The 267,160-nt window shown below is 38.4% G+C and overlaps 15 protein-coding genes and 1 long non-coding RNA gene across 28 annotated transcripts; 11 read left to right on the forward strand and 5 right to left on the reverse strand.

Moving 5' to 3' along the window:
- The first annotated feature begins 23,820 nt into the window (after positions 1-23,820).
- LOC121653031 (prostaglandin E2 receptor EP4 subtype-like) lies at positions 23,821-26,415 on the forward strand. Its single transcript, XM_042006213.1, has 2 exons — positions 23,821-24,627; positions 25,204-26,415. The coding sequence occupies exons 1-2, from the start codon at positions 23,821-23,823 to the stop codon at positions 25,528-25,530; spliced, it is 1,134 nt and encodes a 377-aa protein (XP_041862147.1). The 3' UTR covers positions 25,531-26,415.
- Positions 26,416-28,751: 2,336 nt separating this feature from the next.
- On the reverse strand, positions 28,752-43,112 carry slc35e1 (solute carrier family 35 member E1). The gene is made up of 6 exons (XM_042005223.1): positions 42,751-43,112; positions 39,604-39,674; positions 35,892-36,029; positions 35,338-35,463; positions 34,975-35,220; positions 28,752-34,821 (listed from the first exon to the last, which is right to left on the reverse strand). The coding sequence occupies exons 1-6, from the start codon at positions 43,076-43,078 to the stop codon at positions 34,594-34,596; spliced, it is 1,137 nt and encodes a 378-aa protein (XP_041861157.1). The 5' UTR covers positions 43,079-43,112; the 3' UTR covers positions 28,752-34,593.
- Positions 43,113-43,793: 681 nt separating this feature from the next.
- LOC121652467 (mediator of RNA polymerase II transcription subunit 26-like) lies at positions 43,794-48,609 on the reverse strand. Of its 2 annotated transcripts, none has more exons than XM_042005217.1 (3): positions 48,226-48,609; positions 46,693-46,770; positions 43,794-46,587 (listed from the first exon to the last, which is right to left on the reverse strand). In XM_042005217.1, the coding sequence occupies exons 1-3, from the start codon at positions 48,295-48,297 to the stop codon at positions 45,091-45,093; spliced, it is 1,647 nt and encodes a 548-aa protein (XP_041861151.1). In that variant the 5' UTR covers positions 48,298-48,609; the 3' UTR covers positions 43,794-45,090. The 2 variants fall into 2 exon arrangements, with proteins under 2 accessions (XP_041861151.1, XP_041861152.1); XM_042005218.1 differs by having other exon boundaries at positions 43,795-46,587; positions 46,693-46,767; positions 48,226-48,608.
- Positions 48,610-49,157: 548 nt separating this feature from the next.
- Positions 49,158-53,434, forward strand: pex11g (peroxisomal biogenesis factor 11 gamma). Its single transcript, XM_042005231.1, has 5 exons — positions 49,158-49,364; positions 50,242-50,439; positions 50,704-50,882; positions 51,983-52,051; positions 52,290-53,434. Exons 1-5 carry the CDS (start codon positions 49,302-49,304, stop codon positions 52,516-52,518), a joined length of 738 nt encoding a protein of 245 aa, XP_041861165.1. The 5' UTR covers positions 49,158-49,301; the 3' UTR covers positions 52,519-53,434.
- A 353-nt stretch (positions 53,435-53,787) lies between these two features.
- si:ch73-40i7.5 (amyloid-beta A4 precursor protein-binding family A member 3) lies at positions 53,788-65,420 on the forward strand. The gene is made up of 11 exons (XM_042005206.1): positions 53,788-54,064; positions 54,621-55,708; positions 56,696-56,726; positions 56,849-56,994; positions 57,317-57,403; positions 58,886-59,074; positions 60,689-60,868; positions 61,675-61,887; positions 63,818-63,937; positions 64,221-64,361; positions 64,506-65,420. The coding sequence occupies exons 2-11, from the start codon at positions 54,713-54,715 to the stop codon at positions 64,575-64,577; spliced, it is 2,175 nt and encodes a 724-aa protein (XP_041861140.1). The 5' UTR covers positions 53,788-54,064; positions 54,621-54,712; the 3' UTR covers positions 64,578-65,420.
- Positions 65,421-65,670: 250 nt separating this feature from the next.
- Positions 65,671-96,394, forward strand: abca7 (ATP-binding cassette, sub-family A (ABC1), member 7). 2 transcript variants are annotated; one of them, XM_042005201.1, is made up of 50 exons: positions 65,671-65,744; positions 66,851-66,963; positions 67,223-67,316; positions 67,927-68,068; positions 68,621-68,745; positions 70,091-70,209; positions 70,643-70,840; positions 71,253-71,345; positions 71,624-71,861; positions 72,145-72,284; positions 72,735-72,851; positions 72,963-73,160; positions 73,592-73,797; positions 74,083-74,259; positions 75,159-75,381; positions 75,476-75,697; positions 76,137-76,341; positions 76,452-76,565; positions 77,145-77,316; positions 77,525-77,656; positions 78,829-78,968; positions 79,059-79,196; positions 79,465-79,709; positions 79,876-79,933; positions 80,052-80,254; positions 82,483-82,609; positions 82,717-82,740; positions 83,178-83,323; positions 83,436-83,560; positions 83,655-83,762; positions 84,096-84,288; positions 84,569-84,663; positions 85,093-85,125; positions 85,242-85,347; positions 85,445-85,519; positions 85,734-85,903; positions 86,848-87,025; positions 87,274-87,389; positions 87,508-87,652; positions 87,838-87,961; positions 88,446-88,575; positions 88,817-88,943; positions 89,886-89,948; positions 90,114-90,220; positions 90,304-90,445; positions 90,778-90,912; positions 91,042-91,145; positions 91,324-91,416; positions 91,607-91,856; positions 94,458-96,394. In XM_042005201.1, exons 2-50 carry the CDS (start codon positions 66,898-66,900, stop codon positions 94,908-94,910), a joined length of 7,134 nt encoding a protein of 2,377 aa, XP_041861135.1. In that variant the 5' UTR covers positions 65,671-65,744; positions 66,851-66,897; the 3' UTR covers positions 94,911-96,394. The 2 variants fall into 2 exon arrangements, with proteins under 2 accessions (XP_041861135.1, XP_041861136.1); XM_042005202.1 differs by lacking the exon at positions 82,717-82,740.
- Positions 96,395-98,951: 2,557 nt separating this feature from the next.
- r3hdm4 (R3H domain containing 4) lies at positions 98,952-106,473 on the forward strand. The gene is made up of 8 exons (XM_042005229.1): positions 98,952-99,165; positions 100,985-101,142; positions 101,308-101,429; positions 101,515-101,632; positions 101,706-101,791; positions 102,388-102,473; positions 103,262-103,317; positions 104,591-106,473. Exons 1-8 carry the CDS (start codon positions 99,125-99,127, stop codon positions 104,692-104,694), a joined length of 771 nt encoding a protein of 256 aa, XP_041861163.1. The 5' UTR covers positions 98,952-99,124; the 3' UTR covers positions 104,695-106,473.
- A 3,375-nt stretch (positions 106,474-109,848) lies between these two features.
- arid3a (AT rich interactive domain 3A (BRIGHT-like)) lies at positions 109,849-157,300 on the forward strand. 3 transcript variants are annotated; one of them, XM_042005214.1, is made up of 9 exons: positions 109,849-110,214; positions 124,602-125,360; positions 125,456-125,738; positions 144,340-144,412; positions 145,784-145,967; positions 146,528-146,799; positions 147,292-147,582; positions 150,201-150,290; positions 151,373-157,300. In XM_042005214.1, exons 2-9 carry the CDS (start codon positions 125,038-125,040, stop codon positions 151,519-151,521), a joined length of 1,665 nt encoding a protein of 554 aa, XP_041861148.1. In that variant the 5' UTR covers positions 109,849-110,214; positions 124,602-125,037; the 3' UTR covers positions 151,522-157,300. The 3 variants fall into 3 exon arrangements, with proteins under 3 accessions (XP_041861148.1, XP_041861149.1, XP_041861150.1); XM_042005215.1 differs by having other exon boundaries at positions 146,528-146,775; XM_042005216.1 differs by having other exon boundaries at positions 146,528-146,775; positions 147,295-147,582.
- Positions 157,301-168,234: 10,934 nt separating this feature from the next.
- Positions 168,235-179,129, forward strand: ctdspl3 (CTD (carboxy-terminal domain, RNA polymerase II, polypeptide A) small phosphatase like 3). Its single transcript, XM_042005222.1, has 11 exons — positions 168,235-168,519; positions 171,261-171,375; positions 171,504-171,644; positions 173,001-173,115; positions 173,460-173,571; positions 175,413-175,499; positions 176,123-176,185; positions 176,319-176,398; positions 176,601-176,727; positions 176,986-177,081; positions 178,484-179,129. Exons 1-11 carry the CDS (start codon positions 168,385-168,387, stop codon positions 178,547-178,549), a joined length of 1,137 nt encoding a protein of 378 aa, XP_041861156.1. The 5' UTR covers positions 168,235-168,384; the 3' UTR covers positions 178,550-179,129.
- An 816-nt stretch (positions 179,130-179,945) lies between these two features.
- On the forward strand, positions 179,946-190,944 carry LOC121653008. The gene is made up of 5 exons (XM_042006186.1): positions 179,946-180,118; positions 185,187-185,539; positions 186,674-187,234; positions 187,782-187,995; positions 190,257-190,944. Exons 2-5 carry the CDS (start codon positions 185,266-185,268, stop codon positions 190,510-190,512), a joined length of 1,305 nt encoding a protein of 434 aa, XP_041862120.1. The 5' UTR covers positions 179,946-180,118; positions 185,187-185,265; the 3' UTR covers positions 190,513-190,944.
- Positions 190,945-191,815: 871 nt separating this feature from the next.
- Positions 191,816-196,630, reverse strand: LOC121653010. The gene is made up of 3 exons (XR_006012726.1): positions 196,562-196,630; positions 194,387-194,465; positions 191,816-192,094 (listed from the first exon to the last, which is right to left on the reverse strand). It is a non-coding gene; the product is annotated as an uncharacterized LOC121653010 (long non-coding RNA).
- Positions 196,007-203,604, forward strand: ndufs7 (NADH:ubiquinone oxidoreductase core subunit S7). Of its 2 annotated transcripts, XR_006012725.1 has the most exons (9): positions 196,007-196,077; positions 197,352-197,388; positions 197,914-197,985; positions 198,068-198,188; positions 198,872-199,051; positions 199,397-199,443; positions 200,602-200,690; positions 203,137-203,490; positions 203,535-203,604. XR_006012725.1 is itself a non-coding variant. In XM_042006187.1 (8 exons), the coding sequence occupies exons 1-8, from the start codon at positions 196,062-196,064 to the stop codon at positions 203,232-203,234; spliced, it is 660 nt and encodes a 219-aa protein (XP_041862121.1). In that variant the 5' UTR covers positions 196,007-196,061; the 3' UTR covers positions 203,235-203,604. The 2 variants fall into 2 exon arrangements, 1 of the variants encoding a protein (XP_041862121.1); XM_042006187.1 differs by having other exon boundaries at positions 203,137-203,604.
- A 1,780-nt stretch (positions 203,605-205,384) lies between these two features.
- On the reverse strand, positions 205,385-209,543 carry gamt (guanidinoacetate N-methyltransferase). The gene is made up of 6 exons (XM_042007156.1): positions 209,210-209,543; positions 207,812-207,957; positions 207,620-207,683; positions 207,251-207,318; positions 206,922-207,032; positions 205,385-206,282 (listed from the first exon to the last, which is right to left on the reverse strand). The coding sequence occupies exons 1-6, from the start codon at positions 209,382-209,384 to the stop codon at positions 206,142-206,144; spliced, it is 705 nt and encodes a 234-aa protein (XP_041863090.1). The 5' UTR covers positions 209,385-209,543; the 3' UTR covers positions 205,385-206,141.
- Positions 209,544-217,960: 8,417 nt separating this feature from the next.
- Positions 217,961-238,025, forward strand: dazap1 (DAZ associated protein 1). 6 transcript variants are annotated; one of them, XM_042007422.1, is made up of 14 exons: positions 217,961-218,094; positions 219,200-219,240; positions 220,731-220,897; positions 221,410-221,475; positions 222,665-222,772; positions 223,005-223,053; positions 227,274-227,356; positions 230,436-230,583; positions 230,785-230,817; positions 231,410-231,559; positions 232,346-232,510; positions 235,281-235,373; positions 235,818-235,865; positions 236,262-236,580. In XM_042007422.1, exons 1-14 carry the CDS (start codon positions 218,063-218,065, stop codon positions 236,294-236,296), a joined length of 1,218 nt encoding a protein of 405 aa, XP_041863356.1. In that variant the 5' UTR covers positions 217,961-218,062; the 3' UTR covers positions 236,297-236,580. The 6 variants fall into 6 exon arrangements, with proteins under 6 accessions (XP_041863356.1, XP_041863360.1, XP_041863354.1 ...); XM_042007426.1 differs by lacking the exon at positions 236,262-236,580 and adding an exon at positions 236,589-238,025 and having other exon boundaries at positions 217,962-218,094; XM_042007420.1 differs by lacking the exons at positions 235,818-235,865; positions 236,262-236,580 and adding an exon at positions 236,589-238,025 and having other exon boundaries at positions 217,962-218,094.
- Positions 238,026-238,446: 421 nt separating this feature from the next.
- On the forward strand, positions 238,447-253,441 carry LOC121653758 (dipeptidyl peptidase 9-like). 3 transcript variants are annotated; one of them, XM_042007418.1, is made up of 21 exons: positions 238,447-238,594; positions 240,988-241,078; positions 241,572-241,816; positions 243,464-243,576; positions 243,771-243,944; positions 244,343-244,511; positions 244,894-245,004; positions 245,264-245,392; positions 246,569-246,630; positions 246,727-246,827; positions 246,998-247,175; positions 247,451-247,610; positions 247,800-247,879; positions 248,901-249,071; positions 249,339-249,474; positions 249,625-249,770; positions 250,098-250,244; positions 250,520-250,672; positions 251,059-251,201; positions 251,747-251,858; positions 252,122-253,441. In XM_042007418.1, the coding sequence occupies exons 2-21, from the start codon at positions 241,023-241,025 to the stop codon at positions 252,212-252,214; spliced, it is 2,679 nt and encodes an 892-aa protein (XP_041863352.1). In that variant the 5' UTR covers positions 238,447-238,594; positions 240,988-241,022; the 3' UTR covers positions 252,215-253,441. The 3 variants fall into 3 exon arrangements, 2 of the variants coding, with proteins under 2 accessions (XP_041863352.1, XP_041863353.1); XM_042007419.1 differs by having other exon boundaries at positions 241,578-241,816; XR_006012850.1 differs by lacking the exons at positions 248,901-249,071; positions 249,339-249,474; positions 249,625-249,770; ... (3 more) ...; positions 251,747-251,858; positions 252,122-253,441 and having other exon boundaries at positions 246,998-247,180.
- An 867-nt stretch (positions 253,442-254,308) lies between these two features.
- LOC121653656 (angiopoietin-related protein 4-like) lies at positions 254,309-256,940 on the reverse strand. The gene is made up of 7 exons (XM_042007272.1): positions 256,401-256,940; positions 256,171-256,281; positions 255,981-256,068; positions 255,492-255,605; positions 255,282-255,377; positions 254,913-255,194; positions 254,309-254,804 (listed from the first exon to the last, which is right to left on the reverse strand). Exons 1-7 carry the CDS (start codon positions 256,863-256,865, stop codon positions 254,623-254,625), a joined length of 1,338 nt encoding a protein of 445 aa, XP_041863206.1. The 5' UTR covers positions 256,866-256,940; the 3' UTR covers positions 254,309-254,622.
- Positions 256,941-267,160: the final 10,220 nt, after the last annotated feature.

Here is a 267,160-nt window from a genome sequence, read left to right on the forward strand (position 1 = left end):
TTTTATTTTATTTCTTTTAAACTTTGTTTTTAATGCACTTCTTATTGCTTCCTGCAAGTCGATTGGGTTAACAGCATTTCATCTAATTTCATCTAATGCACTTTGTTATTTAAAATTAGTTGTTTTTCAAGGTAAAAAATACAATTTCTCAATCGAAAGTGTAGTTTTTGTACTAATTTCTTTATCTTTACTTTTTTTAAATTCTCAGCAGGTATTCCTGGTAATGGTGCTGTTTAGTCCCTCTTAAAGGGTTACTTCCTATTTAAGAGCAGTTTTTCCTCACCACTGTCACCACATGCAGGCCCAGGATGGGGATTAAACCACAGAGAAGATTTGATGTGATCCACTGGTTTTCCTTAGCAAAGCAACCTTTGATGAACTGGCATCATACAAATACAATTAAATTAACCTAATGACTGCAATGAAATATAAGATGAATTCAAAATACTTTCACTTTGAGTTAATTCTATTATAACTGGCTTGCAGTGAATTGGACATAATCAGATTAAAACTGGACTGGAATATATTCTAAAAAAGCACCTCAAGATTATTTCTCCTATGAGAAATAATCCTCTTGGCACTACATAGATAAACTAAATTGCCTTGAGACACAATTAAATAGGGTTTAAAACTTTGCAAATCATTCTCTCTCTTTTTATTTACACTTTACACAAAAGCCAAGTGGATCCACATTATAATTAACAGAATGAGCTATATTAGGGATACATTTTTCAGTTGCACTCATTTCTCAGCAGCTGTGGCCGTAAAGCTTCTGCCAAATATGAAAATATCAACACTCACTCTCATGAGAATGGAGGTCCTGAAGTCAACAGTCATACAGATGTCAGATTGTCAAAGCCAATTTTTAAAAGCAGTCATTTTAACATGTTTTTTTTTTTTTTTCTTCTTCTTCTATGATTGTGTTCCATGTCTTGAGGGTAGTAGTCTCAAGGAGGAAGAGTAGTCATTTGCCAACCGGAAAGCTGTTCAATTGATTCCAGGTTTTCCCTGATTATAAGCAGAAGTGTCCTTGGGTAAGACATTGAACCCCAAGTTGCCTCCCGATGTGTCTTTCAGGGTATGAATGTGAATGAAAGCATTTAATATGTTACAATAGAAGTGCTTAATTAGTGTTAAGCAAATTAGATTTATAAATACATCTGGTGTCAGCTATCTAATGGTAAATGTGCATAATGGAGTGGATAATGGTGCTTAAGAATAAATCTTCAACTTAAACTTTGTCCACTCATATAAATTGCATTGCCTTCTGGGAAGTGGTCACCATATTGTGACATACCTTTTCAAGCACACAACTAAAACAGACAAGGGTTATCTGCAAATTTGGCCACAGGAAGCCAGAGTGAGACTTGAACACATCAGAGAAACAGAATAAACAAAAAAAAAAAAAGGGGGGGGGGGGGGGGGGCTGAGGATTAAGCTGAGGATTTTGTACAGAAAAGCAAAGCAAGGACAAAATCCAGAAATAAAACATTCTTGATTTGTATGAGAACGGAGTGGCTGGGTGATCTACAAGCTGCCACGTTTAACCGTTCCAGAAGTGTTTTTCTGTCTGATACATGGAGTGACTAATTATGCATCTAATCAGTTAATAAAAATCACTTGAAGCCTAAAGCCCACCTTCAGCTGCTTCCAGTAACAACTGAGTCCAGAACTAGCATATTTTCTGACCCAACAGCCAGAAAACCATCAGCCTCACAGAGCTGTTTTATTACTTTCAACAAAGGCACTTCTTTCTGTGTAATTCCCACATATTTAAAATTCACATAAATGATACTTTAGTTTAACTGGTATTATTCCCTTTATACTAATTGAATACATGATACATACAGTCCCACAATGACCTGTAAAAACGCAAGTGTTAGCAAAGACAAGGCAAATGTGCCAACATTCAGCAGTTTAGTTTATCTTATCTGTGGTCAATCTAGATCTTGAAGTAGACCAAAAGACTGCCACGAAGTGTTGGCATAGCTTTTGACTATTAATAAAACAGCATTTTAGGTTTAAATGAAAACAGCTCATTTCCTGACTCCACTGATGTCAGATTTTGATGTCATTCGTCGACTAACATCAAACCTCTGGTGTTTACTTTTAATTGTCTCATTGGCTGAATACACAGAGGACAAAAAGATTAGATTCATGGATTATTAACCAGCTTCAAACACGAGGAGACAGGGGCAGGCTTATTTTGGCAATGGAGGAGACAACCTTTAGTTTCATCATGGAGTTCCAACACATTTTCTCTCCTTCTGCTTCAGATACCGGGTCCATACCGATCAGCTTGGCCCTGTAGCGAACCCCGTCCCCATGGAAACGGGACCAAGTGTCACTGGGTGCTCCTGGGAATCATGTAGAGAGAAGACAAGGGTCAAACTATGATGCCAGATGTGTATATGGGCAAAAAATATTGCTTATGTCTAAACTGTAGCCCTTTTAGTGATCCCTTAATAATATTTGTGTGCTGTAATCCAATTAAGCCATGTCCGTATTTATGCTGCTAATGAATTTGTTTTGTTGTATTTTTTATTATGATGCTTCTGTTTATCTGTGTGTGTTTGCACAGACTTCAGTATGTGTGAAGTTGTGAACTACATGAGTAAATATTTGGGTGTGTTCCCAGCTGACTAATATACAAATATGATAGTGTTTATATGCTCTGAATCTGTTTTCTTCATCTAAGCAAATCCAGTGTTTAACTGATCCCTAGTCAACATTTAATCTCATTTCCTGAGTGAAAACTTGTCATCTAGTGATTATGGAAATGCATGTTTTTGTATCAAAGGTCAACTTTTGAACAGCTTCACTTGAGTCATACAAGAGTTTAGTCATCGCCTTGTGAAACAGTGCTTAAAAGAATGATAAGCTATATATATATATATATATATATATATATATATATATAGTTTCTGTTATTTTTGGCCAGATCCTTGTTGTTTTCCCCTGTTTTTGTCTTTGTCGGTGTACCAGTTGTCTCCATTAAACCCTGGATTATTGCACTCACCTGCCTCTTCAGCCTGCTTTTGGGTCCAATTCTTCCCTACCACCGTGACAGATATTTCTTTCATTTCTTTGGCATTCTATACCAAAAGGGAAACTGTGGGAGTGCGTATATTGTGTGTACTGTCACCAGTGGCATCGGGGTCTTTGTTATCCTATCATCATTGTGTGCAAAGCCTAAGTATGCAACAAACGAATTTCATACTTTGCCTAAAAACATCACTGACTGTTTACATTGCCCGGGCATTGTACCTGCAAAGGGCACACTATATACTGTACTCTGTACTTTATGTCTAACATGTAGCTTCTGTTAAATAAAATAATCGTTTGTATTTGAACTGTTTGAAATCATGTTGTTTTAGCATAATATTCCATCCTGACAAAAAAAAAGTTCAGGGGTGAACTTAATGAAATTATGTAAACAATTTTCTCCTGAATCAAATGCTTTAATTTCATGTGAAAGAATTTTGTTGACTGAACTATGTATAAATATGCTGGGTCAACCTGATGTACTTGGGTTACTGTTAGTTAATAATCATAGTCAGTCCAACTAGATTTGTAAGGATAAATCTAACATATTAACTAAGGAACTGACTTAATATTATAGTAATAAGAATTTACACAGTGACAACAGAAAATTTTAAAAGGATTGTATACCACATCTAGTCTAAGAAACACACTCGACCCATTTTATTTACATTTAGATACAAATATTTAAGGTGATTCATTTAAAAATTCTTACTTTATCTTCATTAGTCTAGAAATAAGTGGAAATATGAAACCCCACTGGGTCTCGATGATGAAGTTCTAAATTTAGCATCTAGCCACCTCCATTTTAGGATTTTAATCCAATGCATCATGCAAAGGATGGATTTAAGCAAAGCCGTGAGAAAACTATACATATTTATAGAGAAATTTTTCAGTTATCATACAGAAACTAAACTAGCTGTAAAGATAAAAATCAAGTGTTTTGTACCACGGTGTAAATTTGTTTATTTCTGCTTTAAAGTCTATGAATATGCTTTGCGATGGACTGGCAAACTGTCCAGGATGTACCTGCCTCTCGCCTGCTAATTGCTGGGATAGGCTCCAGCTTTCCCCACAACCCTGAATTGGAATAAGCAGTAAAGAAAATGAATGAATGAATGAATGAATGAATGAATGAATGAATGAATGAATGAATGAATGAATGAGCTTTAGGAAAGCATCATATGTAGATTTAATATTAATTTGGAATATGTTTTTATTGTTTTCTCCTTGACTAATGAGAACTTTTTTCCAGAATGCTGCATTACTGTTCTTTCAAAGGTTTTGCTGTGTTGTTTAAGAAAGATTTTGAGCACAAATGCATGAATGCCCTGCACCTTATAAGGCATCAAAGAAAATTAAGCTTTTTTTTTTTTTTTTTGTCAGACATGTACTGATGTATCTATCTTTGAAACATAAAATTGGGTAGCTTGACTTTAAAAACATGTGGTTAAACCACATCAAACATGAGTGAAAAAGCTTTTCTGATATCACGCTGACAGTGGAATGATGAGAAAATATCCATGCTGAAAGGACAAGGCTGCATTTAAAATAGAACAAAAAAGAAATCAGGAATTATGAGCACAAATGTTTGACCTGCTCTGGCATCAGAAATATCTACATCCCTGAAAAGTTGCTTATTTATTTCTTTACATTGGACCTCATCAAATACAAACCCAAGTTCAAGATATTTTGAGCAGCTCAGTGATAAAACATAATTTGCAAACAATTGAGCAGATTATACTGTAACTTTAAGTGCTGTGAGTCACTTCACTTTCACCTCAGAAAGCACCCACAGAGATGGAGAAAACATCATCACATTCATTACTTTATTATTCTTTTATCATGCTTTCTTCAGAGTGTTATTAAAAAAGTGTGACTCCTGCAGGTGCACTTTGCTTTTTATAGGCAGGTAAATATAAAAAAATGCGATCATGTTCTCATAAAACCGTCACTTCTCTGTAATGGTTAACATGCTAATGTTGTGTGCAAGTCGTTTTGCAAATGGACATGGCTGAAAGCGACACAGCTTATTCACCAACTAAACACATTATTTCACTTGACATGAAAGCTGGAAACCTGTTAAAGGGTTTTCAGAAAAGCAGGTCTTAATATCTTTGTTATACAATGTTCCTAAAACAGCTGGAACAGCTGGATGCCTTCCAGATAGATATTAAAGAGGAACAAGGAAGAACAAAACAACAAGGCCTACCTGAAAAAGCTCTCCTTTCCCATCAGACAAAACAAACTTTCTGTGCCAGTACTGGCAGCTTCTATGTAGTATCTCCATATTTAGGTAAATGAAATTTATTTTTATGAAGTTAAAAAAAATTACATTTACAGAACAGATATTTGGTTTTTAAAAGTGTCATTTTGCGTATTTATCATAATTACACATTTTCAGTCACATGTTTGACAGAGTTTGCTGTCTTGCCTTAAGTTTGGGTTTAACTTTATTTTTCCTCTAAATTTATTCTACAACTCTGAAATAATTTTCTTCTAAGAGTGAACTCAGACAGTGAACAGGAGATGATCACTCATACCTCCTGTGCTGGAAGGCAGCCCGGCTCCAACAGCAGTTTGGCCTGGTGCCGGATAAGTCCTGGCCGCTTGCTCTGACTCCATCATGATTACGTCTGTTTGGAAGTGAAGTGCGTGGGGCCTTGGGATCCTATAAAAAAATGTTGTTAATCATTTTGCTTGGCTGCCAGAGTGACAAATTTGAGAAAATCCAGGAATACAAGCATTTATAGCTGCTAGAGTGCAAATATTATTTAAAAAAAAGAGGAATTTGAAATTTTGTTATTTAAAATGCAGAAGAGAAAGTGCTTTATAAACCTCACCTGCTGGAAGTGCGTCTTTGCTGTGAAATAGCTGCTTGGCTTGTCAAATAGATCTAAACTCCTCAGTCAAAGGTCAGCCTGCAGACTCACTGGTGATATATTAACATCCGTTGGGAGGCTCACATGCATGGGAACTCTTTTAGAAGGCTAAAGAAGCTCCAATAGAAAGAATGGAGTCCTTTCCCTCTCAGAGGATGCATGCAAGGTCATGTGTTTCCCTCAAGGACAGGCTTTTCAGTGGTTTTTTTCCTAAAAACAAAAAAAACACTTGGAGCTTTCTGAAAATGACGCATGACGTTAAATGACGGTAAATAGAAAACAAAAAAACAGCAAATCAAGAAAGAACGTGCTTTTAAAAGTGACTACTTAGAGTCTTGAAGGGAAAAAATATAAAAAATGTATGAAAAAATATTGCAAACTTATTAAAGACAGCATCTTCCAGAAATCACTGAATTTATTGACTTTGTATCATCTCTCATGTGTCACTTTTAAAATGATGTAGCACTATGTAGCATTGTTCTGATATGTTTCCCTTTGCACTTTATTCAGTGTTGAGGCATCAAATATGCATCAAGTCTGAATGCAAAAGTCTATAAAAAAAAACTAACTGCTTGCTGAAAAGGTTAAACATATTATGATGACATACTGATGATAAGTACAACCTCTGTGTATGTTTGCTGATCTTTATCAATCAGGATGGTGATATGGAAGATCAAATCAAAGACAATTCAGCCTAATGAGGGGGCATGAAAGTGTACAACAAGTTTCATAGTGAGCTTTTAAACATTTTCTCAAAAGCACAGACAAAAAAAGCTTTTATAGTCCAAAAGATTGTAAATCCACCTGTTGCATGAAACTAATTTCTCCAATAAAAAGGAAATAAAACAGGGTCGATCCCCTTTATGAGAATGTCCTCTACATCAGTGTATCTGAAATGGGGTACATACATCACTTGGGATACTGGAAGATACTCCAGGAGGTATGTGAGAAAATTAAAAAAAGGGGGATAACATGTTATAGGTTTTATATCGTTCTTTCCTGATAAATCGGACCAGTTTGTATTATGATGTGAGTCAGTTCAGGTGGTCAGAATTACTATGCACATGTGGAAATGTACACAAATGTACACTTAAAAAAACTTCTAGATCTTGCAATGTGACTCCAATCATAATGTGAAATACTGTAATTTTCAATTCCAGATACCCGTGACTACAAGCTTTGTTATTTGTAAGTTGTAATGTGTGTGTTATTAAATAAATATATGAATGTGTAAATATGCTAAATAAACTAAATAAAAAGGAAAAATAAAGTTAAAATATATAGATAAAAATATAACAGATATATACACTACACTACTGTTCAAAAGTTTGGGGTCACTTCCCTATTGAATCCCATGGCAAAGTGACCCCAAACTTTTGAATAGTAGTGTATATACTGTATGTATATATATATATATCCAGCCACCCTTATATATTTATATAAGGGCGGCTGGATAGCTCAGTGAGTAAGTCATCTGACTTTCACGTAGGGGAGCCAGGGCAATTACCAACACCCAGTGTGGGTCCTTAGGCAAGACCCTCTGCGCTACTGCCTATCTCATATGATGAGAGACAAGGGAACACGAGGCACACCGGTCCAACAAGGTCTGTGTCAGGTGCTGGGGAACCAGAGCACCCTGGCAAGAAGTGGGCTACTGGAAATAGGCAGAAAAGGACGAATGGCGAGAACAAGGCTCTGTTGGAATGTTACCACTCCAGTAACCCTAGTCAGAGGGGTTACATGCAGAGAATGTGGGAAATATGGAATCTTCGAAACCCACAATCAGCACTCACTGCCAAACAACTAGTAGCTCAATGTTCCAACATCCACAGACGACAACTGCTATCACAGCTAGAGATTGACGAGGTACAACACAAATGCTACGGCAAGGGGGAGCCAGGACGCCAGGTCAGGGGGGAGTTAACAACAACTCCCCATCCAGAGACTGTGTACGAAGCCCCAATAAGCACAATCATCATCAGGCAACCTCGACACCAGTTACAGAGGCTGAGTGAAGCACCATCGGAAAGTCTCCTCGAAGATGTGAATGCAGCCTTGAGAACGATTCCAACAATAACCATCACTGAAACCAATGAGCTGATCTATACCTCAGCAGCAGTGATCCTGGAGGTGCTTGGCTATTGACCAAAGAGCAACCATAAAGATACATATCCACCATGGAAGAGAAGGTTGGAGGCTAAAATCAAGGCAGCTCAGAGAGAAGTGAGCCAACTACCAGAGCTCCAGAAAGGTGCAATGAAAAAACAGGTACCCAGGAGGTACAGCCAGATGCCCATACCTGAAGCACTAGAAACTGTCAAACAATGACTCCAAGCCTTGGTCACCCGCCTAAAGAGGTACACGAGAGAAATTGAGGCAAGGCAAATAAACCAGCTGTTCTCAACTCAACCAGCTAAAGTGTAGTCTCAGTGGCAGGGTAATAACCACAGGGCAGACCCGCCAAGGCTGGAGACTGAACAAAACTGGAAAAGCATATGGGAGACAGAGGCATCGCACAACAGCGGTGCACAGTGGCTGATGGATCTAAGAGCATACCACAGCAACCTCCCTGGACAAGAACCAGTAACCATCACAGTGGCAGACAACACCAGGGCCTGACATGATTCACATCTACTGGCCGAAGAAGCTAACTGCACTCCATGAGCGCCTGGCAGCACAAATGACCCAGCTGCTAAAGGATGGGACCCACCCTGAATGGCTAACTGAAGGCCGGACAATCCTGATCCAGAAGGATCCCCTGACGGGAACAGTTCCATCCAACTATCGGCCAATAACCTGTCTCCCCATGACATGGAAGCTCATGTCAGGCATCATAGCTGCTAAGATAAGTGGGCACATAGATGAATACATGAGCACAGCACAATAGGGCATCTACAGCAATGACATCAGAATGTCATTCAGACTTGAGAAGTGTGGGCGGATGGTGACAAAGAGAGGGAAGGTAGTCCATACAAAAGGGGTCTCACTTCCGGCGGCAGAATAGCAGACATTGAGGACAGCTACAAGTACCTTGGAATCCCACAAGCAAATGGCAACCTCGAACAGGGCACGAGAAAAGCAGCCACAGCCAAATACCTCCAACGAGTAAGGCAAGTCCTAAGGAGTCAGCTCAATGGCAAGAACAAGGTCCGGGCGATTAACAGCTGTGCCCTGCTGGTCATCAGATACCCTGCGGGAATAATAAGCTGGCCAAAGGAAGAGATTCGGGGCAGTAACCCCCAAACTGGAAGAGTGGCTACAGCAAATCCCAGGACAAACCTCAGACATCTCGGTCCTGAAGAGTGCAGTCCTGGGAACAGCAAAGATAAGTTTGAGAACCCCTGCTCTACATCAATACTCTACTGCCACCAGCTTGAATGATTGATACTTAACTTGGCTGGAACCTGTGGTTATTTGAGTTGGCTTTCATTTCTAAACAGTCTGTCCATTCTCCAGCAACATTAACAAGGCATTTTGGTCCAGATAACTGCTGGTCACTGGATATTTTCTCTTCCTTGGACTATTCTCTATAAATAGAGTTTGTTGTGTGAAAATCCCAGTAGACCAGAAGTTTTCGAAATTATTAAAACAAGCCTGACTTTTACCAACAACCATGTTCAAAGTCACTTAAATCCCCTTTTGTCCTCATTCTGATGCTCAGTTTGAACTTCAGCAGTCATATTGACCATGTCTACATGCCCATATGCACAGTGTTTCTGCTTTGCGATGGCTGGCTAGTTATTTTTGTCAACAAGGAAATGATCAGGTGCACCCAATTAAGTGCCAGGAAAGTGTACTTTGGAACATGTATGCCAAGCTTGTACATAGATTTTAACTTCAATCATTCACAAGTGAAAAGCATACCAAGAAAGAAAGAAATCTAAAGTGGGAGGAGAATAGAAACATGGAAAAACTGTGGTGAACATGAAGGACAGGTCTTGTGCTAGCCAATCCTCGGTTTTATTCCAACCCTCTAAGCAAAATATGTTGTCCCTTATAGGGAATAATAAATGAGGGGGCAGACCAGGTCAAGATGTTCCTGACTGCATCACTATGACAACATCAGTTATTTCTGCAGATTGCATCAATCACCTTAAAGTTCAGAGGTAATATTATTCACAAGCTGAGAAGTGACTCACCATTAGTTGCTCAGAAATGATTAATATTATTTCAAGTGCTTGCTGCATCAGTCTGATAACTCAATGAATTTCAAATTTTATCATTTGAACATCTAAAATCTGAAAAGCTTTGCTGGATTTTATTAAGTGTCCTGTGAGGATAAAAGATGATGCCATAAGCAAAACTGAACTGACTTAACAATAATGCCAAAATATGTTACAGGTTTCAAACTTAGCTGCCATTTGTGTTATTTTCAGGAGGCAACCTGAGTCCACATTTTGTCTACACAATGCTTTCCTTCCAATTATCATGCCATTGTCTTGATTACAGGTACTTTGGCTACCAGTACTACAATGAAGAATCTTGAAGCTAATTCAATTTAATTCAGCTTTATTTGTATAGCATTCACAACATCATCTCAGGCCATTTTACCGATAGAGCAATTTGAGCCAATGCACTGTCATCCAATCAGTATTCATACAAGCCAGTTCATAGTAAATGATAGCCTGGCTAAGGAAAGTCAACAGATTGCATCAAATCTTGACTTTGAATCAAACTCCCATCCTGTGCATGCACAGCAAGGCCGGCTTTACGCAGGGGCAAGAGGGGGCAGTGCCCCCTCAAACAAACATTCTGCCCCCTCAATCAAATGCGCCGAAATGGGCAAATCTCTCCAAACGCTCTCTCCCCTCTGTACTGAACTCTGTGTGTCGGAGCTTCACAGGATCCATTGTACTGTCTTCAACAAGTCCTTCCCACCACCACAGAAAACAACCAATCAGTGTTTAGTATGCAAATGAGTTGACATACAGCCTGATCTTGCGGTGTCATATTTCTCCCCCTCGTAGAGAGAGCGGCTGCTGAGCTCCAGCGGTAAAACTTATAGAGTAAAGCTCTGTTAAATGTGTTGTAGCGATACTGAATAAATACTTATAATAACAGACGTATTTATTGCATCTATTCTGTCAACTGGGGTTTGTTTCTGTTCTATTTAAACGTGTCTACGCCTGTTAGTAGGAGCAGTGATCAATCACGCACGGGCCATAGATGTGACTGCCTCCTCGGTACTAGACTGAGGGAAAACGAGCTGCGCATATGAGACCCCTCAAGCTCCGCCCAGCCTTTAGTTCAGCATGCTAGTTTGAAGAAAAAAATAACAGAAAGTTTCACTCTACATTCCCGCTGCTTTCAGCAGTTCAGCTCAGAGCTTCATGTATGCCTTGTTGGTTCTTAAAATTTTGATGAAGGATCATTTAGTTTTTACTCATTTTCATTTATTATTATCATTATTTCCCCCTGAAGGTTCACTGCCTTATTTTGGTAGGGGGTTTAATTTTTTGCTCTGTTATTGTTGTGCTTGATAGTTATGATTCTTTAATCATTATGGTCTATATACAGACAGAAACAAACACACAGATAGTTGAGTTTATTGTTATTAGTTTCAAATTTATTCAAAATGCTTAGACATCTAATGGCTGTCCAATAGGGCAATTGTTATTTTGTTGGTTGTTAAAGCTTTGATAATGGATCATTCTTTTCTTTTTTCTTACTTCATTTTGTTATTGATATTTTCTGTTCCCCCCCTGAGGGATTGCCACCTTATTGTGGTCAGGGGGTTTGCGTGCCTCAGTGACTCTAAGAGCTATACCAGCAGGAGCTTTGGTTTCAGGTGGGACACCCAAGCTGGACAGGTCTTAGAGTAGAGGCCTGACAAAGTGCAATCCATTTCTTTGAAGTTGGACTCCACTAACAGCACAGTTCCGTTAAAGAAACATAATGCCCCCTTCAAATTTATGCCTGCCCCCTCATGTATGCATTCCTAGAACCGGCCCTGATGCACAGTGGAAATTAAAAAAACGGAAGGAAAAACCTCCACCAGAATCTGGTTCAGGGAGGGCGGAGAGGACAGGAAAGAGAGACCAACAGACACTACAACAAGTTAATGATACCAATACTGTCTCAAGTTTATACATAGAAAATAAAGAGCAGAAAAATGAAAAGGGAAGGAAGCGCTCAGTGCATCATGGGACGTTCCTCAGATGTATAAGGATTCAAAATGCAAGTGATTCAATGCCATAAATAAATATTCACAGTTTTAACAAGAAATGTGCATTAGTAAAGAAGTTTCAACATGCAGAACCATTTTCTCAGGAAGTGTGGCTGATATGTTGAAAACCCCCTAAAACAGGAAGTGTTTTATCTGAGATTAGGAGAAGCTTTCCCAAGAACTCTTTTAAATTAGAGGGATTGGCTTAAAGTTGTCATAATAAACAAACCCAGAATTTTAGGTCAGATTTGGCAGAGCAGTAAAGACTTCAGTAACTTGAGGAAATTAAATATTAGATTTAAACGACTTTAGCAGTCAAGACAGAAAACACCACAGTCAGGGAAAGGTCATCTAAATGGCTTACATTACAAAAGTGACAGGAAGAAAGTCAAAAGATATTTGACACACAGACACTGACATGAGATCTACTGCATTTCATATGAAGACCATGACGCATCATATTTGCTGGATGTATAACTTCCACATATTTTAAGATTTCTGTTCATGATTAACATCCTTAAAATTGTCATGTCTGAGTGAACCATACCATAGTGCTGTGCTTTACAACTATAAACAAGAAGTGTTGGTCATACCTTTTCTCTAAAGTAAAATGAAATGTTTTCAGTTTAATTCTTTGTAGTGAAATGTTGTTTCAAATTTTTCTGCAATATTTTTGTGAATTGGTTTAGAATTATAAGTTTATGCTCTTGTTGTTTCTCATTGCCCCTGTCAGTTTGTTTGTATATGTGTGTGTCTTTTTATTTAAATAAAAATGCATAAAACTCATATCAACACTGTAAAAATCAGGAATTCATCAGGCAAAACCCCACTTAAAAGTGCAGTGTGTAACTACATCAAAGGTCTATACATATACTACACATGGGTCTATACATAAATAAAAGCTGTCATATTTATGCCACTATTTTTACTACGGTGTCTCTGGGTGGGCAAACAACTGTGTGTGAAGCGAGGACCCTCTGTGTTTTAAAACTGCAGTACCAGCTTAGTTTGATCTGTGCCAGAGCATCATTAAGGATAAGTAACACCTTTTAAAGGAATCAAAAGTAGTTACCTGTATAGCGGTCTTTGCTGCACCTGAGGCCACTTCACCATGCGCAGATGAAAACATGTTTATGTCAGCAAGAGTTTTGGTCACTGAAGGCCACCATTCATTAACAACAGCTCTTGCGTTTGAAGCAAAGTGTATGCCCCTATTTACCACTAGATGTCAGTAATTCTTACACACTGTACCTTCAATGTCAGAATTTTAAATTTACCAGGCTGAGAAATAAAGGATTCAACAGACCTTCGTCCATGTGCAGCTAAGTAGATCTAATCATCAGCTTAAATTTAGATTTACATAGATAAACTTTGGTGATTAAAAAACCTGGATGACCTGTGATTTTCTGACAGGACTTACATCATATTTAGCTCTGGATGGCATTACTTTGGCTGCATGTTACCAAAGTCAGGAAGCTGTGTTGAAAATCTGGTCTATGCATTCATCACATCTAAGCTGAACCACATCACACCATTTTAGCTGAATACCAGATGTCTTCCCTGAAAATCATTCAGTTGATCTAAATGCTGCAGCCAGAGAGATATCCTGTGTTAGCCTTTCTACACAGGATTGTTGCAACAACCTAATGTAGAATTTAAATTTATGTATCCCATTTAAAGTCCTTAAAAATCACATTCTCCCTTATTAAATGGTCTACACCCATAAAACACTGTTACCATGTGTTTCTCATTCAGTCATTCAAACACAACACATCTGTGCAGTAGTCTATTTGAAGCTCTTTTCAGTGTAATACACCTGTAAGTATATCAGGAGCAATGCGTATGTTCAGACAGCCCACAGATATTTTGACATGTGGAGGGGCTAGAGATTAAACCACTCTCCCAATATAAAAACAACCACTCTGCCCACTGAGCAACCACCTCCCCAAAAAACGAACAGCACTTCAAGGCCTTATCTGGCTGAAAGATTTAGGATTGTTGAACACATTTAACAGTACTTGTGCGTAAGAGGTAAGAAATGTTAAATGTGGGTGGCTTCCAACAGGATGGTCTTGGGTTAAGCCTGAGACAAATTTTCCCAAGTGCAGCAATAAAGTTCATTTTGATCTTGAAGGCCTGAACTGAGAATGCATCGCCAGTGAACTATAAATATCATGGCGTTTTGTAGTGGTTACATTCACTATCATTTCTATAAGCAGGACAACTTCATTTGTTTGCCCCTTTAAATGCAATACAAATAGCCTAATTTAACAAAAAAAGCATTTTATTCTTATGACAGTTTATCTACAAAGCTGGTTAGCTAAAAAAAAAAAAAGAGTTTATCAAAGGTCATAAGAATTTTTTTTTATGGTTGAAATTGTTGGGTTTTTCTTTCTGTTTGAGATGAGTTTGTTGTGAATGAAATCTATGTGAATAAAAGTGGATTAGGTCATTCTGAATTAATCCATCAACATCACTTTGTTAACGTACACTATTTAACAGCCTCTCATCCAAGCTTCCATTAAACACAGAGGACTTAGCTGATGTAAACATTTTTCTCCTTGTTGTGTTGGATTTCATCTCACTGGTCCTTCTTTCAGCATCATCTGTGATTTGATTCCACTCACTGAAATTTATTGAGTTAGGTGACATTAATACTGTTTCTTTTATTGACTAATCAGTTTTTTGTGATCTCTCTTGATAAAACTGTGCTCCATTGTTGTAATTAATGTTAGCCTAACTTGTGTTTATGTAACTCTTGACCACCTCTCTTATTTTGTTGGGCTTGAGGGCCCAGGAGATTATCTTGACTTGGTTCCAGGAAATAGCAGAGTTCAGCAGTTCAGTTTCTCCCTCCTCTCACAAATTCTTGAACTTTTTTCACACTAACAAGCATTACATTATTTAATGTCAGGACAAAAATATCTTTCGGAGTGCTTTTACTGATATTTCTACATTTAGCGACAAGAACGTCAAAAGCAGCTGTTGTAGCAAATGAGAAGACACAATGAATACAGCCCTCCACCGTATCGTTGTTAACATGTCACATTACTGTGGCTTTTTTTTGGGGGGGGGGATTAAAGTGTAGAAAGCGTGGATGAATTTTGTGTTTGCATAATCAGCAGTAAAATCTTTCTTCTATACCGAGGGTGTCCGGCTGCGGTGCTTGAGGGCTGCAGTCCTTCTGGTTTTAGACATTTCCCTGTAACATCCCACCTGAGTCTAATTAAATGGCTCTCCTCAACAGCTTGTTCTCAAGCTCTGCCCAATCATGTTAACCTATTAACCTGATTCAGGTGTGCTGCAGAAAGAAACACCTGAAACCTGCAATTCATCAATAAAATTGGGGGGGGGGGGGGGGGGGGATGTCAATGGTGCCCTGGTTCCTGGGATGTGCAGCTGGAACATCAGGGTGCATGCTGGTCCACGCTGGGTGGTTGTCTGGGGTGGTCCTGGTTCTCCTAGGCAGGGTGCAGGCCCTCTACCTTTGGGGGGTGGGGGGGCCATGTCTGGGCTCCTGGGACCCTGGACCCTTCACTCGGACCACCATGGATGGCCGGCGGCTGCCGATCTTGGCCCACTGGGGTCTGTGCCCCAAGATCTCGGGGGGATCTGGCTGGGACTCTCCTCTGCTACCCTCCGGGTGGGGCTGGGGTCGTCTTTGGGATGGGGTAGCTTCGGTTTGTGCTCCAGGGCTGCTGCTGAGGGCCCGGGTCTTTGGGCTGCCCTGGTCTGCCTCTAGCCTCCGTAGAGGCGTGGTCGCATTTGCACGATCTCACTCACCAGTGCTCATCACTGATCACTCCTTATTCCTCATATTCTGCATACTGACACAGTCACTGAGTTGTCCAGTGGGTTTATACACTAAGAGATAATTTCTCTGTTTTGTTTTGTTTTTTTTCTGTGAGTTAGTATCTGGTTGTTGTTGTGCTACTTTTGTAATATGTCTTTTTGATTTGGTTATTATTTAAGAGCTCTTACTGACTGGCAGCTCTGTTTTTCAGTAAAAACTGTAAGAAACTTTCTGGTGTGTTTATGTACAAGTGTAACAGTTTGTTGTCTGGTGATAGTGTGGACTGAAGAGTCGTTGTCCTCTGTCTGTTGTGTTTCTGTCTCCTCTTTCTTCTTTCTTCTTTCCCTTTTGCTTATTTTTGCTGTCTTCCTTCTTTTCTGTCCCCCCAGGTCAGGTCCAGCAAGATTACACAGATTCCATGATTCAAAGTAAATAAATAAATAAATGAATCCGATTATCAAGAGGAGCCTTTTATATATATATATATATATTTTTTTTTTTTTTTATTTATTTATTTTTATTTTTTTGCATTTTTTTTTTGCATTTTTTGTTGCTTCAAGAAAGTTAGCACAAGGAAGGTAAGTTATCAGACCCCCCACTTGTGGTTGCAGTATGCACATTAAATCTCCACTTACTTACATCCATTCCCAATACAAGTCTGATTTGCTAAGCAGTTTGTTTGTAAATGTTCTGTTGTCTGAATTTTTAACTCACATGATTTCTTTGTTACTTAATGTTTTAAGTGGAGGGCAATGAAACTACTGACTATAATACTCTTGGAAACACACAAATAGCACTTCTTTCTGCCTAAGTAGATAATATATAATAATTGTTCTTATAACTGAAAGCTTTAATATTTCTAATTTTCTTATAATGTCCATGTTTTTTAAACAAAGGAGAGGTCAGTAACTATCACTTTTTTTTCTTGAACATAAAAAAATCATCAAGTTTATCATTAAATTGGTAATGAGATAATGTACAGCTTTCCTCAATGACAGACAAGTAGTTAATTGATTGTTAAAGATGAATACAGTAACTACAGTACACAATGTATGCAGCACTTTCACCCATAACATTACAGTTTTTCTCCATTGGGTTTGGCTCATTTTTTAATCTTTCCCAAAACAGTTCACTCATGTGTCAAAACAAAATTCCTTTCTCAAATAATAGTCAGTGAATTTGGTATTGTGTAAGCACTGCAAGTCACAATGTTTAGATGTTTTGTCACTATGGCAGAGGACCACTGAAATATCCCTCATGTCCACCTCTGAGTCTTAGCCCAGCTGCTGTCTGTCTGGCCACAAATTCTCCTCCACATCGTGCTGTATATTCTGCCTTGTGATGCAATAAAGGGAAGAAACTTTGTGCATGTCACAACCATCTCCTACACTGATCTCCTGGAATATCTTCACATGTATAGTCCATGGCATGAAGCAGGGATCTCTGATTGTGAGCCTGATGCTCATACACTCTCTACCTCCAACTGGAGAAAAACTCCTCAATGGGATTGAGGAAAGAATAGTAGGGTGGTGGGAACGCCATGACCATCCTTGGATGAGTGCGCAGATCTGTCTCAATGTGATGACATTGTATGCCATTACATTGAGACAGATCTCTTGCTCTTGCATTGGCAAATTTTGCCTCTGCACTGTGCAAGGTTGTCGTTCAATCCTAGATATGGAATTCAAAGAACAACACTGTCTTATCTATCTTACCAATGTAACTGTATTGTTGTTTTACTTGCACAAACTTTACCACAAGTCTAATGCATCACTGCTCAGTGACTGGAATACTAAACTCTGTCATCAATCATCCCATAGTTTACTTTCTCCAATATTTGTCTTGTCATTTTTAGCATCATAACATCCCATTCAGGTAAGATATTACGGCTTATAACACACACACACACACACACACACACACACACACACACACACACACACACACACACACACACACACGTACACACTAAATGAATAGGCAAATGAGTAAATACATACATTTCTTGCTTTATGCACAGTGTCCTGTCCTATACAACATGCAGTATAATTCCATTATTGACTGATTACATACTCGTTTTCCCTGCGAGAGGTTTAGATGATGGCGGAGACTCTAGGGCGGGACACTTAAGGCTGCACTCTGCAACCTGCCTCTATCATTGTGAGGCGATGGTTAATAATATGGTCTATAATTGTGGCCCAAATTTCATCCGGGCCAGCATGTCTTCATGCTCCTCGGTCTCTTCCCCCTATTCCACCCTTGTTCTTACTCCTCTTTTTCTTCCTCAACAGGCAGTTCCCCTTGTTCATTTCTTTGGCCAAGTGCCTCCATGTTCAGAAATCCTGATCAATAGAATGCATGTTTGTCAGCATTCACAATCATGGACAGCATCGGTCAGGTAACTAAACATATGGTAAATGGACTTGTACTTATATAGCGCTTTTCCAATCAGTTTGACCACTCAAAGCGCATTCACCCATACATTCACACCCCGATAGACACATCGGGAGGCAACGTGGGGTTAAGTGTTTTGCCCAAGGACACTTCGGCATGTAGTCAATGGAAGCCTGGAATCGATCCGCCTACCTTCCAGTCGAAAGACGACTGCTCTTCCTCCTGAGCTACAGCCGCTTGGTTTAATATGGTTTAATTTGTCATCTGAGGTGTGTGAAACTCCTCCTTTGTCAGTCAAGTTCTAGCGTCACCTGTCTGTCAGTTAATCAAATTATCAAATGTTCCAAAAGATTCATAAATGGTATTAATGGTAATATGTTCTTGAGTAATTTTGACAATTGAACAAACAATTGTGCATGTTTATTACTTATTTATTTATTTATTCTTTATTTAGGGGTTATGTGGCCATCTCCAAATTATTTAACATCCATTATTCAAGTCAAGACAAGTCAACTTTATCTATAAGCATATTTAAAAACAACATATGTTGACCAAAGTGTTATACAACTAAGAGTGATAAAATAGAAATATAAAAGTGGGAGCCTAAATAATAAAACAAATATAAAAAAATTAAAGATTATAAAAACACAAGCATGAAACAAATCAGTAAATCAATAAAATAAGTCTTTAAATGAAATTTTAAAATGTCAACAGTTGGTGAGATCTTAATATGAATGAGGAGAGTGTTCCACAATTTGGAGGTAACAACAGAAAAAGCTCTGTCCCCTCTTAATTTCAACCTGGACCTCGGGACAACAAGAAATGATCTAGAGGGAGTGTGTAGTGTTCAAAGATCAGCGAGCTCAGAAGGGGCCAGCCCTTTTAAAGACTTAAACACAAACAAATGAATTTTAAATTCAACTCTAAAATTAACAGGTATCCAGTGCAAAGAAGCTAAAACTGGTGTGATGTGGTCTCTCTTCCTAGTGCCATTTAACATGTGGGCAGCTGCATTTTGGACTAACTGCAAATGGCGCATGAGGCACTGATCCACAACCTGAACAAAGGCTGTTGCAGTAGTCAAGTCTAGATTAACTCAAAGCATGAATGACTTCTTCAAAATCAGAAAAGATAAGAAAATGCTTCAGTTTTGCAAGAATTGAGCTGATAAAAAACTGTCTCTGACCACGGCACTCATCCAGGACTTAACATCTTCTAAAATTATCCTACAGTGAGAAAGGTTACTCCCAAATGGGAAACATTTAGTCAGTTGCCAAGTTTCCCAGAAGTGGGTTTTCTAACAAGTTCTCCCCAAGGTCAGACTATATGTTGGTGAGAGAAACTGCAATAAACCAAATGCATCTCAGACTTTACAGGCCTCCGTTTGCTTATTAAATGTTAAAGTCCATGGCAGCACAATCATAAAAGACAAAACAAGTATGGCTTGTTTGAAGGGGTTTCCAGAAGTCAGCTTCTTTTATCTAAAAAGAAATAACCTGGCAGCACAGCTTGTGATTAAGTTTAAAAAACCTCTAAACCTATGGAACAATATTCATTGAACAGACCAGATCAAAGTGTAAATGTATCATAATACAGCGCATTTCTAAATCAAATACATAATTTCAGCACAAACACCTCATACCAACAGTCAGGCACAGTTTGAGGGCTGATTATTTGGGCATGTTTTACAGTCACAAGACCTGCACCCTTTACAATAACTGAGTTGACTAAACTCTGTATGCCAAAGTATTTTGGAGTTAAATGTAAGGCTATATGCCTGACAGCTAACACTTGACTGAAACTGGGTCATGCAACTGAATAATTATCCCAAAAACAGCAGCAAATCTACAATAAAATGTCTGAAAAGACAAGAATGGAGGTGTTTCAATCAAAGTCCAGACATCAGACTGTTTGAAGTGACGTGCATAATACCTGCTAACATAAATGGACTAAGGAACCCTAACCCTTTGCATATATTCTCATTTAAACATCAGGGTGGACAAATGAATCAACACAAAGACAACTCTTAGCTAGATAGATAGATAGATAGATAGATAGATAGACAGACAGACAGACAGACAGACAGACAGACAGACAGACAGACAGACAGACAGACAGACAGATAGATAGAGATTTGTCTCAGCATGTATTGTTGAGAGGACAGTGGGTAACTTTAACCACTGACTCATTAGTTACGTAAGGGTAGGCATACGTTTACAGAGGAAGAAAAACATCTTCATGACCTTTTAGGGATCATGTTATGTTTTTAATGGATGAGTACTGCCACAGCAGCACACTTCTATTGCTTGAACACACCGCTAAAACCACAGAGTGAGAGACAATATATTTTAAGTCTCATAAATACTTTGTGTTTACACATTCAAGCTCACTATAAACTTTGTACTGAGTCTGAACATCCCATGATTCATGGGGATCTGAAGGATATTCCAGTCAGTTTGGAGTTTCCAAGCCCTGGCATCTCTGTGTTGTTCACAGTTTGCCAGCTCCTTTTGCCTGCAGCAGAGATGAGCAGCTGCAGTTTACCTCTCAGATAGGTGTGGTGTTTTGTCTTTTAAGGTCAGCTGTAGACACTCCACTGCTCCTCAGTGTAAACATTAGTCATGCTGTAATGAATGTGCAATGGCTGCAGAGTCAGAGCAGACTAAGTGCAGTGACGTCTTATATGTTCCTGCTGTCCTCACAACCATTTACCGTATTATCTGTTAGTGGGAGGCTGTGCACTGCTCTTTGGCTTGGCATGGGAAATTAGCAACGACAAAAAGGCAGTGGAACAAACACTGGATGAAATTGTTTCCATGTCACATGACATTTTAGTTTAGCTAATTCATATGGGATTGTTTCTGTGGCTTGATATAATTCAGTTAGTGTCAATAAAAGTTGTTTTATGTGTGACAGGATTCCTGACAAAATTCAAAATGTCTGTACAGACGGAAATTAATAGAAATATAAAAGAAAGTTGTGAAAATGAAAAAGAAAAATATGCTCCTACTTCAGGAAAACAAAGGTCCTAATATGGTAATATTTCACTAATCAGATACAAAACAATGGAAACCTACACAGAAAGTGGAATTAGCTTCCCATATAACCTGCAGTTATCATCAGTGATTGTTATACTTGGTTTATATCTACATTATGCAGGTGTGACTATCAATAAAATTGCTTTACAGTGACTTTTTTTCTTCTCAGATCAGCCACACAATCTTTATATTTATATAAAAGATTTCTATATTTTTATCACATCCAAAATGTGGAAGTGCTACAATTCAGGTTTGCAAAATTGTGTAATTGAAATGCATGTTTCTGTTTTGTTTTGTTTTGTTTTGTTTTGTTTTTTGTTTTTTTTTGTTTTTATGTTTGTTTTTTGTGGTTGTTTTTTTCCATGTGACATAACTGAAACTACTTTTTGTAATAAACATAAATCCTGAACAGTGTATGATTTTTGTAAACTGTAACCATTTGTTTATTAACAACAACATACCCAAATTTCCCTGAGGACTCTCCAAAGGGATTAATAAAGTATTTCTATTCTATTCTATTCTAACATCTAAACATGACCATGTATAGAAAATGTAAAGATACATTATGTTATGTTGCATGGGGGGATGGAATTGCCATCTTGTAAGGAATGCTCTCACTTTACAACCAACATTGCCTGGTCAGGTTCTAGCTTCGCTACAAATTAGGACAAATCTAGAAAGAAAAAATGAAGAAAGAAAAAGGAGAAAAAAATTGGTCCTCAGCAGGAATAACTGAATAGCAATCAATGAATGCAAGATCTGCTGATTAAGAAGCAAGTATTATGCTGAAACCTGACCCTCTGCAACATCTAACTCCTGTTTGTTGTCAAATTTATTGAAGTAAAATAATTAATATGTCTAATTATATTTGGCAATGTGTTTATTTTTATAGTCATATAAAGTTATGAGTCACTGCATGGTTAATAAGGACATGTCTAATACTGAAACTCAATAACTTCCTAAGACTGAGTCTTACTTTTGGCTTGCATTTTAGATATCTTCTAGCTATTTGGGGATTAGGGGGGATTCATAAATAAATAGAATTTAAGATATTTATATAGTGTATGTTATGACTATGGTATTATATATTATGTAGATATAAATATTTTAAATAAAAAAAAATTGACACCACCAGATGGCAGTGTAAGTGCCCACGTGCAGACAAGCAAAATTGTGATGTCCACATGGAATCCAGGTCATAAGAGTTTAGATATGTTTCAGATTTGGTTACAGGGATTAGAAATGGACATCTTCCTCATCACACCTACAAAGTTTTCTTTTAGGTCCACAGCATTTTTTGATGAAATATCAGACTTGTATGATGTTGAACTCAGGGTAACATTTACATTGTGAAGAAAATTCAAGGTATTGGAACCAAATGGTTCAAGCAGGCAGTTTTATGATCTAAGGTTGCCTCACAGGTCTAAATTCAAAGTGTCCAAAACATAGGGTCAGCTGACTACCTGAATATTCTGAATGACCAGCTTCTCACATCAGTACAGTTTGAATTCTCTGGGGACAAAGGAATATTCCAAAGTGACAACACCAGGGTGCAGTGGGCTCAAATTGGGAGTGATTCAGAGACCATGAGACATCCCATTCACCCACGGATTAGCCACAACAGAAACCAGACTCAACTCCAGTGAGACTTGTTGGGGTTTGCCTGAGAAAGGTCAGACTTTCTCACCATTAATACAAGATGTTGGAGGAAATTTAGCTCTGGACTTAAGTGTAAAATATCATCTGACGATTCCTCATATTTCTCTTTGATAGTCATTTTTGTGCACCATCATTGTAATCTGTTAAATTTCTTTCTTCTGCTGCTTCTTCTGAAGGTCAGACAATGGGGGTTTGGTTTGCTTTCCAGTAATCTTCTATCAGAAATTAATATTTCAGGGCTTAACTTGATCTCTACCTTCCCTGCAACTAACGTTTCTAGTTATGTTAAGAGGAAAGGGGGGCGAAGGACACTTTAACCTAATCAAGAATATTGAACATGTTTCTCTTTAAAACTTTTGATGACCACTCCATCCACTCCTCATTCCGCTATATGGAGATTGGTTGGATAACTGAAACGGGGGCCTCTTCTCTTTCATTATCGTCTGTCTGTACTGCTCAAGTGTTCGACAAATTGACCTCCTAAAGCTGCAGCAAATATCACACGTCTGTGATGACATCTGCACTAACTGGCAGTTGATAGTTGGACCGTAAACTGTAGGCAAAGTCAAGTCTGCCTTGCTCTCAATATTCCCGTCCATAAAACTTTGTGGAGAGCTGGGTGGTACAAGACATCAAACACAGCCCCCTTCAGCTCTAACAGCTGCGCGCAGCCACGTCTATGGTTAATGTTTTGGGGGGAAACAGTGGGGATGGCACTTCCACAGAACATTCCCCTGTTGACTCCTTATCGTCTGCTGCAGGGGATTAAAGAGGAAACACACTCCCTGCCTCGATACAGACCCAAGGAAATAAATAACCGACCTCAACTTCTGGGAATATTTGGCAATGGAGAGCCAGAACTTTACGCACGGATCTGGTTCCGTGAATAAGTCTCTGTCCCAGCGTCCAACTGTAATTGGGACGGAAATCGCTCTACCAATTTTTATGTTTGTAGGTGGTGCCTTTGGGAATTTGATTGCAATAATCGTACTTTCAGTTTCACGACAGGAGAGAAAATCCTCCGCCTTTTTTACGCTGGTATGCGGACTGGCGGTAACGGACCTGTTGGGCACCTGTTTGGCCAGCCCGCTCACCATAGCCAACTACCTGGACAACCATGTGTTGATGGACATGCATGTCTGCGAGTTTCACTCCTTTCTGCTGCTGTTTTTCAGTTTGACCGGACTGAGCATCATATGCACCATGGCAGCGGAGCGGTATCTTGCTATCTGCTGTCCATACACCCACCAGCGATGGGGAGTGGACCGCCGTTTTGCGCAGAAGTTCCTTTTATTTATTTATTTAAGTCACATTTTGTTCTGTTGCCTCCCCATGATTGGGATGGCAGAGAGTGAGCTGCAGCCATCCGGCACCTGGTGCTTCATCGACTGGAGGTCGCAAGACATTGTGGCTACCGCTTATTCCGTTTTGTACGGCGTCGTCAGCCTGCTGCTGATCCTGGGAACCATTGTTTTGAACTTCGCCGTGTGCGGAGCGCTGCTGTTGATGCGCCGCAGGACCGTGCAGCGGCCCGTCACCAGGGCCAGCGTCCGGCAGAGATGGAGGGCGCTGTCCTCCGCCGCGGAGACGCAGATGATCGCAGTGCTGGTGATGACCTCTGTGGTGGTTCTAGCCTGTTCAGCTCCGCTGGTGGTGAGTTATTTATTTATTTATTTGTATGTTTGTTTGTTTATTTATTTATTGCATGCAAAAAGCAACCATTAACGAGAGCTGCTTTACTTTGCATCCAGTCCACCCTATATTAATGCTTGGACTGAACATCATCCTGTAATAAAATAGGATTTAAATTATGTTGCTACTTTTAATTCTATTAGGCTGTTTACAATTAAGTTGTAAGATTTTAGTTAAAACCGTTTTGAATGTATTCTTTTCCAGCGTAGACATAAAAACTAGGCCTATTTGCTTTATTAGATCAGATTTTTAAATAGTCTTGGATTAATGCTTCAATGAACAGAATTGTTCTTTTTAATTTCTACATAAATTACCCAAATCATGTGTTTAAGAACCAGTGATGTTTACCACATTTTTAACATAACATGTATTTCTCACATACTGATTATTTTGTAAGTATAACTTTTATTTGACTTGAGTTGGAAAACATCAACAATTCTGAAAAGATTAGCATAATATTGCTTCATCACAACTATTATTATTATTATTATTATTATTATTATTACTATTTTTACTTTCCCTTTTGTTCTCCCTCAGGTGCGTGTATTTGCTAACCGCTTAAAAAGTAACCACAAAGCAGATTTGGCCGCCATCCGGACTGCCTCAGTGAACCCCATCCTGGACCCCTGGATCTACATCCTCCTCAGGAGGTCCCTATTTCGACGGTTACTCAGTTTAACCAGGAGAGGCAGCAGCACTCGCAGCAATTCCCCACCCTCAACACAAATGACTCTGTTGTGTCCTGATAACATGATGGATAGTCATGTGTTCACCCAGCTGATGTGCAATGCAAACATTATCACTCAGCTCCCTGCTACGGTCAAATTCACTTCACAAGACACAAAGGGCCTTTGCCACACTTAAGTCTCCAAGAACTCAGCACATGTGTGGCATCTATGAATGTTTGCAGCTGACAGCATCATACGGGGCAGTAGGCTGCATGAAGTTTGAGAGAGAAAGATGAGGATGACTGTGTGGACTCTCGGCCGCACAGGATCCTCAGATCTCCTGTGGGATTATTTATTAAATGGACTTGGAGGAGTGCTGTGATTGCACCACACACATCCTGTAGTGCCGAGATAAGCTAATTGACGCCTGTGTTGGTACATGAAGTGCAATAATGAGACACAAATAAGCCTTTATTATGTGCCTTTTATTTTTTTACAAACTCTGCTCATAGTTTTTGCCTCACAACTTAATTTTTCCTCAAGATAAATTCAGCTTTATGTAACAGTATCTCTCATAATCTCTACTTCCATCACATCTATCAATGTTTTTATCAGCCAAAGTTACTTCAGGCAGACGGGCAGATTGTTTTTCTGTGAAGTTGTGTTTTTTTTTAATCAGAAATAACATTTTGTGTACATCAAGAGAGATTTCCCTCAAAAAAAACTTTTGCTTTGCTCCCTTTGCAGCAGGCTTTGAGAAGTAAAAATATATTTATGTGGTACCATGTCTGAACAGGTCAAGTGAAGTTTTTTTTAATCTGATTGTGCAAACAATAAAATAATAAACATAACATTTAATAAAATTCAATATCTCAGAAATACAGCAACAAAATATATCACAAGAAACATCAAATTAGAACATGATTCATAAAAAAAAACATTAAAAACCATATTTTAACATATAATAAAAGCATACATGCTGCTATTGTTGTATTAAAAATGTATGTTTTCAATTAATCTGAGCCCGTGTGCCCTTTGTTATTTGTGTTGTGTCTGTGGTGTAAGGAAAACCAGCACAAAGCATGCTGTGTGAATCCATATCCTTTATGGAGTCATGACATTTAACCGTACTCACATTGTAGGGTCTCCATTTATAATCAGCTATGATGTTGGTGACTTTTTGTCTTGTGATTAACAAACTGTTAACACAGACATGTTTCAGATGTATGAGAAAGTATATTAAATTGGGTGTGAAAATTTGTGTTTAACTTTTAATGGATCAAATAAATAGTCAAATCTCTAAGCATGTCAAATAAATCACAAACAATCTGCCAGTCATTATCATTAGGGGCCCTTAACATATAAGTGACCATGCTTTTGACCACTAAAACATTAAATCACTGAATGCTGAAGCATCAGTGGTTTAGTATGTGTCTGCCATGCAGGGTTAAGGAGCCATGTTTTCTTTTGTTAATTTTCCTCAAACCACTAGAGGGAGTTGTGTTTGCGTTCCGCCTGTGGTGGACTGTGGCCTTAAGGTCAGCGCTATTCCGTTTTTTTTTACTGTGCTCCGTGAAAGAATTTTCTGTTTAATAGGAATGCTGTTTAATGGAAACAGGAAAGAAACTGACTATCGAAAGAAAATAAATGTTAATCACATTTTAAACATTGATGGAAGAGTGACCATTAACCCAACTGAGCTCACGAAGTAAAAACGCCAGTTAACCAGTAGCGTCTAAGGAAATGGGAATCGGATTAGTCTCTACACAGGAGAACTAGTTTATAAACAGACTACATCTGCAGGATCGTTTTTGTTTTAACAAGTCTACTACGTATGTTTAGCTGACAGCTTTTCTTTTCTTGAATATTCTGGAAAAGCACACAGAAAATTTCTGCTAAAAAAAAAAAAAAAAAAACTAGAAAGAGACGGTGGTAAATTATTAAATGGATACTGGCCACAATCACAGCAAGTACAGCATACATGGAAATTGTATGATTAAAAAAGAAAAAAAAACTGCTAGTTTTTTTTTTATTGTTTATTTATTCACTTTTTAACAGTCACACTGAACTAAAAGTACTGTTTGCGGCCACTAGAGGGCAGAGCAACACATAAGAAACCTGAGAACGTGCTGATGACACTCTGGTTTGTCTCTTTGATTACAAACATGTCAAAGCAGGTGTCCCTGAACTAGTTCTAATTTAAATAAGATAACTTAATGATTGGCCTTCCAGTTTAAACTCACAGATACAAAGAAGTAACATTCTTATTCTGCAGGCTTCATATATCCTTGGCTCTCCCCGAGTCATGCAAAAAGAAACTGTCACAGCGTAGATGACAGAGCAACGATAGGAAGATGCCTCTAAAGTTAATGCAGCTGGAATTTTTAGTGGAGGAAAGTACATGTACACATAACTGATATGACCATATTAAATATAGTTTATAATTCAGTGTAATTTAAATGCTGAGTTCTTTCTTTTATTCATTTCGTTGACATGCTAAATTAAAATGGAAGCATTTTCTTTTGTGGTCACAAATCAATCTGATATTGTTTTAAAAAAAATCATGGATGCCCCATCATCCAGGCTAAAGAGGAGAGGGACCATCCAGCATGTTATCTTTGCAGAGCTCTACAGCCAGCACCTGGGATGGTATTCAGGTTCACGAGTGCACATTTGCATCATTAATGCTGCACATTTACAGGTTTTGAAGCAACATATCCAGATTACTTCATTGTCAAGGAACAACATTAGTAAATTTTCAGTTTTAACATTTATGATGTCACTGAAATCAATTAAATATTTGTTATAGATGATTTGCAAATGATTTAACTTTGGTTTTATTTACATTTTATTAGGAAAAACAAAATAGAGAAACAGTGTTATTTTTATTTACAGGCTATTTATTGTATTTCTGTGGCTCAGGGGTTGGGGCAGTCAACCACCAATCATAAAATCTGTAGTTAAAGGCTTCTCCAGTCCTCATGTTCAAGTATTAGACAACTGTGAACCCCACGTTACCCTCTATGCATTTGAGTGTGTATGATAGAGAAAGAAGCATTGCACAGGTTATAAAGTTTAAAAAGTACTGAATGTGTATCTGAATGGGTGAATTTGGCTTTCAGTGTCATGCCTTTGTGTTTCAGGGGTGCATTATTCAAGCAATACAAACATTCAAAGAGGTCTTTTTCTTTGCAGTCATCTTATTACCACTTTAAAATATCAAGCCATATCAGTTGTCTCTTGCATGCATTTTTATGTGTAGTTTTTAAAAATATTTACTAAATTGCATTAGTATATTTTTAACAAATGCAGAATTTTAAAACTTCTATGAATACTGCCAATAATATAAAGTTTAAGTCGTATAAGGGCTGATCATTTTTGCAAATTAGGAGTTAAGAGAAAACACATTAGACATGCTCAGTGTTCCATGATGCATTTATTTTCCCCAACATTTAAAAATATTTACTAAACATAAGCAGACAAGACTGTGCATAGCTGCACCTCTGTACAACATTTTTGTACCGTTTGAAAATTATAAATAAAAATCTATAAACATAGTTTAAGTAAAAATTCTCTCAAGATCCATCAAAGACACACAAAAATAATAATTATACAAGTTTTACAAATAACTCTCCCCTCTCTACTACTTTATCATTTACACCCCCAGTGAAAAGCTTTACAAGAGAGCCAACAGTGTATTCTCAGTTAGCTCACTGTACAGGAAAAACCAGAATAAAAAGAATGACACTGAAAAGTGATGCATTACTCCTACGTGTTATGAAATGTTCATCCCGCCCACCTGCAAACAAGGCCTCTGTCCTGTGGTGCACCAAAATGAAAAGGGTTACGCTGTCTTTTTGGCAACATGAGGAAGGAAGGAGGAGGAAGGACATGAATACAACTAAACAAATTTCACAGTTCACATGTGACCATTTCTCCCGACACCAGTGTCAACATGAAACTGTTAAACCCAACATAACTGTGATGTTAAATTTAAATTTCAATCAACTCTTGTTATACAGCTGGAATAAAGATTGTTCCATATTCTTAAAAGTACATCTAATCCCCTGAGGCTGCATATGTCACATTTCATTTAGTTGCTTTATTGCATCTGTCTCATACATAAAGACCCTATTTTGAAGATGCAAATGTCAAATTATCTGATTTTAAAAGTATTTGGCATTTTTAGAAGTTGAAAACATCCTTTTTGATGTTAACAAAACTAATTTCTAAAGAGAAAGTTAAGTAGTACTAAGTAGTACAAGTAGTAATGCTGCTAGGTTGGCATCTGTCTTCTTACAAACATGGTGAGAACTAGGAAGATGCTACAGCATAAATGTTTCTTGTCAACTAACAAATAACTTCCATTTATCTTTAAGGTGTGTTCGTGGAGGTTATATGTCAGGTGTTTGTCACTGGTGCATGACCAATTGCAGGAACTGATCCAAATTACAATTAAAGACAAGTGAGTTTGCTAGTCTTTAAGGCCAAACAACTCCAACTCAATAAGAAGCAAAGGCAGATTTTTAATTCTTTACAGGCTCTGCTTTAAGCAACACTCTGACATCATGCAGTTATTTAATGCAAAGCTTTGGGGTTTTCACAACAGTTAAATAAAACTTAAAAAAACATTCCTGTAGATACCTGCTACATTATAAAAGATCTCAATGGAAAGTTTTAAAGTCTGCTTTGTTTATATGCTGCATTCTGCCATGTCGTAAAGCCTGCACTGTTTCCACATTTCATGCAACACCAACAGAAATCTGCCTTGAAATGAATGACAACACACAACTACAACAGGAGTCCTGACAAAATAAAAAAAAAAAAAAGAACATGAGTACATTTTCTGTTAAATTGACAGCATCACACAGGTGTGGTGCTTTATTTCAACTTCATAACTAAAAAAAAATATTTATTATTTGTTATAAGATTCCCCATTAATTCAAGTAGGAGTTCAATTTAGCACAAAAAGTAAAGACATTTGTGTTTGGTTATTTCTCCCCTTTGATAGCACCAGTTGGTGTTGTATTATACATTGTTGGAAAACCTGATTAATCACCTTTACAGCCAGGTATAACTTGTAAGGATCGTGCTTCTGCTCACTGAGCAACACAGCTGTGTTGGTAGCCTCCCAAAATGTGCTAAAATCACCCTGCAATATTCTCCTCATGTAATTCATTCTTGTTTGAGTTGATTGCCTTCATCCAATTCACCAGTCTTCTACATTAAGAACCATTTTTAGACTTTATTTATTATAAGCTGCCTGGAACCTTAGAAGCATGTGGAAGGTCCATATACAGCCCCACCCCCCGACAAACCTACCCAACAGTGGTATAACTGTGCGGGTGAGAAACCAGAGCATCCTCAAGGGAAGACTGGATACCAAAGTTTAAGGGAACAACCTTGGGAAACTCTGTTTTCTGTAAAAGTGGTAGGGATGTGGAATTCCCCTCATGCCGATATCAGCTCTTTGCTCTGTTAAAAAAAAAAAAAACTTGGCTAAAATCCACAAAATTGTAACCATAATTAAATGCCTCAGCTTGTTTATTTTACACTACTGAAACACTCAGGGCTTTTTTTTTTCAAAGATATTGCTATAACTAAAGTAGGGCCTTTTAATATAGTTTATATTCAGTATGTTTATATTTTTACACTTATTAGATTATATTGTTTATAGCTTTATAGTCTCATCTGTACTTAGTTATTAAATTGTCAGCTGTTTTATGTAGTTTCCTGTTTTTCTGTTCTGCATTTCCTGTTGTTTGTTTCCTGCCCAAAGAAAGCAGATGTAAATTAGCTCTAAGCTAACTTTCATTCATTCATTCCTTTTCTATACCGCTGGCAAAGGGGCTGGAGTCTATCCCAATAATTACCAGGTGAGAGGACGGGTACTCAGGTGCAATGTCCCTGTCAAATAAATAATAAACTGAAATAAAACCAGCTTGGTTCTGTTGGTCACTAACATGAAAAGCATGGCAAAGCTGATCCCACAAGAGTTTCTTTGGGTTGAGGTCTGGACTCCAGCAGGTCAATTCATCCTCTCTACTCCCAAATTGTGGAGATCCTCTGTGATAATTTTGGCTCTGTGGGGGAGAGCGCTGTGATCCTGGATGATCAAGTTAAGTTCCAAATTCTGGAAATATGGGATCACCACTGGTTCCACAATCTCATTCTGATAATTCTGCCTATCAGGTCCCAGTCATACATTCATGACTGACACACACCTGGCAAAACTTTAATCTTAAAACAACCGAACACCGACAGGAGGATCGCACAACGGGTTTTGGCACATTTTTGAAGGATGCTACTTGCACATGTAGCTATGTTGCTCATTCCACAGAGACACAATCTTTACAAGTTGTAGCTCATTGTAAAGGTGACTAATCAGACTTAACAACTACATATAACACAACAGAAATTGGTATTATTAAAGGGGAGAAAAAAAAGTCAACCAAACACAAATGCATTTACTTTTTATGCTAACTTTAGTTGATGAAAGCTAATTCTTTCCAGATAACTTTTTCAGACTAAATATTGTGACAGTGTCTCAAATGTCAAAAAGAAGTATTTAAAAGCCATATTATTAAATATTTTTACAATTACAATTTGTTTGAAACAATAATGTTTCCTAAGCTACAACTTCCCCTTTCACCTGAAGCATCTGAATTACACAAAAAGGAGTGTGGGTCAGAGCAAGTTCTGCACAAAAAGAAAAAAACAAACTTGAGTTTAGTATCTAAAACAGTAAAAACAGTTTAAAAAAAGGCTAAAGATAATTATCAATTGTACAAACACTGCAAACAGTGATGATAGTGAAGAAATGACAGCTACACACCTAACTGCACAATCAAACCTCAGATTTCATACACGCCTCATTTTCAGTCAAGTCTGTCTGGTGACACCAGCGTTGGTAAAAATGCTTTTAACTTCACACTGGATAACAACGACAGCTGACCCAGGCTCCCATGAAAATGACATATTCTGTTGTTACAAGATGTGCAAACTAGAGATGGACTTTTTATAAAAGAAAAAAATCTGAGCAGCTTTAGTTCAGGCCTTAACAAAAATAAAGTAATTAAATTACCAGACAGGAGAGAAAATATTCTTTTGCTTTGGAAGCTTTGCTGATCAATAAAAAAAGTTTTAAACCGTTGAATGGTCTGCTAGTGAGGAGGACATGCTTCTATTTTTCATGTTGCCTGTCAGACAAAGCAGAAACAAAACGCATCCCAGCATGTCGTGCACATTACATGGATGTTTTGGTAAGTCTATAACCTTTTATACTGATACCTCTTGATAACATGTAATTCTATCTTGGCTCCACTGGGGGATAAGGACAGATTTTAAGAGGTCACTGACCTTTCTGAATCACAAAACTGGTCTCGCTCTTCATTCAATGATCAAAAAAATACTAAATTTCTTTAAAAAATTATTGAATAGGATCAAGTTTTCATCAGTGGCAAATAAGTTAAATTTTTACTGATCTGGCTGTCAGGAAATTTACAAGCATCAGCTTCTTGCAGGGACTGAAGAGTTCTTGGAATTTGGACATTTTTCTTGAAATCAGACACTTTTGTATGAACAAACATATACAGTGAGTGCAGCTGTGAGCTTTAGCAGTCAAAAGAAGTCTTGTGCCTATGCTTGCTACCATGCTAGAGGCTCTACAAGGCTGTACTTATTCACAGTGCTACATCTAATCTAAAGTCTGCATGGTAGCATTCAATGGCAGCACGTTCAATATTCATATCATGGCTGCATTTGTTAAAAAAAAAAAACAAACCTGCAGAAGTGATAAGATTATCCTGTGACCAAGAAATACAAAGTTTAACCCAGAATGCCATCAGATGAAAATGATCAGATGAACAATCCATTCAGTGGGTGCTGAGCACTGAACCACGTAACAGCACCATCTTTAGATTTATGCTGCTAAAACAGCTAAAACATTCTCAATCCACTGACATGATCCTCAGACCAAATAAAACTAAAATTTTCCCCAGGGGAAAATTTGAAAAATATTCATATACATAAACTTAAAATTACAACTAATTTCTGAAAGTAATGAATTTATAAATCTGCTGAACATAAAAAAAAACACTTACTTGGGCAGATTCTAGAAATCCGATCTGTCACTCTTACATACAGTCTGTAAATTCCAAATCAAATTAAACTGAGGGCACCTGACTTGTGATTCCCTCTCACATGATGCCGGTACTAACAGGGGTTTTGTCAGGAATATCTATGGGCCACAAATAAGTAATCTTTTTTTGGAGGATGAGACTAAAGCCGAGCAACACATATTTTTCTATATGTTGACTTCACTGTTTGGAGAAAACGAGTTGGGGCAGAGTGACATAGCTTTGGCTTGATGATGTAAGGATACATAGATCTTTCTGCTGCAACATAACATTTGCAGAACTTAACATCTTATTTTGAGTTTAGAGCAGTTTGCATCTAGCAGTTAATACATCTCAACAACTGTCCACAGGCATCCAAAACTGCAATAACCCTTAAAAAAAAAAAAAGGCAAGAAAACGGCTAACAGCATGACTTGTCTAGAACATATCCACATCTATGTTTCTTTAATCATTTGGTTCTCATTTTAATCCTAATTCATATTTTAAAATCAAACCAAAACTAAGTCAATTTAATCAATGATGCCCCTAAAGTCCCATCAAGATTTATTCACTGAAAGCAATCTGAACAAAAAATTTAAATATTACTGCCTTTCATCCAACTATCTTCATTACAGATGTAACAGACCCTTGATTGTGTGCAAACTTAAATTAACAGTTAACAGCTACAGATGACTGAAAATTAACATAATCACCCAACTAAATTCATGGCTGGTTGTGAAAACAAGACTATATGAATCCAAGAAGTAAACAAACCAAGATGTATGCCTGCTGTGGTACATTTCTACATCTGCATATCATAACTTAATCTGTCGCTTAATGTCTGAAAATGGCTGATACACATTTTGTTCTCCATCAAGCCATTTCATGCAGTCAATACCAACATATTAAATAAACAATGACCTACAGCATGGTTGTAAGAATATGAAGTCTAGATAAGAACAGGCATGGGAGAGTTCACAACTCTGGCTCATCATAACCAACTCATCTTATTTTTACCTTCCAAGTCAAACAGCACTTGCCTTCAGTCTGGAGTTTGGAGCAAGTGTAAAAACCTGCAGCTGGGAGGGCGGCTACACACAGTAATGTCTATGACAGCTACTCAGAGAGAGGGCCGCCTCCTATTACACCACATACTGGTGGTTGTTGCTGTAGTTTGCCGTGTAAGCCTGCCGGCTGTACTGGAAGTGGTCAGTCAGCACGTTGTTAAAGTTGTGTTGCTGCTCCAAGTCATGGGAGAACGGCACTGACCCATTGGCCTGTAACTTCTCCCGCCCCGGGTTGTCAAAGGACATCAGATCCTGTTTGGTGCTCGGCAACAGCTTCTTCTCCAGGTTAGCGTCATACTTGGCCTGATGACAGAAGACAATGACACACAGATGTTCATTTTATTAGCTTGGGTGGATAACCAACATTGAAGAAGATCTAAATTCAAGCTTGTGGTTTAAGTTGATCTTTTCCATTACTGCCTGACCCCCCAACATCCAGTGGTCCGCGTGACTCACCTTGTTGTAAAGGAAGACTCCAACAATGGCCGTCATCATTCCGAGGACATTTGTGAGGGTGACCGGGTTGCGCAGCATTAGCAAAGATATGCTAATGACCATAATCCTCTTTGTAGCGTTGGCGACGGCGTAACTGAGTGGGCTGACGAGGTTAAGAACACTGAAGGCGATGACATTCTGGGCAAAATTGCAGAAGCCACTGATGAGTAGGAGGATGAAGGTACTGGTCCCTTCAGAGATATCCGACTGAAAGGAAAGCAGCCACATCAGAAATAGTTCATGCACATAAAACATCTTGGATCAACTCTATTGGCCACCATAGCAAATAAGAGACTCTTCCAAAGTGCCATCACTGCTACTAACCATATCTCCATTCACAAGAAACACAGAGAGGTCCACCAGAACCCAGGTGGGCAGCATGAAGATCACCGCATTGAAACCCAGGATGTTAAGCAGCCTCAAGTGGTGGATCCTTGTGTCACGTAATACCTTTAAAAGTAAGAATAAACATTAAAGTTTTAAAATAAATTAATAAATAAATAAAAATAAAAAGGAGGGGGGGGGGGTTCCATTTTTTTATTTCTTTCTTATCCTGAACTGGACATGGAAATGTCAGTTTAGGTCCTCTAATGAAATAACGTGAGGTATTTTTCCCCATGCTTTGCCCTCGAAGGCAAGTTTAAATCCTGACATTGTTGCTGAGTTGCATGAGCAGCGTCACATCTTGCTGCAAATTATTATAAGGGACACCTAGAATACAACAGAAATGATTATTCTGACACAGAACCACTCAAAATTAAAGGTCAAGATTTTTGTTAATTCATACTGATGTTCTTTAGAAAATTCACCAAGTTTTAATGGGGTCATGGAGTGGATGAGATCATGTGGTGCATACCAACAACATGAGGATAATTTACTTTTTTGGAGTAGATGTTCTGCAGAGAGAAGCACAGCGTGGCAGCCAGAGCACTGATTAATCCTGAAACATCAAAGGAAAGCTCAGTCACGGTGGCCAGCAGCACTCCACCAATGATGGGGATGAGAGATATGTACACCTACAAGAAAATACGCAGAGAGAGAGAAGGCAGAGGTTGGGAAAAAAACACAGAAAGCATTTATTTCTGTGGCAACAAACTACTCAGGTTTCATTCTAATGATTTCTAATCCACATGCAGGACTCTGGTTGTTATACTACTAGTCTGCTGATGGAAAATAGTTTGCTAATAATGGAGTACTGAAATTTAAGAGATAAATTCATTGGCGTGAATAGCCATCAATTCAAACAATTTCTTAGAAGGACTTGTATTTTCAATAAGAATCCCAGAGAGTATGACTGGCTTTAAATGAAGGACACTATGAAGGAAGTAAATGTTATCTGATATACACAGAAGTACATCTAAAGTATCCAAACCACCAATTTGGTCCAAAACCTTTTGGACAATGATCATTGGAATGATGAGATAAAATAAACATTTTGGAAAAAATACATCACAACACCACATTCAAAGGAAAAAAAAATATTTCAAAATTCAAAGCATGGTGGAGGCAGCATCATGATTAGGAGCTGTCTTGCAAGGTCAGGCCATGAATGCTGAGCACTTAGTGAAGAAACTATTCAAGAATTGGACAAAAGAATGTTAAAAACCCTCTGCTGTAAGGGTACCAGTCCATGACATGAAACCTGGGAGAGGTTGAAGACCCAAATCACATACGCAAACCAACAACAAAGTGATTGAAAGGGGATAAATTCATGTTTTGGAATAGCCAAGTCCCAATCCTGCCATTCACCAAACTGAGATGCTGAGGTATCCCCCTAAAAAAGGTTGTTCAGTAAAAACATCTAAGAAATATTGATGAGCTTCAATAGTTTGAGAAAAGTGATCCAAACATCTTTCTTACTGCAGTAGGAGTAGTACAGCAGACATTTGATGTAGGCCACTGTTGTTCAATGAGCCTCTAGGAGTTAATAGATGAAGTTCACTTGATTTTACCAGCCTGTACTGTGAGCAACTATTCAAAAGGCATTCAATTAAATTAACCTGTGTACTTCATTAGTTTAGTCAGATTATGTCTTTAACTTTGACTTGATAAAGATCTGAGGTTATTCTGAGTAATTAGAGCAGAATTCCTGGCAAATCCAAAGGTTTCACATGTTTTCTTCCAAAAGTACGGAAAAATATTTTGTACTGCATAAAGTTTATGCTAACGCAGAAAAGCAATCTACTTTCACATGGGAAACTTCCGATATATCGACAGTGGCAGGACAGCTGCATTTTATCTTTAACAAACTAGAAGTTGGCACATGATGAGTTGGAAAAACTTCCAAGGTCTCTTTTGAGTCACTGAACTGCTGATAAAACTTTCTTTTCCCTCCTTGCAAACATAATGAAAAATATTCTCAGCCCCAAATCTCATTTTGCTAAGTTGTTCTAAAATTAACAAGAATTTTTTATTGTGGCATTGTTTAGTTGATCCAGTAGCAAAAATAAATCTAACAATGAATTTGTTGTGATCTAAGAAGCCACATTTGTATCTCTTCCAGAACTGTGAAAAACATGAAATCTATTCAAATACATGTGAAGATGAAATTGATTTTCCATCCACGAAGGATAACACTTCATGGGCGAACATCTACAGATGTGAGAACTGATTTGCATGTAAATGTAGGATAGTGAGAAAGGACTTGCATTTGTTATGAAACCCACTTGTGCACCCACTCACTGTAAAACTGAGAAAACGCAGCACTAAGTACTGAGTTCTAGTTCAGTGCTCTCTGCTTTATTGTTCAACGTGGTTGTTTTATGGGCACAAGTAAAAAAAGAAACAAGAAAAAAAAACAGCTAAAATGCAATTAATAATTGTTAATATAATCATACTGGCTGAGGCAGAACACTGCAGGCAGAACAGTATTTTAGCAGGAGGCACTATTAGCACGCAGCTCCGAGTAGAAACTTATTAACCTATTAAGTGTGAATCCTGCAGCTGCATCCAATTAACGTTATTACTGGTAACTAACATAAGTTCACAGTAACAGGCCTCTTCATCTGAACTATTTAATTTTAGTATGAAACCCTTCAGAACTCAAAGGGATTAACAGCAATTATATTTGGAGGAGGGGGCAGTCTTCTTTGTCTGCTCTGTTGTACTGAAAGATGTTTCCAATAATGCATCACATGCAAGCAAATTGGGAAAAATTGGTAAGTAAACAAATTAGCCACTGAGTGTGAGCACAGGTGAGTCAAGAAAAAAAATAAAATAAATAAATAAAATAAAAAAAACACTAATCTGTGTTACAATAACACTTGTCCAGTCACTAATGTCCCTCATTTAACTTGATAACTAAACTTTACAGCCTGTTGAAACAGGATCTCTACACACACTGACACGCCTCCAGGATGCACTCTGTCTGTGGAACCGTCCTGTCTGAACACTGAACTGCAAGGTAAACATCCCAAGTTGGTGTTAGATCCACAAGACTTCTTATTTACATATAAACAGTGAATGTAAAATGTTCCTTCATTGGAAAGAAAAATTCTGGAAAACAAAAAAACAAAAAAAAAAATAAATAAATAAATATATATATATATATATATATATACACACACACACATACCCCATAAAAGCATCTGTATCAAATAATCAATTTCTAATGCTAAGTAGAAGCAGACAAAGAATCCAAGCCCAGATTATTTTACATGTTAAAAACAAGTCTGGTCTTACACTAGTGTTGAAAGCTGTGCAGCAAGAAATGCTCCTTGAAATGCTTCCATTTAATATCTTGATCATTTTTTCTCATAATATACCAAATGTTTTCACTTAATGAGAGTTCAGTACCTGGATTCTCTTCCTTGCTACAGAGTCTCACTGTTGTATTACAAACAGAATGATTTTGACTTTGAAACAAAAAAGGTCTTTCATTAAATAAAACTGGTATCTGGGTGGTGGCATATGTTGTTCTGCAAGCTGAATAAATGATACATAACGGATCAAATTCTCAAGTCGTGCACTAATGCACATAAATATTGAGGTTTAAAAGAAAAGCATGTAAAAAAAATCTAACCTTAATTAATCATTCCAGAGGTACAGATTTTGAGTTCACTTTAGTCCATTTTAATGAGCTCAGCCTCTGAGAAGATGGCCATGTGTCCCGACCTTTAAGATTTCTTTGCATTGTGAAGGTTTAATTTGAATTACTGAATGCAGAAGTAAGCTGTGTTGACTGAAATAGTTTAGAAATGTCTGTGGGTTCATATAGCAACCTCCACTACAGTAAAGTCTGTTTTAATGCTATGCTGTCTCGTCTATTGCAAATTAATCCCAAAGTGGTTTATATGCTTATAAATTTATGAGGAAAAAAATATTTGTGCATATAAATTTGCACCTCTCCTCTCAGTCAATGATTTATCAGGCAATTATGGCCCACTGATGTGAATGAGAAGTTATCATCTCCCCTTGACTTCCACCTTCCCACAGAAAGTCTCATCTACGTCAGTGACAATGCAAGTGTCGTAATATAAGCTGCAGTACAGACAGAGTGGGCACCTGTGCCACATCACCACTGCTGAGTCCAGCACACAGACCGGAGCAGAGTGGGCTTTCTGCTGCTGTTTACGTGCTGGATCTACTCACCTTTGTAGTTTGCTTCTCCCTCATGATAATTCTTGACAACAGCACAACCCATATCGGCATTGTGGCTTTGACTGTGAAATTAACAAAAAGACAATGTCAGTTTAAAAATAACAGAAACTCAAAAAGCAACAAATAAAGAATAAGCCTGAACAGTGAACAATGAAATGCTCCTATGTCATAGCCAGAACCCCGCCTCTGTAAGGTATGACACGTCATTCAGGGGTTCACACACCCTACTGTACTGCCACGCCTGCTGACGCACTACTGGGTCTATCTTTATGAATACCATCAACACCAATAGGACGGAGCTTAATAGGACAATACACATTCTCAGATTTTAAAACCAACAAAACCACCACTGTTGAAGCACGAATGCAGAGGTTAACCAGTAATATAAAACAAATGTTTTCAAACTTAAGCTTGAATAAGTGGCAGTGGCTCCCAAATTGGGTCCAAAGACCTTCAGGAACTTATTTCTAGCTGAGACTACAATAAATTGTCAAAAAATAAACTTTATTCATTGGTGTAATTAAAAACTAAAGCCCACTAGTACATAAAAAAATAAATACAGTAAATGCTACTATACTAAAGTTCTGTTTTGAAAGCTGATGCTTCTTTATAAAGCTGCTGATCTTGAAGTAACACCAATTGAGAAATATTTCTTACTAGAATGTGAAACATTTCATCAAGGCTGACAGCTGTACCTTCAAAAATGACCATGAGGTTTAACAAACACGTCTGTAAAATATCTAACTAAAGTGAACATCCAAGCATTGGTGAAGGTGGGATTTTTCTGGAGGGCTGTGCTAAACTGACAAACCAGTGGCAAATATTCAAACTGTCAAGGCTAAACAGATACAAGAGGTTATATTAACACTGATGGGATTTATCTTGTTAACTTGGCATTAGGTGGCAAAAGAGTTATTGGAGAGTGAAATCCATGACCACAAAGGGAATTAACTTTTTAAGACTTAGAAAAAGTGGTTTTATAAGAGGGTCAAAATACCACAAGAGATTTAAGAGCTGTAATGGGATACTTTACATGAGATTAAATAAATTTTATTAAGAAATAAATAAATACACAAAAAACTTCAGTCAGAAGTGATTAAGACAAACTATTAAAGTCTAAGTTCTCACTTTATTTATGTACAGAGCCAAAAATCTGCACAGAATAAAGCAAATGATCTGTTCTTGACATGTTTGCTGTTGTATCTGATCTCTCCATTATATAATGCCGGTAAATGTCAGCACAAAAATTGCAAGATTTACTAATTTTCAGTCGCTCTGCAACTTTAAAACTAAACAGTGCTGATCTAACTTTATAGTCATGTTCTGGAGCTGTTGACTGCTCTGCATTTTTACAGAGGAGTGCTTTGTTTATTAAGTTTTTTCTTAAAAACTACACTGTAAAATCTAACTATTTGGCACTACTTTAAAAATATATGCAAACTCACATAACAAAAAAATGAAAATTTTGTTCATTTGAGTGATTGAGTACAAGTAATGAAAATGGTTTTAGTTTGTCCAACTTTTACGAACGTGATCAATTAAAATTTTCTGTAAAGTGACGAGGTTGTGGAAGAAACTTAATTTGATAAATTTCACATAAAGTAGAAGAAATGCTTCACAAAATGTAGTTAAAGTTTATTTACTTAAATTAAAGCTTATTTGCTTTATTTAAAATAATTGATGGATTAAAAAATTTTCTTGTTTTGCAGCAGAACTTTGGTATAAGTAGGGATTCTGTTAAAACTAATGTCAGACCACAGACATGTGTAACAGTGCAGCAGCTGCCTGGATAACTGGTTTTAAACATGGAGATGACCAGTAGGCAAACTGGAGAGCAGTCACATGACAATACCAACATTATTTAAAAATCCTTTATTTTTATCATCAATCGACATTCTAACAGGTAATCTGTATTTTATGTCTAGAACATGTTGTTTGTACACTGAAACTATGAGGAAAGATGGATTATTACTGATATGAGGTCAATATGGAGGCCACATGTTTTCCTGTCTGTTTAGCTGAGAACTTGTTTTGTCACAAGAGGAGATTTTGAGGTAGAGATCGACAAGGGTGACATGCAATGATGTTTGTTTTTCTTTTTTAATACTTTATTATTCCCAATTAATACAAAACAAGAAGATAAAAGAAAACTAAACAAGCGAAAATTTGAGACATTTTAACTTAGATAATTGGAAAATGGGCATTTTTCTTCTTCTTCTTTTTTTAAATCTTTCTGGAATCAATCTAAGCTTTTTGTCAACTGAATTACTGATAAACCAAAGAAGTAAAAAATAAAAAACAAACGGGTACTTTCTTTCAGTGAATTATCTCTAATTTGTTGATGATAGAAGTGAACAGCATTGTGGGAAATCCTGCTCCTTCACCGTCCCAATTCCTCATTTATTTATCTTAATTACACTTTTTCAACTTAAATGTGTGTTTTTCACATGTTTAAAATATATATAATACACCAAAAAATGAAATCTATGTAGACATAAGACCATTCAGTTTGATCAAGATTTTAGTCCATTAAAGAAAAACTAATAGTACAAATACAGACAGTTAATACCAGTAATAATACAATATCATTTGTAATAACGGGGAAATTTAACATTCCAATCAAAAAGCTTCTTTAACATTACTGAGGAAGGTGCAAAAATCACTACAATCTTCCACTGAACCGTGTAACTTTGCTCAAACAGCGATTTGTTAAACATGTTTGGGTCTCTCAGTCTCCTCATAATTACATTAGGCTCGATAATGAAGTTTTATTTGAGATGGAAGTTGTAGATTGAGATCAAAACGGAACCCTGTTAGCCTTGCAGACCTGATTCAAGATTGGATCCTCCCCCTTGTACGCAGCTTTGGCTAGCTAGCTAACCAGTTATTCTTGAGGGGAGTCTGAAGCCGATCAAGTGCAGTTAAATGGCTCAGTATGAGATAATTAGCTTAATTCATGCCTTTTCGCGACCCACAGGGCGCCCCGTTCCTCGAGCTACAAAAATATCCGTCTTGCCAGTTGTTCAGTGTTAGCCGAAAAGCTAGCACCAGCTGACGGTAGGGACACATCATCAAGTTACCAAGGCTAACGGGCTCCAAGGGGCATCACTCAAATGAACACAAAACTGTCGTACTCACCAGTGTGTGCATATGAAACGGGCACCTTCCATATGCTGAAGTGCGCCGACACGGATGCGAAATATTTTCCGAAAGCTAATGGCAGGATGTACCATTTGTAATACCTGCTAGGCAGTTCTGTTTTAGGGACTCCCCATGCTCGCAAGAGCGGCGGGAGGAAGACGACGATAGATAGGATGTGAAACAGTGAGACTGTGACCGGGTAGGGGAATCCATTTAGGATGATTTTGTTGACGACGTTGCCTCCCGAGCTCACCGTATACCAAAACACACACAGAACAACTATCCGGATCCCTTCACTGACCGGGGTCCGCTCCACCGCAGCCATCTTCCTGTGCGGAGTGACGAGTCACCGGCGGTGTGTCTTGTTGCACCGGGGGAGGGTCCAGCGTCGTTACGTCACACAACAATAGACGAGCTTCCGGTCCAAACTGTCAAAATAAAAAAACCCTGCGTTTAAACCAGTGCCTTTAATAAATATCTAAATCCGTTCAGACCGCTCTATTTTAAACGAGCAGTTATAGAAAAAAATAATTTAAAAAGCAGCATTTAACACGATGAACTTGGCACAAAAAGTAAAGAAATTTGCGTTCGGTCTATAATTTCTCTCCTTTAATACATCATGACCAAAATGTATTTTTCCCCCCTCCCATGTTACTGTGTAGTCATCTAATCGTCCAGGCGACTCAAAATAAGAGTGAATACCAACAAGAAACCATGGCAGGAGATTTTGGCACATTTTTAGGGTCACTGCCCACAGGTTTAACTGTGAAGCTGATTTCAAAGATATGTCACTTTAAAGGGTAACTAATCAGGTTTTCCAACTATGTATAATACAACACTAATTGGCTTACTCACCAAAACGCACACTTCATTATTTTTCGTTTTTTTTGTATAAATTACAGTAGTGCTTTAGTAAAAGTAAAACATCTGAGAAGCATTTAATTTTATATACTGTACTCAGGATTAAAAATTTAAATACATAAATGGTATAAACTAACTATTTTATTATATTGGTTAAATACCATTTAAACTTTTAAAAATTGCTTTAGTACAGCAAGAAAACAAAAATTCTTCCAAATGCACAAAGACAACACAATTCTTTTGTTTTTTTAATCAACACATTAACATGTCCACTTAAAGGACTAAGTAGCAAACACTTTCTTCTGCATTCAATTGAACACAAAAGTTTAACATATGTACATTCACTAAGGCTCTGTCTTCAGGGAAAACACGTTTCCATAAGGCAAACAATATATAATGGAATGCTTTTAAGTACTTTATCCAGCATCTCAAATTTGTTTCTCAGTTTTTCCTGACAGTACAAAGAAGCAAGTCGATAGCACGAGCCGCTCAGCTATTCCAGTGCATGTTTTACAACATACAGAGTAAAGGGAAAATGCATGTTTAAAACAAAATCAGAACATAATATTAAACTGTACCAATTTGGGGCAATGTTTTCTGTGTAAAGTACAGTTTGTTGATGCATTAACAGGGTTAGTGTGGAATATCACAGCTGCATCACCAAATCAATTCAAACAAAAATATAAAGGAGCCTGAATATGAATAAATATCATACACGACAGTCAAACCCCTATGTCTTACCCCAACAGATTCATGCCACTTTAACAGCAAACAAGAAAATATTAAAATGGTTTAAGATTGATTTGTTTGGTCTTTCTGCTAAAAGTTGATGTTAGACAAATATTTTTCATCAGACTAACAACTTAAAGATGTCAGTTTCCACTACTGGCAATGTAAACAGCTATTTGAAAATGGTATTTATTTCAGTTTGAACAGAAAAATGCAACATTCATGATGCATAGGCAACTGCCAACAACAGATCACATCAGTAGGGGTTTCTGCTAGATGTCTGTTGCAATTAGGAAGCCTGGAGGAAAATAAGTCTTTTTTTAATACACAACATTTAAATAAAATCTAAACCACTCTAGACAAAAACATACATGGACGAGAGGGGGTGTCAATAATGTCATATTTCCTCAAAGCATAGCATAACATTAACTTAAGCTGAATAAATTTTTTGTTAGTGATGTCCCCCATACAGACCATTGTGTGTTGAGTTGCTCATGTGTACCTTGTAAATTCAAGCTGTACAGTAACTTTATTTCCAGCAAGTAAATGGTCAAAAATGCATAGCTTTTGCCCCTCAATGCTGCCTACAAAGTGTAAAAGCTGCACCCCCTGTGCTCCAACACTCAAATAAACAGCATATGTACTCCGTTCCATCACTTGTTGAAGAAGCAACATCACACATCTGTACTTACTCTGCTGCACAGTGAAAGTAAATTATAACTTCCAACAAGAAGCTTGACTTCTGTTTTAATCCAGACAGACGTAGGGCAGTATGTTCAGTCTGCTCTCATCTCCATGTGGATCTAAAGAGATGCACTCTGTCCAGTCATACCAGTTACCCTTTGTGTCATAGCATCCATTAACCCCAGACCAATGTTGCGTGTGTAATTTATTCAGGTCTTCACTGCTGATTTCTCTACTAACTCCTGGGAATTCCTTGGATGGGATGTTTGAAACCAAACTGAACGTTTTCTTTGCATCTTTAATAGAGTACTCCTCTTTTTTCAAGAACTCAGTCATGAAAAAGTGTGCTCCAGGGGTATGGGTGCCTGAGGATGTCAGCATGTTGCTTTGCTGGCTGAGGTATGACTGGATGATTTCGCTCCTTGACAACTTTTTCCAGTCTGTTTGCTGAAATGGACTGGGAGGAATTGGTGGGTTCTGCTTCAGCTGTTCTGACCACTGTAGTTCAGAGCTGTGGACCACTGTGACTTCCTCGTCATGGGTAGAGTTTTTATGGCAGGAGGGTTTGATTTGTCCTGTTACAGGATCAAATGTGAGTCTCCTCTCTTTTAACCTGACTGGTCTGGTGCCGTCTTCTACATGTTGTCCATCTAAATTTACCGCATAGTGTTTAGGCCGGTATGTCTGTCTTTTCCTCTTCTCTGTATTGCTAGCAGGACCCTTGTCTTCTAAACCAACTCCCTCACTGCAAGAGGAGGTGACCGAGTTATGAAGAGATTTACTGGAAGCTGTGCTTTCTGTCTGAAAACCCTGAACACATACACTGAAAGGCTGAGCAGATGCCCTGAGCTCAGGGGCAACAGTTTGTTTGATAACAGCTTCATGCTTTGGAGTCTGAGGACTGTGCAAAGAACGACATGGGCTTCTGGGTTGATACTGCCCCCCTGAGGCAGTTTGTTCCTGTCTTGCTTGCTGTTGGAGAATTGATGATTTTAACAAGGATGAGGTGTTAGGAGACTTGCTATATCCCTGGACACTTGGATGAGGTTTTACAGCATGAATGGGGATTTTACTTAGTTTGTTATTGTCCAGAGGCTCAGGAATTTCCTTATCTAAAGGATGATGTGCACAAATATTTGCAACAACTTCAGAGCTGCCACCTAGTCCATTGGTCTGCAGCTGTTTTGACTTTTGTATTTTATCATTAAAAGTGGGAGTAGTTTGGGGTATCTTGGTTGGCAAGAGCTGTCCTTCCTTCTGTTCACCTTTACGTTTCCTGTTGCTTGGCTTTTCTACTCTTGGGGAGCAGTTGTTGAAGTCATTTCTGTTCTTCAACTCTGGGCCGGTTTTACCTGATGTTGGGTTGGCTGCTGAAGTGGAGATGCATGGATGAGCAACACCATTGCAAGACCAGGAAGCTTCAGTGAGTCCTCTAGACTCAACCTTCCCAGGCTCAATGAGCTTCTGCCAGTTCCGGAGGAGCTTTTTGGCCCTTTTTGCAAGATCCTCATTCTTTGTTTTCTTTCGTACATCATTAATCAGCTTCCCAAGACGGGTTTCCTGTGAAGTCACACAACTCATATTTAATACTAGATTTAACCTGACTCCTGAAATATTGAATTCAACTGAATTAACATACTGATTACATATTTTAATATAACCTACCTCTAATGCCTCTTTGGTAATAGGATAGTTCTCCAAAAAAGATACCACCTCCATAACCACCACCATGTTGCATATCTGCTGAGAAGACAAATGTTGCACATTTCCAAAACATCAGTTTTTGACAGCATAACAGCACCAACAGTTTACAACATGTTCCCTTGATGATTCAGTTTTCATTTGCAAATCTCTTTCTCTCCTTAGCAGTTCAAATATGCACAACAGAAGGAAAGGATGGGCCTTTAGAGGGTTGAGACATCATTTGAATAGACTTTCAAATGTGCACCTGGTCTAGAAATTATATACCGATACTGGTTTCTGGTATGGTATGACAAACTGAGATAACAGAAATGCAAATAAGTAATCTTAGCCAAGAAATAAAAAGAAAAGCAATTTGTGTAGATGTCTTAACTCTCATCTGGACTTGTAAACTATGCATTGCTGAGGAGTAACTTAACATATCTATGTGGTAAACATGCTGTATGTGATGACATACAGATTCAAAATTCTGTTTTATAGTCATTTAAACACCACTGAGACATAGTGCAGAAGAAAATTATGTTGCAGTGGATCTTAGATATGAACAGAAAAACAACAAAAAACACCACCAGTAACCAGAATCTGTGGAGGGTAAAACAGATTGAGCTTTTTATTATTATTAATTTTATTTATTTTACAAAGGAGCTTAATAAATATTTTAAGAAATATGGCTAAAAAAATAAAAATCCATAAACAACCCCATAAAAACCATAAATATTTATGTTGGGAGAACATGTTTGTTTTTTTCCAAGTCATATTGTCATGTGAGTTTGTTAATTATCTGCATGAACAAATGTATACTTTTAATATTTAGAAACAAAGGCACTGAACTGTCAGTAAGTTATGTGATTAAATCTCTTAGCAGAGCAGGACAGTATAGATTTAAAAACTTATGGTGCCCAATAATTGTTTGACCTCAGGTAATGAAACCTTTTTTTCATTTATTTATTTATTTGATTTCTTTATCATAAGCAATGCCAGACAATAGAAGTCGGTGGTATAATATAATTATTAAACTATAAGCAGGTGCTGTCCATTTCTAGAGCAGCTTCTAACATTCGTAATCTAATCACCAGCTGTATGTTAGGAAGATGTAGATAGTGTCTCATAAGCTATAAAACCACCTCAGCTTCCTGGAAGGTGCCTCTCTGTATGGTCTTTGTCACCTCAGGACCCTTATGAACAGATTCGCCCTCTACTTGGTAGTTTTAACATGTCTACAGTCCTGATGCACCGTAAGAAATTGTACACAAATAATGGTCTAACTTGTTTACATCATCTTAAATCAAAGTAGCTAGCTGCCAGGTTCTGGCATAATTGGTATTTGAAACTTTCCCAAACCAGAAATGCTAGACAGTTAATTAGCAAGCAAATAATAACTCGTCGCACACCGTTTCCACTTTGCCAGCCCTCTGTGGGGAACTCTGGCTGGCTCGACCTTATTGTCTGCCCTTGTACAACTAGTTCGTTCCTATTAAAACTAACCGAAATACTCACATTACTCTGCCCGTCGATGGCCTGTAGCAGCCGGTCTCTCATCACCTGCGGAGTGGATGTAGCCGCTGTCATCGCCTGGCAGTGTTGTGGGTCTGGACCTGGACGGAGTCAGACAGCAGAATCCCCCAAAGAGGGGCGGCAGTGGAAACCTGCCGACACTCACAGCCCAGATGGAAGATCTTGTTGGGGAGCAGGCATCATGTTAAATGATGCTTTTATATTTGTTTTCGTTTCCCGCCGTCACCGGCTTGGCAATGTGGACGACAAGAACAGAAAATCCTCCATGGAAATCGGCTACCCCCCTCGGCTGGCAGCCTCCCCTCCTCGGCCTTCTCATTTGGCTTTTTGTTAGGCACTTGCGAAATGCATGATGGGAGATTTTACGTAACCGGTGTCGACTTGCGTCAAATACACGTGCTTTTCACGAGACAATACAACAATTTAAAATGCAATAACATATTAAATATAAATAAATAAATAAATGGAGCGGTTTTTTAAATCTAAGACAATGCCTGTTTCATCATTTTTAAAATCAGACGGTAGGAAAATCTTATCACCTATTCTAAAATATTTTCTTTAAAATTACAACGGATACCCAGTCCATTTTTAAAGTATAAATAATAATATTTCCTATATTGTTATAAAACTAAACCAGAAAGACAGGTTAACCAGTTCCTTTCATTAACAAATGCCACCAAACGCATATTTCATCCTCTAACTGATTCCAAGAAAATTATTTGAGTAAATTAAACGTATTGTCTACGTTATTTATTTATTTATTTATTATAATTGTTTTATTTTATTTTTAATGTAGGAATACAGTCTGTTTTATAAATAGAGACATATTATAAGACTCACATCAAGCTCACCAGGCTACTGCAGCATTTTTGCGTGACTGGTGAGTGAATGAATCGAAGATCATCTACTTGGGTCTTTGGTTAGTACTTCCTGTTTCAAAGTCCATCTTAGACCTGCTGCAGTGAAACCTAAACAGCTAAAATTAATTATGTTGTGCAGAAGGTTGTGAAATTAGAGTCTGTTTATTTGCAGTGTTGTAAAGTAGTGTGTGATCGGACATGCAGCAATTAGTGGAGTCTCTGGTCCGACTGCTGGAGTCTTACAGAGGAAGAGACAAAGTTGTGAGTATTCATCCTGTCGCCTTTGTAATCAGAGCTGCAACAGTTTTCTCGCTATACAGTTTTTAGCAGTACATTTTTAATGGGTTTAGTGGTTTGTGTTAGATGCATGGAAAATTTTTTTTAAAGAAGACTTTTACGTTACACCACCTCCTAAAACTATTTCAGTAGTTTAACCCCCTTTATAGTAATTGAAATGTTAAGCTATGCATTATCTGAGAAATACTTATTTGATCATTATTTCAGTATATGAAACATTAAATTATTTAAAAACAAATATTAAGAGCATAGATCAATTTAGAATATGTAAAATATTACACATTTCTCTGAAGGTCTCTGAAAAAAAATTGAGAACAGCCTTTTCGATCCATCTTTTAAATATGTTTTGCAGTGTGGACAAGATGTCTGATTAATTTCTGGGACATTTTAATTACTCTGAGAGATTTTCTGTGCAAATGGTTTAATAGTGTAACCTGACAGGACATTTGACCCTTGTTTAGCTTACCAAGTGCAGTGACTAAGAATGAACTTAATTAAAACAATAATGTTTAAAAAATGTTTATTGATTTAGATATTGCTGCTTATTTGTGAAGAGTCCATCTGGAGTACTCTGTGCTGTTAAATGTCAACCAAACCACTTTCCTTTAGCAAACTATACATAATAATCAGTTATTAAAATACTACCCAGCCATATTAATCAAGTTTTTATAGTAGAAAAACAGCATTATGAAATATAAATGTATGCTTTATGTGAAATTTTGCTATGATATTTTTAATATGTAAGCAAGAATGCTGTGCTTTAATCAAAATACAGCAGATTCCTGATTGTACTTGGATTCTTACTCTCTTTTTCTCATTTTCTTTGTGATTGTCTGTGCAGATCAGGACGGTCTGTTATGGCTCTCAATTGGTCGGAGGAGTTCTTACCCGCAAAGACGAAACAGATACTTCCTCTCTGCAGTTTGGGAAGAGCCTGTTGCTTTTTTCTGCTCAGCTCAGCCACTGCCGGACGGTGCTGAGGCTTTTTGATGATCTCTCTATGCTGGCCTACTCCCACAGCTACGGGCTTGGAGCTTCGGTGATTCATATATCCCTCAGCTCATGTCATTCACCTCAGAAGTCACATTATTTGTAATAGTTTTGTCCCAGAAATAGATTAGTTTCTGCTCTGCAAGGGCAGTTAAATATTCAAAATATGATAATGCGTACTGAATACATTGGTTTATTTATTAAGCGTACCTAAATGTTAGCTAAAACATTTAAAATAAATGCTTTTGAACACATCAGTAATAATGTTTTCTGGAAAAATCTATCTTAAACATGCTATGCACATCTGTTTCAGGAGCAGGACACAAGCATTCGTTGGATATCAGTGCTGAACAATGTGGCGGACCAGCTCTACTACCCCTGTGAACACATCGCCTGGGCCGCTGATGCTGACCTCATCAAAGTCAAGTCAGATAAATGGTGGTTGTTCAGTACAGTCCTGTGGGGAACCTCACTGCTGCTGGGGATTCTCAGGTAAAAAGAATAGTTCTCAAACATCAGCTTATATTAGCTGGCTGATAATTCAGATGGATGTAGAATCCATATATTTTAATTCATAAATATACACATTCAATTGGAACCTCAGATAAAACACTTGTTACAGCAAACATATTCATATATATAAATGCAATAATGAACTGATTCTTTAATATTTACAGTAAAAATTGAAAGTTTGTGAACTTTATTGCAATGTCTATATTTCTGTATAGATTAAATTAGATTTTCAAAAGTACTAAACCTTTGACCTATTAGTGGTCCACCAACAAAGATTACTTAAAGAGCAAGATGTGTGAGGCCACAACAAAACAAAACTTAACAATATAAAGCATGGCCAGGCTACAGAGAGAGTGTCACTCCAAAGAAAACAACAGCTCTTCTTCAGTTTGGCATTGATCACATGGTACTTAGAAAGCTGTTGGATAAATGTTTTGTAGATGAATAAGATTAAAATGTAACTTTTTGGTTTACATGAGAAACTTTATATTGGGAGACAGTAAAACTGTTTTTGTGTAAGAGCTTTAGTCCACCATTTGTTAAAGATAGCATCATACTGCGGGCTTGTTTTACTGCATCTTCATCAAAACACCTTGCAGTCAGTGATGGACCAATAAGCTCTGAATTATACCAGTGAATTCTAAAGGAAATGTTTCAACAACTTTTCTTAAACTAACTTTCAGAGAAAGTGAGTTGCATACAATATTGACTCTCGATAACATTTTTTTTCTGTTGCACATTTATGTATGCATGGCCAAGCCACAGTCCCTCACCTTCACAAGTAAAAACTGCTGATACCGGCCTATATCTTAATTTAACTTGATAAATACTGTTTTTCCCACCTCATTTCAATCAAAAGGCAAATTAAAAGTGTTATTACTTTGATATCCTTTGTTCCCTTCATATTTTATATGCAAAATGCAGATTATATGAAAGTGTTAAATACCTTGATTTTTCTTTATTAACTTTAACATTAAATTATTACTTTTTTTGGATTTGTTTGTGTGCACCTTTATAAATTGATCACTAACATGCTGTCAAACACCGTCAATGTTAGTTGTGACTCTTTGGTTCTTTAGATCACTTCGAGTTCTGCTGCTGCTGAAGAAGAAGTTGAAGAAATATGAGAGGGATGAAGGAGATAGCAGGTGTTGTATCTAAAGTTTTACATTATTATTTGTACCTGCAGGTATTGGACATGCATGGACTTTGACATGCACTTTATAAACAACAAGGACAATAGACAATCTTGCACATGTATTTTTTTTTACATTATGTGGAGACTAAGTTCAGTTGTGGACAAATCATATGTTAAAACCTTACACCAACTCTTCTCTTGCCTTTAACTGTGAGTCCCAATAAATCAGTGTGTTTTTTCTCCTGAAGGCACTCTCAGCTCCGCAGACAGATGCGTGGGGAGCTGCTCTCCATCCTCAGCAGCATGGCCGACCTCAGTAATGCCATTCACTGGATGCCGCCAGGCTTCCTGTGGGCAGGACGCTTCCCCAGCTGGCTGGTGGGGCTGCTGGGAACCATCTCCTCCCTGATTGGTTTGACCCAAATGAAAACAAGTGAAAGCGAGCAATCAGACAGTACTGAAACATCATCACAGTAAACAAGATATGATGCTTTGATCAGCGCCAAATGGATTATGGATGTTTGTGGACAATTTTTGATGATCTTTCATTTGAACTGATTGCCTAAGGACATTAAGTTAATTATTTTAGCATGAAAACACATAAAATCTAAATCACTTGATTCTAATCATGTGTCATAGGTAAATTAATAGTTTATCTTTTAATGCCAAGCACCTTTAGTTTTCTGGAAAATTTTTAAGATTTAAAAAAAAAAATTAAATTTTAGTTATGGACATTAGATGCTAAATTTAAGTTGATTATTCAGTGTTTTGCTAAACAGCATTTTTTTTATGTGTCATTGCAAGCAGATGACCTGCCATGTTGGTACAGCATAGAGGTTTTCAAAAAACAGGATCAAGGTTCAGCATTGCATGGCCAATCACACTGAGTGTAGGGCAGACTCATTTCAAGTCTGCAGATCATCAACAGTGAGTGTAAGGATGCTTGTTCACTGAGGGTAGAGGGTAAACTGGGCATGTATTTCTGGACTGACAAGCCAGTTATTGCCTTGTTTAAGACACTACATAAACCTGAGTTACAGTTACCAATTTAAGTGAAAAAGTGTGGATGAACATGGAGGGTTTGTTTAATTATTATTATTATTATTATTATTATTATACATTTATTGCAGGAAACCAGTTTTTGGAAGATACATCAGCTGCAAAATGCATCTTTTGCATGGTAGAACCAGTTAAAATAAGTAACGAAGATTTATTTAATTTTTTTTTGTAACATTGGATACATGTTGCCTGAATTGTATGCTAAATGTATTATATAAATTTTAATCTATTTTTGATATTGTAAAAATGTCTTTTTAAAAATTGGTTGTTCTTTTAGATCATTCAGGTAATTACATACTGTACATTTTGTTTAATAAATTACAGGCTAAAATGATGTTGGGTATGCAATGTTTGTGTAATGTTCCAATAGGACAAAAAACTTTTTTTCTTCTTCTTGCTCGATCGAACAATTGACGTTTGATTAGATTGGACTGGACGTTCAGCATGTTGGCAATTGACGTCTTCGTCTGTTGCCTTCAAGGACTAACGTGCACTTAGTTAAAAAAATCTATATTTATTATATTATGCAAAAGTCTAATAAAGCAAATAAAAAGAACCAGATCCTTTTTTAATTTACTAAGGATTAATTAGGTCAAATAAATAAATAATGTATTTATATGAGACTGTGCAGAGTGTGGGTTAGAAAAAATTACTGCTTGTTACGGGCATCTGGGGGAACACGAATGCAGCACAACTAAATAGCCACAGCCAATAAATAAAAGCTGTCAGTCGACAATAAGAACAACAATGGGAATTAGTCTGATTTACAGCATCAATAGTATCTTACACCAGTGTTTTTTATTAAATTGTTTTATATAACAGTGCTGTTGTTAGTATGACGGGAAAAAACAAAACCGAAGTTTTGGAGAAGGTTCAAATTCCAAACCACGTCAACTCATCGGTCGTGGCACCCACAGAGGTCTCTATCTGGCACAAAGAAGCTGAAAAATACTTGAAACATCAGGTAAGAACCCTTCTTTTATCCGCTTAAACCACAATGCTTATAAGTTCAGATGTATCTACGTCTTTTAGTTTAGTTACTCCAGTTACAGTTTATGCTTCCTCAGCTAAGCCGTTAGCTTCAGGCTGCATGAACTGCTACTGTAGTTAGCCAAAGTCGTTGGTATGATACGACTGCTGTTCCCTTTATTTCGTTTCCTACTTTTAAAATGGGCTTTCTGGGCTACAGTCTTTGCTCTGGAATTGCAACTTCTAACTGTTGTTGGCATATGCAGGTTTTACCGTTAATGTTTAGTGTATTTTAAGTTTGCCCTACAGAGTAAAGAACTAACACCCCGGTCCCGAATAATTTGTTGCATCTAATGGTCAGTTCTTCAAATAGATACGAAAAACGGATGGATCTGTTTGGCTGCTGTTTGTGTAATCATATGGGTGGGAGGCATGTTGTTCTGTCTTTTTGATGGTTCTGTATAGTCTGATGTACCTGGTGTAAAGTATGCTGCTTTTTCTAATTTGATGGTCATGGGGCAATGACAACAGCGTTTTGGTTTTTCCTGTAGAGTATTTATTACAGATAATCCTGCAACATTGTGACCTCAGTCAGAAGTCTGCACAGTAATGCCAGTTTTCCCCTGATAGACCTTCTCTCAAAATGGACTCAGCCTGCTTCCTTGTTGATCCATCAGCCTCTGCACCTGCAGAACTGCAGTCTGATTTCATCCCTGTAAACGGAGCTTCATCTAGTGAAGTAAGTCTCACTGCAACAGCTCCACCAGGGTCAGAAGTGGAGGATCTTGATTCCTACAACCCGATTGAACCTCCTCCATTAGACTGGAGGTCAGACTCTTCAAGTGAGGCAGGTTCAGCTGATCTGGATGACCCCAGTTTGCATCCCCCTGCTGACAGTCTGGACAAAGAAAGCATTGGAGAGTCAGTGTTGCCAACTTTGGATGTGAGAGACATTTTAATTCCATTTGATGCAAACCAGCAGGTGCTTCTAGAAAATATAACAGAGCCTGTCCAAGATGTAGAGGTAGAAGTGGACGAAGACGATAAAGCAGTTGAAGAGGAGGTGAAGGGGAGGTCTGGAGATGGACAGAGAGACCAGGAAGTGGTGACATTTAGAGACACTGAAAAGAGAGTTTATGAAGAGGAAATTGACTATTCCAACACAGGATCAAGTGATGAAGACCACAGCCGCATCCACACCCTGCTAAGCCAGCTCCAATTGAGGGACAAAGGGCCCGATCCTTGTCATCATGCATCCACTTACCATCACTACTCCAGCCTGTCTGAGCCAGTTGCATATGCTTCCCCACAATTAACAGACGACAGCACTGAAACCACAGGCCTGCTGTTCTCAGAAAACCACCAGAGGGACCTGCTGGGAATGTTGCAGTGTACAGATATCAGTGCTACACCCCATGCCACTTGTCTGCCTTACAGAGGTGAAGTGGACGCTGTAGTGTCAATTTCCTACAGCCAGGAGGATGCTCAGAGGTTCTGGATGCATTATGAGAACAGTCAACAGCAGCGATCCAGGGACGACTCCATCAGTAGTCTGCCTGATGACAAGTATCCTGAGCCAGTCTGGATGAAGATGGGGGAAGAGCCTCCAGAGGATGAGGCTGCTGCAGAGAGTGAACAGGTTGGTGCTGTCACTAGCATCTCTCAGGTTATTGTTAATTAATTTAACAATTCTATTTCCTGTAGAAGATCCCCACACTGATGTAATTCACTTCAGTTTCAAACTATTTACTGGTCAAAGACCAAATTTGAAATTTAACTAGAGGAAATGGATTGTATGTTTATCATCTTACACACCTTAAGTGTGAATATCATCAGTGACGTTTGTTATGAATAGTTTATAAATTCATTACATGCACTTCATTGTTTCACTGAAAATTAATTCAGATAAAAAAGAATAAAAAAGTTAGAACCAGGTTTTAGAATAAGTTATCAGTATTTGTAAAACTACAAGGAAATGGTCTCCTAACTTTGACTCATCCATACTTACTTTGTTTTAAATCTCTTTGGATCAACTTTCCATATATTGAATTAATCACAGCAGTTATTGATAACATAAGATAATCCTTTATTAATCCCACATTGTTGAAATTTAAGGTTTTACAACAGCAAGTGAAACTGGTTAAAGATTAAAGAATTGACAAAACTATAACTAACATTTATAATTCTGTAAGCACTATGGTAATAACTGCAGTGTGTGCACAAGTATGCAGTAATATAAGGATTTACAGTAAATATACAGCATGTACATATTAACATTAATAATAACAGTAATGGTAATAGCAGTAATATTAACAGTAATTATAAGGAAATAAAAGAATATTGCCCTGGTGGACACACAGGTGAAAGGTGATGGTACAACACGAACTACTGAGAACAGAGCTTGTACAGTGTAACAGCAGCAGGAAGGTAAAACCTGTGGTGTCTCTACACACACCAGGGATGGAGTGATTAAAATTATTTTTCATTTAATTAATTTTATTAAGATCCCCATTAGCGACTGAAACATCAGTTACTATTCTTAATTTTAAAATTACTAAATTAAATTAAACACATGATGAAATCTTAACATTGATTTTGTCATCTAATCTTCATTCTGGGATTTTAGAGTCCTGATGACCACCCTTCATATAAAGATGGTGAGTCACTTCAATTTGCTTTTATTATTCTTTCTTTCTTGCTTGATTTTTTTTTCTTTTAGGTATGTAACATAGCTTACTGACAGTAGTAAATCTTTACATGTTATTGTGTTGCTTTTCAGTACCCGGGCCTTGTGACCCTGAAGACTTGTTGGATGGAGTTATATTTGGTGCAAAGTATCTGGGCTCCACTCAAATCAAATCAGAGAGAAACCCTTCAACAAATGCTCGCATGGCCCAAGCACAGGAGGCCGTGGACAGAATTAAGGTAAATAAAAAAAAAAAGATATGCACTAAAATAATTTATTTATTTTACATAATCTTTTTAAATTGAGTACATTACCTTAACTGCTTGTTATTGTTGATAAAATGTACTCAAACCAGAGTTGAATTGCTTTGTAGTGTCTGTTTTTTCTATACAAAAGTAGTTTTTATGTCCACAATCTTCTGCCATAACACTAGCAGGTTGAAATTTTACCCAAATATGAGAATTACACGTTTTATGAAATTCAGAGCTGCAACAGTCAGCTCAGTATTATGGTACTAGATGTTACAGCAGTACCTTTTATTTCTATTTATTTATTTTTTAGGCTCCGGAGGGAGAGTCTCAGCCAATGACAGAAGTGGATCTGTTCATTTCCACTCAGCGAATCAAAGTGCTTTCTGCTGACACACAGGTTCAAACTTGCATTGTTTTATTTTCTCTGGTGTTTTGCTCTCTGTATACGAGTATTATTCTGTTTCCTTCAACACTTTCAGAATCTGATTTAAAGAAAATAGTGCAGTTAGTTTCATTGCTGGTGGTGTTAAAAGCAGAGGTCATTCATCTTTAAAAGGTACTTGGAGATTTAGTGGGACATAATAATATCACAATGTTTAGCTGGAGTTATCCATTTACAGCAGCAATATGTAACATGAGCGCTTTCCTGTTGGGACTAGTTGGCAAAGAGATCACATGGCTCAGAAAAGGTGGCAAGAGCACAACCATGGGTTTAGCTCCTTCTTTTGTCTAGGAAAGCTGTGAAGACTTGCTTTATGTCTGTCTGTCCCTTTTAACTGGAACCAAAACCAAAAGCAGCATCCTGTGGCCTTTAATTGCTAGCTTTAATGCTGGCTGTTAGTTGTAACATGATGAAATTGGCGAGCGTTGAACTTGGAAAGTCTTATTAGTTGGGGGTTCCTTCGGTGTGCGCCTTCAGAATAGGTCCACATGATAAATTATCATCAGCTTAAAGAAAAGTAGTGCTTGTTAGAGAGAAACCATATCAATAAATAAGTTATATATGGTACCAGTCAAAAGTTTGGACACACTTTCCCATTAAATGTAATCAGAAAATGTGTCCAAATTTTTGAATGGTAATGTATAGTATTAGTGTCGCTATTGTGTGTTTAGTAAAAGTGCATTTATCATTTTCTTAATTAAAATTAATTAAAACAGTTATGTAAATATCCAAAAGTTTTCTCCACCACAATATAATAGACGGGTAACGTCATACAGAGAAGAATAAATTCAAATTATTGCTGTTGAAGGTGGCTCTACAAGCTGTTCAATGTTGGGATGTTCATAGCTTTTCACAAACTGCTTCACAATTTTGTTTAGTTTTTGTTAAATGATAAAATGGTGTAATATGTTGTTACTAAATGAATACTGTTTCATTCATTCATTCATTCATTCATGTCTCTTACCTTTTTTCATTTGCTATAAAACATCATTCAGCAACTATATTTATAGGGTCTGTTTTCCAGTTGGTGAAGACTTTCAAGAGATTTCCAGCTAGGTTTAAGCTAGGTTTGACTTCAGAAGGGGTTAATATGGAACTAGGTGGTGAATTCATATGAGGCTTGTGTAATAAATTAGTATTAATAGCTTATTTTCCTTCACTGTGTGGTTTGCAAGAGCGTAAAAGTGGGCCAGTCACTGTCATCTCTCTTTCTCTCTCTCCGCATGGCAGGTTGTTTCTTGCTAAAATATGGATGGAAATATGGAAACATTTTCCTTATTTTAATAACTCCTGTTTACAAATAACATGTTTACTGTTTGATTTTTTTCTTTTTTTTTTCATAAAATTGTGTAACTCAGGACCCAGCTTCCTTCTTTGGCTAAAACAAATCTTCTTGTCATCCTGATATCAACTCTTCCATCTCCTGTTTGTGCTCAGGAAGCCATGATGGATCATGCTCTGCAGATGATCTCTTACATAGCAGACATCAGCGACATTGTGGTCCTGATGGCACGAAGGAAACACAAAGGGCAGGATGATGACCTGCCTTCTAAAACTTCTTCGTCATCACCCTCTGTGTCTCAGAAGAAGTGCACAATGATCTGCCATGTCTTCTCTTCAGAGGATGTGAGTCAGCTAAAGGTTTTTAAATGTTGTTCACTTACTGACCTAATCCTTTCCTGCTTTCATGCTTTGAGTTCTAAACTGATGTGGTTTGTTGCTCCGTTAAGTTAGTTACTGTAAGGTTGTCTAAAACGGCTGAAAACATCAGACAATAATTTGGTGTCTTCTGTCCTGAACAATATTTCACAGTATTTTAAAATGTGCTGTTTTCTGCTGGACGGTGGTTTCATATTCATGCTGGCCTGCTTTCTTTCCCCCAGCCAGCCAGCCAGCGAGTTCTCCTGAATATAAAAATGGTCTGGCTGTTATCCCAGTTTCCCATAGTTGGCAACACTGAACAGGACAACCAAAAGTTTTTTTTTAGCAACTAATTACCTGCAGGATACTGGAGGCCATAAAACCACAGCTTGTCCTGACAGATTTTTCCAGCTCACTCTTTCTAATATGAATTTTTTTTGTTGATGTTAAACCTTTTATAGTTGAGAACTTTTTCAGACATGTTCTATTTTTATTGAGGCCTCAGTTTCAGACTGTGGCACACCTCAAAGTTATACAGTTTAGAGCAGAGGTGCCCGAACATTTTGCCTCCACGTGCCAAAGTGAAAATATACCAGTCAGTTGTGGTCCAAACGCAGCGATTTTAGTAGATAAAAGTAAGGTAAAACACAAATAATTGTAAATCATAGTTCTTTTAATTATTGTCCATACACATGCAAATGCATTCTTTTCCATCAGTGCAAATAACACACTACAAAAATCAATATGGCAAAATAACAATAAAGCCAACAAAGGGCAACAAACAATAATTGCAGGCACTGAATTGTAACCAAATATAGTGCAAAATGTCATCAACAACAAACAATGCATGTTCAACAAGTCAAACACTAGTGGGACACATGAAGCTGATCTTTGGACATTACTGGCCTGTCAATGTTTATAATAATAAGATTCACACATTCTCAGACACACACATACAGACCTCCATCCTTGCACTAGGATGCACTAAGCAGAGAGACTCCTCAAAATGTAATTATACTTGCATAATGACAATAAAGATCTTGAATCTTGCAAACGCACATCAAACTCCCTGTTTAGGTTGCTGACAAGTTCTGCTTATTCAGACAGCTTCTCCTCTACCAGGTTTACTTCTATCAGACTGGGGAAGTGAGCCACGATTCCTGGGAAAAAGTAAACAGCCTAAAGTTGGATTGGATTGTTATAACACTGTGTTCAATTTTTAATGGCCTTTCACTTTTTTAAGTTGATATGAACAGCAGAATGATAAGTGAGGTGTGTAGTCCCATACAGCCCTATATGAAGTACTGGAGACCTTTTATATCGAAAGTAATTTGGTTAACCATCATTACTATCTGAATTCTCAAAATATGTGTGTTATGACAGATCTTTGATATCTTATTGGCGGGCCAGACTTAACGGGCTGTCAGGCCAAATTTGGCCCACGGACCCCTGGTAGAGTTTTTATTTTTTGCAAACTGGTTTAGTTTACTTTAATTAAAGTTCCAGGTACTATGTCTGAAGAAAGTGTACATAATAAACTTCCTTACTGTTAAAATCCACCCAGCAGGTTTGCCACCTCTCTCTTTTTTCCCTGTTCAGGCTCAGACCATAGCCCAGGCTATTGGGCAGGCATTTGGAGTGGCTTACCAGCAGTTCCTTCAGACTAATGGCATCAAAGCCAGCGATCTGAGGCCCGGGGAGTACAGTGACTACCTGGAAAGTCAAGAGCTCTACAATGGAGACCTGGCCCACTTCTCTGACTCTCAAAACCTCCGAGATGTAAGCAGAAACCTTTAGGTTACATGCCCTACAAAACATTTCCATTTTAACAGTTCTCTGTCCGTACCTGTATTATCGATGCAGTACAAATGGATATTCTTTAATGAAGTATTTCAGCTTTTCCACACATGTTTAAGAATAAAGCTATCTTGTAATATAGTGGAGCAGCATTTGGTCAAGAGATTGGAAAGAATTTTATCTTTGAATGAAAGAGTGACTAGTATCTTCAGTGTGAAAATAACTTTATGTGTAAAAGACTTGTTTTCAAATGCAGCTTTCAAGAGTTACTAGTTAACTTCCTTTACAAGTATATATATAAATGAATTATTAATGTCAAAGTAAACTTTTTAAACTTCTGCTGTACCATTACACTGTGTTTGCACATAATGTTCCTGTTCAGTTTTTCTGGCCTGAACCATGTTGTATTAAAATACATCAAGAAATATAGTAGACATTTCTTAACAGCAAATCACAACCAAAAAAACCTGCCTGGGTAAGAAGTGCTTGTCCGAGCCATGCCCCAGTGTGATTCAGTAACGTGTCAAATTAAATGCTCTGCAGCTTTGCAACCACAACCTGCAAGAACCACTCAGAATTTGTATTGCACACACTGGCATCTACATGGAAATGTTTACAGATAACGAGTATGTGGATTATTTGTTCCGAGGACTAAGCAGTGGGTTGCAAAGAGGGAGAAAAATCAGAATAATTCAGGTGTAAATTGACATAAATAATGCTAAAAATTTCAGTGTTAATTGCACAAAAGTCAGTTGTTAATCATTTCTTTTTGTGTGCTTTTTGTTCAGATAGTCATCACCAAGACTCCTGGAGAGATCTTGGGTCTTGCGGTGGTGGAATCGGGCTGGGGCTCTATCCTTCCCACCGTGGTGGTGGCCAACCTCCTTCATGGTGGACCAGCTGAACGCTGTGGTGAGCTCAGCATCGGTGACCGCATCATGTCTGTAAACGGCACCAGTTTGGTGGGTCTGCCTATAACCACCTGCCAGAACATCATCCGGGTAAGAAGGGAAAACAATATCTAAACAATGGAAATAATCATAATTATAAAAATAATAACTATTATTATGGGAAAAGAACATAGATTATTGAAAGGTGTTGTCTACATAAAACAAGTAAAACAAATAAGCAACCAAAAGAAAGAACAGCAGTTTGCTTCTCAGCTCTGTTGAACAAATGCTTTCCATGGTGCATGTGCATTATTCTGCACTTGCTCTCCTAGAAGGCTGTAGATGGCGCTGTAGCTCCATACATTGTTGACTTGGATTTGATTTGTTCTTCCATGACCAATGTTGAGTTCTGACAAGTTTAACTGTGTTTATGTTTTATGTGTTTGTGATATTGTAAATATGTTTTAAACAGGTTTTTTGTTACTGTGCTCTCTGCAGAAGGGTTTTCTTCAGCTGCTCGATTTTTCCCATTCTTCTGCCTTATTTAAGATTTGTTTTGTCTTTATGCATCTAAATTATATGCAGGTTTCATTTGCTATCAAAATTTTAAAAGATATTGAAATTTTATTGACTAAAAGGGAGAAAACGTGATGTTAACAGGAAATAACATGTATGCTTCCCCGTCTTTTTTCTTTTATTTCTCTCTTTTCCCTCCATCAAATAAAGTAACTGTGCTAAACTCTGATTCACACAAAAACAATAAACAAAAACAAAAACTTTTGCACTTTCAGGCACAAATTGATTACTTTAAGCTTAGCAAAACAAAATTTCTAATGATTGTGATGGGACAAGGACTCCATTTACAGATTAATTTAAATCTCAAATGAATTCATTGCAATCTTTATTACAGACTAAATGTCCAAAGTAATTGTTTGTCTTATCCACAACGATAACATCACAGCAGGACATACTATTTACAGGACACAGAACATTTCTTAATCATTCCAGAAACTTTACAAACCAAAGCCCTGCTGATATTTTACAACAAATACAAAACATTAAAATTCACATGTAAGAAACTTATACTCAGCAACATGATAAAAACATAAACAAATAAATAAAAACTGTCATAAGTGTTATTGGACCGTACAAAAATGAACACATAGTCATGTTAGAACAAATTAGTCACCCTGGAATAAAATAGAGCCCAACAGAGTCTAATCTTCACTTTACTAAAGGGAACTTAAATGCTTGACTCTTTTTTCTGAATGCACTATGCAAAACCTCAGCTTCATGGCAAAGTCAGTCTATACTGGGAGCAATATAACCACACCTTACTTACTGTGTAGGTTGGTAGATTAGAATTAATTTAAACAGTATAGAAGTCTGTATGCTGTCAGTTTGCCTATATTCTCCTATGCCACTTGTATGTAAATGAAAAAGACTATTTTATTACACCCAGGACATCAAGGACAAGATCTAGGATTATTCTTTTTTTTTAATTCCTCCCTCTCCTCCACTGAAAGACATGCTGTGCAAGTTAAAATGCAGATAAAAGGGATTGATAAGATATGTGGCACCAGAATTTCATTCTCATCTAAAGACATGTAAAGACAATCTTCCTGCAGTTGTAATTTCAGGGCATATTGACATTTGCTCCACCCCTCTCTTAGCTCATGTCTCTCTTTACTTTGGATATGGACCTACTTCTGCTAACTTAACCCACAACACAACGTCAATGAACAGCTCCAAGGTCTTTCATCCATGCTGTCATCACCTTCAAGATGGATAAGATGTACTCAAATGCACAGTAAATTTATCTTATCTGACTAGTTGTCGGATCACTCACAGCTACATTTGTTTAAAATCCTACTATATGTCTCTAAAGTACTAAATCTTCTTGGCCCAGATTGATTGTTTCACTTGCAAATTACAAACCGTCCTAACCTCCCAAAGAGCTAGTCATATGTATAACTTTGCAATAATTGTGGAGTAAACACCACACCTTTTTTTGTTTTTCACTTTTTTTTTCTTTACTCAGGACCTGAAAAGCCAAAAGTATGTGAAGCTCAGCATTGTCCACTGCCCCCCAGTCACCATGGCGATCATTAAGAGACCAGACCCCAAGTTTCAGCTGGGTTTCAGTGTGGAAGATGGCATTGTATGTCAATATTCATATTTTCGGTTTGTCACTATTGAAGCTCTCACCTCAGTATGACACTGATCTTGTCAGTCCTTTGTGACAAAGAGTTAAGAGTAATTGGTTTGTAGTTTATGTATCATAAAAACAGACCCCTGCATACTCAGTCAACATTCCCATAATAAATAAACAGAGAAAAAAATAAAGATAGAAATCTGACTAAATTTACTTACAGCACTAATTAGGCATTTCTCAGATATTTAAAAAAATATATAATCATAATGGTTTCTCAAATCTGTTGAAGATCTGCAGTCTAATGCGGGGTGGTATCGCAGAGAGAGGAGGAATACGTGTCGGGCACCGCATCATTGAAATCAATGGACAGAGTGTTGTTGCAACGTCACATGACAAAATTATCCAGATCCTGACAAATGCTGTTGGAGAGGTGAGATGTATTAAAATTCTGCAACCTCAGTTGGATATACAATATTATTGTCATTACATAGTATTTTAATTTCCACTTGATTTTTTTTAATTACATTTTTAAACAGCATCATAACTGACCATATGATTTTCTTTCTCTGGCCAGATTCACTTGAAGACTATGCCGGCCTCGACGTATCGACTCTTAACAGGACAGGAACAGCCAGTGTTTCTTTGATAAAATCCTGCTTCACAAGGACATAAACAACACACAGTGTTCATGCTACGAAAGCTGTTGCCAAACTCAGAAAATATTACGTTTGTATAGCACAGCATATTATAGACTGTTGTCGCACCACTGCTGCCACATGATAAACTAGTTTAGTTATATATCTTTAAGATGTAAACTACGTTTGAATATGAGAGCATTATTTGAAATGAAACGGATAGATTGCAGCTGTCCCTTTGTATTTATCAGATATTTTCAATATTTAACAATTCAGGTAATTGTTTTTTAATTCAAACTTAGAGCTTAGTCTTGAGATACATCAAGTATAGAGCACCTGGAAAGTCTTTAGGCCTGACGTGTTCTCAACATGCCTGTGGTTTACATGTTTAAAGGGGTAACTTTATTCAATTAGGATAAAGAGTATGTTTTTATTATCCGCTTTCTTTTTCTCGCATATATATCACTAAGTGTCTGGTACAAGTGTCAGAGAGTGCTCTGGTTCATTTATGCAATGTTTCATTGACTGTGTCTGACATGAAGCAGATACTGTATGCACAATTAAAGGTGACTGCCTTATGTGATAAAGAGATGCTTATATTTTTAAGTATTTGTTGGTATGAACTTTCATTAAAATGGTCTTTAATATATCTTTATGATGTTCTTCATTAAGAGGCTGTGGGCATTGTATAAGTTTGAGATACAATACTGCATTTAAGTTGCTGGCTACAGATAGAATTTAAGAATGATAACTATAAAGGCTGAATTTAAGACTTTAGCATTGAAAATGTACTGAATACCTTCAACAGTCTTAGTCTAAATTTTATATACAATTTGAAAAAAATTCCTATTAAGTATAGGTATGTAATGCTGAGTTGCTTCTAATAATAAAGGTTTTATAACCCATAGAAAATAAAACATTATTTCCAAAGAAAATGTGAGTGTGTCAGAGACCAGCCAATCAACCTTTCAGTTATGAAAACATAGGCGTCCACCAATCAGATTTTTTACCGGCATCCATGACCCGTGTACAGTGTCCAATCAGCAGAGCGTGTGGGCGGGACTTCCAAGCTTTCACCTGCTGTCACAAACATTAGGAAGTCAATGTCAAGTTATCAGCAGCCGCTGGTGTGACTGGAACACCAAGAAGAATTTTTAGACCACATTTATCACAGAAAGGTAATTATTAACAACTCATTTTAACTCTAGAGCTTATTTAGCCCCTTGATTGCCTTTGGAATTACCCGTATAATCGGTAATAGCGTAACTGTAAGATGCATGCTGTAAGGAGCTAGCATCACAACTGAATCCATTTGACTGCCTTCTTAGTTTTCTGATAACCGAGGAGGTTTTTTTATGTTTCATTAACTACTTGCTTGGTTGCGACGTGAACCTGTAACTGCAGTACTTAAAATTAGCATTTGTATATATTTATTAATTTACATTTTGTTTAGTGGCTCAAACTGTTCAAATGCCTTTATGCTGCTGAAACGGTTTTATTACCTAATTTGTTGGTGATGTTACCATGTGTCATTACATCACACAGCTTATACTACAATTGTAACCTGTTAATACTTTGTCATTCGTAAAGATTTTTTAAAAAATACAAAAATATTTCAGGATATTAAATAATCTAAATATAGAAAAAGTTTTAAATGTCAAAAGTTGTGATTCACTCATATGTACAAATAAATGCTATAGCCACACTGACATCTGCAGTGCTTAAAAAATAGAAATCTTTTAGTTGATTTGCAAAGGAAATTAGTCTAAGCATATCCTTTCCAAATACACACTCCCACCCTAGTTTATTTACTAGAGCTACAAGAGAGCACATTCAGGGGGCAGTGGCAGAGCAAAGGTGACAGCCTCGGAGTGAAACAGGTAAGCTGTTTGGATCAGGAGGATTTCAGGATAAAGCAGGGGATTGTCTTTGCTGAGGAGAACACAGCAGTCACGAAAGACAAATGTTATTCACAACACATACAAAGAGCCCAAAGAGACTTCAGCTGTGTCTTTCATATTTTAGTGAAAGGAAAGGGAAAGGGGATGAGTGAGTTTTTGAACTCTCGGCACAAATGTCTTCCCCAAGGCTCAAATTCTCACTACTGTTCTTTATTAGTGGTTGATATATCAAGATATGTATTTTTAAAGAGCTTAAACATTTCAATATTTATAATTTTATGTTTTCTGTTTCTCTTCGTGTCTGTATGATAGATGATGTAATAGCAGCAGATGACAGGAAACAGCTAAACAAAAATGACGATGACATGTCTTTTTCTCATCAGATTTTGTTTTTCAGCTTTACGTCATGGCCAGGTAGCTGTGGGAAACAATGGGGTTTTTCAGACAACTCTTCCTCTTGCTCTGGAAGAATGTCACATATCGCAAAAGGAACAAGGTACCCCCATCTTTACCTTCCAGAGTTGAAAAGAAAAGTTAGTTATTTCTGCAAGAAAACAAGTAATATTAGACACAGTTTAGACTTTGGATGTTTTTTTATACAACTGCATCTCTATATTGTCATAACCTTAATCATATGAAGTAAATAAATGTGGGTTTTTGGTTTGTATAACAAGCTATAGTCCAGTCACTATTCAGTAAACATCACTGATTCTTTGATCCACTGTTAACACTTCCTATGTTCTCCTCTTGTGCAGATCCAGTTGGTCATTGAGATCTTCTGGCCGCTCTTCCTCTTCTTCATCCTCATCGCTGTTCGTCATTCAAACTCGCCTTACAAACAAGGACAATGTGAGTAATACTATGTAAGACATGGTCTTGCACAAGCAAACTTGCAGACCTAATAAAGGGCCTTTTGCCAGCCAGCTAAAGAAGATTAACTCAGTGAGAGTGATACTTGTTCCATGCACGCACATTTGTTTTTTAAACCACCAGTGATCCTGACCTTCTTAGAGAGCCCCTGCGTTGTCATAAAGTGATATAACATGACATGTTCACATGTGAAAATGACGCAGAATGTAGGTCAGTTAGTCGGTTTTTTACATTTTCTGCACCATAAAGCTGTTTCTTGATAAATTTATCTTTGTGGAAGATACAAACTATCAGAACTAAATATTCAGTGCGGATAAATGTGTGTTATCTACTACTGTATATACACATGATTACGTACATTTAAATTATAATGAAAACAACAGTTTTTGAGGATTTGATTATTTTATAGTGTTTTTATTCTGATATTTTGTACACAAGACCATTTTTCTTAAGTTTGTTTAAATCTTTTTGGCATCCAAACAAAGTAAATATAGGCCATATTTTGTGTCACACACCTACAGTATTTTTCTTGTTTTGTATTTCAGGTCAACTTCTTGGTCCTGAACAGTTTTTTCATCTTAACTTGTAGGTCACTTCCCAAACAAAGCCTTGCCATCAGCAGGCACCTTGCCCTGGATTCAGGGCATCATCTGCAACATCAACAACCCCTGTTTCCACAGCCCAACACCAGGCGAGATGCCAGGCCAAGTTGGCAACTTTGACGACTCCATGTAGGTAGACTGGCAGACTTGGTGGATAAACAGAATAATTAGCATAGTTCGTATTTTATATATTAAGAGTTATTTTGATTGAAAACATAAGTTCAGATTTATTGTCTGTTTTTTCTTCACAAAACCTGAGATGAAAATGATTTGCTGTTGTTTTAAAGGGCAAAGTGAGTTTTCAAGACAATTATGGGAGACTAATTCCTACTTTTATCAGCAGCAGTTTTTTATTTCATCCTAGTTTTTTGCTCAAATTAATTATTATTAATATTGATTAATGATTTATGTCAATATTAACTTATTGGGCAAGACACTGGACATTCATTTTATTTGTTATTTGCAGATACTTGTTGGCACCTGGGATATCTGTGTCAGAAAATATTGTTCAGATGTTTTTAACTGACCTATATTGAACCTTTGATCACTCCATTTAACAGTATCAGAAACAGATTGTTGTTCAGTCGAAGTCTGTCAACATACTATGCAGTAATTACAGTAATTATAAATTTACCATACATCTTCATCCCACTAAAGTAATCTCTTGTGTTTCTTCTCCAGACTGTCGCGTCTTTTTGCGGATGCTCAGACTCTTCTGTCTTCCACTGCAAACCAGAACGTCTCTGGTTATCAAGAGATGATGAAGAGCATCCAGCTGCTGGGAGAAAGACTTGAATCATTGCCAAGTATGTGTTTGAATCTTGTCCTGCCATGATCTGCAACACTTAAAGTTATTGAGGGGAAAACTTGTCTTGCACCACCTTATCCAGCTGAGAATTTATATCTAGATTACAACCACGGGGTGGCACCACAGTAATGTTTTGTAGTACCAGTCAGCAGCTTGGACACACATTTCCATGCATTTTGTAAGGTGAGTTGGAGAGTCAAGACCTTTAAATGATACTGTATGAAGTCAAGCTATATGATATAGCTTGCTTCTCAAGATTAAAGTGAATCATGTACATGAAGAAAAAGTCACAGCTTTTTTTCAGAGCTGTAGTTTGCAAATGGTCATTGTATGGTTAGGAGAGGAAGGTGATTCAGTTTTTTATTTATTCCTGTTTTTATTCTCACCCAGCTCAAACCTTATTTTATCCATTGTATCAAAGAAGTGTTGAATAAGAAGCTTTACGGTATATACAGGTCATCAAACTTTAGAGAACAAAGATATTTTTAGATTTTTGTGTTTTGTGTTTGTTTTTATTCAGCGCTCTTCCCAGACTTAGCTTAGCTAGACTGAGGGTCGGCCTGCATAAAGGGTTTAAACAGGTGTTAATGGACAGACTGATTGTCTGCTGCTGCTGTTATGAAAGCACGTCACTGTGTCTGTTTAGTGTCTCCTCGCTGAGGCCAGATTAAGTTACACAACTGTCCCTGACTAACAGTGGAGTGAATGAAAATAGGTTTTTTAAATGTGTATGTACATTTTTGTCTTCTTCTCTCTTAGGCGTGAATTTCACCTTTGTTTTCTTACTCTAACAGTCATAATTCAGTGATCTCACATACAGCCTGTTGTATTTTAAGGATTAAGCATGTCCAAAATGTTCACTAATGCTGTATGATGAGGGATATGGCTGTAATAGGTATTTAGCAGTAGGTATTTAATGTGATCAGTTTATTATATTGTAGATTATTTGCTAAAGAAGAAAACTCTTTCTCCCTAAAATCTTAAACACAGACTCAAGTTATTTATTTTAAATGGTTAATGGTCTGTACTTATATAGCGCTTTTATCCAAAGCGCTTTACATATACATCACATACGCAACCCTTGGGCTACAGGACGACCACTCTACCCACTGAGCCATGCTGCCCCTTTTCAGTCATGTAAAAATAAATAGTAAGAAGGAAAACAAAAAATAAACATTCACACAAACTTAAAACCTCCTAAATGTTTATTTCCCCCAGTGTGTGAACTAACCTGCAAAAAGCTTTTATTTGAAATGATCTGCTTGTTTTGTGAGTGGTATTTCTGCTTTAATACAGAAATTCATGACTCTGTACAGAACTAATTCCTGTGTTTTCTATTGTAGCTCTTCCAGTGAAAGAATGCCTGAGACCCAATCAGACTTTCTCCACCTTTCTCCTGACCAATACCAGCCTGTCGCCTGCGACCGTGGACCAGCTGATGAATGCTCAACTTAACTTCCAGGTTTAATCTTTATCAAACTTAACCGAAGTCTGCTTTCGTAAGTGAGGGACCAGCTACAACCAAATGTGACTTTGGTTAAACTGGTTTATCTATTCTTGCTTAAGGAAAATGAAAAACAATTTTCACAAATGGTAGAAAAAACACCATAAAATGTTCTTAGCTGCCTTATATATTTCAATTCAATTTATTTTGAATTAAGCCAAATTAGGAAGAAAGTTAATGGGCAAATATGGAAATAAGTACCATTCAAAACATAAGATAATTACAGTTACATCATGTTATACTAAAAGTAACTTTACATTACAAAAATATGTTTCATAGCCACTTAAAATGTTTTTAACGGTAGTTTATGTATTCTAACTTTGTTTCATCTGTTTTGTTTTTTTTTTTTTCTTCTAGTTAAACATTGTTTAATTTGTTGTGTCACTTCCAGGCTGTGTTTTCCGGAGCTCTGATGCCACTGAAGGTGCTGGTGTGCAATGTGAGCGCACTGGAACAGCTGCTATCTGTAGATGGAGGTGCAGCCAACATGACTGATCTTCAGACTCAGCTGTGTGACCTACCGGCAGACGTCCTGCAGGCGGCTGAGCGCCTTTTCCTCACTCAGCTTGATTTGGCCCAGTTTTTCACAGTAGGTGTTATTTAAATTCTTGTGAGCTGGCAGGAAGCCTGTGGATGAAGATGATTGGTATACAAAAAGCTCAAATCCAAATTATGAGACAAAAAATACCTGAAAGGTTTACTGACAAATACTCTTTTTACATTAGGCTGTAACTGTAAACACACAGAGTGTGTGTTAAGTGTGTATCACACATTCTTAGAGTGTGTCTGTCTGCTATGCTTACACCTTTGGGTTGAAACAGTTGCACCTCTTATCTGGAACTTTTAGGATCAGCTTTACTCTTCAGAGACTAACTTTTCCTGCTTTTACCCAAAACACAATTATGGGAATCCATTTACGTGGAGGCCTGTGTTACTGTTACTTACTGTTACTGAAATACAAGTAATTTATTTATGTACAGTAAAACTTTTCTCCCTGACAGAGAGACCGTCTAATGATAACCAGTGAAGACTTCATGATCATCAGTCAGGCCATCAGTTCAGTTGCCGAGGAGCTGGCTGTGCTCATAAATGATGTAAGAAATTATCTGCATATATAAACATATGTGTGTATACATATATATTATTACTAACTGCTGCTTTAGTAATTTCAAACAAATGGGGCCAGTCTTGTAGTGTTTTTTGTGGCTTCTAGAGGAACCATATGCTTCTAATTTTTATATTTCCTATTAGTTTTATTGTTTTATTGTGTTAAGTTTTACTGACTGTGAAATGCTCCTGTTTTAATTTCTGCTCCTGCATTTCTTCGCTCTTCCTCTAAATTCTTTACTTGTCCTTTTCTGCCTTCCATCAGTTGTCCTCCCTCAACAGTCTTGAAGAAATGAGTGCAGCTCTTACTTTACTATCACCTGAAAATCGAAATGTTAAACCCAGAGAAAGTTTCAGAGCTTTTTCAACTGTCATATGCGGTCATCCTAAGATCGGTGGAGAGCGTATCCCATCGCTCAACTGGTATGAAAACAACGACATCAAGTCTTTCTTGGGCAGAGACGGCACAGAGGATGTGGAGTACATCAGTGACAACAACACAAGTAAGAGGCTTCATGGATAAGAGATTAATTAATTAAATAATTAATTGGCTCCACAAGGCCTTTAGTGCTTCATTGATCTGAATTTGAATTCGGATAATGATAGATTTTTATAGACAGATGCTTAATCCAATTACCTGCTCAGCTTATTGTGAATATATTTTCTACAGATCACTTCCCAGATCATGATATACGATGACAATGCATCTGAGAATCACATCCCTGTTGTTTCATCCTGTTGCATTGTCTGATTTATCCTGTTTGGTTTATTTTTTGCCTCTTGCAGCTCCATTCTGTAGAAATTTGATCCAAGGCCTGGAGTCCAACCCCCTGTCTCGCATTGTATGGCGAGGAATCAAACCTCTGTTCACTGGAAAATTGTTATACACACCAGATACGCCGGTGATACAGCAAGTCATGAAAGAGGTACAGCCAGCCAAAATTCAAAAACTCTGTTTTCACCTTACCTGCTGCATAGAGTCAAACTTTTATCACTGAAGTTGTGTTTTTAAAACAACACAAACTAAGAAAAAAAAACATTGCAATCAATCACCTGATTGAAACACCATCAAGTTTGATAAGTGTAATATATGTATCACTGATTTAAATAACTTCATGTTTCTGATCTGTTGCTTTATATCACCAAAACATGTCTCATCACTACTTAAAGCAGTTATTTCTAAAACCATTGATTATGACTGGTTACAAGTAAGAAGGATTGTTTAGGCAAAGTTGAAGTTCTATGTTGAGTATTACATTGAGTTGCAGAGGGAGCCGTGATCTTTCCTTGTTCAGAAACTGCAAAACTGAAAAGGACTCATGGCCTAATTTGGTTTATTTGGGTTTGACTGTTTAATCTAACTTTAATTTTTGTAGGTGAACAAGACTTTTGAGGATCTGCAGATTCTCCAGGACCTTAAAGAAGCCTGGTTGGAGGTGGGACCACAAATCAAGAACTACATGGAGACCAGTGTGGAGATTAAACTGCTGCAGGTGTGACTCCCATTTCAGGAGTGATGAGTGTGTTATAACACATTTGATGCAAGAAAACCTTTATTGATATAGAATACACTTCTTCTGTGTGTGTGTTTGTTTGTGTTGCAGGATTTGCTGAGGCGTCCAGAGATTGCTGTACTGATAAACCTGCGTTTGGAAAACACAACCTGGACAGCCTCCCAGATCGCTCGTTTCCTGTCTACATCCTCACCAGACACCCCAAGGAAGCCTGGAGCACCACTTACATGGTTGGACCTCTACAATGACCTTGACAACACCATCACCATTCTTGCACAAGTCACTGAGGTTCTTGTCCTTCACACTCTTAATTTTATCATTTTTATTCACTTCCAAAACATGGATAAAAGTCTAGCATTTTAGGTTTCATGTTGGAAAAATGCATCAGAATGGATTTTTCTTCTGCTTATAAAAACAAACTTTTACGTTTGACCTTTCAAAATGTTTGTTTTTACACTTTTATCAAATAGACCGATTTTTACTTGGATAAGCGAATCTTTTCATCTCTATCTTTCTGCATGCTGAAAGAATTTAGGAAATATTTTTAAACTTTCTGGTTTTTGTTTTTTTTAGCTGTTTTTTGTCTGAATGACTGACATTCAGACAAACATTCACTGATATTCTGGATAACAGTGCACTACTATAAGGTGTGCTGATTATATTAGATAAAATTACTAAATTCTAATTTGTCTTTCTTGTGATCTTGTTCCCCTCCTTAGTGTTTTTCTTTGGACAAACTAGAGGGTTATGACACAGAGGGTCAACTGATAGACAGAGCATTGGATCTGTTGGAGGACAGGCAGTTTTGGGCAGGTGTGGTTTTCCAGCTGTCTAACACATCCTCAACTGAGCTACCACCCCATGTCACCTACAAGATCCGAATGGACATTGATGATGTGACCCGGACCAACAAGCTCAAGGACAGGTATTGAGGAGTAATCAAATGCATTGATTTTTATTTAATTCTGTTTTACAGTATCACCAGATTCCATTTGAATTATGAATCAGGATTTTTTTTTATGTAACTTTAAAATTTCTTGTGCTGGCTGCTCATTGCTTTAGTTGCATGTTAAATCATCTTTAGCCTTTCTCTTAGACTTAGACATCAAGTAAAAGAACATTCAAGCATTTTGATGTGGCTGAACCAACCACATGGTGATTAAACTTTTTAGATTTAGGAAATTCCTCAAATGTTTTGTTTAATCTTTAGGTTTTGGGATCCTGGGCCTGCTGCTGACCCTTTTAATGACATGCGCTACATTTGGGGCGGCTTCGTCTATATTCAGGACCTGGTGGAGAGAGCTGTGAGCACCGTGCTAACTGGAGTCAAACAGACTACTGGCATCTACATCCAACAGATGCCTTACCCCTGTTATGTGGATGATATGTGAGTGATGGATGCTGTTGAGCTGCGTTTGTGAAACAAAATTTTATCAAAGTTATTGATAAACGGAGAATATACTTTTGATTTGCCATCTACACGAGGAGATGTTCTTTTTAGCTACAATGTACTTGTTCTCTCTGCAGTTATTAGAGGATATAGTAGAGGATAATTTGGTATTAGATGCATCCATAAACACACATGTTGTTTATATTATATTTATGTTCTATGTAAAAGGATTACTTCAGTGCCAAATCATCGTCTCAATTACACCTTTCTCAGGTTGCCATTAAAAATCTACGTTGTATCCACAAGGATTTTAGAGCGAAGAGACCTCTGTTTCTTTGCAACTTGGATCCAAAACTTATATTGAGCTAGAGTGAAATGTAAAGCTTCTATCAGTTGATATGTTTTCAGGTTTTCTTCCTCAAAACAGATCAGTCTGTTGTGTCTCTTGCAATATGAAACTAAGGAACAATGTCAAATGCAGTGTTGGCAGAACAAAGTAGAAACAGGACTGCTTCCCACAGTCGGCTATTGCGGAAAACCTGAATAAATGACAACAGTCCTGGTACAGATGCAGGCATAAAAGGTCTGCTAGCACTTTTGGGAGAAGCCTCTGCCCATGCATAGCTGGAGAGAACCTGCCATTGCTATTATGTCATTGCCATAGCAACCATTGCAGACTAGTGATGTCTGGACAAACTAATGAGACCACTTCCGTAAAACAATGTACAGAATCTGTTCTAAAGATTTGATATGAGAAACTGATTCCAATTTTCCTAAAATATTAGGACAAATTAAAATTTAAAAAGACAGAACCAAAACATGGATAATGATACTATTTAAACAATATCAGCTTCTACCAGTATTGCATCGCCTCATAATTCTGGTTTTCTTCTCAGTTTTCTTCGTGTGCTGAACCGTTCCCTGCCTCTCTTCATGACCCTGGCCTGGATCTACTCCGTAGCTATGATCATCAAGGGTATGGTGTATGAAAAGGAGGCAAGGCTGAAGGAAACCATGAGAATTATGGGTCTAAGTACGGGAACGCTGTGGCTCAGTTGGTTCATCAGCAGCTTAGTTCCTTTCATGATTTCTGCTGGGCTTCTTATCGCTCTGCTCAAGGTGAGATGACCACTCATTCAATTTCAAATTTGTTAAAGGAAAAAGTACCAAAGTACAACTAAACATGTGAACATCTCTTCTCTATTTTTCCAAGTGGGGTGACATATTGCCATACAGCGACCCAGTCGTTGTCTTCTTTTTCCTCATGGCCTTTGCCACTGCCACCATCATGCAATGTTTCCTTATCAGCACTTTCTTCTCCAAGTCCAACCTGGCTGCTGCCTGTGGAGGGCTCATCTACTTCAGCCTCTACCTGCCTTATGCACTCTGTGTTGCCTGGAGAGACCACCTCACTTCCACTCACCGACTTATCGCTGTGAGTAAAATTTGGCTGCAATCTGAGATTAGGGCTGTCAAAAATAACACATTACCAGCGTTAACTAATTTATGTAATTAATTGCGTTAATATTTCTAATGCAATTAACGCATGTGTGGCATGACAAACTCCAGGCAGAAGCACTGACCAGGAAAAGGTTTGCATAGATAAGACCTTTTTTTAGGTCTTGATATTATGAAATATTGAACTGATTATTACAACTAAAGTGATCATCTAATGTAAAAAAGTGAAGAAGTAAGTACCCTCTTCACATTTTTTTCTAATATTTCATTATATTTTTTCATGGGACAACACTATAGAAATTAAACTTTGACATATAGAATATCAAAGTTTAGTTTTTATAGATTGATGTCCTGTATATCAAAGTTTAATTTCTATAGTGTTATCAACATGTGATGTAATGTTTTGTTTTTTTCAGAGTGTCTTGTCTCCTGTGGCCTTTGGTTTTGGCTGTGAATATTTCACTCAGTATGAAGAGCAAGGTGTGGGTATCCAGTGGTTCAACCTGAAGTCCAGCCCTGTAGAAGGAGACTTGTACAACTTCACTATCTCAATAACCATGCTCTACGTGGATGCCTTTATCTATGCCCTTGCAGCCTGGTACATCGAAGCAGTATTTCCTGGTATGACAATTAGAGCTTTATCTTTCTTGTGAATAGTTGATGTGATTACAAGATGAGCATAATCTCCTGAGACACACAGCAATCTATTTATTTATGTTTCTCTGCACCAGGTGAATATGGGATTCCCAGGCCCTGGTACTTCATCTTCCAGATCAACTACTGGGGTGGAGTTCCTCTTGAAGCAGGGATGCCAATCCCACCAGCACCCACAGACCAAAATGAAGGTACAAATAGCTGCTGCTTATGTCTTTGTGTCCAGCAATGCTCTTTTTTCAAAGTCTTTTAGGGAAGGATCAAATTAGGTTTCTTTTTTTCTTCTTTTTTTTCAATTTTAATCTGGAGCCAAAAGTTTAAACACAACAAAAGTACTTTAATTGCATTTTATTATTACACTGTACTTTCCAAGTACTTGGAAACTTAAGAAAAACCTCAGCTCTAACTGGAAGTTTTCAGCTCTGCTCTTCTTACCACAGAGACTATACTGACAGTTTTGTGAGCTCAACATCATTAACTGAAAATCAAGGTAACAAGCTGAGTTTATAAGATCACTAAGTAACAAGGTTATGAGAAAACAAGACGAATGAAACTCAATTAGAAGTATTATTCCAGATTTCTAATTGTTCTAAATCAAAAGTTGTCTGATTGTTTTTTTTTACCAGCAATCTCTTTTATTTTGAGTTTTTGCTCCACGCTTCACCAGTGACTGCTTATAATTTTAAAACAATAATTAGTCATCTGTGTTATCAGTTTTTATCCTGTATGTATTTATTCTTCTTATGTTGTCTTTTTGTGTCTGTATTTAGAAAACATGGAGCAAGATCCCACCAATATGACCCTGGGTGTAAACATCAGAAACCTGGTGAAAATCTACAAAAAGGGAGGGAAACTTGCTGTCAACCATCTCAATCTGAAGTTCTATGAGGGTCAGATCACCTCTTTTCTTGGCCACAATGGAGCTGGCAAAACCACCACCATGTAAGGGCTGCAGGCTGAAAAGTTATCTTAAAAATGACTCTCTAAAGAAAAACGTACTCTGTTAAACACCCGTTAGTGTATGGGGGATCATATAACTATTCTACATAAGCATCTTTGTTAATTTATGGAATGTAATTAAAAATATACGATAATTTAAATTTTACAGAAAATGTTAAAATAAAACTTTCCACTAATTGATGTTTGTCAGCTCTGTCCTGACTGGCCTGTTCCCACCCACCTCTGGGACTGTGTACATCAAGGGATTAGACATTCGTTATGACATGGACATCATCAGGAAGACTCTGGGAGTTTGTCCACAGCACAATGTCCTGTTTGACATGTAAGTCTCAAAATATTTGTAAACCACTGTAGCTGTGAACTTAGTTTGTGCTAGAGAAGCTAGGAAAGTGAGCATTTTTCCTCTTCCACTCTGTCAATAATTCATCATAATTAACTAAAATTAAGTTTGTAAACATCTTAGCAAATGATAAAATGTTTAAGTCTCTCCTTTACCAAATGGTTGAAACTCTGTTGTGCTTCTGAATTGTATTTTTGTGCATCATATTTACTTAAATCATCTTCGATGTGTACTGAATGTAATTTGAGACCACCAGACTAGATTGGACACAGCACTAAAAAACAAACAACACAGTTTACTTTTACATTTTTATGATGATAAGAAAGCTATAAAGTCTTGCAAACTTTTACCATTTTTAAAGTTTTAATGGGCAGAAAATGACCTGAAATAGATGTAAATGAAAAATACTCGGACTCATCGTCAATCTATCTTTCATCTAGCCTGATATAATACAGCAACTGAGTAGTTGAGCATGTTGGTAAATCCAAAGGAGCTGCTAAGTGGGCAGAAATGGGAGAAGTTATGTTATATATATATTTACTAAATATATAAACACTTTTAAAACCAGGGTTGCAAAGTCCTTGACGTAAAACACAAGAAACAACAGAAATTTGTCTGTTCGACATCTGCAACTTCTCATCATCAGGGTAATACCATCCTTGAATAAAATAAGACGGTTGCATTTTCAAAGTGGGATTGCCCATGAACATGCCAAGGAATTGGATTAATTTAGCCAAACACAGAGAAGTTCTTAAAGAGTGCACACGCTCCAAAACCAAAGCAGTGTTTCTGAAGACAATGCTTAAAGATTAGTTTCTGACTATGCTTAGTGCAGCTTATACATTTTTTCCATCCAGTCTGACAGCTTTTTATCTGCCAGGAATAATGAGTTAAAATGTTTGAATCCTTAAGACTTAAGTAAGAAAATGAAAAAAAAATGTACTCTTATCATAGGGGCTCCTAAAATGTATTAAGTTATATATTTGTAAATTAAAAAGTACAGATTTAAATTTTTAAGTAATTTATTAAAACATTAAAATCTAGATTAATGGTAAAACTGATTAAGAACTAAACTGGCATGAAGTTTGTCAGAGCTGCATTTAAGGGGACAGTTGATCCTCATGTTTTTCTGTTTCTTTTCCTTTCCCCATCAGACTCACAGTGGAGGAGCATGTGTGGTTTTATGGGTGTCTGAAGGGTTTGTCTGAAGAAATGGTTAAAGCTGAACTTGACACTCTGCTGGAGGATGTTGGCCTGCTGCACAAGCGGCATGATCAGACCAAAAACCTCTCTGGTAATGTCATTAGTTTGGCTTGTGAAAGTGTAAGCAAACTCTGGTTGTTTTTTTTCTTTTCAAACTTAAAACCCAGTCTGTTTCTGTCAGGTGGCATGCAAAGGAAGCTTTCCGTGGCAATAGCATTTGTTGGGGGTTCAAAGGTGGTTGTCCTGGATGAACCCACAGCTGGTGTTGACCCGTACTCCCGCAGAGGGATCTGGGATCTGCTGCTGAAATACCGGAAAGGTGCCGTTGAACAGCAAATCTTATGTTCTATGAGTGAGAGAAAAGTGCACTTTAAACAGTCACAAGCCAGAAAGATGTTGGAAAATATCTCATGTAAAGTGAAAGTCATATTGCTGTTGTGGGGCTATAACACCCTTGTAGTATAGTAGTATGTAGTAGTATGTAATATCTTGTAATTATTTGTTTTATAGGAGTAGGCTTAAGAGATTGCAATAACTCCATATATATGTGTGCATCTGTGTGTGTTCGTGCCATCTTTCTGGATCAGACCGGACCATCATCCTGTCTACTCACTACATGGATGAGGCAGAGCTCTTAGGTGACCGCATTGCTATCATCTCCAAGGGAAAGCTGTGCTGCTGCGGTTCACCACTCTTTCTGAAATCTCGGCTCGGATCTGGCTACTACCTGACTGTTGTGAAGAAAGAAGAAATTAACACTAGAACTCCCAGTAGCTCTAGTATCTGCACCAGTACTAGCACCAGCACCAACAAGCTGCCTCCTCTCGTCAAGGTTGGGTTGTAATTTTACATAGTTTTAGTACAAGCTTAAAAACCTGGGAGTGTTAAGCATGCCTCATATAGTTAGTTGTGTTTTTTTCTTTTCTTTGTTTAGTTTTGTTTTGTTCTTTGTAAGTCAACTTGTTCTTAAGTGTATTAACAGCAGTGCACTATTTCAGGACAGCGAGTCATCTCTGAGTGAAGATACTGGACTTGGAAGCGAGGAGAGCAGCTCATGTAAGTGTACAACTATATGGCATCCCCAGTGAGGTTGTACACTGTATGAAAAGGGTTTAATATATTTACATTTTCTAGACAAACTAGTTTAATGTCAGATTTATCCTCTGCATTGCAGGCCTGGCAGCTTTGCTCTCCCTGGTACAGCAACACATCCCTGGTGCAAGGTTGGTAGAGGAGTCAAAACGAGAAGCCGTGATCAACCTGCCACAGACAGCTGCCAAGGACAGCAGCCTGGCTGTCTTCCTATCGAAACTAGACCAGAGGCTTCCTGAGCTGGGCATCAGCAGCTACGGTCTGTCGGACAGCACATTGGAGGAAGTAAGTTACAGTTACTAACAGCTAACAAAACAGGAAGAAGTATACCATTAGAGGCAAATGTGAGATTCAGACACTTCCTGTATGTACTGACATAAACAGAAGTCTCTAAGATGAGAAGGTGCATGTAGATGAAAAATTAAACAGTTTTCTAAAAGGGACATTGCATGTTACTATAAATTATGCGCAGGACTTAGCCAGAACTTATTTTGGTTTCCACGCCGCACTGCGAGACACAGAGAAAACCTGAACAGTGACATTTGTGCAAAACTATGTAAAAAGTTTTGTTTTGTTTTTTTTGTTTGTTTTTTTTATACGGGAAAGTGCGGGTGTTGAACCCTCTCACCACTAAAAGTGTGGGTGTTAAAATACCCACATCCCCCTCTAGTGTGATGCCCTCAAATCCAGCTGCTCACCTCCATGTCTTTCAGTCATAAATGACAGATGCTGTGCATGCATTAAAAATTTTAACGCAACGGCCCCCCAAAGATTTGAGTTTGTGTTTACATGGACAGGATTCATCCTGCGTTTTAAGAAAATTTTACTCTCAAACCCGTTTTCAAACCTTTGCAGTTTTGTCCACTCTAAACTCTGTTTACTGTGAAAACGAGATGCCAGATCTAAACAAAACCTTTAATTTTACTGTCTAAGCGTCGCAGTGTAAGTCACTGAGTGTTTTTACGAAAGAAACTTCATGCAATCAAATAATGAATATATTTAATTTTTCTGGGTAGTTTTAAGAGATCTTATGACACAGGAACGGAGTTTACACAGTGCATACATTATACATTATGTATAATATTAAAACGCACATCAAAACAATATTGAAACAGGCCTGGCTAGATGACATTTTGCATCTCTTAAAACTGGAGAAAAATAAATTTACACTCAGAGGCCCATCTGACATGTTTTTTAAGCATTGGAAACCGTTGCTCAAGTACCTTGATAATTTGCCAGCTGCAGAATTCTCTTTATGAAGACCCACCCAGCACTATGTTTGAACCTTTCTCCCTGCACCTCTCCGCCACCACATGATCACCACATGATCACCACCTAACCACCGATCAAGAACTATTTACTATAAATCTACCAATCTACTACAACTAATTTGCCAGGGGGTGTGTGAAGCAAGCAGCGGCTGTGTTAACCTTAACTAATGAATGTGTAACACCATTTACTTAATTTTAGCTACACGTTATTTCTGGTCGTACATGTACAGTAATGTAGACAAATCTGTTCGTTCTTATGCTAGAATAAGTACTATATGTATGTATTTGTCATCACCAGAGGTCATTGGACCTGGGAGGGGTGTGGAGGGGTGTTCATGGTTAAAAAAAATAATAATTGTACCTGCTATTGAACTATGACTGTTTGATTAATTAATAATAATAATAATAATAAAAAAAAAACAATATTAAAACTGAGAAAATTCTCCATGTAACAGCATATCATGCAACAAAGTGCCGGCACAATCCCATATCTCCCATCAACATGTCTGTGACAAGACTTTTAAACTCAGGGAGGCTAATGAGGGTCTGAAGCTTGACTGTTAAAAGGGAACAGCTTACATGAATGCCCTTTTACCAGACTCAGTGCAATCATTATAAGCAATTTGTGTCTTACTTACAAGGCATTACACTGAGATTACTGACCATCTAATCATCTCCTTTGTTGTTACTGACAGCTGTGACGAAACACGTCTAATTTTCAAATCAGTCAAATGACTGTCATTGCTGTGTGTGATTGTCTGCATCGTTACTTCTTTTATCTGTTCAGTGCACTAAATGTTGTTCAGTGTATGTTTAGGCAGCTGAAAACTTGTCAATATATTGATAACTATTGAAAATAGTTGTGATTTCTGACTGAGTTAGCTTCACCTAAGCTACAGTCATTACAGCAAGGAGTTCTTTTCTCATTAACTTTCTTCAGTGTGTGTGTGGGCGTGAGTGTATACAATCAGGGTTTGTCACAAAGGCAGGATATTTGTGGAGCAGCCATTGTCATAATGAGCTTAACGGGTTCACTTTGTGTTAATTAGCCACTCGCTCTGCTCTTCTGACCTCTGTTTTTAGGTAGTTGAGGTGTTTTTACTGCCACCTGCTGTCTGCAGTTTTTCAGTTATGACACGAAGGTTGTGACTGATGGGAATGATGCCTTTGGGATTTTTCCTTTTCACCCTTCTTTATGGGAGGAATTCCATCTTTTATAATGACCATCCTGGTAATTTCCAGATCTTTCTGCAAGTGGCAGAGAAAACAGGCGTGGACACTGAACCAGAGCTGCAGGCAGAATCCACTGAGAACCAGCAGCCATCGGGGCAGGGAGATGTGGAGCAACCTACTCAAGAACCAGACACAGGTGCCAACACTAACCCTGCACTCACTTGTGTGCAAATCACTTATCGTGTACCGTCAGTCATCTGTTTCACCTCCCATTATAACTGTTGATTTCCAAAATGCTGCCAGGAAGGAAAAGACTTCGTAAACAAGGTATCTTCAGTTCTCCACTTACTATAAATCATAAAGATAAAGGAAAAGTGTTTTATTTTTCATCTTTCCACAGAAATATATTTTATTCTTCTTTCTATTTCTAACTATTGAAACTAAATGAACAGGGGTTAATAAATGCTTTGCGATAACAGAGTTAGTTTGGCTTTAAATTGAAGCTTCTGATAAAAGGGTTAAAGCCATAACAACACAGAAATAGGCCCCACAAGGAACTTAAAGTTTTAGTAGCTGCTTAAATTACTTAAGCCACTCCATCTATGCATTATTAGGGAAAATAAATAGGTATAAATTGTGACAAGCATTACAATGTGTGTATCAGCTCATAGTTTTCTGTTACATGTAAAAGATGTCTGTGTCTAGGTCTGAATATTTATCAGATATATTGGTGTGACTCACATCACTCTGTTTTCTCCCTGCAGAACCTCAAGAGACAGACCTGCTGAGTGAAAATGGTCGAGGTGGAACGCCGTTGACAGGCTGGTGGTTGACGTTTCAGCAGCTGAGAGCTCTCTTCATCAAACGCTGGCTTTATGCTCGTAGGAGCCGTCGAGGATTTCTCGCTCAGGTTTTTTTTTTTTTTTTTTTTTTTTTTGCTGACAAAAATTATTAGCAGATTTTGCTCATGGACTGATAAAGGTTTATTGAACTCTCAAGCTGAAGCTTTATTTGTGTTTTAGATTGTCCTGCCTGCCCTGTTCGTTCTGATCGCCCTGATCTTCAGCCTCATCGTTCCTCCGTTTGGGAAGTACCCTGCCCTTCAGCTGCAGCCCTGGATGTATGGAGAGCAGTACACCTTCTTCAGGTGAGACCTTACTGAATTTTTGCCACTTAGTCACTAATCATTACTAATCAAAGATAACTAGCTAGAAATTCTTGCACCTTTGCTTTATTTATAGCATGGATGTCCCTGGAAACCCAGCCATGGAGAACCTGCTGGAAGCTCTGCTGGACCGGCCAGGTTTTGGTACCAGTTGCATGGAAAAAGAGGAAGAGGAGAACAGCACGTAAGATTATCCCTGTGAACTTTTTCTCAATGGATTTAGTGAGGGAAATTGTAAAATTAGATGTAAAGATAAATCTGAGGCATCCAGATCTTAAAAGCAGCTTTAAGAAGACCCTGTAAGACACGTTAGATGACCAGACATGCTTTTGGAAACATTTCAAAATTTGGATTGGCTGTTATCTCCGCTGGCATTTATGAAAACTTACATCTGCTATTAACAAAGATATGCGTCTTTGAGAATCTGCACATATTATCTTAAGGACTTTAGTCAAATATCAAACATTTTTCAACATTTTTTGGACACTTACACAGAATACCACTGTTCTCCCTGCAGGAGTCCTCAGTGTGAAGGGGAGCGGAGTGGCCAGTTCATGAGGCCACAGATATCTTTCTCCACCTGGCAGATGTTCAGCAGAGGCAACTGGAGCAGAGAAAGACCCTCACCTGAATGCCAGTGCAGCACAGACAAGATCCGCCGGATGCTCCCTGACTGCCCAGAGGGTGCTGGAGGACTTCCGCCTCCACAGGTCGGTGGGGTGACAGATCAAAACTATTTATTTTTTGTGTAGAATGCACTGTTGAATGGTCTAAAATTGCTGGATAAACTTCAGATTTGGACTGAAAATAACCCCATCTGACTCACAGTTAACTGAAAAATGATTTCTTTGTGAGAAGCTTTGTGAGATTTTCTTAATTTTTTTTGCTTAGTGAGGACACATGGGAAAAATGCTGTGTCATGTGTCAGTAACACTGAGAACTGACTCCTGTTGTTTTTCAATTAACCATTTTAAACTGGTCTTTTTTCAGATTAGAAGGCTAACTGGAGACATCCTTCAAAATCTAACAAGCTATAACATCTCTGATTACCTGGTGAAGACCTACTCCCAAATCCTCAAGAAAAGGTACTTCAGTAATTGTAAATCACCAGTCTCATCTGCTCATCTAATCAGGGAAAAGGTTTGATATATTACCATGTAATGGAGCGCTGCTCTGGTACCTTTCTAAACAACCAAGGTGTCTGCCACCATCTTTTGAAGTTACTCTCCAGCCTCGTGTTGTTCTCACATTTTTAAGTTAAGCAGCTGTTTGCATCCAGATCAGTATTGTTCTGTACATTTATTACGGTCCTTGGAAATCTATAATGAAGTGAAGTAGTCTGCCAATGCCACGTTACCAGTTTAACTTTTTGAAACATGGTGTTATCATTTGTATATAAATATGATTTTTTTAACATCAAGCAAACAAATTTCTTAACAAAAATTATAAATAATCGCTCACATGTTTTCCATCCTTAAAGTCTACATACTAAACCTTTGACTTTTCTCTCTCAGCCTAAAACAAAAAAAATGGGTGAATGAATTCAGGTAAGTAAGTCTTAAATTTTATTTAAGATCAAAATTATCACAGTGTTCACAGCTTTCTATGTTTTAAGTCTCATTCTGCTGTGTAATGTTCTGCCATTTTAATTTCTGTGTCATAGATACGGAGGTTTCTCTCTGGGGGGCAGTGCCACTGAGAGCGTTTCTCATGTCCATCATCTCCAAGATTCAGTCATGTCAGTCAGGACTCGTTACCAAGTCCCACAGGTACACAGAGCTTTGGAGGGGGCTCAGTAACACTTGATAAATATGTATGTTTTATACGTGATATCCTCAAGTATAAATGTCTTCTGGTTCAACACAGAACAGTTCACTGGATCATCTGCTAAACAGACTTCCAGAGTTTCTGGAAGGACTACACAGTCAGAACAATGTCAAGGTACATACAGCAGCAGTGTTTTTATCTGACTTTATGCATTTTCTGCATTCGGCCTTCAGAGAAATGTCTTTTTTCACATTCATGAAGAAATAATGTCTTTCTGACTTTCTTAATTTATTTTATTAGTGTACTTTAAAAAAAAAAAGTGAGTTAAATTTTATGTCCAGAAGTTTCCAACAGCTTAAATGTTATTTTCCATCTTTGTTGAACTTAGGTGTGGTACAACAACAAGGGCTGGCACTCCATGGTGTCATTTGTCAACGTGATGAATAACGGGCTCCTGAGGGCCAGCTTGCCGCCAGGTCCAGAGAGGAAGGAACATGGCATCACTGCTTACAACCATCCTCTCAACCTCACCAAGGAGCAGCTCACAGAAATGGCCATGTTAGTTCACCGTTGTTGCTGGAGGACTCAGTTTTTTGTGCCTGACGTAATACCCCAGTTTGTCTGAAGAAATTTATTCAGTTTTGTCAGGTGACATTAAGCCTTATGGATCACAGTGAGGTTCGATGTAGAATTAGTCTTAACAAGGCTGAATTAACTCCCACTTTTTATTTTATCTGTAGTAGAAATGAGTGATTGTCTCATAAGCAGGACACAAGTGTTAAACATTGAAAAATGAAAGAAGTTAAAACCTTGAAAAAGAGAGAAATTATCTAAAGCTTACATATCTGTAACTTCTTAATTCATTTGATTATTTATTTAACTAACACATACAATATCTGATCAACTTCATAATATTTAAAAGATTAAACAAATTTTGAAAGAAATCGAATTCCAGCTGGTATTAGGCATGAGATACCCATGTTCAGTCACCAGTCCATCACAGGGTCACTGTTCCTTTTAATTAATGTTTAATTACTTAAGAATCATAACTTCAGGTAATTCTTACTGAATACAAGTTTTTAGCTGTTCAACAGTTTGTAATCTGAAATGTGGACTTTTGTTTTTAAATGTTTAATGATTCTCTGATGGAGTTTGGCACAAATTGGTGAGCCACAGCTAATCTTTGTCTGGAAAGACTAAGCCTATAGTGGAGGCCCTGTTTTTATATCCGGTCCTGACAAACTCATCTGACACCAACTAACCCACTGATTTACAATTCTACCAAATTGCTGTTACTTGTATATTCTCTAAACTTTTATTTCTAAAATTCAGTTTTATGAATACATTGAAATTGGTCAGTGACAACACATAGTTGTGTCTTTTAAATCAACATTTTAATGAATTAAATGACAGATTCAGGTCATGTTGCAGTTTAGATAACTTCCAAACTTTTCCGGAAATAAGATTTATTAATGTGTTTTTTTTCCTTCCTTCCTTTACAGGATGACCACATCAGTGGATGTTCTGGTGTCCATCTGTGTGATCTTTGCCATGTCCTTTGTGCCGGCCAGTTTCACCCTTTTTTTGATTGAGGAACGAGCCAGCAAAGCTAAACATCTGCAGTTTGTCAGCGGGGTCAAACCGATCCTCTATTGGCTGGCCAACTTTTCCTGGGACATGGTCAGTGTTCACTGTCAGTCACATTAGCTGATTTTACAGTCTCATGTTGAAAATGTACAAAAATGTACTTACTGCTAAAGAACCTCAACAATAAAGAGGAATTATTGTCAACTTGACCTAAACTACACAGTTCTCTGTCCTGCCACTAGGGAATTATTTAGCAATGATGCAACAGCTCACCTCAATGCATTGCATATTTAACAGGAGAAACCTGTGTCAGACTAAACACTGGCCTGTCATTTTCTCAGCTGAACTACAGTGTCCCAGCCACCATGGTGGTGCTGATTTTCATCGGTTTCCAGCAGAAGTCGTACGTCTCTGAGACCAACCTGCCTGCTCTTGTCCTGCTCCTCCTGTTCTATGGGTATGTTTAAGTGTCACATTTTTAAGATCATAAGCCAATAAATCTGACCAGACTACATGTTCAAATGGACTCACATTTGTTTCAAGTGCTTCCATTTTTCTGTGTTATTGTTTGTCAGGTGGTCAATAACCCCTCTGATGTACCCAGCGTCTTTTGTTTTCACCGTCCCAAGCACAGCTTATGTGGTGCTGACCTCCATCAACCTTTTCATTGGGATCAATGGCAGCATTGCCACATTTGTCCTGGAGCTATTTATAGACGAGGTACATCTGCTGAGGAAGGGAATAAAGATTAAATTTCCAGCTTCACCAGTCAAGTTCGAATTCAGAAACTGAAAAGATGTCTTGACATATTGATCAAACATCACCAAATTATCCTGTATGTTCTGATAATAATTGATTTTCATTGATACTGAAATAAGTGATTGTGCATGACTTTGTCTTTCCAGCACCTGAACAGAATCAACAATATCTTAAAGAAGGTGTTTTTAATTTTCCCTCATTTCTGCTTGGGACGAGGACTTATTGACATGGCAAAAAACCAGGCCATATCTGACGCCTTCCAGAGACTGGGTATGACCAGATCTGCATCTAATGTGACACATTTCTATTTGTTGATTAGTCTGTGCATACGATGTCTATGTGTCATAAAATACACAATGTTTATTTTAGCTGTTTGCCAAAGCATATTAGAGTTACAGTTGAATAATATAAACATCCAATACACAAATTTATAAATGCTCAATTGGATTTATCAAAAAAAATGTCAGATAAATTCTAAACCATTGCTAATAGATGGTTGGAAGATGAAATTGACTTAAACCTGAACCAGAAGAATTACAATTAAAGAATTTGGACATTAATACCTTCAGTCTGCACATTAAGCCCACCTTCATCATGTAACTATAACTTAAATAAGAATTGGTAAACAGCTCAGAAAACCTGTGTGAGAGTACAAATATTTTCACCTTTAAACTGGTGACAACTGTTTACAAATATGAAAATATCTATATGATATAAATGTATGTAAAGGATGTGTATGACTTGGATCTCACAGGCACCAAACAGACTCCACACCCTCTTCATTGGGACTTTGTGGGAAAGAATCTGTTTGCAATGGCAGTTGAAGGTGTTGTCTTCTTCATCTTCACCTTACTCCTGCAGTACAGGTTCTTCCTTTACTTCAGGTAATGTTCACCACAACGCTTCTCTACCATGCATCCTGTTTGAACAAAATCACGGTCCTGAAATAGTTGGAGAAATTTAAACTTAATTTAAGGTGTTACACTTATTGTAAGTCTGAAATTAATCATTGTGACACTACAGGAGTTTCTAAACAGGACATTCTTGAAAGCATGTAATATAAATGCATGTCTATGTAGAAACAGCATATAACATAAATAAAATTAGATGATGTTTTCTCTTTAGGCCATGGTGGACAAAGCCTCAGCTGCCTCCTCTTGGTCCAGAAGATGAGGATGTGGCCAGGGAGCGAGAACGGGTCAAAAGTAACAAAGCCCAGTCAGACATCCTCACCATGATAGACCTGAGCAAGGTACAAACAACAACACAATGTGGGAAGCAAAACTGAAATTTGTTTGTTTCTACCTCTGTGATGCTACTGTGGCCTAAATGTCTGCATTCATCTGACTTTAATTAAAAAATATTCCATAACTACTAGAGAGTAACCAGTGGTCATTTTGACCACTGCATTTAAACCTCATTTAATTTCCCTTTATAAGTATACAGCTAAGATAATGCCACACTTGGTAATAGCTAAATAATGGTTTACAAAACAAACTATAAAACAACAAGAGGCTACAACAGTAATTGTATCTTCTTTTATCACGGAAACAAAGAAAATCTAAATATCAATTAGCAGAGCCTAAATATTTGTAGCCTCATAAAGAGCAATCAACAGGGGTGAAATAAAATGATAGAGAACATGCAAACTACATGAAATGTACTAACAGGAGCTGAATGAAGGGAAGAATATTTATATTATCACAAATATATGCACTATGTACTCTGATGCTTTTAAAACTGTACAAGTTGCAACCAGAGCAGATCACATCTCTTCTCCTGCTGCAACTCCCACACGGCTTTGCAGCATCTGCTGCAGGTGTTGTAGGTTTTATATTTGTAGCAGCATATCTGCATCTGCCACCAAACTCCTTGTAGGAGTCTGCTGCAGCTATGAGTTGTGCTGCAGACCACCTGGTTCCACCTGCCTTGCTGTCCGTATCCCCTCCATAAACTCTGCTTGAATTTCCGCTGGCTGCTGCCTTTTCAAAATTTAAATTACCGCCTTGGCCCTTTTAGTGTTAAAACATGATTCACACGAAACATTATTTAAATCACACCTCTAGGAAATAAAGGCTTTTTAAAATATCTAACTTATTATGCCCCCTGCAATCCACACACTCATTCACTGATAATCTACAGGTATAAGTGAATCTTTGTTACTGAATTATAAAACGAATATTTTGCTGTTCAGGTTTATAAAGCAGGCAGAAAGCCAGCGGTGGATCGTCTTTGCCTCGGGATTCCTCGCGGTGAGGTGAGACATTACACACCACTGATCACACACACATTACATTTCATGGTACACAGTTAACCTGTTAAATCGCAACCTCGTTTATGCACATTGTTGAATTTCCAACTTATTTTGCGCTTTGTACATCCAGTATTAATAACATAGCGTTATTACACATTTTTCCTCCAGTGTTTTGGCCTTCTTGGTGTAAATGGAGCAGGGAAGACATCTACATTTCGCATGCTGACTGGAGATACGCCCATCACACATGGAGAGGCTTTCCTCCATCATCACAGGTACAAAACATCTCAACAGCTGCACTGAATTAAATCCCTGCAGAGGTTTTAGCTACTAAACCAACTATTCCTGTGGTTCTCAGTGTGCATACAGAGATGGAACGAGTCCACCAGCTGATGGGTTACTGTCCACAGTTTGATGCCATCAGTGACTTACTGACTGGCCGGGAACATCTGGAGATGTACGCTCGCCTGCGGGGGGTCCCAGAGGAGTCTGTCACCAAGGTAACTTAACCAGAGAAAAAGCCTAAAGCTAAAATTAAAAAAAGAAGAAAGTGAAGTGCCGTCATCTCTGTTTAGCCTGAAGTTTTACCGGGGTAGCGAGTTGAATATGGCTGTAGTTCAACTTGGCCATTAACTGGACCAGCTCCACCAACATTATCTGATTGTGACGGTCCAGTTTTGAGAGGTTTTTTTTCCATTTGGTTTTGGTCTGACAAACATGTTAATGTGTATTTTCTTTATAAAAATCTAGTTTTGGAACTACTTGTTCAGTTCTCATTTTTTTTAGAGTCATTTAATGTGTTGGGTGGTAAAGTTGTTCTATTGTTCTGCAGGTGGCGCAGTGGGGTGTGAAGAAGCTTGGGCTGACTCAGTATTCAGAGCAGGAGGCTGGAGGCTACAGCGGAGGCAATAAGAGGAAACTTTCCACAGCCATCTCTCTCATCGGGGTACCACCAGTTATATTCCTGGTGAGGAATAAATGGCTAAAAAGGATGAGCCTTTTAGAAATGACTCTCCTTTAAGCATAAAGTGTATTGTTCTAAATTGCATCATATTTATTGTTACCTCAATGCTTTAATTTTTTCACCTACTTCCAGGATGAGCCCACCACTGGGATGGACCCAAAAGCCAAAAGGTTTTTGTGGAACTGCATCCTCAGTGTCACCAGAGAGGGCAGAGCTGTAGTTCTCACCTCCCACAGGTAGGATAGTAGATAACTATAGACATTATTTAATGTTATTTCTGTTTGGTGTAATCTCAGACAAGGCTGTAATGACCATGAAAAGACAAAACTCTCACCAAGACACAAATATTTACAGCTAAATGTTTATTTGCAATGATGACAATGGTATTGACTATTTTCCATGTCTGTATGATAGCATGGAGGAGTGTGAGGCTCTCTGCCACAGGATGGCCATCATGGTTAATGGCAGGTTTCAGTGTCTTGGATCTGTGCAGCACCTTAAGAACAGGTAACTGTGCTGCATTTCTCTCTGTTTTTATGTGTGTTTTCAGTTTACACTTAATAATATGATTAGATTTCAAATGTACAAGTTCTGAAGAGGTGGAAGTCATAAATTTGATGCTTAACAATCATGACTTTAAGAGTAATTTGTCGTCTTAATCTTGAATTTTTGTATTGTTTATCTTTGTATGTTTTAGGTTTGGTGACGGATACACCATTATCCTCCGTTTGGCGGACGCTAAACCCGACCCAGACTCGTGTCCCATCAACGACTACATGAGGAAATCTTTTTCTAGCATCGAGCTGAAGGAGCAACACCACAACGTACTGCAGTACCAGCTGCCCTCTCACGCCTGCTGCCTGGCTCGTGTTTTTGATGTGCTGGCCAACAATTACGAGGAGCTGGGAATCGTGGACTTTTCGGTCTCACAGACCACACTGGACCAGGTGAGGATAGATATGCAACTGGGATGAAGTCATTCAAGTTAATCAGTAAATATTTCTACAAAAGACAGGAATTAGAGCTCTGCATCAAAGTAACACATCAGACTTTACGTTCTGACTACTTTTTAGATGGTAGCAAGAAAAAAAAAACTAAAATAGAATTACATTTAATTCTACAACTTTGTTTTTAATAAAGCTGGTACTCTTTTTTTTTAAATAAAAATAAAAACTGAATGCAGACAAAAGAAAACTGCAAAGAAAGCAGAATGGACTTACAAAGAGGGGGGTGTTAACACTGAGGGAAGATGAGGTAAGTAGATTTCCATCGACTGGTTCTAACAACCATCTGGCAACAAGTGAAGCGAAGTCAAAGGGAGACAAACTGCCAAACCAAATAATTAGATGAGCTGCAGGCGGGAAGCCTTAACCAGGTGAAGATGCACACGTCACACTTAAACCATTAGAGAGGGCTCAGAGCCAGACCACAACTGTTGAGTGATTCACACTGGTCTTGGAGCAAGATGTGTTGTCATCCAGATGCAACATATTGTCAGAACACAGTCTTTATGCATTACAACAGCATGGCCCAGTAGTAAAGGCCTCCTAGTGCGGAACTGGTCTGCTTCAGCTCAGACCTGTTACTTGTAAAAGCATGTTAAATGTAGTGATGATACTGAGGTTTAGGAGCTTGTATCAAAACACCACTGTCATGTGACCAGTGATGTCAGATGTCATTGTCAGCATTTCATTGGCTCATATTGTGTCAATATGTTTTATTACCTCAGAATGATTCATTGTGCAGAGACAGGTTTGACAACTTTGAATGGTTTGGTGTTATGTTGTGCATCATTGTTAGAGGTGGTTTCTGCTATGGGTGTAACATAAATTCATTCACATGAATGTTCAGATTTGATTTATTAAAAAAATCATAGGCTATGGGAACTATATTTCATTCTTTAAAGGGAAATATAGTTTATTTGAAAGCAATTCGTGGCATGATTGACATTAATTAGCCTACATCAGTGAGATCCTCCCTCCCTGTTCTTCCAAAACAACCTCCATATGAGGCTTGAAGCACACCACTAAAACTACACGTGAATGAGTGGTAATAAAAAAAAACTAGTTGGGAAAAAAAAATCAGATCTTCTTTTTTCTTCTTCTTTTTTCTTTTTTTTTCCCCATTATTGTCCTCCTTTTGTAATGTTTGATTCTCAAGTCCAGTGACAAACAGATGGACATTAAAAGGTAAAAGAATCTTTCAGGTAATCAGCTTAGAAAGGTCGAGGCAGTCTCCTTGTCTCCTATGCTGTGTGCAGAAAACAGAAGCTGCATGAGGCTGGACATGATTGTTAAAGATGGCCGCCCTTTTTCTGCGGTTGAAGATGAAGGGTTGAAACGTCAACATTAAAATGTTAAAGTTTAATGTTAACACAAAGAAGGGTTGAAGCATTAAAGTCCTGAACCAAATTGAAACTGTGTCAGTGCGTCAGTCATGCTCTTGAGAGGTTAATCAGTGACATCTGGTCCAGATGTCACTGATGCCTCGAAGCTTTGAATCTTTTTTTCAGCACAATTGCTAAGGAAAGCCTTAGCGCCATGAGGCTTCACCTGCCCACCACAAATTAAGTAGAAAATATGACAAAGCAAACACTGAAACCATATTTCAAAATGATTTACATTTTACTCAGAGCTCCAGTTTCCAGTGAAAATAGGGTTGTGAATAAATAGAATTCAAAGATATTTAGAACAGCTGATTTGTTCAGTGAGATGCCTCATATGTAAGTTTTGTTTTAGAGCCCACGTTTCTGTTCCTTGCTGTCCTGTGTGGAAAACGCTTCTTTATTTATTATTATTATTATTATTATTATTATTATTGCTTTTGCACAGATTTTCATTTTGACTGAGGAGTCAGTTCTTATATTTTAAGTGACATTAGATAACTGCTTTAAAGCTGTTATCTAGATTATATTTGACTGTAATAAAATAAACTGAGGTTTCAATCAAGATAGTTAATAACATTATGTAATAAAAATAAAATACTTCAGTTCCTAGTATTTAACAATTTAATGTCACTGAGCAATATTATTAAGCATTTAATATATCAAATGCATACAAATGAGGTACACAAACAGTGTTTCATTTAGAAAAAGCAGCTACATCCAGCCACATAGTCCATCTCCATTCTCCACTGTGTGGGTTAGCATGCATGCAAAAATTTACTAACAAAATTAGTGGGGATCACCTGTTATTGCAACTGCAACTTTATTTATAACACACTTTAAAATCAACAGGTAGCTGAAACAAAGTGCCACAATGTGCACAACATCTTATTTAAAAGACATAGCATACAAATAGCATTAAAAATTCAAAATAGATTTAAATAAAAGAAAATAAAACTAAAATAAAATTAAAATATTTAAGATATTTAAAATAATTAAAATCATATCAAACTGAAATCAGATCGAAATGTCAACATCTCATTTGGTATTAAAAGGTGAACAGGTGGGTTTTGAGAAGAGATTGTTATTGTTATTGATGACAAATGATTACTTATTGAAGAATTAATTGTTCTGCTTTTTTTTTTTTTTTTTTTTTTTTTTGCAGGTGTTTGTCAGTTTTGCAAAGGAGCAGACGGATGACGACTGTCTCACAGGTGTTGTCATCAGCAATGAGGCAGCGCAACTAAATCTGCCCACTCGGATTAACCCTCCCACCATCCAACCACAGCCAACAGTCACACCTCCTCCACAGAAGAAGTCTCCTCAGCTGCCTGCAAAATTACCCGAGAACAATCCAAAAGCAGGTAAATCAAAAAGGGTCAAATCCAGCAAGCAGAAGTCTAACGTAGAAAGAAGCAGCGGTATGACTATGAGCAGATTACCCCAGGCAGAGGGGAACAGCCAGGAGGTGTGCAGCAGCGGATCAAACAGCAGTAACGGTGCTGTTCAGGGGGAATCCAGTAAATCTCACAAGTCCAAACACAAAGCAGAGAGCTCCAGCCAAGATCCCTCCTCACTCTTCGTAGTCGGGACCAACTCACAGGACAGCGCAGTGTGAACTGCACTGGTGTAAGACGAGCTGACCAAAGACAGAGTGAAGGTTTTCATCACTTCCTTTCTGAATGTTCCTTTGTTTGCTGCAGTGTTTGCAGCAACCTGACACAGAAGTGAACAGTAGAAAAAAAATGGACTGAAGTTTGATTAAGAAAAAAGGTCCTGCCTCATAACAGCTGTGGTGCCTTGTTCACTTCTTCACACGTTTGTAGCGTTATACCCTTTATGTGGCATCATCAGAATAACCATATCACTCATTTTTCCCAAAGAAACGGCGTATTTATCCTGAAAGAATACTATGCAGAGCTCAGAGTGACAACATTGAGTTGTGTTCCTCAGGATTAAATCAGCAGACCTCTTCCAGAAAGCACTTTATCAAAGAAAATGCTGCAAACATTCAAACAGTAGCTTGTTACATGTCGTTATGAAGACAATTTTATAAATATATATAGAGCATATTTAAGGGGTTGTTACATGATATACAGTATTTATTACCACTGTACTGTTACATTGTTCTTTTATAAATCCAACATTAATTGTCTTTTATTTATCAGTCTTTTCTATTTATTTCTAAAGTTTGTAGTTGTCATCACTTAAAGTTGGCACTTTATGCACGAAAAGAGTCAGTTGTTATATTTATTTTAAATATACAGTTGCTTTTTGTTTACCATCGCTACATACGTCACATTTTTTAATCACAAAGGCATCCTGCAGTTACTGAAAGTTGTGTAAATCTCAATTAATTGTTAAAATATAAAACTACTGGAAAAGCTGCACGACTCAGTATTGTTTTAACATTACTCTAAAAGATATTATGCCATACACTCCAAATAAAATGAGAGAAATAACACTGAACAATTCAAGATACCAGATAAAAAATATATTGGTGAACAGCTGTTTAATTGTAATAAACTATTATTTTCTGTTAAACAAATTACACGACTGACTGAATACTGTCCAAAGCAGGCTGTTACAGCAGTGTAATGCACTGTCACATACTTAAAGGATTGTTAGAAAAATAAATTTAGGCATGGCATGAAAGCACCGAAAACTATTAAGAGACTTTCATTCCAAAATATAAAGCGATGTTTAAAAGATTAAATGTGAGCAACAGGATAACCAAAAGGTTAGACGCACACCATGTAAAAACAAAAACAAAGTGTGTGGTTCTCCCACTCCCTTACACTTTCAATGTTTGTTTCAGCGACACTTGAAAATTTAAATGTGCTGAAATTATGCAAAACCTGCAGTTGAAGCTGGATGTCTCATTTTGCAATGAAAGTCTGTTCTACTGAATGTACTCTTCTACTTGCACATAAACTGTGTATCTGCTGTAAGTTGTGCATCATCGGGAAAATATGACATAGAAAAAGACTGTATTGAATGTCTTATAAATGAAAATAAAATGTAATTGATTTCCAGTATCATTTTTAAAACAGTGCTGCAAGCTGTGAGTCCCGTCTGTTGATGTTTGATGCATCACCTCGCCGTGAGGGAAACCAGGATGAGCGGGGATCTGGGTGGAGATAAAAGTGAAGGGAGGCTCATCTGTCTGTTTACTTTCCTTCTACAGACTGATGTTTGTTCTTGTTTATCTGCTTAAGGAAAAAAAAAAGAAAAAAATGTATTAATTTGTTGCTTCTCTTTATAACCTCACTTTTTTTGGACAATTCTTAACCTTTCTTAGGTGAAGATATTTCACCTGTTTTTTCATTTTAATCAGTTTTTGTTAAGTTTTAACACTAGTGGCTATTTCTGCATTTAATTCAAATAACATGCCAGTGATAAATTTCCTGTTATGCTGAGTAAAAACAAAACAAAAAAAACAGGTAATGTTATTTGAGTAGAAGATAGATAAATAACTCTCATAAGCCCCCATCTGAAATTAATCAACCATTCAGGATGTGATTATTTAAATAAACTGTTTACATGCCCCTTCTGTACCCTGACTTACAGTAAAAATCTGCTAAACATACACGAAGGTTGGGTGTTTCTTCTGCTGCCTGAAACGGGGACAAGGAGCTGCGAGGAGGTGATAAGACTGGACGTGTCTCTGTAACTCTTCATCACTACCCTCTTCATCTTCATTTTCTGTGTGACTGTCTGCAGCAGGCCACCAAGGCCAGAATGGGTAACATCAGGAAGATGAAACACAGCAGATCTCTCCACACAGGAGTAATGCTGTAATACACATAAATACAATACTCCTCTAAAGGAAAATTCACTAAAAACTTGGCACAGAAAGGAAATATGTTTTGGTTGATTATGTCTCCCCTTTAAAACCTGTTGGTTGGAAAGCCTGATCAGTCCCTTTTACAATGAAGTACAATTTATTTTTATATGTGGAATGAATAAAATCCCCGTCAATATTCCCCCAAGCTAATTGATATCGCACAGATTTCCTTAATTTTTATGATAAGTTTATTTGTTAACTCTTTAACATCTGAGAATACCATAAAAGAAAATTTTAAATAGTTGTGTTACTGTTTTTCAACACCATTCGCTGAGCAGGTTGCTTTTATGTGTTAACTATTTTTATTTTATATTTTTAGTTTTATTATGACCCATCATTTTCTTGCAGGGTGGGTTGTTAAAAGTGGACACGAACCAACCAGAACCAAAAACACTACATTTCCTGTAAAATCCTCCAGGCTTCAGACACCGTGAACAACATCTACACACAAAAAAGCATTTCCATAAGATTCTGTAGAGAAACTTAAGACACATCAAGTGGTTGGCAAAAATGCAAAACCTCGGGGGGCTTTTCAAACTAAAAAGACAATGTCAAACCACAACAGTCTTGCTGTGTTATATCAGCAGAGATATTTGACTTGGTTTAATTTAACACACTGTACCTGAAGTTTGCACTCACAGTGTTGCAGAGCAGCTGACCAGGATCTGCTGTGCAACTCCTGTCCACAGCAGTTTCAACTTGTAAAGTTTGTATAGGTGGTGTATTGTTGCTGGTATAAACAAATGGGAGGCAGAGATGGGACACCTCTGGATCTTCTGATCATCAAACTGTTCAGGGTTGGGTTTTGGTGGATTTTAAGGCATCAGTGCAGACAGAGGACTTTGCGGTTGTTTGGTTTCTCTTCCCAGTGAAGTTAATTCTAAAAAGAATTGCTTGGCACGTGTTTTATTTCCACTGATCTGCCAACAGATGGGTAATTTTTGCTGCAGTTTTATGTTTTCTTTTGGCTTATGCAGCTGTTATCTTCCTCTTTCTCTTCCTCCTTTACAGGTTCCTTGGCTGAGGCCAAAACGGGCATCAAGTTGACACAGAGCTTTTTGTTCCCTGATGTCTCACCTGTGGTAGCCTTGTCTGTAACGGGCCTACTGCCTGACTCGGTGGTTCTAATCCTCTGATTTGGCCTCCCCGGTTTTATCCTAGGAATTAATTTCTTCACCACAATCAGGGGAGACACATCTGGTTCAGGTTTTGGTTGCTTTGCCGTCTTCTTCTCTTTCTTCATAGTTTAACAAAACAATTTTTTATATTGTCCAAACTTCTCTTAAGAAAATTTTGAAAAATCTTCACCCTCTCACCTATCAGGTCTCCAGTGGTAGAGAAAACACTGAACAATCAGACTCTCAGGTCTGTTAAGCCCGCTGTTATGGTAACACAAAACACAAACACACAAAACCCCAGTAACCCTTACTGGGTAGAAAAATCCACTGAGATTTAAAAAAAAAAAACTCGACTAGACTGTATGAGGGATATTATTCTCATTGTTCTCTGAAAGAGAAATATTTTTGAGAATATCAACAAATGCACAAATTTTAACTATTTTTATTGCTGAAATAATTAACTTTCACAAGTAATCCAAATAAAAGCCCACTCCACATGCATTTTAACTGACTTCCGAGGCTCAAAGGGAAAAAATGATAATCAAAAATCGTCAAGATCATTCAAAGGGTGTTAGCATTATTTGCTTGCATACAAAATAGTTAAAACGCGCGAGAGCGCTGAGCCGTCAATGCATTGTCCGTGATTTAGAGACGGAGTGAATGCTCTGTCTTTTAACCCCACCTTTGTAATTCTATTTTCGTCACTGTCAAGCTAGCCACAAGGAGCTAGCTGCTTACTTGTTACTTTTTTTTTTTACCAGGCACCTTCGCTTTAAAACTCTTGTTTTTCGGTCAAGCGCTTCTTTTATACGAGGTCCTTATAAACACAGTCGGTGGGACCTTACCATTTGGTTGCACTTCAATAAAATGGTCGTTTTGTCAGATAACAATGAAGAACAGGATTCTATGTGAGTGAAATTACTGTTATGTGAGCTAGCTAGTTGGCGTTAGCTAGAATTATGGCTCAGTATAGCGTAGCTAGCTAGTTTCATGATAATAATGTGGTTGTATGTCAGCTGAAACGTAGCTAAATTGATTTAACCCTAATCGACTTAACCCTGCAGATTTTAATTATGTGGTTTCATTAACTCGGCTTGCGAGGATCATTGAGGGAGTAAAATCGGTTTGTGTTAGCCCTTTAAAGGCTACCTTGGCTAGTTAATTTGTTAATATTGCTTTCCATTAAGTCTTTAAATCAGCCTACTATAATCATGTTATTGTGTTTGTCAGCAGACGGGTATTTAAGCATTCTCTTTTTTTCGTATAAATAATTAAAATGCAAATGTCACATCACAGAAATAAACTAACTGGGTATCTGAGACTACATTAATCTTTGGGGAAAATCAAAATTATAACTACTTGGGTTTTCTACATGTCTAATTTTAAAGGGTTTAAATGACGTGGAAAGATTTGGGTCAAACCTAACAAACGCTGTTGGAGACGACAGCTTAGCATGATGCTAACAACCTGCAGGGTTTAGGCTAAAATGGTATCAGCTGGGCAATTTAGCATCAAACAGGAGGAAAACACAGCAGAGGCGGTTCTCATACCCACTGACCTATATCAGAAGCTGCTGTACGATGCCAAGTTTTCTCTGCTCTGGTCAATTTAAACACACTGCAGAGATAAAACAGATGCAGCAGAGAGCGTTAAACAGAAAAACCCTACAGCCGATTCATGGTTCATAGCTCATGTTTTAATTTGGATGAGAATTAACCCTCACCAACACAACAGTGTTTGTTAAGAAAATTCATTACCACATACATCGTGTATAAATGGAAGCACAAACAAGCATTAATCGAAGTTTATAATAAAGGGTATTAAAACTTCTTCTATATACCAGAGTTTAAATTAAAATCAAAGCTGTAATGAATCTGAAATGCGTCATTATACACTAATCAGCCTTAACAATAAAACTCTGGCAGGATTTCACAACAGATCTTGTGAGAAACAGGAGAGCTCAATGTATCTCATCCTATAAACTCTGTAGATCCAACCCTGATCTACAGCGGCCCCTCCATGCAGCTGCTAACCTACCATCTGTTGGGTTAGATCTGTTAGGTGGCTTGAGGGGGACCTGCACAATATATATATTTTTTAATGCTGTGGTTAGTTCCTGATGCTTACTTAGCACACATTGTTATTTCTTTCCATTTTTTTATAAACCACTTCCAGCGGGCAAGGCCTGCCCATTCACAAATCAGGCCCTCCCATCTAGGAACTACCCTTTTTATTTTAATTTGCATGCTTTTGAATATCATTTTAATTTTTTTAACAGCTATTTTATAGTGGTATTAAATAATCCCAATTAGAATCCGTTCCTATTTGTGCTACCTCAATGCTGACAAAACTTATCTCACTGGATATTAGCAAGTTGTCTGTGTATGCGTGTCAGGTCAAATATTAATCTAGAATTTGGCGTCTTATAAATTCAAGCTTCACTTGATAAATGGGAACTGCCCACAGCGATCAATTGCCCGACCCGCTACTGTATCCTGGCGCCGGGAGTGCCACAGTCAAATAACTGGTTTCCAAGAATTTGCCTCTATGCACACAGGAAATCCAGAAATAGTCACTGCAGAGAGCAATGTGCAACTGCCTGAGGAAGTGTTCATTTACTAAATCTCATCAGGAAGTCAGATAAATTGGATGTGAGAGTCTGATAATTTACAATTAATATTGTTTCATTAAAACAGACTCAGATATATCTTCCTTTGTTATTTTCAGCCTGATTGAGGAGCGCAAGTGCACCTCACTGCCCTGCTCTCCTGCCAAACGAGTGTCTCCTTCCAAAAAGAAGCAGTTCTACATCAACCAAGCCATCCGCAACTCTGACCTCACTCCCCGCGCCAAAGGGAAGAAGAGCCTCCGCCGACAGGAGAACAGTAAGCTCTTTTTTTTTCACGTAATCAGACTGCATAAATATCAATTTGGTGATTTTGATTAAAAAAGTGCACACACATGTGTGCTAATCAGTGAACTGTTAAAATGAATAAATCTCTCATTGCTTCGCTCATATCAGTGCTGTCAGCCTGTCTCGTTGTTTGCAGCGCGCTTTCTTGCCAATCTTCTGGAGAAGGATGAGTGCTCCAAAGATGATCTGGAAGTTTGTAGTAACCCAGCCATCCCATCTATCTTCACTGAAGCCTGCACCAACAGAAACTACATAGAGGTAAATGTCTTGCTAGCATATTCAAGAGCTTGGGTGCATTTTTTGACACAAGCCATCGGGGTTAATTATTGTGCTGTTGTTTTAGCCGTGGAATGACTTTATGAATTGCTCTGGCGAAGAGCAGGAGAGGCTGCTGTTTCTGTTGGAGCAGGAGGAAGCTAAGAGGAAAAACACCAACCAGCTCCTGAAAGACCAAAGGAATGGTGAGTGTCTCGGTTTATTCGTCTCAGGTTACTCATTGTTTTGAACGGAAAACTGACTTTCCTCTCTCCGTAGTATGTCCTGCCTTTACTCCTCAGGACTGCTTTCAAAGAATCGATCGCAGACTTCGAGCTACTCTGAGACGGAAACAAATACCAATGGTGTGTGTCATTTTTTTTCTTGATCTCCATCTCTGTGCATGAAATATTTATATTTGTTACTTCATCATTTAAAACTTCGACCCTTTAGTTTTCTGTCTATACATATATAACTGCTTGAAGAGAGTACCTCATTCTATGGCGTTTGGAGTGTGGTAATACATGTTTAATCTTAGTCTATAATAGTTGCAGGGAAAAGTTAATTAACTGGATAACTGTTTAATCTCTACATTGACTGTTTTGTTCTGATTAAGAAATAATAACTCGTTTTTTATTCTGATCGCAGTATCAGGTGTGTTTCAAACATATTGAACAAAGCTGCACAAGGTTTATCTTTTGATTGTACAACCGAGGTAGTTGAAGGTAAATCAGTTTGTGTCTCATGATCTGAATTTGGTGCATTAAAAAACTGAAGAAAATTGAAAACTACAGTTTGCCACCGTGATAATCAAAATGGAAGATGATGTGTAAGGATGCAGGAAGAAGAATTTATCATAACTTTCACAGGTGAACAGCTGAAGTTATGTTGTTTTGTGTGTGGAGATTCCACTTTTTACCTTTCTTTCTCCCTGTCAATGTCTGTTTTCCCCTTTTTTTAGGGAACTTTGGAAGTTCTTGAGAAAAGCCTTCTAAGTTTCTTCAGGACCGAGCCTCACTCAGTTTACACAACCAACCTCAGCAGCAGGTAGAAATCTCCTTTCTGTAGTCTATCTGCAGGTCTTCCATAGCACGGACTTTGATGGTAAGTCTTTGTGGCGGTGCTGAAGTCTGCACAGTGTTTGGCATCTCTTTGTGCTGAAATGGGGAAACTGTTGCCTTAAGAAAAAAACATGAATTTATCATTTATTTTAGTTGAATTCTGAACCCATCTTCATAAGGAAAGGCTGACATTTCTAAATAGATTATTATACTTTTCATCCTGCTTAAATGGATCCAGCAGTTATAAAAAAAGATGCTTTTCAACTCACTGTCAGCCTTCATCCTTCGGTCTCGATGATGATGAAAGATGTGGAGCGGTTGGGCATCTGAAAAGGCTTCAAACCCATCAATATGTTGCTCAGACTTAATTCTCATCGTTGCCTGAAATAGCACAACCCACCAACTCAGCTATTAAGATTGTGTTAACACACTTCTGTGTCCAGAACACTTCACAAATAATGCAGACTGAATACTCAGACTGATGGGTCTTTAATTTTATTTGACCACCTGGAAAGCCAATTTATATTAAATTATATGAAAACTGCACAGAGAAGTAGAGTCACTGCAGCAGCAGGACACAAACAAAAACAGGATGTGAGGAAATGGCAGATAATTGGCTTTAAACAGACAGACAAACTAACTTAATTGATCTATGTAGGGAAACTGGGTCACTACAAAAGCAAATTAAGCCTCCCTGTTTGAATTGATAGTAGATGACCAGGTGAGACTGAGGAGGGGAAAGTCATGCTTCTGTTGTTTGTGTTTGTAAACCAGTTTTGAGAGATTGCTGCTTCACGCCATTTGCCAGTATATGGACCTTGTCTCTACAAGTGAGTGGAAATCAAGCATAACACACACACACACACACATACACACACACACACTCTATCACACTATCAGACAGGTCAGCAGTTTTGCACTAAATACTCTGCAAACCTACCATCTTTATTTCTACCATCCATCAGAAGCTCTTTCATGTAAGCGATAAGTATAACAGGGGTGTCAAATGTATGGCCTGGGGGGCACAGCCAGCCCGCCATAGGGTCCAGTCTGGCCCCCTTGGATGAATTTCGTAAAGGAGAAAACTACAAAGAATGTATTAACAACAATTTTCTAAATAAAAGTAACTTTAAGTCCTAATTTGTCCATTGGAAGATGTATTTTTTATGTTTAATTATAAAACTTTTACAAGGCAGTGGCTCAGTTTTATATATTTTTAAATATATTTTACTCCAGTTTGTTGGATGAGGTGAGTCAGTTCAGGTTGGAAGGGTGGATCTTCCAGTGATAAGGTTGGCGGTTCGATTCTTAGTCGATCTGTCGTTGTGTCCTTGGGCTCTCCACCATCACTGGTGTATGAATGAGTATGAATGTTTACTGGTGGTCGGAGATTAATTGCCACATTTCCATCTGTGTACCAAGTATGAATGAGGAGTGAATGAACAAATGATACAATGTAAAGTGCTTTTGGTGCGTTGAAAAGTGCTATATAAGTCTAATCTATTATTATTATTTCTAGATCTTGACAAGGTAGTCTCATCGTAATTTTACATTACAAAATTTTTGGTTTGTTTATTGTTAAATATTTCGCTGCTGCTTTCCTCTTGGCCAGGTTGCTCTTGCAAAAGATTTTAATCTGGTTAAATAAAGATTTATTTTAAAAAACACACACACACAAATATATTTCTCAGTTCCAGATATCTGACTACATTTTTGCATTAATGCACAGGAAAATTATAAATTGAGGCAAAATATAGTTGAAATTGCACTTATTTTTCACAAAAGTCAGATTTCTCATATGTTTTTCTAAAAGGATTGTTAATTGATTGTAAGCAGCTTAATCTGTACGTCTTTATGTTAAAGCACAGGGATAATTTGGGAGTTAAGTCATTTTTAGGTTATTATGCTGTTATTTTACTAGTCTGGCCATTTGAGATTAAATTGCAGTGTGCGTGGCCCCTGAACTTAATGAGTTTGACACCCCTGGTGTATAAGCTTCCCTGCTTACGTCATTTGTTTACATAGTCTAGGTGTTTTTATTAAGCCAGTTTAATGTGTTTGAGTAACATGAGAGTGATCAAAGTCTGTGTGTTGGACCTTCAGGCACCAACTATAAAGGGTCTCGTCAGACTGAAGTGATGAACAAACAAGAAGAGTTCCTGCCTCCCAGACTTCTCCTCTCTGCTTACCTGGAGCAGATGAGCTGAGAGCAGGACCACGCCTCACTTCCCTGTTAATCTGCAGCCATGAGCTCTGTGAAATGTAGATATAATGTGCAGCCCTGACACAAAGCCTGAGATGTCCATGAAGCTCAGTGTACAGAGCTAAACGACGCCTGCTTGTTTTATCCAGTTAGTTTCTGTTATAAATTTATCAATAATTTTATCCAGTAACAAGTAAAAGTTAATGTAAGCATGGTAACTGTGGGCTTGTTCATATGATACTGTTAGCATGCAACTCAGCACAACCTGAGCAAACCTGAGTCTGGTGAGCGGTCCTGAGAGTGACTGCTTTTCATATGGATCTCATTTTATGCACCATTTAAACCACTGTGGGGCCCTGAGCAAGGCCCTCAACCCCCCAAAAGCTCCCCTGGCACCCACTGCTCCTAGCAACTAGGAGAGAATTTCCCAACTTGGGTTTAATAAAGTATAAAAAAAAAAAATCCTCAGGCAAAATCTTACAGTTTAGGTAACGGTGCTAACGCTGCTCTCAAAAGAAATGCATCACTGCCTGAAAGCCTCGCCCGTAGAATTAGTGTTTGTGAGGTGTGAAGCATGAATAGTATGGATCTATCAGTATGCACAAATATGTCACCCATCATAGGTGGAATAGTAAACATCTTTCATCATTGCTTTGGGAGTAAAGCTGTCTTTCTATGGTAATCTGTATTATGTAGAACCAGTTCTGTTTGTACATTTCTGCTAACTTTCTGCATCCGACCACTATTTTGACACCCGGTCGAACCTGAATGTGTTTCAATCTACATTTGATTTGACAAACAATGTTTACAGTTAAACCAGTTTTGCGTCCTCGATCAACAAACTAACAGTGTTAGGATTTAACCACTACTGCCTGACACACTGTTACAAGCCTTCAGGTGCTAGTCTGTAAATATGTGTGTAAAGGTTGTCTGACTGCCTCTGAACACACCACAGTGCTGTCAGTCGGAGCAGTTCTGGTTGTTGCTTCTCTCACCACACACCGGTATAGACAAGGTATCAGTGTTGTTTCGGTAATACTCAAAGATAAGGAACTTCATGGTTGTTAAAAGCTGTTAAGCCTGTAGGTTTACATGTATTTTAAGGACACAAACACACACATCGCTTGCTTTGTTTTACACACATCTGCAACTTTTAAAGTCTTTCATGCTGTAAACTAGTAAATTAGGTTTAGTGATGTACTGTACTGTGTGTACAGTAAAAGTGATAGAACAATAACTGGAATGGGTCAAAACACACCTGCTGTCATCTCCATGGTAACATTTAAACCCCAGAAAAGCACTTCAGCCTTGTAAACACCAGTTTCTATGTTTGAACATGTATTTCTACATTTGTACTTGAACAGATTTTGGAGAACATGTATCCAGGTTTGTGTAAGGGGGAAAAAAATAACTACTTTTTATATACACTGTTGTCGGCAGTGTAACAAAACTTGACCTGTTGATGCAGTTTGTCAACAACCAAAGTTTGTGTGTTTATTGTGTGAATAACCAACTTCTCAGGCTTCGAACTTCTCACTCTGAATGTGTACTGTGTGCTCTCTTGGGAAGAACTTGTGTGGATGTGTTTCACCCCAGCACCCCCAGCCACAGTGCTCCCAACTTTTGAAGTACAGTTGTGATGTAAATCTTTAATTGATGTGTGCCAACATTTGGATTGTAAAAGTCTAATATTCTGAGAGCTTTATACGCTATACTGAAACATCTTTATGTATATATGATGGGCGTATTTATCATTTTCACAACAATTAAAGGATTAAAGATAGTTTTTCTGCTTTTCTTATTTTATTGGGTACTTTTTTAAAAAAAATAGGTTTACATTTGAGTGATAAATTTAGCTTGGCTTCATGTAGAATCAGTGGTGGAGAAAGGGTTCACTTCTTAAAGGTTCTGGAGTCTATTTTACTGAAAACATACTAAAAATATCAAAGATAGGAGTACTTGCTAGGTTGCATATTTAAACTGCAGCATTGTCATTGGTACTGGGTATTGACTGTGTACCAATTTGTTATTCTCACCATTATTCAATTAATGAATTCAAGAAACTTAAACAGATTTTGTTGACTTGAAACTATTTAAGTGGTCAGAATCCACCTGGAGGACATGTTACAAAGACAATCTTAAGAAAAACTGAAACTGCTTGGAGGGTGAAAAAAACAAAAATGATTGTTGTAATCAGGTAATTTAGCTAAATGCAAACCAGCGTAAATATATTTATAAGAATATTAATAAAAGGCTCAATTTGAAGGCTAATAGTTCTTTTCAAATAAAAAAATAGGGTAAATGCCAACATGACCATTTTAAAAGCTGGGTTTATTTGGACTTTTTCCACTAGATGGAGCAATCGTACAAAGAAACTCAGACCAGTATTGATCAGAAAAATCTGAATTTATCATTATATAGAACTAGTTAACGGTTTGAGACCCTTTAATTCAAAGTGCGAACCCTTGCACTTTACTTAATGCTGTATTTTTAAATATTAAATCTGTTGCCATGAAATCTTTTTTTTTTTTTTCACCCAAAGATCCACCACAGATCGTAAACAAGATAATGTAAATTAAGTTAACGGGTTGTATGAGTTTGCAGTTACCAGCATTTGTTTGCCACTGAAGACTTATGAAAATCAGAAGTTTGATAGTGATCTGCAAAAAACACGACTGCAAAGAGGTCAAAATAAAGTCACCATAAAGCACAGAACTAACACAAGTATGACATCTTAACATGAACTAACAGAATATGAGCAGCATTACCTTAAAGAATTCATCTTCTTTAAATTTTATAACATTTTGTTTGCTGTTTTAATTTTGCTTTCACATTTTAAAAAGCTTTAAAATGATTTGTAAACTGATGTGTCAAGTTAAAATTGTTGATTTGTATCAAACATTAAGCAGCTTAAATGAAGCTCTCTATCACTGTTTATCATAAAAACCGTAAGTGGTAAACATTTTGCTAAGATGTATAATTGTAAAAGTGAAACGTCATGCTCTGAGGGTTGTTTTTTTACCTATCATGCGTCACTGTGGCCATGAAAGCAGTTGTTTTCAGTGCTGACCACACCCTGGCAGAGGTTCATATGAGCTGAAAAGCATCAGTCATCTTTAATTATTTTGGTATCAAGTGTGAAATTGCAGTTGTCATCACCACAGAGGCCCATTTAATTTTAATTTAATCTCTCGTGCGACGGGGCCAATGAACACACGTGTATCCCAGATCCTGTTTCCTTTATTGAGGCAGATGGAGGATTGGTTTTCTGTTTTTAAAATATCACAAGCTCTTCATTTTAGCCAGCAGCTGCTGCCAGCAACTGAGCAGTCAGCACTCCCGGCTGATGGTTTCGTAAAACGGTAACATCAGATGTGGAAATAGAAGATGTGGCTGATGACGTTTGGGAACTGTCAACAATTTAGAGATGAGAACACAAGCTTTTTTCCTGTAGTGAGTTTATTCACCTGCACTGTAAGGGCTTATTTCTTTCACTTGCAAACAAAATATTAAGTTCTCACCACATGGTTTAAACTTTGTGAACACAAAACGGGACTTTTTATACAGTGTTTATTTAATTTTCCATTTTCAAATGTTTTATGTTCTGTTATTGTGTTTAAAACTAGGGTTTTTGGTATTTATTAGCTTCTTTGACGGTTTTAGGGTTTAGCTTAAATATAAGAACATAATAAACATTTGTTTGTTCAAGTTCTTAGACTCTGGGTAAGTTAAGAGCTCTTTAAATTATGATGCATGAAAAAAAATCCCAGCGGTTGTGAGGATTTACATCATATTGTTCAAGTTTGTGTCAAACAGAAGCCACAATTCCTATCAGTGAGACGATGTCAGATAATCATCTATTTGATGGTAATAATCTCACTCTGACTTGTTTATTTAGAGCTCCTGCTCCTAATAATAATAACAGGTTTGTTAAAAAATAATTCAGGTAAGTTTCCACTACACACCCTTTAACCCTGACTGTAACTTACTTAACTTAAAGTATAGATTGATCTACAAAGCTGTAAATGACCTTAACCCTCATTAGATAAAGACGGTTTAAACAAAATTGAAATTTTTATACAATTTTGACAGCAAAAATAGGGACTGTCACTAACTCAGACCACAAATACCACTTGCAACTCAGTTGTAAAATAATAATTTACAGCGCATGATTTGATTTAAGGGCTGCATGATGTTGTAGGGGTTAGCACAGCAGCTTCACAGCAAGAAGGTTTGAGCCTCGGCTGGGGGGGAGTTTGAACAGGTGTGGAGTTTGTATGTTCTCCCTGTGCATGTGTGGGATCTCTCTGGGTACTCAGGCTTCCTCCCACCATCCAAAGACATGCAATATAGGATAGTTGGTCACACTAAATTCTCCCTAGGTGTGAGTGTGAATGGTTGTAGTCTCTGTGTTGGCCCTGCGATGGACTTGTGACCTGTCCAGGGTGTACCCTGCCTCTTACCTGTTAATGCTCATAAGACATAATGTATCCTTTCCTGGTCATAGCTGTTAAAATATATTCTTCTTTCTCCTTAATTCAAATTGTATTATTCTTTTGAGGACAATAGATAGTACCAAGAATCTCCTGGAGCTAATGACAAGTTTGATTATCAGTTAATCTGCTGGTTATTGAACTGGTTAAGCTTCTAACACTTTGCAATTGTAATATGGCAAATAATGGAGGGGAAAGTGGACCAAATGACCAAGGCTTTAAGAATCAGAAATATGAGGTAGCCTACACAAACACAAAACTGCTTCAGATTAATTTATTTATAGGGTATAATTTTTCTTGTTATTGTTTGTTAATTTCACTGTTTGTGGACCCACACAGCATTCTTTAAACTTCACCATTTTAGGTAAGTCTCTGTTTATACTGCACTACATTTAATTATTCTGAAGGTCTCTTTTGGGAATAGAAATTAACCAACATAGAGCTGTTCCTCTTTTTAACTTATGAGTTTATTTACTGTTTCTATGTTTTATTGAACTATGTTAATCTGTCAAATACTGCAGGGAGATTAAATGTATAGTATGTTTCAACTGTGCAGCATATGCGAGCAGCCTCTGCAGTGCCAGCTCTCTGCCCCGCTCCCAACCCGTTTTACAGTTCACACCCCTGCGTTTACCGACATCCCCCCCGCTGCTCGGGGTGGGGGCGAGCGGGGGCCGGCCCCTGCTGATTCAGAGGTTAGGAATTTGCATCTGATTGCTGTTTGTCAACCAATGATGTGACCGTGGAAGCCAGAGAGTCTCTCCACGCCTCTCTCGGATCTGTGTGTCTCAGAGCGACACTCCATCTCAGAAAACACACTCTACACGCGAAAGCAGAATGCGTGGATATCATGCAGTCACATGAAACCACTTCATTTTTATCCGATAAACACACGAACCACGTCTCATTTTCATTGCGTTGGTGCCTTTTTTTCTAATCGGGAGGAGAGGCTAAGGATTCAGAGAGACAGGGAAAACAGGAATGTTTCTTCCGGTTCCAAAGAGTGTGAAAATCGAACGGAAGCCGATGTGGTAAGTCAACATTTCTCCATATTTCCCGTTTGCTTTACTTGCACCGTGATAACTTTAAAATAACTTACATTTGAGAGGCTTCCTCATTTTTCTCTTCTTCTTGTCTGACTGCAATTAAAGGACATATATATATATATATATATATGTGTGTATATATATATGTATATATATATATATATATATATAGAGAGAGATAGATAGATAGATACGACTTTATCAAATGCCTAATCAATAACCTATTGCAAGGGTAGGATTTGTAATAGGTAGGGTGGATTTTACCACTGCTGATCAGCGTGTGCGTAAACCTGTGCAGAATTAAAAGGCATTTTATAAACCTGTAAACTATGTAAAACGATGTAGGATTATACACCATGTTTTTTCGGTACCTTAAGCCGATTTTAAACCGCATATAGGGTTATAAATGGAAAAAGTGAGCGTGTTTCAAGCCGTTGTGCTTCATGTTTACTATAGAAACGGCTGACGATCGAATTCTGACCGTTAACTTGATTTTCTGTTGTCAACCAAATACTGTCACTAATGTTAAATCATAACTTGGCCAGCTTCTCCAGTTAGCATTTACAGAGTTAACCATTGCTTTCGCCTCGTATGGACCAATAAGACAGCAGTGTGGTTTACTATTAAAGATTTGATAAAGTTTAGAATAATCTTTTAAAAAATTCTGCTCTCTGTGGCAGCTCTCCTATAAGAATTGAACGCAACATTTTACAGCGCCATTAAACATCCACTGGGCGATCGTGTAACATAAACACATCATATTGCCCTTTAAGTTAGATATAAATCCAGTGCGTGTGACTGAAAAGAAGTTCGGCCTGCCTGTATGTCACCCTGGGGGTCAAAGCAGAGAGCTATGAATTAATTTGAAGTATGTTTGTGGGTTTATTGACGCATTTCGCTTTGTTAGTGTGGTAATCAGGTTAATAATAATGAAGCAGATAGGCTCCAAAAACACGACTCAAACCAGATAACATTGAAGTCCAGTTTGTCACAATCATGACATTTTAGTTTAGATTTTCATTTTTAAAGGATACAGTTTATGTATTAATTTCATTTGTCACTCAACAAACGGCATCTTCAAAAGTTACCAAGCTCTACTTTTCGCTCGTTGCCATGTTGTGCTGATTGGCTTTGCTACTTCAGCCATATTGATGTTTATTTTGATGTAGTTGTTGGGGCAATGAAGCTGTTCCAGATAAGTAGACAAGTTTGAAATACAGGGTTAAATTAAATTCAGATAATGCTGCTTAAATTATTGTGGAAGTGCAAAGCAAAGGTGGAGTAGGTGAACAAAAGAGTCTGCCGGTCTCTTTTCTTGGCTGAGATCATGACAAGTCCAAACATCCCAGATGCAAGCCAACATGTCTGGCAAGGGATGGACACTACTGCCTTCAGGACCACAGCGGTAGTAGGAAAATCCACTGTAAATAATAAGCTGAGTATTCCACCATGTTATGTCAGCTGACATGAAAAGGGTCAGCAGACCTTTCATCCCAAAAGGAGTTCAAGAGGTTCTTGTACTGTATTATGTCATGAGAGTTGGTCTGGCAAGCAAAGCTGAGAAAACCTCACAGCCACATCCAAAAACTACCTGGCATTTGGTTTGTGGCAAGTGTTAAGGTTTCTCACCAAGATTTGGGGGTGGGGTAGTGCAGACACAGGAAGCAGGTTTTTGTTTTAAAGTCACATATAGTTCTTTGTCTTAATGACCTTCGGCATACATGTTCTGAAAGCAATTGTAACAACCATTGTCAATGAGGATTTTCTGGTTTCATCAGAAAGTGTGGTGTCAGAGGCTTTTTTTTCCCATGATGAAAACATTTGGTTAAAATAGCTAAATTAAATGTCAAAATAGTCTCTTATTAAGTAAAATATATTGCTGGAAACTTGCTTCATTTTGATATTTACTTTCAGAGGTTTATGTTTAAAAGTATCTGAAAAGTGTTTTACAGACATTTACCATGTCAAAACGGTGCACTCTGAGGTTGTGGTTGATAAATTTAAAGTGTCAGCTGCTAAATTGCAGAACATGGCACTATCTCAAGAGATTTCCTGGCCCTTATCACACCCGCACCCCACCGAGCACCAATCACCTTAGGGGAGGGGGTGTGTATCTCACTAATCTGTTTGGTCCAATCTGGCATATGGTATCCTTCCTCCGACCAGCACTGCCTATCTGCACCAGGGTTTCCAGAAGGGAGAAATACTGCTGCAGCAGTAAAATCTAACCAAGACAGTAGCAATGTGTTTTTCTATTAGAAAACAAAATGTGGAACACAGTTTCCAAATACGTTTGCAAAACAAAAGTATAAAAATCTGTAACAGAATTTGCATACCTTGGGTTGGTCCTTGACCCCCAACTGAAATTTGATGAACACATTAAGAAAATTTAAAAACAATAAAAAACTATTTGAATTGTTTTAAACTAATCAGGCACTATATCCCAGACCAGGCCGCCCTCCTTTACATGCATGCTATGATAATCTAACATATATCATATTGCATGACAGCATGGGGCCAGGCCCCTCCCTCAGCCATAAAGTGCATTGGGTCATTGTACAATCAAGCAATAAAACGTATGGACAGAAAGCCAATCCGCTACCACCACTGCAAAATTCTAGAAAAGTATAAATTGCTAAGCTTTGCAAGTTTTAGTCAGTTTGCCTTTTCTTATAAAAGTGCAAAGCTGTGGAATACATTACCAGCTGAACTTAAGACAATATCTGAGTCTAAAACCTTCACCGCTAGGCTTAAATTTTGGCTTAAAACAAACCAAAACTGTACCCACTTGTAAATAGTACTGTATGTGTGTGTAAATGAATTATAGATTTTGTATTGTGTGTTTAGGTTAGTTTTATATAGGTTTTGTGAGACATGCGCATATTTTAATGTATTTTAATGTATTGTAATGTAGTGTAGAAAGGCCCAACCAGGGAGAAGAGTTGAGAAGAGAACTAGCTTTGGCTAAAAACTCTGCATGGTATCAGCTACAATATTTTGTGACTATGTACAAATGCAATGTCCCTGTCAAATAACTCAAATAAATAAATAAATAAGCAAGCAGTGTGGGGGATTGGGGGTGGGGTAGGGGGCATTTCCGTTGTGATTGGCCCTCTGTGGATTAGAAACGTATGGCAAGGCGATCAAGTTCAGGTCTTAAAAGGCCTACCCTCGCTTTTGCATAATGAAGGCTGGACTTAATGAGCACACTGCTTCTTATGAAATGCGGTTAAAAACACTTGTTGCTTTTTTTCATTTGAAGAACTGACGGCTGTGTTGTATTTTTGTAGAAACTTCTGTTCAGTTTCCCATCAAAAGGCCATGTTGAAATAGTGGCAGACCTTGACCTGATGTATCAGTGTATAAACCAGACCTTGTGACTGCACACATTGCAGGATCTGGGGAATTAAACAGCAATGATTAAAAGCTGTGTTGGACGTTTCTGAAGTTGTACATCTGATGAAACCACTACACCTTAGGGTGTAGTGGTTGTACATATTTTAGAATCTGTCCATTAGGGCTGTTGTCTTTTTTTACTGGTAGTAAATTAAGTAGAAAAAAGAAAGTAAGCCATAGAAGAAGCAAGTCATAGAAGGAAACAGACTTATTGCGTTTACTGTACACAAACTGATCATGCTTCCCGTTGTCTGTTATTACACCCTAAGGGCTCTTTCAATTATTAAAATAACTGTTGAAACCGTCAGTGTGATTTATTTGTTGCTTTCCAGCCTGTTTTTCTTTTAAGGGAGTGTGAAATTCCCTTCATATCCTAGATGAATGAGTTTGAATGAAAACCCACTAACAGTTTGGCGATGGGAAATGATGCCCATATTTCTGTTCAGCCACGTATCTTCGCATAGTTTTGGGTGATTTGTCCAATGTCTATCTTATTGTTTATGTTGTGTGCCGATGGCTCCTTAAGAGTGTCTTTGGGTTTGTAATCCTGTATGGAGCAAAAGTTATGTTTTTTTTATATATATATATATATTAGTTTTTAATTTGCTCTTTATGTTTATGCCAAAATTCAAGCCAGGCCGTGTTGTCATTTCTTAAGCAGAAATCGGTTTCCTGCCACCACAGATGCATAAACTGAAAGATTTTTGACAAACATTTGGAGAGAGCAAGTGTATTATGCAAATTGTGTGCTGAGTTTGCCTTTAGGCATCATGGCTGACTGAACAACAGCCACTGGTAGTTTACCACTAAACTGGTTAGTGGCTGTCATTTAATGACGGATAAGTACAGACACATCTGTTTTCTAATGATCAAACTACAGCTCCATCCTTCAGTGGTTAGGTTGTCACTTCATTCAAATTCATCTTCAAGGCTTAAGGGTGTAGACTTTGACTCAAACTCTACATTGTATGATCTGAATGTTTCAGTTCTAACCCATCTGTAAATACCAGCATGCATTGTTTAAGTGGATGTGAGTGCTGTTTTCACACCGCAAGCTTTTCTGCCATTAAAGAAACTGGAGGCAGAGTGGCTTGGCTGCCTTTCAGCTGTTCCTCTGCCAAAAGCTATTCTTTTCCAAAGCGTCTGTTTGACTTGCGGTGCTGAATCTCTGTTATTCAGCCAAATAATGCAGGCAGAAAAAAAAAAGAAAAACTTGAAAGGGTACTTTTATTTCTTAGACTGTCATCACAGGGGAATCCCATCAGGTCTGATGGTGACGCAGGTCGAAGGAAGAGTGAGGTTTTGGGATGCTCTGCAATTCCTGAACAAGACTGCTATGCTTCAGGTTTTGTGTATTCAGTCCGCAGCTGACAACCAGTGCGATCTACTCTAGTCTGCCTGGATACCAACACACAGCTGCAACATGCTGACATGTCCATCAGACATGAAGCATTTGTGTTTTATATTCGTGGCAGCAGGCTGTGGCAGCTTGCTCCACTACTCCATTTCTCCAGTTAGCAGATAAAGTTTTGATTAAGTAGAGTGACTATTATAACTTTAACTTACACCTAGCAGAGAAGCAACAGCATTTACTCTAGATGTCTCCATGTACAAACATAGCACTCTTTTTTTAATCTAAGATTCTCACTCATCCTTCACCTCTGTGCACACAAAATAGATCACAATGCAATGACGTGACAACAGAGTCACCATATAAACCAACGAGTTAATCCAGTTTTCATACCATTCAATGAAAAATGCAAATCCCCTACTCCACCTCTCCTGCACTAGATGAACTATCATCATACCGGCTGTCTAGAGTTACAATAGCAGCGCTCTAAACTCTGCAAGCTGCAACATGCAGCTAGTCTCCTGAGCCTTAGTTTTTCTTCACAAAATCAGCTTTGGTACACAAATTCTGCTTGGTATCTTGCCTCAAAATAAGCATGAAAACTACATTCAATAACTAAGTTAAAGAGGCATTAACATAGTTTAGTTTTAACCGCACAAATAGTTTGTCACATTGGCTAATTATGTAATGTACCACAAAACTCCCCCTGTGTAAAAGTCAACTGCATGCCAAGGAAACTATGAAAAAGAAGTAAAAGAATAAGCAGGATCAAGCAGGGAATATACACGATAACGGCTTTACGATAGAAACGCACTCTTGTACTATCAGTCATAAATTGGATGTTTGGCTTCTCTCAAGATTGTTTCAGAAAAGTTTTTCTTTAATTTGTTAGAAGTGAACTAAATAAATAAAATCATATGCTGATTGGTCGTTGTTTTACTGCACTGACCTCCTTAAGAATGGGTTCTGCTTCCCCCTCCAGAGCTGTCATCACATGAGATTTATGTTTGCTCCCATAATGCTACTGTCTCCATGTCAAGCTTTAGGTGGAGTTGTAACGTGGCGAGGTCAGTATCCACGAGGGAGGCGGACATAATCTGCAGCAAACATTTCAGCTGAATCAGCAGAGACTTTTTTCTCGTTCGACATTTGATGACTTTTCCTGTGGATAGAAGAAGTGGTCTTTTTAGGTAGCACTTAAATGTGCTCAACACATTCAGTATATTCAGTTTATGTTATGTGGCCTTTTTCACCTGAGAAAAGATTTGGAATAATGTGAACTTTGGAGCTGTTGCAGCTGTAGATCAGTCACATATGGTTGACATCTTGTGGCTTTTTAACACTAGAGGTGTTTCCTCCAGTTTTACTCTGATTTCCCACAGTTTTGGATCCCAAACCTTTAATTATGGTCATTACTGTGTCCTGTACTGCTCAAACTTGCTTACCCATATGTAATTCTAATATATTACTCTGAACGAAGCACTCAGACACTTAAGTATTTTTCTTTTCCAAGTGAAACATATTACATAAACACTTAAATCTGCTGACTGTATATTTATTGGTGCAAAGTCAGAGCACTAAAGAGCATATATGTGGTCACAAATGCATCACAAATCACTTTTAGCTTCTTTTGCTTGAATAGTGCAGCCCTGTTGCTTGATATATGTCTGCAGATTTCACTGCTGAGAAGTGAATCACTGGATTATTTTTGCTATATGCCCACTTAATTTATGGCATAGCTGGGGCTAATCAGATTTTGCTTGCTGTATTGCTTCGGCTTGCTGGAAGAGGTCAGTGGAAAATGCGTGACCAGCCTGTGCGACACTTCCTCAATGATCTTGTTGTTGGTGCACAGGCGCTCAATGGAGCCTGTGTTACTGCCTTACGAGGTAATGCTGCAAGGAATGTGAGAGAGGGTCGCATAATCAAGACCAGCACCACTGACCGACTTTTTGCTTTAATGCTTTTTCCCCCTTTTTCTTCGTGTAGGAATGATAAAGTAGGGACACAATCTGGCTTCTCCCTGTGCTTAAAGTCTTAAAGTCAGGTTTATTTGTCAATTTCTTCACATGCCCATAACATACAAAGGAATCGAAATTACGTTTCTCACTGTCCCATGCGTATACAGGTATCAAGACAAGTAGGACAAGACAAACAATAAAGTGCACAGACAAGTCTGGTCCTTAAATAAATAAAAGGTATCAAAACAAGGCTAAGAGGTATCACAAACAAGATCAGCATATGTGCATTTGAGTCTTCCAGTAGTTTTACAATATGAAGAGATATACTGTGAGGAAGCAGCTCCAGTTAAAGTTTCAAGTATTCTCAGGGTTTGTAGTGCAATTTAAAGTTAAAAGTATTTACAGGGTTTATAGTGCAAGGCAGTCAAGGCAGTCAAGTAATACAAGTAGCTCCTCTTTAACTATCATTTTAAATGTTAACGTGTTTATATGAAACGTTTGAGCTTAAAGCTATTGATTGAGGCAAATAACCTATTTATGCTTTTAAACAAGCTCTGGGATTTAATACCACTGAATTCAAGCAATTTGCATGTAAAAATTTTTCTTTTCATAAAACAGCTTAATACGTTAAGTTTAAATGTAAAGTGTTTGATAGATACTTATAACTTCTTTCCCCTGAGATCCCTGAGGAAGTATTTTTATATTGCAGTCCATACAAACAAACAAAGCAAAAGAAAAAAAAAAAGAAGTTTTCTAATAGATCCTACTTGGTGTATTGTGGGAAATTCAAAGGGGATTTGTGGATAATTTGTAACTTGGTACTAGTGAAGCTTCAGAGAAAAGCTCAAATTCTCCTCCAGGCCCATTTTACATTTATTTGAGCTAATTTGAGCAGCTCATTTATGCTGCTAGGACTGATATTTTATTAAATAAAACATCTCAAACATTTAAAGAGATTTAAAGGGGGACAAAAAATTCTAATTATTACTACTCCAGGCAAACATCAGCCCACAGAAAGCATGAATTCAGATTAGAAGGAAACACTGGAGAGATTCAGTCCTGCAGGTTTGAGTTTACTGGGATGAGGAATTTATTCTGCAACATGGTGGCGAGTAAGTAAGAGTTCTTAACATAATTTGCATGTCTTTAAGTAGGTGTAAATATCATGCATTGCACCACGATGGTGGTTTGTTTTCAGAACTTCCATTTTACTAATTCTTGCATTTTGCACTGGATGGCTGTGGTGTCTTTTACCAACATCAGACAACGTACCAACTGCATCTGTAAACATCTTAGAAGAAAGTCCCATTTTGAAGTAGAGAGGATCTTTCATTTTACATCTACAACCCTGTAGGAACTGATTAAGAAACAACAGCACATGTACAGCACAAGATAAAAGTTTGAATACATTTTCCCATTAGGTTTAATAGGAAAACGTATTTAAACTTTTAAATGGTACTGTACGCTTCTCCAGAAATATGTTTGTTGATAATATCAGTACAAATCCTGTTTTGCTACTAATGTGGCATTAAAGTACACACTGTCATGCTGTGTAGCCACAGTGCAGAGTGATTAAACTCTACATTGATGCTTGTAATCATAGTCTATTTTTTACTTTGAGTCTTATTCAAAACAGGTGTGGCACAAATGCACAGATAAAGGAAAAACTGTACAAATGGCACCCACAGAAACCCAAACCGAACTAGCCCAATTCCAAAGAAGACATGAAAGTATCATCCACACTGACTGCAATGAAATGCAGAGACGCCAGCAAGCGCTTAGCAGCAGAGATGGAGACGAAAAGTAGATTACCACTTTAAGAATCTGACTCTGTGATTTTCAGTGAAGCAGAACAGACAGACGTTCATTTTAATACCCAGTTTCAGGTCTCACAAAGACCTCACCCAGCTCCTCGCTAACCACATGGCTTTATCAGGCAGGAGATGGTTTGTTCTTTCAGTACATAAAAGGAAAATTAAGCTTTTGCTCCTAAAGTTGAAATGCAAGATGAAAAGCTGCACTGACATCAGCACAAACAAAACTACCCATTAACCTAAAAAGAAAAGTAATGTATTAATACTTGTTTTTCTTTGAGAGCTTCCCTTTTTATTGCCCGTTGTAACACACATTTTGAAAGCACCATTTGTGCCTGGTTGTTCAGTGTTTCATTAGTTGTTGGTTTTGTATGAAGGACTGCGGCGTTTGCCACATTTCACAAGGTTTGCATGCAGCCATTCTTATATGGACATATGCATGTGTGCGAGGCTGTGTGGGTCTTTTTATCTCATTGGAATTAGACCCTTAGTTCTCGTTCTTATCACTCTGCCTTGTTTGTTCAGACCTTGCAATCTTCCACCTCTCAAATGTGGGTTTAGAAAAAAAAGAAGCTTAACCCATTAGCTCTTGTCGTTTCTACTTTATCCTTCATTCAGCCAAGAGCTGACGTTTCTGTGCCAGTTGGTTCTCCCTTATCTGCCCTCACTGTTAGATAGCTTCCTGCCACCTTGCCCAGCAGGTGGTCTCTCCTTAGCCAATTAAGGTGTTATATGAGCCCTAAGGCTCTTATTGTCTTTTCCACTTGAGCTCCAAAGTCTGAATTTCCAAGTACAGGTAGGAAAAATCAGCAAACTGGAAATAGGTGTGATATTATTCCCAACATCAAGTTTTGATTTCTGATGAAGGAGCTTTAAAGTCAGCTGTTGCATTTTGAGGCATTGCCTGTTCATGTTGTATAACAACTTGTTTCTCAGTCCCTTGAGAATGCTTTTTTGAGCAGAAAATCTGAATGCTGGTTACGAATGAATGCAGACAGTGCCAAATGAACAGAGATTTGCCTCCACACTGCACCATGTGTTTGCAAATTCCAACATTTGTCTAAAATCAAAGTGCACAAATGGACTGTTAGAAGTTACAGTGAAACAATGCAACTCTTAAAATATATTTAACATACAAAAAGAATGATCATTTTATTGCATGACTTTTTTATGCATATATTACTAGGTGGCAATTATCAATGCATGAATGTATCATCTGAATATTGCAATTCTAGATTTAAGCTAAACTGCAACTTCAGTTATAGGAATGGGAACATGTGCATGTAGTCAATGCTGATGTGGCACGGCACTCTAATTTTAAACAACTACAATCAAACTGTGTTTTTTGCCACGTTATTGTTTGAAATGAAGAATACTCTTTGATGTCACTAAAACAGATGGGTGCCTATAAAAGAATGTCACCATATGTCAGCCATGACAGCAGGAGTCACATTTGTCCTCTGGTTTTGGTGAAAGATGCCCAGCACTGACATGGAGAAAGACTCGTGCAGTTTAGGATAAATGGCTAAAATAAAGAGGAAAAGGCTCCATTCATCCAGTTACATAGATATAGATTTACCTAGTGATGGAGAAAAACAGTTATATAAGTTGTTTTCTGTAAATGAGGTTCTAAAGCATTTTGACTGGCAAAAAACAATAAAAGCAATGTTCCCTGTCTATAGTTGCTCTAAAATGAGTCATTTATTCTTTTTTTTTTTTTTTTTTTTTGTACAAATAAGCATTTACAAATAGCTATTGATACTATAAAAATATTACTCAATAAATAAGGATTTCGCAACCCTGGCTGCAGTACAAGACATGCGACATATGTGTTTTTTTATAATTCAGCTTGGGTTGCTTGGGTAACTGATCATTTCACTGCAAAGCAAAGTTCTGGACATTAAATGCCTTATTACTTTAGCCAAGGCCTGTTTATTAATGTGTGACAATGAGATACCAAAGTAAACCTGCAGCCTTTTCTACCACAGCAGAATTGCACCCAAAAAAAAAAAGAAAATGAAGAAAAAAGTGCAGTAAGTTGATTGCTTTGTCATGCACTATTAAGACTCCTAATCCGGTTGTTAATCAGTACCTAGTTTTATGACACATACATAAAATGGTTGGTTGCTTTGTCAGTGCCAGTGGAGAAATGGTGGACCACAAAACACAAAAAATGGTATTTCAAAATCAAACATACTGTTCTAGAAAGCTTTGCAACTGTGGAGTTTTCTGCAAGCACCAGTAACACACTTCCAGTTAATATGCAGTAAACATTTCCTATACAGTACTTCTCACACTTCCACTGTGCCAACACAAAAGCCAAAACTTTGGTGTTTTTTTTTTTTTTTTTGTGCTGTTGCTTCTTTTCATTAATGGAAAATGTACAATAAGGTTGATGCTGTGTCAGGGGGTGTTTCATGCCGCTGTTGTATTTAGTTTAAATAAAATCCTGACCCCATTCAGCTGCTTACAGGTTCTCCATTTCCATCTTGCACTTGCAGAAAATCAGTTTATTTGTTGCAGTAATGCATCATGTTCATATCGGAACTCAATCTTATGAGATTATATCAAAAAAATGTATGAGCATCAAGATACGTCTCCTAAATTGAGGAAGAAACGTGTGATGGTGCAAATTCCATTGCACCATATAGCATGTAGGAAATCATGATGCTTGTGATCATCAGTGGCATGAAACAATGAGACCACTTCTGCTTCCCTATGTACAGGAGGGCCCAGCTGAACACAACAGCTTTGTTGTAATCACTTCTGTCTTTAGAATGACATACATGGCACATGCAAAGGGAGATGTGTCACAGTCAGTAGTCGTCGTGGCACATGCATGGACTGATCTTCTGAGTTTGACTACCTCAGTTAAGTGTTGGCTGGTGTATTTAAAAACGTCACTGATGGCACAGTTGATGTACAGGTTGTTCTAAAGTGAATTTGAATTGCATTATGTTGAGCCCATATATATATATGGTTATATAGGTGCAGAAAGTAGCACAAACTTGTTACAAGTCATTCAAGATCCAGTTAGGTAAGATGCTTTAATCCTGATTACACTGGTGCTATTCTGCGCCTGACAACTGCGGATGTTCAGTTGTGCCTCTCTTGCCCTTAAAGAATGCAGTGAATCAAAATTGAGAATCTGTCGGCTGCTTCGCTTCATGTGCTGTCAGTTGTCACTTCCTTCACCCTCTGAAGAAACGTACAAGTTTCACAGTCTTTTTTTTCTTGCGCAACATTTCTCTAACATATGCAGCCATAGTATGGCGTGACAGACGTATTTTTCCTGTGGGCAGCTGCCACTTCTGGCTTGATAGTGCTACATGCACTTTGAAACTTTTAGATTTTACCAGTTTTCTTAGTATTTTATGTTTTTAAAGCACCTTTTGTGGAGTAAAAACATGGCAAGCTTAGTGATGAGCTGCAGGTATGCTGACTTCTTATTACTAGAAGAAAAATATTACCTGAATTTGCCTTTTTTTTTTCCTTTACTTTAATTCAGATTTATCATCTATTTCTTCTTTCATTGACCACACACATAATTTGTCCTTGCACCCTGTATTTAGATGCTCTGAAACACCTAAAACAAATCAGAACTGTTTTTTGTCAGAAGCATGGTAGCATAAGCAGAGCGTAGATTTACGGCTCCATGAAAACAGAGCCCCTCTTTGACTCTGGCTCCGTTTTCAGCTTTATTTGCAATGAGGGAAAGAGCATTCACCAATGTCTTTCTGGGGTGTCACTTGTGTTGTGCTCAATTTCTTATGGAACTGGAGATTACTGATATTGTGTAAATATAATTTGATCTTTCACATGAGTCAGACTTGCATAATGCAATATATGATGATTAGAAAAAAACAAAACAAAACTATATACTGATTGAAAAGTCACTTCCATCTTGACTACTTGCGTAGAAACAGTGATAACCAGAATGTTTCTGGGTGTTGCCTCCTTTCTCATTATGTATTCATGACTATGTAAAGACAAGATGTGGAAAATAGTCAATTTTCCTGTGAACAGATGGATGCATAGCATCAGAAGAATTTAATTTGTTCACGTGAGAAACTTGGGATTTACAGGGTATGTATTGTTTATCGTTCTCCTGTGCTCTCAACGTGCCTACATGTAATTATGCCACTGTAGCTTTGAAACTGGAGTAAGATTTAGTGTAATTCCAGTGAGCCACATGCAGGGGAAACCCCCCCCCCCCTCTCTCTCTCTCTCCTGAGAGACAAATAATACCTGCATTGTAATGACAGGGTTTATTGTGGGCAAAGAGTGCTGTGGTGGTCACTTTTTAGGCAGCTCAGCGTGGTGTAATGTGTTAGTACTTTGAAGAGTAAAATTACCTTGAAGGTGTGCTGACTCAAAGGCTGTTTTTAAAAGTATGTTTTATTCAAGGACTGTCATGCATGTGGTCAGCTATAATACCAGCAAACGTAAGCTTTCAAAAGAAGAAAGCACTTTTCTGGAATAAATAGCATTTTTTCCATTTTAATCAATTACTTATAAAAGAATATCATTACTGCTGTCATCAGGAGTTAACCTGGTGAAACGATGCAAATCCTAAAGTTTCACAAGTTTGTGAGACTGAGGCGGATGGTTACAGAGGTCTGTCTCTTCAGGTATTAGTAAGCACAGCTGAATGAGTGCTGGCTTCCAGTCACTGCCAGCTCCTGTCATGACTGGTACTTATGCATTTCCAGCACCTGCTGGGTGCTTAGTGTACAGCTGTTATTGGTGCCTGGCTGATCTGGGAACAGCCTCAGCAGACACAGGCTTCTAAACATTTTGTGTTTTTTTCCAGTAGATGGAGAGTACTAAGAATGGATATTTTGTGGTAGTATTTGACTATAGGCAGCAGACGATCTTGATACCAGAAAGTCAGGGCTCTTTGCTTATAGCAGAGAGTGATTTGCATACCTGGGGCTGTTCTGGAGCAGGTGTGTAGGAGAACTATTACCACCTACATATGTTGTGAAAAACTCCCCAATATGTTTCAGCAAAACTTTTTCATAACAGGAAATAACCCCAGTCCATTCTGTGCTTGATATGTTTGATATTGTTCTTTTGTGTTGATAAGCTGAAATATATTTTGACATCAAGCCAGCCAGGTGAGGAAAGTGACTGTTCGTCCTGTGATTTCACTTCCTCTTGTTTAGTTTAAAACATTTTGTCCTGTGTGAGCAGCGTGACTGGTCTGATTCTGGTGTGAGTAATCCAGCACATGCTGCAACAGCTATTATCGCTGGGATCGTGTAAATATGTGTCACAGGTAATTCAGATTGAAATTTGCATTTCTCTGTGTGAAATTGAGCATTTTCTCCCCAGCCATCTATTTTACCTTTTTTAAACTTGTGACTTGAATTGATGGGGCCGTCCTGCAGTCATTCTTGTAATTGGCTGCTTTTCTGCAAGTTGCAAAACATTTACAAAAGTTAAATGAGATTGTTGGTTGTTGTACATCTAAAAATGATTAATCAGGTTCCTTAAACGACACACTGGAGTTTTTCTTACAGTATCACTCATTAACTTTGTTTTATTTATAGAGGGTTATAAGATACGTTGGTTGCAAAAGTGGGAACTGAACCAGTTCAGTTGCAACAAAAAATTACAACATTGACAGTGTGGTTTTTAATTTTTTTATCAGAGTGACAGAATTAAATATGTTTACTTGAGTAAAAAGCTATAAGATACTTGATGATTTTTTTTTTCCTGAGGAGGAGAGTGGTTTAACAGTTTTGGCACTATAACAGTGAAAAGCTGTCAACCTTTAGCTCAAGTTGCTGATGTTAACAGAAAATAAAGTAAATCTGACACTGTTCTATTCTTTCTCTCCTTCAGGTTTTTGTAGTCTGTCAGCGAAGTCTTGTACTCCCACCTTCACTGCTACAGCCCGCGCCTCACTGAACACTGTACGACTCAGCTCTGCCATCAGCTTTTGTTTCCTCTCCAGCTGCAGGGAAAACCATTGAGACAAAAGAGAGGCTTCTGCCTTCAGACCTGCTGGCAGTCACTGGCTACATGTCCCAGAGCTTTTACCAACCAATCTCCTCTTTTTCCTCTTTCTACTCGTCCTCAAGGACCCACATTTTCTCTTAATCACAACCTTTAAACATTCAGACAGCTGTTAGCTGCTGCATCCCAGGTGCAGTTTGTAATAGTTCCTCCTTGGGAAAAGGTCTGACCGTCGCTCCCTGACCAGCCCCCGACTGGTGCTCCTTCAGTGGGGGAAGGAGGGGAAGGAAGGCTGCTGAACACTGTGCCGCTTTCCCCGGAGATGAAGCTCCAAGCCGTGATGGAGAACCTGCACAGGCAGCAGAGAGCCAAGTTGCTGATGGAGCAGCAGCTACAGCAACAAGCCGCCGCCCAGCACACTCAGGTCCGCACAGGAGATGAGCTGATGGGGAGCCCGGCCCCCGAGGCGGAGCAGGCCCAGATCGCAGCTCTGGCAGCAATGCGTGCTGCGGCGGCTGGGCTGCAGAGAGTATCAGACAGTCCCATGTCAGAGCGCAGCAGTGGTGGTGAGGAAGATCATGATGATAACGATGAAGGAGAGGAGCAATACAAGGACATGATGGGATCAGATGAAGAGGAGCAGATGTAAGTAGAAACTTTCTTTGGACAAGTTTTGCTAAAGTGTTCTGAAAGTTGTATCAGAATCTTAAAAAAAAATATTATCCTTCTAACACACACAGTAAACAGAAATGGGATGAAGAAGATTTTGAAGGTGAAATGGAGGAAGACTTTGATGATGACCTGGCAGAGGAAGGTCTCCCAACGGGCCATGATGCTGTGGCCCCTGGGAAGGGCATCCTTCTGCTGCCTCATCGCCAGCTCCACCCCCATTCCCAGCTGTTAAAGGTCCGTCCCAACGTTGAACAGGAGCCCCGCGTAGCCATCATGCCGCCCCATGCCACACACAGCCATCTGGGTGGACAGGATCACGGTGAATGGACCTATGAAGAGCAGTTCAGACAGGTAGGATCACTTTGAATGCATTAATTTTGATTTTCTTGTCATGTCTGCTATCAGAAAAGCAAAAGGTGTTCTATCTGCCTTCTTGTGTTGAACAAATTTACTTTGCTAGTTTTGGATATTGCTAAGCTACATTTAATGTTGGACCTGATGAGAGGAGGAAACAAGGGAATAGGGAGTGGTTGAAGGAGAGAAGGGAAGAGGGAAAAGAATAAAAAGGAGATGGAAACAGAGATGCAGGAGGCAACCGAAGCACAAATACCAGCTGCTACATCTGACAAAAAAAAGGTTGTTAATCCACGAGAAGCAAGAAACTTTTTTTTTCGAAACCACGTGGTTGGGGTACATCTTGCAACTTGTTGGACATCTTGCACCCCCCCCATAACAAGCTTAACACAATCTGTACAAAAACAAAGCACACAATAATTGGGAGAACCTATAAGAAGACAAACTGAGAAAAACATGAATAACAAAAATACAAATAGGAACTGCACCACAGTTAGGCTGCAACAACTAACTATCTGTTGGCATTTAACATTATAAAACGTATTTAGATTAATGAAGCAGGGTGCATTTACATTGGCACTGTTTATGCCTCTCCTGCTGCACATACTAGGAAGATACTGGTGAAAACTGCATGAGGCTATAACACCAAAGGAAAAACAGAAACCCCAAGAAACTCAGTGTTGCTTCAATGTTTACTTGCAGTAAACGAGCTGTTTTCGGTCCTGGCCAGTCAATGAGGCCCATTTATGCTCCCTTACGTGTGTAACAGGTATGTCCGTTTCAAGCGTTGTCATACATCACCTCCCTTCGTGCTTCCATTTTACCTTGCCACGGTTATGAAGTCAATTAATCCTCTAGTGGGCAGTGCAAAGTTCAGAGTTCACTTTTGCGTTCTGATGTCCGTTTCAGACACAGGTTGGTGGCGGTGATGCGTCACTATGAAGGTGTTTGCAAACGCCTAACACATTCAGACAGCCTTTCTTCAAAACCTCTTGCCTTCTCCACAGCTGTAGTCATGGCTTTCTTCTTCTTCTTCCTCCTGTTCCTCTTCTTCTTCTTTGGTTTGTTCCGTTCAATGGTCGCATGTTAGCTATACTGCTGAACATTGACCCCGTGGATAAACAAGACTTCTGAAAACACACCAATTATGCTCGTAAACTAAGCAGGAGACCAAGGAAAGTGTCCATCCATTTGCATATCCATCTTCTGTGTCGAACAAAATAGGCCTTTAGACTACTAGCTATAAGCCTTACTGTAATCACTGTGGGAAACCATTCAAAATAAATTCCTAAAATATCCTAAAGTCAACTACTTGGCACACCAAGGAAGTGAATAAAACAAAAAAAATGTTGACCTCTGAGCGACATCTGGCCTCCACAATCCTCATGTCAAACCTGTGTGGCACTTTCTCAGCAGCAGTGTATGATGTAATCTGACCAGGGTGGGAAGTTAGCACCAGCCAGCAGCCAAATGTTGATAAAAGTTGAGCGTTTTCAGTTTGCATTTGCCACGCAGCATTCTGGTGAAGTCTCTGTGTCAAAACTTCTCATGTAAAGAAACCGTGTTTTTGTGGTGGAGTTTTACTGTCTGCTTAAAGTTGGGCATTAGCAGCGTAGAAGTAAAAAGGTTTCTTGTATTGAGTAGGCCTGGGAGCTGAGGAAGAGAGACTCCACGGAGTGGAGAGGGGGAGGGGTGGGTTTGTGAACATTTTAACAGCTTTAACATGCTGGAGTTTACTGTAAACATGCCAGTGGGCTGGATATTTTGAGGGAGGCCCTGGTGAAATGAGACAGGCTGTATACATGGAGACTTAAGACTGTCAACAGCCAAGTTTGGATTCAGGACTGTTGTCAATAAAAAAGACAGGAAGGAACAAGAAAACCTACTCACACTCTGCCGTTGAGGATATAAACTCCTGATGTTAAATAATAATAGTTCTCTTGTTTTTCTTTCCAGAATTATACCACACTTAATCATAGGGGGAGTCAATTTAATGTAATTACAGATGTACATTATTTTTTAACCTTTGTCTTCGTTTATGAAAGAACTACTTCTGTAATGTGAGAAAACTGACACTTTTTTAACTTTAGATGTGTGTGGCATAAGTGAACCACCATTTTCTGCACTGGCTGGAAATGGAAGCCGCTAATAAGACGCAAACAAAATCATGGCCTTTTGCAATGTTTCAAAACATGAAACTTGCTCAACAGCTTTTTTAAAATCCTAGAATAGATCCAACTCTGTGAGAATGGAGAACTGGTTCCATAATTATACATTTTAATTATTGATGCCTGTGGTTGTGTTGGAGGTAAATTATCTTTGCCACATTGAATGCAGCTTACATGTACTCCATTATCAAGTCAACTACATATTTTGTAATTCACAGCCGATGTATTTTAATTACAGCGTATGTAGAATATAATTTTCCTTCTACCTTTATACTGTGCTTCTCTAAATAGTCCACACCTTCCTCTGTAAAGCTTTGTGTGAACGCTTTGAATTTATATGCAATTTTTTTTATGTGTCAAGTATGAAATACAAGGCAGTTTTATGGGGACACGTCAGTTAGCAATGGATCAGGCAAGCTTGCATTTAATGCAGCTGACGGTTACATAATCAGTACAGCAAGTATCTTGGCAGTTAAGACGCTGTTACCTAATCTATTGTTGATTAAAACCTATATATATGGAGACATGGAAAAGGAAAGCTGCATATCATGATTTAAATCCAATCATTAGTATGGAAAAGAGAGTAAAATACAAGGGTAAAAAATACAAGGGTGTCCCATATTATTAACCCATAATCCAAAATATACCTAACGCTGATGGATAAGAATTTTAAAAATCCAAATTTGCACATTTTCATAAGACTACTTTTTCTCTGTACAATTACAGCAGTTTGTAGAAACTGAAGTTTTTTTTGTTGTTGAAATGAATACCAGTGCCCCCTAATAGTTCTAACCACCCTGATTAAAACAGATAATTTTTGCTTACTTTGTTTACAGCTGTGCTTTGTTTTTTTTTTTGCTTCTTCTTTTTCACGTGACCCTGACATTTGAGGTTTCTTCACATTATGGGGTATAACAGTTAAACATATGCTTTAAAGTTTTTTAGCCAGTACAAACCTCCACATCCACTTTGCTTGCTCAGCACCTTATAAACTAAAAAATGATAAAAAAAATAAATAAATAAATTATATGGGATTATTGGTAATTGTGGTGATTTGAGCACATTAAGTGTTCATGGTGCAGATGCCCTAATCAAAAATAAAATTACATGCTTACCAGGGTTGCATGTGAGTAAATGTACAACTTCAGCAAAACATTAAATATAATGTATGTATGGAGCTCAGCAAAATCTCTACCCAAAAATCCCTGTCACCATACCACTTAGCAGTCGAGAGAAGGCTTAAGCTAGAACTCAGGGGTAGCTAAAATATTGCTTTTGTCATCATGCGCAATTGAAGCAATTGACGCTAAACTAGACAAATGCTGAGCTCGAAAAGTTCATTTTTATCAGTACTGCATTTATCACAAAAAGTCTGACAGTATCGATTGTATTTTCATCTTATCAAACAGCAGTCAGGAATCTCACCTTTTAGCCAACATTCAGACTCATGTCAGCCGTGTGGAGGGAAAAAATGGCCTCTGTTCATTATAATGTTAACTTAGTGCAGTGTTTTAATGTCTGATAATCCTTCACATTCATGATTGGGAAACTCTTGAGGCTCATTGGTCTTAAGTTTGTTATTTTTGTTTTAATTTAGTTTAATAAGTAATTGTCTTTTTTTTTTCTTTTCTTTTTTTTTTTTAGAAAATGGTGAATATAGAGGGACTGCGCACAATATCATTAAACATGTAACTGTAATTGGCTAATGTCTACTGAGGGGGTAAAGAGATGTGGCTCAGTGATTGTCGGCTGTTAGGCATAAAAACATATATGAAATAAGGTAAATCAGTGGCACCATAAATTATACCAACAGATGCAGAAAGTTGTTGCAAAAAGAAGAGAGAGAAAATGGATCGCTGTAATGAAATTGTAAATTGTAAAAGGGATTTTAAAGAGCCACTATAAAGAAATAAAGTGCCCTCAAAACAGTTTTTACTGTTTGATGACAATGCTTACATAGAACTTGGGCTGTATGATGAATTCTTGACTATTTCATCCATGTTCACAGTTTCCTTTTACAAAAGTTTGAATGAAATGAAAACTGTAAGTTGAAACTGTCTGTATGCTATCAGAATGATAGCTGGAGTCTTCATCACCTAAATTTCACTGACAAGTCCTACTTTTCAGTATGGCCAGACATGTGGTCCTTTTAATTGAAATTTCCTTGTGTCAAAAAAGGTATATAAACATAAGCCCCGTTTTTGGCCAGATCTTAATGTTCGTGGTCTACAAATTCGTCTATAGGATGCACAGATGGCATTTACTTTAAGATTGTATTCCCTTGTTTTACTCCCATTTCCTCTACTAGCAGTCATATTTAATGTTTTTGTCATTCAGGAAGGCATATCAAGGAAAAACAGTGACTTAAATGAGCATCTTTTCAACCAACTTGGGTCTTGATTGTACAACGGCTGCCCCCCCACCCCCTTTTTTATTTTTATTTTTTTAATTATCACCTTAAAACTTAACAAAGGCCTCTTGCTTGTAAGCACAACCAAAACAGTGAAGCCGTTTTGTCGTGACTATCTGTCCAAAACACATGTTGGGAAGTTTTTATTGCAATCACAACAATGTAAGAACATTTTGTCCACTCAGCCACCGTTATCTTTGGTACACCATGCTTCCTTGCTTGGTGTAGCATGGGCAAATCTTAGGTTTATGCCTTCTATTACACATTTCGTTTCATATTTGTGTGTGTGTGTGCGTGTGTGTGTGTGTGTGTGTGTACCTGACAGCACACTAGCTTATCGGGGACTTCTTGTCAACATGGGGACCACACCTTTGTCCTCATGGGTCAAATAGATATATGAAGGTTAAGACTTTATTTTAGGATCAGGAGTAGAATTAAGCTATGGTTACGTTTAGGGTTAGTGGTGGTCGGTTAGGCATTCAGTTCTGGTGGTTAAAGTTAGTGAAAGAAACTAGAAAATGTACTCTGTCAATGGAGTATCCCCGTGGGCAATATAAACCAGACATGTGTGAGTGTGTGTGGTGGGGGTGGTAGTTTCAGCTAAGCTAAACCCCAGCACTAATCATGATGGTTCCCCACTAACATTCACAGATCAGTTTCTCAAACTGGACTTCTGTGATAGGATTTCATTGTCTCACTGTAGCCTGAGGCAGCATGTCAACAAAAAGCAACTTGCATTATTTCAGGGTTTGTCTGCTACACTGCTAACAGGCTACAGTGTTTTGGAAACAGACTGCATCTGTCCAGACTCTTCAAGTTTTAACATATAGTTTTTGCAGGAAAACAAAAAACCAGATAAGATATTTTAATGCTCTCATCGTATGAGCTGTGTGCCATGTACCAGACAGAGACATATTAAAAAAAATATTACCTCATTGTCTTTTATTATAGTTTTGACCAGAATTTTACTAACTATGTTACTTGCATGAGTTCTGGTGTGTATTCATGTGCAGTTTGAGTGTTTTGGAAGGCACAGGGTGGAGAGGAAAGGGTTAAGACGGTAGTTTATTTTGGGCAGGTGGGTGGAGGCTGTTGGAATGTGCCTGATGGAGGGTGATAATGTGGCCACTAGGAACCTCAGATCCTCAGCAGAAACTTTGCATGCCTCTATCAGTTTTGAGCAGTAAGAGTTCTTCCAACTGAAAACTGTCCTTTTCTCGCGTGCTATACAATGTCTCCGCATGAGGATTGCATTGTTGTTTCTATGCCAAAAGATGAATGAGACAGTACTTTAATCTAATATTTAAAGAAAAAGACCTGTAAAACAAGTTCAGTACTTGGATGCATTTAAATTGAAGGGGCAAACTTATTTGTTGCAAAAGAAACCTACACACAAGCCCAGCCTTTAACTGAGCTTTGCCCCAGGCTGAATGTGGCAAAGATATATATCTGCAAGGCCTAACCTGCATTCTTGGTGGATCACCCAGCCACCTTCCTCCTCTTGCTCCACTTTAAGCTAAAAGGTCAGACTAAACCAAGCCAAGAAGTGCTGTCTGGTCGGATGTCTGATTACTCTGTGGTTTTAAGTGAATTAATCAAAATATTCAAGGCGCCTTGCCAGCTGCGTCATATCTGGCTGTTGCAGAGAGCAGCAGAATTAAATAAAGGATAAGGCCTTATACAGATATCAAATTATGGCACTGCTGTTGGATTAAATTGTAAATTAAACTGATTTGTGTGTCTGGTGGGGTTATTTCCATGATATCAGTGTGATACCAATGTAGCCTCCCACCATACTCATGTCTCTGCCCCTTGAAACATCACTATCTGTGTCTTAACAAATTCATTTCCAAGAAATACTGACGCTGCTATTAAAGTTCAGGAGCTTATAGCTAATAGGCTTGCATCCATCTGCTCTCATTAGCCCCCGGTAATATGCTAGGAATGTTTAGCTGTGCTTGTGCTACACAGCTAATAAAAAGAAGTGTTTTAGGTTTGATTAATTACGAAATGTATATATTTTTTTTACTATCTTAATATTAGTAAGAAATATAAGTCGTATTATATGAATATGTGTCTGTGTTGACATTTTTTAAGAATCATTATTTCAGATATGCTAGACTAACTAGCTAGCTAGCTAGCTAGTTTTTCAAATGCTTTTTGTATAAAAAAAAGAAGAAACATCATTACACATTAAAGTGTATTCTTTTAATTTATTAGGTAACTTATTTAGTTTGCTTCTTCTACTGTTGTTTTTCAGTTAACTTTCATTTTTGCCCCAGGAAACACTGACTTTGGAAGCTCTGCTGTTTATCCACTCAATATTTTTGGATGTGCAATTACAAAAGTTTAATTGTTGTGTAGTCTCTAAAGTGCTGTGGTAAAGCCATGACCAAATACCTTGCCCCTTTTATAAACAAAATCTTTATCAGGCCAGAAATTGTCCAGAGGCCATGCAAAGCCTTTGAAGTCTCCTCTTCTGCGTCCTCTGTCTGCTTTAAACACCAGCAGCTGGACAGATGGAGCCCAGATGGACAGTAAAGAAGGGATGTCTTTAAAAATTCATGGCACTCACCGTGATCAGTTCAAATGGAGGGGGGTGGCATTAAACATTAAATTGCTCAGACACACATACACACCCATCAGGAGTAGGGGGAGGGAGCTGTTAGTGACTACAGGAAGTGTAGCTGGAATAAGAGCCAATTGGGAGCGACACTTATTGTGATTGCCCATCAGGTTTCTGCTGATACAGCTATCTGATAAGTGCTCGTTGAGTTTATATTCCACAGTAGGGAAACCTTTTGATCCATTTTGTAGGACTGTTTGAATAAATCAGGACATTTTTTCTTTTCATTGCCTTTTGTTGGCATTTTAAACCAAAACCACTGAATAATTTTCTTTTTTTTGTAATATAAACATAGTTTACAACAAATGACAAGATGAAAAAAGGTATTAGTATCTTCTTGGCAGGAAGTGCCTGGTTCAATTTGTGAACAGCTTGACTATTTTTTGCATTTCCCTCCTTCCAATTTCCTGTCCCCCAAAAAAGTCTTTGTTTAAGATGTATTCATGTATTTTTTATTCTCTTCACAAACTGCTGTTGGTGGGTTTCTAATTATATGCAGCAAAAAGGTAGAGATTATTTCAGGTTAAACCAACCACACCTCTGACCCTTGGATTTCCAAATCTACTGCCATTTTTCATGTGAATAAATAAACAATGTCAGTCGATATGTTTTGAATGTTTTTTTTTTATCAATATTTTACACACTATTGAGTTTTTCCTCCAATCCATTTGCTTGGATTGTGTCCATTAACTCCAGAGAAGCAATGTATTTGAAACTTCATAAAGCACAGCTGCAATTGCAGAGCCATGTGCAGCATCCACATCCCTGCAGACTCATCGTGACTCCGGTCTACAGGGGCTGCCGTAATCTGCACAGGGGAATTTTCACTCGTTTCGTTATGTCGAGCCTAGAGAAACCTCTGTTTGCAACAGTCTGTGCTTAATATGACAGAAACTCAAGGTTAAAGGATCCTGTTTATATCTTGACAACAAAAGGCAAAACAAAAAAGGCAGAGCTAGTGTGGGAAGACCTCTGAAAGTCTTCCTGTTGAGAGGAAAAGGAGCAGCACAGGAGGGGAAAGGGTAGGTGTGACTGAGGGAACAGGAAAAAGTCCGTCAGTTGGCATTGGGTTTTGAACAGCTGCCAAGTAGAGTATGTAGTAAATGCTCATTTTGACTGAGGAGCACCACAGAGCGTTTGAATCGTGTCCAACCCCTATTGCGCTGCATGGAGCTGATGTCAGAAACTGAACAGCCATGGAGATTCTGAAAATTGGCAGGCACTCAATACAGAGCTGGAGAGGGGGACTGGAACAGGAATGTAAACAAAGATTGTGTAAAGGCTGATGTTAGCGCTTTCATCCTGTCTCTTTATTTGGCTGTTGTACTTTTTTAGATAGTATTACATTCATTAAGAAAGGTCACTTGTAGGTTTTTTTCCCTTTAAGCTTCTTTCTGACTTTAAGCCTTTAGAAAAGCACAGAAATTATTATTGTGAATTGTTTAGAGCCTTTCAAATGCAACACATATCTTGTTGGCTTTTTGCGCCATTATGTGAGAATCTAATTTTGATGTCTTCCTCTTTTCTTTTCAAAGGAAGTATAAGGGTGCTGCTAAATCTATTTCTTTCTTTTTGTCCCTGTTAAAAGCATTCTCAACCGCAGCCTTGTGTCTTTGTATAATCACAGATATAGATGAGCAGGGAATGGTTCAAGTTGTCAATAAACAAAGCCCTAACTGACATCTCCTCATACAAGGACTCAGCAGTAGGCATTCAACTCAACAAAAGATGTGCATTTTTGCACTTTTTCCTTCATATTCAACTGAAAATGTGGTGAGTGCTGAAAGCTTTCAATCTTAGAGGAATCAATTAAGAAATAGGTCAAACAAAGATAAAGGTATTTAGCAGCACATTTTCAAGGTCTGAAATGCTCTTTGTCCCGGTGTGAAGTAAAACTGGACTGAACAGCAGTGGAAAATAGATGTGCATGTTTTGTAATGGGCCTGTAATTGTCTGTGCGGTCAATAGGCTGGACACACCGTAAAGCAGGGCACCTTTTCTTGTAATATTAAAGGTTCTGTTGACACTTTGATCTGAATTTGAGTATACATGTGTTCAGTAAAGAATTCATGTTATGTTGAGAGACACGTATACACTGCACATTTTGCTGCTACTGGACAAACAAGATCACATTGGTTACAAACATGAATGTAATGTGTATGTTTCAAATTATTCCAATATATCTGTAAATATATTTAAATAGGAAGATGGACCTCAGCTACATAGGAGACAAACCCAGGGGTTTCTTCAGGTCAGATTGCTGCTCATCCACATATTGACTAGAGCGGGTTTGGTCATGTGGCCTCTACATCTCAGTCTCTGATGAGCCACATGGACAGCTATCTACCCCTCATGGGGCTTAGTGGGCCATATATGTTTTTAAGGTCACTGTTGTTAACCATTAAACCCGTTGCCCTGTCCATCCATCACTCTGATTGGCAGCACAGGCACCCAACCATGAGTGTTTTCCCCTTTCACTGTAAGGTGATCCATATTGAGGAGCAGCAGTGTAGCAGAAAGCCCATTTTTAGTCCTCCCAAGAAGGCAAGATTAACACATTGTCTGACTCTTGTTTGTATAAAAGTGCCATTACAAACCTTTTGAAAAGTCAGCTAGTCCGCTATCTCTGTTCCCATCTGTCTGCATTCCGACTTAAGTTATCAAGGCATCTGCTCTGGCGCTAAATAAATACCTTCAGTTTTCACACAGACTCCCATTAGATGATTATCTAGCTCAGACGTTTTCTGTCATTTTAGGTGAAGGTTGGTTTCTAAGATCAGCGTCTTTTATGAAGATACTTTACAGTGAAACAACATAAAAAAAAAACTCTTTAATCAAATAGCGAATTCTGTGTGTGGTATCACACGTCACTTTATGATCTCAAATTGCTGCTACACCCACTTCCCCTCCTTCTCTGTCTGTTCAGCCTTGCCTCGCCCAATTTGGACATCCATCATCATGATCCTACTCATTAGCAGTGCAGTTAGAACATATATCAGACTCTAGAGAGCCCTGGGAAAACTTGCTGCTGACCCAACAGTTGCAGGAAGGAGTGGGGTGCATGTCAGTTTTGCATAGTGTTCATTCAGGTTTAATATCCATGTGATCATCAAATGATTTTCACCTTTTTCCCATGTCTGCAGAGGATACAGTTTATCCAGTAATCCTAGCATAAAAAAAGATCCTTTGGCACAGCCCAACAGGCTGAGGCCTCACTTTCAACATCACACATCATAAAGATAACACGTCCTCAATCTTTGAAATGATCTTTGAAATTCTAGAAATGCTTTAACACATAAGCCACTTATACGTTGTCTATGATAAAATCCATTTCGTGTTATGCTTTTTGCTCAGAATGAGGTAAAAAAAAAAAAAAATTGCAAACCTTACAAACCAGGATGAAATTAAGTTTTGTAGATCATTGCCTTAATTTATTTCAGCCATTAAAGTGACTGAGAAGTTTCCAAACGCTTTACATCAAGTCCATTTATTATTAACCTTGAAACAATGATAGCAGCTGTGTTCTATGAATCATTGCAGCTTGGGTTTGTGCCACAGTTGGCACATTCAAACATGTGGTTTTATACAACAGCTATGCAAACTGCATCTGTTTCATTCTTACTTTCTTTTTCTAGCTCGCTTATCTTTTTTTTTTCTTCTGTCATTTTTGGGTCAAATGTGGCTGCTGTAGATAAAGCAACATCAGTAAGAGTCGGTCACAGCGACTGCGTTTGTGTCTGCGAAGTTGTTGGTTCCTCATCCTCCTGTCGATGGAGTTGAATTCATGAGGTCAGCCGGTCAGTCAGGATTATGATGTGTGTGATCCTGCCTGTCAATAAAGCAATGTTCAGAGCCTCGGCAGTGCGACAGCTCTGTTGTTGCTGTTAATTGTGTGCTTGTGGGGGATGGGGATAGGCAGGGCTGAGAGCAGAGAAGACAAAGATGGATTCATTAAAGATGTCAGTTTATGGAAACATGTCAGCTCAGTTTGTGTCACGCTGCTGTCAGCTCCGTCACCTGACTGGATTAGTAATGTTCCAGTTTAAGGTGAAACACAAAGGTAAAACATTTAATATCAGACTAAAGTAAAGAGTGAAGGCTAATTTCCACAGTTTTATAACTGTTCTGCAAACATACACAGAATCGGTTTCGTAACAGCTTTGCTTTCATGTCATTTCTAAATGTAAAAGAAACCAACATGAGTTTATTATATAGTGATAACAATCAAGAGTTGGATATGTTAAGCAGGTTAGAGGAGTCATCATGTAAAGAAGTCATGTCTTATTTGTTTTGTCTGGTGATTTTCATATTTCCTTAAATGGCTTTGACAGTCTTTATTTTAAAAAAGAAATAAGTTGTTTTTCATCAAAGACAGGTGTGTACAACGACCTATATGTTAGCTTACATTCTTAAATATATTTAGCTACTGCAGGTGCAAGTATGTTTTGTGTATCGAGATTTCTGCCTCTTTTTTCCAACTCAGTGAGATTCTTACTTCTAAGTTATCATAAACAATTTGGTATGAAATGTATGACATTACATTTGAAGCATTGAAATGTATAGCTTAGTCTTTATCACGTGATAAGCTGTGGTAGCCATTGTCTGAATAAACAAAGACACAGGGCACAGACAGTCAAATTCTGTCCACAGCAGGCACAGATGTCCTAGTTCTGCTTACATTGTTTGATTAGCAGCTGATGGCTGGAAAATGTGATGCAAAACAGATTCCTAAATGACAAGAACAAGAGCACTTGTGGAATAGCTTTTCTTTTAATGTTATTGCCAAACAGAACAAAGAGATGAAGAAATCAGAATGTACTATTCATAACTATTTTCCCACCATTTCCTTATCAAGTTAGAAGCTGTCTCAGTCTGTCAGTAATGACTTGAGAGAGAGACAATGACTTAAAGACAATGGCAGTCTAATATTTGCACAAAGGATTTCACTTCTCTAGTTCTTTCTCAGCAAAACCTGTAAGCTGATTATCTTGATATCGAAAAGCTCAATAAAACGATCCAAGATGGGTGAGGAAAAAAAGCAATTTAGTTACTTCCAGCTTTACTGCAACAGATCATGGCATGTGTTTTAGAGATCAGGTTTGGCTGTTTGGTGTGTATCAATTTGTGACATTAAAATACACCCTGAAAGGCAAAAGAAAGAAAAAAAAAAAAAAGGGGGCACTTGGCTGCCTAAAATAGACACATTTCCGCAGCATTCTGGCTGTTTTCACATCTCTGCCCATGGACTTCATTGTAATGATGGTAATCCAAAAACGGCATCAACACTCACAGTATTGCCTTCGTTGCGGTAAAACTGAATTATGGGTTTGCATGTAAGTCCAGTCAGGGAAATTCTTTCTGTATACAGAAGAAACTTTGTTTTTGCTGAGGCCACACTTAGTATAACTCAAAGCTGATGAACCACAATTACAAATCAGGACTCCCATTCAGTGGGGGTTTGTACTCTGCAGACAACAAAACATTAGTAAATGCAATAATTGCATCAGTATGGTATGAAAGAGGCTGTCAGATTAACTGATAATGAAAGTAGTTGTTAGTTTCATCCATGGTATCATTACACTGGTGTGACAGATATCTCCTGGTGTGTCAAAGTGGTGAAAAAAGAAGCATCAACAGACATGAGTAATGCACAACCAGCATCATGTTTTCATCATTCTCCACTTGTTCGTATTCATTCATGTGAAACACCTGTCAGTTTAATTTATCATTATATTGCGTTACAGTTTAAGACTAAATGTTTACATCCAGCAAAAATTTATTTTCATCATGAAAACATGTTGTGAAGTGATCCTGTCCGGCTGTTTGCTTTGGACATTAATGACAGTTGTAAAGGGGATTTGGCCTGGAACAATGCTGTGTTTGAATATGGCCGATCATGTGTTCATGTGTCCCCTCTCAACCCTTTCCCTTGCTCTCCTTTCCCTATAGGGAGTGGTTGCTTTTACATTTTAGGTTATTCTTTTTTAGCTCTTTTTCATACTTACAAACTAGCTTGGTTCGACTGTCTGCCTCTTGTCATTATCTAATTTTCACATCACAGTTTAGCAGAGTTATTCTGATGTAGTCATGCTTAAACAAAACCTTTAGGAGACAGCAGCATTTTTTTCATTCCAGGCAGGCAAGGCAGTATAGAGAGAAAACAAGTTCATACTAATCTCTTTCATGAGAAAAATTTAGTTTTAGTGAATTAGTTTTGGCATGAATCTGGTTTAGGCCATAAACATCTCCATTAAATAAAACGCATACTCCAACTAGAGGATAAAACACACCTAATAATTATCATCCTCTATTTATTGAGGCGTGTTTGAAGCTTCTTTTGTTTCCTGCAGTAATGGAGCCAAACAACTTGTCATTTTCACAGTCTGAACTTTTCCATTAAGTTTGAATCAGTAAAGATACCCTGTACTTAGCTTTATGTATACCAGTGTGCCATACGGACATCTCACCTCTTCTTTAAGAAGTCTGTTCTACCAGAAAACCATGTTCAGAGCAGCAGAATTTAGGTCAGATGTTTAGATGAATGATAAGTCACGCAGACCTAAAATTGTGAGCATGACTTACACACAAAAGGGGAAAACAGAACTTTGACCACTTTTTTTTTGTCTTTATTAGGCTTTGTTTTTACCTGTTGTTCATACACAGACATGTATAAGTTTGTGTGTACAAGTTAGCTTCAGCTCAAGATGATAGGCAGGTGTAAAAGAGCATGTAGGTGATACCCTGGTTGTCTTAGTTTTGGTTTTTGGTTGCAAAGGCTTTATTGTGTGCTACGTGATACTAGTGCGTCCCGCGCCCCGCACCGCCCCCTCCACCCTCCCCCATCTACACACACACATACACACACCACCACCACCACCACCACCAAAAAAAAACATTCTGTTACCTATAGTCACTGCCGCTTGCCTTTGAGGCTGCAAAGACTGCTCTTTGATTACTGATTATTTGCACTATAAGGCCTGTTTACAATTTATCTGCAGACAGTCTGTCGCTGACCTACATACGCAGCCAGTCTAGGAAACTATCAGACAACCGTCAAACACATAATAATTATTTATCTAAGGTTGTGAAATCTTGAAGTCTCACTTCTGGAGCACTTATCCAGCAAGCATTTAGATAGCTTTGATAACTTTGCCATCATCCACGTAACAAAACGCATGTTTACTCCAACAAGCATATACAGTATCAGACAGAAGTGAGTACACCCCTCACATTTTTAGTATACCTTTTCATGGGACAACAGTATAGCAAAGAAACTTTAACATACAGAAAATAACAGTTTACACACACACACACACATATATATATATATATATATATATATATATATATATATATATATATATATATATATATAAACTTCTCAACAAAATCCTAATTCTTAGAGATTCAAAACCAATTTTTTTTTTCTCTCTCTTCGGTCAAGGGGTGTGAACCCTGCATTACCAGTTGGCCCAGTTTCTTGTCATTTATCTAGTTTCTTATTGTTTATCTGACTAGCAGAGCTTTAATCCAGGAGGGGCCCCCGGTCCCAGCACACACACTACAGACATGAAAAACCTATAAAGACCGCACCCGTGTGAGACTGATGAAAGTCCATATATATGCTGGTGGGTGGTAGTGGCAGCGGCAGGGGAGTTATAACGTACACAAGGATTATATCAAATCAAATTAAATCAAACTTTATTTATAAAGCACCTTTCATGCCACAGGCAACACAAAGTGCTTTACACGATTAAAAACATTTATGCATATAAAACAAAACAAAGTGGGAATACATAATAATAGAAACTCTCACCAAAATATTTCACACAGCCGCACGCACACACACACACACATGCCAAGCAGCCTTCCCTCCCCATTCTATACAAACATGATTCTCTTATTTCTGTCTCGAACTGAATGTTATTATAAAATACTAAAAGTGATAAGCATCCGGCCTGATGCTGCTGTGAGGAAACAATATCAGTGTCATGGGGATCCATCCACACCAGTGGCCAGTCCACCCATGTCAAACAGCGGCAACCACCCCCATCAGGACAGACCGGGGCCCACACCACAGCCAAAAAGCTGCAGTGCAGGGCCCCAGCCACCCCGAATAGGTGCAATCACCACGACACGCCCCCAGACCGAGCAGGTAAAACCCCCTGGCATGGAGGATCCCCACGAGGAAAACACTGGAGTTAAAATTAAAATTAAACAACCTTAAGAAACAATAAGAACAGCTAAGAATGAATGAATAAATAAGTAAATTAATAAATAAATAAGTAGTACAGTTGAATAAAATGAAAATAAAATAACGTGAAATAAAATAATGTAAAATAAATTAAGATCAAATAAATTTAGTTAAAAGCTAAGCTAAAAAGGTAGATCTTAAGCCTCTTTTTAAAAACATCAACGTTCTCTGCAGCCCTGAGCCCCTCCGGCAGACTGTTCCACAGACGAAGGCCATAACAATGGAAAGAGTCCTCGCCGTATGTCTTGGTCCTCACCCTTGGAATAACTAAAAGGCCAGTACCAGAGGACCTCAGGGTCCGCGAGGGTTCATGACTTAAAAGAGGGTCTGATAAATAAGATGGCCCAAGACCATTAGGACATTTATAAACTACTAAAAGAGCCTTAAAATCAATCAAAATTATATGGATAGAACTGAGAGAAGGCAAGAGACAAACAGAATGAGAGCGAAGCTGAGAGGAATTGGGGAAAGAAGATTCAGAGAGGAAAATAAAGACGCAGAGGAAGGGAGGACATACATTTGCTGTGCATGAGAGAGACTCAAAGACCATATAGTTAGGGGTGTGGTGAGGCAGTGGTCCTGCCAGTTGGACAGGATCACCACTGGCTTCTTTCAGTCAGCCATATATCCCACTCTGGTTATGTTAGTTCTAAAGCAGCTATTCAGCACTAAATCCCTCCAGTTCAGCTAGTTCTGTCCATAATAGACCTCCATCAGCAACTCCTCTCCAAGCCCCACACTGATATGTTTAAAATTATATATTGCATGAAGAGTGACTTGTGCAGCTTCTGGACGCACCCAGTATATAGTTTCTTACATTGACATTGGTCGCTTGATTTATATTTCCTAGTAATCACGTCTTTCTTTTACCTGTAAGACAGCAAAGTCTAGTCTGCCTACTAAGTTACACAGTTATTTTAAGAATTTGAGTGCCATTGTGTGACATTTTTATTATAAATACAAAGTGTGCTTTAAGGCAGTTCTTAAAGGCAATTTATATAAGAGGATTTAAATGCATTACAAATGGAGTTTTGTTCATTCTTTTTGATATTACTGACTGAGCATACAAGATGACAGCAGATCAGAACACAAGATTAAAACTGGAAGAGTTGAGATTATTGTCACATGTTCATTGATACAAAGCACGTTGCCCACATTTGTAAACACTGAGAAAGATTTGAAACTGGATATGCACGAGTAAGGCAGATACTGTCCATAGTGTTGTCTATAGTAAAGTGTGAACTGTGTTCACACTTCACTATAGACAACCAGCTCCTTCTGCTAGGCACGGGAACAGTGACACTAATCAACACACCACCTTTCAGTTCCAGTTATAAATCTTTATGAATTGCTGTGAACAGCAAATCATCACATGAGAATTGCAGCTTTAACTGTTAACAATAAAAGGATTTAGTTAGCTAAAATCTTGCACTGTTTCGTGCATTATACTCAGTAGAATACAACTCTGCTTTGTCACCATGTCTTGTGGACTGGAGGGAGTGGGATCAGATCACTCCCACCCCACCACAAGGCAAATATTTATTGGTGTGATTAGGACAGAGAGACTGAAAGAGGGATAGGGAGCAAATAAAGCAACATGGGGGGATGGGAAGCAGGGGAGGGGTAATTTCTAAGATTTATGGAGCGGCACTTCACGAAATGCATGCATCCTGTAATTAAAACTCCCCCTTGCCTCCAGCAGGCCTCTACATTAGCTGGCATGCCCCCACCGCAATGTTCACCTCAACCCTCTTCGGTCCCACCTCCCCCCACTTCTCCAATCCCCCCCACTAGATAATAAGATCCTATGGCAGCTTGGCGTCACTAATGAGAGTTGAATGCCACAGAGAGGGACAGTCTTTAAGTGGTATGAAGCCACTGCAGCCGCCACCATGCATGAAGCCTTTCATTTTCAATTTTTCTGAGCCGGTCCTTACTGAAAATGATGACATCTTCCAGTAAATTGCAAAATTTATTTTGATGTGCTAGAATCAGTCTATGTGCAACATTTAGTCAAGTATCAAATAAGACGGGAGCTTGTGCTGTCAGACTACTGAGGACACACAGATGTGTAACTGATGTTGCTGAATAACATTAAAAATGAAGATGTGAGAGCATATTCTCAGTATGGTATGCAACATGGGGATGCTGACTTTCTGATGTGGGGTTTTAACTGTTTTTATTTTGGGAAACAACTATGTCCTGTGAACAGTCCAATGCGTTTAACCAGCACACAAAACAAAAAGCTGCTGTTCACATTGCTGATTTGCGTCAGTGTTGTGCTGAGGTGAATGATTTCCTGAAATGATATCAAATGCTCTCAGCTGAAGTGTGCAACATGAGGCGAAGCAGTGGCTTGGTTGCTAGCTGTGGGCTGATGGCTGTTCAGTAATAATATGCTTGGTACTATTTTCTGTGGTTTTGTTTGTTGGTGCTCAGTTGCACATTGTGTTTCACAACCTGTTATTTTCATAACACATAATGAAACTCCATGACCTTACTCAGACACTGAGCGATATTGTTGACACTATTATGCTTTATCTGGGGTTGTAGATGTAGCTGTGATCCATGTTAAAGTGTGATGATAGTGAGCTTGGGCTGCTGCTTGCACACGGACCAGAGAGGGAATATTTTAGCATTGAGTGTAATATAAATAGAAGGACCTTTAACAAGATATTTCACTATCACAGTGAATGGAAAAAACAACCCCGGGCTCAATGGCTCCACTGTACTCCCCCGAGTGGGTGCCTCACTTTTACTGCTAACTTTCATTGAACTTTCCGGAGCCCGGGGCCCTGCCAGCAGCTGGATCCACATCAGGTTCTCATCAAGCCACACTGGTCCACTACAATTCTCCATTTTCCTCTCTGTCATCTCCTCTTATAGTCAAAAGGTGATTGAACTTCCAGGATAACTGTCCATGTCAGAGATATCACTGCTACACATAATGGCATTGGTTGTCATAGTGACTAGTTTCATAGACATTTTCTATCAACTATTGGATGCAACTTTGCATATTGAAATTGCTTTTCTGATGGCAAGATGCTGTGATCCCAGTTATCTAATATTGTCTTAAAATATTTGTTGTCAAACACAAACCCATCATTTGAACCGTATTTTCTTTTTTTCCATCCCAACAGCTGTATGAACTGGACGGAGACCCAAAGAGAAAAGAGTTTCTTGACGACCTTTTCAGCTTCATGCAAAAAAGAGGTACGTAGCTGCACGTGTGTCTCTTTAAATACCCAAACTCTGTCTCCGTCTATTGCATTTGCTCACTCATTAAAATACACCCTATCCACTTTAACTCTTATCTTGTTATATTATATCGCTTCGCTTTATCCCCTTTATCCCCAGCCGGTGCCATAGACAGCTCCATATAGTTATATGGAGAGAATGATCACCCTCCCCCTTCTTGTCTGACATATGACACAGCACCATCTACTCTTCTTTCACTGAGTTGGGTGGGGTCTTTATTCATTTCAGAGATGATTGCTTCATGGTCACGCAGCAACTTATCGTTCCCGGGCTATAACTAGAAGGTACATGTTGTATTAATGCCTTGGGATGGATTGACTTACCCTCCCATTCTGCCCACAATCCAAACACTACGCACACGATCATTTCTCTTCATCTGGACAGCTCATTCTGATATAAACAGATTCAGCAGATTATTTAGGCCTTCTTTTTATAGACATCTTATGGCTGTTTGAGAGGATTTCTCTAAGGGAAATCCTGCTGGTGTCACAGGTGGGCTCAGGGCTGGTGTTATCACATCAGGGGGCCACAACTGACATGGGAGGCAACAGACATGTGCTCACAACTGTAAAAACTAGTGCAAGATATTTACAGTGTCAGCCGCTGACAGTGGGTGGGCCTGTCAAGTTTGCTCTGAGAATCTGAGAGCGCCATCTGTAGGCCATGCTTATTACTGGGCTTCAGAATGTGCTGAGTGGTGATCATTTATGTTAATGAACAGGTAAAAGAGGAATGGACTATTAAAATTTTAAGTTTTTACAGATATAATACAAAATTATAAGTGTTGATAAGGATTTCTCCTCAGGCATTTTGTCTTGTTACTGTTTATTAAACTATAACTGCATCTCATTGAGTTTTTTAAAAAGAGAGCATCCTAGACAGTGCCAGTTTTAACCAAATTGCAATAGTTTTGTTTTGTATAATCCAAATATTAAAAAATATATAATATTACAGTCTCTCTGCGCCTCTGAGTGTTTTTTCTGTTTTCATTTTACAGTCCAGAAATCAATCTCACACCCAATATTTGAAAAAAACTAAGTGGATTTGCATTGAAGCCTATGGCTGCTCTCTGCTTGCTAGAGGACAGGCTGACTTTCATTTTAAGCGATCGTGAATGCTACTTTATGAAAACGAAACAAAATGCCATCCAATATTATAACAACAGTTAAGTTCTACAGTACGTAACTGTCTTGCATCTTTAATTTGATGACATTTTATTTTAGCATCTCTGTTGTTTCCACCCATGTTTTCCATTATTGGTTGTACATAATGGTATTTGTCATCTCTTGACCTTTCCCCTCTGTGTGTGTACGTGCGTTGTTGCAGGAACCCCTGTGAATCGTATTCCAATCATGGCCAAACAGGTCCTGGATCTGTATATGCTTTACAAGCTGGTGACAGAGAAGGGTGGCCTGGTGGAGGTCATTAACAAGAAACTGTGGAGGGAGATCACCAAGGGACTCAACCTGCCTACCTCAATCACCAGTGCAGCCTTCACCCTCCGCACACAGTCAGTACACACACACACACCCTCTTTCTTTGATTTGAATTTAAGCTAAAAGGTTACCTGGTTGCATTGTTGTCTGTGGTTTGTTTGGATTCACCCCGTTTGTTACAACAAAGGTGCATGTAACTCATTCATTGGACAGATCTGTTAACAATCGTGCCACATAAGGGATCAACGCAGGCCAAGTTTTTATAACATAATGTAGCTTTAACTGTCAAAGCTATAATCCTTTAATCCTTGGTCTGTTTGGTGTTTCACAGGTGTAGAAATGCTAGTGATCAAATGTCAACAACTGCTTTGTTTTACAAATCAACTCCTGTGTGTCGAAGTAATTTCCTGTATCTGGTTCAGGATGCAGGATTCACTCAGTCCTAGTTAGCAAAAGATCAGATCAGATCTCCTCCTAATCTCTTCTTACAGGAAAGAGGCTTGTCTGCAAGTGGTAAATGAAGATATGCTTGTCGTGTTCAGCTGAACGCTGAGCTTAAATGCCTAAGACACACACCCATCACGTCCTATGTTAAAAAAAACTGACTTTCATTTAAATCTGCTGTTTGTTTCAGATACATGAAGTACCTGTATCCATATGAATGTGATAAGAGAGGTCTGAGCAACCCCAATGAGCTTCAGGCAGCCATTGACAGTAATCGACGGGAGGGCCGTCGACATAGCTTTGGCAGCTCCCTCTTCACTTACTCACCAAACGGGACTCCCACCATGCTGTCATCGCCGAAGGTCCCCACACCCAGCGTGGGCCTGACAGTGGGCTCCAATGGAGCGTCACTGACCCCCATCCAAAAGATCAAGAAAGGTGGGAATTGTCTTTTTATAGGAGGTATTACTTGAAACTGATAGATTAGAAACTGAAAATACAAAAATACTTTTTTTGTTTCCCAACATGCAGTACAGAAATATCGCTGTGACACTGGCTTCAGATTAAAAATATTCCAAGTCTTTATGACACTTTAGTTCGACAGACACGGCTTACACTCATTGATGGGTTTGCATCTATGTTACATTCAAAATTTGCCACAATAAATGGTACTTAAAACTGTAAAAACCTGCCCACATAATTTTGAAATGAGTTCATCCATTCATTCATAGTTTCTTGCAGAAATGAGAAGATAATTTAAATCAGGATCCTGTGCCAAATCTTGATTTTTAGAAATGAATCCTGGCAAAACTGAGAAGAAATTAAAATACCATTGATTTGCTGTCAAATCAGAAATCAGGAACCACATATGTATCTGTCCAGGATAGTGTATCATACGTACATGAGTTAATCTAAATTTAAGTTTCCCTTTTTACTCTTTTTCTTTCTACCCAGAAGAGGAGGGAGGTCAGCCACTGCCCGGGGTCAGCATGGCTCGTCTACCACCGGGGGCCCTAGCAAGTCACTCAGTGGCTGCCGTACAGGCGGCAGCAGCCCAGGCAGCGATGGCTGCTCAGGTGGCTGCTCTGGAACAACTGAGGGATAAACTAGAGGCTGGTGAGCCACCAGAGAAGAAGATGGCACTTCCAGCCGAGGAGCACCACAGATTGCTGCAGAGAGCGCTGCAACACAACCTTCTGGCAATGACCGCTCAGATACCTATGAACATCCGGATCAACAATCAAGGTACTAAACACTCCATGCAGTGCCTGATTTATTCAGCTGACATGAGGTAAACATCAGCTAAATAGACACTTAGACATTTCATTTCATGAAAAAATGTTAGCTCATTTTAAATTTGATGGCAGTAACATATCTCATTAATTGGCAACAGTTCAGTAACACGAATGTGTGTGAAAGGAGCATTTCAGAGGCAGAACTTCTCATATGTAAAGATCGACAGAGGTTCACCAATCTCCCACAAGCTGTCTAAACATTATGGAACGATTTCAGACAAATGTTCTTCAATGTAGACATATGAAAACTTTATAGATCCCACCATCTACGGTGTATAATATCATCAAAACACAGAGAGAATCCGGAGGAATCTCTATGTGCAAAGTGACAAGAATAAAGTTCAAAACCTCATGATTTATGGGCCCTCAGGTGGCATTTTATTAAAAACAGACATGAATCTTTGCTGGAAATCACTGCGTGGACTCAGAAACACTTACAAAAATCACTGTCTGTCTGTGAACACAGTTCACTGTGAAATCCTCAAATGAAGCTTAAACTATTATTTGAAGAAGAAGCCATATGTAAACACGATCCAGAAACTCTGGATCAACATGAATGGCCTGAGGCAAAGTGGGAAAGCTGTTCTGTGGCCAGATGAATCAAAATATGAAATTAATTTTGGGAACTATCAATGCTGTGTCCTGCAGACTAAACCTGTGAGAGTGTCCAGCATGTGATCAGTGGACATTTTAAAAGCCTGTATCTCTAATTCTATGGGCTTGCATTAGTGTCCTTCTGTGTGGGCAGCTTCCACATCTGTAAAGGCTCCATTTAATGCTGAAAAGAACATGGAGGCTTTAGAGAAACATCTGTTCCCAACCATACACAGGGAAGGCCTTGCAGATTTCAGCAAAACAATGCTAAACCACACATTGCATTCATCACTACAGCATGGCTTCACAGGAGAAGCCCCTTGAGTTACGCTCCATCGTGGACCTGCCCCTCTTTAAGGCCAGGCTAAAATAATATTTTTCATCCCACATGATAGTGGTGTCACTTGTGAAAGTTGTGATATTTATAATTTATAAGTGTATTATGTTTTTATTTGTGTTCTTTATCTCTGTCCAGCTCTTTGATCAGCAAGGGTTTTTGCTTTACAAATAAAATGTGATTTTAATTCGATTTGAGAATAGTCCAGGTTCTGAACTGGCCTGTCTGCAGTCCAGATCTTTCACCAAGGAAAAACATTTGTAGTATTAAAAACAAAAGATCTGGCAATGAAGGTCCAGGACTGTTGAGCAGCTAGAATCATGCATCTGACCAGAATGGGACAACACCCCCCTTTCTAAAACTCCAGCTACTGGTCTCCTCACTTCCCAGACGTTTATACATAGTTGTTAAAAAAAGAGGGGATGCTACACAACGGTAAACAAGATGTGTTTTTGCCATCAAATAAAAAAAGAGCTGATATTATTCATGAAATGATAAAACATCTCAGTTTAATCATTTGATATGTTGCTTATATTTTATTGGGAATACAATATGAGTTTATGAGGTTTGCACCTCAGTGCATTCAGTTTCTATTTTACACAGCAAACCACCTTTTTGGAATTGGGGTTGTACAATTAATTCATTTAAGCTGTTTTTTATTCACTATTGACCCAAAGGTTGATCAGACTGCCCAGCCATAAGTATGTGATTAATATTGATGTTTTTTTTGTTTTTTTTTGTCACATTTAAAGAAGTTCTTACTTATTTCCATCAGTATGACAGCTAGGTCACAGCTGATCAAGGTCATTTAGTATAACAGATATCAAGTGAAAATTAAAATCTAATCTCTTTGGTAATTAATGCCAATCCCAAATTTAACATGTAAATGAATTGTAGAAGAGGCAACGGGGAATTTTGTACATCTATTTTTACACATTAAAAATTTATACTATTAATCAGTATTAAATATCTTCTTTTATAGCTTAATCTGGAAATTTGAAATAATTTCACATATCGTCCTACTCTGTCTTTTAAGTCTAGCTACTTTTTTTTTTTTTTTTTTTTTTTTTTTTGCTGTGACCAGAAAGGGAATTCGTCTGAAAGTAGTAAGCATTACTACATCACAGTTAGTGTGGGTGTTATTTTTAACAGTTTGTCCTTGTTGGTTATACAATCTGGATATCACACTCTTTGCCTCTTCGTGACAGTTAACATCTCAAAACATTCTTGTCATCTCACCACAAACCACAGCACCCAGTAGTACGGAAGTAACCCACAGCAGGCCTATATGTTGACCTGTTTAGCTTATAGAAGCAGAACCCATGCATACATACATGTGTGTTGTCTTGTGGGGATTCCCTTCTGCAAGAAGACTCTTTGATCTTATAGCAGGGTTTGTCTCAGTTATTGTCTATCTGATGGAGCATCAAAACTGTTTCTCAGTAAGTGATAATACAGGTGAATTCACAGAAATGTTCTGGACATTTTCTGAAGAATTCACTCAAAGTGAAACTTGGTACCATGTGAAATTCTTGTCAACTTTCACTCATTTGATTTGACTTGTTAAGAAAGCTGTCAAGTCTGGTCTGAGAAATGGAAAAAAAAAAGAAAAAGAAAAACTTTTGTTTTCCTGACAGATGGCAGACAAGACTCGGCTCTGAACCTGACCACCAACGGCACAAGCAGCATCAGTATGTCAGTGGAGCTCAATGGAGTTGTATACACAGGTGAGCACCTATATCATTTGATTTAGGATGTAAAGCTCATTACCTTCTTCTTTCTTGATTAACACACACATATGTTTGACACCCAGAAATGCTTCTGGGTGTCAAATTACCCGGCTATAAAGATTATGAACACACCTAAACTCTAGAGGTTCACTTAGCTTAAAGTGTAGAACCAGATTTAAACAATTAATCCCATGTCACGAAAGGAAAAACCAAAAATCTTTGTCAGCATCTTTTGAATCATATTACAGAATATCTGTAATTTGATGCAAATAGTTAATTGAAATTTATTTCTGTAAGTATATTTGAGATGAGATATAAGCCATATGGTTAATGAATTTCAGAGATTGCAAATGATTATTTTAAAACTTTGTATTAAGTTCGCAAACGGGGAGTTGGAAATTCTTCATTTGCATAAAGCAGACTAGACTTCAATGTCATGCAAATGATATGTGGTCAACTTGACACGTCACCAGAATTCATAATGGAAAGCATGGAAATGATAATTATTGGACAGGCTGTTTGCCCTTGTTAGCAACCTATTTGCTAAGCTAGGCTAACCATGCCCTGACACCAGCTATACAAAGTGATTCGTAAATAAATCTTTTCATCAACTCAGAAGTATTCTACGGAAGCCGAGAGCAGCCATGCTCAACTGTTTTTTTTTTAGTTAATTTTCTTGTTATCTTGAGATAATGAAGACAGTTTTCTTTTGATAATGAGATCATTTATCTCGTTATCTGAGCAAAACAATTATATTGATCAAAATGGATCCCGTGACTGCTGGGGAGGAGCTATAGTCACAGTGATTCAGTGTTTGTCTCTCTGTGTTGGTTCAGTAATGGACTAGGAACAGCTCCAGCCCATTCGTGACCCTGCATCTAAATAATCTATTATCTTTTCTCAAGATAACAAGATAAATTATCCCGTTATCTTGAGAAAACAGTGTTTGGAAAATAAAACGTGCAAGCATGACTGCTCTCGGCTTCCGTGCTTTTCCTTTAAATAGAGATAACATTAAAGTGGTGCAATTTGTATTCTTATATTAATGATTGGTCTTCTTTGCATCTTTTGCTGTCTAGGCGTTCTTTTTGCTCAGGCAGCAGCAGGGTCCGCCTCATCTGGTGCATCTGCATCGTCCCTCTCCAACAAGCCTGTCAGCAGTCGTGTTGCTCCACAGCAGCAGCAGCAGCATACACCTACCTCAACCTCCAGCAACCCGTTGTCTTAACAAACTCTCAGCCTTTCCATAGTTTTTTTTTTGTTGTTTTTTTTTTTATTACCACGCTAAGAAAAGCCAAAAAGCAACCTCATTTTCTATATTGTCTATGCCAAAAAAATGGAAAAAAAAAAAAGAGATCCATCGTCAGTAGATAAAGACAAACTGAAACTCAGATCACTTGAAGTACACTATCTCAGGTTTTCTCTCACAAACTCACCTCCTTTGTTCTTTATCGCCAAAAGGATTTTGAAAAGAAATATCCCAACTGAGAGCCAGTATATGCTAAACTAATACATATGTACAACCTGTGAATTATTTATTTCTGCATAAATGTACAGATTATCGGAGAACAACAGAGAAGGTAATAAGTAGAAAGGCTAAAGCATTGTTTACACACACAAACACAGCTACTGACTGACAATGATGTTTTATCCTCTAGAGAAGAGACCTTTTTTATTTTAACTTTTCATTGTCATTATTATCATTATTGTTATTCTCTTTATTGTGTTTTATCGTTTAAATCTTTAACTATCCTCTCATTGCAGGAAAAAATCTATATATTTAGAATTCTATAAGAAAGAAGTATGAATATCCTCTATTTGTAATCAGAAAAGCTTTAAAGGTATGTGTTATTTCTTCAGGGCATATAATGATGTACGGTTGTGACCTCATTTTGTGTAAAACCAGATAACCTTATCCACATGGCAACCATTTTGGATCTCTGTGTGGGAGAACAAGTCCAGTGCAGGTCTGCGCTCTGGTTGTGTAATAAGATACGCGTCATATCAATGCCACAGGGTTTCCTGTGAATCTGAAGGATTTGCGAGGATGTTGTAATCATCTTTTAATGCATTTGGTGCATTATAGAGCCCAGCCAGACTTATTGTGAAAGGCTTCTGCACAAAGCTCTTTGAATTGTCCTGCTTATTCTTCCAGAGAGAGCTGGCTAATTTTTATCTAAAATCCACTCCTGTTTGTTGACATAAGGCCAGTTTGAGACGTATCTATGCCAATCTCGCAGGTAGTTTGTCAAGCTTAGTGTTCAGAATTGCTCTCTGTAAGAGTAAGGTCAGTTGTGTGGGTGGTAAAATGAGCTAAAACACATTGTTTAGCTTTCGTACTTAGAGAATAACACAAAATTTCATGATTGTTCTCAGGTGTTCCTTTGCTTTGTAAAATCTCCCACTGTCTTCTTTTACACTGGACAGAGCAATGCTTTTCCACTTCTGTCTTCAGAAAGATACATTTTTATCTTTATTCTGACTTGGCCTTCTTGTGAATTGACGGTCTAAAGGTCAGATGCATGCATGTATTTGTAGGTGAAAGCCCTTCTGTCAGAAATGAAATTATTTCCTGTCTTAAATTTGCAGAAGCTAAGTGTCCATTATTATTGTGGAGACACTCAGATGGACAATCAGATGTCAGGAGACACAATCTGGGTCTCAGAAGAAACCTGACAGGAATTTCTGCTCATCTCTGACTATTTGTTGGGTTGTTTTTGTATCATAGATGACAAATGCTTCTATTTTTTTGGTTCGGCTTTGTGTTTTGCATGACGTAGTGCTTCTTCTGATCCAAGTGCTTCTTATCCTGAGCTGTGACGTGGACAGGGTCTTATCGAGACCAGCTCACCAACTATCAAGGATATAGCAGAGAATGTCTTGTGATCCTTTGATTGTGCAGCTGTTGTTTAATTGGGCCTTTTGATAATACGAGCTGAGAGGTAATCATAGCTGTGGCTGTGCGTTTGCTTGTGTCTAAGTGTTTGCGTAACTCTCAGTTTGATTTATGACAGAGGAGGCACCATGTCACTTCATAAGGAGTAGTGTCTCTGCATTTTGAAGTAGATCAATCATTCAGCTTTTTGAACTTTAACCTGTGTTACCTCTCTGGACTGTTGGCTGTTAAAGATTGTTACCACCCCCCCCATCCTTCCCCTCCCTCTTCTCCCTGACCCCACAGCCATGCCAAGCAGCCTCATTCTTGCTGACGTTAGGAAGTAAATCAGGCTTTGTACATGGGTTCTGTTCTGAGGCCTTAACACAGCGTGAGATGGCTGGAGAGCCAGCAGTACCTCAGTCTAATCAGTTTTTACTGTTCCAGTCAAATATCACCAGATGGCTATCTTGGCTTTGATTCTGGACTTGCTTCTCAGTGGGAAATTACCACCAGCTGCTCCACAAACACTGGCCACTTCTGAAAAGAATCCCTCATACTCCGCAAAGGGGCATCCAAAACTTATTATCAGGTCAAATAAAATGGTGAAAGATCTAGAAGAAGATTATATTACTGTGGCTTTGTTGTATAAGAGAATAGAAGACAAAAGTGATTAGATTTTAAGATGTTTAAAGAACCTATATGAAGAGCATATTTATCAGCTGTACATAAATAAACACTGCTGTTACACAGGGATTTGGGCAACAAGTAGTATATCCTGCTTTACCTCAACTCAGTTGTACTTCTTGTACTACAGTTTTTTTTAATTAATGATAAACTTTAAATATTTTGCCTATGTGATTTTAGCTTAACTGCATGAAATCATCTACATGTCAATGGACTCCAATGCCACAGAAACTGAAAGTATGTGCATCTTTGCGCCCATTTCCTCTCTTTTATAATTTGATATTTAGCACTTGTATTATTTATATAAAAGGACAAACTCAATTTGCAAGATTTTGTAGCACTGAGGTAGATTTTACTTAAATTAGCTTTAGCGCAAACACAGTCTGTTTATTCTAATGGTATGAGTGTTTCTGTGTGTATACATTATTTCTACATGATTGGTACACTGTAAATGGCCTAACTATAACAACAGCACCAGGGAAAAGGCAAATGTATTGAAACTTAGTGGTATATTGTCTCCTACTGATAACGCCTGTGTAAGCGGATCATACACATTCTGATGGATAGTTTATTTGTGTAGGTTGGTCTGATGGCTTACAGACAGCTCAGTATTTTCCTCTTGCTGCTCTATGAGTTGCAAGTGTCACAGTTTATGGTAATGGCTGACAATCAAAAAGAGGCATGCTGCAGCTGAATGCATAGGTTTGTGGGGGAGGACGACTGGAGAAAACTAAATTCAATCAATCCAGATCTAAAGGATCAACATTGCTTTTTCAGATTTGACCCTCTGACCTTTTGGCCCCCAAGGCATCATTCAAGCACCTGCCCCCATTCAGTCGATCCATGTTTATTGTATATCTATTGACTGCTTCTGGGAGATATTTGCATTTGAACAGTGGAGGTACTGCAGCTCTCTTCTTTCTCTGTGCATGGCAGCATTTTCAGGGAAGGTCGGAATGTTTTTAATTGCGTGGTAGCGACAATCAGGAGACATTAAGGCAGCACTGTATAACTTTAAACACTCAACATCCCTTCAACCACAACCAAGCCCTGTTTCTACCTCGAGGACAAAAGCTTTGGCAGATTGCTTTTCGCCAGCCACAACAGAGAATCCTGTTGTGGGCTACGTTCATGCAGGAAAACTAATCAAAATTATTCTGATGCACATTCATAATAACAATTAAAGAGATTTTAATAACAACAGACAATCAGATATCAGCTTAAATGTGACTCTAACCTTAATGTGAGGGGTGAGGGACTCCTTCAAGGCTCAGCCTCTGTGGTAAGAGCGCCCCTTAGAGGAAGGTTTTATTATGACGCACAGTCAGTTAAGTTTTCCCAAATGGAAACCTAGAAAGGTCAAAAAGCTTCAAATAATAGATTTACCTCAGTAAAAATACATTATTTCCATGTATCCTTCCCAGTGTTTCAAGGGTTTTATACCTGTTGTGGTATAAAAGCCTCTGAGTCAGCAATCAGATGGTCAAGAAACACTAATTTAATATTCCCGAATCCAGACTCACTGTCTTGTAGAGTCAGTAGCTCATCAAGGTATTTAATTTAAGAAGTGATTCAGAAAGAAATAACCAAATAGGTGTGTTGATCAGTGATCAAACATCCCTTTATCTTGTCTTGACCTCCACATCAGAGGTAGCTGATTCCTAATATTTAAGTCACAGTGTAGCAGTGAAAATGATCAGTCAACTGTAGCACCTGGTGTGAAACCCGGGCAAATTCTGAGTTTTAAAACAGCACATTTTGGTTCAGACTGATATTTCTTTTTTTTTTTTTTTTTTAAATACCTGAATGCTGCATCTGTCTGTAGGTGGTTCTTCTCATAGAGCCTGCAGGTGGTTTTCATCATAAGACACAAAACTTTGGCTTTGCTTTGCTGTCAAAGTTGAACCTGTGTTGTGTGGTTATGCAGTTACAAGCTTGGATTGCTTTCTGAAGTCTGCTTGTTTGATGCTGTTGTACAAACTAAATCTTAAGACTTAGCAGGTGCATTTTGTTCGTCTTGAAGTTATAATTCTTGACCAGTTTAATAAGAAATCCGCACAAATCCTCAGTCTCATGTGATCGGCTTGAGCGCTCTTTGTCAAATATACATTACATAAGAACATCATAACCCTTGAAATACTGCTGCTTTTTAATTCCATCAGATCTGTAGGTAGAATAACTTCTAGAAATCTTACGTGGTCCAGAGCATCTTGCATGCAGAGTTAACTCTGACTCCTGCCCCCACATGCTGCCGACATGGACATTCAGCTGGAACTTTTACGGGTTGAGGTGCATGTGGGTTCAGGGCTTTTGACTGGACTTAATCACTAACTTGACCTCTGTCAGGTGAACTGTGGGCAGGGAAAAGTGATGGAATAGAAAAAAACAAGATGCCTTCTGCTGTGACAATTGTATGAAATGATCTGTATTACTAAGATTCATTAAATAGATTCTTTCTGAAATATGGCTTTGTAGGGTTATGGATTATATCGTGTTTATATTGTTTGTTTTTGCTTTTCTTTGCTTTTTTTGGACATGCTTTAGCAATTGTGGCACACAGAGATTACTTCTAGAGCAGATTTATTAATACAGAGATGATGATGATGATGATGACAACGATAAAAAAAAAGAAAATGTGATTATTTTAGGGAAGCATGTGATGTATGTATGTATGTATGTGTGTGTGTGTGTGTGGGAGCTTCAGGTGTCTTTGAGTATCTGCAGAACGGAAACAAGGCGTGTCTCTTGTGTCTTACAACTTCTCAGGAAAATCTACCTCTACCTCCAGTTTAATGCATTTAACCCAGCGAGGGCTCAAGATTCTGTTCAACTGGAAGAGGGCATGAGGACGAGCACCAGGGTCTGAAATTAACTTGAGCGTACCAGATTAGAAATAAACACTCATCTCTGGTGTTATATGTGAGATGGAAACTGTAATTGTGTTTTCGTCTCTGCTGGATCAAAACAAAAACATCCTCAGCTCAGAAATCGTCTGACTCAGATGTTGAGGTACATTTCGAACACTAGGATGACGACTCCTGTGCTCCCCTCTTGTCGTTACACATCTGTAACACCTCTACTGTCCAGTTTATTTGAGCACCAACAGCAGGGACCTCCAGCTCAACAGCGAACTACTACCAGTACGACAACAAGTACTACTTCTTGTACCACTGTTAGTACAGCAAGTGTGTTGTTCTCAAGTTTTTCTGTCTGCTCTTGTAAAATGTGCTTCTTCCTCTTTTTTCTATAAATGATTACATTTTTGATGAATGGTATGTTTTCCGGTAACCACAGCAACAGTGAAGTGGCAGCGGGCAATGCAACTTTTTTTTTTTTCTTCCTGAAGGGTGAAAGCAACTCTTGCCTATTTACTCAATATGTGTTTGTGTGAATACTTTCATTTGGAATCTGAAATAAATAAAATATCAACTTTCTTAAATGTCAACAGAGCTTTGGATGTTGTTTTATTGCCCTATGTGACAATATATTGTAGCCTTTCATTTGTTAACACAACCATTAAGAAATGAAAGAAAGTAACAGGATAGGGATTTTTAGGGAGATGTGGGGCCTGCACAGACTCTTGGATTCTTTTATTTTACGAAGTCTCCTAAACTCTGCTGGGGGAACGCTATTTTGGATAATAGGTGAAATTTGATGTCAGCAGCATGATTCACGTCCTTTTGACACTACAACTGATTCTGTGACCTTCTGTCCTGTGGATGTGGGTGTTGTCCTCCTGGATGGAACCACTCCCATCTGAATGGAAGCGTCTCTGTGTGGGATGAAAGGACCACTCACAAGAATGTTGTACTGATTTGCAGTGATCCTGCCATCTAAGAGGATAACCAATAAAATGACTTCCACAGAGTAATCAAGCCACCTGATCCATCCACTGAAGGGGTCAAGAGTTCAGTTTGTTTTTTCTCTTTTTGTTTTATTATGTCACCACTTTGCATTTTCAGATGATTTTTATTCAATCATAAACAATCAGAAGTGAGGAGCAAATGTGTCTTTAACAGGTCTGATTTTATATGGTATTTTTAAAAAAATGAAAGACAAAAGTATAAGATGTCACAAACCCGGAGATTGGACTCAAAAGAATCAGGATTCCAGTGAAAGGTAAAAAGGAATTTATTTGAACAATGTAAATGTGCACTGGTGATCTATCCGGTCTCGTTCGGTCAGCTCTTCTGTGGGGGGGTATGAGAACAGGTGTTAGGAGGCAGGGAGTCTGTGATAATGATGCAGGATGTTACAAATCCACGTACCGGGTGCTGTAGTGCAGTTTGGTGAGATCGTACAGGCAGAACCCGGGAAGCCGGACGGGGAGTCCACTGGAGTGGGTGGATAACTGCTGGGTAAAGAACAGGTTAGTGGGGGAATAACTGGCGGGGGTCAGGGTCTCCAACCCACGGAAGTGGGTGATAATGAATATCTCCGTCTGGGCAGAGTAGATTATTCCGTGATCCAAAATCCACATCCAAAAACCAGTCCAGGGGTCAATAATCCAGAAATCCAATAACAAACAGAGATACCAGTCAGGGGGCAGGCAGAGACGATGGTCCAGGTCCAAAACAAGGTCAACAACAGGCAGGTAGGCAGGCAGACAGGTAGAACAACGGCTGGAAACGTGCAGGGTAGAACCAAGACGATCTGGCGAAGAAACGCTGTCACAGGCAGGTATTTAAAGGGCATCAAACAGGTGAAGCGTATTACCAATCAGAGTGGGAAAATTAGGTTGCGTTCAGGGAGGCTGGGAAGTCCGACCCTTATCAGACGGATCATTACAGTACCCCCCCCACAAGGGTCGACTCACGGCGACCCACCAGGCTGAGCAGGGAAGCGGCGATGGAAACTCGCCCGGAGGGCAGGGTCCACAACAAAACGAGCAGGAATCCAGGTGCGCTCCTCAGGACCATAACCAGCCCAGTCCACAAGATACTGCAGCGAGCGGCCTGAGCGACGCGAGCGCAGGATGCGGCGCACAGTGAAGACCGGCCCGCCGTCCACGAACCGGGCGGGAGGAGGGGGTCTGGAGGAGGGCACAAGCGGACAGAAGGAGACAGGCTTGATCCTAGACACATGGAAGGTGGGATGCACACGCATAGCTCCGGGAAGGCGAAGGCGCACAGCCACGGGGTTGACAACCTTGGAGATGGGAAACGGCCCCACGAACCGCGGAGCCAACTTCCGACAGTCCAGGCGCAGCGGCAGGTCCCTGGTAGCCAACCAAACCTTCTGACCCACCTGGTAGGAAGGAGCAGCCCGCCTATGACGGTCGGCCGCCGCTTGGTAACGCCGGGAAGCCCGCAGGAGCGCGGCGCGCGCGCGCCGCCAGATTCTGTGACAGCGGCGGACAGCCGCGTGCGCAGAGGGAACCCGCACCTCCGCCTCCTGAGGAGCAAACAGCGGAGGCTGAAAACCTGTGACAACGTGGAAAGGGGAGAGCCCCGTGGCCGAGGAAGGCAGGGAATTATGGGCATATTCCACCCAAGGCAGAGTCCTGGACCAGGTCGAGGGGTCGTCGGAACAGAGGCACCGAAGGCAAGTCTCCAGCGTCTGGTTGGCCCTCTCCGACTGGCCATCCGACTGAGGGTGGAATCCGGATGACAGACTGACCTTAATCCCAAGCAGGCGGCAAAACTCGGCCCAAAACTTGGAGGTGAACTGCGGGCCACGGTCAGAAACCACATCCAGGGGAATGCCGTGCAGGCGGAACACATGGACAGAGAGAAGGTCAGCAGTTTCCTTAGCTGTGGGCAGTTTGGGGAGAGCAACAAAATGGGCCATCTTAGAAAATCTGTCAATTACAGTCATTATCACCGTCATACCATCAGAGGGGGGAAGGCCCGTGACAAAGTCCATGGCGATGTGGGACCAGGGACGACGGGGAATGGACAGAGGATGCAGGAGGCCCGCAGGACGTAACCTAGACGGCTTAGAACGGGCGCAGATAGGGCAGCCGGCAACGAAGCTCCGCACATCCCGGCGACAGGAGGGCCACCAGAAGCGCTGGGACAGGAGAAACAAGGTACGTGCCACTCCCGGGTGACAGGCCAGGCGTGAGGAGTGACAGAGAACCAGAGCCTTAGACCGCAGACGAGGTGGGACAAACAGGCGTCCCGCGGGGCAGCCAGTGGGGACGACAACACCCGCCAGCGCCTGACTGATCTCGTCCTCCAGCTGAATTCTGTTTACTCCCAGTCGTATGCGGGTAGGCAGGATGAAATCAGCAGCATCATTAGCGTCCTCCTCCGGGTGGGCAGTCTGTCGGGAGAGAGCATCAGGTTTAATGTTTTTAGATCCAGGACGATAAGCCAGAGTAAAACAGAATCTATTGAAGAAAAGAGCCCAGCGCGCCTGCCGGGGGGTTAGTCTTTTGGCTGTTTTCAGGTACTCCAAATTCTTGTGATCCGTCCAAACCAGAAACGGTTCTGCCGCGCCTTCCAGCCAGTGACGCCATTCCTGCAGGGCCAGTTTTACTGCCAGAAGTTCGCGGTTCCCAATGTCGTAATTGCGCTCAGCGGAGGATAGCGTTCTGGAGAAATAGGCGCAGGGATGCACCTTAGAGTCCTCCGAGCTGCGCTGGGAAAGCACCGCCCCCACGCCTGTGTCAGATGCGTCGACCTCCAGGATGAATTGTCGTTTGGGATCAGGTGTTCTCAGGATGGGAGCTGTGGTGAACAGAGTCTTAAGCTGCCGAAAAGCCGAGTCGGCCTCCGTGGTCCAGTTGTAAGGGGTCTTAACAGAAGTTAACTGATGTAGGGGTGAGGCTACAGCACTATAGTTCTTTATGAATTTACGATAAAAATTTGCAAAACCCAGGAATCTTTGCAGTTGCTTACGGTTCTCCGGTGTGGGCCATTCGCTAACCGCAGACACCTTGGAAGGATCCATCTCCACCCCACCTGCAGAAATGACATTCCCCAGGAACGTGACAGACGGGCGGTGAAATTCACACTTCTCCGCTTTGACAAACAGCTGATGCTGGAGTAGACGCTGTAAAACTGTTCGAACATGAAAAACATGCTCCTCCGGACTGTGGGAAAAAATCAAGATATCATCCAAATAAACAAAAGCAAACTTATTTAACATGTCACGTAATATATCATTGACGAATGCTTGGAACACAGCAGGTGCGTTGGTCAGCCCAAAGGGCATTACCAGATATTCGTAGTGTCCATTTGGGGTGTTAAAAGCCGTTTTCCACTCATCTCCCTCCCGGATGCGGACCAGATGATAGGCATTGCGTAAATCCAGCTTGGTGAAAATAGTCGCTCCCTGTAACAGATCTAGGGCTGTAGACATTAGAGGCAGAGGGTAACGATTTTTAACAGTGATTTCATTCAGACCCCGGTAATCAATGCACGGACGGAGCGATCCGTCCTTCTTATCCACAAAGAAAAATCCTGCCCCGGCCGGGGAGGATGAGGGACGGATAAGTCTGGCTGCGAGGGATTCCGAGATGTATTTCTCCATTGCAACTTTCTCTGGGGCTGACAGAGAAAACAGACGGCCCCTGGGGGGTGTGGTGCCGGGAAGGAGGTCGATAGCACAGTCATAGGGTCGATGTGGAGGCAGAGAGGTGGCTCTGGTTTTATTAAACACTTCTTTCAGATCATGATACTGAACAGGCACCTGCGACAGACAGGGGTAGCTGGTCTCCTCTGCCTCCGGTGTGGAAATGACTGTAGGGGGAAGAGAACGAAGACAGGAAGTTAAACAGTTCGTGTCCCAGTTGATAATCCTGCCATCTCGCCAGTCTATGTGAGGGTTATGGAGCTGTAACCAGGTGATGCCAAAAATAACCGGGATCTGGGGGGAATCGATGACAAAGAAGCTGATGTTTTCATGGTGACATGAATCAAAAACAACTGGAACAGGTTCGGTTCTTTGGGTGACTTGGTGCAGGAGGTGATCATCCAGGGCTCGGACCTGCAGTGGTACCGGCAGGGGGGAGAAGCTAAGACCCAGCTGTTCAGCTACGTTTTTATCAATGAATTCTGAGTCAGAGCCTGAGTCGATAAAAACCGGTAAGGTGTTTTCCTGGCCTGCCGCTGTGACCTGTATGTGAAAAACTGGGCGAGTGACAGAATGATCTAATAGAGTGCGGCTCAACAGGGTCCGCCCGTTCCCTGCTGAGCCCGATCTTTTACTGGACAGGTACGAACTAAATGGCCGGGCTGACCGCAGTATAAACAGAGTCTTTCAGTCATCCTTCGCTCTCTCTCTGCTTGGGATAACTTGTTCCTACCCATCTGCATGGGTTCTGGTTCGCTGGAGTTGGAGGCAGTGACAGATCTCTCAGAGACCAACGACAGACCAGGTCTGAGTGAAGGTCGGGGGTCCTGTGGCACACGTGTCTGTCTTCTTTCTCTCCGCCTCTCCCTCAGCCGCTGGTCAATCCTGATGGATATGTCAATGAGGGCATTAAGATCTTTAGGCGGATCCCTAGCAGCGAGTTCATCCTTTATTCGGTCAGATAAGCCATTGTAAAACGCATCGAACAGAGCTGAAGCGTTCCAGGTGCTATCTGCTGCTACGGTGCGGAAATCGATGGCATAATCCGTTACCGATCGGTCTGCCTGGGAGATGGAGAACAGGGTTCTGGATGCTTCATGATCGGAACGGATAGGGTCGAATACCCGGCGCAATTCCTCCGAAAAACTACGGAAAGAGGCAATCACAGGCGAATCCCTCTCCCATTCAGCCGTTCCCCATAGCTTCGCCCGTCCTGATAGTAGGGACAAAACATAAGCCACTTTGGCCCTTTCAGTGGGGAATGACGAAGGCTGGAGCTCAAATTGTAGGGAACAATGAACCAGAAAAGCCCGACACTGACCTGGATCTCCTGAGTATCTTTCTGGGGAAGCCACGCGGGGTTCATGCCCCGGATTTACTGTTGGTGAAGCCTGTGGTGCATGAGACGTTCCTGAAACAGACGTGGTTAAGGTTGCTATTCCTTTGGCCAGTGTCTTAACCTGTGAAACCAACTCATTCAACCCCATTTCCTGCTGGCTGATTGCGCTCTCAACTCTGACGCGCCAATCACTGGAACCTGATGAGTCCATAGTTTGGCCAGATCGTACTGTCACAAACCCGGAGATTGGACTCAAAAGAATCAGGATTCCAGTGAAAGGTAAAAAGGAATTTATTTGAACAATGTAAATGTGCACTGGTGATCTATCCGGTCTCGTTCGGTCAGCTCTTCTGTGGGGGGGTATGAGAACAGGTGTTAGGAGGCAGGGAGTCTGTGATAATGATGCAGGATGTTACAAATCCACGTACCGGGTGCTGTAGTGCAGTTTGGTGAGATCGTACAGGCAGAACCCGGGAAGCCGGACGGGGAGTCCACTGGAGTGGGTGGATAACTGCTGGGTAAAGAACAGGTTAGTGGGGGAATAACTGGCGGGGGTCAGGGTCTCCAACCCACGGAAGTGGGTGATAATGAATATCTCCGTCTGGGCAGAGTAGATTATTCCGTGATCCAAAATCCACATCCAAAAACCAGTCCAGGGGTCAATAATCCAGAAATCCAATAACAAACAGAGATACCAGTCAGGGGGCAGGCAGAGACGATGGTCCAGGTCCAAAACAAGGTCAACAACAGGCAGGTAGGCAGGCAGACAGGTAGAACAACGGCTGGAAACGTGCAGGGTAGAACCAAGACGATCTGGCGAAGAAACGCTGTCACAGGCAGGTATTTAAAGGGCATCAAACAGGTGAAGCGTATTACCAATCAGAGTGGGAAAATTAGGTTGCGTTCAGGGAGGCTGGGAAGTCCGACCCTTATCAGACGGATCATTACATAAGAATCCTGATCTTTATTTTACATTGCAATGACATAAGAGGATTTTAGAGTATCTTTGTATATTTATTTAATCTTCTAATCATGCATAATTTTTCATATGGACCCTGCTTATAAATTAAAAATATTGACAAAGTATCTCAGAATTATGAGATTTAAGGTAAGTTTTTTTGTGTTGTACAGTTGTCTTTATGCCAGAGCAAAGAAAAATTTGCATTTTTGAGAATGAAATCGACAATAGTCTAAGTCTTAAGAAATATACCTTTTTAAATTAGTTTTATATTATATTTTTTATATTATTCATATATATATATATATGTACTGTATATATAATCATTAGTATTCATTAAAAAAAATTTCAAACTAACAATTAATCTTTGGTGGATCGGTCAGTCATATTTATGCAGGATAACTGGAGTCCATCTGTACTGACCTGAATTTAATGCACATATTAGGAGTACACCTGTGTATATGTGGTCACATAGCATTTGCAATCATGAAAACCAAGCGATCAATTTTGACAGAAAAATGTTATTTCACAGATCTCAAAGGTACAAGGAAACTTATAGAACAAAGTGGCAAAAAATCCCAGTACACCCTCCATCTTTGAATGGAGTTTATAGCCACCAACAGACTCGCTTTGTCTGGCTGCCCACCTAAACAGAGTGTTCTGGTCTAAGCCTCGTTCCCATTAAGCCAAAAGACCTTCTGTCAGTCACCAACGAGGTTACTCTAAGATCTTCTTAAGAGATGGCAGAATCTTAAAGAAGGAAAACAATGAGACTACCACTCAACTGTGGGGTATGTTTTTCTGCAGCAGAAGCTGGGAAACCAAGTTTTGGATAGAAAGGAAGATGTAGAAAAATACTGGGCAACTATGAGTGACAACATGTTAGCCTGAAATACTTAACACACCCTAAGCTGAGGTTTATCCAACCATGTGAAACACCCTAATCAAGGGGTGCCCAAGTCCAGTCCTCAAGAGCTACTATCCTGCAACCTTCTCCAACATGCAGCACCTTCCATGGAAAGTGTTTCTAAAACATCTGAAGCCACAGTTTGTCTTTCATTTGAACTGCATCTTTCCTCTCCATTGCTGTCAGTCTTTTAACTGACAAACACCCAGTTATTAAGATTTGTTAGTCAACTTTGGACAAAACTGTTCCAACATTATAATTAAAAAGACATAAAGCTGGGTTACAATGAAGAGAACAGTGTTTGTATAACATTTTACCCAAAAGGTTTTTATTTTACTGCCCAGACCATTAGACAAAAAACATTCCCTGATCTTGCTTGCATTTTGTACAGTTGAGCAGGGGTAAAGTATGTTCTATTAATAAAATGATCATTTATAATTTATTATTATTTTTATTATTATTATTATTCAAGATTCTTCAGACATAATCCCATTCTTCAATTTTTAAGTCTCTCCCTAAATCCGTTTTCCAGTTTCTTTTAGCTGCATTCCTGTTTACTAATGATGTTACACTCACGCCCGTCTGCTCGAGCATGTGACACGGAAGTGTCGCGAGGATTGATTCAGCATGACAAAAGACACGTAACCACACCAACCCAGGCCTCGGTATGACGTATAGGTGTTGCGGGGCTTCCGGGTATTTGGAAGATAATGAAATTGTTTATCAGTCGATGCTTTAAAATTGATTAAATCTCACTGTAAATCGGAGGTTTCTGAGAGTTCTTGCTAGCAAACATTTATCATTTCAACATCACATGTAGGCAATGTTTCCATTTTTTTCTTTTTATATTGTTTTTTATAAAGCCTTGCAAAAAGCAGACTTTAAAGTTAAACATATGAACTTCATCTAGACGCATCAGAGGAAACGTCTCGGTCTGCAGCTGCACCACATCCTGAGGGACCTAAGACAGCCGAGCCGGTTTCTAAACCAGTGACGTGCGGTGGGGTTCATGGCTGGTGAGGCACTGACTCCTTTGGAGTCAGATTAACAATTTTACAAACTGAAAAGAGCATCCTATTTCACTATTCATTCAACAGCATGCAACTATGCCCCCTTGAGGTGAGGCAGAGTACTGCCTGTCTCCACTGCTGACTTTTCTCTTTATTGTAAGATCAGCAGGAATAATTCTCTCACACATTAAAGACATTACACAGACTGTGGAGAGTCATGGTGTGTAACAAATATTTCTGTAAAGTTCCTATTGGCAATATGAGGAAAAGAAATGGGCACACATCATGCAACCCAGTTTGTTTAGGATCATGCAGTCAGAGGTGAGGCACATCTCGCCAGATTTGATGGGGAAATACTCAAATTCAGTGATTTTTTTTGTGTAGTCATACTGAAAATGCATTTTTAACACAGATCAGTGGAAAATATTCATCGTGAGAGGTGAGGCAGTGCCTCACCTGCCTCTCCTGACCACATGTCACTGTGCAGCATAGATTTTTAATGATTTTAAAGTTGGTTAATTGCAAATGAATTCTTGTCTTTCTTTCAGGTGCAACCTCTCCAAAGGAGCAGACTGAAGCCTAACACTGAGAAAATACTTTTTAAAAATAAAAATCTATGACACTTCACCAAGTTGCACAAGCGTTTATCTCAGAATTAATTTTAATACAACTGTATGAAATCAGTAACACAATCACTATCCCCGTTGCACAAGCACCCCTTGCCTCATACATTCCTGTTTATACAGATGTAGACAAAATTGTTGGTACCCTTCGGTTAATGAAAGAAAAACTCACAATGGTCACAGAAATAACTTGAATCTGACAAAAGTAATAAATAAAAATTCTTTCCATTTAACCAATGAAACTCAGACATTGCTTTTCAACCATGCTTCTACAGAATTATTTTAAAAAACTCATGAAACAGGCCTGGACAAAAATGATGGTACTCATTACCTAATATTTTGTTGCACAACCTTTTGAGGCAATCACTGCAATCAAACGATTCCTGTAACTGTCAATGAGACTTCTGCACCTCTCAGCAGGTGTTTTGGCCCACTACTCATAAGCAAACTGCTCCAGTTGTCTCAGGTTTGAAGGGAGCCTTTTCCAGACGGCATGTTTCATCTCCTTTCAAAGATGCTCAATAAGATTTAGGTCAGGGCTCATAAAAGGCCACTTTAGAATAGTCCAGTGTTTTCCTCTTAGACATTCTTGGGTGTTTTTAGCTGTGTTCTGGGTCATTGTCCTGTTGCAAGACCCATGACCTGTAACGGAGACCAAGCTTTCTGACATTGGCCAGCACATTTCTCTCTAGAATCCCTTGATAGTCTTGAGATTTCATTGTACCTGCACAGATTCAAGAACCCTGTGCCGGATGCAGCAAAGCAGCCCCAGAACATAACAGAGCCTCCTCCATGTTTCACAGTAGGGACAGTGTTCTTTTCTTGATATGCTTCATTTTTCCATCTGTAAACATAGAGCTGATGAGCCTTGGCAAAAAGTTCCATTTTTGTCTCATCTGTCCATAGGACATTCTCCCAGAAGCTTTGTGGCTTGTCAACATGTAGTTTGGCAAATTCCAATCTGGCTTTTTAATGATTTGTTTTAAACAATGGTCGTCTCCCATTAAGTCCACTTTGGCTCAAACAACGACGGATGGTGCGATCTGACACTGATGTTCCTTGAGCTTGAAGTTAATCTTTAATCTCTTTAGAAGTTTTTCTGGACTCTTTTGTTACCGTTCATATTATCCGTCTCTTTGATTTGTCATCAATTTTCCTCCTGCGGCAAGTCCAGGAAGGTTGGCTACAGTCCAATGGATCTTAAATTTCCGAATAATATGTGCAACTATAGTCACAGGAGCGTCAAACTGCTTGGAGATGGTCTTATAGTGTTTACCTTTAACATGCTTGTCTATAATCTTAGTCAAAAACGAGACGGATGGCATACATGCATTTAGGAAGCCTTGTCAAAGCTGATGCAACCGACACCCACAGCCAGCAGATGGAGCTCTTTGAGGTGGCAAATGTTTAGACACAGTAAGACAATTTCAGCCAGTTGTGTCCACTCGATGACTCGATGTTTCATGAGGCCTGGGTTTCACCATCCCTACTATTTACTAATGCATTGTTAAATAATTTATCTAGTTTTTATGCTACTTTGGACTTTAATTTAATTTAATTTTTAACTTTGTCTCACTGTCTCAGGGCTTCTTTTTTTCAAAGCATTTGGTCAGTTGTGATCTTATTTGTACATATTAGCAGTCCAAACTTACATTTAAGAATTTATTCAAACAAATAAATCTGAGATCCACTGTCACTACTTTTAATATTTATTTATTTATTTTCTCCCAAGCTTTAGGTAAACAAGGTCATTTACTGACTCATTCTTTGGTTAAATAGGTGCCTTTCTGCACTTATTTAACCAGAATAATTGTCAACATATTAACCTATTTTTCTAAACACAAAAGTTTCTAACCTTGGTCGTCTAGAGGGCTTCAGTCTCACGTGATCACACATGAACACAGTGCAACGGGACTCGCATCTAATGTTGAAGCTGAATTACTCTGAAGCACCGCCCGTACAAAACCGTCCGCAGTACTGAACCTAACGCACCTAAGCCGATTTAAACGCATTCTTTGGTTCGAGAAGTCGCGGGGATGAACGGGGCGGAGTTACGTCGACTGAAAATAATCTGGGGCAGGAGGAGAAAAGCGAGGCACCCAAGAGGAATACGGGTTAACAACAGAGAGGTTTGCGTTTAGTTCCTTAAAAGACCCACATGAAAAACAAAAATGAGACTAAGGTCTCAAAAAACAATTACCGCTTGTCCGGAGACACCCAAGACGCGACGTCGACCGTCCATCAAAGGGACGCCTAAACGAACGTTACTGTTAGAATCAGTAACCGACAGCCCGCTCTCGGCCAAGGTAACACACTGATATATTACCATAATCTTTTATGTTGGTTGAATCTGATATCTTTGTGTCACAGTGGCAAACACTGTGAAAGTGAACAGCCCTAGATGTGTACGTAATTGCATGATTTTCCAGCGCTTTACTGGTAGGTACATGGTGTGGTATCTGTTGGCTAGTGGCTAACTATTCAGCAGGCTGCGTTGCTAACTACCATTAGCTGCTGTTATGTTGCGGCAGCAGCTGAACGATTGGTGGCTTTGTGTTCCTGTTTGAATTTAATATCAAATCGCTATTTCTTACGGAAACGAACCATTATCTGGTGAATTTGTTTAACGTTTGGAGAATTGTATGCCGAGATAATGTTCATATGAAAGCGTTTTAAGCTAAAAAATACGCCTCGAAGGTCATGAAGTTCAGCGTTCTTGGAGACTTGTTTTGGAACACTTCATTTTAAAGGGATCAGCGTGTGGCCTGTTGCAGTATACCCTCTATTTTTCCTGATCACGTCGACAGTCTTTTTTTCCCCCTCTTTTTTACGCAATTCTTAAGTATTTATTATTCGTTAATTTAATACCCAGGTTTTTCCATGTTCAAAGTGCCGTCCACACACTTTAAGATTGTTCAAAAAATGATTGGAATCAACTAAATATATTCAGTGGAGGAGGTATTGACAGTATTTATTTTTTTTTATCTTTTTAGTGCAGTGTTTTTTAATCCTGGGGGCAGTGGGTCCCGAGGACCTGGATTTAGAAACACTGGTTTAGTGAAACATTTAAATGTTTTCTATATTTTCTTGTCTTCATATAGCTGGGCAACAATTGCACAGTAATTTAAGTCTGTTACTTTATTTACCTGGAAATATTTTCATACTAGTGGTCTCACTCCAATTCCTTTTTCTTCCTTTGTTCATTTCAGTTTATGTGTTCTGTAAATAAAATAGAAATAGTTTTTTGTTTGTGTGTCCAAGAATCCACATTGGTGCAAACTATATGGAAATCATTACAAGAAGCAAAAATGTTGAATTGTCCCATGTCACGTCTTTAAGCTTTAAGCCTGGAGCACATTAAATGACAGAACTAAAACAGCATGACGCTCTCTTGGTTTGAGATGGGAAAATGATCCTCTTTGCCACAAAACCTATAGAGGTCATTTGGTTTTAAGTACACATCCCATAGGTGTGCCACCTGGGTGATGCTCTACCAGAATTTCATCCCAGTATGGGATTGTGTGATTTTCACATGACCTGTTGGTTGGGGCTGAGATTTAATGCAGCCGTAAGGGATTAAAGAACCCAGTTGCATGTGACCGATGGTCCCAATAAAGTAGGTCATCTGGTCACACGTGGTGTTTTATACTACTGAAACCTACAAGGTTGGTAAGACTTTGTTACTGTAGTTTATTTGGTGTAATGGCTTTTTTGTCTTTATTGCAACAAAAGTTTATTCCCACTATATCTTGTTGGGGATTAGAGATGCTCAGGGTAGATCTTACTATAAAAATATTAGAGAATATTAGAGAAATAATTAGAGAGAAAATATTAGATCGATCGATAGATAGATAGATAGATAGATACTTTATTGATCCAGAGGGAAATTCAAGCATCCAGTAGCAAAGGTTAGTACTTGACATTAGGGGTTAGTACTTAAGCATACCTAGACTAATTTAAAATTAAATAGAGGCAACGGTAGAGAAAGAAGACCATTATTATGGTCTATGTACATATATACTGTACAGGTGATCAGTATGTACATATGTTGACGGTGGTAGCCAAACAAGGTGCATGAGTGAAAAAGTGCAGGATGTGCAAAAACTGCTGAGACAGTGTTTACAGAATGGGATAAGAGCAAATGTGCTTCCAAATGAGAAAAAGGCACATGTCCATAAAAACTATTCAGACTATGGTAGTGGTTGTGACCCCTGCGCCCTCAGCGAGATGTTGTATAGCCGGATGACCCGGGGTACGAAAGAGTTTTTGAGTCCGTTGGTGGAGCAGGTCAGGGACAGTAGTCTGGGGCTGAACACACTCCTCTGCCTGCTCAGAGTTCTGTGCAGAGGGTGAGAGGAGGAGTCCAGGATGGTCAGGATCTTGTCCAAGGTCCTCTTTTCTGCCACTGAGACCAAAGAGTCCAGCTCTGTGCCCACCACAGATCCTGCCCTTCGGATCACTCTGTCCAGCCGTGCTGCGTCCCTTTTCTTTATGCTGCCTCCCCAACACACCACGGCATAGAAAAGGACACTGGCCACCACAGAGAGATGTGATGTGTTTTTGTTTTGTTGTAGAGTGACTTTGTGTTAATTTGTGTTTTCATTATTGTGTACATAATGATTCATAAGAACCATTAAAAACAATCAGTAATGTTGACAGCAAGTTAGCACTCTTGGTTTTTTTTAACTTGAGAGATTTTTCGCTTTTATTTTCACTGATAGATACATATTTCAGATGTTATCTTTCAGCTGCTTGTTGTGATAAGTGCTTATATTATAATTAACCTATTGTAATGGAGCCTGAGTTCACTGACCTTCAAAACAGCATTTCTGATAGCTTCAACTGTTTTCATATGTTTAACATCATGGTCGAAGCAAGAGATTTTGGTTTAAATAATTGGATTTGTTCTTGATTTAATTTATGAATATTGCTCGTCTCTTGCTTCAGCCTTTACAGAGACTTTGAAGCATATACCTTAGCTGTGAGATGTGTAAAACTGATGGATGTACTCAATTTGTAAATATGTATTGTGCTTTTTCCTCAATAGAGCGAAGAAACCTTAGATAGAAACTCAGACGATGAGATTCCCACGATAAGGAGGCGGCCACTGCCTCGTGGCCGGGCTAGGAAGAGGGCCAGAGCCGTGGATGACAAAGAGTCGGGTATATTTGCACTAATAGCAGATTTCACTTGAGGATGAAATCACGATACTTGTCATTTCCATATGTATACTCTTTGTAAATTTAACTTGTCTTTGCTCTGTTCTCTAACTGGTCTTTCTGTGATCTAGATTTGACCTTCAAGACTCCTCTCAGGCCCATAATACGCCATGACCGCATACTATCAGAGATTGATGTGGCGTCTCCTCATAACTCAACAGCCAGAAACATCTATTCTCCCATTGTGCGTTTCCTCACACCCAGCAAAGAGAGTAAGTTCTCTGTTGAAATCTGAGCCCGTGATTTCAAGAAAAATAAAGCCATAACTGATCTTTTTTTTTTTTTTTTTATCTATCCATCCATCCGAGAAGTCCCGTTAAGACAAAGTCTTGGTCTTCATACATCAAAATGGTGAACATGTATGACCTTTAGCTGACCTATCAGTTTTATCAATATTTTTCACTATCAGTAACAGCTTTATAAATATTTATGGATGGTTTTCTTGTTGGTCCACTATGAGTAGTCACTGTTTCCTTCTTTAAAAAAAAAAGTGAAACAATATTGATTTTAAGATTATTCTCACTGTTTTGGTTAGTGCTGAGTGAAGTCATGACTCATGAACCAAAAGAAAAACCAGAGGCTTTTCTCAGATGTCAAAACATGTCGACTGAGTTGCATTTTAAACGTATAACGGTCACAAATAGTCTGGCACTTCTGTTACTCCACAACAGTACATTAGGTTGCTGTTACAAACCGAGTCATGTTATAGTATTTTCTGCCAAAGTAAAACTAAAAGTGACATGACAGTTGCTGAAGACAGAGAAATATTCATCATTTTAAAATTTCCTAGCTGCCTTCACATAGCTCATCCTTAAATGTGTCTCAGCACGCAGCTGTTAGTGATGAACGCTTGTTCTGTACTCATATATTTTGTACACTTGAGTTATTTCTGCAGTTTCTTACTGGCTTTTAAGCTGTTAGCTAACGCTATGCTGGGCAGGCATAACCACAGAAATCACTAACAAACGGACAGGGAGTGACTTAAGCTAGGTTAGCACAACTTTAGCAATGCAACATAAATGCAAAGCATGACCGACGCAACGAAGCACGGGTCGCTACCATGACACATGGAAAACAGAGTTACTAAACTGGAGACATGTTGAGTCATTCTTAATTTCTTAATTTTGCAACGTCGTACGTACCTGTCGTAATACTGTAGTGTCGTGTTGCATGGGTCCAGATGCTGCAGTAGTTATTGACCGTAGTGAGGACTGGGGAGGATTGAATGGAGTCAAAGCTCTATCTGGTGGACAAATGGCGCAATGACACGATTCTGTACGACTCCCAACACTTTTATTTTGTAAAACAAGAATATAGCCATTATTAATCGGCAAAACATGATTATGATTACTTTGAAATGGGCTCAGTCAAGCTCTAATTAACATTAATATATTTGTTTTGTTTTTGCACTTATCTGACAGACATGTTGCATTAGTTTGAATCTGTTTTCTGTTTTGGAAAGAGAAGCTTAATAGCGTCAACTCAGATTCCTAATAGTTCATTATTGCTTTGCTAGCAGAATAATAATAATTTGTATGTTTTTTTTTATTTATTTTTTTTCTGTCCAGATCTGAAGTGTCCTGAAAAAGGGAACAGTGTAATAATGAGCCCAGAACAAGGTGTATTTGGTTATGGCTCCATTGACCTTCTGGCTGGAGATGAGGACGATGATGTCTTTGATCCGTACGTACAATTTTTTCCCATCATTCTATACACCAGGGATGGATAAAAGATTTGCTCTTTCACGAGACCAATGATTTGCATTTTTACAATTTACAGAACTCCAATAATGCTTTTTAAGACATTTTTGTAAAGAAACAAATTCTGGGAAAGTCAAACTAAATGGCTAAAACAAAATTTTGTAGTGTATATTATTCAGGATTTCCTAACTGTGAAATTGTTTTAGCAAAATAAATATTTTTGTGGCTAATCAGAAAATTTTGAAGATGTTTTCAAAACGCGTGTCTAATCATCAATGTTATTTTGTATAACTTTTATGAGTCCAGCTGTATTTATTTTACTTCCAGATTTACATTTATCAAGAACATCCCATCCCAGTCTCAACATTCCCGTCCCTGTCTCAGAGATATTCCCCCCAAGACCAGAAGCACCCCGGAGGCCACGCTGGTGGTTGACCTGGTGAGTTGTGGCTTCTTGCTCACAGTACACAGCAATTCAGACCCCTGATATCCAACATGGGTCATGAACTATGACGTAGCCTGTTGTCCCCCGACCTTTCACGATTGTGGTAGGTGAAAAGATTTCTCTTTTTGGCTAGTACGCAGTAACAGGGGCAGTATTAACCCTTTACACCCAGATGCTGTTGACCGTTTACGTTATCGACATAATTCCAACAGATTCTGAAAGCTGAGACACAGCTTTGCACTGATATGCTGCACATTTTGCTGCATATATGTTAATACTGCAAATTGGGCTGATATGTGAATGTCCGCAGATGCTAAGGGCCAGTGATGTGCGTCCAACACATATCTCCTTGTATATCTCTATGTGGATGCCTCTGTAGCCAGCAGTTTATTGTGGTTGTGGGTCCTTGGTGAGATTTTTCCACTCCTGTATGCTTATTGTAATTTGTTTGGCGTCAACACAAAGTCACACTCTTTTGTTGGGCCACATTTAGCTTTGCTTATTGTAAATACCAGCTGAGGTATCAAATTGCTAACCTGAATTTCTACATTTTGTTATTTTAATTTCATCCAAAGTTGCTTTGATTTTTCTTCAAGATATTGTAATAATGATGGGAGAGTCAGAGTGCTGACTTCTCTAACATAAAGACTCTCAGTAAAGTCAGGCCATTGCCAGCTTCTCAGTAATCTTAATTTTGTTTTCTTTTTTTTTTACTTTAATAAAGGATACAGGTAGTTATTGTGGTCAGAAGAGCATCACTAATTCAGGTTAAAAGTCATTGTTCAATGCTGCTGAAAAGCTGGTAGGAATAACCGGTGACAGAAGATTTCACTAAAACAAATTTAAAAAACACTGGTGAGTAATTAGTGAAGCAACAAATTTAGCCAAGTACACTGTTTAAAAAAAATAGACAACTGTTAAACAACACATCTTAGATCTCAATAAATGAAATATTCCATTAGATGGTTGAATTTGTTGAGACAAAACAAGAATGATCAATGGAAATCCAAAGCATTAACATTCACATGTGCTCAATGTGAACCTGCTCTCATCCCTGAAGAGCACAGGGCAGCAATGACAAATCCTGCTGTTCTTTGGCAAATGCAGAGTTGGACCGTGAGCACAGGCCCAGCCTTTGGATGTGGGGCCCTCATTCCACCCTCATGGAGTCTGTTTCTGACAGTTTGAGTAGAAACATGCACATCAGCGGCCTGCTGGAGGTCATTTTGTATGGCTCTGGCAGTGCTCCTCCTGTTCCTCCTTGCATGAAGGAGCAGATAGCGGGCCTGCTCCTGGGTTGTTGTCCTCCTACAGCCCCCTCCAGGTCACTTGGTATACTGGCTTGTCTCTTGGTATGTCCTCCGTGCTCTCGACACTGCATGGAGACAGCAAACCTTGCCACAGCGTGCATTGATGTGCCATCCTGGATGAGCTACACTACCTGTAGGTTGCAGACACCGCTTCACCTTACCCCGAGTGGTGAGAGCACTAGCAAAATGCAAACATGTTCAAAAATCAGCCAGAAAGTATAAAAGACAAGGAAATGGTCTGTGGCTACCACCTGCAGGACCAGGTTGTCTTGCTAATTGCTTCTCATTTCCATTGGACAGCAGGTAAAATTGATTCAGTAGGTGTTACTTCCTAACTGGACAGATTGATATCCCAAAAGTGTGACTGACTTTGAGTTACATAATTATGTCCCCACGCCTCCATTTTTTTAAGCAGTTTATATTTAAAATATCTTGAATTTATGTATGCTGTTGTTTCATTCATAGATCAGTTACAGAGAAATTGTTATTCTCACTCTGAAACTTGGACTGATTGTGTCTTTTCAGGAAGAGACACTGATGTTCAGCTCTCTGAATTCAATTGAAGAAGCAGATTACAGCTTCAACATAACTTTCCAGGATCATCAGTACAAGGTGACTATTTACACTGCAAGCTGTTTTTCACAGATATATTATTAATCCATCATCATATCATTAAATTTGATTTCGTGGTTTGTTTAATCAGTTTGAACAAATGATTAGTTTTAAGGTTCAGTTTTTAAACTTGTGAATGCAAAATGGAGCATCCACAAAGATGTGTGAACGTTAGATTCATAATTTATGTGCCAACTATTTCTCAGATGTAAATCTTTCACTTCTGTTTAAGAGGAGTGATTTAAAAAAAAAAAAAAGCATTAAATCTTCACGTCCAGTAACTGAACCAATCACTGGAAGTTTTTGCGTAAAATTGCTGGAGGTGAGCGAGAGTAGCAGCTTTAGATCATTTGAGATGGCTTCACCCCCTCATTCATGTAGATCTTAACATTCCTGCACTGATAGACGGCTGGAAAGTGTAAGATATGCGATTACTCTGCTTTCATGTCTCTGGTTTTGAATCGGTGCCGTCTCTGTAAGAGATTTCAACATAAGTTGTAACACAATCATAGTACAATGTATATGTTTCAAAGGATTTGGATTATTAAAAAGAACGAAAGTTTAATAAATAGAAAACCTGCACTAATTTATACATTTGTTTTTTCTTTCTCGTCCTGAAACAGGCGTACATGATCCTACGACCACATGTGAGGGAGTTTCTACAGGCCATGGCAAAAATATACGAGGTATGGATGACAGCCGCATTTAATTTATTTATTTTTTATTTTCCTCATTTCCTTTCAGATTTTTAGATATTATTCCCAAACTTATATTGTAAAATCTGCTCTTTTTTATGTATTTATTTTTTTTTTATTACAGCTGTTTGTTTACACGTGTGCAAAGAAAGAATACGCAGAGAAGATACTGGAGATCCTGGATCCTCAGAAAAAACTGTTTCGGTACATTTTCCAACAAGCTGCTTTTTATTTTTGTGTGTGTGTGTGTGTGTGTGTGTGTTTAAAAACTTGTCACTGTCACCAGCAGACTGACCTTTTGTAACATGAGCTGTTTGGAGAAGTTTTATATGTTCGATGTGTGTTTAGGGCAGAAATTAAGTCCCATCTACCTCAGGTGTTTTAATGTCATATTTTCTCTTTCTAGACACCGTTTGTACCAGGATGATTGTGCTTGTGTTCTTGGACACTATATAAAAGATCTGGGGATCCTTGGGAGAGACCTTACAAAGACAGTGGTTCTGGACAACGCACCACACACATATCCATACCATGTAAGCATTGTGCACATATAGTTTTAATATTAAGTCAATTTTTTAATGTAACAATCTGGAATGTTTTATTTATTATAAAGACGGGTCACAAGATAAACTCAGATATTTCTAGTGGTTTGTTTTAAATCGCAGCTTTACTTTTTGTGTTTTTTTTTTTTTGTTTTTTTTTTTTTGTCTACACTGGCCTTCTGTAGAACTATCTCATTGATACACAGTGAAAGGAGAGGCGGTTCATTCATGTTTGTGGTTACTTTGCAGCTGATGAACACAATACCCATCAAGAGCTGGTCTGGAGAGTTGGAGGACAAAGAACTTCAAAAGCTCATCCCCTATATGGAGAAACTGGCTGCAGCTGTAAGTTTGCTTCACAATTAAAGTAATTTCCATACACAAACAGCATAGATTTGCAGGAGGAAGTTCAAATACATTAGTCTTTTTTTTTTCCCTCTGAAGTTGCTGTTATTACAAATACACCACAGCGAGAGGCTCTCTGCACTCTTGACTAGAAATGTGAGGAAGGAGGTGTGGCGGGGACAGCTGTGTAGAGCATGCAGGTGGCAGTGGTGCAGAAATGAGGCTGTTTTCTTTAAAACACATTGAGAATGTTGTGTTATGTGCGCATGTCCTCAAAACTGTGGGTTGAGCGGGAAGCAGTAAGCAGGTCAGGAAAAAGAACAGGAGCTGCAATGTTTTGAAACATTTTTAGACATATTTGTATATTGTCTCGTCTGCTGGTGCTCTAGATATTTTATTTTAATGAGGGCTGAGTGGAAAATCACTGCAGAAAGTCCAGATTAGATGTTGCGGACATTTGTGTTCTCAAATGGCACCATGCCAGAACACATCAGGACTCCAGTCTATGTTTGAAAGTGGCTTTAGTTTCACCTCAGTGTTTAGTTTTTTAATATTTTCCCCCTTCTCATGTTTTCATGTTCTGCCACCATTCCCTAGTTTTTCAAACAGCTGTTTCCCATAAAAAGATTGGATCCATGATTTTACTAGACCTGCTGAGCTCCAAGTAGAACAAAGCAGTTGGTTGGCAACAAGCTGGTGAACACAGCGGAGCAGTACTTATGTATTTTCTTCAAAAAGATGGTGTTTAGTGGAGGACCAAAACCCGATCTTAAGGATGGACTGTTAGGTTTGCCTTAGTCAAGTAGCCAGAAAACATTTCTAAATGAAAGATAACTGCTGGATGTATGAATGAACAGCTGTTGTCGTTTATTTTCACCTAAAGGATTTTTGTCCTTGTTTCTGTTGCCCCCATGTGGCCACAGTGTGCTATTGCATCTTAATAAATGTTTATGTCCATATTGATGTGTTTAAAATGATGGATGGAGAAATGTTGTAGGAGCTTTGTTGAGTCAGTAGCGTTGAAAGACACTAAGGTAACACCTTTTAATATCAACGAACAGCTCATGGGATTAGCATGACTGGGAGAAAAGTTCATTATGCAGATCTGCTTTGAATCCATGTAGATTAATATAATCTGTACTTCATGCTGTAGATCAGGTGCATCAGCATTAAATGTATCCAAAGAAAATCATTTATTATTTTGCAGGAAATGTTCTGTTTTTTTTTTTGTACCAAAGTTCTTCAGTTTTCACAGTGATGATTGCTGCAGCCCTTTTAAAAGCTTTTCCAGCCTTTCATTTGTGAGTGCAACAGCTGGTTATCTGCAGCAGCATCTGCCTGCTGTCTTTCCTCCCCCTGCTTCAAGGTTGGGTCTGAATATCTCCTGCTGTGTTTTTTTCAGGAGGATTTTCAGGAGGTGCTGAAGAAGAGGAAGGATCACTTCCACAGGCTGCTTTCGGAGGACTGACAGGACTCTCCTCCCTCCCTCAAGCCTTGGACTACATCACACTGCACATGAGAAACTTGCCGATCAGTCGTCGCTTTAACCTGCCTTTTACCAGGACTCATTCCAAAAGCAAGAAATTGCTAACTTGTGTATATTTTAAAAAAAACAAAACCTGAAATCTTTTCATAGTTTTATTTATTGATTATATTGCTAAAAAGCTGTTTTCTGTATGTTTTAGAAATGCTTTCTTTGCATCAAATTTACCCTAACGTAGAAAATAAAATGTATCAGTTACGTTTTGCTTTGCTTGAGTAACTTATTCAATATCTGTCACTGTTATGGTTACACATGTTCCTTTACATATCAAGAAGCCATTTTTATTTATTTTGTTATTGAGAAAACAATTATTAACATGGGATCAATAATAATCCAGGATTTTGTTAGTTTTGGTCTTAAAACACTGTGTATCTGCATTGCCACACCAGTAACTCAACATTTCAAGCTTCAAACTGGAAAAGCAGATTTTGGGTCCAGAGATGTTTCAGTAATTTCAACCTGAACGTTCTCAGCGCCTCATTTTATGTGCCAGAAGTTCTCGTTATGTGCTGCTCTTATTTTTTTTTTTTTTACCACTTCTCTGCATGTTTTCCATTAACACAAATTGTCTCTGTTGTTAAAGTGTGTTGCTTCCTGTGCAGCAGGAAAGCAAAGGTTCAACAGAGCAAAGGGAAGAGTTTTGAAATAGAAAAAGTGGGAGTCACTAGAATAGAAGCTGAACAACAGTGTGGTAATGCCTTCATGTGGAAGAGCTGTCTCTAAAGCCTTTCAGCCTCCTCACCTCTGACTTCTCAGATTTTTTTTCCCCCTCAGTTTCATGCTAAAAATAATAAATGGGAAATGAGATTAGTGCAAATACTGGATTTATTTTTACTACATATTCATTTGGGTCCAAATTAATTCAGGCAATTATCACTGAATTACTGCAGCTCCAAATCAGATCCTATAAGGCCATGAAAAAAATGAAAGGCTGAACATTAAATGTCCCAACACTGATTAATTCAGGAGTATGCTCACATTTAAGTTACATCAGCTGTATTAGCCTTGTTATGTAGCATAGGAGTGAAAAACACAAAGAATCTTAGTGATTTTTGAGTAATGAATACGAGACTAAAACCTTCCCAGCAGTACAAACACATCCTGTGTATGGATATTAGAGGAAAGTCAGTGTAAATGTTTACTCTCCTGTTTACATAAACTTGTGTTTGTGATGGATGTGATTGTTAATGTTGAATTTGAAGGTAAACAGAGTAAGTGCCTCCTCCTCTTCGCTGCTGCGGATCCTCTTCGGCTTTATTTGCTCCATATGGTGTTTGACATGGTACCCTGGACGAAAGAAAAAAACCGTGTGTGGGCGGAGGAAAGCCTAGTATTTTGTCGGTCCTGAAATTTGATTCAGAAGTTCAGGATCCTAGAAGACAAAAAGCAAACGGAGGGGGAGGGAAGAAAAGCAGACGAGGACGGAGGGTCTTTTTTTTTATTAAACAGCGAGAAGAGAAAACGCACCTAAATACTCTGCAAACTTCAACCAAAGTAAGTTGATTTGAACAACAAATGTTTTTAATTCATGAAACGCTCAGCTAGGCATTTTCGGAGGAGAATTAAGTTAATTTTGTGTGTGAACAATGTTAGTTTGCTACTGTAATTGCTGAATGGCCACAAGATTTCTGAATGACTCGTGTATTTTACGCACCGTTTCACGCAGGCTCGAGCGCTTCATTTGATCAATAAATGTGGCATTTCCTGCACCCCCCCCCTTTAACAATAAACCAGACCCCACTCGCTTTGTGGAGGAGGGATTGTTGAAAGTTTTCGTTTAAGGAGTTGCTCAGCAGCGATAGGAAAAGGTTATTTTTTTCAACCGAGGATTCAACCATTGGCCCCCACACGCGCCTTTCCCCATCCACGCCAGCTCCGATAACCACGGCGTGATTTATTTCCTTCTGACCGTAACGTCCGACGCCTTCTAATTACGCCTCTATACATGGTAAAGTCCCCATTTGTTTGGAGGAACGTGGTCTGCTCGGAGCTTTGCGTGCCGACTCCGCACCGCAGTTTGGATGTGCGCCAAGAAGTCCAGAAGAAAATGCTCCAAATTCAATCTGCAGATGTTAATGAAGCTCCTGAAACCGTTCAAACACCGTCAGCCAGACAAAGGCGCGTGATTGGTGCCATTTTACCTTAATCTGGCCGATCCTTTTATTCAGTAAGTGCAGTTTATGCGTTTTTAGGGAAAGAAAATGCTAAATGGAGAGAATGGGCCCCAACAAAATATAACCAAAAAGACCAAATGATCACATTTAATTAAATACATTTTTGTATGTGATAAGCATCTGTAGATGTAACAGCTGTATAAGAGCTGAATATTTCACTCTGAGTTCAGTTTAAAAGATAGTAGTAATTGAAATTCTTGAGAAAATATTCCCAAAACAGTGGAAAACTTGCATAAGGGGACTTTTCTTGGAGTGCCATAAAATCTCAGTTTTTTTTATTGAATAAATGTGGTTTTTGTTTTGTTTTCCTAAATACCGTTATGAACATGTTCATAGAAATTAACCTTCAGTGCATCTGCTGTGTCAAGAAGCAGCAACTGTAAGCTATTCAGCATATTCAGAACAGTGAAAGTAGTGGATCATTTAGGACTACAGAACACCCTTTAAAGAGAAATAATTGCTTTTTATCCATAAGAACACAATGAAACCTGACATAAGTAGTCACAAGCAATATGTGTTGGGAAAGATAATCTCAGTGGAAGCAGTGGGCCTGTCACAATTAGTTCATTCACACGTGGATGCAGTTGCTTGAAGTGCCTGATTATTTTGCTTGGTTACAGATATTTTCCTTCACCTGCTGAATAACAATAATTGAAACCAACAGAAATGGCATATTTTCGTCGTATTTCTTTGTAATTCTCCACAGATTTCTTCCTGCTATTGTTTAGTTGCACCACATATCTTCACTTATCTTCTACTATACCACTCACTACATTTTACTCACATGAATGAGTGGATGCAGCTGAAAACCAAACATCACAGCATCCTGGGGGGCACATTTTTGTTTTGAAACAGGTAATTTAATATTTGCAGGGTCATGATATTTTGGAGGGTTTACTTTATTGGTGTAACCCACTGAAGCATGAATTATTTAAAAAAAAAGTGCTTTTCTTTGTTTTTAATCTTAAGTGACTTTTTATTTTGTTTATTTTTATACATTCTATAAAAGTATTTTAAAATTCCATATTTGTATAATATAAGTATTCTATAAGAATATAGCTTGATATAATTTTCTTGTCCTGTTTATTTCTTTTTATTCTTTTAGGCAAACTTGGTAGATGTAAATCTATGTATATATTAAATTTTATGATATATTTATTTATTCCTCAGTGAGTGGTAGTGCATTGGATGAGTCACTGATGTCCAGTGAATTGGTTTTTGCAAATACTATCCACACCCATGCATATACAGCAGAAAAGCCTTTAAATAATGTTCCTTAATGTTAAATACAACATGTGTCATGATGATGTTATTAAGTAAAAAAAATAAAATAAAAACTCCCTGGATTTCTTTTCACATTTAGGGCATCAACATGTCAGCTGCTGATTTCCAGTACAATGTTTTCAACAGGTCACTGATGGGATTTTATTGATGCCTGCAACAAGTTGATGACTGGTTTCAGCATAACATTAAGGCATAATTTGGACTTTATCATATTTCGGAAATTGTTTAATTATTCATCTGGAGTTTATTAACAAGGTCAACTAAAAATGAGACTACGATCACTGCTTGCACACCTTGGATTGAATAATTTTACCATTTTCAATCACATGCTTCAATGTTTAAAGGCTGATATGGTCATATGTGTAACAGACAATTCTTTTCCTACTTAATAGATCCTCTAAAAATTCATTTTGTACCTTCAAATGGTACCTTTCCAAGACATTTGCTTGGCAAAAACAACGTCTTGACATATTTTTACTGAGGCTCATGGCAAATAGCTTTCTTAAGCATCAAGCAATGTGTAACCATCAGAATGTGCAACGTCATTATTATTTATAATGAACCAAAAGAAACACAGACCGCAAATTTGCTCTTCAGCAGTAATAAATTAACTAGAACAACAGACGCATTTTTGATGTTCTGACATCAATTGGTGAGTAAGCTCCACCTTCTGACAGCAGTGTGTAAATGTGTGTTTGCTTTGGGACATCGGATTCCAGAGGTACATGGCTAAAAAGTTTAATGTTTACCACTGTATAATCAGAAATTATGACTCAGATCACCCCTCTTATAGTCTGGACTCTTCTAACATAATATGTGACCCTCACATATCCAAGATCACAGAGGTCACCATTTCCGATGTGTGACTGATGTGAATGTGTGACTTTACTTTACCTGCCTTAATGAACTCAGACTTAAATACAAGTGTTTTCAAGACTTCACTCATCTTTTAAGACGTACATACAGAGAAATGTACCCTCTCGCCCCCTACTGTCACAGATTCTGATGGGTCACAGATTTTGGTGTAACACCTGTTTGAAAAAACGGACAGTTGCATTCATGTTTCCGTTCTGCATCCAGGTGTTATGGCTTTGTAGACAGCTGTGAGAGAAACAAGAGGCAACACTGCCCGTGTGTGCTTCATCACTTCTGTAAACAGGAAGAAGCTCACAGCTGATGGCCAAAATGTATCAATTTAGCTAGCAATGGAGTAACACACCGTATGGTAACGGTAACTGAGTTAATTTATTTAAAGATTAATGTGTTAGAGTATTTGTTACTGACAAAAGTAACAGCGTTACAGTACGTCGTTACTACCCAACGCTGGTACAGTTCTCATGAGGCCAAGCAAGAAGTTGATGCACTCCGCCAGCTGATGGGAAGGATGTTTGCTATAAGAGCTGTTTGCTCTGGGAGTACTGGCCTCACCATAAATTTGCTTACTGCCGAAGTTCTGGGAACACCAGGGTTCATAGGCCTAGGAACAGGGCTAGTTCCTGGAACTAGCTGTTTTGGTACTATTGCTCATCAAGTGGAGCAGGCTGACCTGGCCTCGTATTTGTTTTAAGATTTCACTCTGTAAGCTCCTGGGTTAGCCCAGGTCCTAACTGTGTCGGGCCTGGTGCTCCTATAGCAAGTGCCTTCGTCAGTTAACTCCTATTCAACCAGGAGCAAGTGAGCAAGCTTCTCACCTTCCTCTCAGGGCTTGCCAGATGTTTCAGCTCCTTGCTCAGGCTGCCCTCCATCTAGCCTGTTATAATTTCTTCTTATAGTATGCTAGCTTCTTATTACACCTGTTCCACACAGCACCACCCAACATGTAGTAGGAACGGGTGATACCAAAAAATTTCCTGTTGATACAATACCATTAGTTTATGGTACTTTTTCATCAATACTGAAATTGCTTCACATGCAATTTTATTGCTTAAAACTCTCAGAAGGAAAAAAATGGCATGTTTTGTGTCAGCAAAGTGGTATATCGATATTAAAAAAGAATCAATCTGATATTTTGAGTCGCTGAAATCAAAGTATTGATTACAGAGTATTGATATAATCATTGCTAGCATGTAGCCAGGATTACTTAGCCCTGGTTGCTCTGAATAATCCAAAACGGCCGTCTCACTATTTGTTATTTTCAAACAAGATGGTATTCTGCAGATTCAAAACAGAAATCCTTAGCCAAAGCTCTGAAAACTGATTTTAGTCACATTTTACATGTCAAGTTTCTTTTGAGAAGTAAACAGGTTTTAGTGGACAAATTTAAGTTTTCCAGGAAACCTTCAGGGAGTAAAAATTTTCAATAAAATTACAACATTTTATTAAATCTGATTTGAAATAGGATAGCATTCAGTCTTAGCAAACTTGAGTCCCACATGATTGTACAATATGACTCTCATCGAGCTTTGGAGACACGAAAAGATACAACCCCAATGTCCCAACAGCATCATTAGAGTTTTATGTGCAGCATCTTTCCAAAACGTGGTTTCTGAACTTCCTGCAGGCTGTAAAACTGTGTTATTTTCATCTTCTTTTCATTTCTATTTGTCCAAAACAACCCAGATTACGCACAGTTTGTATGTGTTGAGAATGTAAAAATTCAACAAATCTGCATTATTAAAAAACCAAAACAAAACAAACTAAACAACACAAACCTGCAAAGACAGTTTGACCTTGAAGGAAGGATAAACTCTGATTTCATGTGGGTGGTAGTTGCTATGAGTATAACCTTATAGCAAGAGTTTTCTTTTTTTCTAAGAAGCACTTTTCCTCACTAGACGTAATCGGTTCACATGAAGCTTCATTAAGGGTTTGAAACTTTTCCTAAAAATTTTCCAGAAAAGCCAAAGAAGTATTGTGAAAATGCAGATTTCAATTCATTTGCTTCTACCATCTTACCCTGAATCTTAAGGGGGAAATCTAGATAATTATTTTTTAATTTGGGGTCAAAACTTTTTTAAAGTTTGTGGTGGCTTTAAATTGCCTGTCTTTTCCCCTGACAATAGTTGACACTAGTTAAAATAACTAACCCTTAAAACAGATTAAATTCTGTTGTAAGAGGGAGATGCATACAGTGACTTTCACTCTCACACTTCTCTGTGTCCCAGGTCTGGTGTTTTTTTTTTTAGCAGTTTTTGGCCTGGTTTCTGTCTGGACCTCTTCCTGCTCCTCTCAGGCTGTGTTACTATGAGCGCCTCAGGGCTTCAGGCCACTAACCGGCAGAACGCAAAGGAGCTCGACAGCATGAAGGAGTCCATCAGCGATATCATCAACCAGCTCCAAGACATTGACCCAGCAAGGCTGTCATTCTCCCCCTTCCTGGACCTGGACACCCAGATCTCCTTGGCGCCGGTGTCAGACAGCCCTGAGTCCTCAGTGGAGGAGCTGCACTCGTCCTCCCACTCTGTCTCCGGCTCCCAGCGCTCTCTGGAACTGCCACCAGCAACAGATCAGCCAAGCAGTGAGTTATTACTGCCACTTTTAAGTGTCTGCTTATCAAAGCTGTAGGGATCTGAGAAGAGGCCAGAGATCAGCTCTGGACGAGAGCTGATTAAAGCAGAGCTACCAGATATCATGTATCTTAAAAGTTCATACACACACACACACACACACACACACATATATATATATATATATATATATATATATATATATATATATAAATCTCATGAATGATTTCTATCCATAAGCCCAATAAAACTCGTAATAAAGACTTGAGGGCAGTGCCACGTCAGATAAATCAACAACAGCAAAGATGATTAGAGCTAGGGACTACTGTTTTTCTGGGTGGTGATTTTCTTTCTTTCCTTCTTTTTTATGTATGTGTATGAATGTTCATAACTTTCCACTGCTGAAAAATTTTTTGCCTCAGAGGTTTAATAGATATTGATGAGCTTGCCTGCAGCAACAGAAGGAAGAGATATTTTTTTTCAACAATTTGTCTCTAAATTCAGATTTGAATGATTCTTTCCCTTTTAAACACGTTGCAAAATATCAAATTGTTAAATATTTTTGAACAGAACTGCTTGCAGGACACACCTTATCATTAATAAAAGCAGGATAAAAATATAAAAACAGTGAGCCTGCAACCCTTTTATGATTTCCTCACCCTGTCAGTAACAATCAGCCCTCTGAGTTCTCTGGCTTCTTCTGTTGACACGGAGGAAACCTTTGAAATCAAGCACTTATAAAAGTATCTGCTAAATAGCTGAAGTTTTAGTAAACTTCTCTCTGTCAAGAGGAATATTATATAAAATATATAATATTTTTGTCTGTGGTCTTTTGATGAAGGTCACTACTTACTTATTTATGCATCCTTAGCATTTTTTGGACATCTATAGCAGATTAAACTATATACAGATAACACTTATGCTGTAATAAGTTATTGTTATTCCAGTACTATCAAACAGATATAACCACACTGATTTAATTAAAAAGCCTCATGTGTTTCTCACTTACACTTTAAACAAGACTCTGGCCTTTGCTTTGTACTCTGGACCTACAGAAGTAAATGAATGATTAATGAAACCCTGCAGTAGATTTTTTTTTTATCTTTGTCTGGATTCAGTTTTTAAGTGTGTTTTGATTTGAACAGGCTCAGCTCCACACCACCAGCAGCCAAACCTCCCAGAACAGCCTGCAGCTGATCAGACAGAAGAAGGGAAGCTGGATCAGATTCTTTCCAATCCGATCATCACAGCACAGGGTCTGGATGCCACCATGGAAAACTGCATTGGCCCTCCAACACCAGTCTCTCAGGGGGACATTCCCAATGGCACAGAAATGCCAAGATGGAGTCCAGAATCCACCAACCTGGACTGTACTGTGGATGAGGGCCGGCCTCTGATAGGTCTGCCACCAGAGAGTGTGGAGCTGGCTGTGTGGAGCTCAGAGAGCCGAGGAGAGACTTGCACGGCTGCAGAGGAGGCTTCAGGTCAGGGACGTTGCTGCTGCCGCTGCTGCCAGTGTAAATGCTGTCAAAGCGGCAGAGTTCCAGCTTTCCTCTCAGTGCTGGCCTCCATTCTGTGTGCAGCCGGGATCCTCTATGCACTCTATTTCTATGTCCCCATTAGACCCCCTGACTGCCCCGACATAACCAGCCGTATGCTTTTCACCTTCTGCTGCTGCGTGGTGGCTGCACTCCCCATCCTGCTGGGTACGTTTCAAACACCTGCACACCAAACACTGGCTCACATGAAAGATAAAGATTAAAAGAGAATTTGATTTTGTCTGGCTGCCTCGTCTTGGAATGCTTCAGTGTCCTCTTTAATTTCATGCGCTCTCAACCTCAAATGCAGCAGACCTCCAGGCCTCTGGAGAAAAGCACAAATTTTTTCTCCTTCACATATTTTTAAATGGAAACTACAATAAGAGGTTTCTGTCTCTCAGGCTGTGGCCTAATTGTCTCAGTCGTTTTATTCACTTCCAAGCCTGGTGACTCGGAAAGGGAGACGGCAGGTGGCAAAGACATCCAACCCAAACCCAGCCCAGATGATTTTCCTTTCACCTATTTATCAAACAAATGATAGTAAAGAGTATTTGCATGTAGGACATTCTGCTGGCAGCTGCTCTATTCAAATGAAGAACTTATTTTTTAAAAAAGAAATGCTGTCTGACTGGTTTGCCATAAGCTGAGAACTGCTTGTGGAAAGATGGCCCAGATTTAAGATCTAACTGACTTCTTGCTGTTTTATCCCTCGCAGCAATGCTCATGAGTGCAGTGTGCCAGTTCTGTGACGGCTCCTTCAACTTGCAGGAGTCATTTCCCAGAAGACAGGCGCTTCAGCAGCTGTTTGTCACGACGTCCTTGGAGCAGTTACTCCTCTATGTCCTCAACCTCGTTGTTATGGCCGCTTTACTGCCTCAAGACCAGCTGAAGTTGGTGCCTATACTGGTTGCTATGTTCATATTTGGAAGGTGAGGTTCTAAAGTGGAGCAAAGGAAGGTTTGATGGCTGTGAAAAAGTTGTAAAAATCACCACAAATCTGGTAAAATCAGAGTAAATTAAACTTGGTTTAGTGACTGCCCTGCTTACACAGACCTAAACCAAAAATCCAAGTCCAGTTAAGGGAAACTGATATGACACAGAGATATGTGGTGTGGATTATAACCACCTTTAACAGTAATTACTTGATTAATCGTGTTATATGCTATTTTTAGTCTCACTGATTGTTGTTGTAGTTGTAGTCTCTCAGATTCTTTCAAGCTGGAATCATTAACCCTCCACCGCTGTGTTTCACAGCTGCTATGAGGTGTTGGTGCTTTAATTTCTTCCAAATGTGGTGATGTGCATTGTGGCCACATTTTTTTAGAGGTTTTGTGGTTTGTTTAGATGGAACTTTACAAACTTTAACCCCTGATTTCTGACTGAAATTGGTGGAATATCTTCTACCATGGCATCAAATTTAAAGATAGCTGTCTCAAGCTTGAGAATCAGTGGATCTAAGTCATTCATTATAAGTGTATTAATTGTCAGTCTCTGTCTATGAACATATTGGTTGTGTATTTGTTTAACACACATAAAAGAAATGACCACTGACTGGGCCATCTCATTTTGAACGGTAGCTATTTAAGATGAGATCACATCAAACTAGCCGGGAGCATTTCGAAGATTGGTAAAAAAGAAAAAGCTGAATGAAAATGAGAAAAATTGAAGCTTGTTGGTAATATGCAAAAATATTTATTAACTTTCTTGAGGTGGTTTTTGCTGGTTTTAATGAGGACTTGATCCGTATTTGGGGGAATGGAAACAACTCTCTAAATCTTGTCTGACAGAAAAAATGATGAAAATGACATGGCTCACCAGATGTTTTTACACTAAGCCAACAAGCCATAAATTCACATGGCAAACTAGAGTCTTTCCCAGTTTATAATCTCCCAGATATTCCAAGAGATGAGAACAGTTCCTGAAAGGCTGTCTCCATTTGGCTCTTGTGGATGTCCTTCGTAGTTATTATTTTTTTTTTAATAAGAGCAACTACTCTTTCTGAATCAAACTTACTAGCTATATAACATTTACCGCCACTCTGGCAACACTACGCAGCCTAGTTTATTCATTTTTAGCCCCACTACCGTACTTTGGTGGATTTTCACACTTTGACGCCCCTGAACAACTGCTAATTTGGCCTCCAACTTGCATCTCGTCTCTTCTCTAAGCTATTTTCAGCCAGTAAAGATCAGTCCTATGTTGACTCTTTTCTTATCTCTGGCTCCTTCACTTTCTTTCTTTCTTCTTCTCACTTCCTCAGATAATATCTTCCTCGGTTTCTTTGCTGAATCAGGGTGGTGCGTGTTTAATATGACCAGTAGGTTGATGTCCAGTGGCTGGCGTGTGATGTTGTGCCGTAAAGTTAAACACAGTTGTCACGTGATACTCTGGGCTGGGAAAAAAGTTGTGAAGTGCAGTTTTTCAGTCTCAGGATGCTGCAGGGCATCGACGGCTCCAGGAATGTGCATAACCAAAGTCAGTGTGACATCAAAACAAGCCAGAAGCAGAAGTTTTAAGGTTGGAAATATATTTAGTGTTTCTTTAAACCAGCTAAAAGAAATATGTTTGATGTGTTTTTCTCAACTTCTAAAAAGATAAAAAATGTGCCTGGTTAAGCTTATAGGATAAGTTATGTCTTCCTTCTGCTGTTGTTGATTTCTACCTGCACCTGTAGGACATCTGCTAAATCATCCTTGATGACAACCAGCCAGTCACAAGCTTTTCTTCACTGTTCTTTGGTGCTGGATAAGTTATGAACAAGTTATTAGTGCTAAGGAGTTGATTAATGTGGCAAAAACAAAGAAACAAACAATTAAAATGAAATGTTGCACAGAATATAAAAAGTAAAACTGCAGGTCAGAAAGTCCGAACTGAGCTGACAAATGCAACAAAACTCATTTTCTCTGTGGCTTTGTCACATTGTACAAAACAAAGCTGATATATGATCCCATAATAAAATAATTGATTATGACCTTTTGAACTAATGTTCATTGAAATGTTTTCTTAATATATGAGATTAAGATGGTTTTGACTAAAAAAATACATTTGTATCAATATTTAGATGAAAATAAGCCTGACTGCAGCAAATGTGCTTCCACTAATAACCAACAATCAGGGAAATTATAAGTGTTTATAATTGACGTTTGAACTCTATCTGATTTCCCGTCTGGTGTCTTTTGATCCTCCGCAGGCTTGTTTACTGGTGCAGCCTGAACACGTGCAGCTCCTGGCGAGGCTTTGGCTCCGGTCTGACCATCTTCCCGCTCCTCGCCATGGTTGCTCTCAATCTGTACCTCATGTACATCCTCAATCTCAAAGAGCCCCTTTTTGTGTCTCAGGACATCCTCTATAATCAGGTCACCCCCTCTTCCTGGTCCAGGGAGACATCACAGAGCCCGAGTGGCAAACCAGGCATCTTACCCACAGACATCCTGGATGCTCAGTGAGAAGGCGAGCCGTGCTTTCTTCTCTAAGAGGAGGCAATCTTTCCAAAAATAGGCCATTCCTGTGGTCTGCACTTGAGTACAGCTACACCCGCTGCCACTATAACCTCCATCTCTGACGGCTTAACTTGTGTTTTTGCTCCTCCTGTGCACAGCCTTTTTATGTGGATTTGTGCTTTATTATCTGAAATACAAGACTTCGGCCTGCTAGTGGCCGAGGGTGCCTTTGAACAATGCTGTAGTCATAAACCATTTGTCCTTTTAAGCTATTCCAGTGCCTATATTTAATGTTTTGAACTTTGAGTACTTAAAAGCTTTTCCATGTCTACATTTGGTTTGACTTTAAAAACACAAAGCAGGTCCAATTGTCAAGCTTTTTATTATTTAGACTATCCAGAAACTTTGTGCGTGATGAAGACAGAATAAAAACAATTGGTAAAAAATGTTTCCATTTCTTCCAGTTGCTTTTCCATCAACCAGTTGCTGCTTCTGCTTCTTCTGAGAAGTTATTCCTGGAGAAAGTGCAGTTTATTTTCAGTGCTGGGGCTGTCATTATGTGATAACATGCTCTCAGTGTTTGCACTACATTTCTGCCCTGCTGGCGTGCTCACTGCTGCTGATGAATTTGTTGGTTTGTGGTACCAAAATGAGGCCAAAACCAAAACAGAATAAGATGCACTTAGTCTCTTTTGAACTCTCAGTCAACAGGAGATTAATGAGCTATCTGGATTACTGTAATTAGAGACAATTCATTGACTAAACATATATATCAAGTCAAAAATATAACTTTTCAAGCTCAAATGCTGTGTTTAGTTCCTTCCTGTTACTTCATGTCAGCAAAAGTTTAATCTTTCATGTTTCAAATAGATGCCAGGTATAATTAGCAAGCTAGGCCTAAATTAGCAAAATATAACTGACAAACACTTCTGCTTTCATGAAACAAATCAGATTAATGCGCTCTAACTTACTAAATCATATCTGACAGACAAATCTATGTTTTTAAAACTTTTTCAGACTAAGGTTTAATGATTGATCTGCTTCTGCTTCCCGTTTGATCTGCAAAGCTGCTGCAAAGCTATGAAAGCTGTGGACTGTGAGGCTACGTTCAAACTGCAGGTAAAAGTGGCCCAAATCTGACTTTTTATGTCAGTGTGTCACCCATGTATGATTTCTTATGATGGTCTGAACAGCAGAAATCCAGTGTCTTCAAATCCTCCCAGAAAACTTTCATATGTGGTGCTAAATTAAACACATCTGATGTAATTTAAAGCAATCTCAGTATAAATGGTTATGTTGTTGCATTTTATCCAACTTTTACAATTTTGAAGTGAAACAGTCGTCACAATTTTGCACCAGAGTAGGCAGGACACGGCAAGATCAGACATAAACAATCAACAAAACAATACCATGATCTTTTTGTTGGCTCAGATTCCAAAGCAGCTTCAAAACTGATCCACACATGCTCGCATGTGCAGCATCCATATTTACCTCCATCCCGTGTGTGCATCATGTCTTCTGCTCAGTCACTTCAAGGCTATAGACTGGTCATACTGGAGCCTGATGGTGGTCACATTTTGATTATAATCTGAAAAATCACATACACACACACACAAATGATCTCTGCAAAAAAGATCCCTGGTGTGCATGCAAATTAGCTGTGGAGCCACTTCCAATTAGTTGTCAGGATTGGTTCTTCCACTTTTCTTCACAGACGATTGGGGCTGTCTTGACTTCATCTTTCTGAGAATGTGCAAAGCAGAAATCCTCAGCCAGGATGTTGATGGCTGATTTTGCTCATGACATGTCTTGTAACACATTAAAAAAATCTCATGGGCATGCAAAAGTGGTTAAAAAATTTGTTTCTTTTTAAGTGAAAGGAGGCTCACACTGAGGTCTTGTGTTCCTTTGAGATAGCGGTCCCAAGATAACTTCCACTTGGCTGGCTTTAAGTGACAAAATGAATAATCACAACCAAATTATCAGATTCCATTATGATTGATTAGCTACACGGCTTCACATCTGTGAGAGAAATAGTATTATTTTCCATCTCTTCAAAGAAAGAGACCAGCAGCTTTGCTCTGCCCTGTAGATAGTTTCACTGTGTTTCCTGAAACCCACAAACTAACCAGCACTTTATGTCTGAAATCACAAATAGCCAGAAAAATGACACAAAATCAAATGGCAGCAATTGAAATTAATATTCAAGTGATTTTTAAAAATGTTTCTTGTAACGGTTTTCCCAGAGGACCCGATAATCGACCACAACAGGAGCAGGATAAGGCAAAAGTGATTTATTGTATAGGTGGTAGTGCAGGGAAACTGGAACAGTTTGACAGGACGAGGAGGGAGGATCCAAGAAGACTGTGGCGTTCAGGAATCTGCAAAAACTCCAAATATAAGGGCAAAAATCCAAAATCCAAACAGCGTGGTCAATATAGCAGGCAGAGGTCATACACAGAGTGGCAGGAAAGAAACTACTTATCCGGGGCAGGTCAGAATCCTTGGTTGGTCCAAAACAGGGTTCGATATCCAGGTAGACTTTGGGCAAGATAATCCGATGAGGGTCAGGCAAGAGAAATCCGTGGCGTAACAGGGTCGAAGACAGGAGATCAGGAACACGCAGCAAGGCTAGATATCAACAAGGCAAGAGCAGTTGACCATCTGGCAAGGAAGCAAAGACTGGAGAGGGTATAAGTAGAGCAGAGCACAGGTGAGACAAGGGAGCAATCAGGGAACTGCAGGTGGAGCCAATAAGCCTAATAATTGGACTGGAAGCCCAGCAGAGCAGCCACCATGACAGTTTCTTAATAAAAAAAATATCAAAAACAAGACACCTTCACACACATGGATGGATGGATGGATGGATGGATGGATGGATGATATATTATGTGTCTGAGGTTTTTGGGGTTATTAATCACTAATTAAAGTAATCAGATATATTTAATCAAATGAACTCATAACCATTAAGATTAGATATTATCTAATAAGTTTTAACACAGTAATATTCATTTTTAGTTATCAAAGTTTCCAACAAAGTTCCAGTTAATCAGATCAAGTTGACTCAAATAATGTCGAGTAAATTTGGGACTTCTGGAGTCCATGCAGTTTTCCTCGTGCTGCTCTGGAAGCTGCCCAGTAAAATAAGAGTCTGTTGCTTTAAATGCATCTCAGTCTTGTGTTGAAGTAAAGTTTTCTTACAAGGTGAGCTCAAAGAGCAGTGGATTTGTGCAAAAACAGAAACACAGATCAAAAATGCTCATTTAGATCAATCTGAACACAGCAGCCCTGATACCAATTTCTAAATAATTTAATCTCAATATCCAGCTTTTAATTGCGTACAATAGTGTCTGTTTGAGCATTTGGAAGTTTTTCAGGTTAAACAACCATTTTAGTCTTTAAATGTGACAGCAGATTATTAAAACACATAAACTACAACTGCTTTCATAACAGGGTGAAATATCCCATAGTGAGAACCTCTAAGTCACACTCAGCCAACATAAGTTTTTTTTGTCAATGTTATAAATGATGCATTTGTTATGACAACAGATGTGAAAGCAGCTCAACCAGTGGAGCCAGTCTGCTGCTCCCCTTTAATTATCTGGGTCACACAAACTTAGCTCCTAAAGTTTTGCTGCAGGGCAGAATAACTTCTCTTAAAGTTAATGTGTGAGAAACTCCTGCAGATTCTGCTCTGTGGATGAGCTCCAAAGATTTGACAGTATTTGAATAAAATTTGTTGAACAGATTTAGACAAGGAATATCTGATCTCATCTAATCTAAGTATAATCTCCTCACAATGGCCTGCACACTGAAGTGGAAATGCTTGGGAATGTTTTCTCAACTCTCTCTGAGATAAAGATCTTGTTGTTAAACTCACACTGAAAAAAGAGATGAGTAAAAGTTGCTGTCACTCAAATATGATGTACTCTGTTCATCCTGGATGACTTGCCTTTCCTCTGAAGATGTAAACAGAATAAATTAAATGAAGTCAAAGAAACTTAGTCAACAATTAAAATTAACCAGTTGCGTTAAACAGTCACACAAAGACAATGAAACCATTATTAATTAATTCATTATTTCAGAATGTGTTGGTGTCTTGTGAATATAATTTTAGCACAAAAAGTAAGGATATTTGTATTTGGTAGATTATCTCTCCCCTTTAATAATACCAAATGGCCTGATTAGTCACCTTTACAATGACATATAACTTTTAAGGACCATGATTCTGTGCATTGAGTAAGACAGCTAAAAATGTGGATAGTGCCCCCCAAAAATGTGCCAAAATCCTCAGCAATATTCTCGTGTTGGTGTTCCATCTTGATATTTCATCAGTTAATTCAAAAGATGTTGATCTGTTTTTTTTTTTTTTTCTGAATCCATACAAGTTGTCATATGCAAATGTTATCAGTCACAGATGTATGACTCGCACCTAGCACAGGCAGATATATCAGAATGAGACAATAGACACCAGTGTTAATCCCATATCTCGAGAATCTGTGACCTAACTCCATCCTACAGGAAGACAGTGCTCTCCCCCACAGAGCCAGGATCATCACAAAGTTCCTCCAGAGTTTGGGGGTAGAGAGGATGGACAACCAGCCTTGAATTCAGACCTTAACACAACTGAACTCTTGTGGTATCAGCTTGGGTGTGCTTTTTATGCTAGAGTGACTGCCACAACCACACTCGTTGACTTCCAACAACTCCTGGTTAAAAAATTAGATGCCATCCCACAGGAAAATGTGACCAGGATGGCAAGGTGTCAGGCTGCTGTTGCTGCATGTGTCCTCCACTGAGGTCACTGACAGTGTCAAATTAATAAAGTGCAAAAAAGGCCAGTGTGTTTTATTTTCCTCAGTACTGTGGGAAAGTGCAATCATCCAATCCATTGAGCAACTCAAAACAAGAGTGATTATCAACAGCACAATATTACAGAGAACTTTGGCACACTTTTAGGGGCACTACCCACACACTTGCTCATTTAACAAACGTACGGTCTTTTCAAGCTATATCTAGTTGTAAAGAGTTGTTTTTAATAAAGATTTTATGACACATACTGTGTTATTTTTGAAAACCTATTCGTTTTTCTACCCTTATATCACGAAATTGATCTTCATAAACCATAGGCCCAAACGGAAGATTACATTTGGTTAAAGACTCACATTGATATCTGATTATTCTTAGAATCATCTGTTTTTATTGCAAAAATACATCAGAAATTAACTTCCTGTGATAATAAATTGAAAGGGTTAGAAGAAATTCGTTTTTCAGCTACAGCTATCGCCCCCTGCTGGTCATTAGCTATAATATGGGTTTAAGTCCCCATTGGTCTAATTTTTCATAACTGACAAATTATGATAAAATATAAAATTGTATTTATTTATTATTTTAGCGGTACGTAAAAAAAACCTAGATGCTACCACCAGTTACTAGTGGCTGTAAAATGTACATCTGTGGCTGAATAAACCGGGTCACAAGGTAGCAGCGCCCTCAGCAGCTGAAGCTTGTTCAGGCACCGGAAGAAGCATTTTGATGTAACCAGTATCTCAAAGATGGCGGCGTTGGTGGGTGAGTGATGTTTTGACTAAAATGACTCTATCTTTTAGCAAACATAGTTTAGTCTAATGAGTTGTGTTACTGGGGGGTCCTTAAAAATAAGCATACATAATTGCTCCGCTTAGTGGTTAGTCGGTGTCAGGAACAGTATTTGTAACTTTTTAGTGAATGGGCACGCTGACCTTGCACTGTCTGTATTAGCAAAGCAGCTAACCAGGTTAGCTAACAGCAACACAGTAAGTAGTGATGAGTAGTGATAGCTGTTGTTAAGGTGGTATTATTTGATTCGTGCCACGACCTCTGTCATCTTTAAAATAACCAAACTGACGATGCAATAACGATTTCTATCAGCGGACTAAATCAGTTGCGTCGTAAACCCCAGCTCATATCAACAGCTGTGTACTGATGCCAAACCTATGAGGAAAATTCCAGGTTTTAACCTAATTAACCATCACATTCCTTCTAAGAGTATTAGCTAATAGTTTTAAATGCTTACCTCGAGGTACTGTAGAGTTGGTGATCTATTTGGACACCTAACAAACAGAATCGCATACACCGAAGTTTTGTAATAGTCATGACAATAGCCAAGCCAACTTTATTTATAAAGCACTTTACGACAGCAGCTACCGAACAAAAGTGCTGAACATAATAATGACAACAAACAATATGACATAACAATTATTTATCATTGATTCTGTCCTCCCAAGCTTAACTACAACGTTAGAGTCTGTTATGATTTCCACTTACATTTGGTAGACACCAGGTTGATTATTTACACATTTAAAAATGGATTGTTGGCATTGAAAAGGTTAAATGTTAAATGTGTAAGAATTGACAGCTGTAAATATTTGTCATTCATACAGTGGTCTTGTGTTGCATCTATTTAGCAAGGTTACTGATTTCCTGAAATACAGATAATGCTGAACTCATCCATTTAAACATCAGAAACTCCTGCAATCATAATTGCAGCAGCATATGAGTTCTGGTGATTTCTTTACCAAACATTTTCCACCAGCATGTAAACATCTGCTCCAAGAAGAAATACTCCAGTTTTTATGTACTGGCCATCGTTATTTTCTAACCACTTACTATTGTTTTTGTTTGGTTTGTTTTTCTCTTATTGACCCAAGAATCATGTGTCTCTAACTTCATGATGTAATCATAATATGTATACCGGTATATAAATTGAGTCACCAAGTGAAAACTTTTTCTTTTTTTTTCAACTCTTTAACATATTTATTTAGTTGTTTTTTTTTTCATTTGGTGTTATACTTTTTATTTTGCAGCTCCTCGCCTGGCCCTGTTTGGCTCTTTTTCAGCAAGGTAAGAACTTCCTAATCCTGTTGCTTGTGTTGAAACGAATTTCAATCTGGCCTTGTCCTGCTGCTCCTGCAGCTGCTACAGTTTCATGCACTACACGGGAGACTATTTCTATGATTATTTGTTTTATTTGCAAATATCTCATATATTTGTCGATGTTAGATGGTTTTTCATTGAAGGCAACCGCTTAGTATAACAATCAGCACTGAGAAGCAAAGCAACATTTGTTGTTTTCTTTTGGCAAGAGGAGCTTTCAGTTCGCCTGCTGTTCAGAGAACCGGTGTAGTTAAGCTTTAAGGCCTCATAAAGTTTAAAAGGCTCGGCAAAATCATCCTTCTCAAGGAAATCCACCCATCTGTCCATCTGATAGACTCCATCACAACACAATCAGTTTCACATTTTAATTTAACAGTAATGTCCTCTTTTGAAAATGACTGTTTTCTGACAATTTTCATATTACTTTTTCAACATTTATAATTTAATTCCCTCTCATAGTTTTCTCTTATTTCTCTCTTACCTGTTCGACAGGCCCATTTCAGTATTTGCTGTACAACACAAAGGTCTGCACAGCAGTGCTAAAGGCGATAATGCCAGCACAAGGTGAGTTTAAGAGAAAGACTGTTATAATAGACACCTGGTAACAGTGCACACGTTAAAGCTTCCCTCCTGCACTCTGTCGCAGTGTGGTGCCTGTCAGAGAGAGGAGCACAGCAGTAGCAGCAGCCAAACCAGCATCTATAGCCAGCAGCAAGGGGGAGTATGTTGTCACCAAGCTGGATGACCTGGTGAACTGGGCACGCAGGGTGAGCATCTGATAGACCACTATCACTATTAATATCCAGAATATGTTGATTACATTCAAGTATGTGGTACTTTTGAAGTTTTGTGACATGACTGAGTGATATCAAGCCACACAGCTTGATTTAAAGCTAAGTCCTCTGTTTAAATTGATACAACTCCATCCTTACGCGTGGAATATGACTAAAATCTCACAGGATTGATGGTGTTTGATTTGTCACCAAATTTAAGTGGTTTAGCTGCTGGCCCACCTAGGTCACCCCCTCTGTCTATCACCCCCTTTCTTGTCTAGCAATTGTGTGATAAAGGCCTCCAGAGCCAAAATAATATCTAAAAATAATGTGATTGAACTGTTTAATCATGAGATGGATGTATAAAATTTAGACACACCCCCACTGGAAAAAAATGAGGTTATAGATTAAAATACAGAATTCATTGGGGGAAAAAAATTAAATAAAACTAAAACATATTTCATTGAGCCCTATGGAGCAATGGCTAAATAGGAAGTGTAACACACATGGATCTTAACTAATTTTAAAACTTTTTATTGCAGTGCCTGATGGGCACTAACCTTACAGAGTCTCCCTGCTGGTCTTAAACTGTTGAAACAGTAATATTAACACTAGTGACTCTGTGTTTCTGCTCTGCTGTGCTGTCTGGGCTTCTCACTGCTGTGTTTCTCCCTCAGAGCTCTTTGTGGCCCATGACCTTTGGCCTGGCATGCTGTGCAGTAGAGATGATGCACATGGCAGCTCCCCGTTACGACATGGATCGCTTCGGGGTCGTGTTCAGAGCAAGTCCCAGACAGGCTGACGTCATGATTGTTGCAGGAACATTGACTAATAAAATGGCTCCAGCTCTGCGGAAGGTGAGAGGAGAAAGACGAATGATTGATCATGATTATGGCAGATGCTGGTCGTAGAAGCTGTGTTCATAATTGTTATTATTGACTGGCTCAGGTCTGTGAAATGGAGGATGGAAATGTGATGTGCTTTGAATTACTGCTTGCCAACACTGAGAGTGCCGTCAGTCAGATATGTGTGCAGGATGGGAGTGATGGGAACATTTTAGCTGAGTTAATGCTGGTTGGATTATGACCAACCTGTCAACGGATTGGCAGATCGGCATGAAGCCTTCCTTCAGCTGCATCTAAAGATTAGTTCTGAGTCAGACTTTATATAACAATGACTGAATGTATTATTTCATCCAACAGGTGTATGACCAGATGCCTGAACCCAGATACGTCATCTCCATGGGAAGGTAAGTTAACTCCTCTGTGAATTTCCTTTGATTTTGAATGAGTCATCCAGTTTCTTCATTTCTGATACAGAAACCAAACATTTAGTCAAAGAAACAGAATTAGTTAACTACAGCTATCAAGTTAAATTAAATTATGGATGTAATGATAATAAAAGTTGACCTGCTCAAATTAAGCTCTAGCAAGAAGCGGTTGTTCAGTCTGCAGACACACCGAGTTGTACATTAGTGTTACAGAGTGGAGGTTTGTCCCATGTAAATACGACTGGCAAAACAGATTTGATTTGAGCTGCTATCAGCTCACTCATGGATTAATGGGACTTAGTTTTATCTGAAAAGAATCTGCAGGTGGTTGCTGACTGAAATGAGTTGCTGTTTTAAAGTTTTAATTAAATTTCTGTGTCTTTGTTTCTTGTTAATTGTATTTCTTTTAATCTTTTTGATCTCTCTCTCTTTTTTTTTAATGCACTTGTATTGCTTTCTGCACCCTGCTGAAATGTTTTATGTAAAGCACTTTGAATTGTCTTGTACATGAAATGTGCTATACAAATAAATTTGCCTTGCCTAACAAGAGGAGTGAAAAGGCTTTTTAGAGATTTCTTTTTTAGGTTCTTCTTAAACATTACTCTGATGTTACAGATGTGGATATGTTAGACTATTCTCGGTGTATCAGTGGTCCTGACATCTGTCAGCCAGCTTGATTATCTTTCAAATCCAACATTTCTATGACCCTGCACTGTTAAGTAGGAGAGAGACATCGTAACGCAAGACGGGTTTGGTTTTTTTTTGCAGTTATTTACTGCTAAGCAAGGTTTTTATTTGTTTTGTTTTTGCTGCTCTGCATATTTCTCTAGTCAGAACTGGGTTGGTAGGGATTGGGGGTTAAATTGGGCAGTACCTCAGTAGAACTTTATAATCTGCTTTACAAAAGCCTCAAGCTGGAAAAGGCAGCACTGGCCAGCTGTTGGTGTTTTTAATGGATTTCCTCTAATGTTCTCATTACTGGGTCCTTTCATGGTGGCACTAAATGTCAAAGGTGTGTCTCATTGCTACAGTTTGTAGTTGTCTAAATGTTTATGTTCAGATTTCATTGGTAGAATCAGAAAAATTGACCAAAGTTGTTTTTTAACCAGATGTGTTCTCGTGATTTTCCTCTTCCAGCTGTGCTAATGGAGGAGGTTACTACCACTACTCCTACGCTGTGGTCAGAGGCTGCGACCGAATCGTACCAGTGGACATTTACGTTCCAGGTAGGCTTCACTGGGGTATTTTCCTTCCAGGCCCAATCCAGCGCTGATAGAACCAGACATAGAACCAGTTCTTTCTGTTTCTACCATCGACGCCAGCCATAAAAACACGGGTTCTAGAGCAGTGCTAAGTCTTTGTTGGGCTAGAAGAATGAAGTGCTTAGATCAGGGGGGTTGACGTTAAGAAAACTAATTGGATCAAATAAAATGTTGTTAGTGCTATGTTTAAAAACCAGAGCCAGTGTAGGTTGTGGTCTACTTAATTCATTAGAAAACAATGGAAGAACTGGCCTTCATCATGGATGTGAAGCCCAAACAGCAAAGTTAGTACATAAAATAATTCTTCCACTGATCATTTTCCTCTTGTTATATGTTCTTAAATCACCACTCGCATTTGGACAGAGCTGCAGCCATTGTGTCCATTTTCAACTAATTTTAGACTGGTTTTAACTTTCTAAACTTACTGCCAGCTAGTATGTATAGATCTGCTTTAACCCATAAAACACCACTAGATCGTCGCCACGTAAACAATATTCCTTATATTTTTAACAATTTCTCTGTGGAATAAATTGCTTTTTAAAAATTTTTTATGCATATTTAAATCCCGTCCAGGAGGTTTACAATGCCGGTGCAAAATGTCATATTTATTTAGACTTTATATGGTAAATCCACAGTGAGTAATTGACAATAACACAGATATTTATCACATTTTTGTAATTAAAGAAAAGATTGCTATCAGTGCTATGTTGCTACGAGACCTTTATTTTGACCCAGAAATTAAGAGGAAGACATTTACTGTCAAACTTTTGGCCAATCGGAGAGCTTCAATTGATGGTAATCTTGAATCAGGTGCAGCCAAAGATCAACAAGTGAGCAGAAAGTTACATGTCTGTCCAAAAAGAACAATAATAATGATCCTCTAATGGCTGGAATAAAGCCAAGAAGACCTTTTTGACACACGGTGGTTCCAAATACGAGCTGAGTTGGTTTTGTGAGGATAGTAGGTAAATAACAGCATGAATAAATGTAAATAGAAAAACACCTGGAGAAAAGGTGATATTATGCAAATAGTTTCTGTTGTGTGTTTGTTTCAATGCCAATTTTTTTTCTCCTGAAAGCCAAGACTTGACAGAATGATATGCAGATGAGAAAAGGCTTAGTCACTGTTGATCTACGTGCCATTTTTACAAAGCACTGTTAGTAATAAATTTATTTGTATTGTTTTGGTTGGCCTTTATGGCACTGCTTCTGTTGATACATCATTTTAAATCATTTTAACCTCATAATCTGACAACTAAGGCTGTCATTAAAAAAATAATGTCTGTATGTTGACTGTAATTAAAAGGGTTGAAGTTCTACCTGAATTTTTACATTACGACAAAAAAAAAAACAGGAAGACCAAGAACTGAAAATATGACTTGAAGTTTTAAGGGTTAGTACACATCATAGAATCAGCTTAGAAATGGCTCTAGCACGAGCACTCTTTTGGGCCAAAAAGGGATAATTGTGCACCCAGTATGTAAAGGATGAGATATGAAGGTTTATAAATATTGTGACATATCAAATATATTCTTTGAAGATTTTGTCTCTTTAACTTCTATTTGGTGAACTTTTTTAACTCAGGGCAACAGTTGAAGGTTGTTTTTTTTGTATCAGCACAAAACCCTATACATAAACCGTTTGGTGTGGAAAAACTTCTCAGGTCTACCTAGCTCACCTCAGATAACCAGTTTCTGTTGAAATCTCCTCTTGGAGGTGAGCTATTTTAAGAGCTATGTGACTAGCACCAGCTGATGAAAACACAGCCCACACTTTGTTTCCTGATCCTATTAAAGCAAAGCTACATGACTCTTTCCCAGCTACATATATCAGATCTTTTAGCTACAGAAGCATTAGTGCATGCTTTGAGGTCCTCGGACTATTGCAGCCTATTGTGATGTCCCTGTGGTCTGGAACGATCTGGCCAAGAAAATGACCATCCGCAGTTGAAAGAGTTGAAAGCTGCAGATGTAAGTCTGTAGTTTGGGGAAAAGATACCCAATAATCATATATTTTGATGTGTTCAGATAGATTTGATCAGTACACATCAGTCCATGCTAGTTTTGATCAACATCTATCATTCATTGTAACGTCAGCCAGAAATCTTGCTCATAAGTCACAGTGATATCTGTATTTGTAGTTTCAGTTGTAGCGTTGTTACCAGCTGTAGTTGTTGTATTGTAGAAGCAGCCTAAATACTTGCAATTATACTTACATACTGGTAGTTTAAGTTATCTTTATTGTTTAATATTATATAACTGAATGAGTTGTGCCATCAGTCATCGTGGTCTCTGATAGGTCACTGTTTTTCATCACAAACCGGGCCAATAAAAAAAAACAAAAAAAAAAAAACAAAGTGTGTAGTTTTATGTACACAACATTTACTCTGTTTTTGCTCATCTGTCCTCAGGTTGTCCTCCTACTGCAGAAGCTCTCCTCTATGGGACTTTACAGCTGCAGAGGAAGATCAAGCGAGAGAAGAAGATAAGGATCTGGTATAGGAAGTGAAGGTGTAATGTATATCTGTGTGTAAATGTTGTATTTCTGGTTGCATGGAGCGTTGCTCCTCCTCCATGTAGAGCTGCAATATCTTCAATAAAGTCATTATTGTAATTTATACCCTCCTACTTGTTTTCAACCAACCACTCTGCAGCCACTCAGTTTAGGTTTATGTTGCTTTAAATCAGCATCATTATTCTGACAGTGTTGCTTGCTTCTTCTGCAAGAATTTAAAACAGCAGTTTTAAATATGATTCAGGTTTAGGTAGTCATAAATGATCTGTTTGTTATTTATGATAACTGAATTAGACATAATTACTACATGAGTGGCTCACCACGGTGTTATGTTATTTTCAATAAACTGGGCTTTTTGAAAACACATATTTTGTTCTCGTATTTTTTTCTGCACTGATCATCAGAGCCGAGACTGAGCCACCAGGTGGCTCCTGTGATCACCAGCTCTGACCTTCACTGGTCTCTGTGGACACTCAGCCGTGGCTAGAAGCAATTTTATTGTGTGCAGCACACTGCAGACCCACAGAGTGAAATGTCACATTAAAGACAGAAAATCCTCTTTAAAGTTTAGGACATTCAACTGGAGCTGGATCTCTGCATGCATAATTATTGTCAACAAGCCACAATAATTATGTATGCAGAGCTTCTTTATGCATCATAACAGAATCAACAGTCAGAGGTTCAGCCATTTTTGCTGCAGGAGAATTCATGAGTCACTCATTTAATTCTTTGTTTATAGTTACCTTTCATGAGCATGTGGCCACTGTATCCTAAAGCTGCAAAAAGATTAAAGTAAAACATCTTGTGGTTAAAGTTGGTGCATCTATATGGTGCATAGTTATATGTCTTCAGTCAAGTAACAGGATGCAACCCAAATCAACCACTGACTGATATTTCAGATGAACATGATTACAAGCTTTTCTTAAGATTTAGGAGTCAAGAACTGGAGGAGATTGTAAATCTTTTAGTTAAATATTTGCTGGAAAAAAAAAAACGTCATTTAGTTTATAACAAGTCAAGGACTTGTATACAGTGGAATTTTATGCTATAATTTATTTGCCTAATATTAAAGGTCTCCATAGTAAGCACAAGTTGTGCAGGATGTCTAATATCCAGTTTTATCTCAGTTTTCAACTAATAGCTGCTTTTTTAATCAGTTATTTAGCTGCATTTTTCCCAGTCTTTAATTATTTGTGTTGTATAAAAGGTGAAAGCACCTGTCATAAACCAAAGCTCAACAGCAGAAACCTCCAGCATCCTGAAAATATTTACTTCTTTCATTAAATGTAAATCCATTGTCTGCAGCTCAATGTTTCACTGCTGGTTTCTGCTTTTTCTGGTCTCTGCCTCTTCACATTTATTTAAACGAGTATTTTAACTTCCCCAAAGTCCTGATTCAGATCTGAGAGCCGCCAGCTGCTGTGGCTTCCCACCTGAACGCCGCCTGGTGTTGCATCATCCAGTCATCTAATGATTAATGTGTCCTCGCCAGCTGGTAACTTATTCCCATGTGCTCAGATAGTGCAAACTGTTATCTCCAGCCATGAATAGTGTACTCTGTCCATCTAAGCTAAGTGTGTAAAAGCTAATGTGTATTTCAATATGAAAAAAGCCTGAAGCGTTTTGAAGATGTTCAGTTAACATGAAAATGATAAGCTTTAGTTTTTATCTGTGCAGTTACTTTTCCTCCTAGCTGTAAAAATAATGTGCTTTTCACTCCGATATCTTTATTTTAGTTTTAGTTTTGTGAAACAGATTCAGACATTAAATGGCAGTGATCATGAACTAAAGTTTTCTTTTATTTAATTAGTGTGAGGGTTTGCTTGTTGTTATTAAACATTAACTACAATTAGTCTGTCTTTTTAAATCAGCTCTTTACTGAAGGATGTAAATAAGTATACTATATACACATCATGAGAATAGTTTTCTACATTCCTAAATTTGAGTAAGTTTGAGTTTAGTCTAATAATTGTAAATGTGGTACGCTTTTGTTTTTATAAACCATATTATTTAGTCTGGGTTATGAACATTAAATCATTGTTATGGTAAAAAAAATGTCTGCAGCCCAATATGAAATAAACTGCAATTATTTATATTCAAATATTTTATATGCATGAGAGATTAAATTGAACACAATGGGGTAATTGATGTTTTCACTGGTTTTTATTTATTTATTTTAACATAAAAAGAGACTAAATGTTTCTAAAAGTGAGATTTTGTGGAGAAAAAACCCCACTAGTGTTTAATTTGCAACATGATTTAAGTGTATATTTGCATATTTCTGTAAATCAGCACATATTTAATCACATAATGCAGCATTTGCAATGTAAGTAACGTGTTAAAAGTATTCAGCTGTACAGGTGACATTTGCCCATTTTTATGCACCTGCTGTGTCTGTATCCCCTCATTGGGATCAATTCTTCTATTTACGGATCTGAATACTTCCTATACAGCCAGCTGTGATAAACACACTCCTGACACACACAACACACTGAGTGTTTGCACTGAGTTAGCATTTTACGGTTGGGTTTCACATAAATAACAATTCTGCAGACTAGAAAACATCTCAGAACAGTGCAAGCATTTAAAAACAAACAGGGTTGTATTTACAGCTCGGTCTAAAACTGGGCTGCACGTGGCAGAAAGGATGCTGGGTGATATACCACCTGAAACAGGTGAGTGGGGTGTAAAGGCTGCTTTCAGTCTGTTGTTTCAAGGTTTTACTGAAACATCCCTAAAGAGCAGCTCAAACCAACATATCAGCTTATAAGTTTCAGCAACTAAAATGAATATAACAACCTATAAACTGAGCCAGGATGGAGTTAGGTTTATTAAAATCTGACAGTGTTGGGAAAGAAGGCAAATTAGAGTATAAAAAGACTGCAGCAGTGTCGTCTGACTTTATTCTTTAAGAATAGTAGGAGTGATCATCTTCTTGAAGGAATAGTATTTGCATTCAGTGGGTGGAAGAATGTCCATGGTGGTGGTGCTAATCTTCTCCCTTTTGAAGCCGGCTTGGAGCAGATGAGACACCTGAGTCTCCTGAAAATCATTAACAGAGTTGGTCAGCATGAGGCAGCTCACGGTTTGGTCCTGTTTATCAGTAACCTTGAAATGAAAGTGGCATGTAATTCAGATACTTAGTGGTCTGCTGCAGGGATAAAAACTGGCAGGAAAAGTGCTGTTAAATTTCACGTTGCAGGACCGGGAGAACAATGAAACTTAAGATTCACCTCAGAGAATACATGTAAATGATTCACTGAGTGATTACACTTGCTTTTTCAAGTTCCCAAAATGTCAAGAACTGCATTTACTGCATCGAACTTAGCACATTTCAAGTTTAGTAGGTTAATATTTAAGACAACCTAAACTCTTTTGTCTCCTGAATATTCTAAAATATTTTATTTTATTCTTTTTGTGAATAAACGCTACAGTTCTGTCATTGTAATGCGGGTTTTTTCTGGATTTAGTGTAAATTTCTTGTCTTTCTTTTGCTTAATAATGGTGATTCTATAAAACAAACAGAATTAAGTATGCATTTTAAAAACCCACATTACCAATGTTGTTGTGTCAAGAAATTTCAGAGTAATGACTGCAGAAAAAGTGGGAATAAAACAGCCAAATTGTAGAAGAATCTGGATCAAACGGATTATTTGATCTGGATCATGAAGGCTGACAAACCTCAAACATTTTTTCAATGTTGTCATATTTGGTCTTCAGCAGCTCGCCCCAGGAGGTCAGGTTGCAGTAGGTGAGGACACCACCGGGTTTCAGCAGCCTGTGAGCATGACCCTGCAGATAAAACAAGAAACCATCAAGTGGTTCAGCTCCAAAAATGCCCACAAACATTTAAATAAACTGGATAAGACAGGCAGTGTCTCTCTCTATTCTGGCCAAACTTTAGTTTGATTCCCTGATGCTTTTTCTTGCAAACACCTCTAAATTTTCAGTAATTATTCCCCTCTTTGTGTGCATCTTTGTTACCTTCTGAGTGAATCTTAAATACCTACCTTAATGAAATTAAACTGGTGAGTGTGCCATGTGTCCTCTGACAGAGGGTATGTGTCATACAGGATACCTGATTGAGAAGGAAAACAGTGTTTGTCCAAGCATTTCACAATGACTTGAGATTCATTCATCTGTTTCTTCATCTTGACTTTATTGTAATATCCAATACCTAAAAAGTGTCCTGGACGGTGTGTGGTTATGTCAACCTGAATGGATGTTTCAGGAAGCATTGCAGTGTTTAAGACAGTCTAAATAAAGGGTCTGCTCCTGTTTTCATATCTGTAATAACAGATTATTAAGCCCAGCAATACAGTGAATCAAAACTCTCCGCGTATGATCAAAGTTCGCCCACGTCTGGTTTTATTTCTTACCATCAAAGTGATTGTCTGGCAGGGTGGGAACGACGTTCTCCCAGAGGCCCTTCAGAGGAACGACCTGCAGCAGCAAAAATACTCATTAACACCTTCGCATTTCAGAATAGGAGCAGTAAACTTATGTGTTGCAAGCACACAGTGCAGCCAATATTCATGAATAAAAGTCATTTATCAGTCGGTTCTACTGACCTTGTGAGGCTGCGACTTGGCCCAGTTCTCCAGGCGGGCAAATACACCATCGTTGCACTCGATGATCCAGTGCTCCTCGATGGGAAAAGACTCTATTTTGGAGGCGGCGATGGCCATGCCGAAACCAATCTCCAGAACTCGGCCGCCTACCAGACAAATACAACCAAGCTGAATGTAGTGATCTGAAGCTTGTTGCTGTTTATGTGAGTAAAGAATATTTGTTTCAATTCAGCAAACACATTTGGATTACCGAACACTAAAGCTGGTTGTTTTGGCCTCATCCAACCCCCTAATGCATTTATTTTAAGCTACTGCTCTCTTTGCATGTTTATTCTTTATGTCACTAAACTACTACAGTGATTTTTATGGTTGGATTGAAGCTTTCTCCCTGTGTTGGGTGTAGCGGGAAAGCCAGGTGGCTGCAACATGTGGTCAGACAGAAAGGTCAAAGGGTTTCATTTCCTTTTACAGTAACACATAAATAGATGAGGGTAAAGTTTTTTTTAGTTATTTCTTGACCCTTTCATAATGATTTATTATATTTTCGATAAAGCTATCAGATTTTAGTTGATTTGCAGGTTTGTCCTCAGGGAAAACTTTTAGGTGTAAATAAAAAAGTGGAATAATCCTTAAAACTAACTTTGAAAATAAAACTTTAAAAATTGTAGAAAACGGCATTTTTTGCAACACTGTGCAGACTGAGGACAGATGCATGTTTTGGTTATGCATATAAGGGGGTGTGGATCAGTCTACTTTCATATAAAGCTAAAAGCAGATGAGCTGTGGTGTCCCCGTGCAGATTTCTTGGCCTGTTCCCAGGAGTGAAGTAACAGCTGCTTTGGAGTTAGCCAACACAGAGAGCCATGCTGCTCACACTCACGCGTGTTACCACAAATGAAGGGAAAGGCTCAGTTGTGTGTAAAAAATTCACTGACTTTGATTCAGTCCCTTTAAGCTTAGGGTTTTCGTAATAAACTTTACATTAAATATATATGTTCTTGGGTTTTAAAAACATATTTTGATCAATTCAAATCTTAAAATGTCTTTTATAATTGATATTCTATTATTTCTGGGGTTTTTTCTTGTAAGTTTAATGCTCGGCACAACAGATTTAATAGTTTAAACATTCATTCAAATATATTTCTATTTATTTACCATATATGGACTTCACATACCTGTTAAATAAAAGTAAGTCTACATTTTGTGGCACAAACCTACATTATTATGTTTCTGTCTTAATATGTTCCTGTTAAACTGCCACTTCCACAACTTTTTTTTTTTTTTTTTTGCTCCAATTGAAATGTTAGAATAATAGATGAGTCCATTATCGGACAAGCCGCACATCACCGTACGCTGTCCGATAATACCCTGACCACTTTCTGCAACTACCACTTTTACCTTTTGAGGACGCAACTGTCGCGAGGGAATGCATGTACGGAGTTTCCCAGCGCTCCATCACAGGCTTCCCCATGATCTCCAGGTGTGTGTCGGCCTCATTGTAACCGGCGTTAGCGTCGTGCCAGGAGGGCTTGCAGTCCTCTCCCTTCGTGAATATTGGCTGAGCAGAAGTCATTTTGTTTAGCTGGTGTTGTTGTTTGGTTCTGGTGAACGGTTTGGCAGACAGAAGAGGGTGAGAGTAACGAGAAGGCAGTTTATATCGAGCTCAGAAGCGCTGACGCCGCAAAACGTGTGACCGTGGGTCAAAAGCGCAAACACATTCCAAGATCCAAGATCGCCAGAGATCCTCTGAAGATGAGATGCTTCACTCGGTAGTAAATAACTAGTTACACATTAAAACCCCTTTACTAACAGACCCAGCAAGACCAACCTTAGTTATTGGCGAATACATTTATAACCTAGCAACTTGCCTTAACCAGACGTGAGTTTTAGTGGACCAAAGCAGTTTGATGCTGATTGATGATTCTGCATTTACCATAGTATTAATTTATTATGGAGAGCTGGTCATCACTTGCTTAATTACATTTTTAGCAGACTCCCAAGTAGCATGTTGACCAAAAATACTTGAAACAATTTGTCCCAAAAACTTTTTCCAAAAAACTAGAAGGAGTCTTTCACAGGGGATTTGTTTGCATTTTCATTGTGGTTTAAAAAAAAAAAAAAAAAAAAAAAAAAAGCCGTGAAGCTACGATGACCAGGAAAAGATGCACCTTGGCCTCAGCATTGAGTCACTTTCAGATTTGCATCAGTGTCCTGAAATGTTCTAGAGATGTTTCAGAGGGGTAGCATGTTTAAAAAAAAACAATGTCCACAACACTCGCTCCAGACTTTCTGTGGAGATTTTACACACAGGCTCTTTCCTATTAATACTATATTTTTATCTTTTTCTTGCCATTTTTATGTTAATTGATTTTCATGCTTGTTTTTAAGAGGATTTGTGTTTTACCGTGTTGGGTATGTTTATATGTCCTTATGTGTTTCTGTACTTTCTTTTTCTCTCTACTGGGCTCGGTCGGCCAGGTCACGTTTGCAAATGAGAACTAATTCTCAAACATTTTACCTGGAAAAGTAAAAGATAAAAAAATTGAATCTCCAAAACATCAGTGAGTGAGACAGTGAATGAATGTGTCAGTTAATATTCGGAAACATTTGTTGTCATTGTGCATGTAAGCTTGTGTGTGTGTGCTAGTGAGTGTTTGTCCATTATACTGACCCGTGTGCTTCTTTGTACTCTCTCCTGACTAATGTGGATATAAACAGAAATAAACAGACTTACATAAATGTAGTAAAGAGAGTCACCTGCTATTCTCAACTGGTAGTAAAGACAACAGCAATTTCATAATGTAACTTCTAGATCAGGTGCTACCTCATGGCCTGCCAGACTGGACCAAATTGCCCAAACATTCTGTCTCTCCTGTGATCTCATATGAAAATGACTGTACAAACCAGTAAAGTGGCACTTTTCTGCAGAGCTGCGCTGAGCTGTGAGTGATTTTATTTGTGGCTAAGAATGTAACAGCTGTAAAACAATTTGCTCCCATGATGGTTGCTTCCTGTTCTCATGGTCCTCATTCATTCACCAGACTGGAAAGGTTGAGTTTAAATGTTGTGGTCACAAGCAGAAACCATATCTCCTGCAGAATGCTTTAATTTTAACAGGCAAATCAGATCCAGATACTTTCAGGTCTGATGCGAACAGAACTTAGGATTCTCAAAAGCACCACGATCACCGACATGGCAGTTTTATGTGGAAACTTTGGATGTTCCTGGTCCCTCTGGCGATAATGTAAGACATCAGGGTCTTAGATCCCCCAAAGGTTTTAAGTCTCGCCAAGAAATATCTGTTCAAAATGAAATATTGCTGTAGCCATGCTGTTGCCTTTCTACTGTTTAATCTGTGTGGTACTCAGGATTAGAATGAGAGTGAGAGATCTTTGTACTTTCTGCTCTCTGAATGTTTGCATGAACAGCTGGGGTCAGCCATTGCATCCAGTCTTTTCACACATGTACATTGACTTCTGTTGCATAACTTCATGTCAGCACTCAGAACAACTGGATACGTAGCTTAAAACATTTTTTTAATTCACTGAAACATTATCTGCTTTTGCAAATAATGGTTTAATACAGCTTTGACGCTCTGTTTGTAGATGGTGTACAGTCAAGCGGTGGTCTGCAGTTGCATGGATGGCCACATACTGGTTGCATTAAAACATATTTACCCATGTTTGTTCTGCATATGCATTTGTTAAATAAATGTTTGTGATAGGATCATATTATTGTGGCTGATACATGATGAAGTATTAGCATAATTTGGTTGATGTCTGTTGCTCTTCCCTGCAAAAGGATTTACAGAAGAATAACGATGAAATCAGATTAAGAAATTAACACATCATAAATCTACGTAATAAGTAAATATTAGCTGAATTATATAGAGATCCAAGTGTTAGTCAATTAGCAAATAATTTCTGTAGCTGTTAGTGGAAAAAGTAGTCACTGGTTTCAACTTCTTTTGTAAGAACATGTTCAGTAGTCTTAATCTTTGGATTTTGTACTCTTCTTTTCAAACAAAGCAGTGCAATCAGTAACAAATAATTAGGTGTTGCATTCCTGGCAGGAGTGGATTTATCATTTTAAAGATGGGGAACAGGAAAACCAAGCCAACTCTCGCCTGCAAGTTCTATTGTTCAGAGTCACTTTCCATTTTTTTGTGGCTGCTGTGACTCACCACATGAAGCAACTGACAAACGGTCTAAAATGGATCACCTGATAATCTTCTCAGCCCCTCTGCCCCGATTCCCAATTATCCACTTTGCTCCCATTAGATGAAGCTGAGTGGTGCCGGCTCCTCTGTGAGGGTCCTCATCACACTGCAGGTTCTCATACACCCACAGCTCTTACTAAACATGCAGCATTTAATTTGTGCTACTTTTTCGTGCTACTTACTTCCACAGAAACTTACAGTCATGCAGAAACTAATGAATACTGACATGTGAGACAATAAACCATAACTGTTCTCCTGCAGCCCTCAGATAATCGGACTCAGTGAAGCTGTTAGATGAGATTTAGCTTCAGAAAATGTCCCATTTTGGTTTGTACAGTGTTGTTATTTAATGGCAGAAAAAATATAATGACGTGGATTATTTACACTGATATCAGTTTTAGTAGGTTAAAAAAATATCAGTTATATCAAGTTTAATAATACAACTCATAAAACATCACACAGTAACAAGAACTTTGCACCATTATGAAAACCTCATTAATCCAAGGTTTAAACTAAAATCAAGTGTTTTTCTTTCTTTCTTTCTTTTTAATATTATTCCTCCTTCCACCTTAGATGAATGTTACACTTCTGTCACGCAAACATTAGAGGGTAAAGCACAGAAGGAAAACACTTTAAACTTTTAAAAGGAATGTAAAGCTCACGTTTTTTGTTATTTATACGTGGACTTTGACTTTTTTGTTTTGTTTGAAACCCTTTTGCATTGCCTCAGATTTTATTATACTTTCTACCTTAAAGTGTGAAAATCATCCGTCTAATATTAATTAGCATGAATCTTTGATTTTCCTTTATTTACCCTTTTGGCAGCACAATTATGAAAGTCTACCAGTGAGCTTCAGACTAAACATGCTGTCCAAAATATTGGCTGATTTGGCTTTACTGATATTAGAATAAAACACGTTCTAATTCTCATAAATAATCTGCTTACTCTTAATACTGTGAAATGTACTAAAATATTATGTAAAGTTAAAGCAAATCTTAGGACAATTATATTTAAAGCAACTTCTTGTTCAACCGTACATCAGTAAAGATATTTGTGGATTAATTCATGTTGAATTTTAGGTTAACTTGCCATGTACAGATATATAGAGGGAAATCTATGCTAATGAATCTGCCTTCAGAAATTAGACACAATCAGTGATGAAACACAGGTACAGGAGCTATTAGACTATTAGAGCAAACTGCTGACTCTGAGGTTCTAGACCGAGAATTAAATTAATTTTCTGTACAGCACTTTGGTCCAGTGCAGTTGTTTTTTAAGTGCTTTATAAATAGAGCACTTAAAGAAAACACAAAGAAAAAAAATCACAAAAATCTCAGTTTCTACAGTTTTGTGCCTTGCAATTTGCAGTATTATAAATCTTTAGTAACAGCCACTATGGGATACTTTAAGGTATACACTGAGGTGAAACTACACCGACAGAGCCACACAAACACTTTTAAATACATTTCCATACATTTAAATACCAGGCGGCCTAAGTACTAGTGAGACCTGAATTTGTTTAAGTCTTTATCAAGAATAAGAAAATTATTAAACGTTTATTTCCAAATGACATACTATTCTATGATTATACTTTAAATACTGTATATGTGAAGGCTGATCAGATGTAAGTACTTAATATTTACAGAAAAACAGACTTTTATCACTTGATAAAAATGCCCATTTATCAGTTTAGGAGTTTACATATGGCCTTTTCCGTTAGTACCTTCTCGGCTCTACTCAACCTGGTTTTTAGCGTTCTCCATCAGATAGTAGCACCTGGTACCAGGTACTTTTTAGCACCTAGTTGGTCGGGACTCGAAGTGAGCAGAGTCGAGCCGAATCCTGCAGACTGCAGGCCACTGTTTGGCCAGGAACTGATGTGACTGGATGAATTGTGGGAGCAACCCCTTCCCAAACTCTCCACTACTTTTGTCTTGCCGCCCGCAGCCTTCTGACTCTCTTCTTTTACCTTGAGTCTGGCTTTATGTCAGACTGAGCAGTAAGGTTCTCATCACCTCAATGTTCTCCATTGTTGTGTCATGTTTGTATTTATAATCACTTAAAAAAAAATTCCTAAAAACCTCCTCTGTTGGAACTATGGTATAAATCTCACAAATCTCAAAACCTGGAAACACACAAAACATTCCTTAATGGGTGAAAGAGTCATCATAGAAACTTGCAATTGTAACCCGTGGTCACCCTGCCACACTAAAGCCAAGCAGTGTCCCCGTGGCAACAGGAAGAGGGTGCTGTTTTATCAGCCAGTGAAGCTGGAGGAGGAATTATTGGCAGCAGCAGTTTATGGCTTTATGGTATTCTAACAATTGTCTCAAATAAACAGTGTAAGATTGACTTTAATGACAGACACTCCTTACAGACTGCTGTGGTGCTGAGCTGCTGGTTGAAAATGGTGGGAAATGATTTTATTAATCACATGTTAGTTTATTAAACTGGAATAATAACAATAATAAAAACTGGTCTACAGATTAGGAAACACTGGGTTTATGTCACATGTGCAGAGAAATACCAGAGCTTCCCCAGAAAGCTACATAACTTGGTAACCACAGATCTTTTATTTTCATGGCTTATATACACTCTTAGTTTTTATCTGTCAGAAATTATTTAACCTATTCATAGTTAATGTTGCAATCCTTATCAAATAAAAATGTATTTGCAAAATGTATTTCTGGGAATGGACTGCTTATATCTCTGAGTAAACTATAACAAGTCATGAGTGTTGGCATGTTGTAATATCACCATCTCCCCCTCCTGCTCCACTTCAAGCTGTTTTCCCTACATACATTGTAATTGGAAAGAAACTGGCTTCATTCCCAGTGGAGAGTACATTATAAATCTTGACATACTGATGCATGACCTCATTTTGTCCTCTATAAATGATATGGAAGTGAAACAAGAGCATCTTCCAGGGACATGCACTGTGCCAGCTGAGGAGCTGAAGCTCATCCTGACTTTTACGTTTCCCAATGGGAGCTTTATAAAAGCTCAGGGAATACTGCCACAAGAGATATCCGTGTACTTCTATTTTTATTGTAAATTAGTTTCAAGCTAAACATTTGACTTAGATGACTATAGATGGAAGAGAAGAGCTTGTGTATAAATTATGATGATCCACTATGTGCAGTATCTTAGGTAATATTTTATCTTCTAAAACACTGTTTTCTCCAGAGCTGGCAGAAGACCCAAATATGATATGGTTTGAATGAAGGTACTGTTGAGCTTTCAGGAAGTGTTGCTGCATGAATTCAATAAACCTGATAATGCAAACATGGAAAATTGCAACAGGAGAGCTGCTCTCTTTGTAGACAGATTTTATCATGACAGGTTTTTTGTGAGTTTTTAGAGAGCTAATTTCCAGAAAAATGTGGATGTTTTCTAAAAGGCAACAAAAAATTTAAATATGTAATGTACCGGCCAGGTATTAAGAGAAATTAAACATCCGCTGAATATGATGGCTGAAACACTAAAAAGAATTGTTATAGATGCATTTTAGCCATTTCCTTGGAAGACCTTTGCATTTTTAACCATTTGGTAATTGAGGGTACTTACTGTTCCAGTTTTGTTAGAATAATCTTTGTCCATTCTTGTTGATTTCAGCTGCTCAAGAGTACATATGTTGTCGGATTCTCTTCCTCACCATACTCCATACATTTTCAGTAGCAGACAGATCTGGACAGGCCATTCAAGCACATAGCCATTCTGTCTATGAAGTTATGCTGTTGGAACCATTGCGAAATGTTGTGTGGTGTTATCCTTGTTAAATTCTATCTTGGACAAATACTAATTTATTTAGATACATATGTCTCACCAAAAAACTCATGCCTTTGCATTAATACCTTCACATGCTTGCAAATCTCCTGTGCATCAGTCACTGATGCACCCCAATACCATCACAAGTGCTGACTTTTGCACCTTTTGCTAATAATGGTCAATCTCATCTTTGACACATAGAACCACATGTCAGCTTTTCTCCACACCAGAAACATGAACATGCATCCTCTGTTGTTTTGTCTGCCTGAGATGAGCATGTGTGAGGAAGACGCAATAACGTTTGTGTTCAGGGCTGACATATGACTCTAGGCAGTGCACAGCGTTGAGTGAAAATGGTTTGGCAAATGCTCACTTGACTATACTGCTTTCCTTCATCCCACTGATGCAGCTCCAGTTTCTGACCTTGGTCTTTATGCACTTTAGATTTCCACAGAGTCCCTGAATGTTTTTACAATAATATAGATATTTGACATTGAAAGACTCAATTTGTTTTGCAATTTTGCGTTGAAAACACATTTATTTAACTGATTGATGGATACTTGACATAACTTGTGAGCCTAGATGCATCCTCAACTGGAAAGGCTAATAATCTGCATTGAACATACACATGTGGACAAAATTTTTGGAACCCTTCAGTTATTGAAAGAAAAACTCACAATAGTCACAGAAATAACTTGAATCTGACAAAAGTAATAGTAAATAAAAATTCTATGAAATTTAACCAATGAAAGTCAGACATTGCTTTTCAACCATGCTTCAACAGTCAGGTCAGGGGCCACTTTAGAATAGTCCAATGTTTTCCTCTTAGCCAATTTTTTCCACATCTATACTTCTGCAACCACTCTGCAATGGTGCTTTGAGACTATTTGTTATATTCTTATCTATATATTGTAGCATTTTCATGCTACAAAATGCCACAATCTGAGATGCAGTCTAAGAAATATGGGCATCAATCTGAGCTGGGGGCTGCTGTAGGTAATAGTGGTGCTATTGTTAGTTTGTTTGCTTTATTTGGATGATTGGGTGAAAATAGTGAAGACCAGCCAGCACTGTAGCCTGTGCTTTTCACCTCTGCTTCTTTGTTTTTTATAATCTTTTATGCTTTGTCTTCTATGTGAGCAAATTGATTGTGTTAAATATAATATAATATAATATAATATAATATAATATAATATAATATAATATAATATAATATAATATAATATAATATAATATAATAAGATATAATAACTTACTCATGCATGCTATTCTTTAACAAAGCCCAATGTATTGACAAATAATTTTTAATAAAGGGAAAACATGACAAAGCAATATTTTTGAAATAGTTAAAACTTTGTTTTATTTTCTTTTGTTGTTTGAAATGGTTTTGTTAGCTAATATTGTGATTAATAAACTAATAAAGTAGCTAATCCGTGTTTAGTTTGAATAATTTTCAACATTTTCATTTTCTAAAAATTTACATAGCAATTTTGTAGTAATGCAGTCCACATTATTACAAGAAAGTAATTTTATCACAGTAGTTTTAGATTATTTTAGAATGAAACACTGAAAACACTGCACTGTTTATAGAAAAAGGAGGCTGCCATAAAATAAACACTTCTTTTTGTAAAAATACATCAAACTATTTTCACAAAAATGAATCTACTTCCACCCATGGCCGTACTCAGTCTTGAAAATGTTAAATACTTTAAATATTTGGTTGTTAAATTTTGTTTTTTCTCACATGAAAAACTCGATGGATGAAAATAATCATTTTCCATTTTCAGTGTGGACTGAAATCTAACCTATGAACTTAAAATATACACTTGATACAGTTAACTTTATCTAATCTGACTTTCCAAAGCAGATACAACGTTTTTAGCATTTAAAGAGGTGAAATGATCCCAACAAAACACATGTAATCCAAAAGCGTCCAGTCATTGACAATGCAACTATAATGTCATTACACGTTGATTATTTGTGTTACATTTTAATTTTTTGTGTGTAATTTGATTATACAATCCCAATGACATAAAATTAATTTCATGCCAACCTGGAGATTATTAGAATTAATGGGGTGTGATTGTGGACTGTTTGGGTGTAATGTTCCTTTAAAGGCCGTTGCCCCCTGCAGCGTCGTCATTGCGCAGAACAGTTTGAACCAAAAAGCGGAGTGACCTTCCTCCGCTCTCAGTCTGAGAGGGGCAGCACTGAAGCAAGAAGCCGGGCACAGCTCCTATAGTCCCCCACTACAGCCTCAGAAATGAACAGTAACTTAGTCGGAGATGAAGTCGGGTAAGGTCTATTAAACAGATTCTACCATTCTTTCCATAGGAATGTTATGCCCTGCACAACATTGTTACTTGTAGTTAGCGCACTATGCTGCCAAGCTGTCATTTGACAGCTAATGTTAGCATTCGAGCTAAGCTAGCTCTAGTAACTTAGCGGGATCGCTAGCCCGATAAAAGACGGCAAAAAAGTAAAAATAATTCTCAAAGAAGCTCAGATGTTGGTGTTGTTGTTTGTAGCGAAATATGCCACCTTTGTTTGGAGTGGTGTCACTTCTGCTGTCAAGGAAGTAAACTAAACTTTAGTTACTTATTTCTGTGTTGTTTCCAGTTAGCTCCAAACAGCTGAGCTAGTTTAGCTAACGCTTGCCAGCGAAGCGAAAGTCTCCTCGACTTCGCCGCTGCTAGGACATTTAGCGGGCACTGCTGGAGGATGGAGCATCCTTGTACGCACAAAGCTTTCAGTCTTTACACAGACGCTACATATGTCACGGACATGTTGTAGTGGTTATCTCAATCAAACATTAAAGAATTTGCTGGTTGGTTTTATAGTTGAAACTGCCCCTTAACTTCCAAATGATGCAACCAGCCTCCGACTTCACCGATCCGCTTGCTGGGAGTCGAGCAGCCGCTCTCCTTTGGTCCGTTTTGCTTTGTGGTGAAGGCTGAACGGTGATTGCCATGGATTATGGAGTCAGTTTGTGTTAGCTCGCTAAACGCCAAGGCTCTGTCCCGGGATAACTTACGTGGCAGGACGTTTATATAAAGACCTTTATTGTCGAAGCCGTTGCACGGAGTGTTAAAGGAGCGGAACACAACATGAGTCACATTAAACACAGAGATGGAAACTGTAGCTGCATGTGTTTTCATCCCGATGTTGCACCAGGTTGTGAGGCAGGCATTCTTCTAGCTGTGTATCTGTGTTTTTGGCTGTCTAGTCAGCTGTCCATCAGTAACTACACTTTAAATTTTTTCCACCAAGTGTTTTCAGAATTTAAAGACATATGGACAGACCAATTTTTAACTGCTGTTTTAAATGTAATTCAGTAAGTCTGTCTCAGTGCTTCACAGTTAATCATTTACTGTGACTTCATGGTAACCTCTTCTTTCAGGAAACTTTTTGTGGGTGGATTGGACTGGAGTACAACACAAGGTAAGTCACACAGCTTAACTTGTGAATACTCATACACTTCCACAAGTAAGTGTTATTAAACAACATCAATGTGTCATGATGACTGTCTGTGGACACATGTTTTTTATGGCAAGATGCTAGCTTGGAAAAAGTGGAAATTAAGTTTGAGTGAACCAAAGATTATCAGATTACAAATAAATTGAACTGCATAGGCAAAAATCTAAGTCAATTTAAGTATGCATCTTTTTTTTTGTATTTTTCTCTGTGTGTTTGTGCATCTGCATTTAAATCAATGTAATCTAAACATTATTGACCAAAGGTGTATGCATTAGTCACAGTTATTATGGATAATAACAAAATATGTGATCAACTGAGTTATTAGTGTTGTGAAGTTGCATGTGGTTGATGGCATAATAAAAGTTATAGCATCATGGTTAGTGGCAGTATTTAGTTTTAACACATGAGAGACTGTTGTTGAAATGTCTATTGTGGTTGAAGTTTATCATCACCTATAGCTAAAAGGAAAGGCAAAAAGCTGGCATATTACAGACGTTAACCCTGCAGGAAGTAAGGTTTCATTGCAGGTTAAATTAGCTGCCTTATTTTCCAGAAAATATTTTGTTTAGATGTCTTCACGTCAGTTGTTATGATGAACTGTTTGTTGTCAGTATCTATGTATATTGAAGTACTTTTCTCACTTAAATATTTCCTAAAACATAAGTTGTAAATAGCAAACACTGGAATCCATATTAATTGGTCTATATCTGACCTGTGTCTATGTTCTTTTTTCAGTCTTATCCACTATGTAGTAGTCATGTAGTTTGCTTCCCCATGGTTTGGTTTACTATTGTATAATTTTACTGAAGTACTTAACAAGATCTGAGGCACAGTTCTGAGTAACATGGTGCTTGTATCTATGTCGAATGCTTATACCCCAGGGCTTTTCAGCAGTAAGAAAACCAATTACGGTAACTCTCTCCAAAGTGACTCCTCATTTGTTCAAACTTGCTCGCCTTGCTTGAGTTGCCTTTGTGGGTGTGTGTGGGATTTACTGTGGTTGGTTGTTCGTTTGGTACTGTGCAAGATGACACAGCCATGTTTGCTCTTTGGGAGGTTCTGTATACAATTTACCGTAATTTAATGTTTTCATATGAATAGCACAATCCCCAGCATGCTGTAAAAAAGCAGTAAATCAGGGTCACTGGAAGATTTTAAGTGTTTTTTTTTTTTTTAATTTTGTGGAGAGGTGCTTGTGTTTTTTTTTGTTTTGTTTTTTTCTATGCCTGTGTTGGTGCCAGACACAGTTTTAGTGCTGTACATATTTTCATAGTCTCATTTATCATAATGAAAGCAAGAGATATATAAATCATGACTACACTTCTTTTTGTTGTTCAGAAGGCAAACTAGGCTGAGTCAAATCTTTAGCTCTAATTTCTTATTTGCAGTGTTGTATGTTTCTGTTCTTGACTCTATTAAAAACCTTTGTTATGTACTTTCTTTTATTTTTTTAGAGACACTGAGAAACTACTTCTCACAGTATGGGGAAGTAGTAGATTGTGTCATCATGAAGGACAAAACTACAAATCAGTCGCGAGGCTTCGGCTTTGTTAAGTTCAAAGACCCCAATTGTGTACGGACAGTGCTGGAGACAAAGCCACACAATCTTGATGGAAGAAATGTGAGTATTTTAAATCAAAGAAGCTGATAGCCAAATCATTTGGATAAGATCTGCTCGCACAAAGCGCGAGCAGCGTTAAAAACTTCATATTGGATTTCATCATCCACAGCAGTTGGAAGTTATTTGAGGTGAAGGACTGTTTTTCTTTGGTTTGTAAATTACCTAAAGTCACCTGTACAGATTATGTTGTTTACAGACATTTGTTTGCCCAATATGTCTTTTACTTTATTAGCATCAGATCAGCAAACCTGAGACAAATGAAAAGAAACAAGATCTTAAACACTATCTGCTTTCTATTAATGGTGTTTTGTGTTTGGTTTTTATTCTGTAAATAGATGTGTAGAAGGGTGTAACATTTTATTGGCCACATTTGAATTATAATGTAGTGTACACTATATGTTGTATCACTGAGAGGGGCAAACTGATATGTTGTAATGGATTCAGTGAAGAACGTTTGAAGGTGCCTTTAATTGAGTATAAAATGAAATGTTTTTTTCTCCCTCTGCTGTCAGATTGACCCGAAGCCATGCACTCCCAGAGGAATGCAGCCTGAAAAGTCTCGAACCAAGGAGGGCTGGGTAAGAGGAACTGATTTTTACTGCCGTGGCTATGTTGGGTGTTTGTACTGGAATAAGGCTCAGGTTGACAGACTCATCATCCCATCGTCCTCCTGAGGTTAGACTTTTGTTTATTTTGATGAGTCATGAAAAGATCTTGAGCTTAAGGTTTAAAAAAAAACAACAAAAAAAAAAACACAATAATCAAATTTGATATTTTTTTCTTTAAATACTTTTTTTTATGATCACAGAACAAATCATAGAAATGAGTTTTGATAAATTACATATCCGTTTAATAATCTGGTACTTCTGTTGATCTCCATTTGTGACCAAGAGACCATATGAGCCGCCTCATTTATCCTAAAATACTCATCATAAGCAACATTTCCCACATGTAACTAAAACATCTTATAAAGATCTTATCTAATGTTGTCACCAAGCCTAGATGTTGAAATTGCAGCATGTTTTTAAATGTAAAACTCTTTTCTCTTGTTCTGAATGTGTTGCTCTTTTCACTGTCTTATTGAAGTTAAACTGAAAAAGCACAAGGAAGTCTGGAGAAGCATTAGATTGCATGGTGCATAAAATTGCCCTCAGCAGTGAATTGTTTGAGAAGCAGAAATCTCTTTTCAAACTTGGATAATTTGTGGGTCAATCAGCAATTCTATCAAACCCCTGTAGATCTATTGTAGTAATTTTGTCCCTTTGGGCAGCAGAAGTTTTAGTTATTGCATCTTTGCTGTCAATAAAACAGCTTTATAAGTCACAGATTTGGCTTTAAGCAGACTGTCTGTCAGAAGCATTTATAAATGAAGCTCTTTTTCCTGCTACTGGCACTCCTCTTTCTGGCTTTAAGTCATGTAGCTGCTACCAAATGTTTTACTTAGAAAACAGAAGATTTAATTGTTAAGAATCACTGTTGTTGTATGCAGCCTCTAGCTTTTATGGACTGAGCACAGTGCAAAGCCGTAGTGAAATGCTCACTGGTTGAAAGTAAGAGGACAAAGCCGTGTTCCCTGATCTGTGGAGACTAGTGTTAGCATTGACATGACATGTTAAGAATTATACCCCAGGGCAAGAGGAGAACCTAATTTCTTCTGCACTGTCTGAATAGATGATGGCTAACTGGCCTCCTCCCAGAGTGATCCGTTAACACACAGTGGAATCCATACACTCCCTGTTTTTCATTTATTTGTTTCTGTGTTTTCAGAAGGGCAGCAAAGCCGATAGCAATAAATCAAAGAAGATTTTTGTAGGTGGAATCCCTCATAACTGCGGAGAACCTGAACTCAGGGACTATTTCAATAGATTCGGAGTGGTGAGTATTGCCAAGTGCATAATGCCTATTCATATTGCCATTAAGATTGCTTGAATGGATGTGACTTTGAACAGGGTCAATACTACACTATACATGAAAGTTTACAGTGATAGGATGAGTCAGATTGTCCAAAATGAGGTAGAATGTTAAATTGAAGTAAGAAGGGACCCTGTCTGTTTTTTTATTTTTTTTTTTTTAAATGAAGCCACTATTTCCCTTTGTCCCATTCAAGGTCACAGAGGTGGTAATGATCTATGATGCGGAGAAGCAGAGGCCCCGAGGTAAAAGCTGATCCCATTTTTTTTTCTTTTCCCCTCCATTTCTTACCACCTTAAATCTCATGACAAACTATTCTGGCCCAAAGAGAAAAAGTCCGTTCAGTTTAATTAAATTAAAACACTCAAGCCTATAACAGGATTGGTATATGGTAAACACACACAATAGGACACAAGGAAATAAAAACAGATTACGTTAAACCCACACCAGAGTAAATACAGTATAGTCGTTTAGCAGATGCTTTTCTCCAAAGCAACTTGCATTTAAAGGTGGTTAGGCAGTAGCGTTAAACAGACATTTTGAAAACTGCACATTTTTTAGTAATACACAGTCCCCACTGAGTGGAATGCTTTCTTAAATTGGTAGGCTTTGATTTTCAGTCTCTCTGTTGTGACCTTGAAGGACAACGTGTGTTTTTTCCTTGAATGCCTCTCAGCTGGTTTTTCAGGAAAGAAAGTCACTTTCAGACTGTGTGTATTAAAAGAATCGAGTTAAACACATTAAACACTGGCTGATCTAGAAATTAAAGTAGAGATACTTATTGTATAGTAACGTAAAAATCATTATTTAGTTCCTTCACTGGACATCACTGAACGTCTCTTTTACCAGTTAATTCCTCTAAATTAAAGTACTGAACTTGGAGCACTTAAGAGCTCCACATCAGCATTTAATAATGGTACACATAAGGACCATAATAACAGCCATTAGTCCTCTAATATCTGAAAGGATTTTTACAGTCTGGCTCTAAACAAAAGTCAGGTATCACTGGGTACATCAAAAGGGTTTTCCATTTCATAATTTTTCCTTTTTTTCGGGTAAATAATGAAAGACAAAATTCACTGGCCTTGTTTATGTGAAGCTAATTTCAGGCTTCAGTAGTCCGAGAAAGTCAGATTAAGTTGGAGTCTTCTGAAGTTTTGATCTTCTAAGATTTACTACACTCAACTCGTTGCTGTGGAACCACAGATGAAGGAATTTCTTCACTGCAGTTCTGAACAGGAGGAATGAACACACTTTCATTGTTTATTCACTTTTAGGGCAAATCCACCCTAACTCAAATAAGATTAACTCAAGATGTATTAATATTTGTAGCTTTTTTTACTGTATTTATCCCTGCTTTTATCAGCAAGGATTAAATAAATATCAACATAACATCAGACCAAGTCAAGAAAATTCACCTGAACAAGCATTTCAAGAGCCAGAAAATAGTGACAAAATGTATCCGTCAAATAGTACAAAAACTATCTAAACAAAGAATAGAGGATCTAAATTTCCGTCCACGGCATCCATATGCAAAAGGTAGACTGTATTTGAAAGTTTGATTAATTTCTTGTCTCTTGGGAAATAACTCCACTAACACATAAGTTCATACAGTTAATTAAATAGTTATTAAAATGTGTTTTGGGAGTGAAAAAAAAGACACAACTGATAAGGAGGCAGGTTGCAGGAAAATAGGTGCTCCAAAAAATACACTACTTAATCACACTATGCAGCTGGCATATTGAGAACAGGTTGAGTATCTTAGGGGGAATTTGTCCCTGAAAGAGGGTGTTTACAGCTTAGAGTGAAGAAGGTAAAAATAGTGTTATCATGAACACAATAGTTTTATTTTAAGGTTTTAGGTCTTTTGACTCTTAGGAAGTTTCTCTAACCCATTTCCTGTCTGTGAAATGCTGAAACTTTTATATTTGTCCAGATAGCCTCATAATATATTCATGACTTTAGACATTCATCGACACTTTTAGCATGGATGGCCTCCCTGGGAATCAAACTCGTGCCACCAGTGTTGGTATTAGACTCTGCCCACCAAGTTACAGTCACAGCTGTTTCATCTGCATTTGTCCCACATAGCAATGATGCAGAGGCCACTGTCCCACAACATGCATTACTTTTCCTCCTTAAATACCACATTTATTCTCTATTGGGAGAAACCCAGAATAGTTTGTCATTGGAATTTAACATGATGTACTGTACCAATAACAACCATTAATCTTTAATAGTATAAACAATTTGTTTAGCTAAAACCCTTTGTATGTTCAACATTGGAATAAGTTTTCTTTACCTTGATTTAGAAGTAACTGATACATGTATCTTCAATGGCATAGTATGTGTTTTCCCATATGTAGAAAGTTAAGTATTTTTGTAAGTAAGCCCTTTCTATTTTTCTTTCTTCTGTCCCCCTTCTCCTTGTGAATGGTTTGAATGTGATTAACGGTGTCTCTTAAGATTTGTCTTTTCTCCTTTAGGTTACTGTGCATTGACAGGTAGCACAAAGGTACAGGCCAAAAGTAAAAGCGCACATTTTTTTTACTCTGCATAAATGGGGTTTACATAAAGTGCATCAAGTATTTTTTTAGAAATTATAATAATATTTTTAATGGGATCAAAGAATGATCTATCGGTTATTATAAAGAGATGGTTTACAGGCATTTTTATACCAGCCAAATCAAATCAGATTTTATTTATGAAGCACTTTGCAAACCAAAAGCAGTGCTAAGTGCTTTACATGATAAAAGAAACTGTTTTTGCAGATTAAAAAACACGAGCCTTTACACACCAAGTATGTAACATAACAATCCAAAAACACACCTGATCAGACTCTAACATGCACAGCACCATCTTAACCCCCTCTACACAAACATAAACTCTAATGCCTAGTTTCTATCACCTTAGCTGAAAATAAATATAAATGGAAACAAACATCTGGCTTTAATATGTTTTTCATCTTTATGTTAAATGAGTTGCTTCCTTTTAACAGTTGGTTTAATAAAAATCCTGTCGTTTTTACATCAGATCTGTGTTTAATATTTCATGCCAAAGTAAAATTAATGAGTATAACCAACTGGCACCATTATAATAAATTACTTTAATAATGTTTTACTTTTGGGGGGAAAAAAACATGATTTTGTCCGTAAGTCCATGATGATATTTGCTTGCTTAACAGTCAAAAGTAAGAAATTCAATTTACTCGCATAGAAAACGAAATAAATTTTTTTCTTTTACATTTATTACTAGAGAACTAATCAATTCTGAAATAGTAAAAATAGCATTTATTTACTAATTAACCATTAGAGAGTCACTTTAGCTCTCAATAATGATATTCAGTGTAAAAATGTGAGTTAATAGCTGATATTAGATTTTTAAGCAGCCGGTCTCTACGATTTCCATTTGAGTGTTGCCATGATGTTCCAAACTTGTTAATCATGCCAGCTTGGTTTTAAATTTAGGCTGGGAATGGGTCACTGACAGATGTTATTAATAGTTGTAGAGCATGAGGCGTGGGAACACTTGGCACGGTGCTAGAGGTCTCTGATATCTCAGTTGTCTCATAGGATATTTAATTAGATTCAGGTTAGGTCCCCAAGTAGAGATCTACACTCAACCCAATTCTGCCACAGCCCAAAGATAAGCAGATTGAAAGTAGATCACCACAGCGCACGGCAACTTGTTAACGCTCTGAGGAATTGGCGTTTACTGAGCAGTTCTTGTGGCCAAACAGTAAAACTTTCGATGCCTGCTTTTTGATGCACTTTGTATATTCTCCGGGAAAATTGTGAGCAAAATTAGCACCTTGTCAGTTTGGGAATTCAGTTATGGCCTATATTTTTGTGTTACCTTTGTGAGCAATATTTTAATTGTCCATTTTAGGCTTATCCTGGCTGACTCAAAAGTAAAATACTGAATTTGGGAAAGCTTGGAGAAAGCTTTAGGCATTCTACAGTTTGTGTTTCTCCATATTTTTGTGATGCATTAACAATGGCTGCTGCGAGTGTGTGCTCCACAGCAATATACCAAGGGACAGATCAAGGTGGGGTTTGGATGAAACAGCATGAAGCGACAAAATGTAATGTTTCAATTGACATTTATCAGCTAAATGTTCAGTCTTGTCAGAAGGTAGAAAATGGACTTAACTGACCTTTTTATGTGACATTTCACATTGAATCAAATGCTACACCTGTCATCCTTCATGTTTAACAGTTAAGAAGCCCATAATTGTTAACCTCACCAAATATTTCTCTGCACAGTAAAAGAGAAAAGTTTCCTTCAATCCCCAGGCATTAGTCTTGGATTTGAGTTGCTCTGCAAGTCTGCGACATCATCCGAACCCCAGGAGCCTCTTGCTCAGTCTTGACGGATCCTCACTCTGCTGAAGCCCAATACTGTTCTTCATCTTGTGTTGTCACAACCCCCCTGCTACCTTGATTCACTCTTGGTCGTTGGCTAGGTTTTGGATTTATTACTTTCGAGGCCGAACAATCAGTGGACCAGGCTGTCAACATGCATTTTCACGACATCATGGGCAAAAAAGTGTGTAGTTGTAGTTTTATTTTACCCTTAAGATCAAACAGAGGCTTGGGCGACGGAGCCATAATTATACCATGCTATTTTTATTACCTGAGGCAAAATTTCCAAAGATCAGCACAGATCTACCCGAATATGAACAGGGTATTAACTTAAATTATCTCAAGTCCTTAGTGCAATGCATACACCTGTCACCCTTTAACTTTTTGAGTTTCTAAATATAGCCATACTTCACTTTCAGGTTCAGTTGTCGCCCAAGGCTTTGTTTAAACTGACCTCTCCTTTGGGGTGACTGAAGTGCACTTGATATAAAAAAAAACAACAACAACAAAAACAATTATTTGTAATATTTTTTGGCAAAAAGCAAAAATAATTGTGAATAAATAAGCATTATTTTTTTAAAAAGTGAAAATTTCGCTCAATCTTGACACGGTTCACCTGAAGGATTGGTCCAATCAGTTCTGTTTTTGATTTATTTCTGTTTTTCCTTTTATTTTGTTTTCTGATGTCTTGTTGGCAGGTCACTTACATGTCAACATGTCCGTTTTTTTCTTTCTTTCTTTTTAATTTAATTTAATTTTTTTTTTAAAAGCTCAACTCGGTGACCTCAGTGAAAGAATCTCCATACTGTGTCTGTCAGCTCTCTAAATAACAGATGAAAGGCTGAAACTTGAGTTGCACAACGATATTTGCATGTCACTTCTCAGTGTTTGTTTATCTCACTGGCTGTACCAGATGGATGGAGTTTACTGCTTTAAGTCGATTCAGATAGTGTCCGGTAAACTAGTCTTTCAGGCAAAAACAATACATTTATGGTGGTGTTATATATAAGCTCACCTTCTGGCACACCTTGTGTTGCACTGTTGTATGTAGCAAACACCACCCACCTGGTGCCTCAGCTGAGTAAAACTTACCAAAAAGAAAGGGCAAGTTTATATTGGCACCTATATGATAAATATTGGTCATAACAACAAATAGAGCTTCAGCACAATTTCCTCCCCAAAAATTCAGTATGTATTTAGCAGACATGCAGATGTAAAAATGGCCTCATACAGAGAGTAACAAGTCATTGATGTGAGGAAGGGATCAAAGTAGCATTGCACCTCTCATATTCTGTCCTCACATGTATCCTGTTTCTGTTCTTGACCTTTACACGGCTGCACATGTGGTCTTAAAGTTATTCTTTAAGATTAGCTGGGCATGACACCGTAAGATTTTTATGTATATTTGACTAATATTGGTGAATTAATAAGGTGAAGCTGTGCTTGTTTTAATACTTTACTACTTTAGTAAGTTTTCATACTGTGAACTTTCTTCTTTGGTTGTTTTTGTTTTTTCTTGGTGAGGCTCTTTTTTTTTTCCTCAGTGAGCCCTAATTGTTTTTTTTTTGTTTTTTTTGGTAAGGCATGTGTTTAGGGGCCTTTTGGTAGAGAGTGGACAGTAGAGACATATCAGGGAATCAGAGTAAGTATTTGCTCTGAAATGGGGAATAATGTGCACCAAAACCCCCTGCAGAGGTAGTTGCTGTTTATAAGTACTATAACATTCCTGACTAACAGCCTTACTCTTGTGCAGTTTTTAAATTCAAATATTATTAATAATTACATTACAAAATGCACTGAATCCAATTTCTTTGGTAAATGATTTGGTCCAACCTGTATGCTCTCCAGTGGTACCTGCTCCTCTTGACTTTGCCCTCGTTTCCAGCAGGAATCAAGGCTTGACTTAATCCATTGTTCTTGACTTGACATTACCTTACGCTGGGACTTGAGGGAGGCGGGGAGATACGAGTTACAAAATTAGAAATTGGAGCACATCAAACTGCGAAACAAATCCCATTTCTGCTGTTGGGGACCATACAGAAGTCATGGTATCCATCACACGTAGCCACGATGCCCTCGGGAGAAGGTGCTCAGGTAGCTGCTGGCGGCGGTGAGGCCGCTGCCGGAAACATGTGCATGTAATTAGGTCGACAGAGAAGGAAGAGGGGAGACTGGGGAAGGTGGTAACACCTTAAAGCAGGGAGGAATTTGTGATTCGTTTTCCTCCTGCAAGGTGACCCCAATAACTCAACCCTTCAGTCTATTTCTGGTTGGCTCCCCTTAGTCTCAGCCTGTTTCTTTGCTCTGGTTAACTGCTGGTAGCCTTGCCTAGTTATCAACAGGGAAGTTTTAATAATGGAACAATGTTAGCTTTGAGTCAAAGTGCTTCTATTATACAGCAATAAATAACTGTAATTAAACCAAAATGTAAATAAAGGAAGCTAAAAGAGTCTTTGTGTGTTTTTTTTTAATTAAAAAAAGTAAAAATTGGGCTTTCTAAGGAGAATCTCTAATTAATATACTGACAGACCAGTGTTGAGTTGTATAAAGATGGTTACCTCCAGCTGACACATTGGGCTCAAAATATATTGGTCATTTGATCTTATAAATGTTTTATCACTGTACATTTGACACAGTATGAAGATTCGGTTTTATATTGAACAAAAAGACTGTTCATTTGTACTATCTGCATGTTTATGTTTTTTAGAATTCAGATACAATGTTTTCTACATCCATTTCCCCCCTTTAAAACTTATTCCAAATAAAGTAAAAATTAGATCCTTTTTACGCTTTGGCTGGAGAAAGGTAAGTCATGACCTTACATTAGATGTATTTATATTTATATAGGGCAGTTCATAACAAAGAAAGAGATACATCTATGTTTCTCAGGTACATTTTTAGTGGTCTTATCTGGAGACAAATCCTTTTTATTTACTGCCTTGGCAATATGATACATATATATGTATACATACACGCACACGCACACACACTTTTTTTTTTTTTTTTTTTTTTTTTTAAACTATTGGCCGGGAAATTCCTTCTTATAGCCTGGTACCTGAGACACATAGCTATACACCTCTTGTGTTTAAACAGTAATATAATTTGAAATAACGGCCCCACATTAATCAAATAAACGTAAAGATTTCAAACTGGCCCAAAATGGTGAGATTAAGTATCAGTTGTAGGACAGGCCTGTCTAGGTGAGGGACTTCATTGACCCTTTACTGGTGTTGCCAAAAGTGCTCTCCTTGTCCTTTGTCCAGGTGGAAGTAAAGAAGGCTGAACCTCGTGACAGTAAAGCTCCTGGCCAGCTTGTCCCTGGCCAGTGGGCCCCCAGGGGCATCTTGAGTGCAGCTAATGGTTGGACAGCACAGCCGGCCCATGGCTGGCAACAGCCTTATGGGCCACAAGGTGAGTGGGAACAAGTCCCAGAACAGAGTAAGGGAAGCACACTGTTTGCAGGACAACCTTGAAGTAACTGTTTAAATGTGTTGAAGTCTGTGCTTAAACATTAACCTTTTACATGTAGACCACTGCTTCTTCAGCCACTTTAAATGTTAAACTATTATGTGAACATTTTACCCACTAAATTTTACTTCTCTCTTTCTGAAGGAGTGTGGGTGTCTGCTACTGGCCAGCCCATAGGTGGGTGTTTGCCCTTCACTTGACAACACTTAAGAGAGTTTCTTGCATGTTGTGTAACTGTGAGATTGCAGATAAATGTGACATTTCCATGTGATCATGTACTTATCTTGAAACGCTTGTGTGACAGAAATGGGGTTGCACACAGAGTAGCCAATCAGCTGATGACAGTTAACAGTACATGTTATCACTGATTCATAATGGCTGAGGCTGCTGATAATTTGCTGCTTGAGACAGATGGCAGCCTTGAATGGATTCTGGCCTCCCTCTGCTATTGGTCAGGCTCGACTTCATATCACCACCTCCAGGTCAACCTGCAGCGTTCACTGCAGTATCAGTCCTGTGCTGGCTCAGAAAATACTTCACTATAAGATAGTGTTCCACAGCTTATGTTTTTAAACCGTTAATCAATGTTTTATCAGGCAGCTGATCAACCAAGCAATGATAAACTAATGCAATTTAAAAACATCTGTTTTGGTATTGCTTTTCACAATATGTATTATTGTTTGTGCTTAATTAAAAACAACCTTTCAAAAAGGAGGAAAAAGCCCATATATACTGATAGAATCATCAATTCTGCTTTGTGTTGGAACAGGCGGGTATGGACCTCCGCTGTCAGCAGGCCGGGGAACCCCCGCACAGCCTCCGTCACCCTTTAATGCATTCCTGGTCACAACCCCGGCGGGCAGCTTCGCTGCACCTCAGGGATACCCTCAGCAGGGCTACAGCACAGCACCTCAGTTCGGTCAGTCATACCGAATCATTTAACCACTACATGTTGTATGCTTTTCTACATTCTCGATTACTAATGGGTAAAATGTTGTGAGTTATGTTGTATTATGTTGAATTAAGCTTTATTAATCTAGTGGAAAATGATATTGCTTGCAGCAGTATAGAATAAAACAATTAGAAAATATCACTTATAGGTAAGTGCAACACAAGGTTTTTTTTTATTGTATTTATTTTTTCAGTAAAATGAGAGTGTGTTAATATTCTCATTAAATTTGAAAGTCCTTAAAGCAGTTCTTCTGTTGCTGTGGTAAGGGAGGAACCTTTATCTTATCAAAGATGGACAGCGTGACTTGCAGAACCTCCTAATTTAGTGACATGTTACTAAAAGATCTAAAAGGTAGTACTCCCTACAGTTATTCTGTACTGTTGCTCAGTTAAATTGAGCTAATATTCCTTAAATTGTAGATTTAAGTTAAGACAGAAATAGAAAAAACTATGGGTAAAAACACTCCAATTAATTACACTAGTGTTGGCAGAGTTTGATGTGGTATTCAGTATTTATAAAATGTGTTCCTTTTATTGGATTTCAGATTTTACAAAAATGGGAAATTCTTAAACACGAAACATTATTAATTAAATTGGCGGAATAGTAGAGAAATGGAGTTTTTCAGGCGTCCTCGGCTGATCTAGGCTTACCTGCTTTACCTTTGTTCACATAAACCATACACAGTGAGACAGGAATATTAGAAATATTTTATTTGTGGAAAAAGTCCTAGTTTTTGTCATTATTATCCAACAGGTTACAGTTTTGGCACACCACAAGCAGACCAGTACGCTCCACAAGTTCCCCCTCCACCCACCACTCCAGGGACTGCACCGCTGGGCTTTGCTCCCGCCACCACACCAACTCAGGACTTGAGCAAAGCTCCCACTGGGCAGCCTGATTTCCCTTATAGCCAATATGGTAAGACGAGCGCTGTGCATAAAGAACTGGGCTGCCTCTTTTCTGTCCCATTTGATCTTTTTTTTTTATCACCTTCTGATCCCACTCATCTCCCTGGAAATTTTATAAGATGCAACTACTGTTCATCTAAGTCCATGACCTCAACTCATACACCAACAGGAGCTTGCTCTTGGTACCATATAGCTTGAACAGCTCCACATCCATACATGCTTTCTGCATACATGAACCCCTCTGGCTCTGCCATGAAGATGCTGCTGAAGTTTTGCCATATCCAGAAGTCCTCAGCAGTCATTTCTGTCAAGTTATTCCAGCTGGGCTGTGGATTGATTTAAAAAGATTGGTAGGTCTTGGTAGGTTTTGAATTAGATCATCCTGCCTTGCTATGTTTATTGTTTGTTTTTGCATTTTTATTTTTATGGTAAAAGGAGTGTGATTCTTGTCTTGACTCACTGTACAAGACCTTTGATTTGCTTCTGATATCCTTACTTTTTTATTAATCCCCTCTATACTTCCTGCTCCTCTTCTTCCCCATTTGTGACTTTGCTGGCTTCTTTTCCTGGTCTTGCCACCAATGACATAGAAGAGCACCAGCAAGACACTTAGATACACATGAAACCTAATTTCTGGTGTTGGGCATGTCCAGCCTTCCAAGTGACATGAAAATATACTGTTTGCTCTTGTGCCTTGCAGAGCCATTGGAGTCCTGGATAAATTATTATAATATTTGTGTATGTCTGACTCTGGGTGTCTTTGTGGTTTTTTAACTCTAAAGTTTAATATTGGCTTCAGACTGTGTTGGGCCAAGATAATTACTCCTTCTTTTGAGGTGATGAACTGTTAACCAAGTTTTAGGCAATATTCAGAGACTAGAAAGTGAGACTTTATAGTTTATTTAAATCCTTTTCTATTTTTAAAAATGATTTATTTTTTGTATATATGCAATTATGAAGTTGTTCCCGAGCATACTGTTAACTCAGCGGGCACAAATAGAGGTTGAATGTTTTTCAAATCTGAAACAAAATAGAGATGGTGATGCTGTAAAAACGAACTGACATCCATTGAAAAGAAACCGTGTTCTTCATTCAACATTCAGCTAATCAGTCACATAAGCAGAAAATCAGATAACAGATATTCAGTCAGAAGCTTCAGTTTTCCTGCTGCTGGTATTTTTATCCTGAAGAAGTCTTTCGGCTGCTTCAAACTGCTGAATCTACGTTTAAAGCAGTCATGTAATTTATGACAGATGCCCATCTTGTTCAGTGTTTCCTGCTTGTGCCGATCTTCCATCCAGCTTTCTGCTTTAAATGTCTGCTGCCTGTTCAGGTGCCTAAATTTGTTATCAATTCATAGAAACAATGTGAACTCCTAATAGTTTTGTGAAATGTGTTGCTGTTGATGCAAAGCCATGAAAGGTTATGGATGAATATAGCCAGCACTGATAATATGTGTGTAAAATTAGAAAATGGATGTGGTCAGACAAAGAAAGTTTGGTTTGATTAAGGTTTGGATCATCGATAGTAGGGTATTTTAAAAAGTTTAGTTTAAGTCAGATTTAAGTAAGTGGTTTTGTATGTTAATTATTTTTATTGCATACCATGTACAGTATTTTTAAGGATTAAAAAAACCCAGTCCTTCCAACAGTGCTTTACTCTGACTTCAATACACTGTAAACTTTATAACTTAAAGAACTAACTCATCACATTTAGCTTTTTGCCATTCTAGTTTGTTACTTAAAACTTGTTACTGGTGTATTCAAGAACATGTCCATATAAGATTTTACATATTCGTCAAGATTTAGCGTGAGAAAAATAAAACAGCCCAGTGTCTGATCTGGAGCTGCAGAACAGTGATAGTCTGGAACATAGATTCAGCAACCATCAGTTTCATGCTAATCCATTCAGTTTGGGAGGAACCGTCAGAGCTGGGAAAATGCAGCAAAGTTTAACAGATGTGAGAAGCATATTGGCTGGTTTGTAAATTAGCCAGTCAGAGTGAGTTGAGTGAGCCACTGCAGCCGAGCAAGCCATGAAGATGGAGGCAGGGCACGGCAAATCTGATGGACAGACGGCATGCATTGCCATTTAGGAGACCTGCAGCATAATGATAACAAACAAACAAAAAAAACATAATAACTTCTAACAGTGTAATTTTGATTAATGAAGATGTATTTTAGGAGTTTAACCAGTTCATGTTTAGAGATTTTAAGGCTAGACATGTTTTAGCTCATCAGTAAAGTTACTTTTTACAAACAGAAACTTAAAAATCCTTCTTAAATGTTCCTCAACAAGTATAATTTCTGAGTGGACATCTTGATGTAATTCTGTTTAGAAATAAAATGCTATAAAAGACAAACTTGATAAACTGACTATCTGCTAAGGGACAAGAAACTGAGAAAAGTAAGGAATTCTTTGGAAAATGGCTCCGTGCAAAACCGCTTATTATAATACCTTCACCAAGTTTCCATCGTCTCTCTGTCTTGACAGAAAAATATTTTTTTATATGTCACTTACATGTTAGCTTGCAGTGCACATTTCACAAAATTCCACGAGACCAGGCTGGCCTGATTTTAAAAGGGAGAAAATACAAAAACCCAAAATGTTAACATACAGCTCACACACACTCGCTTTGCTGAAGTGATACCTCACCAAGTAGAGTTTAGACCCAGTAAATGAGTATAAATGTAGAGCTCTGTTAGCTGGGGGAAATATATACGGTAGTTGGCCAGCAGTATCTGGGTTCAGTCAACCTGGTCTCCTCATCTCCCTGATAGGCTTGGGTAACTACCCTCAGGACCCTTCTGCCTACGGACCAACGCGTCCTTCTCACAGTTATGGTCAGGATGAGCAGGGAGGATATAGTTCAGGTAGGTGCCAGCATTGTCTTCTCCAACAACAAAAGAAGCATTTGTTCAGTACCTTTATAGAGCTGCAACCTGATTCTTTGCCCTTTTCTTTTTTTTTCCACATTGCTTAGTATTTTGCATGTACATTTTGCATGTACATACAAATTGCTGTGTTTTCTTGTATAGTAAAAGCCAGCCATCACTTTTGTCACAGCTGAGCGGATTTTAAACACCCAGCTTTACACTGAAATTTGACAAGGTTAGTTAGAAGCATGTCGGGTCCCTCGGTGGTTGTGGCTTTACTATAACAAGATTAACATGTCCTCCTTTTTTCTGTCTGCATTGCTTTGCTGATTTGTAAAAGGATGATCTAATTGTCAGAAAATTTGTTCATGGTTCAGTTGTCTCCATGCATCAGCAGTCCATTCATCCGTTGCCCCCCCCTGTACTGTCTCCACATTATAGCTAAAGGGGTGAGAAAGGAAAGAAGATTTAAAGGAGGCCACAACACCAGTAAATTTACAATTACACTCAGATTCTTCTGTTCAGTGGTTTTGTTTGGACCACTCCCTGCTCCTCAGACTTTGTTCTTTACAAATAAATGTGTTTTCAAATTTACTCATTTTCTTTCTTTCTTGTCTTTCCACTCCAGTCTTGTATAACCTTCTCCAAAAAGGCTTTTATTGGAAGCATATTGGTATCTCCGTGCTTATGTTAACTGGATGTTACCAGGGCAGGAAAATAACCAGTCACCAGCAACACTCAGTAAAGATCTGGCCAGAAAATCTGGAACAAAGCCATCTTTTCAATTTTAAAAAGCACTTTGGCTTGGACAGTGGTTTGAAATTTTCTCCAGGCAGATTAGTTTCCTTCCCTGGCAGTCACTATATTTCTCTCATATGTTTGCAGGGAGATGGTGCCATCCAGTGTATAGATCAACATAATGTTACACTGATCATCCAGGAGAATATAGACACAATGAAGCTGACTAGACAGCTGAGAAAGTTAGGAATACTTTTGTTGTGTTTATTGGTTTTAACACACTTTTATTTATTTTATAAATTAAAATAAAATCATTGAATAATAATTTTTTTAGGGTTCTTTGGGAAAATCTACCATAAAATCTCCTCCTTTACTTAAAACTTGTAGGAATTAAGCTCTTCCTTAATCAGTTAGTGTCTCTGACATTGATATATCCTCTTTTTTTGTGTTTTTACTGTCTGCCATCTACCTCAGGGTATGGTCAGGACCTGACGGCCTTCGGTCACAGCTTTGCAGACCCCAGTCAGCCGACTGCCACGTACGGGGCCCCTACAGCACAGCCCGCCACTGCTCCCCAACCCACCGCAAGCGCGTTTGGCAGAGGGCAAAACCACAACGTACAGGGCTTCCACCCATATCGACGCTGACCACCACCCCAGGATGGGGCCTTTGTGTAAAATTGAGAAACAAAAACAAAAAGAAGTCGTCAGGGAAATGTGTGTTCTGAAATAATGTCCTTGAAAGCAAAACTGGAATTCTGGATCATTGGTTAGGAATGTGTAATGCACAGTTTGTGAAATGGAAACCTTTTGTGAAAGCAGGGATTCCAGTAAATTTAAAAGGTATGTGTAAAGAAATCCACATTATTTTTTCTTTGCATAACTTGAGGATCATTCAGCAGAAAGAAGCTTTTATCCCCCCTCCACCCAAACAATGTTTTATAGTAGAACTAAAGTACTTTGCAATAATTTTGATTGTCTGTTCAAACACTAGCACAGAGACTATATGTAAAGAGACTTGGATTTGAATATGTATATTTATGGTGGACACAAATGAAAACAGGGTCTCAAGTTTCTTCAGCTTTAAATTCTAGGGAAAAAATGTTTTTATTTTTCATTTGGTGAATTTTTGTTTACTTTCTGAGCCTTTAAAGTTTGTTTAAAATGGAGATTCTGAATATATATATATATATATATTATACACAAACTGTGCAATTTTTTAAAAAGAGAATTTTGTACTATAAATGTACACTTTGCTTGTTTTTTTATTTAAAGATGTAGACTTCCCTCAGGTGGCTGTTTTGAGTGCATTTTTTGCACTTATGCAAAAAGAAAAAAGGACAAATTATTACAAAATAAATGTTTTAAGGATATGGTGGTCTTGAGTGTATTTGCCTATGGTCTTGAGTGCATTTGCTTCTGCTTTTTGTTGGTTGCACTGCACAGTGCTGAAACCATTTGTTCAGGAATGTTCAGGGAATTAAATGTATTTGGCAGCTAACTTACTAATGAATTTGCTTTAATTCTTTCATGCAAGAATCCTAGTTTCAACATTTGGTAGCGGTTTAGAACTAAAGATTTTTTTGTCTTTTAGAAATATTCTGATTTGGACCTGTTTTGTCATAGAAAGGTTATGACATCTTGGGCCCCTGAGCACAGACATGTAGAAGATTCAAAACCACAAACTATTTAAATGCTCTTGTGATTTTGTACCTCCAGCTGCTAATCTTAACCCTGCAGACACATTCTTTTTCACGCAATGGTAAATTAATTTGACCAGTTAAGGCATTGTGTGTGTAGGTTTTTCTTTCTTTTCTCATTTTTTTGTGAATGGAGGGTGATGGCAGGAGTTTTGTATATGTTTCTGTGCATGTCTGGCCATACATAAATTACTTTGTCCTTTTTACATTAATTTGCGTCTGTTTTTACTCATTTTGTCTCACACTTTGGTCACATTGCATCAGTATAGCTGTTCCTTGTTTTTGTGAAAATTTTCATGTGTTTTTTTCCCATTTTTTGCTGTCCTTACTGTGCCTAAAAGACATATTTAGTATTATGTTCAGATTTTTGTGTTATACATTATGTTTTTAGCACTTAAACCCATTATTCTTAACAAAATATGGAGCAAAGAAAGATGGCAAACTAAGTTAAAATAAAAAAGGTGGTGGTTAAAAATCGTATGTGTTAGGGTATGAATATTTCTGTTTGTTAAAGTAAATAAAGTAAAAAATATATATATATTTCAAACTGCATAGCTAAATATTAGTATGACTTATCGTATCCGGGTTAAAGGTTTAAATTTGTAACGTATGATTCCTACAAACTACCTATTTCCGCGTTGCTCGTGCATTAGCCTTAAGCAGCTACCTGCTCTCCGGAAAGTAGTTCCTGTGTGCGATTTATGTAAACTAACAGTTATTTTCAGCGTAGACCTTCATTCGACACACGAAGATACACTCTCAAGGTCCCTGGGCAGAAAGTGTAAGCCATATGCTAATGACATTTTACTGTTTTGATTTGTGTCATGTCATTTCGGCTGTGTATAGTCTGCGCTAGCTAACCTCTGCTTAACGGGCGGCTACCTGGCTAGTTTAATACAAAGTACGTTATCCACAGAGGTTTTACGTGGTAACCTTTGCTAGGTTTTATGTCTGGTAAATAATAAACATGATCTTTTATGTTGGTCCATTTGCAAACTTAAAGATTATGCTACATTAGCAGAACTGTCAGAGCGAAAATGGTGAAACTGATTCGCACGCGCTACCAAGTGGTTGGACTACTTGGAATGCGCTAACTGAGGATGATCCCTATAATATGTGACTTCATGGGAGGTGTTGACATATTAATATGTTGGCAGTACATTATTTAGCATCATGTAAAGTTTAAGATTTCATAGATTATAAGTAAAATATAAAAAAGTAACAAATGATGTACTTTAAGTTATATCGCAACACTTTGATTGCTAAAGTTGTACCGAACCATCGCGTCCAGGTGTTCAGATGTTTAAATGGAAACGGAAACAGAAAGTGGACTCGTACACCAACAAGTACTACTGGGCATGCATTTTGGGCACGCTTTTATAATTTCTAGCACTTAATACCCTTTCTTAAAAATAAATAAATAAATAAAAATATAAAAATAAAATCAGGAATTATCTGTTAAACGTCATAGTGCTGTACTTAATTAATGCGTTATATTACATATTCATTTGGACAGTTAATGTTTTTTTACAAGACAGTAAGCAATGTGCTACTGAGGTGTAGGAAGCTGAGCCCTAAATCAAGATATTGTACTATAAGGTAAATTGTTTTCTAATCACGTCTTAAATAGTGAATTTAAAGGGATTAAGATCAAATTAGACTAATGAACATGTATGATTTTAATCCTTTGCCTGTATGCTATGCAAAATGTATGCAAAAAATAAAAAAATAAATGAATGCATGAAGACCAGAACTCTTAGTGCGACTGCCTTTAGTTGATTGATTGTGGGTCTTTCTGTTTTTAGTCAATGAAATGCAGGTTGATTGTGAGTCATCGACCATTTTTAATTTTAAAACTTTGTCTTGGCTCAGTATACATTGTTTATTTGTGAGGGATATATTCTCTAACCCCACACTACATATCTAAATGAATGTCTGCTTCTGTTTTATGTCAAATCATCAGTAATTATAAGTGGGTGACTGATGCAAATAGAAGCCGTGTTTTCCGATATCATTCCACAGCCTCTACATGTTTCATATATGATGTTATATTAACTTTGGATCATTAACCTTTTGTAGTCCTCAGCACATTATTTCCTCTTGTCATTCTGGTAGAGGATAAACTTAGCTTCATCTGTAAGAAAAAAAAAAGTTTCAGAACTGCTCTGGCCTCTTTTTCTATTCTAATATTTTAATGAAGTCTAATCTGTATGGTCTTTTCTTGAGACTTAAGCCTGGTTTGGACCTTGTGGTCTGTATTTGCTCCCTTGAAGTCCTCTTTTTGTGGTAGACCTGGATAATGATAATTATGATATGTCTACTTTCTGGAGTTAGTTCTTCACCTGGCCAGATGTTGTGAAAGGGTTTTTGGTTACCATAGAAATTTTCTTTTGATAATTCACCACTGTTGTGTTCACAGCTGAACACTGCTTTGTTATCTATTATTCAATCATATTTGAGCCCCTGAAGAACTCTTATACCTAAATTTTTAAATGTAAACGCTTACATTTTTGATAAATAGTAAAATAAACAAGAAGAATTGTGTCTGCATCCAAACATATAGACCAAACTGTGTATGTAGTTGTATGTAAATTTCTGGCAATTTAATAGTTTTTCTATCGTGTTGATATTTTGCATGACCAGCACAACCAAAAAGTTCATAATGGGACAGAAAATCTGTTCCGCTTTGTAGGAGTACTCTTGTGAAGATAGCTGCTGTTGCATTTTTCTCAAAATGAGCTTATTTATTTTTCACACTTCATTTAGGCCCCAGGCTGCAGAATAGTCTACAGGATACATCCTGCAGTGAATTGTTGAGTGCCAGTGTAAAATTTGCCATCATTATGACACAGGCGTTCATTCGACTGTCAGTGTCATGCAGCTGACTCACGCATGGTGAGACTTTACATCAGAAATATTTAGCTGGAAGTGTGCTGTGATCAGCTGAAGGAGCAGCTCCTCCATGAAGCAGAATAGATGCATCGACCAAAACTGACACCGTAACCCCAGTAACACCTCCACTGTAGTTAGCATGTGACATTAGCCCAGGGTATGATGTGATTTTGATAATTCAGCCAGGTGTTATCCTGCTGTTACTGTACATTGTCTGAAATTACAAGTCTCTTTTGCTTGGTATGTCTTCAGTTTTTATGTCTCTAACTTGGTGTTTTACAGGCTGTCAGGTCTGGTTCAAGGTGGTTGAACAGTTAATGCACAAGGTAAAGAGGCTGAAAATTGAGGACAAAACAGAAGACGGCCAAAAAAGGTGGGCACTACATTAGTTTTTCAGTTTTAGTTTATTTTACATAAATTATTGTTTTTTTTATTTATTTATTTTTTTATTATTTTAATCTCTGAATACTCTTAGTTTTTGTATGCATTTTATGTCTTTGGATAATTGGGCAAAATAGAACCCGATAAAAATAAACTTTAAGCATTATCTTTGAACAGTAAGTAGTTTTTAGGGAAAAGATATGTTCTCATGTAAGTACCAGGGTCTGTATTATCAGAGTTGACAGCTTGAGGATGTTGTAACGTAGGAGATAAAGGAAGTTTTTTTTCAGCTACACTGTTTGGTGATTTAATAATTAGTAATTGTTTAGAGTGTATTAAGTAAGTTGTAATCTTGGTTTTATTAAAACGTGGTAAAACTGGATTGCTTTGAGATGAATGTTATGCATTACTCTAGCTTGGCTCTAAATAAAAATTCAAAGTTGTAGTTACTGAGTGTTTAGTGATGTGAGCTGTTCTGTCAACAGCGTCAGAGAGGCACTGGCAGGCATGACGGGGGTTGACGAGCTCTCGGACAGCACAGAAGTTGTGGAAATGGAGGATGTGAATCCCACCCAGTTCCAGGTTGAGAAGCACACATGGGACGGCCTGCGGAGGGTCATCCACAACAGCCGCAAAAACACTGGCGTGGTTATCAACAAGGCACCACATGACTTCCACTTCATCCAGAAAGATGATGCCAGTCCTCACTCACATCGCATTTACTACCTTGGTAAGGAGGTGAAACTGAGCAGATGTCCAAGCTACATGAACACATACCACACGGCGTCATTTCCTCCAGTCGATGTCATGAATTAAATCCCAGCTCAGATCAGATACTTATAGTAGGTCTTGACTAGTGTGCAGATCATGGCTTTGAAAGGCTGTTCTCATCTGTGAATAATCTGTGGATGCAGCTGGTGAGTCAGAGTTGACAGCGTGCATCTGTTTTCAAGCTCGTTTGATTTCCAAAGAGTTGCTGTGACTTGACTTGGTGTGTGTTGGAGAAAATGTGGAACTCAAACAGGATGAACATTTTGCTTTGTGGACATCTTTCCTTTTCATTTGCTGCAGCTGGAGTGAACAGAATCTGCACTAAATAGCCGTGTTTTTTGCAGATGTTCGTATAGACTTTGATACTTGGACCGTGCAATATGGACTACAATGAATCTGTAAAAAGTGCATCCATGTTGACTTGGATGTTGACTCTACTTGTGCTATTCACACTCATCATTTAACTGCTACTTTTCACCATGTTGTCAGCCATTCTTTCAGTGTTTTACAGTCTTTCTATGTTCAAAATCCACTACAACTCACTTTCATGCTTTTTAATTTAATTCTTAACATAGAGGCATTGTGTGTTTTCAGCAAATTTTTCTTTGAATGAATTATCTTTTCAACACCTTGAGAGTTTCTGCATATGAGGCACAAACATTTGCATGGACTCACAGTTAGAGTTCTAGATCACTCTCATCATACTCTAGTAAAGAACTGAGGTCAAACAGCTTTAATATCATATTATTATTTGACTACTTGTCAGTATTCAAAACTGCAACTTAGATAATGGGACATGGTAACCATATTTAGTTCATAATGATGAATTAGGGACAATAATCCTGGAGGTGTCATGAGGCTGGGCAAAAAAATCATAAACTGGTGGATGTATATAACTAAAAGAGATTTAACTCTGTTCTACAGATTGTACAGATTCTCTACTATTCCTGCTGAAGCTGCAAATTTCATACCATCAATCAACCATCAGGGAGACAATGAGTCAAAATCAGTTGTTGAGAAAACATTTACTAAATGTTAGACTAGAACGGAAAGCACCAGACAAGCTGCGCTTGTACAAATGTGCCGCATATTTACCGGTACTTAAATCCCAAATGGCATATTTTAGTTTCCTATTAATGAATTATTAATGATGCAGCTTTCAGAGATGTTACATTTTTGGAGTGGAGTTGAACAAACTCAGGTTAAAGAAATTTTCCTTACTGTGATAAAGGACTTTCAAATGTTATTTCACACCTACACTTAGATGGGTAAAAAGTAGCCAGATATGCTGTAATACCTGCTAAAAACATAGTGGCTTTTCAGCAGAAGTTAATCTTTAAAATAAATATTTGGCCTCCCTCCTTTTTATTTTTTTTTAGGATGTTACTGCATAGAACTGAGAATAAACAAGCTACTCTAACAGCATGTTTACACATGATCAGGTTCACTGTTGAGGATTTCTGCCACGATTGCCAGAGGCTGAGTCACTCTGTAAAAGCTTATTATTCAGAAATTCAGCTCTCAGCATGAGTTGAACCTATGCTCATTTTCCATGGAAGTTTAACATTGTTTGTTTACTCTTTCTGCTTGTGGTGTTTGTTCTCAGGAATGCCTTACACTAGCAGGGAAAATGCCTTACTCTACTCAGACATTCCCAAGAAGATCCGCAAAGATGCCTTGCTGGTTGTGTCATGGAAACCAATGCTGGATCATTTTCAGGTGAGGATTTCTAGTCTGACATTTTTACAATTTAAATTACAATCATAAACTTCTTTTACAAGGTATTTGCATCCTGTCAAGAGATTTAATTTAATGTAGGGAAGTTTTCAAATCCCTGAATGAACTCTGTTTGACCTACTCTGGCTAGCCAGCATAGTTGCATTGCATCTCCTCCTGTCACCTTTGACCCCCAGGCCAGCCCTCACCACGGGATCTTCTCACGGGAAGAGGAGCTGCTGCGAGAGAGGAAGCGCTTGGGGGTGTCTGGCATCACCTCCTATGACTACCACCAAGCCAGCGGCATCTTCCTGTTCCAGGCCAACAGCAGTCTGTACTACTGCCGGGATGGTGGAAACACCACTTTAATTGTGAGTTAAAGGACAGTTGGATAGTAATTTTGCTTCCACACAATAGAAATGCTTATTACTGGCCTTCCAAGGCTGTAGGGTGACATCTCAACAGTTCTTGGCCAAAGGGTAAGAATTCTAGATTACCTTTATTGTTTTTAGATTCCCAGTAAGAATACAAACATTTTCGTTTAAAACGTTAGCAGAACTCTTGTTTTCTTGCAATCATTTCCTTTTCGAATATCCCGATTCTTTTCTTAAAAAAAAAAGGTCTTCCATTTTGTCAGACCAGGGGCTGTAAATGTATTTATTTCTACACAGTTATTGTATTCTAAAAGAAATGATCTGATGGGTAGTTTTACTTTCTATCAGCAGCTGTAGTCTCAGGTGTCTTACAACTGCTGTGAATTTCTCGACAGACTTCTCCAGTGAATCCCATAGAGATCAAAAGCCATAATTCGGGCACACGCATGGACCCAAAGATCTGCTCGGGGGACCCCAACTTCATTGGTTTCATCAACAACAATGACATTTGGGTGACAAATATAGAAACAGGAGAAGAGAAGAGACTCACTTTCTGCCATAAAGGTCAGGACTGATAAACCAAATGCATTTATATTGTTTAGTTCTTAGATAGTTTTCATTTTTTTAATTTATTTTTTATCAGACATGTAATCTGTAAGCAGGTGGACAGCAAGGGGCGTGGTCAACCTGTCAAACTTGGCAGGTAGACCATGCCCATGTGAACATCAGCTGATAATTACGTCACTTTCCATCCAGTGACACCGCTGATGAAGACGGAAGGGTTGCCGTCGAAACATGTCAGGTATGTTTGACAGATTATATGTCTGATAAAAAAAAAAGAAACCTGAAAACTATAGGTCAGGACTGAATCATGGTCACACACTCGGTCTTTTCCCCAAGTCTGAATTTCATCCCAGTGTTTCTTTCTTGGATGTTTTTATTTTAGGCATTGACAACCCAAAAGAGGATCCTAGATCGGCTGGTGTGGCCACTTTTGTCACTCAGGAGGAATTTGATCGCTTCACCGGATACTGGTGGTGTCCAGCTGCTTGTGAAGGTGAGTGTGACTTTGTTCTCAGTTATTGACAGTTGGGTCAATGATCATAAGATTATTTTATTATCAGGAATGCAGTCCTTAAGTTCTGTCATTATAAGGCATTTTTGTAGTTTACAGATTATTTAGCAACTAACACAAACATGGTTGTTAAATTTTCACATTAGTAAAAGTGAGTTTACTTGACTAGTTTATTCCAAAGGCAAATATTTAATTAGAATTGTTGTACTACTCAATTGCTTTTCATCTCTCTTTGGATTAGAGTCAGATGGTGGTAAAACTCTGCAGATTCTGTATGAGGAGGTTGATGAGTCTGAGGTGGAGATCATCCATGTCCCATCGCCGGCTCTGGAGGAGCGCAAGACAGATGTCTACAGATACCCACGTGCAGGTATGATAACAGAAAAGGTGTTTTGTTTTTTAGTTGTTTTTTTTTGTTTTGTTTTTTTTTTAAGCGATGCCCTTGTTTTGCAGACTGTTTCACAGCTACTACAGTTAATCGTGAATCATAGAACAAATACAAGACAAACATACCTTGATATTCCTTATTGGTTTGGGGACTTCTGTTTGGAAGCCTTGAGTTTGTTGTCATTTTCCATACCATCTTGGCTAGACCTGATCATGTGTGCAAAATGTAGAGTGATGCATAAAAACTATTTTCTCTCTCCATAAAAAAAGAAAAAAAATATATAATTGGCCAGAGCACATTGATCACAAGAAGTGAAATGTAGCTAATGACACCATCAAGATGTCAGGGGAAAATTTCATTTTTAAAGGACATGATAAGTGAAGTTGACACTATCTCAGTGGCAGTCCATCTGAGTCACAGATGTTTTGTAGATCGGGCCTTAAATGCCTCAGTGGAATAGTTCTTAAAATCACTTCTTTGTTTTCTTCACATCTGACATTGAATGATGATAATACAGTCTGTGACCATTTATGTGTTTTTCTTTTGTTAGTTTTTTTTTCCCCCGACCCAAATTACACAAAATAAATGGGGTATATCCTCACAACTGCAAGAGCTATATGCAAAATTTTTGACTGAAAACAAACACAAAAAAAAGAAAAAAACAAAAAACTGTGATGTGAAATTACTGTTGAAGTGTCAGAATCACAATTTCTTTCACCGTGTCAGAGTAAATTCACCTGGAACGCAGTAGACATTTTAAATGGTTATCTCCTAAAAGAAACCCACATTTACTTTACTTTAGTCAAAACCTAGTAGACCAGTTCATCTCAGAATTATTACAGTAATGCCTGGTGAGTACAAAGTAAACTTGAGCAGTTTTACAGATGTTTTAAATAAAGTGTTGATAATCAATACTTCTATCAATTGCTCTGCTTGGTAAATTTTCTTTAGCTGAGGGTCTCCCTGTCGTTTCGGTATGCTACATGTTAGAATTGGTGCCTTCTGCAAAAATCCTCTATTGCACACATCTGATGCTGCACTCTATATAGGGGCTGTTGTCAAAAAGAGATTAATTTCCCACACTTTTTATGTATATTTGTAAAATTTAACAACTTTTGCTCAGATTTTTGGATGTAACTCAGCTGAATATATTTCCAGGAAGCAAGAATCCTGATATCACTCTAAAGATAGCAGAAATAAGAACAGACAATCTTGGAAAAGTGAGTGATTATCACATTGTAACATTAATTGACTCTTTATTAAGTTATGTTTCATGTGGTTTGTGCTGTGCCCTGATTGGTTTGATCCTCCCTCAGATTGTCAGCACACAAGAGAAAGAACTGCCTGTTCCCTTCACCACCCTTTTTCCCAACATCGAGTATGTTACCAGAGCTGGATGGACGAAAGATGGTCGTTAGTAAGTTTCTTCTTTAAGAATTAGAAAAATACATTGAAACCCTGTTTTAAAAAAAAAAAAAAAAAACTCCACCCACGGTCTCACAGATCAGGATTAGATAATAATATACCAGTATACTGTACATGCTGAAGTTCCCACCCGTCACAGCTCGTCCTCTTTGTATGTGTCAGCGCGTGGGCGGTCATGATGGACCGACGGCAGCAGCATCTCCAGTTAGTCCTGCTGCCGCCTGCACTCTTCATCCCTGCACATCAGAGCCTAGCCAGAAGACAAGAGAGTCTGGAGGCACTTGGAGACACAGTCCAGCCCTTCATCATCTACCAAGAGACCAGTGATATCTGGATCAATGTGAGGTCCAACACCCAGTTTGTCTCTGATCATAATGCAACCGAGTGGTTTCCCCATTTAGTTTCCTCTCATGTCTGACTCAGATTTGATCTTTCTCCTCTGTGAGCAGCAGAAACAGATTTGAGCAAAAAAGCTGTGATGTGTGTTATTTCTTATTTAATCCTCTGCTGCAGGCCCAGTTTTTAGTTACTAATATTTTAAATACATTATTGTGTAAAGCAATTTTAATTGTGAAAAAAAGATCAAAACTTTTTGACTGTTTGTTTGTGCTACAGGTCCATGACATTTTTCATCCATTTATCCAAACCAGTGATGATGAGATCACCTTCCTCATAGTAAATGAGTCTAAAACAGGTTTCTGCCACTTATATAAGATCACCTCAGTGTTACAGAGGAGCAGCTTCAGCTGGGCCAAAGGCTACACACACTCTGAAGGTATAATCATGTGGAGAGAAACGGCTGAGATCACACATGTTTTTGTTGAGAAATATGTAGAAATTACTTTTGAAAACGTCAGTTTATCTGATGTAGTTTGAAATTTATTTGTTTTTCCATGCTGTTTGGATTCTCATTGCTGTTTTGATCAATGTTACTCATATGAAATATTTGCGCTTTTGCCATTAGATGATTTCAAGTGTCCAGTCAAAGAGGAGGTGACGGTGACCAGTGGGGAGTGGGAGGTGCTGGCCAATCATGGAGCAAAAGTAAAGCCCTGCACACACATCTGTTCCATGTTTGTAACTAATGCTGATGGCTGTAATGCTGTCAAATAGAACTGCCACATACAGAGGGGTAAATAATTAGAACAGTGCATTTTTTTTAACAAGGCTTCTATGATAATAGAGGAATTAAATTGGGGATTTTATCATGTTTATATTTGACTTGGAATGTCCCACTATGCTAAGAGAGCATCCTTGACCATGAGAAGCACCTTGTCTACAGTCAGTCACTGCAACGGTCAAACACGTACAAACACGTACACACACACAAATTCCTGCAACATCTTCCTTTATTTACATGTTGCAGTCATTGCATTTTTAACATGTATGAGCTCCCTGCATAGTTAAAAATACCAGCGTAACATCAGATAACTTCTGTTGCTTGCTAATGTTGTTTTGATGTGACTGCACACTGATTGAGACACACTGTTGTACAGGTATAAGGGCTTCAGCAGTATGTCTAGCTTGTGTCTGCTCTGCATCTCCCAGATGTTTGACAGTCCCTCTAGGAATTTGCAATGTTGCGATTTCAACTATTAATACAAATTCAGCCAAACCTTGCAGAAGTCTGCACATCCTTGCAGTTTTGTCCAATCACAGCAATTTTGATGCAACTTTGACTAATCTTAGCACTTCTCTGTACTACCTGATACACATACGTCATCAAGTTTAATTGCCATGTTTCTGATTATTAATGGGGGAGAAATATGCTACACCTGTTGTCTGAAATCACAGTGAGGCACCGTGTATGACACTTTCCACTGTTCAAGGAGGGTTTTTGCTCAGCTGGTTGAGCGACCGCCTCACATACAAAGACCACAGCCCTATGAAGCAGACGGAGCAGGTTTGAATGCTGGCTTGGGGCTCATTGTTGCATGGCAACCCTTCTCTCTTTGACCCTCTTTTCCTGTTTATTAAAGGTCCCAGAGACTGAAAATAGTTTCCTGGTGCTGATCATGAAAGTAACGTAAGCTATTTTGTACTGCTTTTGTATTGTTCTGTGCAGCGTTCATGCAGCCCTCAGATTTGGGTGGATGAAGCAGCTAAGCTGGTTTATTTCCAGGGAACCAAAGACTCTCCTCTTGAGCACCACCTGTATGTGGTGAGCTACGACTCGCCAGGTGAAATCGTCAGACTCACCAAACCTGGTTTCTCCCACAGCTGCTCTGTGAGCCAGGTATCTGAGCACAAACTCTTCTGAAGTGTTTGCATGAAGTGTTAATGTCAGGGTTAAAAGCCGTTTTAGAGCCAGTTTCTCTTCACTTCTGAAACAGTCAGATGGCGAAGCTCCATTTTATGTAATATTGGTTGAAAATATAATCGATCAGTATCATTAAGAGTAAAAACTTTTCATTTTTGGTTTTCATGTGATTGTTTTCCTTAACTGATTCCAACTGAGATCTAAAATACTGATTAACACCAACTTTTCTTTTCTCTCACACAGACATTTGACATGTTTATCAGCCATTACAGCAGTTTGACCACCGCTCCTTGTGTTCACATCTACAAGCTGACGGGCTCAGACAGTGACCCGCTCCACAAAGAGCCTCAGTTTTGGGCGAGCATGATGGAATCTTCTGGTACTGAATTTAATTTCAACCTTTAAACTTTGTTTGGCAGTTACTGAATTCTTTATCAAAGACGTCATAGAGCATGTTGGTTTAGGCCTTGGGCCCATGGTTTAGTGTTTCATGTATAGGTTACTTTCTTTTGTACTGTTTTGATCTCAGGTTACCAGTTTGATGCCAGTCCTCCTGAAATCTTTAGCTTCACAGGGAAGTCGGGCTTTGAGCTGTACGGCATGTTGTATAAACCAAACCACTTGGTTCCTGGCAGGAAGCATCCCACTGTTGTCTTCGTCTATGGTGGACCTCAGGTTTGATCTTTTCCACTTCCATTAGACTCATGACATTAAGCCTCAGAAGCTAAGTAATGAGATTTATTTTGTTTCAACTACAAAGAAACAAGAGATTTAAATAAAAACAAACTTTTCTTTGGCATTTATCTCATGTATTTTACATGGGATGTCTACAGCTATGACTATATAACCTATGTATGATAAACATATGGTACATATGGTTAATCTAAATCCACCACATGCTGTATCTGCTGTTTTTGAATGGTTTACTCAGAGGAGGAGCGTACAAAGCAGCCCTGGCTAACTTAATCAGAATGATATCATTATTTTCGTGTTTTCTTCCAGGTTCAGTTGGTGAACAACTCTTATAAAGGTGTGAAGTATCTGCGTCTGAGTACGCTGGCATCTCTGGGCTACGTTGTTCTGGTTATTGATGGGCGGGGCTCCTGCCAGCGAGGACTCAAGTTTGAAGGAGCTGTGAAGGACAAAATGGTAAATGTCATAAGGAGCTTTTTATTTGCCAAAGGAGCTAAAGGCGAGAGAAGCAAACACATGGAGATCTATAGAGATGCAGAGAGATCTCCTTAACGTCTAACACTCTCTTAATGATACTATGACAAGCTTAAATGTGTTTAGCCAGTTTTTTTTTTTGTTTGTTTGTTTTTTTGCAGTTTACTCCACAGAAATCAGCTTTATGTGTGCATACTGAGTCTAAATAACAGCTGAAGATGTTTCAGTGACCGAGGCTTGTGCTTCTCTCAATCCAGGGTCAGGTGGAGATTGACGACCAAGTGGAGGGTTTGCACTACATAGCTGATAAGTATAAGTTTGTGGACCTGACTCGCGTCGCCATCCATGGGTGGTCATACGGAGGCTTCCTCTCTCTCATGGGCCTTATCCACAAACCGGATGTATTTAAGGTCAAAACTACACACCTTTCCTGTGTCACTGAAAATATTTGGCTTTCTGGTTTGTTTCTGTGTTGATTTTTACATGATTTTATTTAATTGCGTGACTTCTCCAAAGGATACTTTTAGTTTGAAGCATAAAAATAAATGTAGCAGTAAATTATTGAATGCAAACAGTTATTAAAGCACAAGTTGGGCCTTTATGGCTTAATTGGATGTTTTTATGCCATTATATAGAACTTAAAAAAAGAAAAGACATCATGGTCATCAGACTTGTTTCTTTAACTCATATTTGCTGATTCTTCATAATTCTTAATATGAAACACTTTTGACTGCATTTCCTGCATTTGTTAAAGGAGTTAATAATAAAAAACCTGCTTGTCTTACTTGTTAATTAGGTCGCCGTTGCAGGAGCTCCAGTGACCCTGTGGATGGCCTACGACACCGGCTACACGGAGCGATATTTGGACACACCTGACAAAAACCAGAAGGGATATGAAGCTTGCTCTGTCGCCCTGCATGTTGACGAACTCCCCAATGAGTAAGAGCTGTTCATTTAACCTATGATGCATTTGATGGTGTTGCTTTCTGCATTTGTGTGCCATGTTTTCATTTAGGTTTTGTTTTGTATTAAACATGCTTTAAACCCAGAAAAGAAGTTGTACCATGGCAAATATTTGACTCAGAACTGTCAGCTCCTCCTGTCTCCAGATAAAAATGGACAGTGCTTGTTGACATCTGGGAATAATCCCAACATACTCATTTGGAAAGAATTCCTGAAGACATGACTTTTTTTTTTTTATTTCTTGTGTGTGGCTCAGTCACATACAAGGCAACCCTAACCTGAACACAACACACCCTGAAACACCTCCTTAACTAGTTAGTTAACTAGTTAACATCAGTCTGATCTGAATTTTCTGTGAAGAGCCATTTCAGAGTTTGCTTCATATTTGCTTTACAGATGGATGGAAATAGCCTTTAATTTGCACGAGTAATAAAGTTTTTATCTGGAGAAGAATTTTCTACAAACATGTTTGTAAATCTAACTAAAATAACTAAGAGTTTGTACCTTTGTGCTGAATACAGGCCCAACAGATTGTTGATCCTGCATGGATTTCTAGATGAGAATGTGCACTTTTTCCACACCAACTTCCTGGTGTCGCAACTCATCCAAGCAGGAAAACCATACAGCCTGCAGGTACGGTGATTTATTGACATAAACATGCTCTGAAGTCTGATCTTAGATATTAAAAAAGATATTAAAATGATCTTATTTCTTGTAGTAAAACCTGCACATTAAGCATTTGGTCTTCATTAGAACCACCATTTGCTGAATTATAGTTTAAATGACAAACTGTGGGTTTTGTTTGTGTTAGTGGGGGGAAGCTTTCAAGAATTGAAATGGATGAAAAATTTTCACTGAGCACATTTGGTTGTTGTGGTGTTTGTTGTGTGTCTTAGGTTTATCCAAATGAGCGTCACAGCATCAGGTGTCCGGAGTCAGGAGAGCATTATGAGATTACGCTGCTGCACTTCCTCCAGCAGAACCTCTGATAAGCCTTGCCACACACTTAACATCCGATCCCTTTTCCCTACCCATCTCAACACCTCTCCTTTTCACATTCCACTTATTCAAACCTGCCATCACCTCTGACTTCACTTGAGTTTTTGAATCCGTTTAATTCAAGCTTCACCAAACCTTGTTGCACCTCAAGAGTCATTAGTTAGTCTCAGATGCTGCAGCACTTCAGCATGAAAATATTATAAGAGTTGGTGTAATCTGCATGAAAAAAATTGTCATTTCTTGGACCTCTGGTAGCTTTTAATCTGCATTTGTTTGCAATGATTGACATAGCTTGAAGCTCAACCAGCAGAGGGCGCTGTTCACTCAGAACAAACGGGGATGGAACAAATAAAAATTATTTATGTTTTAAATGCTGCTTGCTGCATCATAAGCAGGGCAGCATCACTAGCAATGCAAAAACAAACAAAAAAACATGTGGAACATTTTCACAAAATGAAAAGCAGTTCCTTTTTCTGGTGCCATTCCTTTTTAGTAATTCTTTTTTAATGGGACCCAACTGACAAAGATATTGATATGCTCTCTGTGAAAAACACTGGTTTAAACTTATTAAATGTAATACTCTTTAAGAGCAAATGAGCAACTCTTAACCCCCTTTGTCACACACTTTGTAGTGTTTTTGCTGAGATTAGTCTGTAATGTGCTGTCATAGATTATTTTATATGTGGTTATTCAAGAAAAGAAATATTCATGTAACATTTTTATTTGGTAATATTATTATTACAAAGAAGACAAAACAAAATAAGATTAATGGTTCTTAAAGGTCATAAATGGTTGAAATATGTAGCAACCAGTTGCTTTTCTCTCGGTCTTTTGCTTTAACATTTTGGGGAGCTTCTCTTTCTTCTGCTGCTGAGAACTTTTGCACAGTACATGTCTACCTTGGTGCCAACAAACCAACCTAAAAGATGATTTTACAGAAATGTTGGCGGTCTGAGGTGCCTTGCAAGAGTTTGAGACTATATATATATATATATATATATATATATATATATATATATATATAGATGATATAGATGTGTGTGTGTGTGTGTGTGTGTGTGTGTGTGTTTGTATATCAGGTAATCTGTCACAGGACCCACAACAATAGAATGCCTTGTTACTTTCTAAACATCTGCAAGATGAGCTACTGCAATCTGTACATGGTTAAATGTACTCTGAACTCTGATATTGAAAAACATAAACTGAAGTGAACAATCTTCTCTTTTTCTATTGTGATTTTTTTAAAAATGTATTTTTGAGTATTTCAATTATGATGTGTGAAATAAAAAGGAGAAATTATCCACAAGAGTGAGGGATTCAAATAATTAAAAGTAAATTATGCATAATTACTCCAATAATGAGGTAACTAAGGAGACAAAGTTTCTTATATATAAATATAATATATAATAAATTGTATATTAATGACTTATACAAAAATAACACGTTTACACCAAAGAGCTTGAAACCTGTCTTATGTCGGGTACTGCATTTGGACTGGGTGAAAGTTTTGACATAAAATTTCTTTTATTGCAATGATTCTAACATCATTTCCTGAATATTTGTGTTTTCATTCCTTTCATTCTCAGGTGAATAATGGATGTGACTCTTTTCATATCCAAGCAAAACAGGTTTTCTTTTAAATACAACTGAATTTATATTGAATTAGATTGGTTTGGACTGTAGAGAAAACGACAAATTGAGGCCATTTCAATCACATTTAATTAAATTGACACTTAAAACCTCTTGGTAGTGGTAGGCAGACACCTCACTTTCAAAATATTACTGGCTTCTGTCTGACCCATAATGTTGGTGGACTTGTGTAAATGGTAAAAGTTTATGGCTGCTAATTTGTGGAATGACACTGGACCATTTTTCCCAGTAAGAACACTTTGCCTTAAATTAAAAACAATTTAAAAAGAACCCCCGGCTCTCCCACATCATTTAAACAACATCTCGTAACTTATGTTTTATCTGCAACTCAAAGCTCATCTATTCTAAGATCTGCCATCGCTTTTCATTTTTTCATTATATAGTAAATCAGAATCAAAGACAAACAAGAACCAGCTTTTCTTTATGTTGTTTATTTTATCTGCTTCATACAAAAAAATTTAAAGTTGTGATTAAAAACTGAATGTAAAAAAAACTGTACATTATTTAAGAACAAAGTAATTAAAGCAAATCCATGTCAAAAACCCTCATAAAGGGAAAAACATCACAGTCAATGTGACTGACCATGTCCTCTAAGACTAAATTCTCATATGCACTGCATAGAAATATCTGATCAGTGTGTGAGGAGACACCAATTATGTGCGTATTGCCTTCTGCTTTCAGTCCATCAGTAGTTCAGTAGTTTTTCTGCTTTGAGGAGTTTCTGCTGCCGTGTCTTTCTGAGACAGGATTATTGCTGTATTGATGCCGGTGCAATTTTGAGAAGAGTCTTCCTCAGAGAGCTGATCTGTCTCTGTGGGACTGTCCAAAACATGCCCTGTCGTCTGAAATGCTGTCTCTGGAGCAGTCTGGGCCGTCTGGGATACTTTCCGTTGAGGTTTGACTCGCCACAGTTGCTGAACCACCAACCACCTGCAACAACAGAGCACTGACTCTTAATTTCCTAAACTCTTAACACTTTCTGTAAGTGCTTGGGGCAAATACCTGCTTTCAATGAGGATTTTAGAGGAGCAGACGTACCTGAGAGCATTTCAGCACAGTTGATGTCTGCAGCGAGGTCGTTGTCTCGGTCAGCTGTGGAGAAGGGAAGACCTGAATCTCCAGTGCTGATGATTTTCTCCTGAGGCCCAGATGAAGACTCCTGTTCGAGGTGAATGGCGAACATCATCTCCTCTCCATCAAGGTTGAATTTGTAACGAGCTGCCTGCTGCAGTCCAGCCTCATCAGAGAGCTCCACCTGCAGGATGTACTCGCCTTGTTTGGACAGGGAGTGGATGTTGTCCAAACCCAACCAAAACTCGCCTGAAAGATGAGGAAAAAAGTTTATTTTTCTGACTACAAGCAAATAATCCATGCTTACCACATTGTTTGAGGGAAGTTTAATCTCACCTTTTAAGCTGCCGAAGCCTGTCTTGTAGCTCTGCCAGAGCTGGTTGAAATTTTGCGATCCATCATGACGTTTCTGGATGATGGTCCATCCACCATCTGCACAGAGGGCACAAGAAACAGATGAGTTAATGAGGTAATTGTGTTTTTTATGAAGATTAAAATCTCTGCTCTGGTTAAAGACTTGGATTTGAGTTGTTCTGACTGACTCACCTGAAGTCATTTCACAGAGGACATTGAAGGGCTCTGAGTTCTCAGGTTGGATTGTGTAGACGCCGCTTACTCGCTGCCCTCGTATGAAAAGATCATGACAGTCTCTGGCCAAACCTGAAAACAGAACACAAAGAACTCCATTAGAGACAATAAGCCACTCTTATTTTATTTATCAGTTGTGCTTGCTGACAATGTTATTACACCATAGTTAAAATGTGTCTCAGTCTTTCGGTACAGTCAGTGTTTTAAAAGCTGTCTCTGGTCTTTGGACTGAGTCTGAACAGCTCTGCCAGCGAGTCAAACATTGTAAAGTCAGGAGCAAAGGTGAACTGTTCTGCTCTTATGTCACTTTATGATTCATCGGTGGTTTATGCATGCAGTGTTTGCTGGTTGTTTTTCTCATATCTTAATTTATTTGGGCTGTTGCCAGAGTTTTCAATAATTTTTTTTATTATGTATTTTTTTAGGCTTAAACAGTAAAAATGTTACCTGAATCAGGCTGGATGTGCTCGGCCTCGTCTCTCAGTACCACCTCTTCATCTCTCCGTTTGTGTGATTTCACTCTTTTATGTGCAACCTGCAGAAGACACAGATAAAAGATTGAAGCTAAATAAAGAAAAGCTTTCTTTTGGAGCAGTCTTTTGGTTTCAAGGGTTAAGTTCTGGTGTCTGAAGCTCACCTTGCTCTGAAGGGACTGTAGGTGCAGATTCTGCTTCTCAAGTTTGTCTTGTTGTTGTTGGATTTTCTCCACCAGCTGGTCAATGCGTCTGTTCTGAGCTGCCATCAAACTCTGGAAACAGCAGGAGGGATAAAAATGAATCAGGTCTGTTTCACAGCTTTCAGGATGCAGACGAACTTATTTCCTTACTGAACTATTCTCTTCTACTTGAAAGCGTTGCTCTCACTCACCTGGATGAATGAAACTCCCATGTGCTCGCTGTCGTTGCTGTCCAGCTTTGGCTCTGACAGCACGTCCTCCAGCCTGTCCATCCTAGAGGAGATGTCCTCTGTCTGTTTCTTCATCTCCCCCACCTTCACCTTCATCTCTTCCACCGCCTCTACCAGCAGCCTGTCCTTCTGTTCCACCTCCATGCTTTTGGTCTTCAGAGCTTCACCTTGCTCCTGCTGCTTCCTCTCCAGTTCAGCCACTGTGATGTTGAAGGCTTTCAGTTTGCCGTTCACGTCTCTCATCTGGGCTTTGGTCTTGTCCACGTGCTCCTTTAGGCCCTGGCCGAGCTGCAGGAGGCCATGGGCTATCACATTCACGTCGTCCCAGGAGGCCTGCTTGTCCCGCCTTTCTCTGTCTGCAGGGAAACCCGCTCCAACATGCACCAAAATGGTCACGATCAGGATGAGAAGCTGAGGCATCTTCATCTTTGTATCTTTGGTTTATTCTGAAATCAGCGCTTCTTGTGTCTCTCTGTCCGTTGTGTGCTGCTGAGTGGCATTGTGAGGTTTATATAGCTCAGTGCCGCAGCAGAGGGCTTCTCCGATTGGCTGCTTGAAGGCAGAGGAGGAAGAGGAGGGGGGGACATGGGTGGGGAAAGCCTTTCATTGTGAGGACTTAGGCAATGATGCAGTAAAAGGTCTGAATCACTGGTTAAGAAATCAGTAATACAGAGAAAAGTGACTATTTTTGCTGATGAAATCATTTTATGTCAGCTATAGGAAGGTCCATGTATGGCTGGAAATTCAAATCTAGAACAATTTCTCAACAAATATGGATTTAAGTATCTAAGTATTTTTCTTTTTGCAATTAACTCACATTCAAAACCCTACAAACATTACATTTCACTTGATGTTACACTGAGAAAATCACATGTGAAGTTAGAAGCCAGATTTTGAGCAGTGCTGCATGAGAAACTAAATTATTTTGATTTGATTGTCTTATAAACCTATAAAAGAATAGAGGCATCGTTTGTTTACATGCTGAAAAACGCTCTTTGACCCACATTTACAGGCCTCATTTGTTTATCTTCTTCAGACTGACTGACGCATACAACTGCCTTCAACGTGCACGTCTTATCCGTGAAACATCCTCATTTTACATCCCTGACACAGCTCAGATAGACACCACTGATCGATAGCTGAAATCACAACAGATGGATCCCAGCTGTGCGATTTTTGCCTTTTCAAGTGAAAACACAGATAACTGAAGATTGTAATTTATCTCGGAGAGAAGCCGACCTGTTGCTGAAGGAGGAATGCAGGAGAAAATTCAGAGATGGAGGAGTCACTGTGAGAAGTAGGGGAAAGTTCAACCCTCAGGCCGTTTTACTCACTCACTCATTCCTACAATCACACAGCATGCACACTGCCAGACACAAGGCACGTGGTGTCCTGACTGGAAAACACTCAAACACATACTTTATACATTAGCAAGCCATGGCTGTGACATATTCCAGATTGATGGATAATCCTTTTGAAATATTGATTAGTAAATCAACAAACTTTATCTTACAAAACTATTTCTTTGTTTTCTTTGTATTTCCTTCAAGTTAAAATATTCATGACACAGAAGGCTGTACAGAATTTTACAGACTGCTTTTTGACCAGCAGATGACTGTTCTTTTTTTTTTTTTTTGAGTTAAGTTGTTTAAACTCATCATAATCATAATTTCCCTCATAGAACTGACTGACATGTCTCTTTTTCTCATGGATTAACAATATTTTAGCTTCTGAAACTAACTCAGCAATTAAAAAAGCTCCCACAGAAAAAACTGGACCAGGTTTTGAGGAATTGCCGACCACATAATGACCACATATGTAGAAAGAGTTTACACCAGAAAAAGAAAGGGACCATAGTGATCTTTAATCTGGTGGATCACTGGATTGACCAGGGTGTTAGAGTCGAAGCCAATAAAGATCATCTTCTGGATGAATAATTGAAAGCAACAATCCAGTGCTGGAGTCACACAGTAACATTCATCTGACTCCCACCCAGCAGAGACGCCTGTTAAAACATTTAGATGAATTAGATTAATTCATCAGAGTAACTATGATGCACAAGCAGCAGTGAGTTAAGTGTTCACACACATCAACCAGCTTTGGGTTCATTTGCTTAAACACACTTTCTACACTCTTCTATGATAAGTTTTAATCCTGTGGATGTCTGAGTGGCACTGTTTTAGCTCTGCAGGGTGGGGAATGTATTGTTCCCTCATCAGGAACATTGCTGCTCCTGCTGGTGCTCCAGTGCACGTACCTCTGCCTGCAGGCTGCTGCAGATCTGCACGTATGTCCTCAAACCTGCTGCCCTTAGCTGACGGGAGGCTGAGCTTCATGTTTGCAGCTTCAGACAGTCTCAGCACCCCGAGTCGCTTTTCTGTTCCCAGCTGCGTCAGGACACAATGTTCAACTAAGAGGAGGTTGTGTTTGGAGCTGGCATGACCGAACCTCAGATCAGTTACAGTAACAGCTGTTTCCTGAAAAGTGGAAATAAATGTGCAGCTGAGAGCAGCAGGACAAACCGGGGCGGTGTGAACTCTGCAGAGTCGGACTTCTTGTTCTCAACAAAAGATTTTTCCTTTAAATGTTTGATAAATGTAAAATAATAAAGATTTCATGTTGCTCTTTATCAACTCCTCTGGCTGTGATTGTTAATTTACTTGCTCTCTAAATTTAAATGACATTTGTTCTGATCACCTGTTGAACATAGGTGATACTTTCAACTAATGAGCAGTTGTGGTTGTTTAAAGCCAGAATATAGCAAAAAGAAATCTGCATATATGTTATCAAGCACCCAGGCAAACAGGAATAAATACAGCCATTACCTAGTAAACAGACAGATTAGTGAGCGGAGTCACAATCATACACTGAAGATATCAAACATTTCAGGCACCTTTAGCTGTGGATTAAATTAATTCTGTGACTTACATTTTGGTGTTGGCGAATCCTTGCTGTAGAGGATTTAGATGACATATTTCCACAGTATGGTGCATCGGTGCTCAGTTCATCTGTTAGTCCCAGTTTTCTTTGGTAAAATTTTGTTCAACTCAACTCAAAATTGAAGCAGATGTTAGCTGTAATCGTCAATTTTCCATCTCTGTGACTTTGAACTAAATCAGTCTGCATTGTCCACTGACTGATTCTCTGAGCAGGTATTCTAAAACGTCCACAGTGAGCTGCTGGCTGTTCACTAAATCAGTCTTAAGTTGTTTAATTCCAGCATGTGCACATGCAGTCTCGTAGAAATTGTAACAGATTGTCAACTTGATCCTTCAGTCCACTTTTCTGAGCTGATGTGTTGCCAGATCTGTGTTGTGCTGCATTTGAACGTCTCGCTTCACAGAATCAATCCAGTTTTTCTTGTTCTCATTATTTCTCTACAGTTCAACACTAGAGAAGATTGTAAACCGTTAAAGCATGCGCTTCAGACCGGTTTCATTCATTATGAACATTCCCGTGCCTTTAACTGCCCCAGAGCTGAGAGAATATTGTATTCCAGCTCAGCACCACACGGTTTATGATACCTCATTACACAGCAGCAATATAACAACAGACTTCCACTGTAATAGATAAAGTTCAATAAAATATTAGAGACATGGGATAAGAACAAACAGACTGGTTTTTACTGCTGCTGACATTTAACTTTAGTTCTCTGTCATGGCTAATGGAATAAACACAACAGCATCCTGTTCATCTGTGCTATGTTATTTATCAGAGACTCTTATTATCAAATAAAACCTTATCATCATTGTCTCTGTCTCACATAAAAAGTCTCAAATAAGAATTTAATTCTTTTTTTTTACTTGCTTGCAAAAAGATTCTCATGTAAAACTGTTGCTCTATTTTTGCAGATTACATGCAACTCTTCCTGTGTATGGCCGTGCATGTGCAGGGCTCACATGGAGATGAGTTGTGTTTTTTGTTTTTGTTTTTCTTATGGTGGTCATTTCCCTTAGGTTACTGTAAGAAAAAAACTCAAAATAAAGAGATTTTCATGATGAAATTAGCACATCTGGCTAGCTAGCTGTCAGACACAGGGCTGGATGACACATATAATGTGCATCCATGCATATCTTTCACTTTGCTTTACTATGATTTAAATAGCTGAAAAAGTGCTGACAAAGCAATACATTATGCTAGTTCCCACAGTTTAGCTTCTTGTTAATCATAGATTTTAATTAATTTCTTTAAAGCTTCACTCATCATTGTTTTAATGCAACTGGCTTTCCAGTGACTGGTGGTTTTGCTTTCTGAGGGCCCCCTTCATCGGTTGGTATGGATGGTGAATTTAAAGCAGATGTTACAGCTGTTCCTCCTGTTGCAGTATAATTACATCAAAACACACAAATGAAGCTGAGTACCCCCCATTTCCCCCAGTTAAGTCATACATCCAAAGGCTACTTACTGTCTTCACACACTTTTGCTTTTTTGTATTTGTGTAGGTTTTTAGTCATTCAGGTCATTGCAATCCTACAAGTTTAAAGAGAAGACTCCTGGACTTGTTTTTGGTTTTCATCAGCTCTCCCTATCTAATTTCAGAGTTCTAGTCTTTTAAATTCTTTTGTTGTCATGCATGCATTTGTTGAAGTCACATGTGCGATCATCCTGACGTCCAGGATCGATGTCAGCTGTTTGTTGTTTACCTGCGTGACCACCATGTGTAATGTTGTGGCCACACGAGTCCACATAAACACAGAAAAAGTCCTGGACAGGGTGGCGGGACACTGATAAATGATAACGAAGATCAATTCTGTTTAAAGATAGTTTTACACAGATGTTTTCGATCACTTATTTTTATACATAGTTAATCCAACTGCCTTCTTTTTGAGTACTTTATTCTTTACACCTTCAGATGTGCTCTTAGAACCACATTAACCTAAAGCCTATTCAACAAGAGAACAGCTGAAAAACATTAACAACTAATCAGATTTTAAATAATTATTTTTTTTTTTTTAATTTTCAGCAATAATCCATTAGTTCTTCTTGAGATTTAAAATATCATCAAACATATTATAACAGTTTTGCTGCTTAAATTCAGTAACTTTTACAGTACTGGAATTCCTGAAGGTATGAACTTAACTAATCGCTGGATAAAAACAACACTTTATTGTGCTCAGTCTGTATGGTACTGTCAATCTGGGCTCCTTACAAACAAACATCTGTGTTTGTCTGGTTGGAGCATCAGTATTACCTGAACCACCACATCCACACAATACAATGGCTGTTGCTTTCAGTTTAACTTTTTATATTGAGCAAGCAGATTCATTTCTTTACTTTGTGCAGTTTGTATTTAATCTGTGAACCGGACTGCTCTGGACAAGTGATCTTTTTCCTCCATGTGGAAACCCTATGTAGCCCTGTTTATGTCTCTCGAACACACCTAACACACACACATACACACAGCTGCAAGTCACAAGAGTCCAGACTCTCACCTTACACGTGCTGAACGTGCACTGCGCTAGTAAATCAAATTAGATTGCTCTAAGCAGTTAACTAGTGACTTTCTGCTAATATATGTTATATATATATATATATATATATATATATATATATATATATATATATTTGTCTCCACTTTGTTTTTATAAGAGTTGTTGGTAGCCCTAAAAAAATCCACAGGATGTAAGCTGTTTACAACCAAACAGACAAACTACCAGGTAAATATTGTGGAGCATTATGCAGCTAATCATCCAAATATTCCCCTCAGGAGTGGGTGGATGACAAAAAGAGCTCAAAGAATAAACATGTGAGGTGCATTCAGTTGCTGGACAGACAAAAGTGTGTTATAAGCTCACATGTCCATCATAACTTTACTAGGTGATAAGTCTGTGTGTTTACAGACTTTTGTTCTTCCCCAGTTTTAAATTGGAAATATTGATCCCATGTGGACTTTGGTGACTGTTAAAGCTTTCTACCTGAAATTGAATCAAAGCTAAACCCAGCACCTTTTCTTAGTAATGGGATTTTTAAGCTCTATTTGAGTGAAATTTTGTTTTTACTTTTAAATTAACAAATTATTTAATATTCTACTTAACTTTAGTTCTCATTTTATTAATTATGTGTTGATGTAGTGGTTGTGTTGCATTCATAGTGCATGTCTAAAATGATAGCAACAATACCATAAAGATCAACAAATATACACTACCGTTCAAAAGTTTGGGGTCACTTTGCCATGGGATTCAATAGGGAAGTGACCCCAAACTTTTGAACGGTAGTGTATCATCAGAGAGCTAGGTTATACTAGCTGTCTGGTTATCAGCAGATTCAACACAGTACACTTGTAAGAAGCTTTAACAGTTTCAGTCACCTAAAAAAGACCACATAACATGTGCTTTCATGCACATGTGCACGCACGCGTTTCAGCAGGGCGGAGATTCGTTGCATTTTTAGGCACCAGTGGGTTAGTGTGGCAGAGGTCAGGACGCTGTTATGAGTCTGGTATGTTGCATCAGCCTCTCAGGCAGAAAATATCCACCGACTATGTTCTGGATCAGACCTGCACAGCTGGAGGGCCAGAGCAGCACAACTAGACCCTGAACCCGAGTTATAAAAACACTCAGAGGTTCCACAGCCAGATCAGATGGTATTTTTAACTTCTATCCTGATCTCTCAACTCAACTATTTGTGTAGTGATTATCAGTAACCTCAAATAGCAACATATTCACAAAGAAAACCCAAGAAAGTGAAACCTCAAGCAGAAAACTTTAACCCAGCAAAGAGGCAATAGTATGATTCAGGGTCTGACTAATAAAGAGGAAGGAGGGAAGTTTGTGAAACTACTCTGCTTGTTTCTAATAGTTTGTAATTGGGTTAAATGTGACCAGTAACAGTTTCTGCATGTATGTTAGTTTCATTCCAAAAACTAATGTTCAGTCTGATATGAAACAGACTTTTTGTTTGTACTATTTCTTTATCTGATTGTTAACAAAAGAAGCTTTTTAATTTACAGATTGTTGTGCTTTGTATACTTAATTCCCTGCATTGATCACTCTATCCCAATGGGATCAGTTAAACATTTATATAAAGTTTTTTTCATTTCTTTAATCGTGTTTTACTGTTTTGGGGGTGTGTGACAGATCTGCAAACTCCTAAACAAATAGTTTTTCTTTCCTGTTGAAGGCGATGCTTTTGAACTGCCTGAGACTTCTTGTTTGTATCCCAGACTCTTCCTCCTTTTCCATGAAGACATCACCATGTAATACAGCTGAATAGTGCCAGCTGTCAAGCAGTCTGACATTTTTGGCTAATTATACAACATTTTATCCACTTCAGCTTTCTCAAGAGATTATAGGGATTAAAGCGTCCTTGATTCCTTACCTCTGCATTTCCTCCACAGGAATAAGACAAAATACCAGGAACAAATTATATCCCTTTAAACAGCCCTGGTCAGAAAAAAAGAAACTGAGTTAAAGCTCTTCTACATAAACGCAACAACTGCAACATGACATATTTAAGAATAGTACATTTTGTAAAATAGACTCAGATATTTTATCTAAGGCTGTCTGGTGGCAGTATCATTAGCACCAACAATAGCAAGAAAGTTCCTGGTTCAAACCTCAGCTGGAGCCTTTGTGTGTGGAGTTTACATGTTCTCCCCATACCTGCATGGGTGCTCTCCAGGTTCTCTGGCTTCCTCTCACTGTCCATAAAAATGCCTTTAACCTCCTGAGACATGAGCTTTAGTTTGACTTGCATTAGAGATTTCTTCTGGCTCTGTGGGTTAGAGGTGTAGCCTTACAAGTGGCATTTTATTTTATTTTTTATTTCTGACTTAGGATACATATTTTAAATAAAATATTGTACAGCAGGTTTTAAGGGAGTGATGAGCAGAAATTCATCATTTCTAGATTGAAGAAATTCAAAAGTCGCTGTGTGAAGAACTAGAGGTGTAATTTCATCTAAAGCACTTGTGTCAAACTCAAGGTTCATGTTCATGTGTTGATGTGCAAAATGGTGACATTGTTTTGCTCAATTTGTTTGCACTTTGCACATTTGTTCACAGACGAGGTGAGTTGGGGATGGGGGAAGAAGTAGAGGAAGGTGTGGCTCATGACACTCTTTGTTTTGGTCTACAGGCAGTGCACAACAGCAAACCTTGTGGTAAAACAATTTCTCTTTTTGCCTCTTCAATGACCCCAATTTATTCCAGAAAAAAAAAAAAAAACATCCAGATGATATGAAAGAATTTGAGTGGATACACTTTTAACTCATCTCTGTGTGGACACGGCCTTAATTTTATTCACAACGGCTCTTAATGGTCAAAGCCTCAAGGACCCCCTGTGCTCTTTGAGGGGCTCCCTTGGGGGGGTTGAGGACCACGGGTTATGAACCACTTGTCTAACACCCAAAAGTAACTTAGCTTAGCATAAAGCCAAAAAAAAAAAAAAATGCAAAGAGCCTCTGTGCTGAGGTTTTAAATAAAAGATTATGTGCTATTTTTAATTGTTGTTACTGTTTCACTAAAGAAACAGTGTTATAAAATGTCTCATCAAACTTTTGGAGAAATGGACAATCTTCTTTTCCTAACTGTTTCTTACTTACAGTTTAATATTTTTGTATAATGTGTTTCAAACAGTCAATCAGCCTTTTACCTTTGGCCAGATTCTGTGCAACATCTTTTTTACATCACAGCATTTGGCAGAGCAGAGAAGTAGGTAAAAGGTTGCTCTCGTGCACAGCTCGTGTGCAGCTCATGTGCAGTATGTTGACGTCACGAGGAATTTATTAAAACCAGCTGTTATTTACGGTCTGGAGGCAGATACTCCAGCCTATTCACTTCCATCACACTGACCTTTTACCCAGTTTCCATACTCCCACAGCATCTCTCTCCTCAGCTTGTCCTTACCTCTGGACTCGTTGGCTTCTGATCAATTTAAACTCTGTTTGCACTTTAACCCAGAAAGAAGCGTATTTTCCTCGAGGCATCTCCTCCCTGTTCAAACAGGGTACCAGAGGTGTAAATTTAAGGTCATCTGTGTGTTGACGTGGTAAACTACTGACTTTTCTTGTTTTCATGAGTTTGTAAATGACATTTTGTAACCGCTGTGAAACATGACCATGAATCAGTACATCTACTCAAAAGCTTCAGTCGTTTCTTTTATTTTTTCCGTGTCCTCTGAAGTAAGAAAGTCCGGGATTATGTGTCATTGCTCTTATTGTGTAAGTAAATGCTGAATACGATGTAATTGTAATGTATAATCTTGGTCAGGTATTTGTATTTTCTAAAGGGGAAACCCAGGGACATTAGTCAAATTTTAAAACATGTCAGAGTTTTTTATCCTGTGAAATGTTTTTGGATCTAGTTGACGAATCCTTTGGTGTTTTATTGTCCACAGATCCAAATGTTGGAAGGACTGATATGATATTCAGGTTCTCTTTAAGATAAGCTTTCATGATCTTGGTCCAGATTTTAAATACTTACAACAAATAACGAAATCAGCTTGTATCCCTCTGTCATGAATATTACAGCATGACAGATCTGCTCAAGAGGTTTCTAGTGACAAAACAGAGGGTCTCAAAACACTGTTGTTTGAGGGCAGAAGGTTTTTAAAACTTTCCCACATTTGAACCATCATACCATTGTGTCCCCTGATAACCGTTGGGATAGGCTCTAGCCCCCCACCTCAAGATGCTGAATTGGATTAACTGGTATAAGAAATGGAGCCCCATTACATGCACACCAAAACTCTGATCATTACCCAATTTCCAGAGTTATCATATAATTCAAATGGTCATGTAGAAAATATAATCTGATATCCTTCATCAGATAACTGCTATTATCTGGTTATGAGAAATCGGATGTCTTTATGCATATAGACCCGTAGGTATGATCTACGTCTTCTTTTTACATCTGCACATGTGCAAAAACACCATCACAACAAGAGTGGGATGCAAAAGCAAAAGATGATGTTGTGCATCAGTGTGAAGTCGGAGTATAAACGAAGTAAAGCATTCACCTGGTCACCTGTAGAATATTTAGCAGCTTATTAGCTCCCACATTAGCAGCTAATGCTAAGACTGCAGGTGCAGCCATGTTAAAGAAAGAACGGATGTTTTGAAAATAACGGAGTTGTGCCTTATATACAAGGAGTTTTCAAATCACATTTCAGATCAGATAATAATCAGATTACTCTCAGATATTGGATTTTGGTGGTCATGTAAACAGGCTCATGGCTAGATGGAAGTCACTCATCATGACTCATAAGACACTGAAGCAAATTTTCACACTTTCGCCTCAATTTCTTAACCTAAACAAAGTCTCTACGTTTCTTAATGACTTTAAGATGCAAGTTTCTAAAAATGATTTTAAAAACCTCAAACAAATATGTGTGTATTGTTGTGTAATGACCAGCTGGTCAAAGTTACGGCCTTGTTTGACCAGGACACTATGGTAAAGGACATTTTAAAGCACAAGAGTTCATTTCCCTGGGTAAATAAAGGTCATAAATGGGGTGGGGGGTTTAAAAAAGTTGAATCTCCACAAGGATCCATTGTAAAGCATGAATGTTGGAACTGCTGGAACAGCTCATGTTTTCTCATTCTTCACATTCTCATTCACATTTACCCACTGGGACTTTCTTTTCCACCATGTTGCCAAAATGACTTTTAAAGTCTGATCATGATAGTTTGTGTCAACATAACAAAAATGAAAATAAACTGTATTTTACAACTTACCAGTTCTCCTCAGTGCCAGCATGCAAAGTAAATAACACATTAAACTC

Source organism: Melanotaenia boesemani, chromosome 14 (assembly GCF_017639745.1).
Source record: "Melanotaenia boesemani isolate fMelBoe1 chromosome 14, fMelBoe1.pri, whole genome shotgun sequence".
Lineage (NCBI taxonomy): Eukaryota > Metazoa > Chordata > Actinopteri > Atheriniformes > Melanotaeniidae > Melanotaenia > Melanotaenia boesemani.

What these genes read in the sequence shown, in the direction of transcription:
- LOC121653031 (XM_042006213.1), top strand. Translation starts at nt 23,821, where the DNA reads ATGGAGAGCCAGAACTTTACGCACGGATCTGGTTCCGTGAATAAGTCT. An exon ending in CCTGTTCAGCTCCGCTGGTG is followed by an intron (nt 24,628 to 25,203) that starts GTGAGTTATTTA and finishes GTTCTCCCTCAG; the next exon opens with GTGCGTGTATTTGCTAACCG.
- slc35e1 (XM_042005223.1), bottom strand. Translation starts at nt 43,078, where the DNA reads ATGGCTGCGGTGGAGCGGACCCCGGTCAGTGAAGGGATCCGGATAGTT. An exon ending in CGTTTCATATGCACACACTG is followed by an intron (nt 39,675 to 42,750) that starts GTGAGTACGACA and finishes TTAATTTCACAG; the next exon opens with TCAAAGCCACAATGCCGATA. An exon ending in TTCTTGTGAATGGAGATATG is followed by an intron (nt 35,221 to 35,337) that starts GTTAGTAGCAGT and finishes CTTTCCTTTCAG; the next exon opens with TCGGATATCTCTGAAGGGAC.
- LOC121652467 (XM_042005217.1), bottom strand. Translation starts at nt 48,297, where the DNA reads ATGACAGCGGCTACATCCACTCCGCAGGTGATGAGAGACCGGCTGCTA. An exon ending in CCATCGACGGGCAGAGTAAT is followed by an intron (nt 46,771 to 48,225) that starts GTGAGTATTTCG and finishes TTGTCTTCTCAG; the next exon opens with CAGATATGCAACATGGTGGT. An exon ending in TTACCAAAGAGGCATTAGAG is followed by an intron (nt 46,588 to 46,692) that starts GTAGGTTATATT and finishes GTGACTTCACAG; the next exon opens with GAAACCCGTCTTGGGAAGCT.
- pex11g (XM_042005231.1), top strand. Translation starts at nt 49,302, where the DNA reads ATGCAGCAATTAGTGGAGTCTCTGGTCCGACTGCTGGAGTCTTACAGA. An exon ending in ACAGAGGAAGAGACAAAGTT is followed by an intron (nt 49,365 to 50,241) that starts GTGAGTATTCAT and finishes TTGTCTGTGCAG; the next exon opens with ATCAGGACGGTCTGTTATGG. An exon ending in CTGCTGCTGGGGATTCTCAG is followed by an intron (nt 50,883 to 51,982) that starts GTAAAAAGAATA and finishes TTGGTTCTTTAG; the next exon opens with ATCACTTCGAGTTCTGCTGC.
- si:ch73-40i7.5 (XM_042005206.1), top strand. Translation starts at nt 54,713, where the DNA reads ATGGACTCAGCCTGCTTCCTTGTTGATCCATCAGCCTCTGCACCTGCA. An exon ending in ATGTCTTCTCTTCAGAGGAT is followed by an intron (nt 59,075 to 60,688) that starts GTGAGTCAGCTA and finishes TTCCCTGTTCAG; the next exon opens with GCTCAGACCATAGCCCAGGC. An exon ending in TCAGTGTGGAAGATGGCATT is followed by an intron (nt 63,938 to 64,220) that starts GTATGTCAATAT and finishes AATCTGTTGAAG; the next exon opens with ATCTGCAGTCTAATGCGGGG.
- abca7 (XM_042005201.1), top strand. Translation starts at nt 66,898, where the DNA reads ATGGGGTTTTTCAGACAACTCTTCCTCTTGCTCTGGAAGAATGTCACA. An exon ending in ATGCTCAACTTAACTTCCAG is followed by an intron (nt 70,210 to 70,642) that starts GTTTAATCTTTA and finishes TGTCACTTCCAG; the next exon opens with GCTGTGTTTTCCGGAGCTCT. An exon ending in GAGGAAGAGGAGAACAGCAC is followed by an intron (nt 83,763 to 84,095) that starts GTAAGATTATCC and finishes TTCTCCCTGCAG; the next exon opens with GAGTCCTCAGTGTGAAGGGG.
- r3hdm4 (XM_042005229.1), top strand. Translation starts at nt 99,125, where the DNA reads ATGGTCGTTTTGTCAGATAACAATGAAGAACAGGATTCTAT. An exon ending in AATGAAGAACAGGATTCTAT is followed by an intron (nt 99,166 to 100,984) that starts GTGAGTGAAATT and finishes TGTTATTTTCAG; the next exon opens with CCTGATTGAGGAGCGCAAGT. An exon ending in CCAACAGAAACTACATAGAG is followed by an intron (nt 101,430 to 101,514) that starts GTAAATGTCTTG and finishes CTGTTGTTTTAG; the next exon opens with CCGTGGAATGACTTTATGAA.
- arid3a (XM_042005214.1), top strand. Translation starts at nt 125,038, where the DNA reads ATGAAGCTCCAAGCCGTGATGGAGAACCTGCACAGGCAGCAGAGAGCC. An exon ending in TCAGATGAAGAGGAGCAGAT is followed by an intron (nt 125,361 to 125,455) that starts GTAAGTAGAAAC and finishes TAACACACACAG; the next exon opens with TAAACAGAAATGGGATGAAG. An exon ending in ATGAAGAGCAGTTCAGACAG is followed by an intron (nt 125,739 to 144,339) that starts GTAGGATCACTT and finishes CCATCCCAACAG; the next exon opens with CTGTATGAACTGGACGGAGA.
- ctdspl3 (XM_042005222.1), top strand. Translation starts at nt 168,385, where the DNA reads ATGAGACTAAGGTCTCAAAAAACAATTACCGCTTGTCCGGAGACACCC. An exon ending in TCCAGGATCATCAGTACAAG is followed by an intron (nt 175,500 to 176,122) that starts GTGACTATTTAC and finishes GTCCTGAAACAG; the next exon opens with GCGTACATGATCCTACGACC. An exon ending in TGGAGAAACTGGCTGCAGCT is followed by an intron (nt 177,082 to 178,483) that starts GTAAGTTTGCTT and finishes TGTTTTTTTCAG; the next exon opens with GAGGATTTTCAGGAGGTGCT.
- LOC121653008 (XM_042006186.1), top strand. Translation starts at nt 185,266, where the DNA reads ATGAGCGCCTCAGGGCTTCAGGCCACTAACCGGCAGAACGCAAAGGAG. An exon ending in TGCACTCCCCATCCTGCTGG is followed by an intron (nt 187,235 to 187,781) that starts GTACGTTTCAAA and finishes TATCCCTCGCAG; the next exon opens with CAATGCTCATGAGTGCAGTG. An exon ending in GCTATGTTCATATTTGGAAG is followed by an intron (nt 187,996 to 190,256) that starts GTGAGGTTCTAA and finishes GATCCTCCGCAG; the next exon opens with GCTTGTTTACTGGTGCAGCC.
- ndufs7 (XM_042006187.1), top strand. An exon ending in TGGCTCCAGCTCTGCGGAAG is followed by an intron (nt 199,052 to 199,396) that starts GTGAGAGGAGAA and finishes TTCATCCAACAG; the next exon opens with GTGTATGACCAGATGCCTGA. An exon ending in AGTGGACATTTACGTTCCAG is followed by an intron (nt 200,691 to 203,136) that starts GTAGGCTTCACT and finishes ATCTGTCCTCAG; the next exon opens with GTTGTCCTCCTACTGCAGAA.
- gamt (XM_042007156.1), bottom strand. Translation starts at nt 209,384, where the DNA reads ATGACTTCTGCTCAGCCAATATTCACGAAGGGAGAGGACTGCAAGCCC. An exon ending in CCAAGTCGCAGCCTCACAAG is followed by an intron (nt 207,684 to 207,811) that starts GTCAGTAGAACC and finishes TTGCTGCTGCAG; the next exon opens with GTCGTTCCTCTGAAGGGCCT. An exon ending in GCCAGACAATCACTTTGATG is followed by an intron (nt 207,319 to 207,619) that starts GTAAGAAATAAA and finishes CTTCTCAATCAG; the next exon opens with GTATCCTGTATGACACATAC.
- dazap1 (XM_042007426.1), top strand. Translation starts at nt 218,063, where the DNA reads ATGAACAGTAACTTAGTCGGAGATGAAGTCGG. An exon ending in GGAGAAGCAGAGGCCCCGAG is followed by an intron (nt 223,054 to 227,273) that starts GTAAAAGCTGAT and finishes GTCGTTGGCTAG; the next exon opens with GTTTTGGATTTATTACTTTC. An exon ending in GCAGGGAGGATATAGTTCAG is followed by an intron (nt 235,374 to 235,817) that starts GTAGGTGCCAGC and finishes TCCACATTATAG; the next exon opens with CTAAAGGGGTGAGAAAGGAA.
- LOC121653758 (XM_042007418.1), top strand. Translation starts at nt 241,023, where the DNA reads ATGCACAAGGTAAAGAGGCTGAAAATTGAGGACAAAACAGAAGACGGC. An exon ending in CAATGCTGGATCATTTTCAG is followed by an intron (nt 243,577 to 243,770) that starts GTGAGGATTTCT and finishes TTTGACCCCCAG; the next exon opens with GCCAGCCCTCACCACGGGAT. An exon ending in TGGACGAAAGATGGTCGTTA is followed by an intron (nt 246,828 to 246,997) that starts GTAAGTTTCTTC and finishes TGTATGTGTCAG; the next exon opens with CGCGTGGGCGGTCATGATGG.
- LOC121653656 (XM_042007272.1), bottom strand. Translation starts at nt 256,865, where the DNA reads ATGAAGATGCCTCAGCTTCTCATCCTGATCGTGACCATTTTGGTGCAT. An exon ending in AGGCTTCGGCAGCTTAAAAG is followed by an intron (nt 255,195 to 255,281) that starts GTGAGATTAAAC and finishes CTCATCTTTCAG; the next exon opens with GCGAGTTTTGGTTGGGTTTG. An exon ending in CTGTGCTGAAATGCTCTCAG is followed by an intron (nt 254,805 to 254,912) that starts GTACGTCTGCTC and finishes CTGTTGTTGCAG; the next exon opens with GTGGTTGGTGGTTCAGCAAC.